This window comes from Apodemus sylvaticus, chromosome 20 (assembly GCF_947179515.1).
Source record: "Apodemus sylvaticus chromosome 20, mApoSyl1.1, whole genome shotgun sequence".
In the NCBI taxonomy this organism is placed as follows: Eukaryota; Metazoa; Chordata; class Mammalia; order Rodentia; family Muridae; genus Apodemus; species Apodemus sylvaticus.
The window spans coordinates 7,611,146-7,899,503 of NC_067491.1; the positions used below are offsets into that span (position 1 = coordinate 7,611,146).

At 40.0% G+C, this 288,358-nt stretch overlaps 2 protein-coding genes across 2 annotated transcripts; one reads left to right on the forward strand and one right to left on the reverse strand.

Annotated features, from left to right (window-relative positions):
• Window positions 1-58,223: 58,223 nt before the first annotated feature.
• On the reverse strand, window positions 58,224-58,562 carry LOC127671301 (60S ribosomal protein L36-like). The gene has a single exon (XM_052166022.1). The coding sequence runs from the start codon at window positions 58,560-58,562 to the stop codon at window positions 58,224-58,226; it is 339 nt and encodes a 112-aa protein (XP_052021982.1).
• A 6,204-nt stretch (window positions 58,563-64,766) lies between these two features.
• Window positions 64,767-225,971, forward strand: Slc16a7 (solute carrier family 16 member 7). The gene is made up of 8 exons (XM_052165800.1): window positions 64,767-64,950; window positions 110,842-110,911; window positions 113,593-113,687; window positions 155,661-155,786; window positions 162,565-162,816; window positions 216,877-217,020; window positions 220,515-221,327; window positions 224,121-225,971. Exons 5-8 carry the CDS (start codon window positions 162,594-162,596, stop codon window positions 224,396-224,398), a joined length of 1,458 nt encoding a protein of 485 aa, XP_052021760.1. The 5' UTR covers window positions 64,767-64,950; window positions 110,842-110,911; window positions 113,593-113,687; window positions 155,661-155,786; window positions 162,565-162,593; the 3' UTR covers window positions 224,399-225,971.
• The last annotated feature ends 62,387 nt before the right edge of the window (window positions 225,972-288,358 follow it).

Below are 288,358 nucleotides of genomic sequence, written 5' to 3' on the forward strand. Positions count from 1 at the left end.
TTGTAGTATTTGTGTAGGGATTTCTCTTTCTTCAATGATAATATTAGTTGTAGTATGGATTTCTTTGGACTCAAATTGTCCACTGAAAACTCTTAAGCCTTCTTCTTCTTTCTTGTTTCTCTCTTCTCTTTTCTTCTTCCTACTGTTTCTTCTTCTTCCTTTCCTTTTTTCTTCCTTTTCTCCTTCCTTCCTTACTTCTTTCCTTCTTTCTTTCCTTAATTTCCTCCTTCCTTTCCTCCTTCCTTCCTCCCTTCCTTCCTTTCCTCCTTCCTTCCTCCTTTCCTGCTTCCTTCCTTCCTTCTTTCCTTCCTTCTTTTCCTCCTTCCTTCCTTTCCTCCTTCCTTCCTTCTTTCTTTCCTTCCTTTCTTCCTTCCTTCCTTTCTTCCTTCCTTCTTTCCTTCCTTCTTTCCATCCTTCTTTCCTTCCTTCCTTCCTTCTTTCCTTCCTTCCTTTCTTCCTTCTTTCCTTCCTTCTTTCCTTCCTTCCTTTCTTCCTTCCTTCTTTCTTTCCTTCCTTCTTTCCTTCCTTCCTTCCTTTCTTCCTTTCCTCCTTCCTTCCTTTCCTCCTTTTCTTCCTTCCTTTCTTTTTTCCTCCTTCTTTCCTTCCTTCCCTTCCTTCCTCCCTCCCTCCCTCCCTCCCTCCCTTCCTTCCTTCCTTCCTTCCTTCCTTCCTTCCTTCCTTCCTTCCTTCCTTCCTTCCTCTCTACCTTCCTCCATAACCAGGTGCCTACAGTTCATCTTGCTTCTTCCTAGCCCCACACCAACCTCCCATAATTTGTCATTCCTATGGAACACCCATTCCTTTCAGTCACCTGGGAAGAAGAAACCCTCACTGAGAAATTGCCTCTACCAGACTGGTCTGCAGGCAAGTCTGTGGGTCATTTTCTTAATTGATGATGGATATGGAAGAGCCCAGCTCACTGTGGGTGGTGCCACCCTGGTCAGGTAATCCTGGATTGTGTGGGAAGGTGAGCTGAGCCAACCATGGAAAGCATGCTGGTAACCTGCCTACTGTTGTGGCCTCCGCTTAAGTGACTGCCTCCGTGCCCCCACACTGATGTTCTTTCCTGATGGACTATGGGCAGTAAGATGAAGTAATCCCCTTCCTTCCCATCACTTTTGGTCATGGTGTTTATCACAGCATTAGGAAGAAAACAAGGACACCTCATTGAAAAAAGAAAGGCTGCAAAATTGGTTGTGGGTATCTTAGGATGCTTCTCCAACTTCATAAAATGTTCTATTCATATATTATTGATGAGGTTCTCTCTCTCTCTCTCTCTCTCTCTCTCTCTCTCTCTCTCTCCATTGATGAGTGTGAATGTCACTCAGCTGACGCACAGTTGGACTTCTCTGTTTCAGATTCCTTTCAGCTTTTCCTTCTTCTAACTTAGGTATCTTGGAACACTTCCGCAATCAGCATGCATGAGAATCAAAATTAGAAAACAAACCATGTTCTTTTCACATTTTCTGTGTCTCGCCCACATTTTGTAATTGACTACTTTCCTTTTCTTCTGGTTCCTCAGGAGTTTCCCTTCCAGTATAAGCAAAACTATTTACCCCCTTCTCTCTGGCACCAAACTAGTATATTATAAATGGTTATTTGTGGTTTTTGTTTATGCCTAACAATATTTTCAGAGAATGACATCATATTCATTCATGAAATACTCCTCCATGTCTGCTCTCTGCCGCTCTCCACCATTTCCTCTTACCTCATCTACATGTGTATGTTTTCTAGTGTTTTGTGGCTACAGATGATGTGAACATCAACAGCTGTTCGCATAATGACATTTGCATTGTTGGAATCATACCTGAGGGTGAATTCCTATGGGTGGAGTTGCGAGATATATGTGGAGTTTGGGCAGATACTGCCCAGACATTGAGTAGTAGGGAGTGGCAAGGGTTGGGTGACTCTGGTTATGGATAGTAGCTATAGTTGCAGAATAGTAAGGTAATATGAAAAGAGATTTGGTAAATGTCAGATTTTTTTTTTAAGTCACAGCCATGTCACCTTTCTGTGGATGGAGATGTAAAGGCCGTTTCCTTATAAACAAGTTATTACTATCTCCATGGTAGTAAGTGGCTGCTGCCCTGTGCCATCCTGCTCAGGCTGCCTCTCGGTGCCAAGCTTACGCCTCCTCCTCCTCCTCCTCCTCCTCCTCCTCCTCCTCCTCCTCCTCCTCCTCCTCCTCCTCCTCCTCCTTTCTCTAGTCTGATGCTCTGTGTTGTTGGCCCTTTGTATCCATCAACCTTATCTTCCTGAGAATAGCCCCATGTATTTGCCAAATCTTTAAACCAGCTTTATCGTCCATTCATCTATTTTTAAAAAACACTTTAAATATTGTACTGGTTTGTTTTGCATGTCAACTTGACACAGGCTGGAGTGATCACAGAGAAAGGAGCTTCAGTTGGGGAAGTACCTCCATGAGATCCAGCTGTGGGGCATTTTCTCAATTAGTGATCAGGTGGGGAGGGCCCCTTGTGGGTGGTGCCATCCCTGGGCTGGTGTTCTTGGGTTCTATAAGAGAGCAGTCTGAGCAAGCCAGTGGAAGCAAGCCAGTAAGAAACATCCCTCCATGGCCTCTGCATCAGCTCCTGCTTCCTGACCTGCTTGAGTTCCAGTCTTGACTTCCTTTAGTGATGAACTGCAATGTGGAAGTGTAAGCTCAATAAACCCCTTCCTCCCCAACCTGCTTCTTGGTCATGATGTTTGTGCAGGAACAGAAACCCTAACGAAGACAAATGTTTATCTGAAATTTATAGGAGTTTCTTTACTAGTTTCCCAATGCATGGTTTTACTTACCATATCGATGCAATCTCCACACTTTCACACCAACAAGTCTTCTTTTTTTATTACATTTTTTTGAAATTTATCACATGTATTCTTGTATCTTGCTCACACTCCCAGACCAGTCTTTTTGTTTATTCTTCGAGAGTTCCGCACATGTGTACAATGTATCTTGATCATATTCATCCCTTAAAGCCCTCCTCTGTCTCTCCTGTGGGCTTCAGTACATCTCCCTCACAACTTCATGGCCCTTTGAAAACTATCCACTGACTCCAGTTAGTGTTCTCCATACGTATATGACAGAGGGATCGTCAGCGATCAACTCACCGGGGATCAACTCACCAGGGATCAACTCACCAGGGATCATATTCCCAAAGAAGAATGACTCTCCTCCTCTTAGTAGCTGTGAAATGTCAATGACTCAAGCTGTCAATAAATTTTAGTTTAATCAATCAGTCCAGTAAGGTGTCCACAGTAAGGTGCCAACTTACTGTGGATTTTATATGTGTTATGGGGTAAAAAGTAACTGTCATTTCCTATGGCATCTCTCATTATAGGACATATTGTTTTAAGGGGAAAAAATCAACTAATGTATATTTTGGGTTTCAAGATGTTCCAAAAGACTGGTTCTCCAAATGCTTAAATGACATGTTTGCAAATGGAAATAATACACCACAAGTTTGTATAAAACAGATCCCTTGGAAACTATACCGCTTACACAGTGCTGTCTAAGTGGAAGTAAGTGTTATTTTGTCTAGATGGGATGATCAAGAGTTGTCAAGGAAGAGAGGATGCTTGACAAGAATTTTGAAAAATGAAGAGGGTTTCAACAGACATGTGAAAATGACTCACAGTAAATAGAGTAGTATTATTCTCTCGATGCCAGGATGTGGAAAATCTGACCTGATACATTTTGATTGTAATTTTTTAAAGGGGATACCTCAGCTATGCATAATGCCTTTTTAAGGTTGCAAAGACCTTCTTGCTGTATTACACAGAAAATAATACTTACTGCTTGGTATAGCTGGACTATACTATAGTCTTAGCATTCCCAGTAATTTACAGGATGAGACAAGAGGTGTGGAACTCTGAGCTTAGTAGGTTGAAAATTCTGACCCTGTCTCAGAAAAAGAAATATAAAATGTTAAGACAGGCCTCATAAATAATTATGATTTAAAAGAAAATACTGTCCCAACCGAAGGAACATAAACATTAGAGTGATTATCACTGAAAATTTTGTTTTCTCATGCATTTCCGTGTGTTGCTTGTATATATGTGTGTACAGATTAATATACATGCGCATGTTTATGTGTGTGGAATACAGAAGCTCAGTTACACATACTGCAGCTGAACTCCTCAGTTTGGCTAATCTGACTAGCTGGCTTGTTCTAGGTGCTTCCTTGCTGCCACGTCCTGAGGGAATTTGAAGTCTGGTTCATGTACTGGCCAGACAAATATTTCATTCACTGAGCCATTATCTCCATATCTGAAATACTGAGGAGAAGTTTAAGTTTTTTGGTAACCTATATCTCTTCCTTAAAAAATTCTACTGGAACACAAATTGCCTTGAAAGAATTGTTACTTTGAGACATTTGAGTATGTATGAAGCATCTTTTTGTTTTTCCTCTGGTCTTTCAGCCATCTAATTGAAACTGGGGGCTAGGAAGTAGGGTCGCACTGGTTTCTTGTGTAAGTCTCTAAAATTGGTTCCTATGTGTATTTTCTGCATGTAAAGTGGAAACTGAACTTGTAAACTGATCGACTAGTATCTGAGTTGAACTAGCATGGCAGTCACAGACCATAGCACAATTAATAGCGAGAATATTAATGGAACCACAAGGGATTTAAAAAGGCTCTTGTTATTTGTGCATTTCCTTGTCTTTCTCCTTTTTTCCTTTCCTTTCCTTTTCTTTTCTTTTCTTCTGTTGGTTCTGAGATCAATATGAGGGTCTTATGAACTTGAACATGTGGGGCAAACATTCATCATTATGAGAAACATTCACCATTATGAGAAACAATCTTAGGCAACAAGCCCATTTCTCACATATAGCTAGAAAACAAATAAAAACTTCTCAGTTTTGGGATGGCCCATTTGTTTTGTGTGTGTGTGTTTTCTTTTTTGATTTTATTGTTTTTGTTTTTTTATATATATATATATATAGACAGACAGTACAGGTTTCTCCTGTGCCACTGAGTTCAAGGCCATTCCCCACTTTCTCTTCTATCAGGTTCAGTGTATCTGACTTTATGTTGAGGTCTTTGACCTATTTTGACTTGAGTTTTGTGTAGGATGATAAGTATGGCTATATTTGCACTCTTTGTATGGGCATTTAGTTTGACCAGCACCATTTGTTGAAGACACCATCCTTTTTCTAGTGTTTAATTTTGGCTTCTCGATCAGAGATCAGGTGTTCATAGACTTGTTGAGTTACGTATGGGTCTTCAATCCAATGCCATTGATCAACATGGAAAAAAATAGAAACTGAAAATTTGAAAAAGGACTTTCAGACAGTCTCTTTATCTGACATTAAATGTAAACAGTCACAGGAAGCACCTCACAGTTTGGCTCTACAATGGGAAAGCTACACGGGATGATGAGAATGGTGCTTTAGTGTTTCTCAGAGAGACAAGGGATAATGTATGACAGAGCACTGTCACTGTCACAATTGCTGTCGATGTGTTGACATTTTCTCTTGGAACTTGCACATTGTTGTGTTGCAGGATTTTCCATGTCCAATCATATTAGGCCAGTGAAGGCCTGTGATTGGATAGGAAAGGGGAGGCAGAGCTAGGAGTTGGGGAGTCACAGAGGTGGCAGGAGGAGAGAGGAGAGATGGCTTCAGACATAGACCTGTGTGACATCTACTAGCCAAAATAGCTAAGCTTTTATAAGGTTGTAAATATTGGAATAAAGCCTTCATCATTATCAATTGGCTCTTAAATTATTATGTTGGCATCTTGTAAATTGTGATGGTACTGAAACATAAATTTGATTGATTAATTAAGCCTTAAGAGTTTCACTTTACTTGGTTACTGGAGTGTGGGTCCCCCGATGGTGGAGAGGGAACATAGCGGAGATGCTGTGGGAGCTAGCTAGGAGAGAATAGCTCAGTGGTGGCAAGGACAGCACCAAGGTGGACCCCATTGGGACATGGTGCTGAGGCCTGGAGTGTTGGCGGGCTCTTGTTTTTTAATGTTTCCACAACATTGTCCTTCTTGGGAATGATAGCACAGGCAAGTAGCATTAGCACTGACAAGCAACACACACACACACATACACACACATAAACACATATATACATGACACACAGACACACACATACACATATACACACACAGACACAGAGACACACACACACACATGCATGCACACACACATACACATATTCACATGAGTGTGGCTATCCTGTCAGCCGGCCTTAAACAGCATTGTTTTTTGAGAAACACCACAAATTATTTTTGTCAATTAACGTGCTTTCAGTCTTGCATAAAAAAGAAACCCAGACTAACTATTCCTTAAAGCAACAATTTTTTTTTTGTCCTATTGCTCATTTGGCAAATATTGCACACCTATCATGTGTCAGTCCATGCATGCATCCCATGTTTGGAGATACAACTGGGTCTTGGTTTCAGAAAGCTTGAACTTTAGTGAAGAGAGAGCAAGACGATACACAAATAACACAAATGAATACAATATTGTATTCATTGTATTGGGAAGTCTCTCTCATGGTAGTGCCCTAGTGGAGGCTAGCGGAGGAGTCCAGAGAGGCTGAGATTTCCCTAATCTGCTCGACTGCTGGTCACCAGTGCTCACTCCATGTTGGAGGAGAAACGTCATCGAAGTCCCTGACACTGTTCAGATATCGGCATCCTCTTCAGGCATTGATTTGGGACCTCGGATTCCTCAGCTTCTCTTTCTAAAGGTGCTCACAACCACAGCATCTGTGTCACATTTGAACAAAGTCATTGTCATGATTTGCTCAAGAAATGATGGAGGACAGGTTGGATAGCCCGAGTCCACAGCAACCGCCACTGCCTTACAGTGGTGTGATGTGAAATGCATCCTTGTAGTCAGTGTTCTCAGGCTGTGTTGTGCTGGGCACTTGGAAGTATCCTGCAGTGTTGTGTGAGTGGTATGCAGGTGTGACATGCTGATTTTAGTTGTATTTCAATAGATGTCTATTCAAAAATATGATCTCTATGTTGGGAGTCCTTAGAGTGGAAAAAAATAAGATTCAAATGTTTTATCAGCTTTTGTTTGTGATAAACAGGAGCAAATAGCTCTTTTGAGGAGCTTGTTTGTGTCTTACTTTATTACTATCCTCCTGAATAATTTTTTCCTTCCAATCGCAATTAATTTGAAAGCAATCTAGGCATAAATTTACTAGTAGGGGAAGTCATAGATTCGACTAATTTTGTAATACATTTCAAATATTAGAGTTGTGCGGGAAATTCATTCTGAGAAGGGAAGACATTTAATTTCTCACATGTAGTTGAAAAGGCAAACTAATTAAATCCAGTTTGATAAGCTTGAAATATAGCTGTTTTACAGCAGGGGTGCGTTTTCTGTATTTGTATCTGAAAGCACACCGTTATTTTAGTGTTGTTTATGGACCACTGTTGAAATAGTTGAAACCATCCCTTACCTTGCTTGAGTTCTGTATTCATAACTGTCACAGTTACATCCTAGGAAAGGAACTTGTCACATGGTAACCAATGCTCTTAAGTGTCACTGCATTGGGATCATGGAAATATTGCTGTAATGCTGTTCATCTGAGGGCCAGGAATGAAGAAACCCAGAAGGTTGTCGAAGAGGCAAATAAATTCTCACTCTTCAACAAAGGAGCCTGTGGCGAGGATGCTATTTCTGAGACAGCTATTTCTGGGCTTTGCCTTTCAGAGGTTGTTGGGTGCCTTCATTCTGACTGATATATGTATCTAAGACTTGAGAAGACAAAGCAGTAGGATGTCTCGGAATGTCACCTGACAATCCCATGCCTTTTGAGGGCTGTGTTGGGGTAGAGACAAACGGAAACTGTTAGAATCCTAAGGGCCCACACCACAAAGGTATTTCCTTCCAAAATCAATGGGTAGGGTTAGAGAGATGGCAGCAGTAAGGTGTCCGGCACTCACTCAAGCATGAAAACCTGAGCTTGGATTCCCAGAATTCAGACAGGAAGTGGGGTGTTGTAAAGCACCTTTAGCCACAGGGGGACAAACAGTAATGGGGACAGACAGCAATGGGGGAACAAAACATGGATCCCTGGAACTTGGTGGGCAGCTAGTATTGACAAATTGGTGATCTCCAAGTTCGGAAGAGGGTCTGTTTCAAAAAAAAAAACAAAAAGGAGGCGGGGCTAGGGCAGGGAGTAATAGAGAAAAACACTTAAAGTCAACGCATGAGATCTACATGCACCCCCCAACATGAAAACATACATATGTATGTTACACACACATGAACATATACACACATACATGCACACATATACATGCACACACATACACATATACACACATACGTATACATACACATACATACACATACACACAAATACACAATACACATGCACGAACATACACATATACATACGCATACACACATACACACATACACACATATACACATATATACACATATACATACACATACACACACATACATACACACATACACACACACACATACACACACACACACACACAGAGACACACACACAAACACACAGCCAAATTCTCAACCAAGACAAACATTGCTTGAGATAAAAGCATTTAAAACTAGTACATGAAACTTTTCTTTTTCCCATGCTTTTCCTCACACGTGGCTGAGAAAGCAAGAACATTAGTCCAACCAGAAGTTGTATATCCAAGTACTGAGGGCTACCAAAGAGACACAAACATGAAAACCGACAGTGCCCTCTGCTTATTATTGTCTGGAGAGCCCCCTCAGAAACCTCATGCGCATTAGCTATGCACAGGATGAAGGAGCCTCATTCCTCTACTGTTATAGCCTCCGTTGCCCTCGAAAGTGTTTTGAGCGTGATTAACACATTATCCTTATATGTGGGTCCTGGCAGCAGGCAGTCATTGGGAAGATACACTGAGGAGGTTAAGGGTCCACAAAATTAAGTTTGCTGATTTGACGAATTATTCTTAAGAAATGACTTATTTCTATACAATCATATTGGAAGTGGTAGGAAAAAGACTTGCTCTCAAGTAGTTGAGCTTTGTGTCATGATTTTATTTTGAATCAGTGCCTCAAATACTTGCATCATCTAGAAAATTAAATATATGTAACTGCTCTTAAAAGCATAAATTACGTCTATGAAGAGGATTGTGTATGGTATTTGAATCAAACACTGAAGTGCTCTGATGGAAAGGAGAATCTGTTTTCCTCTTGCTTGATGCCCTACTAAACATTCCGATGACCTCTCTAGACACTAGAATTTATTCAGTTATTTTCATACTTACTTGTATTTGTGACATGATATTTAAATAAAAATAGCACTATAACAATGTACTTTTTACTTTGGTTTTAAAAAGACAGTGTGCCAATATGAAGAGTTAAGCTTACTACCAATTCTCACTTCCTGCCTCATGGGCGGTCCTGTCACCTCCTCTCTGTCACATCCCAGGGTAAGTAGCTCCCTTTGGTCCCTCTTACATCACCCCACTTTCCTCTTGATTTTTCCCATGGCCTTATTCCCAATAGTTCACCTTTCCCTTAGATTCAGTATGTATCCTCTCTCTGTATTGGGGTATAACGTCCACATGGCCATGGGTTTTCCTCCTTTTCCCCCACATCTCAGGAGTGAAAGACACACGCTAGGAATAACCAAGCGCTTATTGGCTATTCAACTAATTTGATCGTAGCCTTTAGTTCCGAGCAGAACTTGCAGGCACACTAACTGGGAGCACTTTGTTTCTTGAACACTTAATAGTTTCAGGCTCTGATTTGGTGCTTGTCTTCCATTCTCTTGGAAAGACCCATTGTTCAGTCTACTATTTGTGCACACAGGTTTTCCTGGGCTTAAGTTGTAGAGTCCTGGGTTGTTTTTTCCCCTCCCACTATAATACTAAGCTCTGCTTGCATTCTGACAGCTTCTAACAAAGTCAAAGACAACCAAAATTATCTGACATCTTTAATTCTTTAGTGTTTTAAATAATTGAAATATTTCCTTAAAAATCTGACCGATGTACACAATGCGTTTCAGCCATATCCATCCATACCCACCCCACCACCTCCTCCTGGAACATTCCCAATGTCCCTTGCTCAAATTTAAGCCCTTGACTTTTTACTTATCACACCGAGTCAAAAAGTAGTGCTGCATAAGTGTGAAAAGGTGTGAAGCCATCCTCTGAAGGTTACAATCTTTATAGCACTTTAAATAATAGCCATTTTATAGAAACAAGCAAGTATCAACACCAGTACTGTGCTTTATCACAATGAATATAGATATGTGAATAAATTCTAGTATCCAATAAATATGACCTCTCCAAGTTTTACATATTGATTCTTGACTCTACTTTGTGATTACAATACAGGCACGAAAAAAAACCATTTGCATTTAGTATATGGTAGCTGATTTTGCATAAAACTTAAAAAATTAATGCATATCCAAGATTGGAATAAAATAAATTTAATTCTTTCTATGGCTGTACAATTCATAATCCTTGATCTTACCATGAAAGGTATGTAGAAAAATTACCTATTTGGGACCATTCCCATGTGGATTCATTTAGTGCAACTTTGCTAGCAAGAACCTGTAAAAATGCTAATCAATCACATTCCTCACCAGTTTAGGCCTAACTCTTTGTTTGTTTCTTGCTTTGAGGAGGCAATGTAGTGTCACCATGGGTAATGAAAGATGCATGTTTGAAATAGTGACCTTAAAGCAGCACATTTCTCTTAAAGGGATCAATTTATGCACGGCTGCTACTGCTCCCATTCTCCCAGCAATGATGGGTCATGTCCTTCCTATATAAATGATAGAAAAATCTATTTGAATCAACATTAAATTCCATGATACTGTAACATCCATAGTCCCCATTAACAATGGATATTGCATCAAGAAAATAAAGATTAATGGGAAATTTTTTTTAAAATGTATGGAAAATGAAGTTTTGTTTTGAAAGCTGAAGGTTTTGGAAAAATACAGGAAGTGTCAGCAGGGGTATACTGGGAGCATGACGTGACGCAAAATAATGGCAGGTTCGCTCATTGAAAGTACCGTCAGCGCTGTTACAGTTGTGAATCAGGAGACTCTCTAGTACTTCTGCAATCGTGAGCTATTATTCCAGGACAGGTAATTAGCTATGTAACATATTTCAGTTTCCTCCACCTAAATGCTTCCTTATGATTTTAATCTTATGGAATCACAATTTTGATACACTCTTATTATTTTTTTTTTTTGCTTACCCAGTGTAATTTATTTGATTCCTAGCAGTAACATAACAGCACCGGGTAAAATGTAGACAGATGTACATTTACTCCACTGATTTGCTATTCTTCGCGAATACTCTCATGTTCTTTGACAGAAGAAAATGACACCTGAAACCCAGTCTCCTTGAATGAACCCAGCCGTTGACTTCATGTTGCCTTATTCAGAAGATGTGCGAGAGGGATCCAATCATACAGCCAGGCGCTGGGCTCTTCATATGGTTTTCCTCACAAACACAACTACATACTTAGTTGTACATGAGAGTCTCGTCCTGTTTCTCCAGGTTTGCTCTTCGGTTTTCCCTAACTGGTGTTTTATACATTCTTAAATCTTTCCTTTGTCCTTCTCACCACCATGTCTACACCCTTCAGTTCATGACCTTGCGTACCCTAGGAAGAAGTGATCAGACAGGAAATAACCAACAGGAAGCAAACCTCTTCTGTTCCACATTGAGTCCTCAGCTTGAGGTCAATCCCGTTTCAACTTGGCTGATTGTGAGACCTAAGAGAGAGCTTATTGCTCTTGTGCATGTCTGTACAGAGCTGGTCACTATGTTGACCTTAAAAAGTTAGTTATGTTACATCGATTCAATAAATATGATGGAGCAAAGTTAGTTATTCACATGTATTAGAAAAAGATGTAGCAAAGGCAGAGGGTAGCTCTCCTCATTATTTTCACTCACCCCTGGTAGAAAGAGTGCCTCTTCTTTGGCCCACAGCCCTGCACCTGCTGCCACCCTCTGCAAATGCTGTCTTGTTCCTTAGGTGTCTTCCCAGCTCTTCACTCTCGCATGTGTGTCTCTCCATCTCTCTATTATTATGTGAAGAGGAGCTCACACATTCTCTCTCTAAACTGTAACACCCTGAGTTTCTATCAAGAATTTGAAATATAGAGTAAGAGAGAAAAGAGCCCATTGCTTTTGACCATGTGGAGAACACTCTTTTTCTTGGTTTTTTGAGACAGTTTCTCTTTGTAGCCCTGGCTGTCCTGGAACTCACTCTGTAGACCAGGCTGGCCTCAAACTCAGAGATCTGCCTGCCTCTGCCTCCCAAGTGCTGGGATTAAAGGTGTGCTACTACTGCCTGGCAACACTCTTCATTCTTATCAGCTCTCTCTGAAAGAGTCTTCACCATAAACTACCACCCTGTGCTTTAAGCCTTCTTTCCCTTGGCTTCCCTGACATCATCAATCCACTGCTTCCGCCATGACATCATCAATCTGCTGTTTAACTCCTGTGACATCATCAACCCACTGCTTCCCCCATGACATCATCAATCTGTTGCTTAACTCCCATGACATCATCAATCCACTGCTTCCCCCATGACATCATCAATCTGCTGCTTAACTCCCATGACATCATCAATCCACTGCTTCCCCCATGACATCATCAATCTGCTGCTTAACTCCCATGACATCATCAATCCACTGCTTCCCCCATGACATCATCAATCTGCTTTTCTCTCCTATGCTTTTGTTTTCTTAGGTCACTTGCTTCTATCTTCCTTCATCTTTGGAGTTTTCTTTGTTTCTTATTTTGTGCTGTGTCCTTATGGGAGCTCTTCCAGGGCCACGGATTAAAATCTAATTTCTTCCTTCTTCTCCCCCTATTTCACTTTAATGTTCCTTTGTTCTTCACCATACAACATGCGGTTCTGTTCATATACTTGTTAAAAATAGAGAGTTAGAAATCATGTTCTCATGGTATTTTCTTATGCCTCAAAGCTCATAATATATAATGCTCTCTTCTGATGTCTATGGGAACTACAAGCATGTGGTATACAGACACACATGCAGATAAAACACTCTTAAATAGATACATAGATAATTTATCTTTGTGTGTTTATGTATATATATATATTCACATCTTTATATTTATTCCTATTTATTTTAATATAGAATGGTGATTTTTTAATATCAAAGACTTGGCTACTGACTGTAAATGCCACATGACGTCATTTTGTGCCCTGTCCTCCATGCCAGCCCCACTGGTCTTCACATTCCCAAAGGAGCCATGGCTTTTCAGCATATCTTCTATGGAACACTTCCATTACCACTATTTACTCTGATAATCAGTGGTTTGCAGATCAATTTTCTATACTGGCTTTTATTAAGTTAAAACTACATTATGTTTCTCTTAGTATTTTTCTCATGTTATATGGGTTGTGACATACATCAACATCTCTGCTTGTCTCATCTGTGAGTCCCATGAGGGGAGATACTGAGCATGCTCTGTTCAGTTCTATGTGTGACCCTCTAGGGCCATCTAACGAACAAGGAAATGAACAACAAACATTCATTTTTGAATAAGTATGTATTATAAATTATACAACTTCAGTTATATTTGAACTTAAACTGCCAGGTCATTTCATTAAATGTTATAGTAACATATACCATCTAACATGGATTTGTGGCAAACTATTACTATTTTTTCACCTTACTCTTTGCTATATTCAAGCCAGTAATATATCATGATAATAGATTGAAGTAACTTAACTTAGTTTTTAATTTCCTGGTTAAGATCTGCCTAACTCTGGTCACATTATTTAACATCTCTGACCATATCTTTAAAATAAATGATGTTATCTTGGCCTGCCAGACCATAGTCAGCTTTACATTGAATAACATATCTAAAAGTCTGAGGAATACAGACATTGCATGGATGTGAGCTCACAATTCTAATTACTCAAGAGACTATGTGTAGCACAATTTTCTACCATCTTCATCCAAAAATCAATGGATCCATACTTTTGAGCTAGAGTGTTACTTGCAGTGAAAATTAATCAGAGGATGTGTCTGTTGTCTTATCTTTACTCAGAGAGCTCAATCAAAACATACAATCCAAGACTTCCGCAATTGGGCTCTGATTAAGCTTCTGCAGTGATCACGCACATTTGCATTTTGATCAAACCTACTGACCTAAGCAGGTGTTCCATTAACTCCACTTTGACGACCGCCATCTCAACACAACATTGTTTGGGATGCTGTATTTTCAGTTCCAAACTCCAAAGTTTTTAGAAGCCAACAGTGATAAATGAGACTGTGTTTCCTCAAAGGGCATGTTTATTTTCTTCTGAATTGTAGGATTATTCAAGATGCTTTATGAAATAAACTTAATGCTGAAATTAGAAGATATAAGAGCAGCCCCTCTCCCCGAGGCACTGTGCATCAGACTGTACCATAAGCTGCACATAAATCTCAGCTCTTACACCTGTGCGTGTTCTTGTATTTGGCAAGGAACTCTATATACCAATGAGACGTGATATTATAAATGTAGATGCACTTCAGAAATAATGTGTTTTCAGGAAGAAAATCCACTATTATTCATTGTCTAGACATGTTGGCTTATATTTTATTAGGGACATTCTTTAAAGGAGGCTTTTCTATATGAAGCAGCAGCTGTAAGGTGTGAAGTTATCAGGAATAAAATGATCAAAAAGTATTGTAAACGGAAGATTTTATGTAACATTTTTAAGAATTCAAGAAAGTTCTAAACATCTCTTGATAAATCTTTCCCCATATACAGCCTTACTTTTAAGGTGATTGATATTAAGCACTTCAAATCTAATGGCTTCTTATGTAAGACTAATTTAGTCGTCTCTTTCAGAAACACAAATGTGGGAAATAAAACTGACTATCCAGTTACAAAGATGCTTAGGGCATAAACCCCATAAAATCTGTATGAAATATCTTGTAGATACCTTACACAGGCTAAAAGCATGCATTAAATGCTCCCAGATTTTAAAAAAATTAATTTTTGCTCAAGCTGCGAAATACTTTAATAAATGTATAATGTTTACTTTGACAAATTTAAATTCAGTTGCTAAAACACTAAGGATGAAATTTATATCCTGCCAACCTATCACGTAGACATGTTTTCCTCCAGATCTGTGTAAATCATCTTCCCAGTTTCACATTTATAAGAGAGATAGTACAGAGACTCACTGTCTTTGACTCTTGAAATGTCAGGAAGAAAAGAGTTGAGCTGTGAGAGTCTGAGATAGATTCTGATGTCTTAGTGCTGAAAATAAGACACATTTTCTGTTGGGTAAATTAGAAGACTTGACAAGTTAACCTGGAAAGAAAGCCACTGCCTTCTGCCTATCTGTCTCACACTCGCCCTGGAGGGACTCAGAAGCCACTGTGGAAATGCTCACCTTGGCAAGACTGGGAAACCACTGCAAAGAGGCACCAAAACAATGTCAAGAACCAAAGACCAGAGAAGATTGGCCTGACCAAGTGTTCTGCACATGACTGGACTCCTTCATCCACAAACTTACAAATTCTGGGGTCACCTACATAAAACTTCACCAGATCAAGCTAGTCAAAATTCCAGCATGGAGGAGGAAATAGTTTCCTGAGCCCCAACTGTTCAGTAAGGAGTTATTGACACGATAGGTTCTGGGCAATGGGAGATCACTTTTCTTTAAGGGCATGTTCCCCTAATAGTTCCACCATGTTTTTGTAGACAGCCCTTCATGTGTAGGTATGTGGTTTGTACAAATTAGACTAGGAAGGCTATTAAATCCAAATGAGGATATGAAGTTATGAGGGTGAGGTTTGAGTCTGCAATGGATTGGGGGTGAGGGAAGAGTAGATAGCAAAAATGATCAAAATACAATGTAAGAAAGTATGAAGGTCTCAAAACATTCATTAAAATGTTATATGTCCCCCTCGTCTTCAATTTCCAACAAACCAAAGTCCCCTTCTTCAAGATCACCTTAATCAATAGTATTTAAGGTGCTTTGGTCAGTTTTTGGACACTATTAATGAAACCAGATCATCCTTAAAAATATTAAATTACTCTGACAATCTAATGAACAATATTAAATTGATCTTCAAACAAAGAACTCATGAAGAGCTCACCAGCTTTTTCACAATTTTTTACTCACAATTCTCTGTCTGATATGATCTTTGAGCCAGCTTCCCAAGGGTCTGAGGAATAACATCAGACTCACATTATAGTAGGCTTTCTGTTGCTCACATTGTGTGGTGTCCTTCATGCTCCTTGTTTTCAAATGATATTGAAATGTGAAAGCTGTCAGAACGCATGATCTTTTTTTATTGAAATTCTGCCTCATCCAGCTAGTAATATGATCTTGTCCTTTATTTCTCTGCCAGAGAAAAGTCAAATTCTACATTGTGAAACTGAATTATGGCTCTGGATTAACAAAGAATTCACAATATTTCCGCTTGCTGGGAAACATCTAAAAGCAAATCTCCCATGGATACATTATAGAAAATGACAAGATTGAGACAGTGCTGGTGAATTTTTGAATCATTGAGAAATCATAAATGTTCACTAACAATTAAGTATCAGAACAAAAACAGAAAGAATTTTATGTGTAAAATTTAAAAAGATGTAATATAGCTATATCAATTAATTGAAGTTATCAAAGAGGCTCTGGACAGGGAGTGAGGTGTCTATTCCTTTGCTTGGGTAGCATGCATGCTCCAGATCAGAGCTTATTCAGAATGCCTCATTGCTTTTATGAGGCTCCAGATTAGAGCTTATTCAGAATCCCTCATTATTTTTAGGAGGTTTTCCATAAAAACCAATGCAAAAGAATCTTGTGCTCTTATCCCCACATAAGTGACATCACAATAGAGAAAATAGAAAATGTGAAAATAGAATGGTTCTGCGTTCAGTTACACATGTTACACAGTTTACAACACCTATAGAGTCTATAGGAAAATAATTCCACATACACACAGCTAGAATGAGAGGAGACAAAAGGAAGTCAAAAGCAAGTTTCAAGTAGAAATGCTTCTGATTTTTGGTATCCATTCATTTTACAAGCTAAAGACTTGATTGTTGGTTAATGATCTTGGGAGAGATGATGAGTGGATACTAGCTTCATCATTGATTAGTTCAAATTGAGAGAGCAGGTAACTGTTGATCTGATTTTAAAACACAATGTCTTTGATTGCTTTTCACTTCTTTGCTTCCTGACTGTGTGAAGGGCAACAGTATCATCTCCTCTCTCATCCATGCCCAGTAACCATGGAAACAACAACTATGGACTGCCACCTCTGGAACCTGATGTTCATCTGACAACTATGGACCACCACCTCTGGAAACTGTTATCTGACACATTCTGTCACATTCACAGGAAACCAAGACCCTGGATGGGCAAAGGCTTGCTTGTATCAGGGGAACTTGTCAACTGCAGCACAATGTGATGCAGGGTTACTTGTGCTGTATGTAGAGACAATTTCTGCCAAGGACACAAAACACTGAGGCATTGTCCCTATGGATTTGAATGAGAATAGGAAGCATAGGAGCCACACATTTAGACTAATTCCTCCCTCACACCATCTACTCATGGCTTCTATGGGTCTTTACTAAGTGCTGGGTGACAGTTGTGTTGGCAATGGTGTTGGATACCAAAGGTTGAGTTTGAGCTCCTTACTTTACTAATGCTTAGGCCAGAAAGTTTTTCTACAGTGCACCTCTCATTAGCTCAAAGAATTTTTAAATTGGAGATAATAGAAATGAAATTCAAGCCAGTAGAATTACAGATCAAAGTGAACTTATCAACTACCACATAAGATATCAAACACAACAAAAAATTAATTAAAGAAAAATACTATGTATTTTTTATCCTAACTATTATTTCAGTTACCACATCTGTCATAAAATTACAAGTCACACACATGCAAAAAGAGACCTAATGCACTTGTTAAGTCAGTCAATAGAAGATAACTGACAAATAACTCAGATGTTCAGAGTTATCATATCTCTAAAATAAATACTATAAATATGTTATAGTGGTTATAGAAAGTATAGACAAAATAGATGGAAAGGAAAACTTAAATATGTAGAATCTAAACCCTAATACATTAATTACAGAGCCCAGACAATTTTCCTAAACTAGCTAACTATTTAGAGAATGGTAGAATTCATTAGAGCAAGAGAAAAAACCTTGACCAAGCCCCTAACCAGTACAGCTGGATATTCATGATAACACAGTGGCAAACAGTGAAAGAATGAACATTCCTTTAAAGGCTGAGAAACAGATGTCTGAGCAGCATTTAATCCAAAACATCAGGAAAGATGGAATTAAGAAAATGGCTACACAAAAGCCAGTATCATCCTAATTATATTAAATATAAATGGCATAAATAAACCAATGAATAAAGATATGATGTTTATCTAAGTTTTTGCTAAGTATAAATATGGAGATGGCACCACACCACAAATAACCTGACAGAGTTATTTGTGAGATACACAATGTGAGAGATGGGTCTCTGGGCATCTTGTGGGGATAATCTTTGTTGTTTTAACTGAGGTGCGAGGACTTGTACAGAGCCATAATGGGGTATTATGCCACATGGTAGGAACTTGACATTGGCCAAGGACAAGGGCTTCAGGCAGGAATCTGACATTAGGGCATAATAGGGAAGTAGCTTACAGCAGGAATTTTTTATCTTAGGGTGGAGTGCTCAGAGTGAACTTGACATTGGTCAAGGTGAACTTCTCCCAGCCTTTGTTGAGCAGAGAATCCCATGCTAGTCAGGATCCTGCTCCATCTAGGGTGAAGTGCTCAGAGTGAAGGTGAAGTTCTTTGTTCCTCCAGGTCTATGAATTCCTGAATTAAGCAGGTGACTCACCCAGCTGCCTGAGCAGTGGAGCCAAGAACCACCAGAAGACTTTCTTGGAACTCAACCTGGAGTCTGGGAGAGGGGCTTGGCCTGTCTTTTTATCTTGGGAGAGATGCATTAAAGGTTGAGACTTGAAACAGAAGCCACGTCTGTCTCCACGTGTTTTCTCTTGCCACCTTGTTCCTATTCCCATCTCTCCTTCCAGAGAGCCCACCGTTAGAAGGTAGCTACAGAACCCTACCTACAAGGACTTGTGCATTGTAGAAGGCACCATTCCTTGGCTGAGCTTCTGGACTCTCTCAATGAAGAAGAGAGCTAAGCAGCAGCATCAATTTAACATCATCCGCACCCCTACTGTAGAAGCACTGGGATCAGATTCCACCACTGTGATTCCCAGCTTCAGTGGGCTGGACCTGGAACTGTAATCCAAAGTTAGCATGTTTTCCTTTCACTACTTTTGTCAGGGTATTCCATCACAGGAACAGGAAGAGTAAATTAAGACAGAAAGATAATCTAAAACACTTGCCATAGTACTTTGAATTAACAACCTAGAACATTTAGAGCAATTTGAAACAAATTACATTTCAATATATTATGTAAAACCTCAAATCCTATTTCAGAGGATATCACTAATCCAAACATGTAAATAGGCTATAATATATTTGAGGAAAAAAATCTGACAGAACTTTTGAGAGAAATGACACATTCATCATTAGAAAAGAAAACACCAGTCTATTCTCTTAATTATTATTGTACTAAGTATTCAAAAAGATTAATGAGACTAGAGAAAACTTGAATATCATTGACAATTAAATATACCTACTTTGTATTTATACAATGACCTGACCAGGAGAAAGTAAAAGTACATTTAAAAATGTTTCCCAAGGGTCAGGTGGTGGTGGCGCACACCTTTAATCCTAGCACTTGGGAGGCAGAGGCTGGCAGATTTCTGAGTTCAAGGCTGGCCTGGTCTACAGAGTGAGTTCCAAGACAGTCAGAGCTACACAGAGAAACCCTGTCTTGAAAAAAAAAAAAAACCCAAAAATAAATAAATAAAAATAAAATGTTTCCAAATGACCAAGAGGAAATTTTATGTCATAAAACAAGACACAATAAATATGATAGCTATCATAAAATGTTTAAACACATATCTACCATATGGTACCACCACTTGTACAGTTTCATGCATATATACACATACACACACAAGAAATGAAAGAACTGTGGACAAGTGTCCAGAAATGCTTATATTTTAATAGCACCCATCTGGAATTATTCCATGCATTGCAAACAGGTGGACATAAATTTCACAGTACCCACAACACAGAATAATTTTTTATCAAAAATAAATAAAATCTTGATATTTACAAAATGGATTAAAAGTTAAAACTACAATTTAGAGGAATTGTAGATAGACCAGAATACATAATATATGATTGTAGTTATAAAGAATTCCAGAAAATTCTAGGTAACTTACAGTGAAATGGTACAGTGGTTGGTTGGGCTGAGAAGGGATGGCAGAGGACTGAGGTGATGATAAGGACCAGAGGAACTTCAGAGAGGCCATGAGTTAGTCAGACTGCCTGGGAGGCAGACAGACAGACAGACAGACAGGGAAGGAGGGAGGGAGGGAGAAGGGACATGGCTAACTAATAAAGATGGCTGACTTCTTCACCTTTCTGTCTTGAAACTGCATCTCTTCCAAGTTGAATTATGGGGTGTTTTTTTTTTTTTGGTGTGTGTGATAATAACTTTACAGCTGTACGCATGTGTTTAATATGTACACTTTCAGAATTCATACCTTATTGCTCATCAATTATACCTTCAATAACATTGTTATAATAGAATTGTCATCTTCCTGGTTTCCAGAACATGTCCGAAACCCCAACCACTAAAATAAGTCAGCCAAAAGAATGAGGTACTTCTTGTCAAAATGTTTTTCCATTGCTTATCTGGAGAAAAGCGATGTAGGATTTGGTCATGGTACCCACAGCATTTCTCTCACAGCTTCCAGTACCATCAAGTGTAGAGAAGTTCTCAAGATTCCCCAGAGACCAAAGGAATGCGCTATTTATTACAGAAAATGTTTATTTTTTAAAAAGGCCTTTCTTTTTTATTTTTATATTTTCCCTAAAATCATGGAACCAAATTTATATGAACTGCACACTGATAGGAAGCCTGCCTTGTTCAAAATTCCTGTAACCTTTCATTTGGAATTATATTTAAAATGGCATTTCCTATATTTTAACATATTTTCTTGTTTCCTTAGGTTAGTAACTTAATAATTTTATTAACTTTTCTTCTTTAGTGCATATGGCAGCAAATGTTAAATTTTCTTATGGGAAGATAATTAAGAAAGAATATATCTTTAAAATAATTAAAACACTTAGCAATCGATAGATATTTCTTTAGTCCTTCCTATTTTGGTTTGACTCCTCAAGGAAGACCTTGAAATGGGGAAGTGGCTCGGTGATTAAATGCTTGCTTACATAACATGAGAACCTGAATTTGGATTCCAAGTACCCACAAAAAAAGCCAGGCCCCCTTACCATCCAGAAGGGACATGAAAGAAGGAGATACGGAGAAGCTTAAAATGTTTCTACACGTGTTCTCTGTCAGGAGGAGGAAACGGGAGGATGAATGTTATTTTATTCTTGCTTCTATTTATTCTGTTAAAAGCCATAGCAATTGGATGCCCATGTAGCCAGATTTACATGAATTGCACGCAGTTTAGGGAGCGTGTAAGTCTTGTTGTGCATCCTTTAACCCTGGCACTGGGGAAGTTGAGACAAGAGTATTCATGGAGTTTGCTAGCCAGTCATTCTACTGAAAACAAAAATGAGTGTATATAATATAAAAAAAAAAAAGTATAAGGAGAAGAGGTGGTTGATAGGAGAGAGAGGGAGACTGCAGAAGGTGGAAAAACCCTGAAAGCAACAAACATATGTACGAAAATGTCCAAGAGCACACTTGACAGGAAAGAAAGAAACAAACACATATATGACAGATGGCAATAGATGAAGACACCCAACCTGGAGCTCTGACCTACACACGTACATGCACATACATATGTTCACACATGCATGTGTGTTGCACATGTGACACACATGCATGTGACACAAAGATAATTTTTAAAAACTCACAGACCTAACAGCCTAGAAAAATGTTATTTTTGAATTTTACCATATCATAGAACTTGAAGAGTTTTCCATTTTTTTCCTCATCCTCACGGAATCCCAGTGTACATCTAAAGGAAGAAAATATGAGAGCGATGTCAGGGAGGGAAGGAGATAGTCTAAATTCACTTTTCTGTTTCACAGGTGACAAAGCTCTTTATAGGATAAAATCCAGTAAAATTAGACACTTGTCAGTCATTTTCCTAGCACTCAACTGTCTGAAACACTCATGTATGCCTTGTATTACTTGCATTGGATTTTCTGTATAATCAGTTTTTAAGAGTAAAGTGTTAATGTGTCAAGGTGATAGTTAAGATATTGGACTGAGATAAAGTAACGTGTACATGCATGAAAAGTACCTATGAAGGATGGACCAAAGGATGACAGATGGGTGGATGACTGGGTGGATACATAAATAGATGATAGATAGATAGATAGATAGATAGATAGATAGATAGACAGATAGATAGATGATAAATAGATAGATAGATGATAGATAGAAACATACAAAACTGATACAATTGTATCATTAACTAAACATTCTTTTTATAGAGTACCCTAGATAATAATCAATTTATTCCTACATTATGCTTTAATAACTTAAACCAGCTATTTCATTTCCAAATAACCAGACTGATTTGAGCATTAGCCATATATCATTAAACAAGCAATCTAACACAAATGCATAGAATAAAGATGTTTTTATAATTAAAGATTAAATCTCAAAGGACTACCAGTGGTTAATGATATGATAACATTGATCTTAACTCATAAAAATTACCATAAATATCTAAAATATAAAAAATACTTTGAGAAAGTGATCTTAAGAATTATGTTCAAATTTTATTTGTCACAGAAGAGAAAAGTGAATAATACGCTTTTAGTCCATATAATAGAGATTGTGTTCCATGCTATTAAAGCCACTACTCGGATAACTGTATGTTATGATCATTAGTTTATTGTGACAAAATAACATTTATTTTCTAAGGTCTTAAAATATCAAATGGTATGTTAATGATTTCTATATTTCACAGATTTAGGCCTGCACTGTAATATTTCTGGAGATTTGATAGTTTAACTTGGTACTTTACAAACATTATTTGAGAACTTGAGAAGATGCATTAATTTGATACAGCAAAGGTCTTGATACATCACGTCTCCCTATGCGCCTCGCTGACCTTTAGAAGATATGTCGTTTTCTTTCTGGTGTCTTATCTGATCTCAAAAATAAACGAACAAAAGCAAAAAGCCTTTCCCCTCTGATTCTCAAGGTGACATTTAAGACTGACATCCAGCTAGCAGAAGAAGATCTCAAAATTTATTCTTGTCCTGTGGGGATAAGCAAATCATTAATATAAGAAGGTATCAGGCCATTAAGTGCTTTAAACATCCACAATAAAACTTTAAGATCAATGGGAACCCTGACAGGAAGCCGATATGAAAACTGGAGGACAGAAGTGATGTACTTTGAACAGGTAAGTAGCCTCACTCCACAAAAGAGACGAGTCTGGAGATTGATTTATCAAGAAATCGAAGCACCGAGTTGTTGAACCAGTCTGGTCCCAGTGATTATCACACTGTGGGAGTCACAGGACTATTCACATACCTCTACTCAAAAAGGGTGCACTGCAGGAGGTAACCAGCTGTTAGCACGGTGTCCCTTGTAACTGGACTCAAATTAATAATCATGCTAACAGTTTTGTAGAATAACATGTCGCATTCTGCAGGATCCAGGAACAATGAGATGCACATCTGTAAAGAGTTTATCTGCCTGGCAGTGATGATGCACACCTTTAATCCCAGCACTTGGGAGGCAGAGGCAGGTGGATTTCTGAGTTCGAGGCCAGCCTGGTCTAGAGAGAGTGAGTTCCAGGACAGTCAGAGCTACACAGAGAAACCGTGTCTCGAAAAACCAATATATATATATATATATATATGGTTCCACATGCATGCTTAAAGCTAACCATCTGAACTATAAACCATGGAAGAATGCAAATATCAAAATGAGAAATGCATCAGTTGGTGCTCCTTGTCCCCTGGACTACGTGCTCCAGGCCCTACTCCCACTTGGGGATTGGAGGTGAGATGGCACCGGAGTCAATGACACAGACTCCAAGAGCAGGTAAGAAACGCTGCAGCAAGCGCCTTTAATACCCTCCACCTGCGCCCCATTGGTCCCAAGAAAGCATCTCTTCTAAACAGCAGTTCCTGATCCACTAGCATTAGCTGCTTCATCTTTCAGGCAGTCTTCTATTAGGTCCTCTTAAAGGAGATGCCTTTGCAGCTGGGCACTGACACCCAAAGAACCGCAGAGTTTTTGTAGAGGTGGCCTCCGCCTTCCTCCTACAAGTTGGTTTTAAGCTACACTTTTATTCTGCAGATTTTCCAATTTAATAAGGAGAGCTTTAACTCCTTTTCGATATATTTTTGTGGATATGATGCCTTTGATGAAGGGGAGAGTATAAGCTAATTCCGAGTGGTTATCACAAGCCATGTGAGGGCTGATTTAACCTACTACTGGATATTCACATTTTACAGATAAGGAGACCGAGGGACATCAGATAAATCATGCGAGCTCACCATGATCCCATGACTTGTGAATGTCAGAACTAGCTTCCTGACTTTAGAAACTGACCTGCATGCAGTATTTTAATGTATATGTTGTCATTCACACCTCAGTGTATGTGTGTATATATATATATGTGTGTGTGTGTGTGTGTGTGTGTGTGTGTATCTGTGTGTGTGTGTGCGTGTATGATGTATGTGTATGTGTATAATTTGAAAAAATATCAAACTGCTGTCATTTTTGTTTGTGCATAAAACCTTTTCATTAGCAGTGTTCATACTCAAGAGACTTTCACATTATAGATGAAAATTTGCTCTGTGGATTTATTTCTCTTTCTCCTAAGGTTTAAGTGAGGATGACTGAGGGGTGATAGGGGAGAGAAAGGGAAAGATTCTACCAAAACTAATGATAAAAGGAGAAAAAAAACCATAAGGAAACCTACTATTTTACTGTAAAGGAAATTAAGACATTGAATGACGACCTCCTGCCTGAATGGAGAAAGCTGCTCCTAGAAGACATAGGTTACCAAGTGACCATATTTTAGAGGTGGGCGCCTTCATTGGTTGTTCTTAGTTAGGATCCACAGAGGCTCACAAACAATATAAGCCACAGCTTTCGGTTGCTCTACGGTGTCTCGTTGGAGACGCCACACACACTTTGGTTCCAAGTCAGAGGAGAAGGAAGCTTGTGGGTTGGTGTTCATAACGCTGGAGGCCAATGAGGGAGAGAAGTCATTAAGAAAGGTACCCAGGGGTAGATCCAAGCCTGGCCTGCTCTGGGGCATGGTGGTAGCATGACTGTTACTGAGGTAACTAAGCCTTTTCTGATTAGATAGAAAGCCTGATCCCCAGGAGAGGATTAATGTCTGGTAGTGTGAACCTGGTTGGAATTTCATGGCGAGCATGGTCATGTGTGTTGCTGAGGAAGCTGGTTTTTATTTGTTTGTTGTTTGTTTTCTGAATGGGCACACCATCTTTATGAAGTAGCTTCCCAAACACGTTTGTGGTTTCATAGATTATAGCCACTCTCAGCCTTGATAAGAGGTGCTTCTTTTTGCAGTGGGTCATACAACTGCAGAGACTTGTAACTGGTCAAAAGGCTGACAATAAGTAATTGTCGAGTGTTCAGACATAAATGTGGCATCTATATCAACTCCTCCAGGAATCATGTAATGTCAGAAATGGGAGGAAAAAATCTAATGGAAGAGCCCAAGGAAGACAATAAATGTTTTATACTGAGGTTTTCTTCACATGGCACGGTTACTATACTCATGGACCCAGAGCAGCTAGGATCGCCTGCACGAGGTATTCTATTGAGGTAGGAAAAGGGGCCCAGAAAGTCTCCCCTGAGGATTTATAGGCAGATAGATATGTTCTAGTAGGGTAGGGATTTATAAGGTCCTGCTCTTTTCTGAGAAGCTACTGGTAACTAACACTTGCTGGAAAAGGGACAGATGGTCTCTGCAGTGCTGTAGCCAATGGTCACTTGCCTTTGCTGCTGAAAATATCTCTTCACCTATGGCCATGAAAGTAACAGCAGATAAATTAATTGGGTCCAAATAAAAAGATTTGAAAATAGGAGGAAGACTGGCTAGGAAAGGAAGCAGATATGTGAGAGGCAGAAGGCAGGGGATTGGGGCAAATATAATAATACACACAAACACACACACACACACACACACACACACACACGGAAATGTCAAATTTGAGTATGCCCTTGTAGTGAATCCATAAGATCAATAATTGGATATGTTCATATTAGCAACTATAAAATTTAAGGATCAAGTACAGGAAGAGGTGTAGAGTCACCAATGGTTTTATCTCCAAGATTGTATCATAGTGTTGGTATTTTGCTTTCATATCATAAAGATGAAAATATGCATATAGTACCTTCATTTCAATGGAATCCTAGCAAAAGTTTAAGGCATGGATTTTTTTTTATTCTATCACTTATGTAAAGTCAGGTTGTGTGACAGGGAACAATATATAAAACACTAATCATTTCTAAGCAATACTGTACATCTTGGTACCAGGTGCCCTCAGGGAAACGCAGACTCCTAACATCATACTATAAATTGGCGATTAATATGTCTGATCCTCATCTTGTCTAAGAAATACCTCAGAGTTATCTTTGTTCATTCATCAAGATGATCTCACTCAACACAATGTTCATTCTTGAGGGAAGTAACTTATTTGAGCAGGTTCCCAGTAGTTCCTAAAGGACTCAGCCATCTTTTGCTAATTCTTCATCTCCTGGCCAAAATCTCACTAGAATGCACCATCTTCTAGATACTGTCACTAGACTTCTTGACATATCTTCTAATAAACTACATAAAGCAAACATGCTAATTGTATGATTCATATTGACCAAGGAAGGTTAAACAAAGTGTCAGCACTTTGCCTTTTTTTGTTGTAAGGCTTTACTTCTTTATTCATATAATAAATAAGTGCAAAACATCAGGATACCAAGTCACATTTGCCTTCCCATAGACAGACAGGTAAGCAGGTGGGTGCTGCTTCTGGGAACATGAAGAAGCAGGCTTCTGAAATCGTCATTGTAATCAGTGAGTCAGAACCTTTGCACATCAATGTGTGGAGAGACCTTCTTCCTAAGAAACTCTCTCTGTTTTCATAGAAGTACTTTTCTCTATGTCAGAAACTGCCATATGTCTATGTCAAAAGAAACTGACTCTCATCTCTTGTTCCAGCTGTTGAAGTTCACACATATCAATTGAGATGCAAATTATACCCAAAATACTTAACATGTTTCCAAACCTGATTTGGATAACATAACTGAGCACACAGAGTCTACCAGACCACATGTTTTTTACTGAGTTTAGCAGGTTTTAAAACAAGTGTGTTTAAAAATCTTTTTTCCACTTCAATTTTATTTTTTAATTTAATTTAATTTATTTTATTTTTATTCGATATATTTTTTATTTACATTTCAAATAATTTCCCCTTTTCTGGCCCCCCAGTCCCCGAAAATCACATAAGCCCCTTTCCCTCCCCTTGTTCTCCCATCCACCACTTCCCACTTCCCTGTTCTGGTTTTGCCCTATACTGCTACACTGAGTCTTTCCAGAACAAGGGGCCACTCCTCTGTTCTTCTTGTACCTCATTTGATGTGTGGATTATGTTTTGGGCATTCCAATTTTCTAGGCTAATAACCACTTATTAGCGAGTGCATATCATGATTAATCTTTTGAGACTGGGTTACCTCACTTAGTATGATGTTCTCCAGCTCCATCCATTTGTCTAAGAATTTCATGAATTCATTGTTTCTAATGGCTGAATAGTACTCCATTGTGTATATCTTAATGGTCCATTCATATATCTTTGACTTCTGATGGGACAATAACAGTCCACTTCTCATCAGGAAAAGCTAACCTTTCCTTAAACCTACCAGGATTAGTATGATAGGTGTCCCTGTTCACTCAGGAAACCCAGGATTCTTTGTAACATTCAAGATAATCACAGCATAAAGTTGTCAAGATGGCTGAAGTTTATATCACTTGACTTGAAGTCAACACCCTCTTTTCCCAATTCAAGGTTAGCAGTATCTCTCATAAATGGTACTGAAGGCAAGAAGAAGAATTGTTTCCATTCTGATAAGAATGAGACTTCTTGCTTAATTGGAATAAAAGATTTTAAAGAAACCAACTTATGCCCTCATACGGAGCAGAAGCAGGCAAAGTTGTACAGTCACATCTGCTTATAGCAGGCTTTGCACTGTACTTCTTTCTGGAAGTACTGGGTACTTAGTGGTGTCTGGGATTGTCTCCTGGATGATCTAAGGTTTCTGTGATGTGAGTTGGGTGCTCAGCCAAGTTCTAGAGGCTTTCTCGGGTTTGGTAGTGCTACCCAGCCTTGCCATAGAGGACTGGTCCTTCCCCATCACTCCAAAGATGCTGTACACACTTCTGCTTTCTCAACTTCATTCTCATGGGCTCATCTCTTGACTATAGTTCCAAGACTGAGTGAAGAAGCCCTTTGCATTTGGTCTCCCTGCTTATCACTCAGTATTCTGGTCATCACAGAGCTCACATATGTCACTCTCTTCTGAACTGGTAACACTCCAGAGGCTTTCCCCATACAGTTTTGAGCCAATATAATCTTCAGCCTTACCAGTCTTAATCATTAAAGTCACAGTGGGCTCTGCTTTATTTTCATCCTGTGAAATGTACAATCTATCTTGCCCTCCTTCATATAGTAAACCATTTTTAGGGGGAGTTCATCATTCTTGATGAGAAAGAAAATTCAGACCTTAGGAAGGATAGCTTTTGTTTACATCACATCAGATGTGATAAAGGAGCATACCTGACCCTGCCCTTAAATACTCAGACAATAGATGAATAGAATACTCTGTAGAATTGCATATAGGTTAGAAATGTATTATAAAGAGTATAATAGAAGTTAAAGGCACTAAAGTTGGCAAGGTTTACAAAGTGAAAATCAGTATAGTCAGAGCAAAGTATAGTCAGTATAACTCAGAGTTAGGAGACAAGTGGATAAAAATGCATGAACGATTTGTAGACCTGAGTCATCTCCAAGAAGGGGTTTAAATTTCAGCCCAAAGTTCCCAGCAAAGGCCTGATCTACTGCCATGTTAATTTTAAGGAGAACACTCAAGATGGTTGTTGCAAAATATTTCATAGTTAAACATTTTGAATGGGAGCCATGGAGATGGCTCAGTTCACAAAGTGCTTACCATTTAACCAAGAGAACCTGATGGATATCACAGAGCTCACATAAAAACAAACAAACAAACAAAAAACTGGATGCATTAACTCCCACTTGTAAAGCAGTTTTGAAATACAGTTAAGCTTTAACAGAAAGAAAGGTAGGCTTGAATTTGGAGAGGGAGAACCTTATTGGCTTGTATATTCATAGAACAGATGAGCATGGGGTGGAAGGTGCAGCTAGGTTGTCCTGGAGATACAGGCAAAGGGGAAAGTCACATGACATCAGTTATGAGAGGGGGAACAGCCATTGGGTTACTAGAGCTACAGAATATTCTGAGACACTAGTGTCACAAATGTGAAATATAAAGCCGTGGTCATCCGAGCCTTGGAAGCTCATGGAATGGGGTGAGAGGGAGGTTGGCTCATAGGAGGAGCTCAGTGGATAGGAACAATCTACTGTGGTTGACATGAACCAGTTTGATATTTAAAGTACCCAGTAGAGAGGGTTGCAAATGTGTCCAGCAGAAAGACATTCTAGATGTTGAGTCTATAGGATTGTCGTATAACCTATGTCATACTATATTTTATAAATTTGGATAATTACCATGTTTTATCTGGAAAGTTTTAAAGAAGTTGACTATGATTTTAGGCAACAATAAGAGAAGTCCCATTTGCCCTGTATGTATTTTAAATTATACTGAACAGAGATGAAAATTCTTACTCATACTTCTTCCAACATCTGACAAATAATTCCTATTTTATCATGGAAAAATTATGGAGTGATGGTTTCTATTATTCAGACAGTCTTCCCTGGTAAATGGAATTTTAAAATATAGGTGTCTTTAATATCTGTTGCTTAGTCTGGTGGTGGTGGCCACGCCTTTAATCCCAGCACTTGGGAGGCAGAGGCAGGGTTCAAGGCCAGCCTGGTCCATAGAGTGAGTTCCAGGAGAACCAGGGCTATACAGAAAAACCCTGTCTCGAAAAACAAAACAAAGCAAAACAAATCTGTTGCTTAGATAATTTCTGAACAGTAGAGTGATACTGAGAAAATGCATCTGTCATAATTTTGCATGAAAACAAGCCTTTTATATTATCTATGATAATATAAAAAAACTTGGGACACACCGGTGTCTGAGATCCAAAAAATTTTCTTTTGTCTTGTTCTGTTTCTCTGGCACAATATTGACTTGGTAGGGATGGTTTACAGCTATTTCAGAATCTTTTTCCAAGCTCATTAATAAAGGTTCTCTACAGGATCAGAATCAATAGTGTTTGCTAGGTAGGCTTGCACAGGCAGATGGAAAGTTGTCCCTTCCCCCACAGCATTGAGCTGGCTGGCAGCCCCCACCTTTCCGCTGGTGTTACCCAGCCTATTCAAGCTGCGACATTCCTGGCTGCCAGCCCTAGTCTTCTGCTGGTGTTATCTCCGGCCCTTGTTCCTTGGGAACAATACAGTGCTTTCACCTTGATGACCAAGGCTGCCTCAGGGCAGTCTCACCTGGAGACCAGCAGAGACCCGCTAGACTTGAAGCAGGCGACCCGCTGAGAAGTGGAGCCAAGGAGTTCTAGGCCAGCTCCTTGATGTGTGTGTGTGTGTGTGTGTGTGTGTGTGTGTGTGTGTGTGTGTGTGTGTGTTGGGGCAGGGGGGGGGCAGGGTTGTTTTCTAAAGACTATATATTTTGGCTAAATAATAGTAAAGTCAGTCTCTATCGGCAACTGTCATCTTGACTCATTTCTCTTTCGTCCCCTTCCTGTTTATCCCCAGAATTCTCTTCCAGGTATCCGGTTCACATGTGGCCGCAGGCGGCTACAGAAAGTCTGCCCCAGAGTGACAGACAACTCATAAAAGCCTCTCTGATGGAGATTTCTGCAGCTCTTGTAGGCATACCAGGAGGTTGGACTCCCCTTCCCAGAGATGTTTTATTAACTGGATAACCTTGGCAAAAGCCTATGTGCACCCGGAACACCTCAGCTTTCCTACCTAGACACTTAAGTCGGCTTGCTTTAGGAGTTTTATGGTCTTCTCTCCTTTTAGGAGGAAATGGTTCAGTTTGGAGGTAATTGCCACAAAACTACCCCCTATGTATGTATGATGTATGCATGTATGATGTATGTACATACGCATGCATGTTCATATATGTATGCACATGCATATATATGTATGTGTTGTATGCATGTATGTGTTGTGTACATGTATGTGCACATGGGTATTGCTGCCTTCTCCTCCTCCTCTTCCTATTCCTCCTCCTCATCTTCCTATTCCTCCTCCTCATCTTCCTCCTCCTTCTCCTTCTTCTTCTTGATACAAGGTCTCTTGCTGAAATTAGAGCTTGCTGCTTCGTCTAGACTAGCCGATCAGAGAGTCCCCCAGGTTCCCTCTGAGCTCACTTCCTGCCGGGCACCCCAGAGCTGTCTTCACAAGCACTCATTGCACTGCATGGCTTCAGTGCGTGTATCTGTGGGAAATCAGATTCACAGCAAGTCTTTTACACACTAAACTCTCTTCCTGTCTTCTTCTTATTGTCCCACTCAGGCTCCAGGATTTGTAGTGAGGACACCTACATCTAAAACAGGCCTTTTCCACCCAAGTGGGTCCCGCTTAATGACTCTGGAAACATTTTCACAGACTGCTCCACAGGAATGTACTTTACTAATTTCTTAGGCCTCTGTCATGTTGGTAACCCCAGATTGCTGTTACCCTAGTTTCAATGTGCTTTTAAGTAACTAATTTTTTTTAATATAAATTTGTCCTGTCTGAAATTACAAAGTCAAAATTAGAAACGATTGACTTTGGTCATATTTCACTTTTTTATTGGCAAAGGGGAGATAAGGTCTCAAGATCATCTAAGATAATGACATTGAAAAAAATAATTAAATAAAAATGTTTAAGGCCCATCTGGCACTTTGTCAAATATGGTATCCTGTTTTATGTTGAGACACATAAATGATACTTTAGCCTGGCACTTAAAATGCAGCTCCTGTGACTGAGAAATTGAATTTCAATTTTCTGTAATTTTAGTCTAAGTGGCTGAGTATCAGATAACATAGCTTGAGAGAAAGTAAAATATAATGTCTAAATGAAGAGGAAACACATAGCCTCCTCCTGAAGGCTATGTCTAAGAATTAAAGTTCTGGTGGATGTAAGCCTTGCGTCACATGATGAAACTGGCACCTGGCACCATTGTCTGCCCAAGGCCCTTCAGCTGGATTGGGCATAGGTTCTAAGAAAGAACTGCTATTATTATGGTAAACAGGTACATTCTTAAAATGACTCCTAATGATTAATTATTTCACCCATAGAATAAGGCATCTGTCAGTTCTCATGAACAAAGCATTTATTAGCAATGCACAGTAACTAATACATAGGTCTACAGCCAGCCAAGGAGCAGAGAATAAAAGACAGTTGAGTGGTAAAACCAAAATGGGGTATCTGTGTCATACCCCATCCTCTAGAAATACAGGGATCATTGTGGAAGAGATGACAGAAAAGGGTTAGAGCCAGAGCTAATGACTTAAGCACACAGTAGGGCAGATGCACATAGGAATGCCCAGGATTGTGATAGCATGCACAGGTTTTGTGTAAGCTCAAGCCACACCAACATGGAAAGAGGGGCAGCTGTGAAGTAGCTCCCCAAGGAGCTACTAGAAACTGATAAATGCTGGGATAGAGGAAGTCAGTTCTTTTCTAAGATTGTCTCCCTTGGTAGACTTACTGCACTCCTACTAAAGGCTAAACATCCAAGGATGGCTGGGCAATGAATATTGTTCTTAACAGGTTAAAACAAAAATTGACAGGACACAGAGACAGGACACAGAGTTGTGTGTGTGAGTGTGTGTGCCTGTGTGTGTGAGTGCGTATGTGTCTGTGTATGTATATTTGTGTCTGTGTGTGTCTGTGTCTGTGTGTGTTAGTATGTTTGTGTGTGTCTGTGTGTCTGTGTCTGTATGTCAGTGTGTATGTGTCTATGTGTATGTGTCTGTGTGCATGTCAGTGTGTATGTGTGTATATGTATCTGTGTGTGTTTGTGTGTATGTGTGTGTGAGTGTGAGTTTGTCTCTGTGTGTCTGTGTGTGTTTTTGTGTCTGTGTGCAAGTGTGTGACTGTGTGTGAGTGTATGTGTGTGTGTGTGTGTGTGTTTGTGTGTATGTGTATGCCTGTGTGTAGGGAAGGGGGACCAGATCTGGGAAGAGTTGGGGGAGGTATATTATTCAAGTTCTCAATGAATTAATACACATATGCATTAAAATGGATTTAATGGGAAAATTTAAGAATCAGCTTGTACCTTGCACAAAGCTCTGACAGTGAAATGAGTAGAAAAGTTAAGTCAAGTGTACATGTATCAAGGTGAACATGTTCTAACACACTAAGGAGCCTGGGAATATTCTAGAGGAATTACCAGGTTAAAAGCACAAGGGGAATATGAAAACTTAGAAATTTGTAACATTAATATCAACGCAATTATGTTTTCAGACTTCCATATCTGCTGTTCCCACATCCATGGATTCAACCAGCCCCAAAGTGAAAACAATCAAAAATGCTTGTTTGTACTAAGTTTCAGCAGATGTCTTTCTTTGTCATTCCTAGGCAATACATTCTACATCCTTGTCTACTCTAATTAATTTTATGAGACATGAAAGATCATCTGAGGGTGACATAAATTACATAGGAGAACAATTGTAAACTATATGTGAGAGGCCGTGACATTTCATGTAAGGATGCGAGCCTCTGTGTGTTAGCTCTTCTTCGCAAGAATGGGATTAGTGGGCTCAGAAAAGGAGGTCAAAGGGGGGGTCATTTGTCCAGTTTAGGGTGTGAGCATGTGCTGCAAAGGCATCATCTATAAGAAGAGGGCCCTGACCTTATCCGAGTCCAGCCAGACTGGCACCCCAGTCCCGGGATTTGATTATACATTATCTAAACTGTGGCACATAGTTAGATCCAGAACCAGGAGAACAAACAAATACACTGAGAGCAAATACAAATATACAGCTCAATATCTTATTTTGATATTCAGCATGAGTAATTTAAGTTATGACCACTTGAAGTTTCTTTTTTATTTTTAAAATAGAACTTTCAGATTTTTCCTAACTCCTGTTTTCACTTCTTTTGCAGCTTCAGTGTTTCACAAAATAAAAACATCAGTTCCTATCTCTAATTACGTACAAAAAAAAATTAGCTCAAGACTGACGACCTGAATTGATCCTTCGAAACTAGGGGGACAGGGCAGATGTGGCAGTGACTATCTGTAAGCCCTGAGAGAATCAAACCCAGGTCCTCTGGAACAACAGTGTGTGTGTGTGTGTGTGTGTGTGTGTGTGTGTGTGTGTGTGAGAGAGAGAGAGAGAGAGAGAGAGAGAGAGAGAGAGAGAGAGATGCTTGAGGTCAGGGATACTGATTCCCCCAGAATTTCTTCTGTTGTTGAGAATAGTTTTAGCTATCCTGGGTTATTTGTTATTCCAGATGAATTTAAGAATTGCTCTTTCTAACTCTATGAAGAATTGAGTTGGGATTTTGATGGGTATTCCGTTGAATCTGTATATTGCTTTTGGCAAAATGGCCATTTTAACTATAACAATCCTGTCGATCCATGAGCATGGGAGGTTTTTCCATTTTTTGAGGTCTTCTTCCATTTCCTTCTTCATAGTCTTGAAGTTCTTGTCATACAGATCCTTCACATGTTTGGTAAGAGTCACCCCAAGGTACTTTATACTGTTTGTGGCTATTGTGAAGGGTGTTATTTCCCTAATTTCTTTCTCAGCCTGCTTATTCTTTGAGTATAGGAAGGCTACTGATTTGCTTGAGTTGATTTTATAACCTGCCACTTTGCTGAAGTTGTTTATCAGCTGTAGGAGTTCTCTAGTGAAGTTTTTTGGGTCACTTAGGTAGACTATCATGTCGTCTGCAAATAATGATAGTTTGACTTCTTCCTTTCCAATTTGTATCCCTTTGACCTCCTTATGTTGTCTAATTGCCCGAACTAGTACCTCAAGTACAGTATTTAAAAGATAAGGGGGTAGGCCTGTCTAGTCCCTGATTTTAGTGGGATTGCTTCAAGTTTCTCTCCATTTAGTTTGATGCTGTCTACTGGTTTGCTGTATATTGCTTTTACTATGTTTAGGTATGGGCCTTGAATTCCTGTTCTTTCCAAGACTTTAAGCATGAAAGGATGCTGAATTTTGTCAAATGCTTTTTCAGCACCCAATGAAATGACCAGGTGGTTTTTTTTCTTTGAATTTGTTTATGTAGTGGATTGCATTGATGGATTTCCGTATCTTGAACCAACCCTGCATCCCTAGGATAAAGCCTACTTGATCATGGTGGATGATCGTTTTGATATGTTCTGGATTCTGTTGGCAAAAATTTTATTGAGTATTTTTGCATCGATGTTCATAAGGGAAATTGATCTGAAGTTCTCTTTCTTTGCTGGATCTTTGTGTGGTTTTAGTATCAGCGTAATTGTGGCTTTGTAGAAGGAATTGGGTAGTGTTCCTTCTGTTTCTATTTTGTGGAATAGTTTGAAGAGTATTGGTGTTAGGTCTTCTTTGAAGGTCTGATAGAATTCTGCACTGAAACCATCTGGTCCTGTGCTACTTTTGGTTGGAAGACTTTCTATGACCCCTTCTATTTCTTTAGCGGTTATGGGACTGTTTAGATGATCTATTTGGTCCTGATTTAATTTTGGTTACTCTCTTGCTTTTTCCAGGGTGTAGTTTCCCTCCTTGTATTGGAGTTTTCCTCCTATTATTCTTTGCAGAGCTGGGTTTGTGGAAAGATATTGTGTAAATTTGGTTTTGTCATGGAATATCTTGGTTTCTCCATCTATGGCGATTGAGAGTTTTGCTGGGTATAGTAGTCTTGGTTGACATTTGTGTTCTCTTGGAATCTGCATGAGATCTGCCCAGGATCTTCTAGCTTTCATGGTCTCTGGTGAGAAGTCTGGTGTGATTCTGATAGTTCTTCCTTTATATGTTATTTGGCCTTTCTCTCGTACTGCCTTTAATATTCTTTCTTTGTTTAGTGCATTTGGGGTTTTGATTATTATGTGACAGGAGGTATTTTTGCTCAGGTCCAGTCTGTTTGGAGTTCTGTAGGCTTCTTGTATATTCATGGGCATCTCTCTCTTTAAGTTGGGAAAGTTTTCTTCCATAATTTTGTAGAAGATATTTGCTGGCCCTTTCAGTTGTAAATCTTCACTCTCATCTATACCTATAATCCCTAGGTTTGGTCTTCTGATTGTGTCCTGGATTTCCTGGATGCTCTGGGATACAAGCTTTTCACATTTTGTATTTTCTTTGACTGTTGAGTCAATGGTTTCTATGGTATCTTCGGCATCGGAGATTTTTTCTTCCATCTCTTTTATTCTGTTGTTTATATTTGCATCTATGACCCCTGATTTCTTCTCAAGATTTTCTATCTCCAAAGTTGTCTCCCTTTGTGATTTCTTAGTTGTTTCTACTTCTGTTTTTAGATCCAGGATGGTTTTGTTCAGTTCCTTCATTTGTTTTTTTTTGTGTTTTCCTGTAATTCTTTAAGAGATTTTTGTGTTTCCTCTTTCATGACTTCTGCCTGTTGACTCAAGTTCTCCTGCATTTCTTTAAGGTTTTTTTGTGTTTCTCATAACTGATTGGTGGGAGGCAGAGTTCTGATGTGGCTTCTGTGGGGTGAAAGGCACTGTAAATCTGCCACCGCTTGCAGCCCAGCTGGCCAGCGATGGTCAGTGGTAGCGGGCACAGGGCCTGCCTGGACACTGTCACCTTGGTTCCATTGCTGATGGCCCTTTCTCTGGACCAGTCACTGCTTCTGCTGCCACTGCTGCCACTGTCTGCCCAACATAATCATTTCTATTCCATAACAATGGGAAGGTAAAATAATTTTCTTTTTCTTTTTTTCTTTTTTTTAATTTTCTATATTCTTTGTTTACATTCCAAATGCTTTCCTCTTTCCCGGTTCCCCCCTCCCCATATGTCCCATAAACTCTCTTCTCTCCACCCATTCCCCAATCACCCCCTCCCATTTCTCTGTCCTGGTACTCCCCCTACAATGCTGGATCAAGCCTTTCCAGGACCAGGGACCTCTCCTTCCTTTCTCATGGGAATCATTCGATATGCTAATTGTGTCTTGAGTATTCAGAGCTTCTGGGCTAATTAATATCCAGTTATCAGTGATTGGATTCCATGTGTATTTTTTTGTGATTGGGTTACCTCACTTAGGATGATATAATAAATTTTCTAAAAATATTTGAAATAATGTGCAGTGAGACACATTGATATGATAGAGGGTTCACTTAAAACTGGGCAGCATACATAAATTAATTGAAAACCAAAAACTTGTTTGCAAACTGAAAGACACCATAATTATTAATATCAAGCCACCTTTCTAAATTTGTCAAAATGATTTAAAATAAATATCAGGATATAAGATTTTTTAATTCAGGTTTATCAATTTATATATTTTTTGAGGCAATGTCTCATGTAGTCCAAGTAGGGCTTAAGCTCTTGATCTTCCTGCCTCAGCCTCACAAGTGCTAGGGTTTCAAGCACCACCCAGTCTATGCTTAGTCACTGAAAGCCTTACATAGCAAGAGTAACAGAGAAGAAACAGGAGAGAGGGAAGAGAAGGATGAGGAGACACTTTGTGAAGTAATTCTCCACATGTTAGGTTTCCCTCGCATCTCAGCATCCAAATTCCCTCCATCTGGTAAACCCTCAAGATTGTAAAAGGTAAAACAGGACTGGGACTGTTTCACAGTCAGGTTGGAATTAACCCAGGAATAGAAGCGTGTCTGAGACTTTCTGAGGTCCTTTTGTGATGGAGTATCTCGGGGTTCTTCCAGGTAAGCCACAAGCTTCCTTTTGGGACAAAGTGGAGGTTGGTTATGCGTTAGCCCATGTAGAGACAGGAGAGATGAAGAGTAAATGTTAACCTATTAATAGCACCAGAACTCAGGAGTCAAGAGCACACTGTTCATGTATTCTTCAATTCTGTCTGTGATCCTTGTGAGAGCTAAATTGTAGGAACCAATTTGAGTCTGATTATATGGCTGTGAAATAGATAGACTTTTATATCTGTTACCTTTTTAAATGACTAAATGAAAAAAACCACTATACTAAATTTTCCACATAATTGTGTTTTTTTTTTTTTTCACAAAGTAAAGTAAGGTGTATATGTACTCCACAGAGAGGAGGTGTGAGGTGGGGTACTGGGGGCAGAACCAAATGAATGGAAAAATTAAATGAGCTTTTTTAGTTTTGCTTGTTTATTTATTTATTTTTAATGTGATTTTATATTTTTATTGTATTCTGATTATATATTTTAATATTTATTTGTTAGTTTATTTTTAATGTTTCATACATTTCTATTTAAGATGCCCTTTAGGATTCTATTTTAGAGGGTCTTAGTTTTACTTTTAATTACTCCCAAATAACATAACCCTAAGACTCCCCATTGAAGCTTTTCTGAGAACCACCCATTCCTTTATTACAAGGAATTCCTTTATTATCTATCAGAGGCTGAGTTTGCTTTCTGTGTAACCCGAGAAACCTCACAATAACTACAATTTCTCTTCTGGGTGCCGGTGCATCTATCTTGGCCACCGTGGCAGTAACTTGATAATGCTCAGGCTCCTGCTGGCCATCTCTCCATCTCCTGTGAGTCTCTCTACACTTTACACACCAGTCAGCATGACCTGTTTATTTGTCCCAAAGAGAGTTGCCTGCATACTGTAAATTGTGACAGCCTTTCCTCAAACCTTGACATATAAAAAGAGTATGAAGTAGTTAAAAAGATTCCAAAACAGAAAAACAAAACATTTAACCAGCTCTAGCAAAAAATGGTTGATTTACCAAAACAACAGTAGTTTCTGTCCCACCGTGTTCAGGGCCTTTTGATTGGGTTAAAAACACTGTCTTTTGGAGAGGGGACCATTGATAGACTATACCAGTGGATGAGCCCACACACATGTGTATACCAACTACACTGATTGGGCTCAAGGAATTATTAATAACGAAAATCACAGGAGCAATCAGAAAACATAAATTTGGAAGGTGTCTTAGGCAGGGCTACCATTGCTGGGATGAAACATCACATCTAAGAGCCTTGTGTGGAGGAAAGATCAGCACAGAACTATCCAGATCAGAACAGCTATAGGGTCGGCCACTAGGGGAACCGAATAGAGCTAAAGATACATGGTATGACTAATGTACATTGTATAAGTGTATCGGGAAATGTTAAAAAGAACGGCAAGTTCCTGCACTACACCACCGGGCACTGGCAGGCCATATGTCTCCACTGGGGTGCTCTCATCTCAACAGACTCTCCAGCCGGAGCTCCCAAGTTCCCTTGGTAGGTCACTGCCAGGCCAGCCCCATTCAAAGACCGCCCACCTTAAGGTTAGAAATCACAATTCCCAGTAACCCCAGAAAAAAAAAAAAAAAACAAAAGTCTAGAAGCTTATAATTAACCAGTCAGATTTATATATCAATAAATTTTCAGTTCACAGTAATTTCAGAGTCAATAGACAATGATATGAGCTGTCCACCTAGAATAGACAAGTTATCCCAATTATTCTATCCTTTATGATATTTATAGCTACCTGTGTCTATTTAAAGTCACTCGGAATCTGAATCATCCTCCTCTTGCTCCATCTTTCTTTCTCCCCCTTCTAGTCTCCTCCCCCTCTGTCTCTGCCAATCTTTGCTCTGACTCCCTTTTCCCTGTCCAATCACAGGCTTCTTGTATTAATAATTAAATGAAAATCCTGCTACACATAAGTATATGAAATTTACTGTGAATAAACAAAAAAAAATTCACCCTTCCAACACACTACTTTACAGACACATAAATTAAGGTATCTGGTTAATTCCTTTCCTGTAGTGATAGGCTGAAGGGGGTGTTACCGCTTGACTACAAGAAAGAAACACTTTAATCATCTGGTTAAGAAATCATCTGGTTTCCTCCAGGCCACAATCAGCTTAATGAGCCCCTGGGGTTATTTTTATCATTGATAATGAAGATAAGACTCAAATTTCCAAAGGTTTATGGTTTTTTTTCTTTTTTTCTTTCTTTCTTTCTTTCTTTCTTTCTTTCTTTCTTTCTTTCTTTCTTTCTTTCTTTCTTTTCTTTTCTTTTCTTTTCTTTTCTTTCTTTTTTTTTTTTTGTGGATGGCTCTGCATAATGAAACCCACTTCATAAATCCCTAACTCGTTTAGTCTGTTTATTCATCTACCTTCCGCCGTGCAGGTATGCATGTCACTCAGAGGCTCATGTCATAGCACTGGCAAGTAAATGTATACATCATTTGCACTCCAGTAGTGCTGAGGCTGAGGAGGCCGTCCCACATCCAGCCATTGTTCTCACAAGGTGAGTCTTTCAGTTCCATGCAGACTACCCCACGTTGTCAGGAGCTATTCTGAGACACCCTTGTACAGAGGAGTCCTTCGAGGCCAGTCTGTAGGTGATTGATCCATGCCGTTCAATGAGAAAGGCGATGTTTCTGTAAGGTGATGAACAGGCAGGAACAACAGGGTCGCAGTCGAAGCAAAGGACTTCTGAGGAGCTGGGCGGGTCACAAGACAGGAAGCTAAGAGCAAGAAGCAAGATAAAGCCAGGAGGGTGGTACTTAGAGCCAAGTGATGACGGCCACCTGTGCTCTCGAAATTAATACATACTACGGTGAATTTGTAAGTAAACAGAAAACAGAAGACTCCAAATGGTAGCCTTGAAATTTCTAGAAGCTGAGGTCGTCTTTCACCTAGACATGTGAAAAACCCAAACAAAGGAAGTCTTGAAGTTTAGAGTTTGATATCTGTGTGTCTTCATGACAGAGCTGGTGAGATAAATATTCAGAAGTGATGTCCCAGGAACGAGCCCGATTTTCTCTGCACTTGCTCCTTTGATGGTTATTTCTAGTTTAAGGAATAAAGACCTCACCACGGTCTGTCCTATCAGGAATGGCTTGCTGTGGCCGTACCTTCAGACTGTCCCTGGATATGTAGAATGTATCTGAAGGTTGGAACTTCCATAGATCGTTCCTATACGGTCCCAGGCCGGCTCTCACTCCAAAGCTGTTTTCATACCAGTGAAAGCCTTAGGACTCACCGGTTTCCTCAAGGTAGACATCTTCCCTCACTGTCTTCAGAGACTGCTTGCTCTCTAGTCATTTCCGTTAGGTTTTCTTGCATTTTCGTTATTGTTGTTTTGTTTCTAGTTGAATATTTATAGACAGAAACCACAGACTGACTCACAGAACAAACAACGGCACATTTATTTCCCTAGCGGGAGCAGCCTCTGGCTCTGGCTCAGTGCTGTTCTAGAATTTCTAGATGAGTCTTCCCCAAAGCAATCATTTTACATAGCAGAGTGCTTAAGGAAGAGATTTTAAGAGTACCAGTGTCGTAAACACCTATGTTTACTCAAATTGTATATTGATTTAGTGATGCAAGAGATTGAAATTGAGATTGAGATAATAACCAATTTCTCTACTGGTATCCTCGCTGGAATGCTTTCCGTTTTCCGTTGAAATTCATTAAATGACCTCCAGACCACAGCAAGATTTAGGCTTGTGTCTTAAAACCACTTTCTCAGCACCCTGATACGTTCTCCAGCTGTAGTCACGCCACAGAATACATCTTATTAACAATGCCTCTGCATTCATTTCAGCCTGTTTATCACCACAGGCGTGCAGTCTTCTGGAACCCTCTCTGAATTATTCCAGTGGCCCCATTGGCTTCCCTCTCACTCTTTTCCTTTTTTCTTTTGTTTTCTTTTCTTTGCTTTTGTTTGTTCGTCTAGATTTTGTTTGGTTTTTTGTTTTTTTTATTGTTTTGTTTGTTTTGGTTCTTGTTACTGTTGTTGTTTTTGTTGTTTGAGACAGGGTTTCTCTGTGTGGCCTTGGCTGTCCCGGAACTCTGTAGACCAGGCTGGCCTCAAACTCACAGAGATCTAGCTCACCTGTGCCTCCCTCGTGCTGGGATTAAAGGCTGTGCCAATACGTCCCAGTTTCCCTTTCAGTTTTTAAATCGTGCCCCCTCTGTTTTGTCCACAAAATATATTACCTATCTATATTAATTTGTGTTCTCTAGAGTCACAGAACATATGGGCAGTTTCTATATAGTTAGGGAATTTGTCGATGACTTACAGTCTATAGTCCAACTCCCCAACAATGGTCAGCAGCAGCTGTGGATGGAAGTCCAAGGATCTAGCAATTGCTCAGTCCCACAAGGCAAGCAGGCAAGGAAGAGTGAGAGAGTCTTCTTTCTTCCAATGTTCTTATATAGATCTCCAGCAGAGGGTGTAGTCCAGATTAAAGGCTGTAGGTCTCCAGCAGAGAGTGTGGCCCAGGTTAAAGGTGTATGCCTCCATGCCTTTAATCCCAGACGATCTTAAACTCGAGATCTCCTTGTCTTAATCTTCTGGAATTCATAGCCACTATGCTTCAAGATCTCCATGCCAAGATCCAGGTCAGAAACTTATATCTCTGAGCCTCCAGATTAGGATCATAGGTGAGCCTTCCAATTCTAGATTGTAGTTCATTCCAGATATAGTCAAGTTGACAACCAGAAATAGCCACTACACTATCTCTTAGATAATATTCTGTTTAACAAACTTGAACTATGTTTTCTTCAACATCTGTGGACATCTATGTCTTTTTTTTCTTCTTTGGGGTGTATATGGGGGGGGAGAGAGAGAGAGAGAGAGAGAGAGAGAGAGAGAGAGAGAGAGAGAGATCATGGCTTGCATATGTAGGTCACAGTACAACCTGCTTTACCACTTAGGACATTTAAATTTCACATCAAATGATTTTGACTAGAACATTGCATTCTACTAGAATATAAGTTCAGAGATCATATGTGTGTGTGTATGTGTGTGTGTGTGTGTGTGTGTTCAACCTGAGGCTCCCAAATTAAATTTGGGATTGAATGCCATAGCAAGTATTCAATAAAAATGTAAGAAGAAATAAGAACAAAGGTAGAAGAGAAGAAAGTTCAGTTAAATCAAATTTTAAATATCAACATGGGCTATTACAATGTCAATTTCACTACTTCATAAAAAAGAAACCAATTGAGAAGACTATGACTCTATCCATGCGATATTCTTCAAAAGGCAAAGCTATTATTAATATGTTTAAGAGCAGCCTTTTGAAGTTGTTAATGGAGGGTGGAGGTATAGGGTTGTGTGATGTCTAAGTTTGATTGTCAACTTGACACACCTGGGAGGAGAGAACCTCAGTTGGGAAACTGCCTCCGTCAAATTGCCAGTGCGTACGTGGGGCATTTTCCTAATTTGTTTTTTACCATGGAAAATTCTTTATCCGAGCAGGTGTTGTGATGCACACCTTTGATCCCAACACTCCACATGCAGAAGAGATGGATCTCTGAGCTTGAGGCCAGCCTGGTTATAAGTCTGGTGGTATGAGGATACCACAATCATGAGGTAATTATGCATTTTGTGGAAAGAGTATGGGAGGGAATTCTGCAATTTCTCCTTAAAAACTTAAGTACCCTTAAAGATAAAATGTTTAGGAAAGTGGCAGTACTGTGTTCTCTTCTATGATCAATGGACTCCCCAACCTATATGATGACTAGATTCACAGTTCTAGGCACTATTTGATGGTTGTTGAGATGTCCAATTGGATGAAAGTTGTTTGGCATGAGTGCCACTACAGTACTGTTAGGGATATCTTCTTATGGTTGAGGTTCAAGGGCATTATGGATAGATAGGACTATTTAATGACCACTTTTGCCCCTCAGAAGCTTTGAGTATCACTTTCTAGTATGTTGAAAGTTGGACCTCAGATTCAAACCAACAGCTCCAAATCCTATGTGTAAGTGCACGGCATCTTCAGCAATAGGGACATGCATCCTATTGCATGAGTCAGCTTCTGTAAGTCAGACTAGGCAGTAGCCATGGATCATATTATCCGTGGGAATCTCCCTTTTTCCCCTGACCAATGACTCAAAAACAAGGTTTCCAGTGCCTCATGATGGGTTTTCACCAGACAAGTCTATGACTCTTGAAATAAACATTAACATCCCAAGTGGCCTCTGTGTGTGTGTGTGTGTTTTGATCTGATGCTCTTAGGCCAATATAAAATAATATCACTCACTATGGATATTTCAGATATCTTTGGTGTTAGGTACTGACCTCCTCTCTACATCTGTATTGTACCTGCTTCCCCTCTCTAATTAAACCCCCTCTGTTTTCCCATTTCCTTCTTTATATCACCAGATCCCTGTTATTCCCATTGCTAAATGCTCTCTAAATACTCATCCTTGTGTTCACAGATAAGTGCAACTCTTGTCCCTCATCTCTGATCTTTCTATGGTGGAGGAAGGCCCTTGAAGACAGACCCTCCTGGTCAAAATGCAGATAAGAGATGTCTGAGGTGGTAAGCCCAGCTCATAGATCCACAGCCCAGCCCTGCCACCTCAGCTTAGGGAGAATGGCAGAAGAGGGCTGGAAAGACTCTAAGAGGATCCGGAAGTCTACCGCTGTGCGGCTTCTAGATAGACAGGATAAAACGACATCCATGGAATCTGAACGGTATGTCCCCTTAAGACCTCAACAAGGACAACACCCATGCACATGGCAATATAGATGGAGGAACTAAATAGGGTCCCTAGATAAAGAGCTACAGACAATGAATGACTTCTAAGAGAGGGAGTTTTAATCTTCCCCATGGATGAGCCCCTAAATAGTTTTCTAATACCAAGTGGTCAGGCATAAAATATATATGACAAGTAACTATAAACAGACTTAGTAGGTCATATTCATATAAGGATAACAATGAAAGGAAAAGAGGCCATGGAGTTGGGATAGGAGAGCATGGGAGAGAGTAGAGGGAGGAAAGGGAGAGGGAAAATGATATAATTACATTTTAATTAAATAAATAGAAATATATAAATGTTATGTGTGATAAAATATAGTTCTATGACATAAAATACATTTAAAAAACCCTTTAAAATACTATATTAATCATTTTGAAGTATGGGAAATACAACCGTTTGAAAATTATGTATAATTCCTATAAGTTTTTTTTTGTTGTTGTTGTTGTTTGCTTGATTTGGGCAATATGGTATTCACTCCTTGAATATTATTTCAATCAATCTTTTCACATTTACACTTACTGCTTAATAGTAAGTTATTTTATGCAAATTATTTCAGTCTAATGTTTGTAAATTGGACTAATTTCTTACTGACACATGACATAAATTAAAAGTCTTAATATATCATTTATCTTCCCTCAGAAACAATTTTGAAACAGTAAAATTTATCTTTATCCCATAGTAGGAAACTAATTACATAAAAATATTTGGTGTAAATTATATTGCCTTTAGCTCTACTTTACTTAAATAGTTTAGTAAAATACACAATGTTTTTCTATGTGAGCTACAGGATTATGTTTCATAAATATTTTCACAAAGTTATTTTGATGGATAAGGTTTCCTCAAACTAAGAACAATAAAACCAGTCATTGCATCTTGGAAATGAGCATATTGATGTGATTTCAGAAATTATTCATTGTTTCATGATGTACCAATTTAAAATTTCTCAGAGCTTAGATGTAGAAATATTATTTCTACAGGACCCAGATCAATAGATATATACTATAGAGCTTTATTATAATCTTCATATGAGTTTTTGTTGAAAAATTTTCATTGAGAAATACGTATATATTAACTGTACCTGTGCTATATAAATCCACTTAGAGAGCCATGAATATCATGTTAGATATTATTAGACATTTATAAAGTGCCTCAGGTTGACACTCAGGAGTTCAAACTTATTTATTTTATATAATAAAAGAATAACTCCATGAAAATTTGATGCAATATAAGGAATTACCCTGAAAAAAATTGGTTTCCCTAATTCAAAAACTTCCAATTGAATCATACTTTCCAGTAGAAATATTCATAAAGCTGTCAGCTGGTGTCAGTCAGTTGCATGACAAAGATGATGTAAATTTTCAGAGAGTAAGTTTAACAGAACACTCCTGCTAACTTTTCCTGAAGCTACATTCTTAATGTTCCACTCCTTGTATTCCTAAAATCCCATCCCAGTGAGCCGTGGATTTATAAGAACTCTAGCTACATATTCTTAATAATGATTAAGTTGATTTTAACAAAAAGAAAAATAGCAACCAGAGTCACCTTACAAAATTCAAACTCATCAAGGTTGTCCATTTTGCTTTTGCATTAGACAATAAAAATCGTGGCAGGCTGACCATGATTTAAACATCAGAATTTTCATATACTAGGAAGTCATAGGATGCACATTCACAAAAATAACTCACAAAATATTTATATCGTTTATTCTTTATTTTAATTGTATTCCATGAAATGATACAATAAAGTATAGAAAGTCTGAGATCTAGCTTCAGAATCACATTTTGACAGAATATTATAAATGAATGGATTAAATGTGATGGATAACATTGGTTGTCAATTTGATGGTATGTAGAATCAGTGATGGGGAAACCTCTAGGCATGCATTCTGCATTTTGAAATGGCAGTGACCGTGTGGGTACAAAGCATAGAAGATCATGGCTCAAAAGTGACATATTTGACAAAGAGTAAGAACTGTGATGTTCGTGTTGACTGGCAACCTGTCAGGATCTAGAATCAACTAAGGGCACGCCTTTGAAGATTATCTTGAATAAGGTAAATGAAGTGTGTAGATCTAGACTAACTTCTGGAGTGACTAAAAGTAATAAAAGTGAAACAAATCCCAACATTCATCACTCTGCCTTTTTATTGAGGATACAGGATGGCCAGCTGCCTCAAGCTCCCGCCACCCTGACTCCACCTCCTAGTAGACCAGAAGTAAGCCTTTTCTTCTTTGTTTTGGTTTTTGTTTGTTTGTTTTACCACACAAACAGCAGGAGTAAGTAATTCCCTTAGTGTTCTAAACCATTTTCCTATTATATATAAGATGGTAACAGTCATGTGTATCCTTTGCAACTCAGAGACACATAATATAGTGTAAATATAAAAATATAATAGTAAAAAATAATATAAGAATTAAACAGCCACTCAATACTTATTAGAGGGTGAGTAGAATCTGTTTTATTTAATTTTAATGGCATTTAGTAGATATAAGATGCCGTGAGCCATGGAATACAACAGACAATTCAATTACAATCCCTGCAGTATAGCATTTGACATGTGACAAAGTTGACTTTGCACAAGTCCCTTGCAGTGTATCAATAAATGGACCTAAGTGCATATATATGATGCAGTGTGGTGGTTTGCAAATGTAGCACCTACATGAAAGTCGAGCAATAGAAAACAACAGCCAACCGTCCTGTTTCAGGAAATAAGCTATTCCTGGGACAAATAATAACAGATCCTACTCCACACTGCTAAAGAACAAATTGTGATAAAATCAAAGATTTACATGGAAAACATTTCTGATAAAATAGAGGAAATATATAGAAAAACACGTTAAAGATTATCATGAAAAATAATGCAGATAAAATGGTAAACATAAAAATATTACTAAATCAATTGAAAGAGGAATTACAAACATTTTCTGATAAAATTGAAGCTTTACATGAAAAATATTTCTGTTAGTCTATGTCTTTCTATTGGAGAACTGAGTCCATTGATTAAGAGATATTAAGGAACAGTGATTGCTGCTTCCTGTTATTTTTGTTGTTATTTTTATGTTTGTGTAGTTATCTTCTTTTGGGCTTGTTGGAAGATTATTTTCTTGCTTGTTTGGATTTTCTTTTAACCTTTTCATTATAGTTTATTTAGAATTGCATAGTCTATAATAAACAATAGCCATAAAAATAAAATAAATTAATAGTAAATGAAAAAAAAAAAGAATAAATCGTGAGAAGGGAAAGAGCATAGAAAGGATATTTAAAAGACACTGAAGCAGAATACATCCATGGCTTAGTTCAGGGAAATAGTTTGTAAACAGGACATGATAATAAAAATATATGTAAAACCTGATTAACTCAGGCCTCACCCCCACTTGTCAAGGGCTTCATTGTAAGCATGAAGTTGGCAGGCAGAAGGAAGGAGAAAACTTGGACCATGTGTACGCGACCCAGGGCTTGTATTCAGGTTACGTGAGACATCTTTAGGCTCCATGCCCACCAGCAGACAGGCAGCACAAAATAAACTCAATAATGTTTTATTGATTTTTTTTTGTCTGACATTGCTTTGGTTTGGCATTTTTATACCTTTCTTGTTTTTTTATGTGCATATTTTGCTTTCCAATTTTTATATTTGTGGTGTGTGAGTATGTGTATCTTGTGATCCTTTTGAGTATGGTTTTTATTTTTATTTTTACCCTGTTTTATTTTCTAAAAAGGAAGAAGGCATGGAGTTGAATGGGTGAGAAGGCGATTAGGATCTGGGAGGAGATGTGGGAGAAGAAACCAGGGTCAGAAAATATTGTTTGGATTTTCAATGACTTAATCCCTAGAAATCAATAATTTAAAAAAAAAATCACAAAATAAAAAAAATGAAATGGAGAACTGAAACTTTCCAAATGCATTTGGAAATGCAGCTGGCCAATGTACACCTAAAAAGCATAGAACGTTGAACTGAGTCAATTCTTTGGGGTTCTATGTGAAATCTTACTACGTAAAGCATTTAGTTCTTGAAATGTCTGATGGCATGTAGTGTTTGGATAGAAGTTAACAGGACTTCTTCAACGCCTGTAGGAAAATGAACTGGTAAAGAAAGCCGCTATAGAACAGAGCCTGGCATGACCAAATGAAGTGGAAAACATTCAGAACCACACAGGTGTGAGTCTATTCCTGATCTCTAGATGAGCTATGGAAATTATTCATATAGCATATGTATAATAGGCAATAGGATCACAAATGTTAATAATGACACAGCAGGAGAAAAATAAAGTTCCATCAATAATAAAGAAGGCTCCTCTCTTGCCTTATTTATATGGTGGAATAAAATATGTTGAAAACATGAACAGTCCTGATATATCACTGGATAAATAATAAATGTTAAATAAGAGAAACTAACTCTGAAAATAATAACTTTAAACAGAAATAATTGGTTTCCATAACAATTTTTAAAAATGCCATATTACTGCTGGCTGTACATAAATAAAGGAATCTTGAGGAACAGAAAGGGGCAAATGAGGATGCTCATGAACTCACCATAGTTTCCTGATCTATATATTTCATTCTTCATCTTCGGAAATTGTGAAGCTATACATTGTTGATATGTCTCTCCTTCTCCATATATAAACTCAATCACATTAGGACAAGTAGACATGGAAAGTAAGATTTATAGACAAATACCATGTAAAATGTTATAAAGACTTTTTAATGGGACCTGAATAGGCAACTTAGAGAAGACTGACACGCTCTCAAGGACACAGTAATACCATATGCAAGTAGAGACTTAGAGTGTATTTTGAATACCATATAAACTGTCAACAGTGTGGCGGGTCAGATTTCTGATGTTTGGTCAAATCTCAGTCTGCCAACTTTTGTAACAAAAATCACATGCAAAAACTATATCTGAGTGTGCAAAGCAAGCTAAGTTGTCTTCTATTATCATAAATGATTATCAAGATATAGAGATATGGATAAATGAGCAGCCACTACCTCCAATGGGTTTCTAATGCTAATAATAATAAAAACATTATGACATAATATAATAGTAATAAAAGATTACTTTTAGTTCTCAATGTAAATGGGAAGTTATAAGGAATTGTGCTTTTACGATTGAATCGCCTTTGGTAGGAAAATGTTAGGTTAGGTCATAAATGTACAAAAGCCAGCGGTGCCAACCTAATCATAGAAGGTAAAACGTGGCAGCAAAAGAAATCTGTGAGAGAGCAGGGACACCTGCATCGTGGCTTTGTTTGTTTGCTTGTTTTTGTTTGTTTCCTTCCCACACAAATTAGGTAATAGTATTTTATGTTCCTACGCCACATATTTAAGAGAGAGAAATGTAGGCTGCTATGTGAAATGCCTGCCAATTTCTTGTTTGTGAACGGGTGTTTGTGAATATCCGCAGTATGACCTTCCACGATTGTGTGTGTAAACAGAGAATAAGTGTGGAAGGTGTGACGTGATGACGGCATGAACAGTAAAAAGGCCGGAGGGGAAATCGCTCCTGGCACCCGGTTGTGTCTTCCTCCTACCATCCCGCTCCTTTTTGTTTGACATTGAATATTTTATTTGTTTACATTTCAAGTGTTCTCCCCTGTCCTGGTTTCCCCTCTGCAACCCTCCTATCCCCTCCCCCTCCCCCTGTTTCTATGAGGGTGTTTCCCAACCTGCCTACCCACTCCAGACTCACCACCCTAACATTCCTCTATGCTGGGGCATTGAGCCTTCCCAGGACCAAGGGCCTCCCCTCCCATTGAAGGCCCCTTCAGCCCCTTCAGTCCTTCCCCTAAGCCCTCCTGTGGGGTCCCTGTGCTCAGTCGTAGCGTTGGCTGTGAGCATCTGCATCTGTATTTTGGTCAGGTTCTGGTAGAGCCTCTCAGAGGACAGCTATATCAGGCTCGGGTCAGCAAGCACTTTTGGCATCAATAGTGTCTGGGTTTGGCGTCTGTATATGGGATGGCTCCCCGGGTGAGGCAGTCTCTGCATGGCCCTTCCTTCAGTCTCTGCTCCACACTTTGCTCCCCTTTGTTTCCTTTAGACAGGAGCAATTCTGGGTTAAAGTTTTGGAGATGGGTTTGTGGCCTCATCCCTCAACTGCCTCCCACGCTCCTACAGGGAGGCGTGCATCTCTGCCGCCCTGATGCTTCTTAAATACCAGTGGTTTCCATAGCTCCATGCTGCGTCTCCGCTCTTTCCTATTTGCTTTCACGAGGTAACCTCATCCTCTCCAGCGACTAAAATTAAATATAGATCACTAACTCCCCCTACACAGTCCACATTTACTTCCGTAACTTCAGTCGTCTTCCGGGCGTTTTCGTTTGACTTGCCATCTACAGGTCGTAATTATAACTTCTCAACGAAGTCAGAACTTATGTACTTGAGTTCGAAAGACTGCTTTACCATCCATGCGTTAGCCTAGCAGAATTTTGGCAACTTTGGCTAGTGTCTTACTTTCTATCAACGGCATGTGACATCCTCTAAACACCCATCGTCGTCGTCATCCACTTGTCTCCAGATGATTTTCTTCCCCGTGATGCTGCCAGTGTTCCCTGCTGAAAACCCGAGTCTGAGTACACAAGACAGTCGCCGACTTAACTCGCTCTCCTTCTCCATAATTCTTGTCCCTGTCACTAGAGCAATGTTTAATACTTAACGACATATAAAACCCCCCTTTTAAGATCTGGTTTTGTGTTTTATTTGCATGTATATCTTCGCTAGAATACAAATTTCTCACGTACCAATAGGAAGATTCAATCCTTGGCGCATTATCATGTATAATAAATATTTATAGAATGAATGTATTTGCTTGGCTGCTTGCTGTCAGCCAATTATGCTTTAAAATGGGGATTATTAACCTGCGCGCCATAAAGATAGCTCAAGGATCGGTTTTCTAGGTTAACTGTAACTAAAGTTACCATTGTTTTAAAACCAGAAAATTGTAGTCTAACCTGTAATCTTGACAGTAATAAAATCATATTTTTTAATAAATTTAAACTATTAAAGTTATTTGGATTTTTTAAGCCCATAAAATAGCATCTATTGGTTCCTCCTAGTAGAACTGGTTTCTACAGCTAGCCTGTTCTTTCCTCATTCATAAAATCATGTAACTAAACAATAATTTAAAATATCTTAGCAAAAATATCCAGCACAGCGTTTTTCTTTGGAAGTCATTTGTACTTGACTTTATTCCTTGAAGCCGCAAAGAAAAAACAAAATGCTAAATCGTCCACTTTACCATTGGCTTTGAAAACAAAGTGACCCAAATACCCCACCCATGGGGAGATTAATTATGATCCTGCAGCCTGGGAAACAATGCTGGTTACTCTGCAAAAGATAATGAAGAGGGATCAGAAGCTGTGTGTGTGTGTGTGTGTGTGTGTGTGTGTATGCATTTTTGTGTGTGTATGTGTGTATGAGAAAGTATGTGTATATGTATTATGAGTGTGTGTGTGTATATGTGTGTGTGAGAATATTGTGTATTTGTGAACGTGTGTGAGAATATGTGTGTGAGAGTATGTGTGTATTTGTGTGTGTGTATATGAGAGTGTGTATATGTATTTGTGTGTGAGTGTATGTGTGTGAGAGTATGTGTGTATTTGTGTTTGTGAGTGTGTGTATGTATGTATGTGTGTGTGAGAATATGTGTGTATGTGTGTGAGTGTGTATGTGTGTGAGAGTATTGTGTATTTGTGTATGTGTGTGAGTGTGTGTGTATGTGTGTGTGTGTAGGGGTGTGTGTAGGGGTGTAATGTAACTAAAGGCAGAGAGAAAAGGAAGTCAGAGGGTGTATTTAAATGGAAAACATAACAGTATAAATAGTAAGGAATTTAACTGAGTGGTCATTAAGAGATAAAGCAAGGAATGAGTTAAAAGGAAAGAAACATAGAATTAAATTTAGAAGATAAGGCCTTATGCGCTAAGAGCTGAAGAAACAGGAGTCCACTGGGCTATAGGACAGGGACCTGCTCCTGTAAACTACTTCTGCCCAGAGCCTTGTCAAGGCTAATGACACGCTCAGTCAGGAAAGCTAACAAGGAAAATCTGAGGCACGGAGGAAGAGTATGAGCAAAAATGTTGAAACAATTTTTTAAAATACTAGTGCATATCTACCTAACATGTCATCGAGTGAAGTATTACCAACCCCACATAGATGGCGACTGCTTGCCAAAACCCACGGCTCATCACACAGAATCTATCTATGTGGAGCCATGGAAGATCCATTGAGAGAGTGTGTGTGTATGTGTGTGTGTCAGGGTAGGTGTGTGTGAGTATGTGTGTATGTGTGGGTGAGAGAGTGTATATTGTGAGAGAGTGTGCATGTATGTGTATTTGTGTATGTGAGTGTATGTGAGAGTGTGTATGTGTGTGTGAGAGTATGTGTGTATGTGTATTTGTGTATGTGAGTGTGTATGAGTGTGTGTATGAGTGTGTATATGTATTTGTGAGTGTGAGTGTATATGTGTGTGAGTGTATGTATATGTATGTATTTGTGTGTGAGTGTGTATGTGTCTGAGTGTGTGAGGATCCTAGGTTTCTGTCCACGTGGCTTTCATTAGCCAGTTCATGAGTCTGACACAGACCTTCTCAAAGTAGAAGACACTCTTGTCACACATCATGAGAGAGCTACTTTTAGTGGAGCTTGATCACACAGAGGAAGAGGTTAGACAGAAAGGCGGGTGAGCTTCTGCCAGGTTACCTTCCCTGGCAGGGACGAGCAGAGGGGACTTCCTCTCACGTTCCTAGAATGGCTAGGATCTTTCTTATTGGTCACAGTGAACCTCCTGTGTCTAGTGAAATGTGGGTTCCTTGGGGGATTTTCTAGCTTTCTTGACATTTTAGCTTTGTTACTTTGGGCTGTGCCCAAATGTAATCCAATTTTGCTTGGTGTCTTTGGATTTTGTAGAGGAATTCAGTTCGAAACTAAGACCTCCTATAATTTTATTTAAAAAAAAAAGAAAGAAATCTGTTTCTAGATTTGTGAGTGTAACTTACTGCTTAGTAGAGTCAACTTTGGTTTTATGTGGCATGTAGAATTACTTTCAAACTTCCTGCTTTCAACTTTATCACTCATACAGTAAACATTTAGGGCAATTTTAATACGTATTTTGTGTATACTTGTTTACCAGTGACCAGCAACAGGTACCCTTTAATCTTTACACCATTCCTTCTTGCCATGGAGAAAACAGATCTCCACTATAAAACCATAGGTTCTTCCCAAAGTCAGGGTACAAAACAAGAGGGTGAATGGTAACTTATTACAGAAGATATTATGCACAAATCTTTAAATATTTTTCATTTAACACAACCGGATGCACAGATTACTCTGTGTTAGTTATTGATAATAAAATGAACTGACAAGCGATTCCGGTGGAGTGTAGGGAGAAGGAAGGTTTTAATGAAATCAACGCAGACATTATAATTCGATGTGATATGGACCCTTGGTATGTAACAGGAAGAACTAATCCGACATGCATCCTTCATATTAGCGGAGTGACATTTTAGCAGAGTATGGCTTCTCTGGGGATAGGCACAAACAGTAGACAGGCCTTGTAAAGTGAAATGTGAAAGGGCCTGACGCCATCTGAGACGTGGGTCGCGGCAAGGCACTAGCGGCAGTCGGTGAGCTGTGGTAAGCACTGGGGAGCAAAGCTGGAAGAGAATGCAGAGTTTAAGTTAGTGAGCAAATGAATAGCTCAGTGCCATTGCAGAGATTCAGTTTAATACAGGGAAGGTGCATCATCATCATCATCATCATCATCACATTATCCCCATCATCCCCACCGCCACTACCATCATCATCCTCCTCCTCATCATCATCATGTCTGCTGCCTAGTAGAAGTGGCCTCCGTGCATTATATTATTATTTGAATTCTAAAAGCAGGTAAGCTAAAATCATTATCTTAGTAATGAATAATTAAGCATCAATTAGGAGCTAACATCACATTCCAGAAATAATTAACCTTCTAAGTAAAAGGTAGAGATCTGGCCTGTTGTAGTGGCACCTCCTGTAACTCCAGCAGTAACATGGTGAGAAGATTGGGAGTCCGGGCTCCTCGCTGGATATAAAATGTGACCTATATCAAAAGTAGCTCCGTGCGCCTCTAAAGAGAATCCCTCAGCTACATTCTCAGGGGTTTCTAACCTTCTGAGTGTTTCTTGTTTTCTCAACCCATGTTCTTAAGCCTATTAAAATATTTATTGAACCAGAGCATGCTCGCTCTCTCTCTCTCTCTCTCTCTCTCTCTCTCTCTCTCTCTCTCTCCCCTTTCTCTGTGTGTGCATGTGAGCAAATGATATATAATTTCCTATACTTAAAAACAAAGATAAAGAAAAAAAAATAATATGGCATGTACCTCTGTCCGAATCTCATAGAACCCAGGATACAATTTATCTCTGTATCTCCGATTTTGTACATTAGAGGTGAAAAGATGATCTCTTCTCTTTACCCATTATATGCATCGTGCCTATGCTCCTGCCACAATAGACAGGTTAAGAAGAGGGAAAAAGTCAGTTTTTCATGGCAAAGGACAAGAACTTGGAACTCAAGGAGAGCTGATTTTCATGCAAGGTCTGAAGAGGGATGTGGGTATTGGTGTGGTGTAGACACAACGAACCTAGAGAAGTTATCAGACATGACAAGCACAGGAACCCAGCAATGCCTGCTTCCTCATTTTCTACTTGGCCTCTGGTCACTGAAGCTCCTTCCTTTTTAGTTTAAACCAATTTGTAGCAGGTCTTTCAGGGGCTTATCTTGGTTTTGTTGTTTGTTTTTTCAGAATGTGAACACTGACAGAAAGGCCCTTTGGGCCATCTTTCTTTCTTTCTTTCTTTCTTTCTTTCTTTCTTTTTTTCTTTCTTTCTTTCTTTCTTTCTTTCTTTCTTTCTTTCTTTCTTTCTTTCTTTCTTTCTTTCTTTCTTTCTTTCTTTCTTTTTCTTCCTTCCTTCCTTTCTTCCTTTCTAAGAATCACTTATTTTATTTATGCTGTTGCTGTCTTCTCAAAGTGAGTTTGTGAATCTCGAGTTTTATAAATTATAGTCCCACCCCTTTTATCATACTGAGTTTCTCTGAACCATGAAATCTCTAAACTTACATCATAGCCACATTTCTGTAGCAACTTGGAGGATCTAATATATACATACACACACGCTCACAAAATATTATTCCTCACCACTTAATATCTCATCTTCTCCACATAAATGCAGTTTATGCATTTGCCTTTTAAGGTCCATTTTTTCCTTTAAATTACAAGTAGATCAACAATCCATAGCATACGTTGGGCATGCCTGATTCATAGATGCTAGCTTTCAATTTTCACAATTAATACGGTAAGACCCCCAAAACTGAGGGTGCCCCAGCACCCCACACCCCGGAAGGCGACACCCAAATCACTCGCGAGAAATGGTCTCGATGTAATAGCATGAGGATTTCTTTATTTCCAGAATTCTGGGTTCCATAGCCGTGCACCATGCAGGGTTAGAGGACTATGGACCCCGAGTGCCGAATTGCGACAGCTTTTATAAGTTTACGACAGAGCCCGCGAATCACAAACCAATCATTTCTTAGCATGGAGAGCCTGCGAAATGCGAGCCAATTGATTTGTACCACTCCATAGTTTTTAGGCCAATCAGTTTAAATTATCGGAGCCCCGCGCTCAGTGGACCAATTAGTTTCCTATAATGTCTACAGCTGCGTGAACTCCTGCTTAGGGGTAATGGCATAAGCTTAGCCCATTTTCAGTTACCCTATGGGGCCAGGATCACCTATTCAAGGCCTTTCTGCTAGGTCTAAACAAAGGACGGGCTCTGGAATGTGACCTTTTACCTAGTTTCTAACAAAGGGAGATAGCATTTTAAACTCCTGATTTCTTGGGGTCATTAGAGTTAGGCTGTATTTTCTATTCTTTCAATACTATGATATACAATTCTTGACAGATTAAGGCTCAGGTTGAGATTCAGTGTTCTAGTTCCTAAGTTGCAGAACCAGGGTTCAAATCCAGCTGGGCAGTGACCTTCTGTACTGGCCTCTGGTACTTTTCTGCTCTACAAGAAGTGGTCCTTGCTTTCTCCTTCCTTGGCAGGAAATTGCTACGTGTTGTCTCATTTGAATTGCTAACTGCCTGGTCTGGATGCCCTTGTGGGCTATCTCCCTCCTTTGATTTGTAGTCATCTATGTAAATGTTGTCACTTGAACATCGCCTGCTTTACAGAGTCTTCTAAAGGGAAGGCAGCTTCTCCTTCTCTGTATGACACAACCTAAGAAAGTGGAGTCCTAAAGCAGATAAGCTACTCCACAAATCCTGAAATCAAAGCTGAGTGGACTCCATGCTACTGACTTGCTGTGTGAGGAAACTTAAAATGGCACAGCTCAGTGTCCTCTAAAGAAGAAGGGAAGGACATCTCTTTGTCATGAAAATTGATTTTAACATAAATCATTGGGTGTCTGTTGTTTTCCTTACTGGTTGAGCATAACAAACTTTTCATGAATATTTGTAGGTAATCTCAGTCTCTGTCATTGAGATTACATATGAATGCGTGCACTGGAAATTGTGAAGTAGCCACGTCTAGTTAAAGTCACGGAAGATATGTTTAAGATGTAACAATAATTAAACATTTTTACCTTAGTGTATAGTGTGCAGTTAATCACCGACTTCTGGTATGAATGTATGAAAACTGAGATTTATTTTTATCTGATGCATCATTCTTATGTATACAAAACCATGCTCATAATTCTCACGTGACAGCAGAGAGAGAAGGCGTCCTCTCAGCTTTATTTGAAAGTTTGCCTGTAATATTACAGTATTTCCATCTGTACAACGAAAAATAATTCAAAACCCCTCATTAAAGCTAATTATATTTATAAGATAGGAAATTAAAATGAGAAATATTGAGAATAAATATCTAATAAGATCAGTAGGGATGGAGAATTAATTATTTTATGAGTGTTTTATTGTTCTCCATAGAAACCGTTTTCTTGGCTAAGAAATCACAGAAGATAATTTCACCCAACTTTTTGCTTTATTCCCTTCGTAGTCTCATAAGGAAACTTTCCTTAAAGAATGTTCTGACTGCGGGCAAAAGATAACGCACCATTGCCTCTCAGACTACGGAGAGGTACGATGTCACGTGACTCACTGCGAGTATAACGCAGGGCAGGCTGGGAAATGTTTCTTGAGCAACATAGTGGCTGGCCATCATTGCGAGCATTATCTGTGCATCATTCTTTCTTAAATCTGTTGTTTAGACTAAGAGTCATTGTATTTCACTAGGTGAGAGGAGGCTTTGTTGTAAATAAAAATAAGTGCCTTTTACAACCCATAGCGACATTTATGTATTTAAATTTTTTGTAGGAACTATCTTTTATTGGGGGAGGGTTCATCCATCCTTCTCAGCCGCCACCTTCCACATGGCTGCCAGCCCATTGCTCAGCTCCTCCTGCTTTCTCTTGGCCCGGATGTGCGTGCCTACCCTCTTCCTGATGAACTCGAGTGCTCGCCTGTCCTTGGGCACTTGGAGCACGCGCTGCTCGTAGGGTGTGAAGCTGCACACCTCCCGGATCATGTCTCCTGCGAACTTGGTGTGCTTGGTGAGGGCCCCGAGGCACCTGCTGTGTCTTGGCTTGCAGATGTTCTTCGTCACCCCGTGGCCCTTGTTGAGGCCCAAGACCATTGGGTAGCGCGCAGGGCCTTGCCTGCTGCTCTCTGAGGAAGCCATAGTAACTTTTGACACGCCACCTCTGTTTACCCTTCACTTTTGTTCATGACTAAAACAGTATGCATGCTGTAAAACAGGATATCTTGAAGCGTATACATAGTGAGGGGTGATTAAATTTAACTAAGCAACACGCATCGTTCCATATAAATACCATTGCTGTAGTAAGGACCCCTAATGTCTAGACTCTTGGCATTCCTCAAGAATACATTGTCATTAGCTTCAGTCACCTGTCTACACAACAGATCCACCGATCCCTCAAATTTCCTCCTCTTAAGTCCCCTTCCTTCCTTCCTTCCTTCCTTCCTTCCTTCCTTCCTTCCTTCCTTCCTTCCTTCCTCCTTCCTTTCTTCTTCCTTCCTTCCTTCCCCCTCTTTTCTTTCTCTCTTTTTCTTTCTTTCTTTCTTTCTTTCTTTCTTTCTTTCTTTCTTTCTTTCTTTCTTTCTTTCTTTCTTTCTTTCTTTCTTTCTTTTTCTTCTTTCTTTCTTCTTTCATTTTTTTCTTTTCCCTCCCCTCTCCTTCCCTCCCGTGCCCTCCCCTCCCGTCCCTTCACTTCCCTTCCCCCACTTCTTCATAAAACCCCCAATCACTCAGGATTATGATTCTCCATCCCATCAGACCAGCATTTATGTTCTGTTTGAATGCGGACAGGGATACTAGCATCTCGTTGGTTGACTCAGAAAAACGTCTGCGTTTTTCTTTCCTGTTGTTGTAAACAGCCAGGTCTTACCAAGTCGCATTCTACCACAGGGGCAGGGGCAGGGGCTGGGGCAGGGGCAGGGGCAGGGGCTGGGGCAGGGGCTGGGGCAGGACGACGTGGTTTAGAGGCACAGTGGACTGTCCCTTCGTCTTTACTTTCAGGCCATTCACTTTTGTCAAGAAGACCTTTCCCGAAGAACTGTCATACCCTGCCCTTACAAAGGATGAAATGCCGGGGCAGGGTAAGGCCACATGGAAGTGGCTCATTCAGAAGAACATTTTAGTCTTTCCAGGGAATCCCGATTACGGCTTGAGTTATGATTCATTCACATTGTCTAAAAATAAGCTTTTCTTTGGTTGGTGATCCCCCAAACAAAGAATATACAAGGGAACTACCCATGCCACATATGGATGGCCCTGTTGGATATCAGTGGGAGGAGAGGCCCTTGGGTCTGAGGGTGTTCGATGCCTCCCAGCCCCCCCCCCCCTGCCCCGTGTAGGGGAATGCCAGGGCGGGAGGACAGGAATGGGTGGGTGGGGGAGCACCCTCATAGAGATAGGGGGAGGGGGAGGAGATAGGGGGTTTCCAAAGGAGAGACCGGGGAAACATTTGGAATGTAATAAAGAAAATATCCAATAAATTCAAAAAATAAAAATAAAAGAAACTTTTCTGCCCTTAATAATACTTGACTGCAAGTTCTACCAGTAAAAGCATTTTCTGCTAAATGGACTTAGAATTGAATGAAGCGGTAAAGCCACTGGGATCTACCGGTTATGGGGAGACAGCGGAGGATATGCTCAGAGTTACTAGAGTTGAAATACACATTCATTTGTGCTCACCACGAGTCCTGGAGCCTCATTGTGCTCACTCAGTGCCTGAGGGGAAGATCTGAGAACCTTGGAGCAGTGACCTCTGAGGAGGAGGGAGCTAGCTTGACTGATGGGAAATGGGAGAAGGGATAGCCCTGAGCAAAATAGCATGACCTGGATGAGCACATTATGTCCCACTGCTGTGGAAACCTCTCAGGTGAGTGTAAGCTCCCCTCCACTCCCCCCAGCTGTCCAGAGAGTTTCCAAGGGCTGCTGGGATAGCACTGAATTGGAAGCCTGCCTGTGCAATGGAATAATAACTTGTCAAGAGATAGAAATAAAATTTGCAAGAGCTCCCCCCTCCTTTAATATTAGAGAAGTACAAAATGAAATGAAAACCTAAATCAGTAGTTGTCAAATGCTGGAGAGATGGAGCTAAAGAACCGATTTCTGGTCATGGAACTATTTACAGGTATGTGCTCATTTACCGAAACTTAAACCTATAACACCTACAATGTGTGGATTTTCCTTGCAGGAAAGCATACTTCAAAACCCCAAGAAAATATTTTTTTTAAAAAATGAGCATGCTTCAGTTAGAAAAGTGAGAGATTATTTTAAGTAAAAAATCACACACACATTGGTGACTCGATCTATAGAAAGGCACAGTCTACTTCACATAGTATTAAATGAATTTAGAAAGTGAGGGGACCTGTGAACTCTACACTTATCTTGTCAAGTGTATGTAGATATGCTGAAAGAATCGAAAGTACAGCCTAACTCCAGCCTTCTAAGGAGCCCCAAACACTTCACATTCCAGAGCCCACTCTTTGTGCTCTTTGTTAGAAACTAGGTAAAAGGTCACATTCCAGAGCCCGCCCTTTCAGATCTAGGCAGAAAGGCCTTGAATAGGTGTTCCTGGTCCTGTACAGTAACTGGAAAAGAGCTAAGCTTATCTTGCTTCTGTAAACCTCTTAAGGCATCACCCTATCCAGGAGTTCAGGCAGCTATAGACATCCAAGAAAATAGGAAACTAAATCAGTAGTTGAGCGTGGACTTCCAATAATTTAAACTGATTGGTCTAAAAAACTATGGAGTGGTACAAATCGATTGGCTCGCACTTCACGGGCTCTCCATGCTAAGAAATGATTGGTTTGTGATTTGCGGGCTTTGTTGTAAACTTATAAAAGCTGTCGCAATTCGGCACTTGGGGTCCACAGTCCTCTACCCCTGTGCGGTGTTCGGCTGTGGAACCCAGAATTCTGGAATAAAGAAATCCTCATGTTATTGCATCGAGACCGTTTCTTGCGAGTGATTTGGGTGTCGACTTCTGAGGCATGGGGTGCTGGGGCACCCTCCGTTTTGGGGGTCTTACAATACATGTATTTTTATAGATGGATAATAGATTTATAGACAGATCCATATACACGTAGACAATAGGTAAATACATAAATAATAGACTAATGGATATAGACAGATGTATAGATGACAGAGATATGTCATCTGCACATGTATTTCATTAATACTGAAATCACCAAACCAACTAGAATTCTGAATTGTGGTTCCCCAAAAAGCAAAGGTACTGCCTACAGTCTCTGTGAGACACCTACCAACAGCAAATGCCTCAGGCTATGGCTATAGTGGTAGCTGTAACCATGCTGTGGGCTATGCCGCCTGTAAACTCCAGGCAAACTGGTGGTGTCCTTACTTTTACATGGTTAAGATATTAAGAAGTGCACATTTTCCTTTATGCTGGAAGGAGGCGGCCATGGGGACCCCAGGGCCACTGCATTACTAAACGTGTTCCAGAGGAATAATGTTTCCTCAAGTTCAGGATGCTCACTTCCCATCCAGCAGAATGAGGACCCCAGTGTGCTCGCCACCTGGTGCTTCAGGAGCCTGTCAGGGTACTGTGATCAATGTCTTCGATTAGTGTGGGGATTTGGGAAATGCTCAGATGGGCCAATTTCCTTAGAGAAGATTGAAACGTTTTCATGGTCTTGAAGCAAGACGCTGAACACATTATTTTTGCCCTTTTAGATATGTACGGTGACTCTTGCCTTCTATTTTGAATGATACAGAAAAGAATTGATTCTACCAAGCACTGACTCTAGGATTCATAATCATGGCTGAGCTGACCCTACAGCAAAGATGGATGGACACTATTCCGCATGGAGCAGAACCCAGGTCTATTGCTTAGCTGAACTTGTAGACATTCATAATTGTTCCTCGGAAATGGTCCATTTCTGTAAGAGCCATATCCATGAACTGACATTTATTATCCTGAGATCGAAGCCCCCTTTAGACTTTCAAGAGTCATTATAGATTCCTTAGCCCTCCATAGCAGGCTCCTGACCTGACCTTTGGGGAAACAGCTAAGAGATGGCAGATCAGAATTCAGTCTGCCTGGCCTGCTGGTTCACCACTGTGTCTCTGGCAGAAACAAGCATACATTGCTTAACCTACACAATCTATTGTTTTCTAACACAGTGGCTGGAGCAACCCCGAGAGGGCAGCATATTGTGTTACTCTTATAGAAGAGTGGCCACTGAACGAGTGATCATAGACAAAGCCAACTTTCTGAGCTGGACCTTGGTTGTACTGCACTTACTGTTTAGAATCCAGTTACTCGGAGTCTATGCAAGGGCATGAAGGCTTATAGCCTTGAAGTCTTCCTGCCCCAGCTGCACTCCTGGGTTCAGAGATTTAGATTCCGGGAAAGCAGCACTTGCAATGAAAACTTGCTGTGGTTCTATAGGGTTGAGAGTTGAAGGCTGCAAGTTTAGCAAATGGGTTGAATAATAGTTCCAGAGCCTGGAGAGTAAAAGACAAAGACAAATCAAACAACAGTACAGGAGAAGGAGAGGCGTGGGTGAATTAATTTTTAAGACCTGCGTGTTTTCTTGTGCTTCCTGTTATTTGAAAGGAATATAAACTTATAAAAAGTGGTAAGCAAAAAAAAAAATATCTTAGTAGCAAACATCCAACATCATGACCTTCCTGTGTCTCTACATTGCTTCTTTTAAATGTTATTTTATTAGATATTTTCTTTATTTACATTTCAAATGTTATTCCCTTTTCTGGTTTCCCCTCTGGAAACTCCCTATCACATTCCCCCTCCCCACCCCCCTGCTCACTAACCCACCCACTCCTGCTTCTTTGTCCTGGCAATCCACTATCTGGAGCATAGAGCTGTCTCAGGACATTTATCATTCTTTATTGCCAATAAAATAAAGATGTTTATAGTCTTTGTTAGATACTCAATTCTTATCTTCCACAATAATCCATTTATTCTGTTTTGCTTCCCCATGTAAAAATGTTTTTTTTTTCTAGAATGTTCTGCCTCAAGTTTTACTTTTGGAATTAACTTTCTTCAAAACATTTAACATTCATTATCATTAGTGCGTGTGCATGCATGCATGCCTCGTGTGTGTGTGTGTGTGTGTGTGTGTACGACTGGTCTTGTTTGCCAGGTATGTAAAATTCTCAGAACAGCTTACAAGCATGGGTCTTCCCTGCCATGTAGATTCTGGGGGTTGGACTCGGGTTTCCAGGCTGGGTGGCAAGCATGTTCAGCTACTAAACTTTTTGCCTGGTCCTTGTTGAAGTTAACAGTCTCTCAAAATATCTACTTATCTCTACACATGCCTAAGTCACGCTTAAGTCATGCTTAAGTCTTATGGAAACAGTGTTCCTATTGCAGAAGTTAAAATTCTGCCCACACCTACAGACTGACTAGCGGAGACACACTAAGACGTCCTGAATGTGTATCCAGGAAGTCTCACCTTACTGCCTTTGTCTCCTATGTGTGCAATATGAATAACCTTGACTGCGTCTAACAGGGTATCACATTATGAAATCAGGACACGAAAGGCCAGTTAAATGGGCCGAAAGTTGTGACCAAGTCCTCAAATTCAAGAACTTACAATGCCACAAGGTTTTTCTCTAAGTAGAGAGGCCAGTCTTCCAGTTGTCTAACCCTTCGGTTCCAGCCCTTCCTTCCTCTTTTCAACTTCCCCAAGAAGGGCATGTTAGGGGGGAAAAACAACAAACCAACATCTGTGGGCTTTACCATAGTCCCTAGCGTTATTCTTGCTCAGATTACTAAATCCTGTCTGGAAAACTTAAATAATGTGAGTAACATAAAAGAATTATTTACAATCGATAACCAACCACTCCCTGTAACTTCCACACTTCCAGTGTCTTGTGCTGCTTTCCTTTCCTGTAAGTTTTATGTTTTCCTTGGAAGGATTTGGCTCTGACGCACACCTTTCTCCATCCTCAATCAAGCCAGCACTCATTCCTAACGGAAGTCCTTAACTGAATGAATAACGAACAACTGGATGGATGGATGGGTCACGCAGCCTTTTCAGTCCTACGTCTTTTCTCTGTATTCTGCAGGCTCTTCTCTGCATCCTTATCTAGAGATTGCATAACAGCCCAGGTTTCTCAGGCCACCTCACACCTGCCTCCTCAGGTTGGGCGCCAAAGCGCTAGGCTGGAGCAGGTCTAGACTGCCCAGCCTCAGCTGATCGCTCTGGGTCAGAACTAAAATCCGAAGTGGAGTGCCGGGAGCCACAGAACCCGCGCACACCAGCGCCAACCGCTGCGCCCTCAGGAGCATGCTCAGTGCGCCTCCCTTCCCCGAGCCCCCAGCCCACGCCCCGCACCCGCGTCCACCCCCTGCACCGCACCCAGGCGCGCTCTCGGGCACCCCAGGCCGCCTCCGCTCCCGCACCCCTCCCCCGGACCTGGGTAGGCGAGGACACGTCAGGGGACATAAATAAATAAATAAATCCATTCAGCGGATGACAGCGAGGCCAGGCGGCTGCAGCTGGGCGGGGGGAGCCGGAGAGCGGCGGTGCGCACCGGGTGTCAGAGCCAGGTAAAGGCGGTGCTCCCAGGGAGGACGGGAGGAGGAAGGGGAGGCGGGAGGAGGGCGAGTGAGGCTACCCAGGGACCGCAGGCGGGTGCGGAGAAACGGCAGCCCGGTGCCAGCCGGAGCTCCAAGCGCCGCGAGCCCTTATATAGACAAAAATATCCTGAAGCCGAGCGGGCGCGGGGTGCGGCGGGAGCTTCAGGGTCCCCGAGGTTCGGGGATTCAGAAGTCTTAGGGTCGAGGCCACCAGCTGCTGGCGCTGCTCTCCTATGCTGTGGCGCCTCCTCTGGGCACGGCGAAACATCAGGCGGGCACTGCCAGGCAAATGCCCCTGCGCTGCTTGCCAGCATCTCCCGAAACCCACAGCGTCTGGGGTGGTGTCCTTGAAGCGGGTGTGGATGGGTGGGGAAGTGCATGGAGGGAAGGGCTGCCCTTTCAGCAGAAGATCCGCACCTGCAGAGATCGGAGAATGGAAGGTGTTCCCTTTCGGTTGGCAGGAAACCTGGGTGGAGGCCACTGGACGGATGCAGGAGAGGTTTGTGGCCTGCCCTAAAGGTTTCCTTGTCTTCCAGGGACCTGAGAAGGCCTGCGGCCACCCTGTGGTCCTCTGGGATTCCTGGGCTACTTCCTCACGCTGGGGACACCAGTCTTAGCCAGATAGCACACAGGTGGCTATGAGCCTCAGAGGATGCTGCTTCCCAGGTGGCTTCTGCATCCTTTTCTATCTCCACTAGCTAAGAGGACTGCAGATCTCTTTGGGAGGGGCAGTAGCTAGCGCTCTAGGTCTCTCTCACTTCCTGGTTAGACTACTCTGGGGAAATTAAACACACACACACACACACCAATTTCACTGCAAGTGTTTCTTTACCTCCCTTTTCCTGGAGAATTAAGACAGGGCCACATTGAACTGTGTGGTGGTGATACAAAAGCTAATCGTCCATGTCTTCCTCCCTCCTCAAACGAAAAGGAGATGCAGTGAAGGGATAAAAATAGCAGGAATGATGCGCAGGGCTCTAAAAAGCCCCATGCAAGAGGAAACCGTGGGCACAAATGCTTTTTTTTGGGCACTCCAGGATTCAAGGCCCAACCCAGTCAGCTAGGGCAAGAAGACTTTCAAGGCCTTCCCAGGCTCACTTGTCCCAAACCACAAAGGTGTGCCTTTAGGGAAAGCATGAGGAAAATCAGAATTGTGAGTGGGCTGCAGCATGCAGGTGAGAGTTCAACAGATTAAGCCACATGAAGACAGTAAGGCAATCCTAACTCTGGATGTTCTGCTTTGAAGTCCATCTACATGGAAAGATAGCTGAATAATTTTAGAAATGAAGTGGGGAGGGGGCATGGCAGAGGGCAGCTAGCTCATATCCTGCAACAACTCATAAAGAAAGAAACTCAGGAAGCAAACTGTAGGGGAGCCACTGAGGATTAACCAGGGAGACTCCGTACTGGTCCCCCTCCCTGGGAACAGGGGTTACAGGCAAGTGCCACCCTTTTCTGAAGCAGTCTGCCCAGTTACCAACAGATTCTTACATACAGATCACTGAACATTGCTGCAAATGCCCACTTTGTCTCTAGACACACCCTTTTCATTTATAACACCAGCCAGGCACTTTGGACCTCCATCTACAGTCAGAGACGGCAGAACCACCTCAAAAAATGTTCCTTACTCAGAATTACATTCTGGGTTTCTGAGGTGAAATCAGGGTGTCTCTAGATGATTCTTTTGACTCGATACTCATTCATCAAACACTCTGGAGATGCGCATGGGACAAAAGGAAGCAAAATACAGAGTCAGTGAGACCCAGAGACCACAGTGGTTTCTGTAGTTTTGTAAGGTACAGTGTAATTTGGTCTTCAATTTTTTTTCCTCATCTACAAAATAAGATTTGTTGTACCCATTCTGAACTACTACTGTGGAAAATAAACTATGGAAAACCGTTAGAATAGCCGTTAGCTAATTTCACCTCCTTGGCTTCATTCCAGTCACTCCTGGGGTTGCTATGATGTAGTCTCAAGAAATTCATATTTGGAGAAACACACACACACATACACACACACACACACACACACACACACACACACACACGAGAAGCAGGGGATTCTAGTTGTCTGGTGAATCCTTCTCAACACCACTTGTTTTTCAAGTGAATCCTTCTCAGCACCACTTCCCCTTTTCTCTAGGAATGAGATCTGTATCCCAGTTAATCCAAACAGACTTTAGCAGCTCTAAAAAGCAATTGTCAGATCTGCCAAAAGGCACCTTTTGGAAGCAGAATACCTCAGGGACCTTGGCTCTGCACTCTTGTTCATTGTGAGTGATCCTGTGTCAGTCGGTAATAGAAAAGACTCCTCCTTCAGGAGTCCCTCCCTGGGACTGTATTTGGCAATGAATGGACTGCTCTCCACCCCTCCCCTTGAGAAAAGATATCATGTTGCAGTTTCTTCTATATTTTTAGACAAGAGTAATTTACTCATTCATGGACGTTGAAAAGTATAGTAACCTTAGTGTATTTAGAATGCAGACCTTCTTCAGGTGTGCTAGGACTCTTTTCTGCAAACATATTACTTGGGTACACTTATATTTACAGACATGTTTAGGCTCAGGGCTTACTCTGTCAGCATAGCTAGTGTTTTAGTCAGCGGGGGTGTTGTTTCTAACACATCTGATGCTGGATAACATAGAAAACAAAAGAGGTTGATTTGCCTCGTGGTACAGATGGCTGGAAAAACCAAACATCATGGTACTGGCACATTCTTAGTGTCCCCTGGTAACATGACCACATGAGAACACAGTAGGGTAAACAGATACATACAAAAGTAGCCAAACATGTGGGGTGGTCTTAATTTTTAACAAACTGCTATCCTAGTAACTAATCCAGCCCTACCTGACTTCACTAATCAGAAGCATTATTCCTATATGAGTGGTACTCCCCAAATCCCAACTCCGCCTTCAAGTCCTCTGTAGCACTTAGCACAACCCCATTTTGTAAGATGTTCAGGGCTCTACAAGAATTAGAGCCTGATCCTAGGTTCTGTGTAATACAGCTCTTGTCTGGCATGGAGTTAACCAAGTGCAAGCACTTCTTTCTGTTGTGCTATTCAGTACCTGGCACACAGTAGTCCCCAAAGACAAATTATAGAAAGTATGAAGTCAAGAGCAGCAGAAGCAGACATGACAGGAGTCGAGGAGGAAGTGACCTGCAAAGAGCATCATGCTGACCCCCCTCCCCTGTCTCCAGCTCTGACCGAAGCAGGAAGCACCACGGGACTCTGCTGTCTAAGACAGGAAAGCCAAAACTCTCTAGAGGGGCTCCTAGCCTCATGCTCCCTCCAGCCATCTAGTCTGTAAGGTGTATTTGTGTGGATTAGAAAGCATTTTCTCTAGGATGGTGAATTATCAAATGGGGCACATACATCCTAAGTACCAGTGTGAAACCCACCCAGAGCAGGCAGGAAAACCACTCAAAACATGCACACCAGACTCCTTCATGGACTCTGGATTTAAGTTGCTCTTAAGAGAGGTTAGATTTGTCTCATGTCAGGTGAGAGTTGAACTTCTATGATATTTTTTGAGCATGGAAGAAAATGCTGATGTGAGGTCTCTTAAGTGAGACCTGACAATTAGCATGGATACAACATCCACAGAAAACATCCTCACTGCGTCCCTCCCTTCCCACCCTGGCCTCTGACATCAGTGGTTAAGGCTCCTCCTGGTATCCATGCCTTGACATTTGTCTTCATCAGAACTTTCTTGAGATTGACTCAGGAGTTGGGCGTCTCTTCAGCCAGATATTCCATTTTGTCATAAATTATACTTATTAGAGAAAGCATTCTATGTGTTCTTGGTCTTGGGAATAGAGACCAAATATCCGACTCTTCTGGGACAAGCAGAGATCTAAGCAAGTGCTCAGAAGATGGGTGCGCCTGTCTTCCGGTTTTAGGCTCTGCTTTTAGCCAGTTTGGACTCATTGTTAAATCTCTTCCACTCTTGGTTCCTTCTTTGTAAAAGTAAGGGAAGAACAAATTTCATATAGATTGGAAAAGATTAAGTGCTATAGTGTTTGGAGCTAATACATGCATAGAAATAATTTAAGGCATTGTAGCTAGCCAATATTAATATTGGCCTTAGGGCTTTAAAGGTTATTTCCAACTTCACTGGCTTATTCATCTTAACAGATTAGAAAAGCCCGCTAGATGACATATTTGTGGTGCATAATTAAACATTGAATAGTCTCATTTATTTGGTGCCCCGTTTTGTGCCAGGCTTTCTCAGAACTTTTCGGATCAGCCAGGTACTCAGGTCTGTCACTGTACTTCTTGGGAGGAAGAATCAAAACAGTCAGGAGTGCAGGGCCCGTTTCCATCGCGTAACAGTTTGGAGGGCCATCCTGGCCTACATAAAACACTTCTATCATGAAAACAAAACAAATCAAAATCAAAACACCCACCCAAACAAAAATCAGCCAACTAACCAACTAACTAAACAATCAAAGAGAGGGAAAAAAAATACCAGTTGGATCAATGTGTCAGGAAAGGCATCAGGAAAGGACTATATAGTTATATAGTGATATTTAGTGAGCAACAGAACATTTAAAAGTATTTCAGAGAAGGCTGTACTTTGACACTTTGTCACTTAAAGGTTGGACTCTGAAGGCTAGGCTATTGTTTGGGAGATCCATTGCTTTACACTCAGAATGTAAGGAAGTAGCCCATTACGGACCATTTGTAGAAGATAAATAGTAATAGCCCCACCCACACTGGAATCCCTCAAATACTGGGGACTGCCCTGTGAATATATGTGCATATATATATATATATATATATATATACATATACATACATATATGTATATATGTGTATATGTGTATATATATACCCAATATATATTTCAATTATACATACACACACACACACACACATATATATATATATATATATATATGTATAATTGGAAAAATATTGGAAAACGAGCTGAGGAAAGTGTTTTAGAATGGAAACAGCCCAGGGTTCCACCCCTAGCATTATATAAAAAAATAGAAATAGTTAATTACATATTAAACACTGAGCTTAACAACAATAAACCCAGTCCAGGTAGGGCTGGACTAATTTACACTTGGGTTCACCAGAGACATCCCCCAATATATTCCTAAATATATGTTGATAAATGATGCGCATATTTTGTAAATAATTTTCCTGACCTAATAACAAAACTCTTGGAAGCACTTTCATTAATATTCATCGAAATCCCTAAGGAGTTTCTGGAAGCCCCACAAAGCTTTTGAGTGACAGATACACTGTGCTAAGGGAAAGATTTTTTTTCCTTCAGTTTTCTTTTCTGCTAAAGGTATTTATGGGGTATGTCCATGACAATGTTCATGTAGTTTTAATGGCAGAAATCAGTTCCTAATATTTGGCAATACGTTATAACAGCTTTTGTATGTTATTTAAGCAGATACAAGTGGAATGTTTGTTTAGATAACGATTGATATGAAACAATGGCATTCTAAAGAAAATGTTTTAAATACTTATTTTCTCAGTGTTATTAACTGCAGAACTACCAACGCCTCATTAGATTATGTTTAAAGCAGCTTTCCTGGCGCCATGGTATATTGGTTGGCCTTATACCACTGCATTGAACTCTCTGAGGCTGGTAATGTAGAAATAAAATGTTACTTTAACTCCCCGTCCTGAAGGATCATGTATCAGTAGGATGGTAGGGGTTTGTTTCTATTTGGTGAGGTTGTCGATAGAGTGGCACATTATGGTGGGAATGTCGAAAGACAAGCGGGTCTCATCCCAGAGGGGGATTGGGATTCTGAAATAGTTTGCTGCCATCCTCAATAATGTAAGGACACGGCCTTATCTTACAGCTCCAAGCAATTGGGCTGGGCTAGGGTTGTAGCTTCTTGATAGAGTGCTTGCTTGTCTAGTAGTGGGTACAAGCCCCTGGGCTTAGCAGAAGGGACCACACTTGTGCTGGACAGCTCCCTAAGCTGTCATAAGGACACATCCAATATTTTGTAACCTCTGGTTTGTTTGTTTGTTTGTTTTTTTAACTTATTTACTTTACATCCTGTTCACTGCCCCTTCCAGGTCAACCCCCCCCAAAACTTACCCAGCCCCACTCCCCTTCTCTGATAAGGTGGGGATCCCCCTTAAGTATTCCCCCACCCTAGCTTTTCAATTCTTTGCAAGGCTAGGTAGGCACTGCCTCTCTCACTGAGGCCAGGCAAGTCAGCCCCACTAGAGAAACATTTCCCACAGCGAGGCAACAGCTTTGGGGATAGTCTCCTCTCCAAGGAGGCTGCTTCCGTGGCCAGGCAGGAATCCTGGTGCAGTCACAGGTATACCAACCCACCCACAAAACTTTAGTCTCTTCTTCGCTGATTCCCCTCTTTGTTTCCTTCCTTCCTTCCTTCTTCCTTTCTTTTCCTTCTTCCTTCCTTCCTTTCTCACTTCCATCCTCCTTCCTTCCTTTCTTCCTTCCTTCCTTTCTTCTTTTCTTCTCCTTCCTCCTTCCTTCCTCTCTTCTCTTCTCTCTCTCTTTCTCTATCTCTCTCCCCTTCCTCCATTCCTCCCTCCCTTCCTTCCTTCCTCCTTCCCTCCTTCCCTTTCTTCCTTCCTTCCTTTCTTTCTTCTTTCTCACTTCCTTTCTTCCTTCCTCCTTCCTTCCTTCCTTCCTTCCTTTCTTCCTTCCTTTCCTTCTTCCTTCCTCTCTTCTCTTTCTCTATCTCCCTCCCCTTCCTCCTTCCCTCCCTTCTTCCCTTTCTTCCTTCCTTTCTTCCTTCCTCCTTCCTTCCTCCCTTCCTTTCCTCCTTCCTTCCTCTCTTCCTGTTTCCACAATGCATTCACTGCTTCCACCTTAATCAAGACTTTTTGAAAGACTTCCTTGTCTGTCATTGTTCTCACTGTCCTTTTTCTTTTTTTAAGTTTTCCAGTGACGCACATCTAAAACACACACACTGTTAGATAACTTCCTGCAGCAGACCGCCTCGCTGCAAATAAGTAATAACAATATTGGTAATTCCCACTACCTACCTCCCCAAAGGATATAATTTCAAGCAGCGTTCGTGGCTCAGATCTCACGGTCATCAAACACACCCTGAACTGAAATGTTTCTGTGCCTTCCTTGGACTTGTTCTGTCCCCTGCGTCACGTCTTGGGTCGTGCCGTCCTTTGGTCCTGAAATGCCATTGTGGTCTAGCATTTCCATCCCTAATATTAATTTTACCCCCAGAGATGAGCTCAGAGTCTACATTCAAATTTTCTCTAACTCAGGATAGGTCAGAGCTTTCTAATTCTTAGTGACACTGCTTTTCTAATGTCTCTTATTTGCTTTAAGTCCGCAGTGACAGTAGCCTTTGTACAAGACCTTTGTTTCTCGGCACACTGTGGATTTCTGATGTCAGGGATAATGATGTGTATGTTTAAGTCTTCGGTGGCCGTTTGGGGGATTGTGGGATCTCAGGAAATCCAGAGAGCACTCTAGTGTTTCCTGTCACCTGCGTGGCCTGCTTCAGCATCTTCAGTGAACCACACTCATTTGTTTCAAGGATACTTACAAAGGGAGCCTATTATTTTAAGGGTGGTTCCAATTATGACTAAATCCCCTCTGTTGTTCTGAGGTGTTTACTCAGTTTTCCCGGGGACCAATAAACAAATCTCTTTCTTGGTTGAGCGAGCAACTATGTATCTATGGTGACAGTTTACAAGCCTTGTGCTTCCTCTGTCTAGCTAACATTCTCAGTTTTCCTGTCTGCTTCTCCTGTGAGTTGGCTGGGCGCCGTTTCATAAGCACTGCATTCTTGAGGCACGGAAGTTTAAGAAGGTCCAGAAACACACAGATGACTTCGGTGATCATGGTACTTATTTGAACAATTTGAACTGCGCTTCATGACATATTTGGCCATCAGAATAATCTAGTGAGGTGAATTAGGAAGGCCATGAAGCAGAAAAATCAAAGTATACTTAGGGTCTTCTTCGGAAAGCTCTGCGTTACGATCACAGAACTGAGCGTTTTCTTGTCTGTGGCCTCAGGGGAATGCATGGACAGGTAAAGAATCCACTGGGAGGGATGAAGGAAAATTTACTTTAAATTGTGATTTCAGTCTGAAGCTGAGTAACTGTTCTAGCTGGCTTTGTGTCAGCTTGACACAAGATGGAGTGATCAGAGGGGAAGGAGCCTCAGTTCAGGAAATGCCTCCATGAAATGCAGCTATAGGGCATTTTCGAAATTAGTGATTTTGGGGGGAGGCCCAGCCCATCGTGGGTGGTGCCAGGCTGGGGCTGGTGTTTCTAGGTTCTATAAGAAAGCAGGCTGAGCAAGTCAGGGGAAGCAAGTCAGTAAGCAGCACCCTTCATGGCCTCTGCCTCAGCTCCTGCCTCTTGGGTCCTACACTGTTAGAGTTCCTGTCCTGGATTCCTTCAGTCAGAAACACCCATGTAAGTCAAATAAGCCCTTTCCTTCCCAACTTCGCCTATGGGTCATGGTGTTTGGTTTTAGCAATAGAAACTCTAACTAAGACAGTAACCAGTACAAATGTTGTCTTTTGTGTATTAATGAGATTGGGGATATAAATGTGTGTGTGTGTGTGTGTGTGCGTGTGTGTGTTCATGCATGTGTGTAATAACTGGGCTTAGAAATATGAGACCAATAGAGTTGTTAGGGAAAATGTGATAGATAACTTTTGAATAAAGATAGGTTTTTTTTTTTAACCCTTCTGTATGTCAGATGGATTATTGTGCTTTATTCATGATTGCTAAACCTTTAGAAGCACCATTTTTACCCTTGTGTTATCCAAGAGGTAAGCCATGCTTGGGGTGAAATGTTTTGCCGAGGTTACACATCTTCTTGGAGGAGCTCTCTAGATTTTGACTGTTAGTCTCAAAACATGTCTATTGGTATCTACACATATTCAGTGCTTCAATGGTTTTAAAGATGCTTTTGAAGCAAATAGCCCTTAAGAACTGTGTAAAAGAAGAGCCTAGCAAAAGATGTCTACCAAGCTGGCCTCTGTCGGATGGTTTTCAAGGACGGTAAGTTTCCCTTGTCATTTGGAGGAAATATCTTGATCCGGAGAGGTGGTCAGGGCTTAAGAGTGCTTACTGCTTTTTCAGAGGACCTGGGTTGACTTCCGGGCACCCCTTAGCATCTCACAATTGTCTGTAACTCCAGATTCCAAGGCTCTGACGTGCTCTTCTGACCTCTGTAGGCACTGCACACATGTACATGCACTCAGACACATACCCACATACACATAAATTGAAATGAATAATTATCTAAAAAAAATAAAGGGAGCATTTGAAGGAAAGGTAGGAAATTTACAGATGTCCTAACATACTAGAGTTTACTAAAGCAAGCCATTCAAGGACCATTATGGCCTGATAGTAAAACCAAAATCTCACTTCCCTCATAAGGGACAGCAGGAGCCAGGAAGGCCCTAGACCCTTTTGAGGTGGGTAACAGAGGATGTCTGAAGTAGAGAGACTGTGAGAAAGTTTTTGACACATTTAAAGCCAGAGGATGTGAGTTTTCCCCTCATACTACATTCTTCTGAATATTATTTTAGCTTTTCAGTAATGACTGTCAATAAAATAGGTAATACTTTCTTAGTACATTCTCATATGAGTTAAAATACCCAAAAGAGAAACAATTATGTCTCTGAGGCAACCTGCTGGTAAATCTAGAACTCAGCTCTCTGGTCTGTCAGGCAAGCCGTTGGTAAATCTAGAACTTGACTCTCTGTGGTCTGTCATGTTCTGTGATGTACTCTTTCATGGTTACACCATTTACTCTATGTCTGTTAATATGACTCTTTGATTGGAGACTGGAGGTGAACACACAGATCTCCACTGGATTTTTGACTTAGCAATGACTAAGCTGTTTGACTGAACTCTATCAACTCTCAGAGCCCAGCCAGCTCCTTTTCAGAAGTTAGGGAAGCCCATTTCTCAGTTTGCTGGGTGAGAGTGAATAATATCTTTAACCAATAAATGATAGATTCGATCATTTAATCTCAATTTTATTATTTTTGAGGGTGTGTCTTCAGGAAGAACTTTCTTAATCATGAAGCATTCTATTCTTTACGTAACCATTTATGAGTTTTAACACAACAGTTCATAGCCTAAGCCAAAGAAAAAGTTCATGATAGAAACAACATACTGAATTCCCAATAATATGCATCTTTTTGACATGTAAAAATTTCTGGTTTGATGAACATACAAGAGGATACTCAACTACTAATATCAGTGCTGAAAAAAATCAGAGTGAAGTTTTCATTTGGCTTCAGAGTTAGTGGTCACATTTGGATATCTCAAGGGACAATTAGAGGGGAATTCCTTTTTCTCCAGATAGATGTCATTATGCAGAGAAGCAGATTTAGAAGCTACCACAAAGAGGAAGATGATTGTATTCCCATGACTTATAGCTGTTCACGGCAGAGTGTAAAATATATAACAACAGGATCATCAATGTCAGATAGGTGCCTCCAATGTGTCTGCTGCCTTCTCATCCCCATTACCATGTAAGGCAGATTATACACAGGTACACATGTATATACAGGCAGGGGGAATAAATACTCAGCAAGACAAGATACCCATCAGAGTGCCCGAGAGTCACTACCTCAGCAGATGTTCCAGGGCAGGGAAGATGCTGATGGCACTCTGGCCCTCCTCACACATCTGAAACCAGTGCAGACCAGTAAATAATCAAGGGTTCTAAGTGAAGTAATCTGCTGAGATGCCTGGGGGAAATGAGCCCCTTTCTAGTTCCATCTCTTCCATGATACTATAATTTCAGAAACATTATGTTCACAAACTATGAATAAAACCTAAATTAGGATTAGGTGTTAAAATGACCTTCAGAGAAGACTTCTGTCCTGAACAGTGGATGACAAATTATTCATCCTCTGGGGATGCATGCGGTGTGTGGTCTGTTGTCTTTAAGGCAGCTACATCAGTGTGTTTTCATGCGTTCTAGACTGCTTCATCAACCGGGGAACACTTGCATACCTGTAAATCAACTTCTAAAATCTTAGAAAAAGGGTCTTTGTCCTAGAACTTTAGAACATTCATATATATGTCTGTCTCTCTGTCTAGGCATACAGGCCTCAGGTGGTAGAGAAACTAAGAAACAGACTGTCCTTGGTTAAGTGCAGAGAGGAGGCAGACCCTTCACGTGCCGTTGGAAACAGGTGGACAGGTACAGAAGTCTGCTAAACACAAGGACTGCGTTACTGCATCTGTTGTCACCACTGTCTGTGCTTTTAAATGTTCTTCTAGGACACTGCCCCTTAAACTCAGCATGTGAAATATTTGATCTAATTGGTAAAGTATATAAAGTAAATGCTTTATTTTATTCAATAGTCCATGATGCCAAAATGTAGTCTTCTGGACTATCATTTCCCTAATGAATTCATTCACGTGATAAGTTGATTGTTTCCTGTGGATGACCAGGACGCTGGTGTTCGCTCTCTCTCCACTAACTATAGGATGATTGATGGGCGCAACGCTCTTAGTTGTCTTATTAACATCTAAGATTAATGCCAGGTGTTAAGTGCATAACTGGATACCGGCCATGCCTCAAGAACTTCCCATATCTTATTTCAGTAAAATGTACCATAGCTCAGTGACGTGGAGGTCCTTGTTACTATAATTAGAATATTCACTTCTTAAAAATTTTTTTTCTGAACGAGTGTTCCAAACTGTATCATCACCACAAAACACACTCATCTATTTCCTGGCCATGTTGAATAAGAAGACCTCCCTACTAGACTGTAGATCTGTGCCAATACTTTCCATTGGTCGCACAGTGCTTTGTTCTATAAAATCGTAACAAGGACTTCCACCTCACTGAGCTATGGTATGTTTTAATGAAATAAGATATGGGAAGCTTTTGAGGCATGGCTGGTATCCAGTTATGTACTTAACACCTAGCTTTTTAATTCTGATGCTTCTGCAAACTTTTATTGAAAATACTGGCTTTTAAGGAATGAAGTCTTCCATGCTCTCTGTTTTTCATTTTTATTTTGTTGTTGTTGTTGGTTTGTTTTGTTTTTCTGCCTCAGTTATTCTGTACAGCTCCCTATCCCAGGACTTTGTCAGCTGAGATTTGAGTATTTGTAATTTCTTCTTCTTCTGTGTGGTGTAGTATCCCTTCCTAAGAGTCACGGAGGTCCCACTTAACTATTGTGTGTCACTAAAGTGCCTGACAGATTTTCCTAAAGCCAGAGCTGCTTTCAGAGGAAAACGAAAGAATCGATAGACTTGCTGCCAGTGTTCCCTGCATAGCCACGGGGGACGCATTTCCAGCCCCCAGTAGATGCTTTAAACCAACAGTAGTATTGATCAGCATTTCCTCTACCTACATTTCTCATATAATTTTTCGCCTTGTCACCTCTAACAAGCTCTTTGTGGCTCCTCTTAGGTGTGTTTTAAACCAGCAGCGCCACTTCTCTTGCATGCCTGAGTATTGTTAAGCACCGTTGATGTTAGCTGAATGCTGCCTGTGCCCTGGACTGCCCTTGGGGGTTGGAGGTGAGGTGGCTCAGAGTCTACACTACAGACTCCAGGAGCAGGTGAGAAAGGCTGCAGTAAGCTCATCTGAGCACTGCTGTGAGCTCCTTTAATGCCCTCCACCTGCGAGAGCCCCATTGGTCCCGAGAAGGCATCTCTTCTAAACAGCAGTTTCCGATTGGCTGGCATTGTCTGCACCAGCAATCCTTGGTCTCTCAGACAGTCTTCAATTTGCAGGAGATTTTTTTTTTTTGTGGCTTCCTGGCTCCCAGCATTTACATAGAAGTGGCCCCTCCACCACATTCCTGCTAACATTCCTGCTACAGTTGAACATACTCTAATAGCAACAAGTAGCAGATACCTGCATGGTTGCTCTGGACAGAGATACTTTGTGTCCCGGGCCATCTGTGTCACGCTACTTGGAACACTATCCAATTTCAAGCACCAGAACTGCTTATTTTTCTGGAATTTTGCCTTTGTGGCTTTTGGGTTGTTGTTGCTCAATCGAAACTGAAACTTTGAAATGTAAAACTGGGTGAAAGTCTACTGTAACAGATCCCCCTTTCTCCCCGAACTTAAAGAGGCAGATATCGTAAAACCGTTAGCATCTCTCTATTAGATATGACACAATAATATGGAGATAGAGACAGAATGAATATGGAGGAAGAGGCAAGGAGCCTAAGAAAACATGAATGTGTTGTCCCCTGTGGGACACATTAGAATCTCTGTGGAGAGTAGTCTGGTCACTGTGCTGTGGGGAGAACATTAATTACACACAGTAATGACCTGCCACGGGAGGACATGCAGGTATCAGATCCGAGGTTTCTATCCTGATTACTTCCTACATCATCAGTTTTCAACACTAACATGAGAAAATTAATCCATTGAGGAAATGTATGTGTACTGACTGTTTTTATTGCATATTGGTTAATAACATAGATTTATTAGCCCATCCTTGTAAGAACCTGGATCTGTTGTTTGTTTTTGTCTGCTAGGGTTCCCCACAAGGGGAAGGCATGCTTCTAAAAATATTTAATCTGTTTAGAAATATAATCATAACTGTTTGCTCAGATATACCAATATTTATGATGACATTTGATATATGTCCTCGCAAATTAAGTTTTTTTGTTTTTGTATTTTTTTTTTTTTGGAGTGAATGTTCTGTTCATCATTTTTTTAGTTTCAAACTATTTTACTTTGTTTCTCATTTTACTAATCCCCTTTTCTTTTAGGTCTTGTCTCTACGTAATAGCCTCTGTGATATATACTCAGAAAATAGTGAGCTATAGTCTGCAACAGTTAATGATTTTTGTATGTAAGTGTGTGAGTGTATGTATGTATGGAGTGTGCACATATAGGGCTACAGGTGTAGAGGCCAGAGGATGATGTCACTTGTCCTATTTTAGCTTTCTCTGTCTTGTTCCACCGAGACGAGGGATGCCCAGGGCCATGGTGGAGCCACACAGACTGTCCGAAAGCCTCAGTGATTCTCACCCTCTCCCCCAGGCAGCACTGAGGCCCGAGGTGCTCCCGAATCACAGGTGGTCAACTTTCAGTACTCTCTTGGTGTCTGAAAAGTCTTCAGAAGCCTCCGCCCTTAGATTTTTGGAGTCAGAATGTGAGAAGGAGAAGCTGCTTAACAAATTTGAGGCTGTGTGTAAGCCAGCGTTTGGGAAACGGGGCTCTTATCTGTAACCTCACATAACTCTGCTGGCCCCCTGGCATCCTCAACAGCTCTGTTCAATGTAGGATGATGACCAGTATTCTCAATCTGTTATGTTGCTAAATAAGATAGACATGTAAATAGTAGGCTCACTGGAGCCAAGGGTAGCCAAAGGTGGCTCCAGACTGTATCTCACAATGGAAAATTGTTGTAAATAGACAGTTCAGGCTCCAGGGCAAAACTATCTTTGTAAGAAAATCCCCAATGTCTGAAAAAGCAATGATTAGTAAGTGCCTTTCACGTTATTAAAAGGGACTGGCAAATCATGAGATGACCCAAGTGCCATGCGGTAACGTCATCATAGAACCAAACCTTCCTCCGTTCAACGGCATTGTGTGCCATTTTGTCTGCTGTGCTTTTGTCCATACGAGGGGACATAGTAGCCAACAAGGCAGCGGCGCACTGGGGCCTTCATCGGGAGGTGGGATCACCAGTGCACAGCCGTGGGATCGAGGCTTCATGAAGCATTTGGGCCACTCGCATTCTGGCTTCTGCCAAGTGGGAACACAGTGCCAGTGCTCGCCTTCCCTGGAGGGTACAAGCGAGGCGCTGTTCTGGAGGGAGACATGCAGCCTCTGTCTGGACTCTGAATCTGCCAGACAATTTTTCTTGGCCTTCTGGGCTCTGGGAGTTAAACAGTTGGTTTTTAGCAGATATCTCCTTTGTACATCTGCAGACTGTGTCTTAAATCCCTGAAACTTAATAAACACACACACACACACACACACACACACACATCCACATAATTTTCTTTATAATTCTCTCTCTAATCTTGTTTTAAACATGGAAATTATCACAAACAAACAAAAATTGCTTTTCTTTTCCTACTGATGTTTATATTTTGTTGTTTTAGAATCTCATGTTAGAAGGACTCTCAGTCAGGGTGAGAAGTAGGTTTCTAATATGTGTAAAGAAGTTTGTATACATGATATTTTCATAAGCTCTTATATACTCAAAAAAAAAATAAAAATAAAGATTATTCATTCCCCCCAAAATCTCTGTTAATGCCAGAGATTCACAGATGGGGCTGCTCTTGTCCCCCTGTGTCGCCTGACCAGGTTCCTACACTCACTTGACTCAGTTAGTTCTTGGCATTAACTAGCCAACGGTTGACGGCTGTCCTCTGAAATGCCCTTCAGTTTCGCTGAAAGGGGAAACTAGGCATGTAGTCACTGGAAGCTAATAGTTCCCAGAAGCCAGACCTACAAAGAAAAGCATAAAGGACACACATCAGCATGGTGCCTGCAGTAGCTGGCTTGTCACTTTGCCACCTCAGGTCTCTAACCTTTAGGTATAAAATAGAGCAGACATTTTCATTGTGCCGCATTTCACCAGGCATATAGAAGAAAAATTAGGGGCGCTTGTAATTTACAGGGCCCAGAAGCACCTCGATGAAACCTTCATAGTATCACTCACGGGAAGTTTTCCTGTTTTCACTTCTAAAACGAGCCCTTTGTCATTATTTTGAGCACAATCAAATAGAATTATATAACTATAAAGTAATCATTTCAACACAGACATTCGGCAACTAAAATCGTCTGAACATGCATTTCTTTTCCATATGCTCCTTTCCCTCAACTTATTCCAAAACTGATGGGCGCTTTGCTTCATCTTGATGAAAAAAGAGATGCCTCAGATATTCCTTACGAATATAATGAGAATACATACTAGTTGAATTTTGTTTCATTTGACGGTCATTTTGGAACATAGCCCAGTGTCAATGGAAACTCTGCTAGTCCTGACTGCTTAGCTACCTGGCTGCTTCTGTTAGGCTGACTGTGTGAAGTCATGAAGGGATGTTTAGTAATGGAGGAGAACCGGCTTACCTTCCTTCTGGAGAAAAACGGAGCTCACGGCAATTAATGTCCCCCTTTCTGGGGGTGAGGTAGCACTCAAACGACCTGCTTTCTTCCCGTTTCTGTGCCGTCCATTATTTAGAAGATATATAGAACTCACTTCTCAGGATTAATAGAAGGTTTCAGCACATCAGCCAATTTTTTATTTAAGACCTTGTAAGTTTTAATTGTTACATGTCATGGTCATGGTATAAAGACATTATTCAACTCTGTGGCTGATTAAGTTGACAACTGATCAACATTTTTGAATGAATAGTACTCCGAGTTAATATTGTGGTATGAGGGCAAAACGACTTCAACGTTTTAGCATTATTCCTAGGCTTATTTCTCTATTAAATGGAGAATAAATTCATAACGTCTATGTATTATAAATTTACTTGGAATCTAGTCATATTAATACAAACCAAATGATTAAAAATAATTTCTTGCTCAGGACATCTATATAGGCATCAACAGTATTTTACGAGGTGCCCCCCCTCAACATTAATATTTTCATCAACTGCCACTTGGTAAGAGTAGCACTTACTTCACTGACATTTTAAAAACTTCCAAACTTTATATATATACTGTTTTGGTTAAAAAAAAAATTACATTAGTGAAGTTTTATAGCATACCATTCAGATCAGAGCTTCTTTAACCTTTTGCCCTTGTGACTTTTCATCCTGGAATATTTTTATGCAGCCCTAGATACATAGGTATATAAATCAGTTATGGAAACAGGTATTTACTAATAAAGTCATTTATTAATATGAAAACAAAATCACACTAATAAAACTCATGTGCTTGCTTATTGCATACTGAAATAGTGACTGAGTATAAACAAGATGTGAAACAATGTCAGCACTTTTCAGGATTGGTGGATATTTCCACATTTTAATTGTCAGTTCTGAGAATGCTGCTTCAAGCTAATGCATAGTATAAAATGTCAAAGGTGAATTTAAGACCATTTCAAAAATTGTTGCCAATCCTGTCCTAGATCCAAACTCAGATTCACTCAACACGCGCGCGCGCGCACACACACACACACACACACACACACACACACACATTATAAAATTCAGTATGCAACTAAAACAGTAGTCTTAAAAATCAAACGTGTAACACCACAGTGTGACACCAAGATAAGCTGACTTGCTTCCTCCTTGCTGAGAGGTGTATGTTGATTTTTCAGTTCCTGAGACAAAACATCATGACCAAGCAAGTTGCAAAACGCCATGACTAGGGAACTTGTGAAAGAAAGAGTCGATTTGGATTTTGTTTCCAGAGGGACCAGAGTCCATCAGAGTGGGGAAGCTTGCCAGGAAAGCCAAAGCAGGAAGCAGAGAGCTGACAGGAAGTCGCCCTCAAAGACAGCCCCCATGTGACATACTTCCTCTACCAGTGCCTGGCCTCTTAAACCCCCACAGAATGCCAAACTCAACTATCAGACCCTTTGGGGGACATTTCTCATCTGAACAATTTCAGAAGGAAACCATCAAAGTTTTTGTTCTGGAGCTAGACTGATGACCCAGCAGTTGTGAGCACTTGTCCTTTTGTGGAAAACCCACGTTTGATTCCCAGCACTGGGTGGTGGTTCACATCCGTGCACTTCCAGTTCCAGGAGATCCATCATCTTCTTCTGACTTCGTTGGGCACCAGACATGGTCCGGCACATACGTGCACATGCAAAATTAAATAGGTCTTAAAAGCATTAAAGTCTTAGTTTCTTACAATGAGACCATCACGTTTCAATAAAAGCAGAAAACTTGGAATGTGCCAAAGAGCACTGCAGAGAGTGGCAGATGTCAGACACAAATCTGAGCTGGGGTGTTTCAGGCGGGGCTCCTTGATGCTACAGGGCATGGAGCACGTGCAGGCTCAAACTGTACTCGTTCTGCACTGGCCGTGTGTTCAGAATAAAAGGCGAGGTTGGAATTTCACGATGCAGCACCTCAAAATCAAATGCATTTGATCTTGGATCGATTTCCATTATTCACACATTCATTAGCATTTGTTGCCAAAGTTTTCCCATTTCCTACATTTACTTATCCCACTATACCCCACCATGACCCACAGCTATGAGCTAGAAGGTGTTGAGTTGAAGGACCCTTGTCTCATAGGTAAACTGGGCAAATCTGATGATTTTTTATTATTCCTTATTGTATAGTTTATAAACTACTTTTCTTAATTTAATTTTTTGCTTTTTTTATTATTTTCTATATTCTTTGTTTACATTCCAAATGATTTTCCCTTTCCCGGTTATCCCTCTCCCTGAGTCCCATAAGTCCTCTTCCCTCTGCCAGTTCCCCAGTCAACCCCCTCCCACTCCTCTGTCCTGGTACTCCCCTACAATGCAGCATCAAGCCTTTCCAGGACCAGGCCCTCTCCTTCCTTCTTCTTGGGAATGATTTGATAGGTGAGTTGTGTCTTGGGTATTCAGAGCTTCTGGGCTAATATCCACTTATCAGTGACTGCATTCCAAGTGTGTTCTTCTGTGAATGAGTTACCTCACTTAAAGTTTCTGTGAGGCAAAGAACACCGTCAAAAGGACAAAACAGCAACCAACAAATTGGGAAAAGATCTTCACCAACCCTACATCTGACAGAGGGCTAATGATGATTTTTCTAAATAACAGACTTCATTTTCACAACTCGAAGCCTGCAGCCTATCAAGGGCTTTACAGTGCATTTCAAATTAGGCACCCATTATCCCTGTCTTCATAATAAAATGATAGGATCTCTGATCATATGATTTATTCATGTTTACTTTGGTACAGCAAATAGCAACATTAAGTAGGCTCGTTGAGGCGAGAATAATTTTTGAGAACTAGTCTCATCATAACGAACTCAAAGTAGCTATTAACTTCAACCTTGAATGAAAGGGATGCTAATGCTGCAAAGCCACAATGGCCCTTTCCATCTTGATGGAATCACTGTCTTCCCAAACCTTGGGAGTTAACTTGTTGGAAATAGCATTTATTCTAGTTGACATCTTGGTTCTTGCATCTCTTGATTCCAACATGGTATGTATAGCTATCCTAAAATGCTGAACTTTTCCGTTAGTAGAGACTCTACATCACTGGGCTATAGCTTCAGTTTACTATTGCTAACTAATATAGATTTTGTGTGATCCTGGGAGGACCTTTGCACTTATTTAGTATTAGAAGAAGGCACTTATTTAGTGTTAAATACAGAATATTGTAAAGAACTTATTGAAAGCATTTGTCGATGTTTGTGGCCCAAACTACCTCTCCTAATAACGCCATAGTGCTGGAGCTTGTAGGGTGTACTGGTTAATGAACTATAGCACTGGATGCCTAATTGCTATGCAATCCAGCCTAAGATAATGTTTATCACGAAATATTGAACTTGTATTTTCCATAGCCTATGTGAAAGTACTTATCAAGTCACATGCCTAATGTAAGTTATTATATTATTTTATATATATATATATATATATATATATATACACACATACATACATACACACACACACACACACACACACACACACACACACTTCTGATCCCTTTAAGCCCATTACATTTCTAGGTAATCACTAGACATTCTGTTCTGGCATGTCTGAAAGCTATGGAATAAAAAAAATATATCCAGAAATGGGAGAAAAGAAAGATGAGTAAAACTGACTTACAGTCAGGACACATGAGGGCAGGTTTCAGACTTTTGAATAACTTCTACCAATTGGCCAAAACAACACACGGGAAGTTGCCAGGTTCCAACACTTTGCAGATGTTCCATAAGTTCCCAACACAGAGGAAGACGATGGAAACACAGACTGTGCACAGCCATTCTGTTAAGGTGGATGGTCCTCTTCCAGCTAAAAGTAAGCAACACTAGTATGCATCACCCCATCCACACATTTGATATGGCTGTTCTCCTAGCATTACCCAGTATTAACTGAAGTACGAAACTGTCGAATCTTAAAAGTGATTTACCTTAGTATTTGCTCAGTATTGTTCATTAGTTGATGTCCTTGTACCGTAAGAGAAAGGACCTGTGGCTTGTATTCTTTGTTACCATATTTTTTATTACTCTTTGTACTAGACCTTTGACTTCTTAGTGACCATTTATGAGACTCTTTGCCTGGCTACGAATCCATGAGATAGCCACGTGTATCAGACTTGGCCCAGGAGACTTAAGACAGCACTCTACATCACGGGTGGCTATGTGTCACATGCTTGGTGACGGCTGCTGGGTAAGGGGAGGACAAGGGGAGCATGTGTACATCCTAAGTCCGTTCTGATAATTCTGATCATTCTCAGGCACCATTCTGAATACTTAATGTGTTATTTCATTGAACACATACACATAGGATTGTGCATTATTTCTTCCTGTTGTTTTCCCAGAAAAAGAGCCAACACATTAAGGCAAACATGATTCATTAATATTAACGTCATTTATAAATAATAGAGATAATGTTTGGAACTACATGGCATGGTCTGACCCCACTCTCAACATGTCAACACCTATGCCATATTCCCAGCATTTGAAACCTCCCAGACCCTCGGTGCAGCTACTTAACTCTTAGCTAACCAATAGAGTTCTAGGTTAATACATCAGTGGCAGAAAGGGTGATTTCATAGCAGTGCCTGATAAACAACAGAAATTTAGAAATATAAATGCATATTTAATCATAATTTTATACACACCATAGGCCTTAATTTTAGAGATGCTAAGTTTTAGGCTGATGTGACTCTTTTTACGTTTAAGTACAGAGAGCTCTGTAGAAATGACTGGCTTGAATGGACATGAACTAATAGTAATGAACAAGGGAATCTCAGCTAGACAGGTCTGTTCACGTAGTTGGCCTCTCTGTGTAGGATTCCTTCCTCCCACCTATGGTATAGAATTCTTTCTGGGGTGGGAGTATTTTATTAAGACCTGAAGTCATGCAAGTGACTGCAGGTGTGTGTGTGCTGAGGTGTGTGTGTGTGTGTGTGTGTGTGTGTGTATCTAAGAGAGCTAGAGAGGCTAAGAGACAGAGAGAAAGTATATACTTAGATATGCACATGTATATGTGTGTGAAGGTCAGAGGTCACTGACAGTGTCTTCTCATATCATCCTCCACCTTCATTTTGAGAGAGGGTCTCTTAGTGACGCTGACAATCACCTGTTGGTTAGATTAGCTGGCAGCGAGCTCTGGGGATCTTCCCCTGTGCTGCCCAATACTGGGGTTACAGATACAACTGTTGTGCCTGACTTTCCTCAGGGGTTTGGAGATCTGAACTCAAGTCTTCTGCTTATGCATCTGGCACGGTATTGACTGGCCATCAGTCCCTTGGAAAATTTATTTATGGCCAGTGTTTATAGCAACATGTTTGGAAAGGCCAGAGCAATGTTTGTTTGTTTGTTTGTTTATTGTTTGTTTGTCTGTCAACTTTTTTGTCAGCTGCCCTTGGGGATAATGGATTCTGCTTTCTAGTCCCTTCATTGGGGTGTGTGTGTGTTATAAACAGTATTTTCTATGGCTTCCTTGAGCAGAAATGACCAGGTTGGAAATGAAGGTCAGAAGACAATGGGGCAGGAGAAGGTCAGACAAAATATACTTAGTTTCTGGCACTTTCCCTTGGGAAAAATCATTTTTTGACCCTCAGCAGTATTTATTTTTATTTTTCTTCTCTTTTCCTTAAACTGCACTGAATAGAGTTTGATTTCTTAGGGCCCCAAAATCCCAGTCTGTGAAACAGGTTTGATTATGTATGTTATTCTGAGTTTCGCCAATAAAAAAAAAAAAGCATTCTCTGAGCATCAGAGATTCATTTTTCAAATTGTAGATGCAAAATAAAGCAGGTCAACTTGGAAAATGATCGCCTTCCTCATGTAACCGCTCTTTCCTTGGAGAAGTTTGCGTGATTATTGACTTTACAATGAGGTATATTTACGAAAGACGAAGACAGCACAGTATTGTCAGCCTGCATCAGAGTTAGCCTGAAATAGGCAGACATGACCTTGCCCAGGGGATGAAGATGAATTTCCTGCCTGCAAATCTCAGAAGTGATTGCATCTGTTTTTCCAGTACCATCGGTTTGAGGAGCTGATGACTAAGGCCTTTCTGTTCTCAGTGTCTGTACTTTTACCTGGATGACACCATGGCAGGATAAGGGTGAATGTCTGTATGGAGGGGAAAAGAAACAGAAAACTAGTTAGAGAAAATTAGCAAGATCCTCATAGAAGAGGGGAAACTGCTGAGCATTTGGGAAGAAGAAGAATTTAATGAGCAGGAACACTCCACAGAAGGGAAGCACCCAGGATTATTAATGAGAAACGGAAAATGTGCACGTGATCTACAGTGGAAAGAACACATGCAGTTATGTTTTATCCCCAGTATTTCCTTTTAACAGCTTACCATTTAAGGCAATTAATCTCTGTGTGAACAATTAACCATCCACGCCAGTGTCTCGGGCAGACCTTTTCATTTATTTGTTTAATTTGTAAATGTGTCCTGTTATTAAGCCCCAGTACAGTTTGGCATGAGACAAAATGTATAATTTTCTCGGCTAGGAGATATAAAGCTCTCTGGAGTTGTGCTGCTTAGTGACACCTGGAGGAACTTTTACCCCACTAATGCTGGGACTCGAACCCAGGGACATTGTAGGAGCTGGGCAAGTGCTTTATCATGGAACCATGCTCCCAACCGAATGCCCTAGTAATGAGGTTTGAACCCAGGAGTCCCATTGGCTTTCTCTGAAGTTTAGAGATCCACTCTTCTACTAAGATGATCTTGGCCTGTGTTTATGACTGTGAGTTTCACAATGTTGCATCCTTCTGCTTTGAGGGTCAGGTTATGGACGCTCCTTATACAGCCTACTGACGATTATTGAGTTTTTGGCATTTCCAGCCCACAATGAGGACTGGATTCTGTCACGCCCCATCGGGCCACCTTCCTTTGGTAATAGAGTCCTTGCTCTCTTGCCCAGGTGCTGAGATCCGGGTATCTTAGGGTGGATTATGTCTGTGACTGTCTATACTGTCTGGACTGAAGGCTATTACCCATCATGCCCTCTTCATCTTCTGGGCCAACTATAGTGTATCAACCCTTATGTATCAATACTAGCGACGGTCATTTCTCCTCTAACATTTAGTCTTGTATGCCCAGTTCTCTAATCAATTAGATTAATCTAATTGATTAGTTCCCTAATCAATTAGAGAACACCCTCTAATCAATTTCAGTTATCGTCTGATTTTCCAAGCTGGGGTTTCCCGTTTATCCTGAGATTTGAGAGACTGTGACAGGGAGACAGAGCATGTGGTCCCAGCCTGGGTTGGTTCCAAATGAGATGATAGGCAAGGATAATTTTTTAAATTTTTATCATGATATCTATTTTTTTCATAAAAATGCTGTGCAGGTGCATGTTCTCAAATGTTGCCATTTAGTGTTTGACGGGGATGGAGGCAGAGGTTATGCAAAGTATTCCTGCATGAGTGTATAACCTGCCTACATTTCTACAACCCTCCACAGATGCTTCCCTCTCATCCTCTGATCAATCAGGTCGAAATAAGCGGGAAATGAATGCCCAGTTGAGCCCTGCTCTAGAGGTGAGAAGATTGCGAGCGAGCTTTGTGTTTCTCATGTATGTCCCTCTGTGTGCAGAGCCAGGGAAACGCAGATTGCTAAGTGAGCTAGAAAACTGTCTTTTAACGAAGCATAATCTACCGCTAGGAGCACCCATTTAATTACACGTTCAAACATCACCATCAACCCTACTTAAATGTTGCTGCGATGCCACGCAGCAGACCGTGACCATCTTTCTCCTGGCTTGAAAAGTCTACGTTGTTGTCTGCCTCTTCCTTAGCTTAGGTTATTTAAAATAAAACACAGAAGTTTGTCAGATGCTTGAATCACGAGCTATGTTGATTTCATATGAAAAATAAACCAGTCTATAAAGACAATAACTGTCTTTTCCCGTCATCAAGCATATAATAAGTCTTTTGTTCACTTTTGTGGCTTTTATTGTTCTGACTTGGCACATGATTTTATATATCTTATATATTCATCTTAAAAGACATTATGTTAGATTAAAATTATTTCTATGTAGTATTGTTTCACGAGTGGCTTTGGATTTTAATAGATGAGCTTACTGTATTGCTATTGTGTTGTTTCTGTTTGTGATTTTTCTTTTCCACCATAAAAGTGGTGTCCTACTTGTCTTTCAGTACTGTGCACCAAACATTTAAATAATGAATCATTTTCAGCAGTCCCTCTGGTGTTCATCTTTTCTCTTGATGTGGAGAGATAGTCTAGTGTCTCACAGGCCTGTAGACATTTGGCCTAAAGCAATAGCTTATGTGCATTGTATGTGTGCTCATGTGTATGTGTGTATGTGCGTGTGTGTGTGTGTGTGTGTGTGTGTGTGTGTGTGTATGTGTGTATATGTGTGTGTGTGTGTGTGTTTTTCTTTGTCATCGTCTGTCCTTCAGTCAGCTTGTCCAAGCTAACACCAGCATCTCATGACCACCACAGCACAGCTTTATGATGAGGCTGGCTTCATCTTTGGTAATGTACATGACCTCTGCCTCCGCCTTTGCTCTGCTGTAGAAATCACTTTGCCTCCCCGGACTGATATTTGGATCTCATGGAAGCTTTTGACTCCAGCCGTAAAACAGAAAATAGCAATGAGATTTTCCCAGTGTCACTATTCCTGTAAAATCTGTGTTTCCCAAAGCCAGGATTCAAGATATTCTTATTCCTGGTTGGTCAGTTTTTTTTTCTGCCATTTGTAATACTTTGTCTTTGTACTCCAAACTCATTTGTTGAAACTAACTAAACATTTTTAAAATATGAAAAACAGTAAGAAAGTATAAAAAGATATAGAGAATGAAGGTAGCAGACAAGGAAAACTGGGTGGTTAAATAGACCACTCATGCTCCCTTGCTTGGATATTTCACACACAAAGCTTATTGGTCTTGGAGATTCAAAGCGCAAATGATAAGTGTATCAAACCAGACAGTGTGCCAAGCAGATAGAGTATACATGGCGATATGCCTTGTCCTGACTTTAACTGTGTAGCCCTGTGTCATATAGGCTTGCAACAGTACACAATAGATTCCTTCATGATACACACACACACACACACACACACACAAATGGGGGCGGGGAGGGGGGGACCTGCAAATCCAGATAAACCGGTCTACATGTAATGTAAACTTGGCAGTAGTGTAATGGAAAAACATGACCTGAGGATCTGTAATCAAGACTCATTCTGAAATGGCTCCTGAGCCCATCGTGGTTCAGAAGAACCACAGTTTACAGTGCTCGGTAATGCCCCAGGCCCTGGCAAATGAAACATAAACTCTTAATGAACAACTCAACTTAGCTCACCTTTTAAAATTCCCACATGATAAGGATCCAAACCGTGCTCATTTGTAAGACCTTCTGAAGCATGAACCAGGGGGAAGCTGAAGATAAAATCAAATCATAAGGGTTGTAATCATAAAGTTACCACACTGTTGGGACGTGAAATTATCTCACACATCCAGTGTCTATCCCTGCACACTGATTCAGTCTCCTCATAGATGATGTCAAGCTCTTGACACACAAGCTGAAACAGGCTTAGATGCACTTACAGATGGTAATAATATCTCTTTAAGAACTTTATATAGGATGGTCAGAAGTCTGCAGCTACATCAGCTGGTTGAATCTCAGCTCCAGATCTTACTAGTTCTACATTATTAGAGGATTTCCCTCATTACTTTCCAACCTGATTTTTAAATCTGTAAATGGAGATAACGACTATCTGAGAGAAATCCTTCCTATATAGCACCCATTCAGTAGGATCAGCTGTTTTTCCCTATGAACTTGGTAGGGTACCCTAGATATGGGCTAGAGCTAGAGTCATGTGACATGAGTACATCTTAGTAGGTATTGTCAGTGTCTTCTAGAAGCAAGTCGAATGATGGGTAGCAGTGAACAGCATCCCTAATAGAGGTGTGAAGTAGGAACCAAATGATACACTGCTCTAGGTAAAACTGTACTGTGTAAGTTTGTTTATGTTTGAAAAAAAACTGAATGATGGAACTGTTAGCCAAAGAGGCAAATAACAGCCAAAATATATGTAAAGTTTCAACATATGAAAGTTTTTCTCTTTCAATGTATCAAATATTTATAATTATCTACAAAGTGGTTTGTATGTGAGTACAGCATAGGTGATATATGTATATATGTATATGTGTATGCATGTATATGTGTATATGTGTTATATGTAAATATGTATATATGCATATATGCATATAAATATGTATATATATGCATGTATATATGTATATACACACATACATGCATATACATATACACATATACACATATACATGCATACACATATACATACAAACACAGAGATAGAGATATATGTATACTAACATATATGTTACTAGCACACACGCATATGTGTGTGTATATATAATAACACATTAATGTGTTACTAACACACGTTAGCAAGGATACTCACAGTGTCTTTGTGTAAAAAAATAATTATGACTATTTAAAGAAATGAGCTTTTGTGGTACAAAAATGACTATTACAAAGAATGCTTGCTTACCGTTTAAACATCTGAGTGCTTTGTGTCTGTCTTGATTTTTGAGGGTAGAACTTGTGACTGAGAAGTGAAGGGTCAGACCAAGACTCCATTCCCACCAGTGAGTACAGTCAGTTATGCTCCCTCCCTGGGCTGAGGCAACTTAACAATGAATAACTAAGCAGTCGGTGCTCTCAATTGGCTTCCCCCTTTCCAGGAACACAGTACATCCCCATATCCATATCATTAACCTCACATGGCCACACTGTGGTTATCAGCTTTACTACTGAGGTTCAAGGACTTTGGTGACTAGTCCACAGCTGAACAACATATGCATGGGTAGCCCAGACATGGACACGTGATTCCTGCCCTGGGTTAAGGTTCTCACTGTAGAGGGAGAATCTACTTCACATCAGAAATGAGCAGCCACTGCCTGTCTATGAGAACACCCCCCCCCCCCCCCCCCCCCCCGAAGTCAGGGTGACTCCACCACACAAATTTGCTCACTTTTTCTTTGATTTTGTTTTGGCTCTGGACAAAGGTCACAGCTGGTGGGAGATTTGTCAGATGAAAGTTAAAGGCTCATCAGATGCAGACAAAGGGGGCCTTAGATTGCATTATATCCATTGCTGTTGAGTAAAAGGGATTCAAACTTTAATCTGAATTTACAGAATGTAAGATCCAACACCCACCAAGAAACTATTCTCTAACATCCATAAGTATTTGTAGATATTACTTAATGTCATTTTTCTACTTGCTAGAACATGGATGGAGTTGTTAGAAGTACTTGACCTGTAAATGTATAGTGTTTAAATTAATTCATGTTATTACTTCAGTTTCACAGTTGAGTGGTCTTGTAAATAAAACTTTTCCCTCATTAGAAGTGATGCCAATCTTGCAGCTCCCCACAGGTCTCCTCCTTTTACACCATGCTATGCCTCCCACATTGACCTGGAGCCCAGGGGAACCTGTGCACAATCGGTGAACTAAACCAGAAATAATTTCCTGTAGCATTGTGTCAGAACCTCAAGGATGAGAAAAAAGTCCATTCATTTCTTTTGCACTTAATTAGGGAAAAAAAATTAAATGAAGTCTTCCAGAAGTATTTAAAGTTTAGCAGAGCAATATTTAGGTTTCTCAGCTGGTACAAATCTCATCTCTACCTCTCTGTTGAATGGTGTTATGAAATTCCTTCTTTTTCTCCCTCCCCTTCTTTCTCCTCCCTTCTCCCTTCTTTCCCTTTTTACCTTGATTGTATATGTGATGTTTGTGATTACTTTTGCTAATGAAAATCTTCAGCCCCAATACTTTACTTTTAACATTTGAGTGGTGACATGTTTTGTGGCCACAGGTGCTCCAAAGCAAGTATATTAAATGCAACACCTCTCCATGGGGGACCTCCAGTCTACCCAGTCCCTCTCCATGGGGGACCTCCAGTCTACCCAGTCCCTCTCCATGGGGGACCTCCAGTCTACCCAGTCTCCATTCCTTTTTATGCACATAAAACCTCTTCTCTTTCCCCTACTTCCTTCATAGAGATCTCTCCCCCTTCCTGTGTTATTCAGACTTGACTTTATCCTTTTACACATTTTTTTTCATAGTAAGACATCTTCACTATTATGTTACTCTTGCTAAGCTGATGGGTTGCTGGGCTTTGGTTCTTACTGTACTTAAAACCATTTCTCCATCTTAGTGGGCAATTTACTCATTTTCTTTGATTTGGGATTGTAGCTCTGGCAAAGACACGAGGCCTTCTAATGCTATTTAGGACTTATGGAGAAAAGTAGACTCTATTTTAGATTTATTTGAAGGAAAATGTCGAGCAAGGTACCTGATAAAGGTATGTCTCAAGCAACAGATTCTCAAAAGTGAAATAGATGGAGATACTTGGTGGGAGAAGAAAGCTTATACTGACATCAACACAGCCTAATTATACAATATTGTGCTTAGTTCCTACTTGGAAGATGAGTAAATTCCTAGAATTCATTATAAATATCTAGATAATTTCTTTGGTGGTTATGCTTAATACCATCTCCAATCTGTATTCAGTATGGAGCCTAGGATTAAGTTAGGCTGGAGGGCAGTTAGGGCAGAGCACTTGACCACCATGCACACATGGATCCTGTGCCTTCTGGGTGCCCCCTGCACCCTCAAGCTTTGAGCCTAGATACCTAGTCCAGCACTATGTCTCTTTGCTAGAATCCATTAACATCTTCCCAGCTGTGAAGAGCATGCACGTTTCTGAGATTTCTAAAGAGCTGCTGTGGATAAGCTTGTTCCTGATTAAGATGCAGGAATAATCTATCTACCTGGGAAAACATTGTGTTTCTCTTTTCTCTGGAAGTGACCAGGAGGGACACTCAGCAGCAGCGATCTGCATTTCCTATAAAGAATAAGCGCTTAACTACAGGATTCTAAATGGTTGAGACAAGTGAAAAAGACTTGGACAGAGAGCTGTTGGGAAGACTGCTGTGAGCCCAGGGAAGGTAGACGGAGATTGGCATTTGGGAGAGACGGGGCTTACCTGTCTTACCTTACAGGGAGGAATAGATGCTACTGATGACAGTACACCTGACTTACAGGTGTTCACTGAACTAAAGTAGACTAATAAGTGTGAGGTACAGTATGGGGTGGATATGGCACAATTTTAAAATACATCTCCCCAGTTCAGATAAAAACATTACAATCCCCAATATATTTGTAACTTTATCATACAAAAATGAGCCTGTTCACATCAACTTTCTACAGCTCTGATCTAGATTGTGTTCCTTGGATTGGAGGAAGCTGACCACTTGCAGGGCTGTTGTTTTTATGTTGCAGCTACAACACTCATGGGCTTTCACACGTCAGTTAGTGCATGATCCCAAAGCAGTATCATATTGTGTGTCGCCCGCAGTGGAAAGAAGAGTGGCTCTTTCATAGGCCACTTCCACCCCTGAAATCCCACGTGCTTCTTGTTGAGTGATGTGCCTCTGCTGTCACATTTTTGTGTCACTTACTGCAAAACTGGTCCAATCTGATTACAACAAATTAAACCCCTCAATTCTACGGCGCATGCATTCCTGCCAGGAGGTGTACTTTATTTGTCCTTCATATTCAGTAACCTTCCATGACAGATAATAACATTAACTCTAGTTTATAAACATAGAAGCCACACTTAGCCTGGTCCCTTAATTTGTCCAGAGTCACACCTTCAGGGTCATAGGACTCCATACTTGCCACTCCCGGGTCTGCGCCTTTATATACTGCTTCAGAGCTGCATGTGGATATCCTTGAAGGGTGGGCGGAGCACCTCCACCCTGCGACACTGTACAGACACAGACAATCTGTGACTTGACTTGTACCCATGCAATGAATGCCGCGGGGATCCCAACATGCATATTCCGTATCTTCATAAAGACAAAGTATTCAATGATATTCGTAGTAGCAGGATAAGGGAGATTTTACGCAATGCAGGTGCATTAGGGAAAGGGATCATTGAGGTGGGTCTACCAGGGTAGGGCACTGACTGTCTTCCAAGACAGTATAGCAGGTGAGAATTTGTTAGGGACAAAGGAGACAGAAAAACATGATAGGTTTCTTAATGAAGAATGGCCAGGGTAATAAGACAGTTTGATGGCATTTAGGAGGTATGGAGAGAGTGATCACCAGACTCTCTTCCTTCCTACCTTCCTTTCATCCCCCCACCTTTGTTTTGGTATCCTCCTCCCTCCATTGTTGCTTTCCTCTTCCCCCTCCTTCAGAAATGTGCCTATATAAATTAGATTGAGGGAAGGCACTGGGTCCATTGAATGGGTATTTCTTGCCTCCTGTGATTTCTTTATCCCACGTATCTGACACCCTTAGAACAAAACAGCCCTTTCAGAACTCCTCCTGCCAGCATTACAGAAAACTGCAGAATGCCGCCAGAGTACTTTTCCTGAGGCCTAAGGCTAGAATATTCCCTGCCCATTATTTATTACTATCATGGAGTCATTAGCGTTTGCCATTAGAACTATGCACGCGCTAGAGGTGTTACAGCCAGATGTATGTGCTCCAGATTCTCATTACAGGCTGCTGACCTCTCCCTATAAATCTGAGCTTGAAGTTACCCGATTTCTACTTGTTGGCCCTAATTGGAAAGTTCTCGGCTATATACAGGTACAAAATGTACGATCAAAGCTTGAATTTCTGCCCCTTATTAACATTGCTTTTGTGACATATTCCCTCAATTCTCTTTCTGTTGGAAATCTAGCTGAAACACAGTCCTCAGCCTTGGATACCAGTGAGCTTAGGTAGAACCCATTACATACAGAGGAACCTACTAATCAGGAATAGTGATATGTTGGCAGCTAGAGAATGATAAAGTGGCCTTTAATAAATAATTATTCACATGCCACGTTTTTGTTTTGTTTTGTTTTACTGAATAACCTAGAAAAAAATAATGAAACTTTCTGCAGTTGGAATTTTCTTTTTAGTGTTTGAAAAAAAAATCCAAGTACCAAGCATATGATATGAAATTGTGTGAAGGATCGGTAGGAAGTATGTAATAATTTCATAGAACTTGTCCTTCAGTCCTTCAGGTGGGCTCTATTGGGCAAAGATGAATGTGTGTCTATAGGAGGAAGAGTGGATATTTCTGGCTTTCTTCATCCATCAGAAGAAAGTATTTCCTGGATATAATCTTTTGGATTTTTCCCTAAAGCCGTATGTTCATGCTAGGATATTTTGCAGGATGCTATTGCAATAGCCCTTGTAAGAAGTAGGACTAACTGGGCCCTGTACTCAGAAACTCTTTTAACAAGATGTCCCTGTTCCAGGTCTTCACATATGACTTAGTTAGAATGAGTATAATTCAGTGACACTCACCTTAAGTGTACACTTAGACATGTTTGTATATGCACACATTTAAACACGTACATCGCTTGGTTCATTTAAATAGCATCTTAGTAGACTTGTTTGGGATATTCTAAATGATTTTTATTCTTCTAAGAGTCTTTATCTTCTTGTAGTAAGCAATATTGAAGCAATTTCAAAGAAGAGAATCTTGACCTGCTTGGTCTAATGAGAAGGAGTAATCACAACTTTGAAATGAAGATATGTGCGGAATTACTTTAGAAGTTAAAATGGCCACTCAGATACTACTCAGTGGCACGTATATGCTCAACTTCCTACAAATACTACACTGGAGTTTTAAGTAACCTGTGAAGTGTTCACATTTGAGAAAGAGGAAACTGACTTTTAGTAGTTAACTTGGTCACACTCACACAGCTATCTCATTGGCGGTCAGTCTCGAAATGCAGGTCAGACTCTTAAAACATGCTATATGTAACTGTCTCCAACCTGGCGAGCATAAAGTCTTTGTGTTTACATGTTGGACAATTTTAAGGATCTATAAAAGACCAATAGAACCCATATTAGTTGTGTTGACCAATAGTTAACACATAGAAAATGTTACTGGGTATGCTAGACACCACCTATTACTTATGTAAATATCAAATTATAAGACCATTATGGTATTGTTCAGTGATCTTCATGGGTTTCTGTTCCTTTATGTTATCATCTGGAATGTTCCCTAGCTTGGTCGCTGGACCCAATGGGAGTTAACACTAATTAATTTAGTTTTAGCATCAAATACTAATGCACTCAATTGCCCTTCTAGCCAGTTTCTCCACTCAGGAGGATACATGTGGCAAATTTTGTAACTTTCTTTTATTTTATTAATTGACTTTGACCTGAGTCATTTCAACATCTGGCTAAGGGGTTGAGGGCTCATTTTTCACACTGCTCTTGCCTTTAGTACTCTCTGAATTATCCAGGGTTCTCTAGAAACGTGCACCCCACAGGTGACCTTTTATTAAAGAGAGCATGTTAGATTGGTTTGTAGAATACTGTATGGGTGGTCCAGCATGGTCTGCTGCCACCCTGCAGAGGCTGTGCACTAACCAAGGTTGGGTACTTTAGCAGTCCCAGTCTGGTGCTGAAGGACGGCAGGACTCCTGGAGCAGCCCTGGCTCTTCAATACACATAGGAAGATTGAAGTTGATTCTGCATCAGCACAGAGAGGCACAGGCACAGTCATGGGGTAGATGAACTCCAAACCAGCATGAAGCCACTCTCCAGCAAGATACAAAACAGCAAGCAGTCAAAGGAGCAGACACTCTCCTCTCCTTCTTTTGCATATCTCGGCCACCACTTACCAGTTCCACTCTGGGTAGATGATATCACTTGCAAACAAGACAGTCCCTCAAGGGCACCCAGAGGGTCATCTCTCAGTTGATCTAGTCACGTTGACAACTAAGATCATTCATCATGCTGTCTTTATTCTTTTCCGGGAACATTATTTTTCAGTGTGTCCCACTGAGTTTCTGTTCGCTACAAAACAGTGTGATGTCCTAGTCTGACCTAAGCTTCCCTGTCTTAAGTTCTTGTATTAAAATGATACAGCAGAGGTGATGACACTTGCCTGTAATCCTAGCACTTGGGAGGCAGAGGCAGGCACATTTCTGAGTTCGAGTTCGAGGCCAGCCTGGTCTACAGAGTGAGTTCCAGGACAGCCAGGGCTATACAGAGAAACCCTGTCTTGAAAAAAACAAACAAACAAAAAACCAAACAACAAAAAGATAAAAAAAAAATGCACAGCATAATCATCTGTGACAGTCTTCAGGACCGGGAGCATAGAATCAAAGGAACTAAAGCAAAACAAAACAGCTGTTCCCAAGTCCCTGTCCCAATGTGGAAACTTCCTCCTAGAATGGGCTCCACCATTCTCAGCCTACATCAGGTAGACATTGCACAGCCTGACTCATTTCTGTCTCATGGTTTACAATCTCAGTCCAGGAGAGGACCACACCTGCACACACACATCACAACTGTGATTCTCCAGACTTGCTACTAATTCTGTCAAACTTCTTTGAAAAACCAAGCATTCTCAGGACCCCTCCCCCCTCGCTTTCAGGAGTCCCCTAGATAAGCTCCTAAAACTTGAACTGCCATTTTACCATTGCCAAGGGACAAAGATCAAAATGGCTGCTTGAAGAGGGAGATCCTGCGAGGTGGGTGGGAGGCCAGAGAGACTCAGCCTCTGCCTGCTGTTCCCAACCTTCCCAGGGGCTGCTGTGTCCTCTGCTCTTTACAGCTTACTTTGTTCCTGATTTAAACAGTTGAAGGAGAGTCGGAGGTGTCACTAGGGAAAAGTAGAGGCATCACTTTAGTAAGCCAATTAGAAAGAATCTCTGATTTCTTTTTCTCTTTTCAGTGTTTGAGTTGGAGGAGGAGCACAGTTCATGATTACAACTTACATGTTTTACTTAAAAATTTGCAAGCATCCCCATTCTATTTTTCACAAAGTAAACTTATCTTGTACTGCTTACACACTGAGAAAAAAGGTTTAGATTTTATTTTCCTGAACAGTGTGATAATTTTTGCTTTAGTCAAGAAACTAAATGGCTGGGGTTCTGAAAAAAGTGTTTTTTTTTTTTTTTTCCCCAGAAAATACTCTTAGATTCTGTCTTACCAAATATCAAGAGGACCCATGCCACTGCTGACTGCTAAAACCATTTATCATGCCAAGTGTTTGAGATTGTTTAGGATTTCTTTCAATAACCGCCCCTCCCCCTTTACCACTGATTGACAGATATAATGAAAGTGGCTGGCCCCTCCCCCTTTACCACTGATTGACAGGTATAATGAAAGTGGCTGGCAGCCCCTATCAAAACCAAGCACCGCCACATATTAACAAGCAAAACCAGCTACCTTTCGTCTAAGCAACCTCAAAAAGAGTCTGATGTTCTAAGTTTCTTTTCCAAGACATTACACAAAAATATAACATAAATATGTTTTGGTCTTAGGCCAAAATTTCCTCAGCAAGCTAATAACTCATACATACTCTTTGAGATCAGCACGTACAACATTCTAAGCTTTAATTTCCCTAGACATTTGAGGCACAGCGGCTATTGGGACGTGTACAGTGGAGGTGGCCGTCTTCCATCTCTGCCCCAGAGGCCTCTCATGCCAGCCAAAGAAAGTATCTCTTCTTATTATTCCTATGTTCCTTTCTAATAAATTTTAAATTCAGGAATCCATTTAATTCATCTACTGTGTTGGCAGAGCAGGTGTGTGTTTGGCAGCTGCCAAGTTTTCTTGGTAATTATTAATCATAATTAGCACTCTTTTATTTATGCATTTGAAAACCTTTCTGAGAAGCATTTTCTCCAACAGAGATAGTGTACTGAACAATATACAGCTCCTGACTTGTAGGACATAGTAAACTTGCATCCGAGAGTGAATAGTTGTAGTTATTCTAAACTTATAATCATGCAGTAATTTTGAGATACATTCTTACATTTTGCCAGCATAAAAACAAATTAGTCTGGTGTGTTTTTTTTTTTTATTACAAAATACTGCCTTTGTAACACTCCTACTTTTATATTCAAGACAATCATTTTGTGTAGCTTTTTTTTCTTTTCTGATTTGTGGAGACTGTCTCAGTAATAGTGGATATCCAGATGCTTTTGTGCAGCTCATACCTTAGTGAAAAGTGGCTGGTTATGCCTTCCAGTGTGCAGTGTGGGTAAGACTTACTATAGACAGTGTTTGTGGATTTTTTTTTCTGGATGTCATTAATACGGAAATCTTCCTTTAGTGGGAAAATGTGTAATGACCACATGACTCCCCGACTGTGAGATCTGACTGTGTCCGTGGACCCAGTAATAATGTTGTGCAGCCCCAAAATGCATATATTATGTAATGTTGCTTATGTAATATAATAATATTGCTTAAAATGATAGATACACATATATTTGCTTAAAAGAATATATATATTTACATATCCATATAAACATATTTATAATATAAATATATTATGTAAGTCATTAAATATAATTTTAATATATAAAATATTATATATAATATGTATATTTTATATTGCAATTATATTAGAGTCACATATTTATTATATGTTATATATGGCATATATTATAATCATATATATATGCACATGTATTATATATAATATATTATAACACATATAATATAACATGTATAATATATTATATATAATAATATAATTCACATGTAATAACAACATAATATATAACATATATAATATAATATATAACATATAACATGCATGTTATATATGTTATGTTATATTATACAATGTATAATATATTATAATTATAAAAATATGAATGCATAAATAAATATGAGTATATATAAATATCTAATATATTTAAATATAAAAATACTTAAAAGTTAAACATTTATAAATAAAAATAAAATATATAATAAATATAAACAATTATATGTATATATATTTCCTTTTATGATATGCATAATTTAAGACTTTTCTATACATATTCTACCACATACAAACTTTGTGAAAGCTAACAAGAGTTTCAAAAGAGTTTTTTTAACCTGTCTCCTCCTATATTTTCTTTAATTTATTTTGTATTCACTGTACGTTCCATTTGCAGCCCCTCACCTCTCCTCCCAGTCTCACACTCACAAATCCCTCCCTCCATTACCTCACTGCAAGCCCCTCTTGAGGTAGTGCCCTGACCTTGGACATCAAGTTGAAGCAGGACTAAGTGCATCCTCTCTCACTGAGGCCAGACAAGGCAGGCCAGCTAGGAGAAGAGATCCAAAGGCAGGCAACAGTGTCCTAGACAGCCCCTGCTCCAGTTGTTAGGGTATCCACATTAAGACCAAGCTGCACATCTGATACAACTGCGTAGGGGGCTAGGCCCTGCCCCTGCATGCTCTTTGCTTGATGGTTCAGTCTCTGTGAGTCCCCAGGGACCCAGGTTAGTTGACTGTGCAGGTCTTCTTGTGGTGCCCTTGACCTCTCCGTCTAACTCAGTTTTATCTGCCTGATGTTCGGCTGTGGGACTCTGCATCGGCTAACAATCAATGCTGGGTGAAGCCTCTCAGGAGACAGTTACGCTAGGTTTCTGCCTGTAAATATAGCAGAGTATCATTGACAGTGTCAAACGTTGGCTCTCTCCAGTGGGATGTGTCTCAAGGTGGGCCATTCATTGCTTGGCCATTCTTTCAGTCTCTTCTCCATCTTTATCCCTGCACATCTAGTAATCAGGGCAAACTTTGGGTTGAAGGTTTCCTGGGTGGGTTGATATCCCCCTCCATCCCCTGGGAGTCAGTCCCACCTGGCTACAGGAGGTGTCCACTTCAGTCTCTATATCTGCAGTTGCCAGGAGTCTCAAGTAGGCTCACTCCCATAAATAGACTGTTGGGTGCCTTCCCCATCTCAGGTCTTTGGCTGGTCCCAGAGATGCTCCCCACCTATCACTTTCTCTCTTCCACCCACTTTCTCTTCATACCTGATCCCCAACCCCCATTTCCCTCCATATTCCCTTTCCCACCCAATCCCCCCTCCATCCACCTAATTTTCTGTGTAGATTTATATCACATACTTTGGTGTTTAGTATTAATCCTCAGGCCAGGTATGAACTCTCAGTCTTTTGGCCTCATTGGCTCGTTCTCTTTCATCTTATTAAAAAAGAAATTACAATTTTAATTTTATTTTTCCAGATCTACTTTCCTTCTTTTTTTTTTTGTCTCAATAGTCATTTTCAACAAAATAAAATATAACATAGAACAAGAACCATCATGTCAGAGTTGTACAAGGAAAGCCATCAGAAGGAAAAGAGAGCCAAGAGAAAGAACAAGAATCAGAGACCCACTCGTTCAGATATCTCGGTGTTCCATAAGGGGACTACACTGGAAACTGTTCTGCATATGCTGAGGACCTGGTGGATGCCCATGCAGTCCCTGCATGCTTGCTGCTTCAGTCTCAATGAGTTCATATGAGCTTTGCTCAGTTGTTTTAAAGGGATGTTTTCCCATGGTGTCCTCCGCCCCCAATGGCTCTCACAGCCTTTCTTCTTCCTCTTCGTCAGGGTTACTTGAACCCTGAGAGGAAGAATTTGATGGAGACATCTCCTTTAGAGCTGTGTGTTCCAAGGTCTCCCTCTTTGTACAGTGTCTGGCTTTGGGTTTCTGCATTTGTTCCCGTGTGCTGCAGAAGAGGCCTCTTCGATGATAGCTGAATAAGGCACTGATCTATAAATACAGAAGAGTCTCATTAGGGGTGATTTTATTGTTTCTTTTATTGCTTTAGATCAGTAGTATTAGGTTTTAACTAGGTCTCTGTGCTATCTAGTCTCTGATTCTGGGAGACACAAGGAGTGTCAGGTATGGGTTCCATCCCTTGGAGTAGACATTAAGGCAAATGAGAACTTTGGGTGGTTGCTACCGTAGACTTTGTACCACCATTGCACAGCATATCTTGTAGACAGGACGGAGAGTTGATCAAAAGGCTTGCTTGTATCTGGGTCAATGTTTACATTTCTCTTTTGGTAGCATGCTGAGTGCATTCCCATATCAAAAACACTAGAACACATGGGTGAAGGCTCTATATAGGCACCAGTTCTACCTCTGGTGTTTAATGAATTGTATGGGTGTTGTTTTTGGAAATGAGGTCCTAACATCAGTTTGTGGAGAGCAACCTATTGTCTTGGCAATAGCCTGATTGTTTGGGGAGTTTCATGGGACCTTTTTGTCCAACAACTCAATTGGGTGTGACTGTCCTGGTACTGGAAATTTCATTTGGTGACAAGAAATGGCTCACTGGGACTGTCTCCTTCATTATTTGTAGACTTCATTGAGATTGCCTTCATATATTTTAGGAAGTTTCCACTGCACTAGGTTTTCCTACTGCCCCTCAAATACCCCTCAATTAAATCCTGACTTTCTCCTTATTTCCTCTCAATCCAATCTCCCTCACCCTCTCCACCTGATCCTCCATTCCTGTCTCCATCTAACCCCAGTCCACCCATAAAACCTATTTTCCCTTTCCAGGGAGATCTATATGCCCCCCACCCCCAGTCCCTTCCTCTATGCCTAGCCTCTGGGTCTACAGATCATAGCTTGGTTAACATTGGTTTAATGGCTAATATACACATATAAATGAACACATGTCATATTTATCTTTCTGTACCTGGTTTACTTCACTCAGGATGATATTTTTTTTTAGTTCCATCCATTCTCCTGAAAATTTCATGATATCATTTCTTGTTAACATCCAAGCAAATACTCCATTGTGTAAATGTATTACATTCTCTTTATTCATGCTTCTATTAATTAACATTTAGGTTGCTTCCAATTTCTGGCTGTAATGAACAGAGCAGTAATGCACGTGGTTGAATAAGGAAGTTTCTCTCTGGTGGGGTGTTGGCATCCTTGGGTATATGTGCCCAAGAGCAGTGCAGCTGGATCTTGAGGCAGATGCATGTCCACCTTTCTGAAGAACTGTTGTACAGATTTCCATAGTGATTGTACACGTTTGTATTCCCACCAGCAATGGTGTATGATGGAACAGCAAAATAGTTTCTCTGTGAATTACCCTCATTAAGAATTGTTTGGACCCTTCCTTTTCTCAGTATCTTTCCCTGTCCTCCATTTGTCCCAGGCTGACTAGATAGTCTTTTACAGTCTTTGTATAAGGTCTATCATGCTTCTGTTCAGTTACCACACTTCTGGTAATTATTTGCTTCTGTGTCTGCACCTCCAAAATTGTGAGCTTTTTGATATGTCAGGGCCTTACTGCATTCATGTTTGTGACTCTGTCCCCCTGAAACGGTACCTGGTATATAGTTGAGCCACAGCAAATATCTATTGGGTGACTGTTTGAAAAAATATTGTGGATTAAAATCAGGTCTGATTCTTTGTTCAGAGGGAAAAAAAAACCTCAAGGTGGGAGTAGTCTAGGAGAGAAATCACAGTTAAAGAGTGACTCCTTGATCAACTTCAAAGTTGCTGATTCCAGGAGTATCTGAAAGGGATCTGTGGAAACCATGGAGTGTGTGTTAGAGAACTGGCACATCAGTGAATCAGGGCTGTTGTTATGTGAATCAAATGAGACAAGCTCCCAGCATTCTTTGAATAACGTGGACACAATGGACACAGCAAACAGGCTAGAATTTCATCGAAAGAAATTTGTCGTGAGAGCTGGTAATAATTGGAAAAACAGACATGAAGAAGTTGAGAGATTTATTTGGCTACTGTGAATTATTGATAAATTATCAGTGCCCATATATGTTCAAAATAGATTTGTATTGTCAAGATTTCAATGGATAATATAGATTAATATAATTCACTCAAATGTGACATAAATGTTAATGACTGATCTTATCTCTCTTCTGTAGACTCTGCTCCCTGCCAGTGAACATGCTGCATGCTCTTGTGTGCAGTACCCTTTACTTATGGTATTGTAATTATTCCCATTGTACAGATGAGTAAACAGAGGACTAGAAAGTTCAGTCTACTTGTTTGTTTTTTCTCAAAGAACTTTAAATATCTGAGTCTCTATGAGTGCATGCTAGTTTTCTGAATGAGGTTAAAATTACTTAAATATGTGTCAACTTAGTTCTATTTACATTTTTCATCCCATTTCTTCATCATTATTTAAATTCTGCACACCATGAGAGGTATTATGTCTATAACATATCCACGTGCCTGTGTATGTGTGTGTGTCCATGTGTGAGTATATTTATGTGTGTATATGTGTTTGTGTGTGTACATGTGTATGTGTGTATATGTATGTATGTGTATGCATGTGTATGCGTACATGTATATGGGCATGTGTGCATAATGAAAAACATGGAATTAGAGATATAGATAACCATGTAATAACAATGTTTTGTGAGTGCTTTGAAGAAAACAGTAGCATCTTTCCTTAAGTAGATTGCAGAGAAACATTCTCAGGTGCCTTCGCCACTGTGGCTAAGAGTAATTAGATTTACAATGTAGCTTACTGTAACCTAAGAGCATGCTTAAAATAGCTTTAGAGAAGTGGTACCACACAAGTGTAATCAAGCCCAGAAATTTGAACACATCAGCCTCTCAGCAGCCTTTTCACTGTGCAGACAGGTTTGTGATGAAATTTAGAATTGTTGGAGAAAAGTGTGACATCTAAACAGTCTTTGAAAACTGAATAAATGTCACAGCTACTTCCAGCGTGGGAGGAGACTATGCAGTTATCAAGATGACCTACATCAGCTGTCAAGGAAGCATGAATATCCATGGTGATGATGCCTTTACTACCTTTTAGAAAGTAACATGCCTCCCAATTCAACTCATAAAGGGATATTATACTGGAAATATGGGTAGAGTATTGCCCAAGTAGGAATACTGACCTTCAGATATTGATATTTGACATAAAATAAAAGTTTTACTAAGATAGGAAAATTTATTTCTTTTAAGACAAACAAAAACTACATACACACACATCAAACACACTTTTGTTTTACACAGCAAAGTGTGAATTTTCATCAGGTGTTAACACCTAGAAATTGGCTTCTTCAGATATGATAAATTAGAATAACTTACTTTGGGCTTGTTTTATAATATAAATACCCAGTTTTTTAGAAATATTTGAACTATAGAAGATTCAATGATCTATTTTGGTGATGCTTACCTTCACCAAGATAACTGTGAGGTATAGTTTGACTTTTTGACTCCTTTCTCATCTAAAATATATTCATAGGCAACAGAACCCAGCAATTTCCCAACAGGTAGTCAATGGTGAATCCCAAAAGCATGAGACTGAATTTCTGGGCCATCATGTATCAGCTAATATGCTTTAATAAGGTGTAAATATTTGTGAAAGGAAAAAAATGCAAGAATTACAGCCATTGCATCTATGTATTCTGTCAGGCATGTTCAACCCTTTACCCTGGAAAACAGCAGTGCCATTTGAGAAGTCCACATTTGAGCCAGTTCAGGATGATGTGTTTGATCACATTCATAACTGGAGTATGTGTACCTTTAGTGAGGCTTTCCTCATATTGCCTTCCCTGAAAAGTTCTTATCCTCTGAGTTTGTCTCCTGATTCTCTCTTTGGCATTCTGGAGTGCCAAGCTCATAGGAGAGAAACTTCAGAATTGGTTTTAAGGGATAGATAGGAGCTTGCTTAACTGAAAAACCAGACAATTCTTTAATAGGACCTTGTACATTAAGATGGAGAAGAAGACTCAAAGGTGTGAGACAACATGAAAAGAGGTGTGGGGTGAGATTAGAACATTTAGTACAAGCAAAGGTAGGCTGTCTCAGGTGGTCTTTTATTTCCTACTTTGCGTGTTTATGATTAGTAGAGTGGGATGAGTTGGTAACAAAGATAAAAAGATGCAAGTGGCTTTAGAACAGTAGCCAGGGTGAAGGGAGAATTAACTTTGGTGGTACTAGTGACAGGAAGGCATCTGAAGACCTTGAGAGAATGACCAGGGCAAAATGACCTGCAGCAGAAACAATAGAAAGCCAGAGAACTATGCCCAGCTACCGGCTTCTGGTTATAGAAGGAGTTCCAGGTTGCTGCCAGGACTTTAAAGAACAAGGCTCTCAGACATCTTAAGTCCAAGGGCCAGAACTGTGCCCCCCGGGAGCTTAACGTTTACATTGTAGAGTTGAGTGGTCTGAGCATACAGGGTCTACTGAAGAGTTGTGAAACGAGCAGCCACTGCTGGCTCTTGGTTGCTGGTACCTGCTGCAGCTCCTCACTTCTTCTAGAAACCTGGAAGTACAATGCCTGCCACATGCTAGCACTGCCCATGGTTCAAGCACAGTCTGAGAGCTCCCAGTGTAAGTACCGTGAACCATTAGTCTATGGCTTTTAAAATCCAGAGCAATGGGGTTCCTAACTCATAGATGAGAACTCTGAGCCTGTGAATCTACCAGTCCTGTGCTTAGAAACCTTGGGCATTGTCAGCCTGGGGTTGCCAGCAGTTTTTACCTACCCACTATTCCTACTGAGACAGAGCAAAAAGACCTTGTGTCCAATTGGTTCCTACCAAAGTGAGAATTATGCTGAGCTTTCTGTTGAAGTCCTAAATGGGTGGAGAAGAGAAGGAAAGAGACTGGAAGTTGAATATTAATTCTGAAGATGTATTAATTTTCTAGCCAATATCAAGGAAAATCCAGAATAAGGTTAATAGAAAAGATATTAAAGACTGTACAAACGACAGGAATCTATAGATTAGAAATGGAGTTTCACTGTTGGAGACTCCAGTAACAGAGGTAGTCACAGTGGCCCTGAAGTTCAAGTTGGAAATGAATTACTTTAGAAAGAAGAGACAAGCAGAGGTCACGATTTTTTTTTTTCTGATGAAGTTACTCATTGCAGCCCATGAGTATTGATTGCCATCATTAATTACAAGAGTATTTTTGGTATAGTGAAAAATGGGTTTTGAAGAAAATGATCTAAAATAAGATAGATGAGTCTTAGTGTTTAGGGTGATGCGGCTTTAAAATGAATCTTGATGAAGATGGATTTCTTCTCATAAAGGGGAAGAGATAAAAATAACAGTGGCCACAGAAGGATTACATGGAGCCTTTGTGTGTGCTACACCAGACCTCAATGGATGGAGAAAAGAAATCTAACTCAGTCTTTGGAAGGGAAAATAGTTTGATGATGTTACAGAGACCTGGTTGGAAAGGTTTGTTTGTTTGTTTGTTTAGAAGTGGACGTCTATGGGGTGGAAAAGGCTGACAAAGGCACCCAAAGGCACCCAGGTGTGACAGCGTAGAGAGAGGCACCCAAATGGGAAATGCACAGAAGGATGAATAATAGGCAGAGAAATGAAATCATTAGAGGAAGGTGTGAGAGCAGTAACCAGACAGGCATCATGGGGCCTGGGGCCATCCTTTCTTTAGATGTGCGGCTGAGTGCATTTTCCTATTTCTGTTGCAAATACTACTGTTGCCTGGTTTAACACACACTTTTCTTTGAGGGATATTGGAGTGACAGTTCTTGGGGTACTGGGCTTTTGTTACTTGCTAATCTATTCAGTAGTTTACTTGGAAGAAATTAACTGGATCTATGCATCTGGCTTTATGGGTTTGGTTAATATTTGATGAATAGATTCTAATATGGATATAAGTTCATATTTGTAATATTTTTCAATGTTTTATTTTTGAAAGAGTTATGCCATAACAATTTAGCATTTAGAATTTACATATCCCATTCCTTTTTACTTATGTGTAAGTCTCTTTGCTCTCAGTGAATTAATTGCTATTGTTACATATCAAAACAATGTCATCTTAGCACTTTGGTAACTGTAAAATGCTCAAGACACTTGAGTTCGCTGTATAGAATCACTTGTTCAGCTATTCATAAAACGGAAGGTTTGCTTTTAAAGAGGATGCATGACTGTCTTACCAATCCATTCAGAATACTCAAAAAAGTTTAGCATGAATATTTAATCTGTCATGGAGCCCATTCATGCATTTGTTTTGAATACATTTGGTGTTTGTTTAGGAATAGTATCCTATTACTGTTTGGCTCTGTGGTCAGGATGAGAAATCTCAAGATTGGATCAGAAACTCTGATTCTTAAAGCTAAACAACACCGAAGACTTAGATTTCACATACCTGTGCTCCCCTGTCTCTAAAATGGGCGCATTAGCCTTGGCAGAATGCTCAGAAGGATTGGAGCGGCCAATTTCACTTCTCAGCAGTTCTTTCAGGTTATATTGAACAAAAATCCACCTCTGCAGTTCTAACCCAATTGCTTCAATTCCAGGTCCCGGAATTACATCGAAAAGTCGAAAGTTTCTTAAAACTGAATTCCCCCACGAGTTCAATTTCCGTGATTTTTGCAGGCACCTTGGTTTTGAAAAGCAATCATGGAATTTTTTTCTTCTTCAAAAGTTCCTTTTCCCAAGAACAACAACTGAATAGAAAAGCTAGAAGGGCCAGGCAAACCCCTTGACCAAAATCAGTGGTGGGCTCAGAAGCAGCTGGGGGCTGGGAGCAGCCCACGGAGGGTGTAGGCTCCTACTGAATCCAACAGGGGACTTCAGAACAGTCCCACACTCCCTAGATGGAGTTCTTGGAGGTCTGTTCTTTAGAGTGATGCATCGCACTCCTGTAAAAACAATTTATGGGAAGGCTAGAGTATGCAATTGAAATCAGAGAACAGAAAGTGGATATAGAGTCTGCTTCTCCCTTCATTTCTGGATGACTTTTCCTTATGGATTCCCTCACCCCAACTGTACAGTGCCGTCTACACCCCTTGCTTAGTAATATCACAACACTGCATGGTGAAATTTTTACTAGACAAGTTGACATAGAATGTAATGACATGGTGTTTGTAATGTATTTTGGCTTTTTGGCACTTAATGGTTATTATTATTGTTGTTATTATGTTATTATTATCATTTTAGTGAAACAGCAAACTGATTCTATTTACTTTCAGTGCCTATAGACTTTTTTCATCTCAGACATAAATGGGAAGGAAGACATTTACATGCCTCCTTTAAAGATAGGTAAATAAGATTCATTCATTCAACACTTTCTGTTAAAGCTTTGAGATCAATAAAAAAAATACAATTTGGAATAATGTTTTCTCTTTTTATTTTTATTCTAAGATAGTGGGTGCTGTTCTTTACCTTCTACTCGGCTAATGATATTTTAGTTGTCTTATAGGTCTTTAGAGGTATTGTGTTAATATACTTACCAAAGACTACAATAGAATTCCTTGGCGTTGGCCCTGGACCTGGGTCTATTTGCAGCCACAGAAATGGCTCTGTAGTTGCAGGCAAAGGCTTTTCTAATCTGCCTCCCAACTTTCAACGGTCACCTCTGGTGACCGGATAACCTTACCACGGTGGGTTTGTTTCTCGGTATTAAGATAGGATCTGTTGTCTCACAGCAGCCACTTAACTGCGGAAGGAATGTTATTCTTTGACCTTGAACAGCGAGTGCCCTTGCATTCTTCCTCCTCAAGTTAGTCAGCTGCACATCAGCTGACGTGACTTATGTTTTTGCCCTTGTCAGTAGTCAGCCACTGGCTTTAAATTCTCCTTCTGGACTGTTCACCAGTTGCTTCCAAAACAAACATGTTTTGGGGGCTCACGTGGAAAGAAAGAGGAGATTTAGAAGAAGGTGGCAGCTAGCTTTGCCCTTGTTTCATCTCCATTATTAACACTAACTATCCAGATATTAATATTCTCTCCAAGGAAACTTTTGATAAGCCCTAATGACCACTGAGAATTCATAAGCATGATCATCATTAGAAAACATGCTCTGGACCCGAAGGGAGAAACTCTCTCCTAAGAGAACAGATTATCTTTCCTTTCTCCCAGAATTCTGAATGTAAATCTCTTGTTTGTGTTAAAGATCCACATTCACTCAGGTTTCTGATACACTCCTTTATTTTGAGCTGATTTGTTTGTTAAGCACATCAATGTGATTACACTTAAAAGCTAAATCTCCTTCTGTGTTTTTTCTTTATCATCTTCCAGATAACAGTACACCATGTGTAATCATGAATGCTGTACCCATCTAACTGCACTGTACTTCATATGCTACTAGGTATGTAAGGGTGCATGCCCAATTGCACTGCTCTTTAAATAAACACCTCTACCAAGTACCTGTCGTGCGGGGCTCTGTTAAGACATGTTTTCCTTATTAGTTAGAAAAGATGGAGTGCCCTAGACTGGTACACTTTGTCTATAACTGAAATTCCTAAATCAAGCCATGAGAAAGGTTAGATATGGGTACAATGCAAAATGTCAGAGACTATTAAAATAGCAGAATGAAAACACCAGCCCTCTAAAATATATGGCTATTCAGTCTGCCTGATCAATGCTCTACAAAATTACGGAATGAAAAATATCCTTGAGCCTGGTCGTACATGTCTATAATTCCAGTGCTCGGGAGGCTAAGGGAGGAATACCACTAGTTGGAGACAAACTCAGGCTACATAAGTTTTATGCCACTCACAACTAGTTGTGTGGTAAGAGATTATGCATTCACATAGCTCTCCACAGGTTCTAACATTCATCCTTGACCTTTTTCCTCCTAATGTTTTTCTTTCCCTTTTTATTTGTGTTGATTTTTGAGTAACTGTAGATCCAGTGAATTCTCTTATTTTATGGGCTCTTGAAAAGAAGAGCCTATATTTTAAGTATTGGTTTTACATTAATGGAATTCTAAGAACAAATTGCTTTTAAACACAAGAAAGTCTTATTAAACTCTGCATTTTAGACATGGAATTTCAGAAGGTCGGGCACACTAATGTTGTTTAAGGTAAAGTTACCTGTAAGGCCATGCCAGACCAAAAAGGATTTATTTTTTAACTACCTTTTAAAAAGTGTATTTGTTAGACACGATATTATAATTGTCAAACAAGTCTCAATATTTTGATGCATCGACTCACAAACACATGAACTTCAGGTCTATTTCGCTTTTCTTTAAAAAATTAAAATCAATGGTAAGTGTTAATACACATAAAAAAACTTTTATTGGCTTGATTTCATATGACAAAATAGTGTAAATTAAATGACTTAGAATCTGAAGGTTATGGATAAAAATTAGGAATTCCTTATTTTTAAGTTTTAAAATATGTTGAGAGTTGAGGTTATAGGAGAAAGAAAAAGACAACTTCCTTAACTCACTCCCAATATTATTATTTTCCCTAAATATTAATAATATTTTATCTCACACGAGGATGGAAATGTGGGAGAAAATACCTTTTAAACTCATGGAGCAAGAAACATAAATATGTCGATGTATTGGTGGGTTATAACAGACAATGGGAGTGACCCATTGTATCTATAAATGAAGTGAACTCAAAAATCAAATAAACCATTGTATCTATAAATGAAATTAGTTCAAAGTACATGTCAATAGCTGTCACTGAAAACAGAAAGTAAGATTACAGTCTTAAATGTGGTTTAGTCAAACATGCAGTTTTTACTCAAGCTAAGATGATAATACGAGTAACATAAGCTGCATTATAAAATTGATTTTTAAAATTCAAATGAGTTTAAATTATTGACACAGTATTTTGCATCTAGAACTGACATGTTTTTGTGTGACTCTTTTACTACATTAAGGTAATTGTGCATGAATAATCTGGCTGTTATAATCATGAACCTTACGTAGTCAGCAGATTGCCTGTCTGAATCCCCTGTCAAAATCCATAAGGTCAAATAGAACCCTATGGCCAGACCAGAACTTAAGAAGTTCATGTTACTTCTGTCAGCTCTGTCATCTTTGCTCATAGGAAATGATCCAGAAACCTTTCACCATGCTGTCCTGTTCTAGATGTTTGGTTCTTCTCAATCACATCTTAAAGTTATGTGTATTGATTTAATAACCAGCAAAACATCACATTTTACTTATAAAAGACTCATTTTTTTTAAATAGAGAATCAGCAGGCATCTTGTATTTATTCATTTATATTAAAGACTATTTTTCTCTTCTTAAGCAACATCTGTTGACTGTTAAGTATTGTTTTACTATTATTTCATTGCTAATTAGTATATTAGATACATTCAAAATGTTAGTTAATTGATAGTAATGATTTGGTGGTAGGTACTATTGCATCTCTTCTTTTCCCCTTTCTTAGTTACTGGAATTAGCTAAAGAAGTCAAAATTTTGTTACGAAGTTCATAGAATCAAGGGATATAGATGGTCAGATTTTAATTATATTTCTGGAACATTTTCTACTTAAATTGTCTTACTGATGTGTTGTTTTTAGCTTTTAAATTAATATCAGTGGAGTTAAATGTATTTTCTAGAAATTTCAAGTGTTTACCTTTCAAGCACACATGCACATTCCTGTATACATTATTGTACTAAAGGCTCATGGAAAGATCACTTTTTTGTGTCCTTATTTCAAACATCCTTGTTTTCAAATTTCAAAAATGCTAGCTTGCAAAGAATTTATGATTTTTTATTTTTGCAAAAACTGTAATTTTTGTAAATTTGTGTTGGACAGAAAACATAAGTGTATACATTGCAGTTAGAATACAGTGTCACTACTAATGATGTGTACTCGTTGAGTTACATGATCCTTCCATGCCTAATGAAGACTTAACATCAACTGCAGAATTTTGGAGAAAGCCAGTAGCAAGTTCACCCAAGGCAAGAGAAAGCTAAATGCTGTAGCTCACTTACACATGGAATTAGATATCGTACTGTCAACACAATTGCATTAATTACTATAATATTTACATGGTTACTTTCTCTTCTTTGGTACCTCTAGGAGTGAAGCTTGGCGTGTGGTGCTTTCCTGCAGATACTTACACAAGGGTATCCGGGCACCGTGAACTCACAACAGTACATCAATAGAGCTACCTTGTGAGTTCCCATGATGTGCGATGGTATTTCTGTCTGTCTGCTTTCCCCAACTCATGGCATTTGTTAAATTGGGACAATTTAACATGAATGAATCTGGACTTTAATCTTTAGCTTTGTCCTGTAAGCAAATTATGATTATTGGGGAACTTTATATTATGTGACATTATGTGACTCCCACTGGATACACTTCCCTGGCACCTTCTGTCATTACCATTGGTAATTGAAGCTCAGACCATGGCTTCTGTTGTGTGGCTTCAATTCTTAGAGCTGATGCTTCCTGACTAAAATCTGTTCAAACACAGTATTTTTATCTATAAAGTGAGAACATTGCAAAGTTTCTTTATATTGACAATTACAAAAATTATTTTAGTCTATTTAAAGTACAAAATTTGGAGTAAATTTGACAAATCTTAGAAGCCAACTAAACTTAACTATTGTTGTGATTGTTGTATATATTCCATAAGCTTGTCTTCTTGTCTTAAAAGATTAGATATAGTAGTGTCTAAAATTTAGGACTGGCTGCTTTGAGTGACATCAGCACAGTATGATGTCACCTAATTTTTTAAATACCATTCTTTTAAGTCATTCTCTTCCTTGTTAGCATTATCACAGATATTAATTATTAATGAAGCACAATTAACAGACTTGGCGATGTTTCATTCCTTGGGAATCACTTACCTTTCTATCTTAGATTCATTATCGTTAGAGTCTTTATGTTTGTGTTGATATCACTGTTCAAGAACGCAGAGACCTTGGCACCAGGAAAAGCCTGCACCGTCCTTTAAGAAGAGGCCTAGATAAGAGATGTTTCAAGAGTGGGGGAAACCTTGAAATGTTGTTTCCAGTGATGTTCTGTAAGAAGGCATTTGTTGGATGGGTGGAGAAGTTCTTCATCTGGGACTGGTGTTGGCTCTTTGGGTAAAAAACAAATGTTTAATCGACACTACAAGGTACACACTTTAACTTCCCCAGCTAACAGGAGCTGAATGCATTTTAATTTTCATGGAGAAATGTCTCTCCAAGGCTTTCCAGGTATAGGGCTAAACCTCTGTGAACCTTGAAGTGCCAGAGTTAGGCAGTGAGGTAAGATCTCCTTACTGCATCCAGCTACCCACACAGAGCCCAGAGGCTCCCCACTGTGTTTGCCAAAGAGTTTTTAATTGTACATTACTCTGACAGAACAGCCTGTCTGTGCCTGTCTTTTAACACCCCCTGGCTTTGTGTAGGGAAAATCCAAACAAATCCAAACAAAACACATTCTTTACACAGACATCTGAAACTCGAGAGGAACCACCGATTTAAATTGGATACTTAAACATTACCCTCACAAGCCTGTCAGGAATGTGATTAAAAAACAGACAATGACACTGTGCTGGTGGCTAAATGAGATTTCTGCGACATTCTCAAATTGAGCCGCTACTTTTGTGGTACTGTTTAGGCAAGTCTGTCGTCTGTCTCCACTTTACAATTCCACCTTTCCCACATTTGCTAATTCCCATCTCATTCACTCGAGCAAAGCTATTTTAGTCAGGGTTTCTGTTCCTGCACAAAACATTGGCACCAAGAAGCAAGTTGGAGAGGTAAGGGTTTATTCAGCTTACACTTCCACATTGCTGTTCATCACCAAAGGAAGTCAGGACTGGAACTCAAGCAGGCCAGGAAGCAGGAGCTGATACAGAGGCCATGGAGGGATGTTTCTTACTGGCTTGCTCAGCCTGCTCTCTTATAGAACCCAATGGCACCACCCACAAGGGGCCCTCCCCCCTTGATTACTATTTGAGAAAATGCCCCACAGTTGGATCTCATGGAGGCACTTCCCCAACTGAAGCTCCTTTCTCTGTACTAACTCCAGCCTGTGTCAAGTTGACACACAGAACCCAGCCAGTACAATAGCTAAGAGTCAGAGTGCCGAGGGGCTCTCCCCAAAGGACTGATGATGTATACAGGTCTTCGGTGGCCTCGAAGATGAATTTCAGCATTCTGTACAAGCCCTTGCCTTTCCTTGCCCCAGCTTTAGCTTAAATATGGCTTAAAAACAAACAATCAAACAAAATAACAGAAACACATGCAATGAGTTAGCAGGAAGTAGTATCAGGTGTGTTCGGTTCTTCAATATGGCTTCTTTCTCTCTCTTTTTCTGGAATGCCTTTCAAGGGTTGGGGGAAGGTGCCAGCCATCGCATCTCCTGTAGACACAAAGCACTCTTCCACAACGTGCCATCTCTGTGTCCTCAGTCCCAAGACTCACAAGGTGTGTCCCGTGGGTCGACATCAGGGGTAGCGATTAAATAAGGCCTTTACGCTCAGGCTCAATTGGCTAAATAAATGTTTGGGATACTAGCTCCTTATTAAAGGTATATTTTTTTATTGTAATTCTTTTCATACAATATATTTTGATCATTTTCTTTCTCCTCTAGTTTCTCCCAAATTCTTCCCAACTACCTATGTTCTTTGTTTTCTCTCTCTCCAAAACAACAAAAACAAGAAACACACACACACACACACACACACACACAGAGAGAGAGAGAGAGAGAGAGACAGAGACAGAGACAGAGACAGAGAGACAGAGAGACAGAGAGAGGGAGAGAGAGAGAGAACAGACAAACAGACAAAGACAGATCGAGTCAAAGAGACAGACTCAAAACCAGCAAGCAAAAACGTAGTAAAGCAACAACAAAAGTTCAACCAAAGCAAAATGAGACAAAATGTTAGAAGTACCATTAAGTTGGTTTTGTTTTATCCCACTACTCTTTGACATGGGGCATGGCTCATACACCCAATGAGACCGCATTGGACAAACTTTTCTCCTTTGCCACCAAGCATCAGTTGCACCCAGCTTTTTGCTTAGACGTGGGAGTCCATGTCCATTTCTGCTTTTCAGGGCTGGGAGACTGTATAGACTGACTGAGCTTGTGCATGCTTGGATCTGTTGCAGTGGCCTTCTGAGTTCGCATGTGCATCAGTTCTGGTATGTCTGGAGGACACTGTTTCCTTGGAGTCATCCATCGCCTCTGGCTCTTAAGATGATTCCAATTTCTCTTCCACAGAGATGAAGACAACCCATTTAGGACTCAATGTCCCAAAGTCCCTCACTCTCTGCGCATTGTCTAGCTGTAGGTCTCAGTAGATATTCTTATCTACTGCACAGGAAATGTCTTTTTTGTTTTCATTTTTTATTCAAGTCACTGATTTCTAAGTGTAACAGAATGTCATCACTATATGTGTATATGAACAGTCGTAGTTGGTTTTTATCCTAGGTCCATAGCCTCTCTAGTGTCAGGTTCTTGGTCACCCAAGCAGTTTCAGGTATAGGTTCCATCTCATGGTGTGGGCTTCAAGTCAAATGGCATTGGATAGTTGATCCTACAGGTTTGTACCACCATTGCCCTGGCATATTCTGCAGGCAGGACAGATTTAGATCAAAGGGTTTGTCTCTGGGCTTGAGTTTGAATTTTTTCTTTTGCCTACAGAGTACGGTTCCCATACCAAAGACACTAGAAAATATGGCTAAAGATTCTATGTATCCATAGCAATGGGACCTAGGTCTTAGTTTGCAGAGAGTAATCTATCATCTTGGCAAAAGCCCGAGTTGTTTGGAGGTTCCATTGGCAGTATTCTCAACCTAGAAAGGAAAAACAAAAACAAAAACAAAGACACAATGTTTATTCTCCTCCACTTCTCATATGGTTCTTGTCACAACTTTGTCATTATATTCGCCAATGTTACCCTAAGAGTCTAGTCAGAGAGGATGATGGTGGTTTTAGTTATAAAGAACTGATTCTTCTATACTCTTCAGAGAATCAGAACCTAGTATTGTATAACAGCTTTCTAATATAGAGGATGCCTGTATTTTATGGTTTTATGGGTTTTCTATCTCAGGTATAAACCAAGAGAATTCATGTGGCACTGACTTAAATCCAACAAGGCTCCACAGGACACTGACTATTCTTAATAAGACTGTGGCTCTATTGTAGCTTCAGTAATTCTGACTGGGTAGCACTGTGTGTATCTGTATTCCATCAAGGGGTGAGTGCATGGGGAGAGAAAGATCCCTGCCTTACTTATCCTGGCATTCATCCTGGTCCTAACCACAGTGGCTTTGTGTGCTCGCCACCCACTAAATGTTGGTTAAGCTAATTAATTAAGCACAAGGGAAAACGCAGAGTCAGCTGGCTTCTTTGATGCATGTACTCAATTCTTAAACCTGGTTTCCAACTGGAGAATGTGGCTTGAATATATAATCAAATGGACACTTTAATTCAAATTTATTTCCAAGATCAGATTTCCCGTCTCAGAGGAAGAAGCTACCCTAGAAAAGGTCCTATAGAGAGTTCGCCAACAAAATGCACCTCCCTTGGAGTAAGACACCTGAGAAGGAGCATAGGACAGGACCATCAGTCTTGCTTAGTGGAGTTTTTTTTGGGGGTGGGGTGGGGTATTGATTTTGTTTGTGCTCACTCTCTCTTCTTGAACATTCACCAACTAACTGTGGAAGGGACTCTAGTGTTATTTTGTCAGATGTCTTGGCATAAGGAACTTATGGCACAAGGCAAGCTGGAGTTCTGATTGGGTAGTTTGTTCAAGGTCAGGAGTGGGCCATAAGTCCCCACTGAAGATAAAATCCAGTACCTATAACAAATGCCGAAACCAAGAACTCCAGTCCCGGAGTACAGTGGTAGGTAGACAGCAAGCAAGAAATGATGCTAGACTGTGCAAGGAAACAGGTGTGGTCCCCCAGGGCAAAGGGACCCAGTGAGGACTCCAGGGCTGGTGACACAGTCTGTCAAAAGCAAAGGAGGCCTGTGTCCTCTGCAGCTAAGGGATCATCAAGGATGTGATCTACCCAGAGAAAAGGCAGACTGGAAGATAAACACTGAAGCCTCCCCAAGCCTCAGATTTGGTACAATCCCCCACTGACTGGCTTCCTGTATGGATTTAACACAGGGTCCTTCATTTTAAGAAGTTTACTTTTAGTTATATTGTTATTGTTGTTGTTGTTGTTGTTGTTGTTGCATGTATATATGCTGCCAAGCTCCGGCATGATTAAAACTCCATTCACTGTTTCTTGTACAACTTCATATTACTTTCCATCCCTGTATTAGATTTCCCTTCTTAACATATTTTCATCTGAGAATATCATGCAGCATAGTTTGAGTTTATACTTTCTCTTCCCTCACCTCTTTACCTCCTAAATTCATATTATTTCTCCCTTTTAAACAAGTAAATACCATTTCCATGGGGTCCAATCCGTGTTGGATGACTACTCCTAAACCTGGGTGCATATACCCAGTGCCACTCTATTGAAGAAGACTGATTTTCCCAACTCCAGCAACAATTGGTTGCAAACAGCTTCTTGCCTAGAGTTGGTTTTGTGTATACTTCCCACCCCTGTGCTGTGATTTTTGGCTAGCTTGATCTTGTGCCAGTCCTGTACATCTCAGGTGGGCTTTCTGAGTTCCTATTAGACCTGCTTTTTTTTCAGTGTTAAACATTAAATTTTATTTTATTTTATAATTATTTGTATTTTTGTTTTATTTACTTTTTAAAATTAGATATATTCTTTTTTTACATTTCAAATGTTGTCCCCTTTCCTGGTCCCCTCCCACTGAAACTCTCATAACCCATCTCTCCTGTTCCCCAATCGACCTTTTCCCACTTCCCTGTCCCAGCATTCCCCCACACTGCAGTATCAAGTCTTCCCAGGACCAAGGGCCTCTCCTCCCTTTGATGTCCAACAAAGCCATCCTCTACTGCCTATGCCTCTGGAGCCATGAGTAACTTCATGTGTCTCTTTGGTTGATGGTTTTGTCCTTGGGAGCTCTGGGAGTACTGAGAGGGTCATATTGTTGTTCCATCTAAGACACTGCAAACCCCTTCAGCTCCTTGGATCCTTTCTCTAGATCCCCATTTGGGACCATGTGCTCAGTTCAATGGTTGGCTATGAGTGTCCCCCTCTGTATTTGTCAGGCACTGGCAAAGCCTCCTAGGTGACAGCTATATCCGGCTCCTTGTTGGCATCCACAATAGTGTCTGAGTTTGGAAACTGTATATGGGATGTGGGTATTTTGTTCTCCCTTCTAAGAAGAACCAGAATATCCATATTTTGGTCTTCCTTCTTCTTGAGCTTCATTTGATCTGTGAATTATATCTTGGGTATTCCAAGCTTTTGGGCTAATATCCACTTATCAGTGAGCACATACCATTTGCACCCCTTAGTCATCAGGGAAATGCAAATCAAAACAACCCTGAGATTTCTCCTCATACCAGTCAGATTGGCTAAGATCAAAAACTCAGGAGACAGCAGGCTCTGGCAAGGACGTGGAGAAAGAGGAACACTCCTCCATTGCTGGTGGGATTGCAAGCTGGTACAACCACTCTGGAAATCATTTTGGTGGTTCCTCTGAAAACTGGGCATAATACTATGAGAGGACACTGTTATACCACTCCTGGGCTTATACCCAGAGGATTTCCCAGCATGCAATAAGGACACACGCTCCACTATGTTCATAGCAGCCTTATTTATAATAGCCAGAAGCTGGAAAGAATCCAGAGGTCCCCCAACGGAGGAATAGATACAGAAAATGTGGTATATTTACACAATGGAATACTACTCAGCTATTAAAAACAGTGAATTCATGAAATTCTTAGGCAAATGGATAGAATTAGAAAATATCATCCTGAGTGAGGTAACGCAATCATAAAGGAATGCAAATGGTATACACTCACAGACCTGCTTTAACTAGACAATGCTGCTTCCCTGGAGTCATCCCTTTGGCTCTCACAGTCTTCCTGTTCCATCTTCTGGGATCCCCTCCAGATCCCAGAGTCTGGAGGGGAGAGTCTGACTATAGCTGCCTTATTTAGGGCTTATCAATTCCAAAGTCTTTTATTCTCTGCACACATCTCTCCAGTTATGTGCTTGTGTGTGCGTGTGTGTGTGTGTGTGTGTGTGTGTGTGTGTGTGTGTGTTAGCACCTACTGACAGAAGAAACTTCTCTGATTAAGGTTCAGTCACACACCCATCATCCATCATATATATATACACTCTCCCACTTTTCTTCTACTGAGAAAAGTTAATTTTTAGTTACTATTGTTTTTTATTAGAATGTGTTTTGCATGTGCATGCGTGCACATGCGTGTATGCATGATGTTTGTCAGTGAGTATACTTACATGTGTGGCATAGTACGAGTACAGAAGTCAGATAACTTTCTGGAGTTGGTTCTCTCCTTCCATCTTTACATGGTCTGGGTTCTGAAGACCAAACTCCGGTCATCTGGCTTTTATGGAAAGCAATTTTCTTGATGAGTCATCCCACCAGCACTACAACACTTTCCCTGGTGTTATTTCCTGACAGTCAGTGTGTGAGGGTCTCTTAGGCATTCCTTTAAAGTAGCAACATCATCCTTTTAGAATAACTTTGGGATAAGAAATTCAATTTCATTTCATTAAACTTGTTTTTATTCATGGAAGCATCCAGTGAGATGGTGTGTCTGAGACAGTCTATCCAAAGTTTTCTCTAAACATTGCTTGTGGATACCTTGATAAAATTTAATGCCTTTATAGTTTTTAAAAACAGTATACATAAGGGCTCCTTGTTTTACAAAAAAAAAAAAAGACATTAAAAAAAGCCAAAGAACATTAAACTGTGTATTCTTGTATCACTGCCTATAGCAGTGGATGGAATATATACTCTTTATTTTATTTTTTATTAGATATTTTTTCATTTACATTTCAAATGTTAGCTCCTTTCTGGTTTCCCCTCCAAGAACACCCTATTCTATTCTCCTCCCCTTCCCCCTGCTCACCAATTCACCCATTCCTGCTTCCATGGCATTCCCTTACACTGGGGCATTGATCTTTCTTAGGGACAAGGGCCTCTCCTCCTTTTGATGTCTAACAAGGCCATCCTCTGCTACATATGCATCTGGAGCCATGAGTACCTCCATGTGTACTCTTTGGTAGTTTAGTCCCTGGGAGCTCTGGAGGTACCGGGTGGTTCATATTGTTGTTCCTCCTATAGGGCTGACAGCTCCTTCAGCTGGGTCCTTTCTCTAGCTCCTCCATGGGGGACCTTTTGCTCAATCCAGTGGTTGGCTGGGAGCACTCTCCTCTGTATTTGTCTTGTACTGGCAGAACCTCTCAGGATACAGTTATTTCAGGCTCTTGTAAGCAAGTGCTTGTTGGCATCCACATTAGTGTCTGGGTTAGGTGACTGTGTATAGGGTGGATCCCTTGGTAGTATAGTCTCTTTCTATAGTATAGTATAGTATAGTATAGTATAGTATAGTATAGTATAGTATATAGGTAGTATAGTAAATAGTTCCACACTTTGTCTATGTATCTCCTCCCATGGCTGTTTTGTTCCCCCTTCAAAGAAGGATCAAATTATCCATATTTTGGTCTTCCTTCTTGAGCTTAGTTTGGTCTGTGAATTGTGTCTTGGGTATTCCAAGCTTCTGGGCTAATATTCGCTTTTTAGTGAGTGCATACCATGAGTGTTCTTTTGAGACTGGGTTACCCCACTTAGGATGATATTCTCTAGTTCCATCCATTTGTCTAAGACTTTCATAAATTCATTGTTTTTAATGGCTGAATAATACTCCATTGTGTATATATACCACATTCTCTGTATTCATTCCTCTGTTGAGAGACATCTGGGTTCTTTACAACTTCTGGCTGTTATAAAATAAGGCTGCTATGAACATAGTGGAGCATGTGTCCTTATTACATGTTGGAGTAGCTTCTTGGTATATGCCCAGGAGTGGTATAGCTGGGTCCTCCAGTAGTATTATATCCAATTTTCTGAGGCCAAACTGATTTCCAGAGTGGTTTTACCAACTTGCAATCTTACTAGCAGTGGAAGAGTGTTCCTCTTTCTCCGCATCCTTGCCAGCACCTGCTATCTCCTGGGTTTTTGATCTTTGCCATTCTGACTGGTGTGAATCTCAGGGTTATTTGTTTCATTTCCCTGATGATTAAGGATATTGAACATTTCTTTAGGTGTTTCTCAGCCATCCGGGATTCCTCAGTTGAGAATTCTTTATTTAGCTCTGTACTCCATTTTTTAATGGGGTTATTTGATTCTCTGGAGTCTAACTTCTTAAGTTTTTTTGTATGTATTGGATATTAGCCCTCTATTAGATGTAGGGTTTGTAAAGATCTTTTCCCAATTTATTGGTTGCTGTTTTGTCATATTGATAGTATTCTTTGCCTTAAAGAAACTTTGTAATTTTATGAGGTCCCATTTGTCAATTCTTGATCTTAGAGCTTAAGCTATTGGTGTTCTGTTCAGGAACTTTTCCCCTGTGCCCACAGGCATGAGGCTCCTCCCTACTTTCTCCTCTATAAGCTTCAGTGTGTCTGGGTTTAGGTGGAGGTCTTCAAAAAAAAAAAAGAAATCTGGAATTTCCATAGGGGTTGGTCAGGTAGGCAGGCAAGTGTGGTCTGTAATTGCTTATAGGTATAGATAAAATTGGAAGCTACTAAAAATATTGAAGTTACAAAGTATCCAAGAAATGAAGGAAAGATAGATGAGTCTGTGTGGCTGGAAACTTTGATTCTACAAGGAAAGAGAAGTACTTGCTAGTACAGACATTTTACTGAGTCACTTTTAGTGTTGGTGCATGTGGTAGGAGCTTGTGAAGCTGATCTGGGCTGAGGGCGATTCTAGGGAGCTATATGAAATCACACTTTCTGAAATGGAAAGATACCTTAAAGGCATCGTTCCTGAATACCCTCATCTGTTAACTGAATATACTACCGTTCTAATGACCAGACAGTAGCCAAAGATGGAAGAGTTCTACACATCTCTTATACCCAAATCACCCTTTTATGGTGTTGCTCCATTGACTGTGCTCTTGGAGAAATTCTCTGAGATAACAGAATACTTACATTTTGTGTATGTATTATGAAAGGGATTATTCCACAATGCAAATTTGAATGACAGCCCTCTTCTTGTCCTTGATTTCAAATTTAAGACCAAGATGCCTTTTATGTTGTGACTCTGAGAGATAATTAACTCAGGAAATGAACCAGGGTTGTTTCCCTCAGCTGTTTGCTAATTTCGAGTTCTATTGTGTTCTAGAATTCAGACTAGGAAGTTGTAGTCAACTCTGTCCCATGAATATGAAAGCTGTATTACTTGAGAAAAGCAAATAGATAGTCATATCACATTAGGAGGCATTCAGTTTTATATTCTGTTTGTTTGCTTTTCAACTATTTTCTTTCTCTGTCCCTTCTTAAATACATAACTGGGATCTCTGCTCTTTGTACTTCCTTGGGTGTTTTAATCAGGTGAAGAGCATGGGTTTTGCTCCTTGATCCAGTTTTTAAGTTTTCATCTTAATGTGAACAACATCAAAATCTCACAAGGGAAATGTGCAAGGCTACGCGAAACTTGGGAATATGATTATAAACAAATCTGTCGCCAAGAATTTCTTGTCATGACTCAAGCATGGAATAAATGACATGTTCCAAGGCCATACATGCTGTTCATCAGGATTTTCTGCTAAGACTGTTTTTCCTCTTTTTCTTGTCCCCAAGAGATAGAAGGATGTTAAAAACTCGGGGTCTGGAGGAGCAAACCGTTTTACAACCATAGCTCCAGAATTACTCTTGAGAACAGGTAACCTTGGCAAAGGTTAGTCACCTTCTTCCCTGGTCTCCCTGGGGCTCTGTGAGCTGAAGCAGGGCTCCCCTGCGCTTGTCTTCTTTCTTAGAGGTTCACATAGCAAATGCAACTGTCTGTGTCTCATGCACTACAGAATAGGTCCTACAATGACAAGTATGTGATTTCTCCGTGTTTCCCATACTGTGTGACTTTTGTTAGTTAAAAATAATTAAAAGAAAGCATTTGTAGCATGTGCAAGGCCCTGGGCTCATTATCCAAGTTGTGTGGTGAGTTAAGCAAGCTACATTTGCTATTTTTTTTTTTTTTTACTACAGCAAATGTTAACCCTTAATTTGATTTCAAAATTAATTTGATTTTTGGTAGATTTTTTTTCCAAGTGGATATTTAAAATGCTTAAACAGTTTAATGGATATCATGTGAAGAAAATAAATGATATACTTATAAAACAAATTTTTACTATATAATTTGAGCTCTGTAACCTTTCCTAACATGCTCAGTAATTTTAACAAAATGACTTTAATCACCACATAGAACTTTTAAGGATTTAACATTGGAATAAAAGAAAGGAAAAGGTATTAAAAGTACGATACATTATCCATATTCATGACACTCATGTAGATTTTTTGCAAAGCTGTTTATTGATTATAGACTTGTTCTTTGTTTTTGAGACTGTAATGACTACCATTTCTTCCTTTCCTTTAATACCTCCAAATTCTGACATATCAAACATGATCATATCTGTTTAGCTTTCTTGGAATATCTTGCAATACTAAAACACAGTACTCTACATGTAGAAGCTTAGTAAAGATGAACAGTCGTGGTAAAATTAAAGGTGCGTATTCAGTAGCATTAGTAGCCTCTCCTTATATGACTGTGTCACTGCCATCCTATCAACAGATGGTCTCAGTGACATAAATCCTCTAATATTTTTATTTTTAAAAGCAGCAGATTATCTGGAGAGGTTAAGGCAGAGCTGCTTTTAATCACACAGTCACTATCCCAAATAAATGTTCTGAACTCTGACTAGTGTCAAACTTAGACAAGAGGCATTGTTTTATGGTCCAAGCTTCTTCCCCCTGGTCTCCATTAGACCAGGGGGAAGTCAACATGGAGTCCCCCATGATGCTAAGCCCTGTTGCAGGATCTTCTGAGGTTGGCCAGTATTTCCAGGTCACCAAGTGTGAAAGCAAGCTCCTTATCTGCCAAGGGAAACCCTGATTGCAGAGATAATCAACACATTTCCCAAGCAGGCAAGTTTCAGTCTGTGAGATAATGATTTTCCCTCTCACCTTAATCCTCCCACAAAAGAAGCCAACAGTTACTTTACAAGGGAAATAACTTTGAAATGGTTAGTCCCTCTTCTGGGGGGATGGAGGTGGTCTGCTTGCCCTCTTTCTTTGTTTAAAACCCACCTGTTACTCTCAGCCCATTAGAACACTCACTCTGCTTGAAGGGAGGAAGCCTTGCTTGATTTCAGAATGGAAATAAAGCTGTTAAGCTCATTAAGCTAAGTAGTGGTAAGCAGTCCTTTGACACTAATTGTTAAGTGCTAAGCTTTGTTGTGACAAAGATCCATTTGATGAGGTTCCCATGAAAATGTCACCTCCTCTCGAATTGTGAGGTGTTTATTATGTAGTGGAAAAATTCATACTACAATTTGTATCAAAACCTCACTTGTCTATATTTGTAGAAGGAAAGAACCTCCCTTTGCTTCTGTTTCATTTAAGATTTTTGACTCAAGCTCTTAGAAGAAGCAGATACACATTGTATACTTTAGAAAAAAGGAATTGCTATATTTGGTCAAAAAATCAGAGAGAATGTCTAGAGAAGAATTGTCTTTGTTGCTTGGTCATTATAGTCATTATGCATGTAATTAAAATCTTTGAGAAACATGTTTTGTAACAGGCTGGTATCTGGTGCTTCTAGAGAACTGATTTTTTTCCCCCTTTGGAAACCATTTATCTCATCTTAGTTTCTTTGCCTGTTACTGTGATAAAATCCTCTGACCAAGGAAACTTACTGGAGGAAGGCTTTATTCTAGATTATAATCCAGGTTATTATCCCTTGTGAGAGGGGAGTTACAAAACTAGGAGCTTGAGGTCACATAATCTTATCTGTCCCCAGTACAAGGCAGAGGGTGAGCAATGCAGGTATCTTAGCCCTCCACTCACTTTCCCCACAACCAGAATGATTCCAGCCTGTGCTAAGATTGATCCTCCTACATCAATAGGTGTAATCAGGATATTGCCCACACGCTTGCCCAGGTGCCCATCTCCCAGGTGATTCTAGGATTCGTCAGGTTGACAATTAGCACTTAAGCCCCTCACCCATAGACTGGAGAAACATTTGTCTGCTGTTTAGAGAAGAATATGGTCCTTAGACCCTTTAGAAACTAGAGATGGAAGCCAAAATCGAGGATTCCCAAGCTTTAGGACCATACATACCTAACTAGAACTCTACACCTCAATATGCCCATACTTAAAAATATTTACACAGTGCCTATCCTATATCATTTAGAGAACGAGGTAATGGATGCAAATTGTTTGGCAAAATATCTCCCAAGGGCTGCAGAGATGTCTGCCAGTGAAGTGCCTGCTCTTACGTGTCCACAGCACCCTGTAAAAATCCAAGAGAGACCGCTCACTCCTGTCACCATAGCACCGAGGAGGTGGAGCCAGGAAGGAGGAGAGGCTTGTCAGCTGCCTAAGTCTAGTGGAACCAATGAGCTTCAGATCAGTGAGTCGATTTATGACGAAGATGAAGAGTGAGTGATTCAGGATAGCAACCCCAAGTCCTCTTCAGGCAACCAAATGAAACTCTGTGCCCTTGACCTCTTTGATACTGTTCATAATGCTGTCTTCCCCATTCTCAGATTCTGTGAAGATTCATAGCCACAGCAATGCATATTGTACAGGGATTTTTTTTTTTTTTACTGTATCTTCCAGACACGGTATCAAATTACAACGCTGGGGGAAAATACCCTTGAAATCGTGCCCACTAAAACTACACAGAAGGAAAATCGGAAGGTTAAACGTAGCAATTCAAAGTGCCAGACACCTCACCTTTTTGACCCTGGCTATAATTTAAGCCTAGTTTACATTATGCCGTGAGAAGTATGAACTAATTGTGCATGTCAAAGCAAGTTCTTCAAGAAGAGAGAGCAAACCACCTTTCCCCTATTTGAGAGGAGAGAAGGAAGGGAAAGCAGAGCCCCGGCCTCTGGAGAGCTGTGTGCAAGTTTGCTTCTGGCTAAAAGTTAATGATCAATCGCTGTGCCCTCGGCTCCGAGTCCCCAACAAGTGGCTAGTGCGGCTTTTCTCTCTCTCCCACTCCAGGTAACTTTAAATCTCTAAAAACTGTGCTCACTTTGGCTGTGGTAGATTATAGGCATGGCTTGCTTGCTTCATTCTTGTTATTCAATTTCACGTTTTAGGTTTATTGAAAGTAGAGTTAAAACTCATAAATGTTGCTTGTGGGAAAGTACTTAATTTCTGAAGTGAACCGAGTTAAGCCTGGCTGATGAGACATTGTGTGGTTGTAGTCGCAAAGAGAATTTTTTTAAAATGTTCTATCAAATTTGCTATTGTGTTTCTTAGCCCTCCTGGCTGAAAGATGAATTAATCCTAATTATTGAAAAGAATACCTCACATTATGTAGCCTGCCAATTTTTGGTTTGGAAGGAAGGCTTGGACTCACTGGTACCAATTATTTTTGGAAAATAAGAGTAGTTTTTTTACTCATTAAATTTCTATTTGTACCTTATGTCATCTAACAATAAAGTGTCCTTATTCCTTCGATGAGTTGTTATATCTTATAAATATGTGTGCTTAGCTGGAAAGTACTGAAATAAACTGTATTATTTTTTGGTATGCAAGTTAGGTAAGTTGGTATGGTATAAGATAAGTGATTATTCTGCAGTTGCATCTGTGTAGTACCACTGTGAAGTGTTAGTGTAACTAAAGACCTTAGTCATAAAAGTTTCATGCAGAAAGTCAACTCCAGAAGATTCCAGTATATACATTGTGTATCTTTAGAACTGGTTATTCTGCATAAGTGTTTTTCAGCAAGGGCACATTGCTCAGTCACCGGAGCCCACATTAGACAAACTTAGAGAGTCTTTATTCCTTTCAGAAGTATTTGCCCACTAGTGTCTTTAGTCAACAAAATCCCAAGGTCAAGGAACATGTGCTGGTTGGATTTAGACTAAACACCATCTGAGCTTCAAATAGCATCAGCAGCCAGATACTTCTGCTTTGCTACATATGTAACTCCATTTATAGTTTCTTTCTCCTCAGCTGAAATTAAATGTCAGGCAATGATTGATGATTTTGCAATTGAAATCTAGAGCTGGTGGGAACACAGACAAACATCCATTTTATACACAAGGAGCAGTGTCCAGAGAGGGGACTTAGCACATGATGGGTACTGCTGGAAGTAGAACAAGACCTCTATTCATGGGTGACAGGCAGGGTTGATGGCTTGCTACTCTGCACTCTGTGCTAGTTTATTCTGAAACAGTTTCCACTTTGGAGCTGAGCTGGCAAAGCATTCACAGCAAGAGTGCAGGGGACCAGTGATGGTTTCCTGTTCACCTCTGGATAAGAATATCCATACTTATTTTGTGCCCACCAAGTCAATGTTGAGAAGTTTGTAATTTCTAAGTTCTGAGGTGGCTGAAGTTTTAAAAGAGATATTTTTTAAAAGGAAACTTTGAAGGAAATTTAAGATTATTAAAATCAAATTGTTGGAAATCAAAGTATACAGTAATGTAAGAATATTCATATAAAGTTTGAAATGATTCACATACAATGAGAAAACAGAGCAATCATTTTCCCTGACAATAAAAAGCAGTTTAGATTCCAGCAGCTAAGACTGTCTGTGTATGTGTGTATATGTGTGTGTGTGTGTTCAAGTCTCTGTGTCTGTGTCTGCCCACAAATTTGTGTGTGGTGTGGATTGTTTGCAGCACACATGTATGTGTGCATGTAAACATTCATATTGATGTCTGTAGAGAAGATGGCAGAGTCTGAGGGCGTCTTCTCCCATGATCCCACCTGCCTTTACATCCATAGACAGAACATAGTCTCTCACTGGGCCATAAGTCTGACATCTCGACTTGGGTGGCTGACCAGCAACCTGGGGGACCCTCCTCCTGGCTCCACCATGTTAACAATAAGGTTGCAGGCACATGGCCATATCTGGTTTTAAATTAAATGCCAGGGATTTGAACTCAGGTCTTTATGATGGCAGAGCAAGCACTTTCACCCACTGAACCATCTTCGAAGCCTGAGGTCAGTTTTGTTGTTGTTGTTGTTGTTTTATGTTGGGTATGTACAGATTTCTTTTCATAATTCTAGTATACTCTTCAATTGGCACATAGCAACAGCTAGTTTATTCTCCGACACTCCAGGATGTTTTACATTTGCTGCCCAGCTTGCCATCCCAAGTTTACAGATCGAGTTACCATCAAAAAGCTTATCTCTGTGTCTTTATTCTAGTAGTAGACACAGATAACCTGAATTATACACTGTGGAAGTTTGACAGTCTCTGATAAATTTAAGTAACTCAGAGATACATAGGACTTCAGATTCTCTTTTAAATAAATAAATAAATAAATAAATAAATAAATAAATAAATAAATAAATAAAAGGGGGAAAGGGGGACAAGGGCCATGAAGGATCCTTAAGGTCCACTGGCTTTGCAGCTGCGTGTGAGCCAAATGACCTGTGAGAGTCCTCATTATGTGAGTTCTAAGAGGGAGCTCTAGCAGTTGCCAGGCTTGGCCTACTTGATGCAATGTTCCAAGTATGCCCGGCATGGGATGCATCCTTCTAAGCATTCCTAGCTCTGCCCTAACAAAGCCCCACCACGTGCGTGGCCTAGACCACCTCAAAATTGTTCTCATTCCATCTTAGAAACTGGAAGTGTGAGATAATGCGTAGGCTGGGCCGTGCCTTCTCGTCTCTTGTGGTCTTGCCTGACCCAGGCTTTGTGTCCCTCATGGCAATAATGCAATTCCAGTATGTATACATCAGTCTTCACACACCATCCCCCCATATTCCACGGGTGCATTCCTAGAACGACACCCTTCATGCCGGTTTGGGAGCCAGCCTACTCCGTAGAAGAATGTGGATCTAGAGGATCCTTCAGAGTTGCGTGTGGTAGGTCCATTGCTCTGATGCAGCTCTTTGAGAGGCAGGGGAAGCTTTAGGAGGTGTGAGTCAGTGGGAGGAGTTTGGTTATAGAAGACACGCCCCTTATGCAGATGGTGAGGTCTAAGCCTCCTCTTTGCTCCTGGCTTTACCTCCCCAGCCAGGAAGTAAGCGCACTTGTTCTACCACAAGCCCAACAACAGGGCAGACTGATCATGGTGGAAAAGAGCTAAAACCTTTAGGCAAATACTTGTCCCATCGTATTAAATTGATTATTGATTGGGCTGTCTTTGAAACAAAAAATTTACTAACATACTTTGTTTCCCAATAATGCTACACTGTAGAGAAGTACAAGCCCAGGCATTTTTTCAGGGATGTTAAATAATCAGGTAATAGCCTGACCTTGATCCTACCAACCCCATAGACACTCACCAGATGCCAGTCTTTCAAATACCAGCCCTTCCACCATGAACCAACCCTTAGCCTACCTATATCCCATTGAAAGAGAGATGTGGGATAGAGCCCAAGTTTCAGAATAAAATTCCTCTCTTATGGACCTTTGAGGTCATAAAAACCAGTGTCATTAATTCCAAGCTAAGACAGGGAGAGAGAAAGGAAAAACTTCATAAAGCAAACAAACAAACACACAAAACAAAACAAGGAAGTGGAAAGAAATAAAGGTTTCCCCAGGGTAATGCAAGCACACAGCCCAGTAGAGCAAATTTCACCAGGTTGTGCTCAGGCTTGACGCAGTCCTATGAGCCTCCACGGGGCGCGTGGGCCTCAGCCCAGATCCGCAGCCCTCGGGCTCTGGATCTCAGCCCCCTCTTTTCTGTCCTTGGACTCGGCTCTTCCTCTTCACTCCTGCCCGTGATTCTCTCTCTCTGGACGAGCAGCCACAGTTCCGCCTGGGACTTCTGTATTAGCTTTCTGTTTGTTTACCACTTTGGTTTTGTTGCTTTTCGAGGCAGGCCTTTTCTGATGCTGGGAGGATTTCAATCATCTGTCACCCATTTGTGCAATTCTAGGGATGCCGAGTCCTCAGACAAGAGGGTCTTCTATGCGTTTCTCTTATATACTTTTCTGTCTGGTCTGGAATTTTAAATTAATACATTTCATTGAATGTTTCTTTTTCTAATTTATTTTATTCTTTGAGAATTTTAAATAATATGTTTGTTGACTTTTAAATTGTTTGAGGTTGCAATATAATACAATTCCATCATTTTCTTTTTCTTCCCTTTCAACCTTTTTTTAAAAATTTTCTATTCTATATTCTTTATTTACATTCCAAATGATTTCCCTTTCCTGGTTCCCCCCTCCCCATAAGTCCCATAAGCCCCCTTCCCTTTGCCCATTCCTCAGTCAACCCCCTCCCACTTCTCTCTCCTGGTGCTCCCCTACTTTGCTGCATCAAGCCTTTTCAGGACCAGGGATCTCCTTCCTTCTTCTTGGGAATGATTTGATATGTGAATTGTGTCTTGGGTATTCAGAGCTTCTGGGTTAATATCCACTTATCAGTGACTGCATTCCATGTGTGTTCTTTTGTGATTGGGTTACCTCACTTAGGATGGTATTTTCCAATTCCAACTGTTTGCCTAAGAATTTCATGAATTCATTGTTTTTAATTGCTGAGTAGTATTGCATTGTGTAAATATACCACATTTTCTGTATCCATTCCTCCACTGAGGGACGTCTAGGTTCTTTCCAGCTTCTAGCTATTATAAATGCCTCCTTGCTCTCTTTTAAATTCATGGTTAACTTTATTAAGTGATGTTGTATCATATTATATATAATATATTATTATACATAATATATTTACATAAATAAAATAGAATAAGATAGTATATAATTGCACATAATAGTATATTATATTAACATTATATATAATGTAATATTATAAATAAATATAATATGTTATATATTATACTTAATATTATAAATGGATTATATAATATATACTTTGATATTAATGCAGCAGCAAAATGCTATTTATGTGATAATAGTAGTAGTATATTAATAATGAAATATATGTATATATATTCCTTAATACATAAATATAACTTGCTCAGTCTGAGTAGTGTTACTCGGATGTCAAGTTTTCTGAGCTGACCGTATGGTATGAGATAACCAATTGGTGTGCTCTTCCCTGGAGAAGACTCTTTGTCACACTCTCGGCATTCCTTAGCTGCCTTTAGTTCTTCATCTTAGGTTGAGACCCCATGAGCTTTCCATCTGTACATATCAGCATCTCTATTGAGAGACCAAATTTTTGGAGTTCAGACTCCATCTTAGAGAACCTGATCTAAGGTTGAACTCAAGTGAACCAACAGGTCAGTACCTAGTTTCCAGGTTACCCCCAATAAAACCTGAATCTCTAGGTTACCCTCCTTCCCCCCAACAAATCAATCATCTAGCACCAGTCTCCAGGTTATTCCCCAACATATCTTCACCCCTCCATGGTACAAGCCCACCCCTGGCACCTCACTTCCGAACAACCACCAATCAGGAGGAAAGCAGAAGTTAAGTTTACATTTGTCTCTCGCACCAGCCAGTTATGTTAAAGGCCACAGTAGCCCCCCAATTAGAAGCTTGCAGGCTAAAAACACTTACCCCTCACTTGCCATTTCGAACCAACCCTCGTCCCGATGAGAGTTTAGGGGCTTCTCCGCAGAAACCGTCCTGTGGGTTGGTGGCGAGTTAAGTCCAAACTTGAGCTGGTGAGTAAAGACCCTAGTGTGATTCCATCGGCTCGCCTCCTGATTGGTCGTTTGAGGTTTTCGGATCCTCCCTGGTACCACATTTCAGTGCCCTTGTTCAGCTCATGCTTAAGAAGTTATGCTGGTGAGATGGACGTAGCTTCTGACAATGCTAGGAGACACAATCTCACAGTAGACTCCTTCTGAGTCCCGTTCCCCAGCCATCCCTGAGCCTCAGTGCAGGGGCTGTGTTGTTGATGTATCCGTTGGAAGTGGTCTCCACAACTGTCATTTTAATGGGTTATCATGTTCTGCAGTGGTCTTCTGTTCCGTGATGAGTAATGAGGACTACTCTGTAGGCAAGGACAAATACTGCTAGTCTAGCTAGGGATTATGAGATTAGTAACATGGCCATTTCTAATACCCATGACTTCACTAGCCCCAGGCACTTGGCTAGGTTTCCAAGGACAAGGTATGAATTTCCTCTTATTGATGAGGTCTAATTAGAGAGCTACTGCTTACCACAAAGGCATGGGTGCCAGTACTATACCCATACTGAGGGTTATTACGTTGTGAGAGTAGTTATACCTGGGTGTCAGAGCTGGATGGGACTGTTCATTGTTTCACCTTCTTCGGAAAGCTTGCATGCTAACTTCTGGTCCTACAAAAGCTAGTCCCAAGGAAGAGAACCCTCTGGTCAGTACCTGTTCAGAAGCCTCTGGGCTCTGCATCCAAACTGCATGGTGTCTTCAGCATTAAGGATTTTTCTTACACCTTTAGGGGACATCCAGAGACAATAGCAAGCACTTAATGTTTTCAGAATCTCTTGGATTCCCTGAGTAGCAACTCAGAAGGGGCTGTCCCATGTTTTGTGTTTTGACTACAAGAACACACAACCACTCCAAGTGGATTTGGAGACATAAACTTAGGTCTTCTAACTTACAAAGGCTAATGCTTTACTGCTGAGCTGTCCTCCCCACTCTAATCCTTTTTGATTTTTATTAACACATTAGTTATACACACTAGTGAATCTCAGTGTTTTTCCCCCATCCGATATTCTAGTCTGTCCACCTCTATACCTTATCTAATCCTACATAATCACTATTCTGCTCTCAGGCTCACATTTGTTTAGTTGCAAAAGAATCAAGAATGCAAGACATATGCTCTTTTCCTGGATATTTCCGTTAGCTTAATGTAAATGTCAGGATTTCATTGTTCTCTGTGGCCTAATGCAACAATACTGTAAATAATGCTGCAGGAAAATCTGGTATGCAGGTGTGTCCTTAACGCGCTGATTTTATTTCTGTTAACTGCATACTCTCAAGGGATTACTTTCCTGAGGCCCTTCAGAGCTCTTCTCCAGGGTGGAGTGGTTGTTTGGTTTAGCACTGCCAGTTGCTTCGCCTGCACTTTTTGTTACACACTGATTTTAGTTGTTACATAATAGACACTCTAAGTCGGTGAGAGGGTCACTCAGTATGCTTTGGCTACACTCTGCTACTGACTGCTGATACTGCGTCTTATCCACTGAATTCCCAGTATACTTCACCCTATGAGCAGTCTTTGGATCTTCTGGGTTCCTTTGTCAAAACACATATGAAGTGTCTCTATTTTTTCATATTTCATGAAATACAATTCTTTAGAACAAGCAGGCACATTGGGAGGGAAATGAGTGGTTGTATACTATTCACAGTTTTGAGTCCTAGGATTTTTCATTTTGGTTTGGTTTGGTTTGGGTTTCAAGCTTAGGAGAGGTCACATGTTCTGGGTCACGTACTCGTTTGTAATTGTAGAAGTTCATGCTTCAGTTTGTTTTATATGCAGAGCCCTGTGCATATACGTTTTCTTGGCTGTGGAGTTTGTTATAGGTTTTGTTCTAATTGTCCTGTGTGTTTGTGAGCGCAGACCCATTTTCTTCCTTCAGGAGGGCCTGACAGTATGGACAGCAAGGGCAATGGTGCACCAGCCCTGTGTCACTGGGAGCCTTCCTGCTCTTCCACTTTGCACAGAGCATTTAGCTCCTTTTCTGCTGCTTCGATGTGTGTGTGCTGCACTGACAGCCTCTAGGCTCCAGCAGCTGCTGTCCTCCCAACACTGTTTACATCCTGTGTCTGTCTGGGCAGCAGGGACGTCCACTATGTCCACTACTACTTCCTTTGGTTTTCTCTGCTCGGCTTTTATTCTGCTCACAGCAGAGGAGGAGTTACCTCCAAATGCAAATGTCTAGGCCTCTCTGACTTTGACTAAATCTAGATAGACCAAATCTGCAGCGCTTGGCACTACAGTTGTTTTTGTCTCTATTGGATATAACTGATTTGAATCCTAATAGCGTGCAAAATGACAGTCTTACATAAACGTCAGAGAACCATATTTGTAGTTTTACCTGTAGGTTGTATATCTCTGCAAAGATAATTCTGCTTGCAAACATTTTGACAGCCTAAGAAATTTAGTTGAGCTGCTTCTATGTATATATTAAGTTATATGAAGCAAAGCTTTGATGAAGCTGTGGAGCCCTGTATCGTAAAACATAAAAGACTTGATTCTGACTTGAGATGCTTTGGAAAAACTTCCTACCTCTCTCATCTTTATCAGCAGACATACAAGGCTCTCTGAAAATCCAGAATGTGGAGGCGGTGAAGAGACCAGGCAGAGTGACTTTGCTGGTTTCCATCCCCACATACAATGAAGCCAATGTGTTGCACAGAATTTTTGGCCTTTTGCTTCTGAGTACAGAAGGAGATTTGCCAGAACTGATGGGGTGGTACTGCCAAACCGGTATTGGAAAAATTAATGTTGAGCTGTTCTTTCTGATAATAATTGGCACAAAAATTTAATCAATTTTTGAGCCTAGTTCAAAGGCACACTAGAACACTGGTCATCAGTACATGCAAAATAATTACTGGATCTGAGAATTCCACGATGCTGAGCACAGGTCAGCATTAGCTTGGTAAGGTGGTGCAGTGTGTCACTTATATACCGCATATGCTGTAGGTTACGTCACTGACATAAACTACTCAAGGCAGGAAAGACTCCTTTTGGTGTGTGGCTTTACCAGTTTCCGTTCATGGTTCCTTTGTACCATTACTCTTGGATGCAGTTGAAGTGGAAAATTATTGCAAGGAGCATTGTGGAGGCAATTCCACTTTTTCCAGAAAGCAGAAAGTGGGGGATGGGTAGAGGAAGGAACAGAGGGAGAGAGAGAGAGAGGAAATGGCTGGCTTCCAGGATCCTCTTTTAAGATGTCAGTAACTTAATGTTCTTCTATTAGGCCCCAGATCCTACAGTTCCACCATTTTTTCCTCTACAGTCTCTACCTAGAAACTAAACTTTCCATACATGAAGTATTGGGAGATCTCAAGGTCTGAACCATAACATGACAAAATAGAATTTCCTTCACTTTAATACCTATTATATTTAACATCTATTAGCAAATAATTTGCATCAATATTTCTTTCATACCTTTCTTATAATAAATGCTACAAGAAAACAAGCAAAGATAATGACAGATAGGTAAATAGAATGTTAAATAACTTTATTTTTCAAAAAAGAAACTATCTGAACTTGTGTGTTAGTCTCTCCAAGTGACTTTAACCTCTACTGACTTTGTGGTAGTGTTTACCGGATATTACTATCAAATAACTTCGAGAGGGATCCCAATGCATGCTTGAATAATATCACATCTCTCACAAGCACCTTAGGAGATACTCCTTTAGTTTCTTTTCTTTAATCTCTTCATCTTAGTAAATGGTGTTCAGCATTTAAGATTCATCCAAAATGCAATGGTGACCCACTGGGCTTAGGCAGTCACACTTCTCTACAGATGTTGTTACGGAAGACCAGCTTGCCTCAACCAGAGATTGATAAGAAAATTATGCTCCTGTAGCATTTGTTTTAGTGCTTGAATACTCATCCTATGTACTGAGGTAACTTTTCTCCTATGCACTGAAGTTCAAAATACTTATAGAACTAAGAAAGAAGCCACTACGGCATCTTTCTTAGTGAACCTGTGGGTCATGACCCCTTTGTGGGGAGGGGTCAACTGAGTCTTTCACATGGGGTTGCATGTCTTATACCTTCCATATCAGATATCTGTCCAAGGATTCATAATAGTAACAAAACTACAGTTATGAAGTATGATTTTATGATTGGGGGGTCACCATACCATGAGGAACTATATTAAAGGGTCATAGCATTAGGAAGGTTGAGAACCGCTATCTCTGATGATTCGATCATCTCCAGCTGAGACACACTCCTATAGAGACTTATAATATGTTTTCACTGCGTTGTTCTTTCCCAAACAACTGTATACATAATAAGCAGATGAATTCCATGGCCACATGCTTAGTACTATCAACACACCCCCTTCTAGGAAGGGCTCATTTACTCAGTCTTGTAAACGAAATCATAGAATGGAGGGTTCTTTTGTGTGGCAGAACTTTACTAGTAGAACTATCCAAGGTGACCGGGAACTGCCATCGCTGTGTACAAAGAGCTCGGATTATATACAAAGTGGTGTTGACCTGTGAGCCATGCAGTCCGGTGGTGAGGTGAACAGCTCTTCAGAGCTCTGTTGATACTCAGTGTCAGGGCACCGAGATCATCTCTGCTGCCTGTAGGTTTGCTTAGGTGAAGGAAAAGCCACAGGCCCTGTCATCAGTCACTGCAGTGAGAGATATTGTGTGTGAAGGCTAGAAAAGGGGAGAGTGGCAAACATAAAGCTAGGGGGCTATGTTCCTGTTACCAAAACGTCAGAACAATAATCCAATCAGTTAGGATCTGGACGGGAATTCAGCAGCCAACAGATGGGTCATATCTGAACAGCGATTGATTGGCGCGATGGCTTAGAGCTATCCTAAACCAAACTTGCGTGTAACCAGACAGAAAAGAACTCTAGGACACCAGACGGCTGGAAAGGCCTAGAAACAGTGAGTTTTCATTTTCCCAGAAAGTGGTAATGCTTGCTCATACCTTAACATGAATTACTTTCTCATATCTTAATAAGCCTGGGTCAGCAAGGAAGATGGCAGGACCAGCCTCAGGCCCTTCATCATCTAGTAGGTGAGCTGAGAGTCCTTGGCAGGTGGTAGTGACAAGGATCAGAAAAGACTGTTGAGCCATGGTAAGTGAAAGCAGGCTCAACTTCCCAAATGCTTCCCAAATTTCTACTCAATTCCTATCAATTATTGAGGCGTTCATTGGTGACAGTACTATGGACTGAATGCTCAGGTTCTCTAAACTTGTGTTGACATCTCTAGTGCCCTAAATGATGGTACAGGAGATGGAGCTTTTTCAAGGAGATTAAATTATGAAGACTGGTCTGGTGACCATAATGGTCTCACTATGGACTCTAGAAGTCGTGACCCCCTCACCCCATTAGTCCTTTCAAGGGGCCCACAGGGAGACATCTCTGACCAGAACACTTCAGCACTGACAACCTGACCTGGGTTCCCAGGTTCTGCCTTTGGGAGAGAATCAGTTTACATCGTTAAAGCTACACAGTCTGTGGAACTATGTTACCACAGTTCCAGTAAAGCTAATAAAAGAAATCACATGGCCAGGCCACTGAGTAAATAGGAAACTATTTAAAGAGGTGGATGCAGGAAAGGAAAACGGGGTAGCCTGTTTTCTAATCCACCATGATTGCATCACCATCTGAATAAACAGGATACTCCATGCAGTGGCTTTGGAATAGGAGTCGTAAGTGAAGAAATTGTACTTGGCTTGACACAAACTAACAAGTGAAAGTTTTCACTATACAAAGTACATGTTCTAAGGTTTTCATCATATACAAAGTATATAGCCTCGGTCACAAGCTCTAAGGTTTCCATTATATCCAAAGGATATATCCAGGGTCAGAAGTTCTAAGGTTTTCATTGACTTTTTTTCTAATTCTCCCACTTATTAAGTGAGTATCAAGGCTACTATATATTTTACTAATTTTGCATCCTGAATTATATTTCCTACTATATATGTACATAAAATCAAATTACAACTCAGGGTAAATATTCATTAAATCCTTCTCCCCATGTGCTGTTCAGAACCTAAGATTTCTTCACTGCTGACTGACCTTTGGGCAAATTGTCAGGAAATCTATGAAGGCACTGGCATGGGTACACCCAAGTGTCTCTTGGGTAAGTGATGACTCAGTGCTTTCCTGCTCCTGAAATCAGGAAGCCTCAAACACCCAGCTGACAGCAGAGGAGCCGTGCAGATGAATGGTCTCAGGGACTAATGGCTGGCAGTTTGCTTCTGATTTATTACACTTCTGGGTAAAAACAATTTGCTCCATTTTAAAAAAGCATTTTGCTATGCTCTTTTGCTAATTGAATGAAAAACTTAAATTTCTTTTCTATGGAGGACATGTGCCATTCAAATAAACTAATGTCTCTAAATTAGATTTCCTTTTAGGAAAAAAAAGCACAGTTTCAGGTTTTTGTAGTATATTGACATAATTTTCCTTTTTTTTCCTTTTTAAAACAATGTTGAGTAACTCCTAACTTTTTTATTATATTAACAGTGAAATATTACTCAAATAAAGGCTGTTTAGTAGTTATCAGAGATTTGCTATTATTTATCCAAGTCCAGTAATGTACTTTAAGACAATTGCAGACAATTCAATACTACCTTACTAACTGTAATTTCTGTAAAGTAAAAACACAAGAAATCACTCTTTTTTTAAAAAGATTTATTTTCTTTATTATATGTAAGTACACTGTATCTGCCTTCAGACACACCAGAAGAGAGCGTCAGATCCCATTACAGATGGTTGTGAGCCACCATGTGGTTGCTGGGATTTGAACTCAGGACCTCTGGAAGAGCAGTCAGTACTCTTAACAGCTGAGCCATCTCTCCAGCCCCAATCTTTCCTTTTTCCTTGGAACATATGAAAATTTATTACTGTGAACTTCCCCTCCTATCTCCTCCCCCATTCCTCTTCCTTTTCAGGCCCTTTCTCCCCTCCTCTGCCCTCCCCTTCTTTTCCCTTCTCTTCCTCTTTGTTCTGTTCACCTTTCTCTGTGGGAGCAGGCCATGTGTAGCCAACACTGACCTTTCACTCACCATACACTCAAGGATGGTCCTGAACTTCTGACTTTCATGCCTCTGCTCCCAAGTTCTGGGGTTCCTGGGATGCACTATCATATCCAGTCTGCATGGTGTATAAGGACATCAAACCAAGGATTTGTAATGCTAGATAAATACTGTATAGACTCATATTTATTAATATGACTAGTATTTTCCTCAAAGCAGAAGGATTTAATAAAGAATTGTGATTTTTATCTTTTGAATTTGCAAATGAAATCTTAGAGGAGTTTAAGAAATTCCAGTTTCCCCCCCCCCCCATGGGCTACAGTGTGCTTTCTAATAAAAGCATACACTTAGAAAGTATGTAGAAGTAGATAGGTCCACATATTACTAACCTACAGGCCAGGGCTCTGTTGGAAATAATAAGACCAAATGCTTGAAATATTTGGGGGACACATAACATAGATTTGGGGGGGATGATCTTTATGTCTCCCCTTAAAAGTTCATTGTGAGAGTATTTTTAAAAGTTGCAACTGACTGGATCTCCTTCTAAGTTAAACATGTCATCTTCTACTGACCTTCTGTTAATGAAAGATTTCACCAAGTCCCTAACTTAGCTCCTCTGTTCCTTACTGAACTTGTGTCATAAGCTTCCAATTCCTTAGTGGCTCTCAGATCTTCCCTCTGTCTGCCTTTCCCCAAGGCAACTGATGTACTTGTCTTTCCTAGAACACCACAGTCGAGGATGGCAAATTCTCTACCAGCAAGCAACCTTTCAACCTTTACAGACGAGTCTAAGCAGCTTGCTGTCGTAGCCTCTGTCTCCAGCATTTTCCCCTTATCCTGGGGGGTTATTTTCTAAGATATATGCTATGCCATTTCCCCCCCCTCACTGATAAAATTAACAACACAATAGAATTTCCCAGACTCCTTTAATTTCCCTCCGACCCCATAACTCCATATTCATTGATGTAATGCTTTCTCTGTCTTTCAGGACACAGGCTACTGGATATTATGCTGTTCCCCATTACTCCCTCCATTCCCACCCTAGTGCAACACATGCTGGTAGTTAACAGTGTTTACCTAACTCTGCTCCCAAGTCAGTAAAACTGTTGGTCTCTACTTTTTATGCTACCGCAGCATACCTGAGTCTGGTTGACTTACAAAGAATGGTGAATCCTTTTTTTTTTTTTTTTTAAGGTAGATGTTGGTAAGGCCTAGGTCAAGGTATTAGAATCTGATGACATCTATCCTCTGTGTCGTAAGATTAGAGTATCACATAGTGACAAAAAGGGCCTGGGGGTGGCCATCTCTCTGCCTTTCTCACATCAGAAAGTCCTGATTCAATCTCCAACGACCACTGAACTCTAAATTCCAGGGTTTAGAGCTCTGAATTCAGGGGCATGTGGATGTGAAACTTTCTTAGAGAGAGGGGTCTATGCATGGAATCCTGAGCATGCCATAAAAATGTGGTTTTATTAACCCTTTGCAGTAATGCTTGTAATTACTATTTCCTGCCAATGTGGCATCATAAAGCTTGTACGTGTTCCGCAACCTCTCCAGTATTTCAGCAACTGTTAAAATGCCGTTTTACGTGAGTTCTTAAATTCAACCGAACACGATTGAGATGATTGTCATTTGTTAACTGTACAGTACATACTTCCGACAGTGTGTAAATCATTTGGATCTAGATAACCTATGAGATGGCCCAGTTAGTGAACAGAAAGGACGGTAGAGCTTTCAGACAGTGACTATGTAGGCTTAGCAGGCCCACTTTGTTTTCATTTTATCCTCAGGAATATCTTCATGTGATTGATTTGCGGCACTGAGCCAAACTGCCTCAGTTTTATGGGAGCGTTTTCTTCTAAATAGCCCGAAAATATATTTCTCCATTTTGATCTTGATTAATGAAAACTACTCCCTCATATATCAGACCCTTTGAGGAGCCTGTAAGATAGCTTTTTATGGAGAATAAGTTGTGATTTGGGAATGGAACAAAATTCTAAGTCCTCTTTTTCAAGAAGGAAGAGGTAGCCTCGGGAGCCGGTGGCCTTAACTGCCGAAGGTGGGCCGTGTGCATGATTAACTGGATTCTTCTCAATCATTCCTTAAAACACGTTTCTCACTGAAATCACTTGCTTTGTATCTTGGGGAAATTGTTCAAATATTATACATATTATACTATTTTGTTGGAATAGCAGCAGCATTGCTCAGATGGGGAAGAGATTTATATTTCACACTAAGGGAGCCTGTGTGCAGAAGAAGACTGTGTCCCTGTGATAGACTGAACCGAGGGGAACTCGGAGGAACCCCGGCAGGACTTCTTCTCAGCCTCTCATTTTATGGATGAGGAAATCAAGATCCAACGTGACTGTCGCCCCCTAAAATGGTGACACATTATTAACGTCTACCCTTATGTGGGCATTGAGATTTCATAGTGTGTTTCAATTTTGCAAATCTCCTTCCAAGCTACTACCAGTCTTTTGGCTGTTTCTGTTTCTGATACTTACTGCTGCTTTCCAGCAAGGCGGGTACCACATCTGTAAGCATATACCCTCTTCAGAGCATTTTAAGTCCCATGCTTCTAGATGGTGCCAACCACTAGTCTGTATGGCTTACTTTGGGCATTTGATTAAAGTCTCAGAAGTGCAGCTTAAGGAAGGGAGGGTGTATTTTGGCTCCTGGCTGAGAGTACAACCTGTCCCTTCTGGGAAGGTCTGGTGGCAGGAATGTGTCAGGTGTCTGGTCACACCGTGTCTATCATCAGGGCACAAGGGACAAACGGTGGCATTCTGCTCCATTTCTCCCTTTATTTCCTTATAATCATTCCTAGACCCAGGCCTTGTGATGGTGATGACTGTACACAATCTTCAGCCCTCAGTTCTGTCTTCTGGAGACACCTTCACTGCCACACCCAGAAGTGTGTCTCCACAGTGACTCTGAGTCCAGTCAGGGGGACAATGAAGACTGTTAGTGCACATAGTTCTATCTAATACACACTGTCCTAAGAATGCCAGTTCTTTCTGAAGAGCGCCACTCTGCAAACATCTAGGTTGATAACACTTCAGTTTCTCACATCCACAAGGGGTGACACAGAAGGGGTCTCCACTCCCTCCTCATTCCAACAGTAGTTTTAAACAAACAAACAAATGGTTAGGTGTTCTCACAACACAATACTCTTTGTATTTAGAGTAGTAAATAGTAGATGGGCCAAAGACATCGGTTCAACCAAAATTTCACATTGCCCACTAAAAGTAAAAAACTTTATTTTATTAATATAATAAGTGGAATAAGAAAATGTCCATAAGCTAATGGAAAGTTTAAAGGATGCCAAAACCAGGCTTACATTTTGATGTTTCCCCTGGCTTGTTTTTTTTTTTATTAGATATATTTTTTATTTACATTTCAAATGCGGTCCCCTTTCCTGGTTCTCCCCCCCCACCCCCCAAGTCTCATAACCCACCTCCCCTCCCCCTGCTCCCCAATCAACCCTCTTCTGCTTCCCTCTCCTGGTCTTCCCCTACACTGAGGCATAGAGCCTTCCTCAGACCAGGGGCCTCTCTGCCCTTTGATGTCCTACAAGGCCATCCTCTGCTGCCTATATGTCTGGAGCCATGGGTAACTCCATGTGTACTCTTTGGTTGATGGTTTTGTCCCTGGGAGCTCTGGGGGTGCTGGGTGGCTCATATTGTTGTTCCTCCTATGGCACTGCAAACCCCTTCTGCTCCTTGTCCTTTCTCTAGTTTCTCCATTGGGGACCTGGTTCTCAGTTCAATGGTTGGCTGAGAGTGGTCCCCTCTGTATTTATCACGATCTTGCTTTTGATTTAACTTAGCCTTGATGCAAGGTTAAAGAAGAACAGATATGAAATGACCATAGTTTCTTGTATCTGTAATTTCACTTTCTGTAGTTCCAATTACCTGTAGCTATGCTCCAAACATTCTTGTTTTGAAAAATGGAGAAAATTCTTGCATGCTATTTTGAGTAAGATGATGAGCTTTCAGATCTTTTAGTTCCATACCAAGTGGGTTTTTAACCATTCCTTTGCGTAGCACGGGGCAGTCTTCATCATGTAAGCTATCATCCTGTTGGTCACTCAAGGAGCCATGTTGACCATCATCTCTGTTTTCTCAGAGCTTCAGTTTTGTGGTCAATAATTCTTACTGTAGATGTATGAGTAGCCTCAAACTATAAAAGCTATAAGACTGGCCACTCTGATATTTCAAAGAAAAGCTATAAATAGATTTGTGCAAGTGAAACATGGTAGTTTCTAGCGTAAGCGTGCACACCAAAACACAAAGCGGAACCATAAGCCAAGGCTGGAGATAGAATTTGCTTGGTTTCTTGCCTCCAAGGATGCAGGAAATCCTAGGTTTGGCCTAGCCACCAAAATGTAAACAAACACACAAACATACAAACACAAAGGGCGTGGTGGTGGTGCAGAGCTGCAGTTCTAACACTCAGGAGGTAGAATCAGGAAAATCAGAAATGCAGGATCATCCTCAGCCACAGAGAGAATTGGGAGCTCGCAGCTGGAGAGACAAAACAACCTCCTTCAAACAAAAGCAAATGAAAGCGTCCATGTGATTGATGGCAACAACGTCCCTTTGTAGACAGTAGTCACCCCAGAATGTTCCTCTGTATTCCTATGAGATCTCCTAGTAAAGAATACATCGGATTTACAAACTGTATTAGAGAATTGAGTCTTTCCTGAAGTGCGTTTACAGAGGGACTTGGGAGATTCTGCCCAGCGGTAAAGTTGGAGGTACCATGATTCTGTTGGCTAGCTCTTGTCTGCTTCCCTTTTACATCTGCTGTCAGGCCAGCTGAATAGCAGGTGCTTCAGCTTCTCAAAGTAACCAATTGATCCAGTTACTCACAGTGGAGCTGCCGGCCTCTCATCTCCTGACCTCTCTCCTGGAGACTCAAATACCTTTGCAGGGCGTCACAAGAGAAAGGGATTACCAGATATTTTTGACTTTCTAAAATAAGTTTCCATTCCCCTAACCTCTAAGAGCACCTCCTTCCTTGCTGCACATACCCTGAGCTGATCCCACAAATCAGCTTTTGTGTTCTGAACCCAGTCTCAGATTGTGTTGTAAAGCAACCCCAATGCCTTTGCACTCCAACAACAACAACCATTTGCTTCTTTTTCTTTGCCTCCTGGAGGTTGTCTGTCAGCATTGCCTCTGATTGTGGCTGGGCTCGGCTGGCTTTCAGGAATGATTATCTTTTCAGGAATCCAGGCTAACGAAGTCTGATGTCATTTGGAAGGCTCAGTGAGGTCAAATATGCCAACACATTTTTAATCTGACTTTTGGTTGGGGATTCTACCGCACTGACTTACATTCCACGGACGAAGGAGGAAAACACATGGCCACATTGAAGAAGTGTGTGGGTGCGAACTGTACTCTGCTGACAGGGAATATGGCAGGGACAAGTGCAGGAGTGTGAATCTTTACTGGAACTTACAATCAAGATCGAATTGATTTGGGAATGTCTACATGATGCTTATGTTGTGAGGTTTGACTTGTCTTTTGACTTTGATAACGTAAAACTAGAAGACATTCTGTGGAGAGTGGATTTTGAACACTAAGCTGTTTCTAGACCCGTAGTGTGAGTGCCAAGTGGTGCTGCTGAGCCTCCCAGCTCCTGGTTACCAACCCTGAGAATGAGCAGTCTGCTCTAGCAGATGTGTGCTGTTAAGCGATGGCACTCCACCAGTGGCGCCCAACGGTTTGCAAGGTGGTATTTTTCAACTTACAGTAGGACTATGAGATGAAGTCTCACTGTGCACAGAAGAACATCTGTAGTGGAGAAAGGGCAGCAGATCGTTAGGTTCCCACCAACCCCTCAGTCATCTCCTTCAAAGTCCTAACTAAATGTTACAGATCCCTACATACTCAGAAAACGACTCCGGGTTTCATTTCTTCTGCCTGTTTTGGAAATTATAAAATGTTTCATTTCTTTACCTCAGTGGAGGAGCATATCACTGGACTGATGGAAGGCAGACATCCCAGGCAAGTATGTCTGGTCCCAAGTCACACCATGGACCAGACAAATTACAGCCAGAGGGAGACAGTGGAGCCAAGATGCAGACAGCAGAGGTCTCAGGGCTTCTAATTCTCTAGCAGTCTCACTCTAAAGGGAGATATATCCTGCACGAACATGTTGAGGCTTTGAACAAAATACTCAAGTCCTTAACTTTACTGCGATGTCTATAAAATGGGGTCTGTAGCTACCAAATAATAGTGAAAAAACTTACTGATATGTGACAGGTAGCATTAAATATTATTTGTACAGTCAGATGCCTATCATCTAATGCTATCTGCCTCTCCTTGTTTATGTGCTTCTTTTCGATAGGTATAATCTTAAAATCCTTATAATTATCCAAGAGTATTAATTCACTTAGGCATAACCAAACTGAAAAGTAATAAAGACCAACACAGAGATATTTCTCATTTAGATACAAGTTTATCTTCTGATTTTTTATTGTACTTTATGATCATATTTGGCTAGTTAAATCCATTTTCAAGAAGATTTTTGAAAGTCAAAGAGAATAATTAAGTCTCTATAAGATTATGCATATCCTCTCCCACTGAGGGCAGACAAGGTAACCCTTTGCTGCGTATGTGTTGGGTGACTTTGACTAGCCGATGTATGCTCTTTAGTTGATGGTTCACTTTCTGGGAGCTCCCAGGGCTCAGATTACTTGACATTGTTGGTCTTCCCGTGGGGTTGCCATCCCCTTCTGCTCCTTCAATCCTTTCCCTAACTCTTCCATGGGGAGTCCCCAACCTCAGTCCAGAGCTTGGCTGTAAGTATCTGCCTCTGTCTCAGTCAGCTGCTGGTAGAGCCTCTCAGAGGACAGCCATGCTAGGCTCCTGTCTGCAAGCACAGCATAGCATCAGTAAGAGTGTCAGGGTTTGGGGCCCACCCATGGGATGGACCCCAAGTTGGGCCATCACAGGGCAGCCTTTCCTTCAGTCTCTGCTCCATTTTTGTCCTGCATTTCTTTTAGACAGAAACAGTTCTGGGTCAAAAGTTTTGAAGGTGGGTTAGAGACCCTGTCCCTCCATTGGGGGACTTGTCTGACTATTGGAGTTGGTATCTGTGGATCTCCCCACTGTCACCCTGATTGAGTCCTGGGAGCCTTCTCCATCCTAGGGCTCTGGGAGTTTCTAGATGTTTCTCCCACCCCCATGCCAGACTGATGTATATTTCCTTTCATTCTCCTGGCCCCCTGGGACTCCTGTCTTTCCCCATACCTGATTGTGCCCACTTTTCTCTCCCCCTACATCCTGCTCTACACCCTGCAGTACCAAATATTCAGCCAAGACTTAGTTCTTAATGCAAAAATAGTCACATCGATCTCAGTATGCAAATTGTCTCTCCTCTTTAATAAATGGTGGTTATACATATAACAAAGAATTGTTTTAGAATAAACAAAAAATAATAATTAAGTAATTTTGTAGTATATTATATATAATAGTTTTACTACACTCAGTTACTTTGAAGAAGTATAGTTTTCTTACACCCTTCACTTAGCATTATAGGACCACTATGGTATTTTTCCATTAATTAATCAATTGGTTATTGATCAATTTTACATCCCATCATAGTTACATCTAAGTCACCCCTTCAAATGTCCCCTCTATTCCACCCTTCTGCTTTACCTCTGAGAAGGGGGAGGTCGCCCCTGAGTACCAACCCACCCTGGCACCTCAAGTCACTGTAGCACTAGATATATTCTCTCCCACTAGGATTGGACAAGGCAGACAAGTCAGGGGAACAGGATACATGGACAGGCAACAGAGTCAGGGTAAGCCCCTGCTCCAGGGGTTGGGAAACCTGCATGAAGTCCAAGCTGCACATCTGTTACATATATGTGGGGGTGGGGTGGCTTGCCCAGCCCTTGTATGCTCTTTGGTTGGTGCTTTAGCCTCCAGGATCCCCCACTGTATTATTTATTTTTAAATATTTATTTGGCCACAGATTAGTGTTTTCATTTTCACTAAACATTTTATAAGTACCATCTTATTCTATACTTTTTATGGGTGTTGTCTAAGGAATGTTCAAGAGCCTATCAAGATGAGAGTGTTATTTCCAGCCAGTGCTCAGAGGTAGCATTTAGACAGTCTGCCTCCCCCCCCCTCCATGGTACTAACATTATGACACAGAGGAGGTTGTAGAGACTGTGAAATTCTGTGACTGCAGCTGGCAAAGCACTGCAGTGTGTCATAAATGGAAAAAGGTGCCCAGGATTCTGAACGGAACAATGGGTCACAGGAGAGTCCGCTGTCGGGCGGCTAGAGGAGTCAGTAGACCCAAGAGGCTCATCCTGGTGACAAGGAAGACCCTGTGCCCCATGTCTCTGGCCGGGCTGACTCACTCTGTTGTGATACTTTAATCCTCCTCGAATGGTACTGTTTCCTCCCAGACACTTTCACTCGTCTCTAGTTTATTTCTGATTCCTTTTACTGCGATTAGAAAATAATATGATACTCTTTCTTATTTGACCTTTGAAAAATGAGCATAGTAATAGAAGAACAACAACAAAATTATCCAGGGATTTTTCAGAAATTCCTTTCTTAAGACCAGTAAGAATTTAATACCTTTGAAATGGGAAAAGAAAGGCTAGAGTACTGTTTTTGTTTGTTTGTTTTGTTTTTTTGTTTGTTTTTTGTTGTTATTTGTTCCTCTTGTCTGATTTGGTTTTGAATTTTTTTTCCCTGTGGTTTTCTTTGGTCATGTTGACACCAGCCAGATCATTTAGAAAGAGGGAGCTTCAAACTGTGTTTATAAGACTGGCCTGTAAGCAAGTCTTTGGGCATGTATTCTTTATTAATGGTTGATGTGGGAAGACCCTCACAACTATGGGCAGCGCCGTCCCCGTGAAGACAGTTTGGGGACAGATAAAAGAAAATGCATCGTGAGCAAGTCAGGGAGAGCACATGGTGTTCTCCAAGGCCTCTGTACCAGTCCCGCCTTAAGTCCCGCCCTGATTTCCCTCATGATGAACTGTAAGCTCTGTGATGGAATAAATCCTTCCCTCCACACACTGCTTTTAGTTATGGTGGTTACCACAGCAGGAAGAAGCAAAAGAGGACTGCTGGGACGTCTTTGAAGACCCACTGCAAAATGGGAAATACCAGATTGGCCAAGTACCGGTCAAGCTTTCTTAAATGCAGAGTTGAGAATGTCAGCATAGAGGTTTAGGAGAAAGGGGGTAAATGACTTCATAGACTTGCTTCAGGAGGTCCTAAGTCTTTTACCTAGGGACTATTTTATCAAAAATTCAGTATTGCTAGGAGGAGACTCAGCTCTCCTTGGCTTCAACACTTGAACTAGAGTGTCTGGTTTGGGTGGTAGAATTCTGGGCAAGATTTTTATTTCTATTGAGTCCTAAAATTGAGGTCTGTTATCCATCCCATCAGCATGGTGGAAATAGTATTAGAAAAATAACAAAGGAGTTAGGAGACCAACAGTACAGTCTTGCCTTTCCCTTTGAATTTGAGACAAGGCATCTCATTAAGTGGACTATGCTGGACTTGAACTCTCTCTTGAGACTGGGCAGGCCTTGAGCCTGTGACATTTCTGCCTTGGACTCCTGAGCCTCCTGAATCACAGTCCTGCGCCACTCAGCTCAGCTCTTTTAATCAAAATAGAATTACCTACAAAGTACAACTACAGACTACAAACATCTTATAAAGAAACAGATTTATATGTGCATGATAGAGCTTTCTATTTTAGCACTTTTATGTCATAAAGCTTATAATAGAAAAATAACATACATTCATTATATCATCTTGAGAAACATTTTTAAAGCCTCACAAATTATATAGATTGACTTCCCCAAAGTATGGGCAGTTAATAGCTCTTTATCTGTTGTTCTGGATGATCTGTGTGTGTCTATAAGCACATATACATTGTATGGTTAAAGGGAAATCCTCACTTGCCCCCTCCTTGAGGTTTCTCAAATCAACTGTCAATAAATAAATAGCAAAAGGTATATTTTTGTTTGCTTTTGAAATAAGGTTTTGCACATCCTGCAGTCTGGTCCTCAAATTTGAGATTCAACTTTGTCAGCCTCCTGAGTGGAAGATTCCAGACATACTGTGTCAGGTAGTCCATGTAAACCTCCCTGCACAGGTGGTGACTACCAGGAGAATGATTACCTACCTGCCAGCGGAGATTGCATGCTTAGTTCCATTCCGGTGGTGAGGGAAATGTGGACTATTCCTTCTGAGAGGTAGTGAGTAGGGTGTTTTTGGAAGGCGGAAACTGGATTTAAAACAATCATTATTCGCAAAGTTGTCTCTGGAATTTTAATGTACGTGTGGGTCAGACTTCTTCAAATAGCATGCTATGAAAAGTTATCCACAAGATCTTAAGGAGATGCTGGAAGGTAAATGTGCTCAGTCACATCCAACATTAAGCTGACCAAGGTCCATTCTGTGAACCTTGGTTGATAAAGAAGACTGAGAGACAAGGCATGGAGGCGGGATGGGTGGCTGACTTGCTTCTCAGACCATGTCTGTAGATGCACACTTTGTGGTACTGTTACCTCAGCCAGAACACTACAGCAAGCCACCTGTGCAGTACAAACTTTAAAAGACATAGAAGCTGGCTGGAGAGATGGCTCTTGCTGCTTCTGTAGATGAACTGGGTTTGGTTCACACACACACACACACACACACACACACACACACACACACACACACACACACACGGTGGCTCCCTAATGTCTGTCACTCTAGTCCAGGGGCCTCCCATACCTTCTCTAGCCTCCAGGGACACTGCATGCATGTGGTGAAAACACACACACACACACACACACACACACACAGAGAGAGAGAGAGAGAGAGAGAGAGAGAGAGAGAGAGAGAGAGAGAGAGAGAGAGAGAGAGAGAGAGGCAGGAGTGTGATACATAGAAAACAGAAATAAGTGTAATAAAATAGAGCCACATTTTCCCATTTATGCCTCTCTCGTTTTGCTCAACTGTTTGGACAGATCGGCTACATCACTTTTCTCAGGTTATTGGATACCAATCCGATATTTCCTAACAAATGAAACAATTTGCCCCTTTGTAATGACAGTCCTCTAGAACTCTATTCAAATATCATTGCATAATTATGTAATTTTCTGTGGAAGAGGCAACCTTACCATCCAGTTGCTGTGCTTTTGACTTTTAGAAACAATTTACCACGAGAGTTGCAGGGATTTCCTAGGATGTTTTGAAAATATTTCTATAAGCCTTGTGCCGTAAATACCACAGACCCACTCTTAGTACTAACGGAGGCCGACATGCAAGGCAGTCCTGCCGAAACAGCTGTAGAGGACTCAGCTCTGCGCTTCCTCGGGCTTCAGGTGGCCATTGTCAATACCTGGTGTTCTGTTGTTCTGTGTTCCCTCCCATTTCTGTTCTGCAACCCTCTTAGTGTCCCCGTGTTTCTCCCTCCAGACTCCATCTCTCTAGTCTTCTAAGGATAGTGTGATTGCAAGCAGGTCTCGATAACCCACAGAAAAAGAATTGTCAGAAGCTTATATTTTTGTTCCATGAGGTACTGTTACAGTTTCTGAGAACTGGGGCATAAACTTAGCCACCATTCAGCTTACTGTAATTGTTCTCTTTGTGAGGCAGAAGGCATAATTCCATAAGCCAGGATAATTGATTGGTGTTAGCCATTGATTTATAGTTCTTCACAATTCACTATGCATTACTATACTATTTTTTAATTTACCAGTTGTGATTGTGAAATCTTTAGTTCATTTAATCCTTAACTTCAATTAGAATTCTCAGAGTCATTTTGACTGCAGTAAGAGTTTGCGTCTAAAAGTAGCTTTTGTGCGGTTGACATTAGGAGGGCTATGCAGTCTTGATATCTTTCTTGTCTACATGTCAAAGTTAATCAGTCAACAGGACTTAAAGGATGGACTACTCAGAACAGTAAAAGCACCTCCCGGGATCACCTTCCAATATTAATTCAATTACAGGTTGGAAAAGACAACGTTTGATTCCATTTTAATCACAGTTGTTAAATGAGTTGGCAGCTCCGCTCAAACCCCTGTACATTAGTTTGGCATTGCTATCTTGTTTTGTGTAGGGGAGAAGACACAGAGAGCAAAAAGATCACACGACTGTTCTTTATGGAGGACACACTTGGGTGACTCAGGCCAGTGCTGGGTACGTGTGTGTGTGTGTGTGTGTGTGTGTGTGTGTGTGTGACTCCTTGGTTTAATCTAGAAAATCTGGACGATTTCCAGTAAAGCCAACAGTTTCCCAACCGCTGTTGAGTTTAATCTGGGCCTCAGTTTACTAAGTCTAGTATTTCAGGCCCTCATCCTTAAAGATTAAATGCAACCCTGTCAGGTTAAGGTTTGGGAAGTTAAACAAAGGGCCTTAACAGCTCATTAAGGAACATGCTGATAATTCTGTACCTTGGAATGCAAGAGCCTTGCCTTGACTGAAAGCCTACTCATCAATCATCACTAACACTTCTATTCCTATCATCTCTAACATGGATTAATCAACTTAATTGACAAAATGATATTCATTCTAGAACCCAAGAAAACTTTCTGTTGAAACCACTCGAAACCGTGTTTTCAATAGACCCCAATTTGGTTTTCATTAATAGCAATAATTAAACATGTCGTAACCACTCGAAAAAAGCTGTAGAAAATGTAGACATAAGTAAGCTGAAACAACGGAGAACTTGAAAGCATCGGTGTGTTGTCGTACTTCTTAAATTCAATAGTTGGTATATGAATTCTGGTGACTGTCAGAAGGGCATGTACAAGAACTGATAATTAGAAATTCACCATAGTAATAAAACTGAGGGTGGGTCCTGGGTATGATGTGGACTGTAATCTCCACACTTAGGAGGCTCTGAGGCAGGACAACCCTGAGTCTAAGACTAGTACCGTTCATGTAGCAAGCTTCAGAGCAGCCTGTGCTACGAAAGCAAGCAAGACTCCCCTTTCAAAACCAAATAGACTAGCAAAAACAGAATGGGTCAAGTGAAGTGAATGAACTAGATCCAGACAGAGCGGTTACTAAGTTTCTAAGTTCCTAAGTTCCTAAGTCGGGTTGCAGGATACTGGGGATAACAATGCTAACAAAAGAGACTCCCAGCAATAGCAACAATTTGGATACTTTCTGACCATCACTCTGAAAAACTCATTTTGCACTTTCATTCCTCTATACCTCCATGTGTATTTTGATTCAAAAATACTGGTTTCTCTGAGTGTAGCGTATATAAGCAATTGAATTGAGTATCTAGAAGTAACAGACTCATTGAAGCATCATTGATTCATATACACTGTAAAGCCTGTATGCATGTGGCATGCCTAGGTACAGCTAAGAAATAGTATTAGCAAATAGGGTGTCCTGTGATAGGGCTAGCAGCAAGCACTGCTTTATAGTAGGCAGCAGGGAGGTAACCCACAGACGTTTTACCTGAGGAAATGAAAATAAATTTATCTTTTCTTAAGAATGGTTGGTTCAATTCTTAAAACATGATCATGAATTGTTAAAATTGACAATAAACAGTACATATAACATTGTGTGTGTATGTACGTGTGTGTGTGTTAGACCACAATAGATCAAGATCAGTAGAGAAAGGATATCACATAGATTAATTGAAACAATCAAATTGAGCCTTTCTGGATTATTAAGACATTTGTTGAAAGGCACCCGTATTGTAGATCGATTTTTCTAAAATATAGGTTGGTTAGAACATACGCTGTAAATTTTCGCAGAAGCTTTGGCGAGCAGGTTGGATTCGCGGCATCCTGAGGTGTTTCTCAGAGCTCCTTTTATTCTTGCTTCTTAAGTGGTGTGTGTAAGACATTGGGTATAATTAACCTGGGGGTTATAAAAATACCTGGGGGTAAAAGCCTGGTTTTCTGGGACTCCTTGGGCCTTCCTCTGAGACTTCCCTGCGCTCAGTGAAGTTTGTTGCACCAGAGGATAAACAAAGAGAAATTAATCATCTGAAAATATAAAGACTTTCTACAACGACGTGGATTGGCTACCTGGGGTGGGCTGGAGCTCTTGTATCTCCCCTGGGTTTGGAAAGCCGCAGCTAAGCATTGTGGGTAGGATCAGAGTCTACATAAGCTGCTGCTCTTCCCCAGGCCCAGCACGTCCACTGAGTATAAGCAGTTCACTGCTGGGAAACATAGAGCCTTTAACTCAATTCCTTGTCAATTGCTTAGATCCAATCAGTGGCTCTCAGACTCCTTTGCTCCCTTTATTGGTCTCCACACATCCTTCATCCTTTTACACAAGCACCTCTGACCCGATCGATGGTCGCAGTGTCTCTTCTCAGCACTGTATAACAGGCTGCCCTAGAGCCAAAGCAGATGACTGCTTATTTAATTGAAAGAATCTAGTTTCCCATTTTTTTCTTATGCTTAATCTGGTAAAAGTATCTTTATACCAAATTTTATATAGTTTGTGCCATACTGAGGTTAATATCTTTAATAAATTTATTCTATTATATTTAGACTTGGTTATCAAGTTTGAATTCTGCAACAGATCCTTAAAATATTACATTTTGCTACCCCTCACAGCGTCCTATGGTTAAAACCTGTATATTATTGATAATATTTAGGATTATTTTGTTAAATCTAATACACAAACACACACACAATTTAATGCCAACTTAAGTAGATATAAGGAATTGAGTGTTAGCAATGAATGTCAATAAATTTCCTTTGTTATAATGTGAGTTGTATACTCTCTTATTTGCTCGATGTCTGCATATGTCCAGGTGTGCCTTCATTTGCATGTAATATACGTGGGAGACAGAAGCCAGTCCCCAATGTCACTTTTCAGGAGCCATCTGTATTTTTTAAAAGATTTACTTGTTATTATATGTGAGTACACTGTAGATGTCTTCAGACACACCAGAAGAGGGCGTGTCAGATCTCATTACAGATGGTTGTGAGCCACCATGTGGGTGCTGGGATTTGAACTCAGGACCTTCAGAAGAGCAGTCAGTGCTCTTAACCGCTGAGCCATCTGTTTTTGATGTAGGATCTGAAACTCATCCATTCACCTATACTGGCTGCCTTGCAAGCCCCAGAAATCCCCCTGCCTCCATGCCCTAGTGCTGGAATTATAAGAAAGTGCACAGATTCTGGGAGTCAAGTTCAGTTCCTCATGCTGGCACAAAAATCACTTTAGCCACTGAGCTATCTCTCCTGGCCCTATAATTAGTTGTTATATATTTAAGAAGCCGATTCTTCTTTACCTTGCATTTTATTTTAGCTCTCTATATATGATTTCCTCAGTCACACCTTAGTAACTAAATTGAATTGACAGTTATAGCTACATGCACACCTGCACATTTATTATTGTAGTTATGAAAGATGTGTAGAATTGCCGGGGTGAATTAACGCGAGTGACTAATGGGGCAGTGGGCCACAGCTAAACATTTACTACTTGCTTTTATTTTTCTGTAGATAATCTGGAGTCTGCTCTACCTCTCCCTTCATATTGCCTTCAAATACTGCACGTCAACATACAGTGACTAGGCTTAAATATTCTACGTACCACCCAAAGCTGTTAAAGTGGTCATCTGACGACAGGTAAAGGTGTATTTTTGCTTGTAGTTCCTTATTCATACTTACAAATAAAACAGACAAAACACAACTGCTTCCAAGTACACAGACTATCACAGAACTGTCCACAGGGGAAGGCATAACACAGGAGATTGTGTGTTCAAACTGAATTGTGACTGCTCATTCATTTCAGCTGCTGAGAAGAGAGAGGTGGTTTGCAGGGTGTGCTCCTTACCCAAGGGTAAGGAATCAGGACCTTAATACTATGAACTGTTAGCAGAGTGCCAGCAATAAGCACCACACCTCAGGGCCTATGGTCTCTCATCTCATAGGTCCTCAGCGTCAATAACTGGCAGATGCCTGTGGTATACTGTGGAGTGCACCATAAATCCAACCAGAAAGTACTTATTTGTTTGCATGCCTTACATGTCACTGTCACGCCTGAGGGCACACTTACCTTCCCAGTCAGGTAGTTACTGTAGCACTTAGAGTTCATAGCTGGATAAGATTGATAGTAACTTGTCTCCTCTGGTAGGTAGCATGCATAACCCCTTCACATGCTATGGAAGATAGTAAGGATGAAACTCCTCGGTCCATACCAACTTGGTTTCTTCCTATCAAGTATGTGATGTGTTCGATCTCAATGTCTCACTCTCAAGTTCTAAGGGATAGCTAAGAGCAATCAAAGTAGACTTTAATAGGTCTGTGAGACCTCATTGGCCAACAACTCCACTTATAAATGTAAAGCACTCTTAGCATTGGTATTGTGCTTGCATTTTTGCTTTGGTTTGGTTGACTATAGTTTATATAGGTGGTAGATTTTTTTGTTGTTGTTGCATTAGGGTAATACTGTTTTATACATGTAAATGCTTAAATTTCAGGAACATTCTGCAGGAGTTTTTCATATGACAATTTGTGAAAGCCTTTGGTATTACCCTCCTCTATCCTGGCTTTCCACCCCCCACCTCTTCACTCTACCTCTTGTATCCCACCCTCCTCATCCCCACTAATACCACAGGGTTCTGTTTTCCATACCTTGAAAATCCCCCCTTGCCATGACACATGACTAATTTCTTCACCTCTGTTGGTATTCCACATGAGACTTACCTATCTACAGACTCCACGCTACTGTCTTCAGAGGAGAGAAAAGCCAGAGGTGTTTGCCACTCTGGATCCCAAGTTGCCTGGCTCAGAATGCTTGTTTACAGTTTCGTCACTTTCCCTGTAAACGGCAGAATTTGTTCTTTGATATAGGTGAACAGCACTTCACTCTGTAAGCGTACCACACGCTATCCATTCGTCCAGGACGACTGAGGCAGTTTCAAATTCCTGTCGATCATGAGTAGAGCATCACTGAACACAATATGAGCGAGAATCTCTGTTGTATGACAGAGTCCTTTGGGTACATGCCAAGAATGGTATAACTGGATTATTAATGATAGACTGATTAGATTCCATCCTGCACACTAGAAAATGACAAGGCCAGGTCCCGACTCCTTGTAACTGTCTCTACACTACAGGAAAGAGCTGCCCACTCCATAATCGGCTTTTGGCATTTTCTCGGTGACTTTTCTGAGTTTTCTTTTTGTAAATTTTCAAGCCAAAAGGCAACTTGGTCACTTTGAAATTTAATTTTGAAATGCGGTAATAAGCTCAGATTCCTAAGATGAGTCCCACGGCCACTTGCCGACGTCTACCGATGTTTATAAGCCGTCTTTCTCTCTGCTTTCTCTAAGCATCATGCACTTCTGACAACACATTTTTTGGTACTTGGATGTTGCAAAATGATCTTCAAGCAGAAACAGTAGCATTTTAAAACCTAGTAAATGAAGAGCTAGGAAAGATACTTATTTCTGCTTCCAACAAGAAACAATGAAAAAGATTATAGTGCACTGTAAAGACATGCCACTTAAAAGTAATTCTTGACAAATGTGTGGGGTTTTTTTTCTACTAATTTATAATCTCAGTAGAATATTAACCTAATACAAGTGTTTTTTCACTAAAACCTAGTAACCACTTTACAAGCATTTGTCCATAACTGAGCCTATTTTGTTGCTGGGTTTTTGTTTGTTTGTTTGTTTTGACATTTTAGTGGTCTTTTGTTATGTGAGAGATTTTTTTTCTCCCTGAGATTACACGTGCATGCGCGTGCGCGCTCATGCTCACACACACACACAGGTACATGGGCAAGCACACACGCATACATACACTCACACATATACACACGGACAGACAGATTAGCACACATGGATGTACTTATATACACACATGCACACACATAGGTGTAGCACACACACACACACACACACACACACACACACACACCTACTCACTCTTATAAGGAGACCACCCCTCTTACAGACCAAAGTAACAAGTTCACCAAAGTCCACTCATTTGAACCAGTGGGATTCTTTTCAAAATCTGTTTTTAATGATGTTTCTTAAAATGTTGTAATCTTTTTAACTCACCACCCACCAGAAGTAGTGGAAAAGAAAGGATATGGGGAAAGTGGACCTGTTTAGAAAGGTTCTTTGGAGCAAATCTCATCTATATTGTCAGATGGAAATCAGCAGATCAGTTCACAAGTCAGCAGGCAGTAGCAGCTCAATCCACTCATAAACACTTCACAGATACACACCAGCAGTCCTTTTCGGTAGTCAGGACAGCAAACAAGACTCAGCAGTGGTGGTACTACCTTGCGAGGCAACCAGGCCTGGCCTTGGCTCCAGTCAGCAGCAGGGACCAGGGAAGAATGCCAGGTGAAGTTCTTGGCTGTGCCTCTCTCCGGGAAACTCGGTGGAGATGCCAGACCCACAGCGTTGCACAGCTGGCTCTACAAGCAAGCCAAGCTCAGCCCTCATCACTGTCCATCGACTCCTATTTATACCCTGCAAAAATCATGTGTCCCCCACGGGTCTTACCTCAGCACGAGGATTGATGTCCCAGAGAAGGGGGATGCTGGAGGGTTAAGGTAGGAGTGTGGTGGGAGGGTAGGCAAGCACTCTCTTACAGGAAAGGGGGAGGGGTAGAGGTAGGGGTGGGGTTCATGGAGAAGAGACCAGGAGTGGGAACAATATTGGGAATGTAAATAAATAAAATAATTAATTTAAAAAAAAGGACTAAGGCAGACTGGCGAAGGAACCAGTGGGATTTCGGGGGTGAGTTACAGGTGTCCAAATGGCTCAGGAGCTCTTGTATCCTCAGAAAGCACAGTGTAGGAGATCCCTGAAGCTCCACAGACCTCAGAATCTCCTCTCCTTCTGAGCAGCACTGCTCAGGGCTCCTGCCACAGCAGTTTACCCACTTCTGTGTCCCAGCCTTCCCTGATTCGGGAAGTTTTCTGGCCTCCGGAGTCCCCTGTACCTCCAGTCTCAGGCCAGGAGGGAAATGTGTCAGAGCACACTGCTAGAGAGTGTTTCCAGAGAGTGCACCAGAGCATCCCTGTGCCAGTCAGGTTTTACCACTGAGACAAATTACCTCAGGAAATTACCTTTGATGGAGGGAAGATTTTTTTTTCCTGATACCTCAGAGGTTCTAATCACTGGCACCCCATTCTTTTGCTGGGGAGCACTGTGAGAACAGGCAAACCAGCATTGCACCAAGATACTCACAAGGGGAGCCAAGAAGAAAGGCAGAGAAGGCCACAGTCCCAGAGCTCTCTACAAAAGCACTCACCAGGGAGCTGACTTCCTTCCCTTAGTTCACAAGTTAAAGGTCCAACCTATTCCCAGCAACACCAAAGGCAGACCACCAGGCCTTCGTCACTACAGTACTGGGGAATGTTTAGCATCAAACTATACAATTTCTATGGGGAAAGTTTCCAGGCTGTGAATGTTTTGGAACTTGAGTATTCTTGACTGTTTCAATCCTTCAGGATATTTAGACACAGAGAATATAATAAAAATGTCAAATGGGTTTTCTTTGGCCTATTTAACTCCCTGAGTACATGCTCAAGCAGTCTTATGTCTGATCCCGTGTATTTTATGTTAGCAGCAGCAGCTGGATCTAGTGGCTCATGGGTAACTCAAGGCCAAGTTTCTTAATATCACTGAAATTGTCTCATTTTAAAAATAGAGTATCAAAGGATTTCTATGAAGTTAAATTGATTAATAAATGCATACTGCTATAGATAATACTTAACAATAACAAGGATTCAGAATTTACTGAGGTGTAGTCCTTTATCCATAGTATTTTTATGTACCCACAGCTACATCATAGGTTAATTTGAATATTATGCACTTAGGTAGGTAGCATAAGGGATGAGATATTTGAAATGTTTTTAACTTTTTTAAATTAAGTAATTGATTTTATTTTAAAATTGAAGAGTTTTTGCGCACTAACTACATTTTGATTATGACTCCCCTTCCCCCAAATACCTCCATATCTCCCTACCTCTCGACTCACTTAAATCCATATCCTGTCTTTCTCTCTTTAATTAGGAAACAGATATCTCAAAAAAGAGAGTCATAGAATAAAACAACACAAAACCAGGTAAACTTGAATAGGACAAACCAGATGAACAGAAAAAAATGAGCCAAAGATGAAACACAAGAAACATATAGATGCAAAGACACAGGCTAGGCTCAAAAAAATATAACATTGTGTGTGTGTATGTGTGTGTATGTGTGTGTGTGTGTGTGTGCATGTGGGTATATGCATGTGTGTGCATGTGTGCATGTGGTGTGTGTGTGTGCACGTGCGGGTGCATGCACACGCATGCATGCATGTGTATGTGTGCACATGTGTATGTGCGTGCATGTGTGTGCATGTGTGCATGTGGTGTGTGTGTGCACGTGTGCGTGTGTGTGCACGTGTGTATGTGTGTGTATGCATGTGTGTGCATGTGGTGTGTGTATGTGTGTGCATGTGTGTGTATATGTGTGTATGTGTGTGCATGTGTGCTTGAGTATGGGCATGTGTGTGTATATGTGTATATATGTATGTGTGCATATTGTGTATGTGTGCGTGTGTGTGCATGTTGTGTATGTGTGTGTGTGCATGTGTGTGCATGTGATATGTGTGTATGTGTGTGGACCTGTGTGTGTGTGTGTGTGGACATGTGTGTATGTGTGTATATGTGAGTATGCACCTGTTTATGTGTGTATGCTTATGTGTATGTGTGTGTGTGTGTGTGTGTGTGTGTGGACATGTGTGTATGTGTGTATATATGTAAGTATGCACCTGTTTATGTGTGTGTGTGCGTGTGTGTGTGTGTGTGTGTGTGCAACTGTGTGGTGGGTGTCTGTGTGTATGTGTGCAGTACATGTGGAGGGCAGAGGACAACTTTTGGAAATCAGTTCTCTGTTTCTACCATGCTGTTTCCTGGGATTGAACTCAGGCTATCAGGACTGGTTACAAATACTTTTATCTGCTGCGGTGTCCTGCTGACTCCAATTTCAACTTCATGTCATTATTGTGTGTGGCTCTATCCCTCACATCATCCTTCTCCAGTTTAGAATAACTTTGCATTTCACTATATATTCTTGGAAATAAGGGGTTTACCACTTAATTCTCAGTCACACTAATTTCTTACCACTGACTCTCCCAAATTTGTCACTTCTAAATAAGTAATTTCCAATGACTTTAAAAATTATCAACATATGACTAAGCACTATATATATATAATATCTAAAAAGAAAACAATGTAATATAAAATATAATTAATTTTTACTAATCATGGGATCAGCCAAAAGTTGAATTTTTATGATTATATATATATATATTATATATATAATACAGATACATAACACCCATTTTATATATATATATATATATATATATATATATATATATATATATATGAACCTTTTCTCCAGTCCTTCAAGAAGTAAGAACATTATCCATGTAGCTAGTAGAAATCCTTTGAAATGAAAGATGGCTGAGGGGGAGGGTCGAAGGAGGAGAAGGAGGAGAGATTCACAAAATGGCTGGTCACCCCAATATTGATTGGAAAGGCAATGTTTTAAATTAAGATATTCTTAAGGCTTCGTGATTGCTCAGTTGTTAAGAGTTTGCCACAAGATTTTGAGGACCTGAGTTCAGTCCTTCAGATTCCATGTAAAAATATCATGTATGGGCTGGGCAGTGGTGGCACACACCTTTAATCCCAGCACTTGGGAGGCAGAGGCAGGCGGATTTCTGAGTTCGAGGCCAGCCTGGTGTATGGAGTGAGTTCCAGGACAGCCGGGGCTACACAGAGAAACCCTGTCTCAAGAAAAAACAATTGTATCTTGTATGTCATCCCAGTGCTGGGAAAACAGAATGAGAAGGGACTCCTTGGAGCATTTGCCCCTAAAGGCAGCCAAATCACCAAGCTCCCAGTGCTCCCTCTAAAAGACCATTCCCTGAAACCTGAGGTGGAGGACTATTGAGGAGAACAGTGTATATCAACCCCTGACATGCATACACAGGAGCGAGTATACGTGTACATGCACACACACACACACACACACACATACACACACACACACACACACACACACACACTGCATCTTGCACACACACAGAAGAAGGCATTTGCTGTGTAATAGTCATGTTTCTCCCCAGCCCTTCAGTTTAGGTCTGGATTCTTCATGTCCAAATCTTTTCTTCCCGTAATTAAGTGCTTTCAGATTTTACCCCTTAATAACCAAGTCAGTTTATAATTTTTTGCTTTGGTTTTCTAATAATTATCGAAGTATGAGAATACTGAGCATATTAATAAAAATCGCCCGGCAGTTACATTGAGAATGCTCTCTTAGCAACTATCAAGGGCGACATAGAAAATCAAGAGCATAACCGGGAACTGTCACTTCTTTTCCGCTAGGTCACTTTAGTGTCCAGTAGAAGAGCAGAATGCCATCAGACGCTTCCTCTGTACCGCTGCCATACCCACCTCCTCCCGACGGGGGGTGGGGCTGGATGGTGGTCTGCGCATCCTTTATCTCCATTGGATTTTCATACGCCTTCCCCAAAGCTGTCACAGTCTTCTTCAAGGATATCCAGGAAATATTCCACACCACCTCCAGTCAGATCGCCTGGATATCGTCCATCATGCTGGCTGTCATGTACGCGGGAGGTAAGGTCCTCAGCACGAAGGGATTTCTGGAGTAAAGAGTATAGTTCCCTGTCTCCACCTACTTCACATTGACTATGGACACATACTAAAACTCTTCCATGTTAATCAGTTGAAATCAATCAGAAAAGCGCGATTAGAACTGCATTCTTAGTGGTTTGTGGTGGTTTAGCATGATTTATGTGTTTACTTCATTTTGAGTCTTAATGGAATATTTGTTAGGATGGAAAATTATTTGTACAAATGAGGTTTGTGGGACTATCAAGATTCCCAGTGATTCTGCTCTTTGGTTTGGAATTAACATCATGCTATGATGGGAGGTTATCATGCTATAACCTCAACATCATTATAGGTGACCAACATACTTTCTTTGGAGTGAAAAGGAAATCTATGTTCCTGTCAGTTTATAAAACCAGCACATACTTGGTTTCATGGTGCCTAGAGCGTTGCCACCTGCCCACCGTGTATTTTCTGCCGATGTTCAAGTTGTTGTTGGTGGGATAATTTCTTATTGTTTTAGGACTCCCAATGCTATGCTGTCATTTTATTGAGGTGGCTGCTTGCAGTTATATTGTTAGAGTCTCTGTTAAAATGAGTGTGTAAATCATGAGAGAGAATTAATCCATCAAACCACCTCATATTGGAGCATGAAACAATGAAAATCTCTCATTATGTTGTGACCTGTTGTCTTTAAAACATTCTCAACAGCAGACCAGACTTTTATAGATATTTCTGCATATAAATCATTACTTAAAATATATGGGTTTTGGAATTTTCATTTGTCTACTGGTAATTTAAGTTTAAGGAACAGTTATGGAATCAGAATACAAGAATATAAAGCTATCTTTTAAGTTATCTAATGTCAGCTAATGTCAGTTTTTACTATATAAGTAAAGGCAATGTGATTCCTAAGAGTGGCATAGAATATTAGCAATAATAACCAATATTTATTGGAATTTGTTCTTGGCCAAGGCCCCATCCCACACTTGATTAATGTGATATTTCCCAGTCCTCTTAAGAACCTGAGAGATGAGGTTTCTGTTTCTTCTTTTCTTCTTTTGTTCTGGGACTAAGGACATATACAAACTAATTTTCCAAAGTCACAGGGCTCATTTCTGGATATGCAACCTGAGCCTTCAAACATTTAACCAGTGTGCTCTCATATCTTTCTCTGTGTCTACAGAGTGGCAGAGCCAGGCCAATCCAGTTCTGAAAACCCAATGCAGTCTCTTGCTTTGTATCACTGACACACATTTCTCCTGCCGTGGAGGCATACCAATTATTCTGTAAGATGGTGTATTTCTAGTATACTACCAAAGCCAATATTGATACACAAATGACTCTACTATGTGTGATAAGTACCTTGCTATCAGTGTGAATTTTCCACTACTTGTATCTTAATGATTCTAGATTAATCAAGATTAAATAATATTGATATGGTTAAACTGTGGAGTTTTATTTTAGTATTAAGAGTAGCATTTAAATTTTATTTGCACTCGTATTTGAACAGAATTATAATTTTTAAAAAAAAACCCTTTCCTAGAATAACTTTTGGGTGCCTGTTTTAAAAATTGTATTTGCTATTTCTCATATCTATATAGAAATGTGCAATGCATCATGTTCTTCTACAGCTCTAGTGTTTTGTGATGATGCTCTGATGGACTAACATTTTTTCCTTGACCTGTTGGGTTAAGCTAAATATTAAGATCCATCCAATGTTTCCCTGCCTCTTACATATAACTGAAGCAGAAGCCTCCAGAGACTTGATATAGGTTTATTGAGTTTGGACATCAGGTTCCATTTTATTTTTCACAGTTTTCTGTTGAAAATATTGTTGACTAAAAGTCAAGAATCAGAATTCAATGTAGTTAAGGTCCTCTCCTGAGTCTCCTCCTCTCAGCCTTTTATACACAATCCCCAAGTCTCTGTGGTTTCAGGACATGCATGCTAATTAGAAGCTCCCTCAGTGCTTCCCGTGGCATCTGTTGTAACACACTGACTCTTGCTGTCCTCTAAACCTACCCCCTGCATCGGACAAAGAGAAAGATCATCTGCAGTATTCAGTGTCCAGCGCTGGAATTTATGAACTTCATTTCTGACTATATTCTACTGGCCAGAACAAATTATTGCCATGTACTGAGGCAGAGGTCACAATAACTGTGGGCTTCCTGGAAGAAAAGTAAGAACTAGATAAGATCCAGTAAGTCTTAGAATTTCCAGTTCAACAGTCATAACAGTCATTGTCCCTGGAGGGAATAGTGTGAGTGTGTGTGGGGGGAGGCTGTGTGGCTGGGGTGGTAGGGGGGATGGGGAGACGGGTGGGGGTGGAAGGTTGCCCGGCTAGGAAGGGAATGGAGTCCTTTGGAGAGAGCAGGGCCACCTGTGTGAGAGAGCAGGGATGGTGAGCTCCCGTGTACCCGCAGAAGGAGGCTACCTGGCTAGGGAAAATCCCACTTGATCTTGTGGAGCAGAGGCCCGAATACCTGCAGAGGAAGCTGGGCTGGGTGGGGAAGTCCCGGGTCCTTTCTGGCATCTGGAGAGACTGAGGCCTGTTGCATTTCTCCGACACAGCGGGTTTAGAGAAGAGGCAGCCTATGCTTTTAAAACTTTATTATAGAAAAGTAGGAAAAAAGCAAAGAGATAGAGAAGTAAAGAGAGAAAGAAAAGATAGAGGGGTAAGAGCTGGCCATGGCCACATGGAAAGAGGGGAGAAGAATGGGGAGAGGGGGGACAGGGGGAAAAGAGAGAAAAGCAAGAGAGCTAGGAGGGGCCAAGAAGTCCCCTTAAGAGTGGGCTGGGTTACCTGGCTGTTGCCTGGAAACTGTGGGGCGGGGCAAACCTGGCTGTAGCCTGTTGACTGTGGGGGTGGAGTCCAGCCAGAACACTAGGGACCTGGCCCTACATGACTGATGGCCACGGGGTTATGTCCAACAGTCCCCTAGCAAAGGAGATCTGGTTTATTATAGAGGTGGCATAGTCACAGCATAGACTTGGAGGTAGCTAGATGAAAAGGAGGATATAAAATGATAGAATGGCATCATTTAATTTAATATTTTACTTTTCTAAAATTAGTGTGACGTCTTAATGGACATTTTTCCCCACTGGGCTTGTCATGTAGATAAATTATTTTATGAATACATTTATTTTCTTTTTAAGGTGTGTGGTACAAATTTGAAGAAACACAAAGGAAAATTGTTTTGAAATGTGTCTCATATATTCCACGTTTGCCTTGATCCCATCTCATAGTTGAGGATGTAAGGAGACCTTGAATTTCTGATTCTCCTGTTCCTACCTTCAAAGTATGGGATAGCAGCATGCCCCTGGCGAGCCCAGGTTGTATAGTTTAGGGTTGAACACAGGTATGACATAAAGGCTAGATAAGTTCTCTACCAAATGGAATACGTCTCCATTCCTCAAATGAAAACTCTAGAAATTAATCAATACAGTGGTGATTTACAACTTTTGGGAAATCATTAAGGTATTTAGAGTAATATAAAAATAAATTTTGTCTAAAGTAAGGTGGATAGGTGTTTTCTGTGTGGTGGCTTTGAGAAAATAATTTAAGGCACATAATAACTTAAGGCACATAAAAATACTGAGTGTGTAGGTGAGATCTAGAAAAGATCCAAATAAACCCTTGGAATATTGCCCAAATCCCCAATTTCCAAGGCTGTGACTGTTTGCATGTCATTGCTGGCTATGTATAAAATAGAACAACACATTCCCAGGCTTTTGTGTAATGGGAGGAGAATCCAAAACCCATTAAACTGCAGTTTATGCTCGATGTAGTTTATACGTTCACATGTTTCCTCATACTGTCCACGTTCTATGTCTCATCCCTATAGCCAAGCTTTTATCTTTGAATAAAAACAGACTTTGTGACAGGCATGCTGGTGCACACACAGAGTCCCAGGACTCTGTAGGCAAAGACAAGAGGAGTTCCACATGTGTGAGGTTAGCCTGGTCTATGTAGCTTCTACGTCAGCCCAGACTACACATTAGAACCTTGTTTCAAACAAATAAAGGGACCAGATGTAGTGGCACATGCCTAATTTAGATCCAGTATGCAGAGGTAGGGGCAGGGGCAGAGGCAGAGGCAGAGGCAGAGGCAGAGGCAGAGGCAGAGGCAGAGGCAGAGGCAGAGGCAGAGAGGCAGGCAGAGAGGCAGAGAGGCAGAGGCAAAGATCTCTGTGAATTCAAGCTGAGTTAGTCTGCAGAGTAAGTTCCAGAACAGCCAGGATTCTATGGGGAGACCACATCTCAATACCACACCAACCAAACCAAACAAAACCAAATCGAAGAACAAGCAAATGTCTACAAAAATCTCCTTGAGTTTTTATTGTGCTAACAGTCCACTGCTGGCCACTTGGCCTGCCCTCGAGGTTTGTATACTTAGATCCCATTACAAAACACTTCTTCTTTAAGTAGTTGACAACTGAGGATGGATATTCAGGGATGGAAAGCTCCCTTCCCCCTTTCCCCTCTCAGTAATGGGACCTTTCCTGATTTGGACCTGTGCAGGGCCTGTGCATGCTGCCATGGTCTCCATGAGTTTGTATGTGTGACAATGCTCTTCTATCTGGAAGACAGATCTTCCTGTTCCCATTCCCCACAGTTCCCTGATCCTCATAGGGGAGAGGATTGATTGCATCACATTTAGGGACTTAGTGTTCAAATCTTGCACTCCCCGCCAATTGTAGCGTTCCAAATCTCCATGTTAGTTCACCATCTCCTGTAAGAGGAGTCATCTCTGATGATGGCAAAGGGAGACACACACCCAGCAGTACAGCAGAATGTTGGTAGGAATTATTTTTTTAGTCAATACATTCCTTTAACTAAACAATATGGCTTTCACATAGGCCCAGGGCCTATCTCCTCTCAAATTCCTGGTTGCCTGAGCAGTAATAAAAATAAACATTCTTCCAGAGACAATAATTTAGAATAGATGCCTGATGGATTTGATCAATTAAGGCACAGGCATTAGTATTTTTACCTATCAGTAGATTATTTTTCAAGTGTGATTGACAAGTGTTCTGCAATGACTATTAAGTCTTCTGTCAAAAGTGCACTGTCCTGGGCCACACCCTCCACTCTCTTTTATCATGACTTGGGTTGGTAAAAAAATTTAAGACATATCTCTGAAACCGCTTCAGTTTATGTTTAATATCACAGTCTCTTCTTATAGAAGACAATGCCAATATCTGATTAAAAATATGTATTTTCCTATGTGGGGAAGACCTCTGCTTATAAAGGGCTACCTTGGCTGATGACTATAAATAATTTCACAAGCCATGAGGTGAAAAGGGACATCCTTTAGTGCGAAGTGTAATGAGTCTCTCCCATGTTACTGAGGTTATGTTCAACACAATGCTAACTGCATTTGCCCAGAGAGCATCTAAGAACTGACATACTCATTAGGGCTTTGCTGTCCACCTATTAATCACCGCGCGGGGGTCACCCAGAAATATGGAGTGTTGTTCTGAGGTCTGGCCTTGCAGTGTCGGGACTGGAGCCTCTTGTATTAATTAGTTGGCATCTGGGCCCTGGTTCCAAGGCATTATCTTCCCTTCTGATGTCTAAATTAAAAATGAAACTAATAACAGGTATGCAGAAAGGGTGGAAAAATGCAAATCATGTTGATACTTTACTTCATCCTTAGGAAAATAGCACTAAATTACAGCAACCCATCTGGCTGCCCATATGGTCTCCTGGAGTTCTAGCAAATTCTGGCAAATAGGTCAAGCTGAGTGGTCATCCCATTAATACAGCACTAAGTGGAGGTAGAAAGTGTATTCTGATCTTAACTTCTGCTTTATTTAGATGACTGTGGGACTGAATGCATGATCAGTAATAGAATAGGATAGTGTTTTTGTGCCTCCCTAGTCTGTTGCCCTGTTGAGAGATAACCCAATGGTGAGTGCTTGCAGGACTCCAAAACACAAACTATGAGAAGCCGATTTATATGATTATTAATTATTTCTTATGCTTCTCCCTCCTCTAATTCAATCTGAAGGGGGAAATATCAGTCATTCCAGTGAACAGAATAGACATCGTCACCCTGGAAACTTGCTCACTTTGATGAGAGAATTGAAAACCAGATGTGATGAAGAATAGGCATTGTTTTATTATGCACCACTGTGAACAAAGAAACAAGCATTAAACCATTGAACTTATTGTCCTGAAGGCTAAGAAACAAAAAGGTTTTAGTACAGCAGATTTGTGGGCATAATATACAATGTATAGCTGTTCTTTTTTATGATTTAAAGAAAGCCCTTTATAGTCCTTTGCTTTGTGCTTTATTGTGCCTTATAATATTTGCATATTTGGGGAGAGTATTAATATAACTCATACAATAAGCTCTCTCTGTAGCAATAAAAGCAAAGGTAGCTCTCTGTTCTTGAGTTTGAGATAGCTAGGGCTTTCTGCTTAACTTTCTAAATCCCAGAAGGTCTACCAGGTGCATTTGGATAATCATGTACATCTTATACATATATGATTAATCTAGATGGCCATCCCGGAACAAGAATTTGCTCAGCTGGCCATATTTGCATATACCAAGCACATTGCGCATATGTTTGGCCCTAAGGCAATAGCACCTACTGCACAGCAATTGCATAAGTATCTGTTAGATGTCATCAGAGACAATGATATCTAGATAATTCAGTGTTACGAATTGTAATAAGGTCTTAAATGATGAACTTGTTCATTTACTTATTTTATGAATATACATTTTATATCTGTTGTATGCAAACAGCATAGCCCAGTTGAAGCTTTAATGAGCCACCAGATGCTCTGCTTTCAAGATGTCCTCCTTATTTAATTATGGCTGTGCTGCGAATCAGTGAAGAAACAGAGTCAGCATCACAGAATTTTGTGATGAAAGCAGATCTCATAGCTGCATGACCAAACAGTATCTCTGAGCTAAAGGATGAACTTTAAGCACTCAACAGGACAAAGGGACATGTTTGAGACAGAGCAACCTATGTGCAGAAAGGAGTCCCAACAGAGAGGAGAAGGTTCCAGTAGCCCAAGGGAGATGAGTATGGTTGCTATACAATGGCAACTTGGAGGAGGAAGAGAAGAATGACCTTACACCCAGTAGGCCTCATGCTTTGTGCCCTCATAGATGTGGAAAACCGAAATCTGAGTATAGGGATCGAGGCATCATATTGTTCTTCCAGGACAGTCTGAGGAGACCATGACAGAGCAAGCAGCTTAAGGCGGGCGGACTTCTTCCTTCCTGGCTCTCCAGGCAGGAAGTCTAAATTCAAGGTTTCAGTCCAGTTGGTTCTCGGTGAGGTCTCTCCTCACCTTGTAGCTAATCACCTTCGCGATGCCTCTCTCAGTGGCCTTTTCTCTGTTTGCACCCCATCTCCATGCTGTCCTAGTTCCAGGCTGACACTTGTCACAGGAGAACAGGGATCCGTGTCAGTGTCAATACACTTAGGTCTTTAGTTGACTTCTTTACAAGTCCTATTCTTGCAGGCTGCTGTAATATTAGTGAAGGCTTCTAGGCAGACTTTGTGGGGAGACAGCTAAGCTTAGAACGCATACAAAGATCACAGCAGCCATTGTTCTCTCTTTTGAGTGAATTTTCAATATGTCACGGTCCAAAAGGAGTAGCATCACCATCTAGAATGTGGTGAACACAGGTGGTTATCAATGTGTTCTTGATTCCAACAAACACAAAATTCACAGATGATAAACTCTACTCTGAGGACCAGTGAGCATCTCTTTATGATGTCTCTCTCAGCAGAGCAACACATGCCAGGCCTTTGGATTTTTATTCTAAAACCTCTTATTTAATTACGCTCTTGAACCGTTGTCATAAATCTTACTACAGACAGCATGGTAAATTATCCCTGGGTGAGGCTTCTCAAACATGTGTTATATATCGGCTGATCGAACGTCTTAATTTTAGGCAGTAATCAGCACACTACCACCAAGCCTGGCACTACATAAGCATCAAAGTCAGGAGGCACAAAAACACAGGGAATTTTGTATTTCTAAGAGCACGAACAGAAACTCAGTTCACCATCTCCAAGCTCCAATAAGAAAGCTCATCAGTGCCCTCTTAGAACTCCTGTTGACAACATAGATGTTGGCCCGTTTAGATTTTCAACATACGGCGCATGCCCCCCAAGGACTTTGAAACCTCTGTGAGCAGCGATATGTGTGCATCACAAATATAGTTGAGAGAGCAAGAACATTTACAGATAGTCTGAAGTAAGGACGGTGGCCCATGGCCACGTAGCTTCTCTAAATTATATCAGACTGATTCCTGGGCCGTGGGTATCACTAATTACTCATCTGTATTATAGCAATTCTGCCTATCGTTTTGTGATGCTGAGAAAAGTCCACATAACACAGGGATAATTTATATAAAATTTATAGAATTTATGCAATCAGGCATCAGTGGTCACCTAGATTTTTTTGAAAGTTCTTAAATGAACACAACTTTTACACACTATTAAAACCCTAATGGTTGCAGCTAGGTCTTTTTTCCCTCTAGTCTCAGCAACAGCATTAAATGTGAATGCTATGAAAAGTGTGTATGGAATATTGACAAAGCTCTGAAAACATTAACTGGTGAGCAAATAAAGGATGGTTCAGAGCCTTGGATTTTCCTGGCTAGAACGGACACTGTGCACTCTAGAAGGTTGTGGTCTACAGTGATCTACAAGTTCCGGCTACTCCTGTGGCCTCCCTTCTCACACAGATCAATGGCTTCCACCGCAAAGAGGCAGCCTGTGTATTTTCTCAGCACACCAGGAGAAATGACTGTGCATTCCTGGAAGGCTGAAAGCAAAGAAGATTATTCAACACACACACACACACACACACACACACACACACACACACACATACACACACACTGCAACTTTATCTCTTCTGTTCAAAGGATGTGTAAAAGGCACCTGCAAAGGAGACAGGGTTCAGAATGTCCACAGAGCAAAGTGGAGTGACTGCAGAGATGTGGTTGTGAACAGGTGATTTGGCTTTCTTTCTTTCTTTCTTTCTTTCTTTCTTTCTTTCTTTCTTTCTTTCTTTCTTTCTTTCTTTCTTTCTTTCTTTCTTTCTTTCTTTCTTTCTTTTTTTCTTTCTTTCTTTCCAGTTTGACCAGGCAAGTCAGTGCTGATATCAGAAACTTATACTTCTATGGAAACTGAAGAACCATCTACAGGGTTCAGGAAGATGCCAATGTATGTAAACACCTATGCCACTCAGGAGGGCCAAACTTTGTGTACCTTGCACCCACACAAATGGCGGGCAGGTGTGGAAGCCCACCTGTACTCAATCCATTCTTGCACGAGGGACCCCTTGCACGAGGTGCTGAGAGGGGACCCCTTTCAGGAGCTGGCTAGATAGAGGAGACAGTTCGAGTGAAATGCCCTGTCTCAGTCAGCAAGGTGAAGCATAATCAAAAGAGGACAACCTGACCTTGGCCACTGCCCTCCACATGCACACACACAAGTGTGCTCATTTGACTACTTACACACATTTGAGCACACGAACATATACATGAGAGTAAAGATGGATTTTTAAAAAAAGCCCTGATGTATCTACAGAACAAAATAGTATTTTGAGATCCATTTGATCTCCTTATTAGGAAAACAAAGTTAGAAGATTCCAAGCCTTTGAAATTAAACTCAACAAGTGAGCACCCTTGTGATATTTTTGAAAATATGAACTGGTATGTGTTTTGCCAATGACTCATAAAATCTCTGTGTGAGGAACAACCGCACAAATATCTCTTGGATGTCAAACTTATTCCACAGTGACTTTCAAATGTATATGAAATATTTATGAAGAGTTAATTAGGCTCTTTCTGTTAAAGTAATTTAACGAGGTGGCTCAGATAAAAGGAACTATAAACAAGGAAAGTGCCCATAGGAGAACTACTCTTGAGCTGTGGTAGAAAGAATTGCTTGGTGATTTCTGTTAAATCACTCATGTTAGACTTTGGAGTGTGGAGGACACTTTCCTAGGAAGCACAACATCTCCACAAAGCCAGCAGCAGCCCCAAGGCTGGATCAAGAACAGCTAAGTAGAAGCTTGAGGCAAGTTGTCACCATTTGTGAAGTTGCTTTCCGAAGGGAAGGCATCTCTCGGCTTCCATTTGAAGCCCACGGACACAACCACCTTTTGTGGTTTCTTTGGTTTTATTCTATCAGAGTCACTGAAAGAGCGGACAAATGCTAAATGTTATTAGATATAGGTTTTTTTCCAGGCTACTAATAAGGAAATAAAAAATTGAATAGAATTTAAATTGAAGTTCTTTTCCCCATTTCTGCCCTTCATAGGGAAGGTTGTGGGGAAGAGTGATCATGAGAATGTGTCTCATAAAGCATCTTTATTTCTTCTTGGCTTCAAGTGGCACCATCTCGTTACTTTATGAAGCTTACAAATGTTTACCACACACAATGAGTTTAATAAGTGGCAAATTAAATTAGCCATATACACGAATACCACTTTTATCCTCCATGAATCTTATGTAGTATTCATAAAGGCCGTGGTGTAATAGTTTGGTGTTTTACTCTAGAAACATTCCATTGCCACCAGCGTCTTTTCACTTCTCCTCTGGCATCCTTTATTCTAAGACTTTATGGTACCTTCTTGTTCCATCATATACTCAAACCTTCCTGAGCATGTAACTTATATTTTGAATAATTCCTAAGAAAAATCATCTCCCTCTTCCTTTCCTTTGGTTTTACCACTTTTAATTTCTGAGACATGGCGCCATTGTGGGATACAGGATACTGGTTTAGAGACAGGACACTTTGCTATGCTGAGATCCCAGGGCTGGCACCACGGGCGGCACGCTTGTGGTGGGTACTTACGAGGAGACGCTCCTTAATTCTCCAGGCCTACCCCTTATGCACATGGCTTAGACTTATTTACATGAAAATCATTTCTGAATGGTCTTCACTGTGCTCCCCCTGATCACATTCAGCAAGAGCACATGGCTCTCTGGTGGGAGACACTTTACTATATAATCTGGTTATATTCGCATGATGCTTTAGTGTGGAACTTAACTTTGCAGTAAGAATTCAAACTTTACTAATGACGGAGTTACTCCTGTCACTTAGAGACTTGAGCAGATGAACCGATGGAAAAAAAGTATCGCATGCCTTCAGTTTCCTCTAAAAGACCCATGTTCAGGAGTGAAAGTGGTCCATGTCCCCATCACCTTCGTTACTTACATCTCTCCATCCAAGTACCTCTAAATTAAATAGTTCAGCCTTTAATCTAGGTGTTATGTTATGCTTAGAACACACACACAACACACACACACACACACACACACACACACACACACACACATATATATATATATATATATATATATATATATATATATAATGTTCTAAGAAAATGTGCCTTGTATAAAAATTCACAAATCACCAAATCTATGCTTGATTGGAGAAATGTCCTTGTATCTGGGACCTTGGCAGGGACGGCTGTGTTGTGGCTGAACAGATTATAAAACAATGTGTGCTGCTATCAAATCTCCCCCATCACAGAGTACTGCCAGAGAAAGTTCAACCCAGAACCTCTGAGATGACGATAAACACACTTGTGGGTTGATGTTTGCCTTTGATGTAGTTCATGGTGCTTCAAGAAAGACAGACACATCGTTTTCTGCCTTCACTGAGTAGAAATTTCAAGTGTAAAAAGAGTTGTAATAAAATAATATGAAATTCTGAGAGGTATGGTTTATGTGAAAAGATGTATTAACTAAATTTTGTGATATTGGAATCTCAGCAAAAAGAAAATGGAGAAGTCAGGGCCCAGAAAAGCCTGAAGTGACCAATTTTATAGCATGTAGTGTCACTGTCATGTAGAACATATAGTGCCAATAAAGAATGAATTAATGTAAACTTTGTAAACAATTTAACATGATTTTCAAATATCATCAGTGATAAATTAAGGCAAATGGAAACAATGACATTTGATATTCTCCATACCAAGGCATTAATTTATCCTTTCCTGATGATTATTATATGATTAGTTTGCTACAAATAAAATAATGTTGAAAACAGGTTCAGCCTCTAACCCGTTTGACTACAATGTTTATCCTTCTGTTAAATTTTCTGTCTGGTGGCCATATAATCTCTCAGCCATGTACTCTTCCTTTTTCTTTTATTAACTTTCTGTGTATTGTTCCTGTGATAAAGCTGGATATATTCCACTGATGTTTCCTGCCATGCAGCATGACTGACCATGGATCAGAGTCTAGAGAGGATTAATTACCTTGAGTCCATTTGATATTCTCTTAAGTTATTGTTGCCTATATTTATAATAAACTAAATTCTTTACTAGGTTTTTTTCAATCTCCTATTTTAGCAACATTCATGAGTTTGGCCTTAGTCTTTGGAAAGCACAATTAGTTCCCAAGCCAATAGAAATAGCCATTTGTTTTGAAAAGGATTTGTCATGGTACTATGAGTTCCTTTCATTCCAGAGATAAAAATAAAGAAGAGAAGTATAAACTGTTGCACTAATATAGACTTAGTAAAGATCTCTTTGCAGTAACTCTTTAAGCATGTGGCCTATATTCTCAGATATTTAATATTTTTACCACCTGTGAAAAGTTGAATGAGAATTCCCCACCCCCACCCTGATTCCCACCTCAGTAGCCTCCTGCATTTGCATCCTTGGTCCTTGGGAAGTGGAACTGTTTGAAAGATTTAGGATTGGGTGGTGTGGCCTTGTTAGAGGAAGCATCTCAATAGGAGAATGCCTCGATATTTCAGCAGCCTGCACCAGGCCCAGTCTTCCTCTCTCAGCCTGTGGATCAGGATGTAGTTCTGTTACTCAACCAGCTCCATTCACCCCATGCATTACAACAATGGACCAGGCCACCAAAACTGAAAGAAAGCCCCCAGTTATATGTTTGCCTTGATGAGAGTTGTTTTGGTCATGGTGTCTCATCTCTTCCCAGCAATTGAACCGTGACTACCATATAAAAATATGGTGTACTCCAATCCCAGGTCCTATAGTCGTCTTTAAGACATTATATAAGAAATAGCTTCTACCATCAGCATCATCAGCATTGTCAACATCATCAGCATCACACTTTCAGTCCTCCCTCCACCTTCTCAGTTTTGAAAGTCACCATTTCTAGGAATATTCTTATTCCCAAGATCATATCCTCCCTTGTAATTATGAACAATTTTGAAAATCATACCGATTTTATAGTATCTTATTTTTTACCCACTGGGGCCTCTCGTCTAGAACCCGACAGTCTTGAACACTGTCGTACAATTAACCTTCTGATATGACCACACCCATCGCTGCCCTCCACAGCTTCATGAAGCTGATTTAGATAAGTGATCATCGCTTCTTTGCATGCCTAATGGTAATTTTCTTGGATCTCAGATGAGGACAATACTTTAGTTAAATATAATTCTGTACTTACTTAACCCTTGCATCTTTGAAATTAAAAGCAATAAAACCAGACTGTTGGCTTCCCTGGTCTCTCTTAGTTCATAATCAGTAATCTCAAAGGGGCCTGAAATGCTATATTCTATTGTCTTAGCCTGTTTTTCCCCCCATAATCTATGAGATGAGATAGATATTTCTTTTTTTTCAGTGAAAGACTGTATTTATGTAGTTTTATTGTTTATTTTTTGTTTGCTTGCTTGCTTGCTTGTGTTTACTGCTAGATACCTCAGGATTTATTTCTAGTTCTTCCTAATCTGGTTATCTTATCATTCAGAATGTAGGCTTTTGGATATCTTTTTTCTATATACTTATAGGTAATATCATGCTTTCTCTATTTGCTCTGTAAAAAAATGTAGTTTAGTTTAATTTATTTTTTTAAAACAATTATTTATTTTATGTATATGAGTATACTGGAGCTGTCTTCAGACACAGCAGAAGAGAGCGTCAGATGCCATTACTGATGGCAACCACTGTGTGGTTGCTGGGAATTGAACTCAGGACCTCTGGAAAAGTATTCAGTGCTCTTAACCACTGAGCCATCTCTTTAGCCCACTTTCTTTTGGATTTATAGTTTGGGACAATTATCTTTTTTCCTATTTTTTTTGGAATTGTTTCTTCATACTTCTTTCCATTTTACAAAATTTCTTTCAAACAACGATTTTGAGTTATTTTTCAAGAAATTTACTATTTCTACTCCCTGGAAAAATTTTACTGTCTTATTTGTTGGTTATTTTTTTACTTGGTTTATGTATTTCATTTTGCTCTACAATGACATCTGAATATTAGAAGTAAAGACTTAGTTCAGTGTTAGAAGATGAGCTTTCTCTGGGAAACCCTCTTATTAGGCCTCCAGTACAGAGATTGTAGGCAGGAAGTCTTGCATGGCCTCCTTCGGCAAGGTATCTAATGGCTGAGTTACCAGGCAGACATCCTGGCACCTATATCTACAGACTTGTTGATGGAGTCTGTATCTACTACTATGGACCTTATACCTGTGTCTTTAGAGATTGGCTGGGATCCATGGACCTTGAAAGAGTACCTGTTGCCTGTAACCAAGTAAGACCATTGCAGAGACTGGGCTTACAAGAACTGACGCAGTGCGAGGTATCCCTGGGCTGCAGTCTGTGAATATGATTCTGGGTCCTGGATCTACTGTACTCTGTATCTACTGGGGTGAGCGAGCCTTGGAATTATTACCATCTTGGTATGCAGGTCATGGAGCCTGTCTCATGCTGACACTAGTCCAGGGCTTAGGGCCAGTAACCTGGACTTTCTCATGAGTTTATATAACCGGCAGATTGATGCGCACGTCTGCCCTCATCTCTTCTGAGTCCAGAGCTAAACCTGTAAGGCTTCCTTCTAACACCTTGAAATGCCTAACAAGCCCTTCAAGTCACATGTTTTCAATTCTCTTCTCAGTGTTATTCTTCCTGTCAGGTGAACAAGCTGCAAACTCCACGTGAGCATGTTCCTTAATCCCCAGTCATCCGATAGGTTGCTTCCCCCTCCTAACTGTGTGCAGCAGCTGATGACTGTCCAGACCCCTATTGCCATTACCTCATCCATAACATTGACAGTCGAAATCCAGATTCTTATTGAAGTCTGATTTCATGACCTCTGCTCCCCAGCAACTGTCCTTTAAATACCAGAACCAGGTTCAGATGCGTCTGAACCCACATAAGGCTTTCATTGCGAAGACCTACCTACCCTGTTTCCTCCCTGCCCTTGACTCCCATCGCCTTTCTTGGGCACTTTGATTGCAGTGTCTACTTGCTCTTCCCAGAACGTGTCAACAAACCTTCACCTCTCATTTTCACCGTGCTCTTCGTCTGTAATGATTCTCTCTAAGACCAAGAAATGGCTTCATCCTTTGCTCTGTTTCTTTCGGATACCTATACAAAATACATCTTGCAGCTGTGTAGGAATTATTACCATCTTCTTTAGAATCTTCACGTCCCCTTCACCCCCCCCCCACCCCCCCACCCCCCGCCCCAGATCTAATAACATATTGAGATTCTCCTGGGTTCCAATAATCATTGTTAAATGTTCGCGTACAAAAACTTAAAAGTCATGGTCCTTAGAAGAGAGGTTTCCTCCAGGCATGAGAGGTAGAGGTTAAAGGTGGAGGCTGTACAGCAATCTTAAGTAGACCAAAGACCTCAATGTAAAACAGATATACTAAATGGAATAGAACAGAAAGTAGGGAAGAGCCTTGAACTCGGTACAAAATACAACGTCCTGAACAGAATACCATCTTAGGCACTAGGATGAACAATTAATAGATGGAACTTCATGAACTTTCAAAGCTTCAAATTGGGGAAAGATCTTTACCAACCCTACATCTGAAAGAGGGCTAGCTAATATCCAAAATATATAAAGGACTCAAGAAGTTAGATAACAATCACCCAAATCACCTAATTAAATATAGGATATATAGCTAAACAGAGAATTCTTAACAGAAGAATCTCAAATGGCTGAGAAACACAAAGAAAAAGTTCTAGAAAAAGGAAAAAGCCCGCATGCTGGGAAGATGTTGAATGGAAAGAAAAGAGCAGAACTTTTTGGAGGAAAAAGAAGACTTGAGATGTTTGCATGTTTCAGTGTCGATGCAAGGTCGAAATATGTGAAGTTAATTCCTTCCCAGAAAACGAAGGGAGGAAATGTCATCGGCATAATCAAGCACAAGGCATCCTGTACGGCAACCCTGTGCCAGTGTAAAGTCAGAGAGTAAATACACAGAGAACACTCATGGATCGACATAACCTTCCAGCTTCCTGCTAGACTCTTCCCAAACAATAATTACTTATTTCCAACCTCCATTCTCTTCTGGGTCAGCGTCTTATTTCCTCTGTGTCCTCCCCTGCCGTGTGAGAAGGGTTTGCCCCCGCGCTAGCTAATCAGCACTCTGCGGCCCTTCCTCTTTCCTTGCCATCTGGACACACAAAGTTACAAATACAGCTGTAGAGAAAAGGAGAAGCAAATATAGCAACTTAACATCTACTTCACAGCTGTTTACCATGCTATCAGTAGAGGCTGTGGTCTTAAATAGCTTAAGCAAAACCCAACTATAATACTCCCTCACATCCTGATATGGCTTTGCCGGTATAGAGACTTCATTAGCTCCATAAACAACCAGGTACTTTCCAAGAAAACTTTAGAGGTGAGAATCCAGAAGGCTAGAGCAGACACCGTGACTCTCAAATGCATCTTTCTTCTGCCTAGGGTCAGGCGACAGTGGAATTAGAGGAGCAGTCATATGAGCAAGCAGGCAGGCTTCTGCCCTCTGCTTTTGCCAAAGGACATATTGGGTGTCTCTCCAATAGCTATGTGTGCTCTCGTAGTTACATACTAATTTCCAGGTATGTGTCGTTCCCCAACTCCCCAGGAACATTTGCATGCATGGAAAGGAGAAAATAGAATCTTCTGTTGATTGTAAATAAAAGAAGTAAAACCAAACCCTTTAACCCAATGTATCATCCCCCGAGCACATGATATGATGGATCACAACTTGCTGGAAGTGCCTGGATGCTTTGGTCTCAGGGGGTTGGCAAGCTGCCTCGAGGGACAGGGCTGGAGCTTAGGACACAATGGTGACTAGGTATATGGCTTAATTAAATAGCCTTACCAATTAGTAATTCACTCAGGACTTCTTAATTAAAAGTGTGTCTAAAGGAAGTTTTCCTTTCGTTTTTTAATCTCAAGAATGATGCGCGTACATTTAAGTCTGTCCTATATAAGTTCTATAAATATGAAAAGAAAATTCTTTTGCTTAGGACATTAGGTAATATAAATTATGCAGCATTTACTATACTGCCTGGTAAAGAATTGCTAAAACATCACCACATATTGTTTCAGTGTGAAGGAATAATAAATACTGTATCTCCAGATACACTGTTGAATGAATGCGTTCTGTGAAGAACATTGGGGCACAGAGGTCCAGGGAACACCTCTTTGTCTCTATTCATAACTAAGTTGAAAGCTGTTGGTGAGTCTGGAATATAATTTTATGAATAGAGTTTGCTAGAAACCTTTTTGAACTTCACATCCGTGAATAGTATTTAAAGAAATACTGTAATTATGGTGATTCCTGGGTTTGTACAAGGTACAGGGAGCTTTCTTTTCTTGCTTCACAAAAGAGGAATGACTGAAGAGCCACAGCCACAGTCTGTGGACACAGTTCACAGGCACAGTCCACAGACACAGTCCACAGACACAGTCCACAGACACAGTCTAAAGACACAGTCCATGGGCACAGTCCACAGACACAGTCCACGGGAACAGTCCAATGCCACAGTCCATGGGAACAGTCCACAGACACAGTCCACAGGCACAGTCCACAGACACAGTCTAAAGACACAGTCCATGGGCACAGTCCACAGACACAGTCCACGGGAACAGTCCAATGCCACAGTCCATGGGCACAGTCCACAGACACAGTCCACGGGAACAGTCCAATGCCACAGTCCATGGGAACAGTCCACAGACACAGTCCACAGGAACAGTCCACAGACACAGTCTATGGGAACAGTCCACAGCCACAGTCCCTGGGCACAGTCCATGGGCACAGTCCACAGGCACAGTCCATGGGCACAGTCCACAGGCACAGTCCATGGGCACAGTCCACAGACAAAGTCTATGGGAACAGTCTAAAGCCACAGTCCATGGGAACAGTCCACAGACACAGTCCACAGGCATAGTTCACAGGCACAGTTCATGGGCACAGTCCACAGGAACAGTTCATGGACACAGTCCACGGGCACAGTCCACAGGCTTTTGCACTGCTCTGACTTCTGCATGTGTAGCACTGTGCACCACTGCTTTCAGATTCACTTGGTGGGCCAGGATCCATTTCTCTTAATAGAAGTAGTAGTTAGGGTGGGGAATATAGCAGTAATTTAGAGGAAGAACTTTTGCTTGCACACATAATAATTTCCCAACAGAGCAAAGAAAAAGGAAAAAAAGTGGATGAATAAAGACCAAATTTCCTGATAGACATAATTTTCTGAAGCCAAACTTATTTCTCCACAAATATATATTTTTTAGTCTCACAGGATTTCTAAGCTGCCTAATTATCCTGAGATATGTGGGATCACTTATTTTTTGAAAATTTTACTAAAGAAATGCAAACTAATAGTAACGACTGTCATTATCCTCCTTGGCAAATGCTATATTCTTTTACTTCTCAATGTACTTAGATTCTAAAAATACGAACAGACATCACATCAACCTCCTCAGTATTCTTCCGACAAGCTTCTCATTTTTTGTTCCTTGCCAACCATCATAAATCAGCCCCATAACCTGTTACCCACCACACTTGTTTCTCCCTGAACTGCCTTCTACAGGCTATTGTTGTAATTTATTTTTTGAGTGTTGACAGTTTACACAGCGCTGTTCGAAACATAACATCTTTCTCAAATCTGTGCTGTATTGAGCATACGTTCCCTAGACTAGAGAATGAACTCCCACTGTGCGAGTCCACTTCAGCCCAGTTCCAGATCTTAGCAAGGGCTGAAAATGAACGGTGAGTGTTTAGAGTTCAGAGGGGATTCTGAATTCTGGTTTCATTCCCCCGCCCCACCAGGTTTATACTTTTTTTCTGCTAAAATGGGTATGAGTCCATGCAGCACATTTTAAGATTTTAGATTCATTACAAAGCTACCATAAAACATTTGGAGAATTTTATAATATAAATGCCAGTGTACTATTCAGGTAGCCAAAGAATGTGCATTCGATCAATTGGCATTTTAAGTATTTTGAAAACACAGAATATTTGAAGTTAGCAGCTGTAAATTAATAAATGCCTTAAATGTGCTGTAAATTTCTTTTAGGTCAATGTTCTATATAAGAATAGGAAAACTAAGGGCCACCAGGATGGCTCTGTGGGTAAAGGCTCTCCTTGTGAAGCCTGCATACTTTAATTTGATTCTTAGTATCCACATGGTAGAAGGAAGAAATTGATTCCTGGAAGTTACCCATGCATGTTGTGGTACTTTGTATGGTGCACACACACACACACACACACATACATACACACACACACACACACCATAAATGAAATTACAAATTTTAATATAAAAAGAATAGAAAATGAAGATCAGGGGAATAAAGGAAATAAAGGATACTGATTGAACACATTATATAGGTACACTGTTGGCTAGCTTGTTTCATTCCTCTTTAACACCATCCTTACTGCCTTTGGATTCTGACTTTATGGTGTAGATTTTGATCTCACACTCACCTTGATCAATCTCACACTCACCGTGAGTGTGTAATTGAACACCTTTGAACATTAAAATGGTATTTAAGGCAGTTTGGAGGGAGGAAAGGGAAGAGGGTAATAACATAACTATTATCTCAAAGGAATAAGACAAGTAATACACAAAAAGGTTACAGAGGAGCAGGAATTCTAATTTCTGGTTTTGGATTCCCTGTCAGTGCTGTAGCTCCTGGACTGTGCTCTCCACAGTCCTAGGCTGAGACCGGTAGTCTCTCTCAGTGTCTTATATAGCACAGTATTCAGTAAGCAGTACTTACATGGGCATAGAGATTATGTATGGTACGACACTCAGGAATAAGATGATGTCAGGATTTATGCTTTCGTGTTCTACATAAAAGATTGGATTAGGAGTACACAAGACCACCTAAAGCGCAGAGAGCCTTATTCAGTACTGCAGCAGGAGTCACGCTAAGCTAATGTACTTACCAAAAGAAAAGGAGGAGGGGGTGGGGGTGGATGATGGTATGCAGAAATTTGTCAGCAACTCTCCAGACATGGTCTGGTGGCTAAGGATCAGAAGAGGCACTGGCCAGTGCTAGTAGGATCAGAGTTCCCTATCAGAGCTCTGTTTCCCAGAGCAAAACAAAAGTGGATCTGGATATCACACTGGACAGGGATAAGCTGCCCATTCAAGTCCAGCTGGGCATCTGGTCTGGAAATGGGACATGATCCTCGATGGTTACTCTTTTGTTTCAAACTGGGTCTGCGCAGGCGGGTGCTGAAAGGGATAGCATAGCTCTATCAAATACAGAAGAAGTAATATGTAAAATCTGAGAGAGTGGGGAAAGTCAGTGACTTAGAAAACATATAGCAATGACAGTATACTCTTGAATCTCCATGGATGCCTGAGAAAACACTTTACTAAGCACATCCTTTCGTGGTTTCTCAATGGTTATATAAGAGGAAATGAATCATCTCCACGCAAACAGATAATCTTTGTTAATACGCATCCCAAATCAAAATAATTTGTCACTTAAATGTGGACTTTTAAAAGTAGGCAGCTGAATGCAGATTGACAGTTCCAGAAAAGTTACACCCAGCACTCAAATAGCCCAGTGAGGCTCGCTGACAGGTTACTGGGCTTGCCACCTGCACGAAGCCATCCAGTTGTCTGAGGTAAAAGGAGCTGTAGGAGGGCGATCCTCCTTTCACGGTATGGAAAAGTACTTCTGTTCGGATGTCCCTGAGCTGCTATGTCTGCAGATGGATTGTTCAGCCCTGCATGGAGTCCCACTGTGACCATGCTTACTTACTGGGAATCTTGAGTTGCAATTTCTTATCTTTCTTTCTTTCTTTTTTTTCTATATTCTTTGTTTACATTCCAAATGAATCCAGTCAGTACTTCAGGAAGTACTGAAGGGCTTCCCCTATACTTCCTGCTGCCACACTTTCTCACTATTGTCAAACTTTGTGATTTTCCAATATTAAAGGCACTGGCACTCACACTCTCTCTGTCTTTGTTTTTTGTTTTTTTGCTTTTTGCTTTTTTATTATTATTTTATTTATTTACATCCAATATGTTACCTCCTCCACATCCCCCTTTGCAGAGTTCTTCCCCAATGCTCCTTCTCTTTGCCTCTGGGGTGCCCCCCCTACATGCCCCCTCCCTAGGGTATCAAGGCTCAACAGGATTAAGTGCATTCTCTCCAACTGAGGCCAGACAAGGCCGCCCTCTGCTACATATATGTGTGTGTTGGGGTTAGGGGTAGGCCTGGACCACCCTGTGTATGCTCCTTAGTTGGTGGCTTAGTCTCTGAGAACTTCCAGGGGTCCAGGTTAGTTGACACTGTTGGTCTTCCTATGGAGTGAGCATACCCCCATCCCCTTCAGTTCCTTCAATCCAGTTCCCCTCACTCTTCCATAGGGATCCCTGTCCCCGACCTCAGTCCAATGCTTGACTGTATCTACATCTGTCTCAGTCAGCTGCCAGCCCATTTTGTTAAAGATGACCTCTGTTCCTTCAAGTGATTGTAGCAATGAGTTCTCATGTTCAATTCTCGTATTTCATCCAGTTGGTCTACACGTATGTTTCTGTGTGAGGACAATAGTGGTTTTATTGCTATAGCAACCTCTAGTACCTTGTCTAAGTGTGTTGCCGTCAGCCTTCCTGTGCTGGGCACTTACTTCTCTACTGTCCATTCACAGGAAGTCCCACGTCCGATGTTAAATTAAAGGCAGCCAAGAAGCACGGGGCCTAAAATGGTGAACCGCTGGAGTTTCAAAGTTTCCTCTCAATAATACACTGTATCAACATATTGTAAATATCAGGAGAGATGTTGTGGTATGGGCATACATTAAACATAGCTGCATCTGAACACTTATAAAACAAAGTAATATACTAATAAAAGCATCACATTAATGATTAAGGGCAATTAGGTAGGCAGTTTTTTTTTTCTAGCTAATTTTGAGAGATATTTAGATACCAACTGACATTAGTAAAGTCAGCATCTCTCTCCAGAAATAACCTTATTTTCCAGGTTGGAGTTGTCTCATGCTATTCTATCCCACTAAATTATGATTTTGTTGATCAATTTAAAGAAATTTCAGTCCTTTGACACTTATTCTACAACAGTGTATATTCATCCAACATTTCCACACATGTGCAATGACCTCATAGACCCCATGTTATTTAACATCAAATTTCTTCAAGAACTAGTCCAATGGACCACATCCCTACTGGTACTCTCCTAACTTCCTTTATTAATAATTTAATTAGTTCTTTATGTTAAGTTGTGATCCATTCTCCTACAGGCCTAAATCTGTACATTGTATTCTTATATAGATTCAACTTATCAATCAAAACACCAACTGCACTAAGATGTTCAACTTTCTGCAAATTATGTAGCAGAAAATGGGGAGAAATTACATTTGTTTTGTTTTTTTTTAATTTTTTTAAAATTTTATTTGATATATTTTTATTTACATTTCAAATGATTTCCCCTTTTCTCGTCCCCCACTCCCCGAAAGTCACATAAGCCCCCTTCCCTCTCTCTGTTCTCCCACCCATCCCTTCCCACTTCCCTGTTCTGGTTTTGTCTTATACTGTTACACTGAGTCTTTCCAGAACCAGGGGCCACTCCTCTGTTCTTGTACCTCATTTGATGTGTTGATTATGTTTTGGGTATTCCAGTTTTCCAGGCTAATATCCACTTATTAATGAGTAGACTGGGTTACCTCACTTAGTATGATGTTCTCCAGCTCCATCCATTTGCCTAAGATTTTCATGAATTCATTGTTTCTAATGGCTGAATAGTACTCCATTGTGTATATATACCACATTTTTTTGCATCCATTCTTCTGTTGAGGGATTCCTGGGTTCTTTCCAGCTTCTGGCTATTATAAATAGGGCTGCTATGAACATAGTGGAGCATATATCCTTATTACATGCTGGGGAATCCTCTGGGTATATGCCCAGGAGTGGTATAGCAGGATCTTTTGGAAGTGACATGCCCAGTTTTCTGAGGAACCGCCAGACTGATTTCCAGAGTGGTTGTACTAATTTGCAACCCCACCAGCAGTGGAGGAGTGTTCCTCTTTCTCCACATCCTCACCAACACCTGCTGTCTCCTGAGTTTTTAATCTTAGCCATTCTGACTGGTGTAAGGTGAAATCTCAGGGTTGTTTTGATTTGCGTTTCCTTGATGACTAGTGAAGTTGAGCATTTTTTAAGATGTTTCTCCACCATCTGAAGTTCTTCAGGTGAGAATTCTTTATTTAACCCTGTACCTCATTTTTAATAGGGTTATTTGGTTTTCTGGGGTCTAACTTCTTGAGTTCTTTGTATATATTGGATATTAGCCCTCTGTCTGATGTAGAGTTGGTGAAGATCTTTTCCCAATTTGTTGGTTGCCGATTTGTCCTTTTGATGGTGTCCTTTGCTTTACAGAAACTTTGTAATTTTATGAGGTCCCATTTGTCAATTCTTGATCTTAGAGCATAAGCTATTGGTGTTCTGTTCAGGAACTTTTCCCTTGTACCGATGTCCTCAAGGGTCTTCCCCAATTTCTTTTCTATTAGCTTCAGAGTGTCTGGCTTTATGTGGAGGTCCTTGATCCATTTGGAGTTGAGCTTAATACAAGGAGACAAGGATGGATCAATTCGCATTCTTCTGCATGCTGACCTCCAGTGAGACATTACATTTGTATATGTGTTAACTGCATCACATTAATCTGAAGGCATCCATCCATTTGCATTTGAAATAGCTGATGACTTTGGTCATTCTTTTCCAAATAGCAAAACTGAAATTCAAAAGGTTAAAAGACTGGCAGAGATCACAGAGCCAGCTGTAGAAAAGCTAGCCTGACAACCTTGCTTGTCATTGCTTCTAAGTATGGGGATAGAAGGGAAGTGTTCCGGATAAATGTCCAATGTTTGCTTTGTCTCATCATGGAGTTCATGGTGTTCCTAAGCACTGTGGATCTAAAATGCACCGACTACACTCTAATCTTTATTCCTATGTGTGGCAACCATATGACTCTTACACAAGCAAGCTCAACCGTCTGAACCTGACTCCTTTGTCTGCACAATGTTTACTCATGTCACTCTTGAATCCTTCATAAAAGGTCATATGACCCAAACCACAAAAGTAAGATACTCTGGAAATGGCTGAATGCTTTTATAAAATATAAGCAAACATCGTTTCATGCTACCATAGCATTTTAGAGTAAGAAATTATCCAGAAGAAAAAGTTAGAGGTGAAACCTAAACTCTACCATTAAAAGGTACATGATTGCAGCCAAGTCAATGAACTCATAGAATCCATTTTTGTTCACTAAAATGGGGAGTTAGGTTGTATTTATATCAGTAAAAATGTTGGGATGTATGTACTATAGGTTGTGGAGGAAATATAAGAAAAGAGGTAAGGAAGTCTTAAAACACTGAAAGAGGGTTTCAAATAGCACAAACAGAGTAAGGGTAGCAGTGGAGAGGCAAGAGGGGAAGAGGAGAGGACAGCGGAGAAGGAGGAAAGAGGAAAAAGAAGAGGAGGAGATGGAGGAGGAAGAAGAAGAAAATAGGAAGAGGATGAGGGAGGAGGAGGGAGAAGAAGAAGAAGAAGAAGAAGAAGAAGAAGAAGAAGAAGAAGAAGAAGAAGAAGAAGAAGAAGAAGAAGAAGAAGAAAGGTCCTCTTTAGCCTGTAATATACTTAACATATTTTTATGTCTGTGTTGTAAAATGTAATTGTTCCTGAATCTCCATAAGTTCTTAAAATAGTGAACCAAAACAAGTGTAAGAAGACACAGCACAGAGGAAGCCCCTGCCTGACCAAGACCTTACTTCTTACTGGGTTGGGGTATCTGTTCTTACCTATTGAACTCTCCCCAGGAGTTTCACCCCTTTCTTCCTGCATTTCTTAATTCTCTCAAACCTTCGGGATGCTCGCTTTTCTTCCCCTGTATCAGGGCCTTTGTAAGAGCTGAAGTGACATTTCATATTGACTTTTATGGTCAACTGATCACCCCACTCACTCTATTAAATCAGTTTTGTGCCTGAGCCAGATACAGTTAGCCTCTAGACTTAGCCACTCCAGGCGCTGTACCCTCCCCTTGCCAATACCAACTTTACAAATGGGAGTGCGTTGTTGTGTAAGAGTGAACAGAAGAGGTGACTTTTACAATATCACAAAAAGAAAAGGTAATTCAATATCACCAGTTTGAGCAAATATTCTGCAGTTGCCAACACAAGAATGACTCAACACGGGTTCTGACAGGTGTTCAGACATACTTAAAGGGTCACTGTGTTCCCTCCATGTATGACCATTTTCGTTTATCTGCATTCAAGCCTTACTTTCTGCATGTAAAGGAAATAGACAGAAATCAGAGGCTCAATTAGATCCAGAAATATTCCTAAACTTTCTTAAAGATACCCGGCATTGTAGATTTGCTAATTTATATCATTCACAAGCCTGCTTTTTATGTAGCTAGACCTTATTCACATATGTTAAGAATCCAATGGTGAGGTCAGAACAGTCCATGTTACATGATGTTTATAATATTAAAACATTTTTCTAATCTTTAAGTACTGCCCCAATTGCATACAATCCTGAATAGTCCTCTAGTTTCTTAAAATGCAGCTTGAAGCTTCCCTTTCTGTGACAGCAACTATAAAGGCCAATACATTTCCCCGTGTAACTAAATCATCTTCGAAAGAATTTAAAACATGATACAGAAGATGAAGGCGAAATTGTTTTTCATAGCTCATGAATATAATCCGAACACCCCCTTTGTGCTTTGCGATTCAGTATGGGAACAGCACAGCGATGCTATAAATAGAACGCCACTACTGGTCTAAGGAGTCAGTTTGATCTGAGGCATATTTAACTTATACCTCAGAGCACAGTTTTTATGTCAGGAGAAAATGTTTTTGCTACTAGGAAACCTCAATCCCATTCTTATCGCGAGTGTGAGATGTTGTATCTCTTCTGAGTTGGTGTATTTCATTGAATCATTTTAATGGGCTCTGGCTGCAGAATATCAATATCGCTCTGGAGATGGAAGGTGGTTCCGGTAATGCCTGATGCCTCCTCAGCGTCATTTGTAACACAAATGATGGGGAGCTTGCGGCCTAATGGCCACTAATTTATTTTGAATGCGTGATGTGGCGCATCACCTCCATCAGCAGTGAACCAGCCATTCACTTCAGCTTGTGAGGAGTAAGAGTTCAGTTTGTGGAGAGTTTTATTCTTTAACATCAGATGGAAAAATATGCCCATTTCAAGAGGCAAAAAAAAAAAAATGGGAAGAAATCTGCAATCGTGCAATCATGCGGGAGTAGCTTACACATTTACGAGTTCTGGGTAACAATTCTCATACTTCATAGGCTGTGCCTTGCCTTATCATGGTTAACCACTGAAGTGCTCCTACAAACAAACAAACAAACCAACAAACCAACAAACAAACAAACAGCCTTTTCTGGTTTTGCCTTTATTTAAACAGGTAGATCCCACTCTTTTGGGAGCAGTTGTTTGTTTGTTGTTTGGGGGTTGAGGTTTTTTGGGTGTTTAGGTATTTTGTTGTATGGTTTTGCCTTTTTGAGACAGGGGTTCTCTGTGTAGTCCTGGCTATTTTCCAACACTGAGATCCTCCTGTCTCTGCTTCCTGGGTGTTAGGATTAAAGGTATGTGCCACTGCTACCTTCCTGGAACAGTTTCTTATTTGATACCTCTCATGATATTTTTCTCCAGAAAGGATGTATGTTGCATTTTATACATTAGAGATTGCCTTATGTCTCAGTACTTAACAGTATTACATCAAATCGCCAATATTTTGCTTATTGCTTAATTACATTGCTGAGGAAGACAAACTTGATGATGTTATTGGAGTTCCCAGAAGTTATCTTTGCTCAGTGATGGGCCTTGAAATACAATCAATGCAGTCTGGAAATCCTCCTTCCTCTGGTAATGTCATTAAATAATTTCAGTTGAAAATGGCCTCCTTGGCATTTGATTAGTAACAGTGGTGATATGGTACTCCCTCCGTTGCTATGGACAGTATTGATGTCTGTTGCTACAGCTGTGACATAAAAAGGGTCTGGGATCTGAGTCAATGTGTGTATGGGACAGACTTTCCCGTTTTTTGTTTCCATGATGACTTGAGATCTAAGACAGCCGTCATCTAGACTGGCTCCCTTTCATTATCCTTGATGCAGAGTTCCTTCCCCGAAGGCCCAGCAGGGTCAGTGGATGCTTCGTAGGATCTTTTGAGGAGCTCCTATTTATATCACAACACCAGTGTGCCCCATTTTCCTTCCAGTGTTTGCATATCCTGCCTTGTCCTCTGTAGGCCAATGCCCTCTATCAGTGTACACAGTACAAAGAGCTATTGGATTACAGAGACTGGTAATGCTTTGCCATTGCCCTGCATGATAATGGCCACCATCCCACAACTTCATCTTATTATTTGTGTGTTTATATAAGAACCGGACAGGGGAATGTTCCAGAGGCTGCAACCACACGCAAAGAACAATAGGCAACTAAGGAAAACTGGAAAGGAGAGAGGTGGCACACTGATTGTGTGTTCAGTGCCAACCAAGGTTAGCCCTGAAGACATACTTACAAGTAGAGAAACACACACACACACACACACACACACACACACACACACACACACAAATACAGTAACAGTGAAGGAAATCAAGAGGCCATGTGTCTGAATGAAGGTTGAGAGAGAGAAAACAGAGTGGAGCAGTATAATTTTATCGTAGTCTCAAAACAATAAACCAGACTAATACTTTTTAAAAGAATAACAACACGTTACATTCTCGGAGAGCCCCTAGGCTGTCTGTTTTCCTTACCCCACAGATACTAGATTTACGCCTTGTGTCCACATCAACACAAGAGCAGCTATCTGGCATAACCTGTTTTTGCACGCCACACTAAGGAAAGCCCAGTTCCCAAGGCACACACAGAAGACTATGCATTGCAACCATCAACATGAGCTATTCAAAGAATTCAGGTGTGAAATCCCGCAGGGTGGGTGCCTCTCAGTGCTACTTTGGTTTGGATTGGTAGGGAGATCTTGAAGTTTTCTCACGCAGGTTGAAATAGTTCTTGATAGTATGTAGAGGATTCACAAAGTAAACAGTCTGGGGAAAGTCATTTACTACAATGAGACAGGCATAAAGAAAGGATAGTGAAATTTTGAAGGTGTTCTTTTTTTTTTTTAAAGGGGAGAAGAGAGTATTTTTGCTTGTGAACACCAGAGGATGCCTGAGCAGCTAGCTAGGAGACAAGGGCACTCACGGAGACAGTAGATCATGAAATTTGATTGCTGACTCTTATTCCAGCCAAGACTTTAAGAGATTAAGTATTAACATCAGAGGGCAAAACTGGTTCCTGATAGCAAACGTAGCCACGTGGCACCGGCAAGAGAACAAGGCAGGCCTTCAAACCAGAGTCTTATCACAGTTGTAAAGGAAGGTGAGCCAACAGGAGGAAGCCCTGCCCCACGAAAGCAAACGGGAACTAAATTATCTCACAAGCATTGCCACCCTCTCAGCAGCTGTAATATATCGAGTGAAGACAGCTGACTCATTTAACTCTGTTTCTCGAAGGCAGACAAAGATGGCACCAGTCAAAATGCCCATCTCATTTCTAATTAACACAGCAGTGAATCCTGTGAATCTTAAAAAAAAAAAAAAAGAATTCCTTCCAGTCATTTCCTCATTAACAGTAGATGACACGCTTATTTCTCCCACGATTCTTATTGGAGCTTATTAATATCTATTTACCAACTCTAAACCCTGGCATAGGCCAAGCCACTGTTCTTGGTCTTAAACTACAGATGGTTCTGGCAGTCAGGCACTCCCTGTGGGATTCCAGCCTTCTCCTTGGCACTTGTTCTGACTTTATCTTATTGTGGACAGCTGGCATTGTCAGTGTCACACACCGCAGCCTTGCCTGGGCGGAAGGAAGGTACCCATGATGACTGGCCACAGGCGAAGGGCCATTGCACACGGAGCTTAAGTTCTAAGAGTCGTGACCTTTAAGGGCAAAAGGATCAGTTGAGCTTGAAAGCTGTTCAGTGGCATCTGTGTGTAGGGCAGCTCCAAAGATCCCCCCCCCCCTGCACAGGGTGGAAGGTGCTGGAACATCTCGAAAAACTTTCCTGTTTGCAAGCATGCTGTGAGGTAGCAAACAATTCTGTGCAAGGCTGAGCCTTCTCCTCCTGAGCACTTGACTCTACGTGAGTCTTAGGAATAAGCCTTACCATGATTTCTTATAAATGTTCATTAAAAATCAGGACAAAGGGCTCGGTGGTTAACAGCAATGATGTTCTTCAGGAGGATCTGCCTCCAACATGCCAGCTCACAAAAGCTCAGTTACAGGGAGCCAGTGCCCTCTTCTGGCTTCCACAGGCAGCAGACACGCATGCACATACATCGACATACAGGTAAATAACTCATACACATGACGTAATGAACTCAATTTATATTTTAATCTGGCAGAAGCAGCTCCGGTGACAGGGTGAAACGCTCCATTTCTGCAGATGGGAGAGGAGGGTATGGTTTCCGTCGGAGCACATGCTAATGCAGCCACGGCTTTAGGTTACCAGCATCCTCACTCAGCCTTAGAACTCTTGCAAGAAGCAAAAAAGGCATTGACTTGAACCCTCGGGGGCTCCCCAGGCTAGTCAGGAGCTGCGAGTGATAGCTCTACGCTATTGATTTGTCAGTTTACAGTTAATTTTGGGATGCAGAGGGAAGAAGAGCCACAGTGTTCAGATTGCTGCCGGCCAAATTGCTGCTTCACGAGCCAAATGCCCACATACAGAGAGGAAGTGAGGAATCACAGTGGAAAGGAAGGGATCCACAGAGATTTGTCACAAAGAAATCAGAATTAAGTCATGGGACATATGCTAAAGACACTTGAGACACTAGGGAGACATTTAAAATAATTAAGCAGCTACAGAATTTATCATGGTTTTAGAAAATGAAAAAGAAGAAGAGGAGAGGGGGAAAGGAAAAAAAAGAGCAAATGTTGCTGTAGAAAGACATCAGTATTGTTTTTCAGCATGAGAGTCTCTGGAGATCTTTTAGGCTGTAGTAGACAGAAGAATGAGTGGTTCTCATGCTGTGCCTTCAGCAGCATCCTTTTCAAAGGTAAGTACGGCTTCCATGTTCCCTGTCTTCCAGTATGTCTTGGCATCTCCGAGTATTGCACAGCATGGATTGCCTTCCTAATCTCCCAGGTTAAGGTTAATTTGGTGAGCAGAGTGACATGGGACATGACTGTTTGAGAAGAGATACCTTCCCATAAGAGAAGCCGTGGGTACCTGTATATTGTGTAAACAAGTGGTTAATTCGGGGCACAGAGATTGTCATTTAAAGGAGCCATAGCTGGCTGAAGAAGGAGGTATACCTGAGCATCCAGAGGAATAAACACTATGATCACTAGTTATTTACGGGGTTCACAATGTTTATTTACTAGGAACTTGCAACATTGACGTAGTAAGAGAAAACTGAATGCTTTTTTATCCTGTGTTATACCTTGCTTTTTATTATGTGTTTTTATTACTTAAAACAACTCTTAAATTTAAGTGTTTTGGTCATACTATTTCCTTCCCCAAGTCGTCCCAGATCCTCTCCCGCGTCCTACCCAGCACACTTTTACTTCTCTATCAGAAAATAAGAAAGAATACAATAGAAACTCCCCCAAAACAAAAACAAAACCATCACCAACAACAAAAAACCAAAGTCACCCACCCACTCACAAAAGTCTGCAACTGAATATATGTGCATACAAAAAAATAGAGTAGGAGGAGGCTGGGAAGCTTCATCCATCCTGTATCTTTAATATCTAAGTGTATGGATAAAGCTTTGGAGCAAGCAAGCATTTCCAAGATCATAAACACACATGGAAGTCAGAGGTGTGTGATAAAACGGCCCATGCCCCATTCAGCATATTTCATCTTTATTTCAAAGGTGGTCTTCAATTAGGCTCTTTACCAAAGAAAGCCAGGGTCCTCATTATGCTCTTTGGAAATTGCTTTAGTGATCAATTCATGTCCGGTTAAAGATGGGCTAGAGAGCAAGGAAGGCAAGGCCAACCAAAGGGAAAGGAGCCACTTGTGCGAGCGGTGTTTAGGACCTGGAGCTGACGTCTCTGCTAATTCATCTGGCGTGAAATGGGGAACAGGAGAACTAACCTAGGATGGTGCCTAGTTTGGGGCTTGGCTGAAAGAATAATAATGTCACTCAATGAAGTGGGAGTATAGGAGAAGGAGCCCACATCATTCCAGGAGCTAGATTGAAATTGAATTTGTATCTCCAATTACTCTGACACCCTCCATGATTTACAAAGGTGCTTTAATATGCTGATGCCTAAAAGAAGCTCAGAAGAAGAGATGAAGACAAGACGCTTCACCTTAAACACCATCTCCATCCTTTGCAGAGCGTCCTTTGCAGTGTCCCAGCTATCTGAGTACAGTGGCTCATGTCTATAACCCCAGCATTCTAGAGGCCAAGAGAGGTGAGGATTGCCTTGAGTTCTAGGCTAGCCTGGGTTAGACAGTGAGTTCCAGGCTAGCCTGAAAAAAGAAAAAAAAGAGAGCCATCAAAAGTAGGAAACTCTGCTCCCTCCACGTTAGCATTCCAAACCAGCTCTCTGTCTGAATCTCAACCTATCAGAAAATTATTGCATTTTTCCCTCAAAGAATATTGACAAGGTACATGCATAGCAAATAATTAGATTTCTTATGAAAGACTAGGTCCTCGAGGTCTCATTCCCCACCCCAGGGCTGGAAAACAGTCTTGAGTATAATTCCTCTTTAAAGTAAGTAATCGTTTGCTACCAGGAAGTACACAGACAAATATATGAATGCATACATATGATGTTGTAACCATATGAAAGAAAGGCTCTAAAACGCTTACTGTTTAAACAGAAAACACACCCATGTTCCACCACACTGTAATAAAACTAACACACATTTGAACAAATCGGTAATTAAAACCCTATAAAAATATGGCAATTAAATTATCATTTAATGCAATAATCAAAGGTATACCAGAATAAGTTTCGAATCTGTGATCTTATCCCATCCTTGTTAGCTAAATGGAGGAGAGAAAAACCTAAAAAGAGCAGAATAGAGAGTTTAGACACCCGAAGAAAGGCGGCGCTTGGCTTATTTACATCACAATGTGACAAACTTGAAATATCTGAGTCATTAATCTTACTGCTCACTCTATGCGTGAACCCCACTATTTGTAGCGGACCATATAAAATCTAATGGACTTCAGTGATGCTCTTAGTATTCAACTTTTAGCAACTACAGAAAAGAATAATTCACCTTAAATCCCCACTAAGATTCAAAGAGCCAATCTTATGTAGCAAACCCTTTCTAAAATAAAAGGAAGTTCTCAATAACGGCCTTAGGAAATTGGAGGGAGGAAAATCTGCAGTTAGATTGTGTTTTTCCAAAGGGTATTGTTTCCTGTGGGTGACATGGGTATATTCTCATGCGATGCCTATTTTACAAAGGAAGGTTGGAACTGACTGCTTCACTTTTGTGACTGTTTAAATGGAACCAACACCAGACTTTTTAGTCAGCAAGAACAGAACCTTCACCCCATATAATGGTGACAGAGTATACGTTCAATCCACTATAATCCATAGCTAATGGCATACAATAATATCGATTAGGGTAATAAACCCAGTAACATGGGAAGACTAGGGACATTTCACCAACTATGAAATTAATGACTATTGGATGATTCTGCTTACAGAATCATCTGTGATGTAGATCTTAAAAGCACCAGCCACTATCTGTTCCTGAGTAGCATTTCTAGATATCACAGAATGGAACACCTTACCTAACTGTGATAATTATACATCCTCTTTGCCAGGCATGCCCGTATCTCTGTGCCTCTCTAGTTTAAGACAGGCCTGCAATTCACACTTACCTGGTTGTTTGACATCTTTTTCTGATAAAATAAATGGAAACATCTTTATTTATCAGACTGCTATAAGATAATGTTTACTCTTTCTTGTTATTTTCTAGCCTTGTTGCCATTTAAAACAACAAAACTGTCAGCTTCTATGTTATATGACAGGGAGTTACTTGAGGGTCACTCCGACTTTACCATAACACTCCTAGACAGTTTTCTTTTGTGTATTTAAAGAGTGAATTTTTGTACATTCTGAAACCAGATATCTAATAATCTACTGTCTGTACATTGTTAACTGAGGATATTTTAATGTGATCCTAACACTAAGTAGAATGATACTTATCTTTTCCCAGAATCATAAAGGTAAGCAAGCTTCTTACAGTATACATTATGAACTGTGATGGCATATCTAGGGCATTATTGGTAAGCAAGCATCTTACATAGATATAATGAACTCTGAAGGAATATTTAGGGTGTTATTAATCAGCCCATCTACATATCTAATTCTATATCTACCTGTCTGTCAATTCTTCACACTAGATTATCAAAGCAAGTCATTAAATCAGTATCTTCATTTCACTGTTCACAGGATGAATTTTCCATCACATTCACCAGGCTGCCTGTAACAGGCTCTTTACAATGCATAGGAATAGAAGTAAGCTGCTGAGATATTTCCCTCAAGCTTCTACTTTGTAGATCACTTCTAGCTATATCTTTATCATTTGCTTTCAGACAATAAAGAATCTATGCCAGTCAGGGTGTTACACCCCTATAACACCCATAGCAGGAAAGTGGGCACAGAAGTGCCCTTAGAGGCTGAACTGCTTGGCAGTGTTCCCAGATCAGTTTGCTTCGGGTTCAGTAAGAGGCCCTGTCTCAAAGTCTAAGTTAGGCACTATTGAGGAGGACATCCAACATTAACTTCTGACCTTCACATGCACAAAGGCACACACACATACACACACACACACACACAAGCATGCACGTGAACACATGTACCTTTAGGCACACCTATACAAATACACACACACACACACACACACACACACACACACTAGATTGACTAGTACCTTCATTGTCATAATCAAAATTTAGACAATGATGTAAGAGGATTAGTTCATTAAATATTAAACTGAGAGATTTTTAAAGAACTAGTCTAATACTTTAGATACTCTAGCCACTTTAAGCTGTTTGTGTGTCTTGAACACGTGATGTCACATTGAACGGTTTTCTGCAGATGGTGCTACTCTTGTGCTTGCAGACTGGATATTTGAAATTGTTCTTCTTTAAGAAAGCCTTCAAGACAATGCAGCAAAACAGAATAGTGCATTTTATTACATTGCGATTAAATTGCTAATTGTGTGGTTCTAACATTCAGGGGGTTAGATTGGAGTTTTCAAAGTTTCAAACCGTTGTCCTTTTAGGGTCTAGCACAGTTTTGTGGTCCTTGGGATATTTTACAACATTGAAATACCCTGCTTGTGCTGTGTATGTTCTTCATGATTTGTGGAGTACGTTGTGAAATCTGACTGATTCTGTCACTCCTTCTAGACTCTACCTTATAACGACCACAGATCACAGTACTTCACCTTAGCCTCCTGGTAGTATCTGAAACATTTGCTGAATTCTTTTGTTACTTTTACCTTTCAGCTAATAAAAAAACATTTTGTCTTTCTCTTTAGTAATTATAACAACAAACCTTCCTATAGTTTAATTTGTACCATACATTTGCTTTCTGAAAAGCATATCTCTCCATCTTCTCTTCCCCAATGATCCCTGAGCCAGAGTTTTGGGAGGTGAATTATATCCAAATGCGTGAAACTACCATTATAGAAGATACAGCTATACATACATACATGTACATATATATATATATATATATATATATACACACATAAGCATATATATATGTATACACACACACATGTATGTTCAGTATTTAAAAAGATGCCGTGAATTTTAAAGAGAGCAAGACAGTTTATCATTGGAGGGTTTGGAGTGAGGAATTATGTTTTAAAATAATAAAACTTAAAAAAATGAATTTAAAAAGCAATTCTAGAACCAGTGCGTATATTGACAGCTGTCTGTCACCTGTCATTCCTCGTGGCTAGTAACTATTCCTATGAATACGTACGTCTTCCTAAGAAACAGAAGCAAATGCCTGGAACCTGCAAGAGTTTTGTGGGAATCATAACACCAAAATTCCCAAAGAGACTCATGAAGGGCTTGACAGTTTTTCCAAATGTTTGCCTGTGACGTTTTCTGGGCATCAAGACTCTGAAAATGAATTCACAGGTGTCTGCGGTTCGTCTTTCAATTTATCCAATGAAAATGGCATGTCTTCATTTTGTAGGAGGAGTAGGTAATATTTGCACATCAGATGTTGTCTAGCTGGTTATATTTCTTATATAAAGGGTTTTGACCACTTTAGGGCTGGCGCCAGGCTGCAAACATGTAGGGTAGGTACACAGTACACTTAAGCCTCAGTGAGGTGCCCTTAAGTGTAATCTGACTCAGGGTAAACAGACAGGATCTTTTCCAGTCTATTGTTCTTTGTGTCTGTCTTTGTATCCTGAGCCAAAGTTTTTCTGATCTTAACCTGTTACTTCCTACACACTTCTTTTACTTCTCTACTGTTTTCTTCAGTCAGGGGTAAAAATCAACACTGGCACTCTTCTGTGCAAGCCTTTGAGGCCCTGGGTCCCTGGCCCCTAAAGAATTTCACAAGTCTCTCTGTCATATTGCACACAGGATGCTATTGATATGGTAGGAGGCCTTCTTATGTCTTATGTGGGCCCTTGGCTGTGAGCCTTCAGGAAGAGCATTCTCATTTAATCACTTGGGTCTTGCTTGATTGTCTGAACAGAATGTATTAAGGTAATTCTTACTCGTAATCCTTTTACCATTCTGCATTGTTATTACACATTGTGAACTGAATGAAATTTATTACAGGGTTTTTGAAATCTGTAATGTTTTGTGAAGCTATATTCCAACTTATATATATCATTTTAACCACACGGTAAAATTAGCCACTGATAACTGCAAAATTATAGGCACCTTTACAGCCAAAAGTTTCCAAGTACTAAAACTTAGCTAACAATTTTACATAAGAAACTTTTTCTTGTTACCAATTTTTACACAAAAATAGAGATAGTAACATTTTCTAAAAGAGAGTTTTAATGTTAAAAATATTGGCTGCTCACTGCTGTTGATTTAAAAATAATGAATAATCATGGGAAAAACAGGTAATCCATTTTCACTTATCATTTTCTCTGTGTTTGTCTTTTCTCCACATTCATTCTTTTAATTAATTTATTTCTTTCTAAAACCATTTCATCTATATCTTATTATTGAAAATAGTGTGGGCTGCTAAACCCCCAAGTCGTCTCTCCCAGTAGAGTTACATAAAAATGTTACAGGAGATTTGAACAAATGAAAGAAAGTAGCACAAAATTATGAATGTCAACCACTAAGGTTGGTGGGTATTTTTTTATAGCTCTAGGCAAGGAGTGATGATTAGTAGGCAAGTAGATATAAGTTTCCTTTTTGTATTGTTCTCATAAAAGTAGTTGCTAAATGTTTATTTCAAGTTTTGAAGGAGACAGAGGATACTGGTCTTCAACAGTAGTATCAGTTAAATCTTTACTTACTAAAACTTAAGTGATGGTGTAGTACAAAAATTATTTGTATTGTTCTTCCAACTCTTTCTCTCAATATTCTTTGTCTTTGTGAAAATACAGACTAGCAATCCCCCCATTTCATTAAAGTTCCATTTCCAATTCCTAAACACCGAAGACATTGACCAAAACTCGCAGATCAGATATCACTGCACATTTATCATTTCAATGCAATCATATTTAATATGGCGTATCCCTAGGAGAGGGGAGGAGGAACTGCAGAGATAACTCTACAGTTAGGAGTTATGCTGTTCTAGCAACAGGCCTGGGTCCCATTCCCGGCACCCATGTCATTCAAAAGTACCTGATGCCATGGGGATATTTGATGTCCTCTTCTGGTCCCTGCAGGTACCACTCATGCATGCACCCGGTGTACTTGCATATATGCAGGGAAACATCCATTTACACAAAATAATAGTCATAGTTTTAATAATAGAGTAATTAACATGCCTACTTTTATTTTTGTATTTAGTATACACTTGTATTATTAAAATACAAACATTTTAATATTTGTAGGAATATTTTTCCTACAAGATTTCTCTTGGTAACCTTAACCCCCCCATGTGGCTATATTAGGAATGAGGTTTCTAAGGAAGCAATCAGGGCTAGAAGAGGCTATGTATTTTAGAGTTCTAAACTTACAGGATGTATATTTTTTATCAGACACAAGTGAGTCTCTGTTTCTTGATGTATATATGTAAACACACTGTGTGATAGCTTTTTTCCTAAAAGGAAAGCAAAGAGAAATCAAGATGAAATACACTGTGTTCACCCTGGGTCTTTGACTTCCTCCTGTCTGTAGAAATAAATTCTTCTTCTATAAGCCACAAATGTCCGGCAATTTGTTAAGGCAGTGAAAGCAAACACATGCTTCTGTCCAGGGATTCTTCATGACTAAAAGTTTTATCTTCTCATAAGTTTCAATCAAGTACGTGTTTGTGAATAACTTAGAAATGTAGCCTTAGCTCATTTGACATGTTTGAAAATGGCTTCCCCCAACTCAAGGGTCAAAATGGGAAGCCACATGCAACTTCTTCAGCTATATCAGCTTTATTTCAGGTAGATAATATCTGAACGGAAGCCAGGCGTGGTGTCACACGCCTTTAGTCCCAGCACTTGGGAGGCAGAGGCAGGTGGATTTCTGAGTTCAAGGTCGGCCTGGTCTACAGAATGAGTTCCAGGACAGCCAGGGCTATACAGAGAAACCCTGTCTCAAAAAACAAAACAAAACCAACCAAACAAAAAGATCTGAATTGAAGTCAAACATTTTAAGTGCATCTGAGAATTTCTTGTAAAGGAGGCACTGAAAAAAACATAATTATCTCTTGAAAACTGACTCAAATTAAAATAATGATTCAACATAAATATATTTGCAAAAAAGATTAAAGCATAGACCCATATACTATTTGATACTTTTATTTGAACTAATGGCTATAAAATGCAGCTAATTATAACTTATCAAATGAGGACACAAAAGAGACAATACTATTTTATTAAGTATGTGAGAATAGTTTAAACAGGCATATTTTTAATAGATTTATTATTAGTCTTATACTCAAATTAACAAAGATGTGTACTAATAAGACATAACCTTAGAATATTATCTTAAGTTTTAAACCTTGTGGATGCTAGAAAATGTTATAAGCCACAAACAAATGATTTATTATCTCATATATATATATATGTTATATCACATGAACACACACATGTGTATATATATATATACATTTATATATATAATTTTAATAACTCTAACAGAACTAGGGCATAAGGAGGATTGTTACTAGTGGTATGTAGGCCAGTGAAGGAAGAGAGGGATGCAGCTCAGAGTATCCTAGTTAGCCTACGTGTGATGAGTGAGTTCTAGAGATCTACTGCACATTGGCAACAAGGGCAAGTAATGCTGTGTTGCATTCTTGAAGTTCCCTAAGAGGTCCCACAGACCAAGAAAAGAAACATACCATCATGTAGAACATTAGCATGACCTACAGGGAAAGAAGTTATGGGATCCAACTAGGCAGGTACGTTCCTAGAAAGCATCATGTCAGTGTCACATAAAACTAGATCTGAAGCATAGATGAGAAGAACATGTCATGTTTTAAGATGGAAAGGAAGCAACATTTCATCTAAAGTCATGGAGTACCCCATTTATAACACATCTAGGAAGGAAAATTCCCATAAGTCATGGAGTACAGCATTTATAACTCTTCTAGGAAGGAAAATTCCCATAAGTGTAGACATATTTCAGCATCCCTTAGAAGTGGACATATTGTTTATTAGATATATGAACCATTGAACTACAAATTATACTTTCTTGATTCGCTAATGAAATATATATGTATATGTGTATATATATACATATGTGTGTGTGTGTGTGTGTGTGCCGCGCGCAGGAGCTGCTAACTAGGTTGATACATTGACATTCTTCTAATCAACATTGTCAGGATCTGCCTTACATTTAAGTTATTTGACAGTATATCCCTGTGATCTCAATGGCATTGCCAGCCATCACCTGCTTGTGAAAAGATCCAGAGTAGTGCATTCTGACTTTCAAAATAGTTTGAGAATCTTCCCAGACAATGTGTCCCTGTATGAGTTGCCCTCGGAATGTTCACATTCAAGGAAATGTCTGATCATGGCATTCAGCTACCCAAACAGTGTAGAGCTGTCATAGCTCCTCTGCACATGTGTAAGAAATAAGGCCGGGGATCAGTTAAGAAAGAGGCAGAGGCACGTCTCTCAGGCTGGCTACCAGTATTTTCTGAAACACAGCCCATTTTTGATCCTCTAAAAATGAATCCAAAAATTGCAAATGTAATATATAAATATGTCAAGTGTAATATTTTATGAACTGTGCATCATGCATATACAAGAAATTCAGTCATTCCCTCTCAGAAAATGACTTTCACAGGAGTGGCAGCAGAGCACCAGAGCTATCTTCCAAGGCCATTACTTTGAATCTCCAATTTCCTTACATTTAACATGGAAATTGGGTAGGATTTCCAAAGCCTGGGAAGACTCTGAGGATTAAATGGGCTTTTATATCTAAAGTAATGGCATATACCCACAGGGTGTTGTTATCATTTAACCAGCATGCTTACCTTCAAAGGGTAAGATGATTTCCTGTTAAAGAATAAGATAGCCTACAGAAGCTGGGAAGTGCTTGATGGCCATGCTCCTGTATTAGGAACATTAGAATGAAGGCTACTGGGGTACAGTCAGTTTTCTGTAGACAATCCTAAGAGGCTTCCCATGATGCGACAGCTCTATACCCTTGCATATACTGGTAGCACTACATAGACTCAGGAGGAATTACTTGGTTTAATAAAGAATATATGAAATAAACTGGGAAGTGAATGTGTGTGTGGGGTGGGCAGTAGGAGGGATTGAGGGCAGGGAGTTGATATGAAGACATTATTTCCATGTATAAAATTCTCTCTATTTTTTTTAAAAAATAGTCTGAATTAATAGTTTTGATAAGATGTTAGCTTGTCCACTTTCTCTTTCTTTCACGCATGATCAATTGTTTTACTAAACAAAAAATAAAAATAGCAGCTGGATGAGCATATCAATAAAACGCTTTGTTGAGATAAGATAAAATGAAGAAACGTAAGAATGCTTTTTCCATTTTAGTAAAGCAAAGTCATACAATTTTTCCCACATTCTTCCCAGGGACAAGGATGAAGAATGATCCTTGTACGTAGAAGAAGACAGAATATCATATAGTTCAGAAAATGAGCAGTAAATGTCTAAGTTCATGTCAAGGTAGTATTTGGTGCCCCATGAAAGCGTGTAAGCTTTGTCTTTGGTAAGTGTTGTTTCTGCAGACAGAAACGGTTGTTTCAATAGAAGAAATACGGTGTTTGTACGTGAGTGTTAATACATGTATTAGAGTACTTTGGGAGGGTTGGGGAGAGACGCAGAGAGAGGGCGTGCACACTGAGAAGAGCGAGCACACATGGCAGCTAGAAAGCTTCTTGCCCTCTATCAGTGCTCTCGCTATTACATATCAGGTACACTTACCGTGCTGATCCCTTTCCTCAGTATCTGCAGTTACCCAAAAATGCATTCATCTGCATCTCATTAAAATGTCCTCCTCTTATCCAAAGATTTCACACACTCCCTGGACATAGGCCAGTGTACCCTAGGTGTCTTCAGGTAACACAGATGAGCATGACTCCTAGAAAATCAAACGGGGAAATTCATCAGTGAGAACTGTGGTGACTCAAGATGATTCCCCACGTGCAATGTTTTAATCCCCATCTGCTGTGAAGTAAAGGCTGCCAGTAGCTGCCTGACAGTATACCTGCATGTTTGCCCTTAAGTGGAGGCCTCTGTGGAGAGATGAAGAAGGGGGATTCCCAGTCCCAAATCCAAGGCAACATAAATGTAAGGCAAGGAACTGGAGAGGAAGATTCTACCCTCTGTCCAAATAAAATAACACCTTTCCTATTCAAAATACGTCTTTATAAATACAGCGAATAAAAATGTCATTGTGAACTTAAAAATATCATATAGTAAACATAGATACCTTTCTATAAATTTAAATAACTTCTTAGAGTCCTGAAAAGCTGATTTTGCTCATTTCACTTGACAATATCCACAAGTTCAAGCCTGAAATATAGCCAATACAAAATAAATTCCAATATTTCATCATTTCCTCTGTTAGTGTTCATGGCGAGTATAAAATTTTAGGTCACTCCAATTGATGTTCAGTTCCAATTCCTGACTTTAGATTCGGTCAAGTACATTTTTTTTGAAACATCTATTATTTTTCAACTCCAAATTTTCTCATAAAATTTATCAAGTATTTATGGAGAGGAGGAAAAAAATACCAGGAGCAAGAACGATGAGTCTGTGTTTACAAAGCATGATAATGTAGGAAATAGTCTTGTTCTTATATATGTAAATCACATCAGAACTCTGCTATAGGAAGGACAGTTGGATTCAGAGTCCCCAAAGACAATTCCCTGCATCTGTGCATCACTCAGAAACGTCACAAGACTCAGCTAACCTGTGTGGCTAATTCTTTATTGTGGCTTTGATATATTATAATGAAGAATTCTCCCCTCTCCTCTTCCTCCCTTCCTCTCTCTCTCTCTCTTATACTCTCTCTCTCTCTCTCTCTCTCTCACACACACACACACACACAATATATATCCTTCCTCCCTCCCTTTCTTTCTCCCTCCCTTCCTCTCCCCCCTCACACAAATACACACAACCAGTAAAGGGATAACATTTAGGGAAAATAGAGAGAATACCAAGTTCAAACTTGCTGGGCTTCCCTTGTGCACTCACACTCAGTGCGTCCTTTATCCCAGAAGGCATTATGATGACAGCCATGGAGTGCTGCCTACTAGGAAGATAACCAGAGGCTCTCTACTCCCCGGTTTTAACTTGCGAGATGGTCACGGAGCCACTGTTGGCTAGTGCGGACTGCTTGGGGAGTAGCAAAACTTCAGACACCATAAAGGAAAGGGGGACATGATATTTGTCAAAGGCAGTCAGCGTGCCATGTCCCCATTGTTTGCACAAACTCCTTTGATCTCATTAGCTCATTGAGAGTTTGGGAATGCTCCTCTATACTCCCTATGCCAGACAAGATCCAAAATGGGAAAAAACAAACAAACAAACAAACAAACAAACAAAAACACATTTCTAGTTGTTTTAGCCTTTCAGAACTAAATTCCAAATATCCTCTGCGAATTTGTTAAAAGCAGTTTTATAATCAAATGACCCTGACTCAATCTACATTTTGCTACCCAATAGTGATAGACCCCCTAAATAAATTAATCAAATTCTTTGCGCCCCAGTTCCATGACTGTTACATGCAATTAGGCCTTCCAGCCACAGAATAACCATTGCAGCCTATGAATTAGCACATTTGCATACCTTAGCTCACTATCTGGAAAGAGTAATAATAATTTCTGATAACTAATAACAGCATATGGCAACTACCTATAAATAACTTATAATAAAATGCATGAGCAAGTCACATGAACTGAGAAGAAAACAATTGCTTGTTTTGTGTGTTAATGTTTGTAAGTGCAGCCCTACCTCTAAGAATGGACAAACACAGATGTGTAGCGATATTGTCATCACCATAATGCCCTCTTATGAAGCAAACTATTACAATTTTATGAGAGTGAGCATTATTCTTGATTCTTTAATTCTGAGGTTGCTTAGAAATGAGTTTGTAGGCTCCAAAAGGGGACAGGAACTCCACAGGAAGACCAACAGAGTCAACTAACCTGGGCCCTTATGGACTCTGAGACTGAACCACCAACCAATGGCACATAGGTATCAAATGTACAGCTTGGTCTTCATGTGGGTCCCTAACAACTAGAGCAGGGGCTATCCCAAAAGCTGTTGCCTGTACATGGGCTCTGTTCTTCTAGCTGGGCTGCCTTGTCTGGACTCAGCAGGAGAGGATGCATATAGCCCTGCAGAGACTTGAAGTTCCAGGATTGGGGGGCACCCACTCGGAGGAGAAGGGGAGGAGATTCAGGAACATCTGTGGGAGGTGGTGGCCAAGAGTGGGGCAGTGAGCCGGATGTAAAGTAAGTAAAAAATAAAACTAAATTAAAAAAAAAAAAGAGTAGCATAAGAACTAGTGGCTAGACCAGTTTTATATGCATACAATCTAGTCTTCTTCTAAATGGGTGTGTGGTGTGTGTGTGTGTGTGTGTGTGTGTGTGTGTGTTGCTGACTCTTAAGCAGAAGTTTTTTGATGTGTGTTGCATGTAAGAATGTTTATTATTGATAGAGCTAATAATTGTTTGTGCACATGTATACCTATACCTATGCCTATGCCTATGCCTATGCCTATACCTATACCTATACCTTTACCTATACCTATACATTATGTAATTATCTTAACTGATCATCATTAACATTATATGATGTTCATTCGGCAAACTAAACATTGTGATTACATGAAGAATACACTGACTTTTAATATTCAGACTTATTGACAAAACTTAAGTGAGCTCAGAATATAATCATCTGTAAGGCTGTTCAAAAGGGACATTTTTGGTTGTGAAAACAATTCATGGTTAGGAAAAAGCATGTATCTTGAAGAATGCATGCATTTCTCACATCTTCCTCTTTCTTGTTCTTATAACAAAACGCCCTGTTGATGTGTCAAACAGTCACCTCCCTTGGGGGTGGGGATTATTTTCAGTGTCAGGTGTCTCCTCAAGCTAATATTAAATATCTAGGGATTCTTTCTATAAAAACGTCACAAATTTCAACACACCTTTAAATTCTATCCACAGATCAGAAATACTTTAGCAAAACACTGATAATGTTAAGAGGTAAAGAGTTTGAACTATTTCTAAAATAAAGATCAATAATAAAGCATATCTCCTTGTGCTAGAAAATGATTACAGATGTAAATATTCCCATGCAGAATATCATTTAAGTAAGGTACAAGGTTTAAAAATAAAATGAGTACATTAAGATTATAATTTTCATTTTACCTTGACTTTGTAGAAATGAGAGACGTCTCTTTCACTATGAAGGAGCACCAGCACCACTAAGTGTTTGTTCTTATGGTTGTTATTAATAGCAGCAATGAGGCAGGAAGCATTGCGTGAGATGAACTCAATTTGTGCATACCTATGGATATAAATGTTTAATTCCACATCACAGAATAAATTGTGATTTCTCATAAAATGTGTAAATTCAAGTGTATATTTTTGCAATTTAGGCAAGGATACTTATGAATATAGTAATGAATTATGCCATTTGTCCATGAGTCATCCAGTCACCACACAGAAAATGGAATTCAAAATCTAAGAACTGAGAATGTATTGATTTGTTAGTCCCGATTACTGATGAACACTTTAGATTTTCTGGGTTTACTGCTTATCAGTGCATCTATCATCATTCATCAAGCGACATTATCTCCTTTCCTAGATTAGAGTACCCCGAGGATTACCGTGTGCTTATTATTTTGTTCTTCATGTAAGTCAGCTGGCTTTACCCCGAGAGCTTAGGTAATGATGCGGTCAACTGATTTTGGTTACACTGAATAAAACTGAGTCAGTTAACTAATTTTGCGAAAAGAAACAAGGAAAAAAACTATAAATTAAAAATATAAACTATAAATCATCTACATCTGAGTCAGTAATTAGTGATGAATTTATTCTGCTTATCTCTTTTTCTCTCAAAATTATTTTAACTAAGCTACATGCCTTCCAAAGACAATGCTCATTTACTAGATAATAGAGTCAGGTGAAGTATCATAATGTGCAATTTTTGTTGTTGTTGTTATTACATCTTCAGGGGACCATTAGCATACCGAGACCACAATTCTGATCTTTATACTCCTCTTAATCATTTTTCTGAACTTAATCATTATTTGAACTTCACATTTTAACTACTTACGTTTGCAGGAAAGAGCGTCATAGAAGTAACTAAATATTGATATGTTTTAACTTTATCTACATAAATATTCGCAAATGCAGCACTATCAGATGCAGCCAATTTTGAAACTGTATTGTAGGTTAAAAACTTACTTTTCTAGACCATGTTACAGGTTCTTCTTTTAAAGCCATGCCCCTCATTTCAGGTGAAATGTAACTTTTAGGTTACGGAAGAGATGTCAAAGGAAATCATCTTTACATCTGTACATCTCTACATCAGCAGACTATAAAACACACGGACATAGAGTCTGAGTGCACCGAAGTCGTATTTAGCATTTTGTATCAAAGGAAGTCCCATCCACTGAAGTAAAGCCCTATGCTCTGATGTTTAGCAATTACATTTATATAACACCTAAGACAATTTCGATGCACTTAATTAAATATGCATTCTTTTAATGAGCTTTATTATTTTTGACTGTTTTATACTTGCATCTACATCCACACAGATGCTTTGGAAACTATATGTTAACTAGATTGCATAAGTTATTCCGGAGGAAGCTGCTTCTCTCTGAGTCTCTGCCCCAGGCCTCAGTGTTCTCACTGCCAGGGAGGTAAGACTGCCTCACCCCACAGATCTCTTCATCCAGGCAGGTTCCCTCAGCCTGAAGCAGCTGCTTTCCAGGCATTGTGAGAACTGGTCACACAAAGACCTGGGTTTTCATATTCTCTAAAATGTGAATGATTATTCACGCAAATCATGGAGTGCATGGAGACAAAACCCAAGCGTTTTAAACATGATAGCTGTACTAGTAATGTCACAGCTGCCACAAACATCAGCAGTTTTTCCATTGATTAATTTATTCATTGATTCCCTTTACATCTCAATATCTGGCCATGTCTCCTCACAGTCCCTGCCTCCCAGAGCTTCTTCCTCTATTCCCCCTTTCTCCTTTTCCTCAGAGAAGGGGAAATCCCCGGCTGCATATCACCCTGCCATGACACATCAAGTCTCAGCAGTATTAGGCACATCCTCTCCCACTGAGGCCAGACAAGACCGCCCAGTAGGGGAACAAACTGGATCCACAGACAGGCAACAGATTTATAGACATTCTCAGCTCCAGTTGTTGAGAGACCCACATGAAGACCATGCTGCACATCTGTTAACGTGGGTTGGGGGAGGGGTTAGGTTAAGGCCATGTTTGCTCTTTGGTTGGTAGTTCACTCTCTGGGAGCCCCCAAGGGTCCAGGTCTGTTGGCCTTCCTACGGAGCCCCCAATCTTCCCACAATTCCTCCACAAGACTCCTCAAGTTCTGTCATTAGAACTTAGTTTAGCTGTGGGTCCCTGCCTCTGCTTTAGTAGCTGCTGGCTGGAGTCCCTCAGAGGACAGTGATGGTAGGCTCCTGTCTGCAAGCTTAACAGAGTATCCTTAGTGGTGTCAGGAATCAGTTCTTGTCTGTGGGATCAGTCTCAGTTTGGACCAGTCACTGGTTGGCCATTCCCTCTATCTTTGCTCTGTCTTTGTCCGTGAACATCTTATAGGCAGGATACATTTTTAGACAAGGGTTTTGTGTGTGGGTTTCTGTCCTTATCTGGAACTGGGAGCCCTGCCTGGCTACAGGAGGTGGACACTTTTTGTCTCCATATCCCCAACTGTTCAGAGTCTCAACTAGGGTCACGCCCATAGACTCCCTGGGACCTCCCCCATCCCAGGTCTCTGGCATGTGCCAGAGATTCCCCCCTCCCTCTCCCACCATTAATTTCTGTTCTCTCTCGACTGCTGTCTCTCCTTCTGATCCTCTCACCATGCTGCCCTCCCAATCCCCTCTTTTCCCCAGTTCCCTCCATCCAACCACTTCCTAAATCTATTTCATTTTTTCTTCTGAGAAAAATTCAAGCATCTTCCCTAGGGTCCTCCTAGTTATTTGGTTTCTTTGGATCTGTAGATTGTAGTATAGTTATCCCGTACTGTCTGGCTAATATCCACCAACACATGACTACATACCATACATGTCCTTTTGTTTCTGGTTTACCTCATTCAGGTTATTTTTTTTTAGTTCTGTCTATTTGCTTGTGAAATTCATCATGTCTTTGTTTTTAATGACTGAGTAGTATTCCATTGTGTAGATACACCATATTTTCTGTATCCATTCTTCAGTTGAGAGACATCTAAGTTGTTTTCAGTTTCTGGCTATTATGAATAAAGTTGATATGAACATAGTCGAGCAAGTGTCCTTGTGGGATGGTGGAACATCTTTTGGGTATATGCTCAGAAGTGGGATACTGTGTCTTGAGACAGAACTATTCCCAGTTTTCTGAGAAACTTCCAAATTAATTTCTAGAGTAGTTGTTCAAATTTGCACTCCCACCAGCAATGGAAGAGTGTTCCTCCTTCTCCATATCGTTGCCAGCATCTGCTGTTGCTGTTGCTTGGGTTTTGATCTTAGCCATTCTGATGATTATAAGGTGGAATCTCAGCGTCAGTTTGATTTGCATTTCCCTTATTATGGACGCTGAACATTTCTTTAAGTGTTTCTCAGCCATTTAAGATTCCTCTGTTAAGAATTTTCTGTTTAGCTATATATCCTATATTTAATTAGGTGATTTGGGTTATTGTTATCTAACTTCTTGAGTTCTTTATGTATTTTGGATATTAGCTAGCCCTCTTTCAGCTGTAGGGTTGGTAAAGATCTTTTCCCAATTTGAAGCTTTTGAAGGTTCATGAAGTTCCATTTATTAATTGTTCATCCTAGTGCCTAAGATGGTATTCTGCTCAGGATGTTGTATTTTGTACCGAGTTCAAGGCTGTTCCCTACTTTCTGTTCTCTTCCATTTAGTATATCTGTTTTACATTGAGGTCTTTGGTCTACTTGGACTTGAATTTTGTGCACAGTGATAAATATGCATCTATTTACATTCTTTTAAAAATCATTTTATTCGTTTACATTTTAAATGATATCTCCCTTCCTGGTTTCCCCTCCACAAAACCTCCTATCCCATTCCTATTCCCCATTGCCTCTATCAGAGTGCTCCTCCATCCACATACTCACCCATGCTTCTCCCTTCTTGCATCCCCCTACACTGGGGCATCAAGCCTCCACAGAACCAAGGGCCTCCCCTCCCATTGACACCAGATAAGACCATTTTCTACTACATGTGTAGCTGGAGCCATGGATCCCACCGTGTATACCCTTTGTTGGTAGGCATTCAGTTAGACAAGCACCATTTATTTAAGATGATCTCCCTGTTCTATTGTTTGGTTTTGGCTTCTTTGTCAAAATCAAGTGTCCATAGGTATATGGGTTTATTTCTGGACCTTTAATTTCATTACATTGACCAACCTGTCTATTTCTATGCCAGTACCATGCCAGTTTCTTTTACTATTACTCTGTAATATAGCTTGAAGCCAGGGATGATGATACCTCCCAGAGTAATTTTTAATTATACAGGATTGTTTTGTTTTTCCATATGAAGTTGAGAATTGTTCATTTAAGGTTCATTGCGTTGAAATTTTGATGGAGATGGCATGGAATCCATAGAGTGCTTTTGGTAAACTGGCCATTTTCCTTATTTTAATCCTACCAATCAATAAGCATAGATCTTTCCATCTTCTGATATATTCAGTTTCTTTCTTCAGGGACTTGAAATTCTTGTCAGAAATGTCTTTCACATGGTTGGTTAGAGTTACTCCAAGATATTTTATATTGTTTGTGGTTATTGTGAAGGGGGTTGTTTCCTTAATTTCTCTCTAAGGCCATTTTTTCATTTTGGAAAAGGCAGGCCATCAATTTCTTTGAGTTAATTTTGTATTCAACCATTTTGCTGAAGGTGTTTATCTGCTATAGAAGTTCTCTGGTAGATTTGGGGGGGGTCACTTATGTATACTATCATATCATCTGCAAGTAGTGATATTTTTTTTTTCATTTCCAGTTTGTATCCCCTTAATCTTTTTTAACTGTCTCCTCTAGCTAGGACTTCAAATACTATTTTGAAGAGATCGGGAGAGGGTAGACAGCCTTGTCTTGTCCATGATTTTAGTGGAATTGCTTTAAATTTCTTTCAATTTAATGTGATGTTGGCTATTGGCTTACTGCATATCGTCTTACTCTGTTTAGGTTTGTGCCTTGTTACCCCATCTCTCTAAGATTTTTATCATGAAAGGGTGTTGGATTTTGTCAAAGACATTTTGATAGCTAGTGAAATGATCACAAGGTTCTTTTTTGCTTCCACTTTGTTTATGTGGTGGATTACACTGATGGACATTTGTATATTGAGCCACCTCTGTATCCTTTGGATGAAGCCCTCATGATGGTGGTAGATGATGTTTTTGATGTGTTCTTGGGTTTGGATTGCAAGTAGTTTATTGAGCATTTGGCCTCAATTTTCATTCGGGAGATTAGTCTGAAACTCTTTCTTTACGAGTTTAGGTACCATGGTGACTGTGGCCTCATAGAATGAGTTTGTCAATGTCACTTCTGTTTCTATTTTCTTGAATAGTTTTGGAGTATTGATATTGCCTCTTCTTTGAAAGTCTGGTAGAATTCTGTATTAAAACTATCTGGCCCTAGACTGTTTTTGCTTGGGAGAATAGTGACTGTTTCTATTTCTTTAGGCATTGTAGAGCTGTTTAAATAGTTTACCTTATCTTAATTTAACTTTGGTAAGTTGTATCTGTCTAGAAAATCATTCATTTCATTTAGATTTTCCAATATTGTGGAGTACAGGCTTTTAAAGTAAGACCTAATGATTCTTTGATTTTCCCCAGTGTCTGTTTTTATGTCTCCCTTTTAATTTCTGTTTTTTTTTTTTTTTTTTTTTTTTTTTTTTTTTTTTTTTTTTTTTTAATTTGGACACAGTCTCTCTGCCTTTTAGTTAATTTGGCTAAGGATTTGGCTATCATGACTTTTTTCCCAAAGAACCAGCTCTTAGTTTTGTTGGTTCTTCTTATTGTTCTCTTTGTTTCTAATTAATTGACTACAGCTCTGAGTTTGACTATTTCCTGCTCTCTACTACTCTTGGGTTCTTGGGTGAGTTTGCTTTTTATTTTCCAGTGCTTCTAGGAGTAATATTGTTAGAGTGAGAACTTTTCCAATTTCTTTATGAAGGCCTTTAGTGCTATGCACTTTCCTCTCTGTGCTGCTTTCATCGTGGCCCATAAGTTTCAGTATGTTGTGCCTTCATTTCCATTGAATTCTAGAAAGTCACTAATTTTTTTTACTTCACTGACCCAGTGATCATTAAGTAGATAGTTGTTCCATTTCCACACATATGTAGCCTTTCTTCTCTTTCTGTTGTTGTTAAAAGTCCAGTTTAATTCATGCTGGTCTGATAGAATACAAGAAGTTGTTTCAATTTTCTTGTATCTGGTGAAGCTTGATTTATAGCCTACTGTAGGGGCCATTTTGGAGAAGGTCCCACGAGCTGCTGAGAAGAAGGTGGAGTAGTCTTTTGTGTTTGCGTGAAACAGTCTATAGGTATCTCCTAGGCCCATTTAGTTAATACCCTGTTTTATTTTTCTCTTTACTTTCAGTCTCAATGATTTGTCCATTTGTGAAAGTGGGGTGTTGACATCTCCTATTATTAATGTAGTGGGTTTCACGTGTGATTTAAGCTTTATTATTGTTTCTTTTGTGAACATAGTTGCCCTGTCATTTTGCTCATAGATGGTCGAGACTTTCTATGGTCTGAATTTTTTCTTTTCTTCATGAGTATAAAGTGTCCTTCTACATCTTTTTTGGTTACATGGTTGAAAGTCTACTTATTAGATAGAGAATGGCTAACTCCAGCTTGTTTTTCTTGGATCCATTTCCTTGGAAAACTTTTTCCATCCCTTTTCTCTGAGTTAATGTCTATCTTTGATGCAGTGTGTTTCTTGTATGCAGCAGAATGATGGATTCTTTTTATGTCTCCACTTGATTCAAGTGTGGATATTGAGATCTATTAATGATCGATGATTGTTACTTTATGTTATTTTGATGTTGGTGGTGTTTGTGTGTGTATAAATGTGTGCATGTGCATGTATTGTGTGTGTGTGTGTATGTGTGTTTCTCTTCTTTTGAGTTTTCTTGTGTAGAATTATCTATTTCTTGTATTTTCATTAGTATGGTTATGCTTCTTGTATTGGAGGTTTCCTTCTGGTATCCTCTGTAGAACTGGATTGGTAGAAAAAATATTGCTTAAATTTGGTTTTTTCATAGAATACCTTGTTTTATCCATCTATGGTGATTGAAAATGTTTCTCAATTTAGTGGTCCTGGATGGCACCACTGACATCTCTTAGAGACTGTGAAACATCTTCCCAGGGTCTCTGGCCTTTAAAGTCTCTTTTGAGAAATCTGATGTAATTCTAATAGGTCTTGCCTTTGCTATTTGGCCTTTATCCCTCATGGCTTTTAATATTCTTTCTTTTTTCTGCGCATTTAGTGTTTTCTTATTATATGGCTTATTGCATTTCTTTGCTGGTCCACTCCATGTGGTGTTCTGTGAGCTTCTAATACATATTTATAAGCATCTAGTATTTTTTTAGATTAGGGAAATTTTCTTCTATAGTTTTGTTGAAGATATTTTCGTGCCCTTTTAAGCTAGAAATCTTCTTTTACTCTTATTATTCTTAGGTTTGGTCTTTAATAGTTGTGTGTTAGCAACTTTTTGCTTTAGCATTTTCTTTGGCATATGTATCATTTTCTTCTATGGTGTCTTCTTTGCCTGAGATTCTCCCTTCCATCTCTTGTTCTGTGGGTGATGCTTGTGTTTGTAGTTCCTGTTCTCTTTCCAAGGTTTTCCATCTCCAGAATTCCCTCACTTTGGGTTTTCTTTGTTTCTATTTTCATTTTCATTTTTGAGCAATTTTGTTTATTTCTGTCACCTCTTCCTATATTTCATTATATTTATTCATTTCCTCTTTAAGGACTTCTACCTGTTTGACTGTGTTTTCCTGTATTTCATGAAGGGACTCTTTCCTTTCTTTTCTCTTTAAAGGCTTTTATCTTTATAAGATTAGATTGAAGGTCATTTTTTGCTATTCGGGTGTGAGGATATTCTGAGCATGCTGTATTAGGATAGCTGGATTCTGGTGGTGGCATATTGCTTTGACTTTTGTTGATTGTGCTCTTGACCATTAACAATCTAGTTCTCCCTAGTGTTGGCAGGTCTGTACCTGATGGGAGCAGGCATGTAGGTTGTCAGTAGAGCTGGTAGCTCCTGGTGGTAGCAGGCTTCCAGGGATGTATGCCTAGCTGGTTGGCCCTGATGACTTCAGGATTCTGTTTGTTCTGGTTGGAGTCAGGCCTCCAAGGATGCAAATAGAGCTGATGGGTGTTCCTTGATTGTTGTAGGCCACTGCTTGTCCTAGACAGCAGCCAGTCTCCAGGAATTCAGGTGTAATTGTGGCCAAGGGAAATAGACTGCAGAGGGGGCTGGATGGAGCTTCCTGTTTCTGCGTCCCTGAGGGACTGGCAGGCAGAGAATTGCAGTACGAGTCTCATCTGGTGGTTGCTGATGGCTTGAGGCATCTGCAACAATCAGCATCTTAAGGAAGGAAGTGTGGGCCTGAGAAATAGTTCCAGCCCTAGGGAACCTAATACCGTTATAGCCTCTGAGTGTGGCATCAATAGCTTGCATATACCCATGAATGTGTTTGTCTACACAAGTGCATGCTTGCACAGACACACATGCATTTATGAGCACAGACACATGCAAAACATGCACACACACAAACATGCATACACATATGCACACACATACAGATGTAGTGCACACGACACATACTGCACACATTTATAAAAATAAAACCTTAAAATTAAGAACAAATAAAATGTGATTGTAAAGAACAGTCATATATGAGTATAACTAACAACTTAAGCTCTAGTTAATAACTTATATGCCTATATACACATTATTTCAGAAATGTAAACTAAAGCTTTATAATTCCTGGATCTTTTATAACATAATTTACTATCATTCTAAAGATGGTTGAGGCCTATTAACTGTGTTTCACTGAAAATTTTGCATTTCATTAGATTGATATTAGTCTTACAAACTCTATATTAAATGTTTCCAATTTATTTACATGTGTTTTATATAATATGATTTAAACACTCAACAGGGACTGAGGCAGTGAACCCAGAGGTTAAGTACTTGTTGCTCTTGCCGAAGACCTGATTTCAGTCCCCAGAACCCACATTTGGCAGCTGTAACACTAGCTATCGGGAATTTTATTGCCTCTTAGTCTTGTTTTCACACGTGCGCGCGCGCATGCGCACAGACACACGCACACACACACACACACACACACACACGCACACACACATACATTATACACACAGAGAGAAACACACACAGAAACTCACAGAAACACACTTTGAGACACACAGCCATACTGCACATACAGACATACACAGACATACAACATATGCAGACCCACATATATACACTGTACACACACAGAGACACAGGCACACATGCACACACACACAGACACACACTACACACACAGACACCCACATAAACACATACACAAACAAAAATTCACATACACATACATACTCAACACAAAGACACACACACATACTCACAAGAATATTAAAATTAATCTTAAAAAGTAAATTAAGTAACTCACCAGCTGGAAGTGGCAATTCTTTTTTTCTAGTTCCCTATAATGAGCCCTTTGAGATAGGACAATCACCCTAGTCCTGGACTCCCATCTCCCATCTCAGAAAAGCAATTCAAACAACAGTTAAAAACAAACCAGTCAATGTAATGTATGTTCGCATATTACGAATGAACTGGTCTTGTGAACTGATCTTTTTCTGATCACTGAACTGCACTGTCTCACCTCTCAGAACCAAGGAGTGTTACGGATAAATCTATGTTCCCCTTCAACTAATATTTTTTTTAATCCTTTGTCTGTCTCAGGTCCCATCAGTAGTGTGTTGGTGAATAACTATGGCAGCCGTCCTGTGGTGATAGTGGGAGGATTGTTATGCTGCATGGGAATGATCTTGGCCTCTTTCAGCAACAGCGTGATAGAGCTTTATCTCACCGTTGGCTTCATTGGAGGTAAGCCATGTTCTGCTTTCTTCTGAACTGTAGGAAAAGCATGAACAAGAAATAGTACCTGATGCCTTGTTTGAGTTTATTTTGATAAGCAAATTCTATTCTGAGGTATTTTTAATCTGACACATGAAAATACTACCTGGAGTAGGAATAAATGATTTTTTTAAAAAGTTACCATACAGTTTTGCCAGGGTCATCCTGCAGGTATAGAAATGGAAGCAGCTTCAGTTGCTTTCGGCTTGGTGATGTTTTACTCTTGAGTGAGATGAGATGGTGGTGTAAATAACTTCCAGTATGAGAACTTCACTTATAAAACATGTTTTTATTTCTACTTAGGATTTCTGACTTATCCCTAATAATGTTAAAAGTGGTGTCAAGTAGATATGTTGGGATAATATTCATCGAACATCCAAATAAAACTCTTCTAAACTATGTTTTAATAAGTGGCAGAGAGAGCTATTTAGCCTTTTTCTTGTTGCAATTACCTGCTGACAGATGCTCACACAGACCTTGGGAATGGCATTTTTGTGCCTTATGAGAGAATCCCTTTCACTGAAAATAACCTAAACTGCATTTGTGGAGATATCAAATTTATTTTCCTTATCAATGAAATTTATTTTAAAAAAATCTACATTTTATATTTTAAGAAAAAAATAGACTCCTGGATAATAAAAGCTAAATTAACATTTCATCTTCAGTTTTGAATTGAGGTCAGTCTAGATTTTAACTTGTAAGTCATTTGCTGAAGAAAAAAAATCAGACTTTAGAAGGTAATGAATAAGCCAGGCGGTGGTGGTGCACGCCTGTAATCCTAGCACTCTGGGAGGCAGAGGCAGGCAGATTTCTGAGTTCAAGGCCAGCCTGGTCTACAGAGTGAACTCCGGGACAGCCAGGGCTATACGAAGAAACCCTGTCTCAAAAAAAACCAAATCCAAAAAACAAAACAAAATAAAATAAAAAACAAAAAAGAAGATAATGAATAGCAGATATTATAATACATGACTGCTCTATTATAATATTATATATTAGCATCCTATATAATATATATTATTGTAAAACCAGCATAGGGGAAACTGAAGCAAGAAATTGTGAGTCTAATGTTGGTCTGGTCTGCACAGTGAGTTCCAGACCCAACTGGATTACACACTAAGAGTAACGAAAGTAAAGAACTACAGTGATAGTGATGATCAGTCTTGGTGTTTGTCACCTCGCCATGTGGCTATGGCTTTTAATATGACATTTTTGATTTTTTTTTTTTTAGGTTTTGATGTTTTATTCTGATCTTAAGGGCCTGTTGTCATGGTTCCCAGAGGTTTTTGCCTGCCCCCATTTTTTTTCTTTTTTTTAATTCGATATATTTTTAATTTACATTTCAAATGATTTCCCCTTTCCTAGCCCCCCACTCCCTGAAAGTCCCATAAGCCCCCTTCCCTCCTCCTGTTCTCCCACCCACCCCTTCCCACTTCTCTGTTCTGGTTTTGCCTTATACTGCTACACTGAGTCTTTCCAGAACAAGGGACAACTCCTCTGTTCTTCTTGGACCTCATTTGATGTGTGGATTATGTTTTGGGTATTCCAGTTTTCTAGGTTAATATCCACTTATTAGTGAGTGCATACCATGATTGATCTTTTGAGTCTGGGTTACCTCACTTAGCATGATGTTCTCCAGCTCCATCCATTTGCCTAAGAATTTCATGAATTCCTTGTTTCTAATGGCTGAATAGTACTCCATTGTGTATACATACCACATTTTTTGCATCCACTCTTCTGTTGAGGGATACCTGGGTTCTTTCCAGCTTCTGGCTATTATAAATAGGGCTGCTATGAACACAGTGGAGCATGTATCCTTATTACATGCTGGGGAATCTTCTGGGTATGTGCCCAGGCAGGAGTGGTATAGCAGGATCTTCCAAAAGTGAGGTGCCCAGTTTTCTGAGGAACCGCCAGACTGATTTCCAGAGTGGTTGTACCAATTTGCAACCCCCATTTTTGATATTTTAAATACAAAGCATGACCATATCAAAGCCAAAGACTGATGTGGGGAGACTGCCATCTTCCATGCACACAGACATCCTGACTCTCTTGTTTCTCACTAGAGAAGACAGGAGGCGAGACAATGACACCCTTGTTTTGACTTTCCAGTACTTGGGTCTTCATTATAGTCACTGCTATTCACACTCAATCTCATATGTCTGGGTCTTGGTGGCCTTGGTCATTCTAGAATGTGGTGTCCTCATAACGAACCACTGCATGGTCTTTTCTAGAATGAACCACAGTGCAGTATTTCAGGCGAAAGTCTTCATCTTTTTCAGCAAGAAGGCGAATAAAGATAAACTACATCTACTACCTGGGTTCTTAGCTCAACTTCCTCTGCTGACAAGGTGCCTGCCCAGAAACCTCTAAGAATCTGCCCAGCTACATCAGTGCTACATATATCAGTGGTGTCCCGGAGGGAAAGTTAGAGAGGATCTGCCCTGTTTTCCTGAAAGTGCATTGTTGGGCTCTCTTCACAGGTTTTAGAAGAAATTTATTTTTAAAAAAATGTCATCAAGGGTTTGATCATTTATATGTACTGATACATATCCCAGAATATATCCAACAATATAGTTTTTAATTATCCAAAGTAGTAGGGTAAAGGATTCACACCTTAATCATCCTTTAGAAATAGAATAGTATAAATAGTAAGGTATAAATAATAGTATAAATAAGGAGGTACTTTACATAAATCATTTTATATGCTTTGAAAAGGACTATTCATCCACACTGCTGAATAGGATCATGTCTGGGTGATCTGCAAGAACCCACACTTTGGGCAATCTTAGTGTGGGAGCTTGGCTCCAAAGAGTCAACTAAAGCTCCCTAAAATAAAGTATATTCCAGACTCAAAAAAAGGAGATCATTTTTAATGAACCCATGTATAGCTCTCTAGATATCAAATTTAGAATGTGTTGGATATATAATGAAATAAACATTTTTCTGTTTCATTATTGCGTGGTATTGAACAAAATCTCTGTGAGGAGGCACAAAAGGGTCAAAATTGTGACCCTTTTAGTCTGAATAATTCATATTACTGAGATAGCAGAGCACCCACATTTTTAAATCTATTAAATCTAGTTTATTTATTTGCATGTAAAAATGTTTGAAAAGGAAGGAATCAATTTATCTGCGGGATTATACAATTCTGATTAAGAATTCATAATTTACTCCTTGCTCTAGCCTATTTTGTGGTGTTTCTTTCATACCCCAGTAGTGCCTTATTTCTCTGCCTTAAAACAAAGGACTCTGAAACAGTTTTACTACATTTAGTTATGAAAGCCAATTTAGTTTGTTTTTGTATAGTGGATTTCTGTTTATAATCCTCAAAGATCACAATGTCCTGGTGCTTCATGTCTGATTGTCTTCTCCTCTATAGTGGACATTTTGAGGAATTACTCTGGTGAGTAATAATGTGATATTGTTTTCTTTCTCTTTGCCTTGTTTTCCCTTTTATGTTTTAGGTTTAGGATTAGCATTCAACCTGCAACCAGCCTTAACAATAATCGGAAAATACTTCTATAGGAGACGACCCCTTGCAAATGGCTGTGCCATGGCTGGAAGTCCTGTTTTCCTAAGCACACTGGCTCCTTTCAATCAGTACCTATTCAACAGCTATGGCTGGAAGGGGAGTTTTTTGATTTTGGGAGGCATATTTTTGCACTCCTGTGTGGCCGGGTGCCTCATGAGACCTGTCCAGGCAAGTCCACGTGCTAAGAAGTCTAAAACTAAGGTTGCCTCAAGACATGATTCAAGTACGAAGAAAGCCAGTAAGGTATCAACAGCGGAAAAGATTAATAAGTTTTTAGATTTCAGCCTTTTTACGCATAGAGGATTTTTGATCTACCTATCTGGAAATGTCATATTGTTTTTAGGGATGTTTGCCCCTATTATATTCTTGGCTCCATATGCTAAACACAAAGGAGTGGATGACTATAACTCAGCTTTATTACTGTCTGTGATGGCTTTTGTCGATATGTTTGCTCGGCCTTCTGTAGGATTGATAGCCAACACTAGCTTGATCCGTCCACGAATCCAGTACCTCTTCAGCTTTGCCATCATTTTTACCGGCATATGCCATCTCTTATGCCCTTTTGCACATGACTACTCAGCCTTGGTCGTCTACGTCATATTTTTTGGCTTGGGATTTGGAAGTATTAGCAGCCTCCTCTTTGAATGTCTTATGGACCTTGTTGGACCTACCAGGTTCTCCAGTGCTGTGGGACTGACAACCATTGTGGAGTGTTGCCCAGTTCTTTTCGGCCCTCCTTTGGCTGGTAAGAATATTTCTCATCAAGGACAGCAGAATAATAAGTGTCTGGGAACAAGTACTTTATCTGTGGTGATTAGTGTGCTTTATTGGACGATCAGTGTGTGATTAACGTTAGTTGCCTTAAAGACTAGAGAGGTTTTACACCTGAAAGTTTCATAATTGGTCGATCCAACCCAAAATTTAAGATCTCGGGCTTGCAGAGTTAAGAGCTTAAGTTAATATCATTGATATAGTATGAGAGTACATTAGAGTTCATATTTTTGAGTGATTTCTGCCCCATATTTGTAAATGACAAGGTTGAGATGTAGACTTTCAGGAACTGCAATGTCCTCAGAAATGGCCATGGAAGCATCTATTCTAAACTTCCTACTGAGAAAATCAGTGGGAAAATACATGTTGAGAAAATGGCCTGATTTTTATTTTTTTTTTAAAAAGAAAGACACAAGGGGTTAGAGAAACAGGACAAAAGAAAGAAGAAGAGATGAAAAACCAGTGGGAGGAAAAAAAATGGTTAAAATAGACATTATAGAACCACTGAGTTTTGTTGGCCTTTCTGTGGATTGTTTCAATGCCTTACCTTTGAAATATATTGAGAATACTTCCAGAAGAAAACTGTGGTAGATAGTTCTACCATTTAAGTTTCCAATATAAAGGTAAATAGAAAATGCTTTCCCTGATGGATTTAAGTTAAAACCTTCTTTAGTGTTTAGATTTTTACAAGTTTTTGGGTGGTGGCCATGGTAGTGATGTTACTGATTACTTGTGGTGGGATCATCTCCAGCAAGGCTCATATGTGTGCCATGAATACCAGGCTCACTTCTTTAGGTTCTTGGTCTGCTCCCTCTTGTTCAGAACCCTGAGAATGTAAAATTTCCACCACGTATGCATGGTGCTTACTCAAGCTCACCTAACCCTAACTGCTGCGTTATAATTACTCCTCATTAAAGCTGAGAAATTCTCTCAAGTCAGAATGTTTCAAAGAGCTCAATTTAGTACTAACTATATTGCCATCAAAACATTTGGCAATCGGACCAAGCAGATGCAACTTGAAAGTCTACATCACAATTACTTGGGATATTAAGTTATAAGTAATAACAATACTGGACATTAAAGTGTGTCCATTCTTGGGAATTATTAAGAATGCAATGCTTGCATACAAAGAAGGAAAAACTAAGGGTACACTGGAAAAAAGCGTTAGAGTCAGCTGACCTTTAGCTTCCATGACTCCAGGCAACTTTTAGTCAAATAGAACAGATTCTTCCAGGCTAGTTTTCCATTCCATAAAACCAAGGTTTTAGCCTCCAAAGTGGTACAATACCTATAGTTCTGTGAAAATGTCTTACCACATGGTTAAGAATATGAGCCATTTGACCTCATTTAAAAGTCCACAATCCAGAGACCGGAGAGATGGCCCGACAGTTGAAGAGGACATGCTGTTGTTGCAAAGGACAAGAATTCAGTTCCTGGTACTGCCATTAGGGAGGTGACAAAGGCTTATAACTCCAGCTCTAAGGGACACCTGCAAAATACATGTGAATAAGCACACACACACACACACACACACACACACACTAAAATAGATCTTTTAAAAATTAGAAAGAAACCAGGCCCTGTTCTTCTAACTATAACAATGAAAATTAATTTTAAAAAACAAGGCAATTCATAGTTCACAGAGTGCTGGCTCTTTAATCACATTCAAAAGCTCAGCCTGTGATGAGTGTTGTGAAGCCATCAATGAGCAATATGAAATCCTAATGGGTCTTTCCAAACTAAGGGCTGGACTGGGAAGAGAGGAGAGTGGGGCTGTGACTGGGATCTAGTACAAATAAAAAAAATCCCATAAATTATGGAAAGAAAGTAGAAAAAAGCAGTAAGCACAGGAAAGGAAAAGAGACCACTGAGCTACCTGCAGGTTGTACATCTCCAGCAATGCAGCAGCAATGCAGCTTTAATTGTGATGCATAGGTACTGTTGTAACTGGTTTGGCAAAAAACCCTGAAGATTGCATTGTTTCAACTGCATCATAGTCATCAAGGCAGTTGAAACAATGGGGCCCGGAGCAATGGGAACTTCCCCAGGAGTTCCATGCTGGGAGGACAGAAAGGAGCCAACCAGAGAGGACCTTCCCCACAGCTCTAACTATCTGTGAGAACTGCCTTACAGGATGAAACTGAAACCCAGACAGGAAGGGCCAGTGGCCGGTGATCATGCTTGGACCTGAGTCTGATGAACAGTCCATAGCCTTGGTACTCCATGTAAATTTTGATTTTTTTTCAGGACCCAGAAATGGAATTGGAGGGTTTTGTGGAATTCTTTGTCCCTCTTCCTAAGGTGGCCACATTGAATAAGCCTTTTTCTGCTTTTTGCTATAACAAAACAATACAAATAAATAAATAACAAACACACAAACATGGAAAGTGATATAAATCTCAAAATGCCTGATGCAAATTAATAGTTAAATACATATGAAACCACATGCCTGTATACTAAAAACTGCCTTATGTCCCTATGTATTAATATGCAAACACATGTATGCCTAAAATATCTTGATTATTATCTATACCTTGATTATATTTTATTGGCAGAAACAGTCTTCAGTAAATGTGAGATGTTGGTACAGGTTAATGCTGTAAATATCTGAATATATATAGGAACATCATCTAGAATATTTTCTGTTTTAAGTGTAACTTGATACTTAATTTAAATGAGAGAAATACAGTTTGTTTGAGGAAGTTTCTTCTGGTTGTTATGTTATCATCTTATCATGCCTCCTTAAAGGATCTTCTTTGTCTTATAGGTAAATTGCTTGATGTAACTGGAGAATATAAATACCTGTACGTAGCCAGTGGGGCAGTCGTGTTATTTTCAGGCACTTACCTAATGATTGGCAATGCTATAAACTATAGACTTCTCGACAAGGAAAGGAAGAGAGAGAAGGCAAGGAAGAAGAAACCAGCTACGCAGCCGTCCAGAGAAATGGAGGCCTTTAGCAGACCTAAACAGGACGAAGTTACTGTCAAAGTTTCCAATGCACACAATCCTCCCTCAGACAGGGACAAAGAAAGTAGTATTTAACAAGTCTCATCTCCGAATCAGTGTTCATGAATTTAATTATGACTTTCTTTGTGTGTGTTTTTTTTTTCAAAGAATTGCAAAGAATTTTAGCTGCAACAATAAGATCACAAACAGTAACAAAACTGGCATCTTCCTCAATGACATACTATAAATTAACACTTTAACATTTGTTGCGATGGTTAACTTTTGAGATTGTGCATGTAGAAAATCCACGCAGTTGCTCATCTGCCCTTCTGAGTTGTGATGAAAACAAAGAATTTTTTAAATCTTCTGCATCCCAGACCTTGGCTTACCTAAGCACAATTCAATATTAATTCCACATAATGACTCTCTGGAAGGTTCATTTTTTCATCTGCTATTAAGTCATGAAGTGAATTGAGGACAATCATTTTTTTCTTTTCAACACACAAAGAATTACACATGTATCCACGCAAACACTGAGTATTGGGAGATCATAAAGAAATAAATGAATTTGAAAAAATTATTATCATAGTCATTTTTAAGTCAAAGGAGAAAAATTCCTCCAGGAAGCGGAAATGTATTATGTTTGCATGCAGTCTTGCAAGTCTGGATTAAAAATAACGGTCTACAGTGGAAAAAATCAAAGTGCTTTAACTCAGAAAAAGGTAAAGGGAAAAAAATTTACATGGATAAGTTTGGCTAAAACCAAACAGAACTAGTTTTCACCATCAATCTGTCACACTTGTGCCAGTTAAATCCACACACCTGTTCACACAGTTTCTTTGAAAGGTCACAATTAGCGACGGGTGATAGACAATAGAACCCCTCCATTAATTTCTAGAACTCATACCTAACACATACATTGATTTAAAATTCAACGATTGCACTGAACAGTCATCTGAATCCATTGACATTAAAAACCTCTTAAGCCGTGATGTACATCTTTTGATAACTTTCTTTAAAACCAGGGCTCAATGCAGATTTAATGGTCTGCTGAACTATCCAAGTCAAACAGATCAGAAGAACTGACATGTTCAAGTAGTCTAGATTCTATTTTTCCCCAGCACAAAGTAGTGACATAAACTTAATCTCATGAGTTCTACTCATAGGAGTAGAACTGACAAGACCAGGGGTCATTTCTGAGCCTGCTAACGAAGACTTATAATTCTTTACTACAGTAGGCAAAATCAGAAAACAAACCAAGGTCTTGAATTCCATTCCAGAAGATACCTCATGGTAGAAAAGAGGGGAAACACTAGAAAATTCTGCCCTCTACTGATTGGACTACATACAGCTGAGAATAGAACCTGGAAGCTGAAGTGTGTCCCCAGGACAATTCTGGCAATATAGGCTGTGAGGATTGACAGGTCTGTAGTTTATAACACAGTAGCAACATGGCAGAGAATGATTGCTCAGGTTATTGTAGCATTTTGCTTTTCCAAACTTAAGGTGTCTAGAATTCAAACTCATTCTTACAACACTCTTTGAGAGGTCTGTAATTTATTATTAGGTACATAGCAACTGAAACTAAATGTTCGTGTATGTCTCATGTCTCATTTTCTGATAAATATAGGAAGACTTTAGTTTTTTATTATTGAATTATTGAAGTCACTCTTAACAATGTCTTCCTCCTCCTCCTTCTTCTCTTCTCTTCTTCTTCTTCTTCTTCTTCTTCTTCTTCTTCTTCTTCTTCTTCTTCTTCTTCTTCTTCTTCTTCTTCTTCTTCTTCCTCTTTCAATAGAGGTGGATGCTATTCTGATTTCTTAGACTCTACGTAAACACCACATTTTCATGATATCATTAAAGTTTTGATTTGCTCATAACAATCATACACTGCTTCATACATGTGGTTTATAGGTTCATATTTGGGTTTTCTTCATTCATCGATTGCTTCCTTTGAAAATGTTTCTAATTTTCAATTACTTAATAAAAACAAGATGTGCCAATATTGTAGAGAAATCAGGGCAATATGTGACACCATATGACTTTAAAGAAAAGTTAATCCCACCCAATCTTGAATCACTTTTGTTATATGATTTCTTCTTTCATATTCACTTCTGTTTTTCTGAAGAAATCCTCCTAGTCTACCATAAATAAGAATTTTTTGCATTCTTTGAAAATATCTTTAAAAACTAATATAACTATCAGACAACAGGAGGAGAAAGGCAGTAAGGAAGTGAGCGTGGAAACCGCAGTCAAAGTCCTTGTGCTCTACCACCTGTGTGAGGCGATGCTGTTGGTGGATTCCAATGCCGGCCTTTCTCCCTGGGAAGTGGTGATGTCAGTTGCTGATGAATCAAACCAAAACCACATTACATTTCTTTCCTTGCTTTTCAGTTGTCATGATCATGTCATTTATCATGGCTATTGTTTTGATTTTTGTTTTTAAGAAAGTGGAAGGATTGCAAAGCACACACCCTGATGTGTAGAGTCATGCTACAAACATGACATAAATGTGGACGTCTATAATGTGGATGGCTCCTCAAAATGAAAGGGACTACTAACAAGTAATGATCATCAGCTAGATCATATATTTTGTCATTTGTTAAACATCTCATAATTTTTTGATTTTTAACTATCATTCATAGATAAGTAGGTATGGACTTGTTCTGGCCTAGCAGTTCCAGCTTTTTTTTTTTTTTTTTTTTTTTTTTAGTATAAATTCACATGACTCACAGACTTCCCCTTTCTGTGCTGTGTTCCAACCACCTTCCCTCACATGGTCACATGCTCCATCCAGACACCAGAAATCAAATAAAAGTTCAATTTGGTATGTTCAAAAGTATGCTGTAAGGACATAACTGTTTCTCCACTGGCATCTTTCCCTATGACCTGACAATTAATATGGTAAATTATAAACGTAATTGTAGATGTTATCAATAGTTGAAATTACATTTATCCAAAGAATGCCTTATAAAGAAAGGAAAAACTCATATAATTTCTCACCTTTCATAAAATATCCCAAAAGTTTGGCTCAATTTATTGGGCGAATGCAAATTAGAACAGGGGGTAAGAGGTCTGTGACACAAATTTTGCCTACATAATGCCTTTTAATGCTTAAACCAAAGCCAAAGACATGCAAGAAGTCATTAACTTGATACGATAGAATGTCACACACACACACACACACACACACAGAGAGAGAGAGAGAGAGAGGAAAGAGAAGAGAGTGAGAGAGATACACATGCGCCAGCTCAGGAAATTCATGTTAAAAATGTATTGTCAAACCAAATTTTAATCTTTGGTTTATGGCAAAGCAGAAAGAGTCCATAGGGTATTCACTCAACTTCCAAATACAGATGACTGTATCATAAGCAGGTAGGAAGGCAGATATAACAGTATAAACTTCATTTTGGAACTTAGACCTAACTTCCAATCTAATGATTTGTTGTATGCCCATTAGCAACTGTAAACACAGCAAACTGCCCACTTCTCATTAGTTCACATGATCTCAAATTATCAGAGCTTCCAGTGCGTTCATAAAACCTTGTATCATATAAATTATGGCATGTTTATAGGACCCCTATGACATAAATTTTCCCTGAAGTTGGAACAGAAGAAATCATTTATTATTACACACAAACTATCCCTATATCTGTTGCCACCCATTGGTGTAAACTATAAACTGTAAAACTCCAAAACATGGGTTTGATTTTAGTGACTATCCCATTTATCGGATGGCTTCAGAAATCAAGAAATGTTTATGAAATAATTCAGTGCATTGGGACAGTGTATGTTTACATTCTTTATTTGAAAAAAGGAAAAAAAAACATACCCTTTATTGTTACCTTTTGGCGTCCTCTTAGCATGTTCCTTGTTCAATAGAGAACAAAGCTGTTAACTGCTTTTGTGGTCCTCTCTTGCTAGACTTTTTGGAGAGCTAATGCATCCCTTCCTCCGTGCTTGAGGAGATCAATCTCAGCCCGCCATTTTCCACATGATGTCCTCTGTGGTACAGGTGCCCTTACTCCTTTGTTATTGCAAGAGTAGCTTCCCTGAGGCGATATGCACTTCAGGTCAGAACTACACATCTTCACATACAGAAAAGACCCTTCTGATTCGAGGCCTGAGAGTTCTGAGAATGGAAAGTAGTTGGTGTTCTTTCAAATGTGAATTTTTCCCAGATGCAGGATAAATACATAATTGAATCCGATTTGACAATCTAGCAAAGTAAATCTGTCCTTGACACTTGCCTTCTGGAATCTTCCCCGGTTTTCTGAAAGTGTCTCGGGCCTTCAAGAACTAGAGTTAACAGTGGTACGCCATGGTGGTGTCAATACAATGAGGCGATAGATGCAGATCTATACAAGTCACTCAGATTGTTTTAAAGTCTTCACAATCCCATCACTTTTACAGATTTGACCTCTGTGTGTCCATATGCTCCTGCACATTTGAGGGCACAGGTAAAAAGTCAAGAGACATACATGTCAGAAACTCTGATGTAATAAAAACACAAGTTGTTTCTGTTAGCACACTTAAATGAACAACACACTGAGGCCATCATTTTTATCATGCAAACTTTAGTCTTTGAGTGTTCATGTGCAATAGAATTTGCATCTTCACACAGTATTATAAGATTAGAAGTTCTCATCTTGCTTTCTCCGATACATCGATGGAAAGAGCCTGGAACAAGTTGCGATGGTGCTATGAATGACATTTTCAACTGTTTCTGCATTGAGAAAAATTAGCATTGGCATTGAACAGAGTCACACCTATTCCAGCACCTGCTGCTTCACCATCCTTCCCGCCCTTCTCAGCCATTTTATTTGAATTCATTTTCCTGTAATGTTTAGATATGCATTGAGTCTTTAAGATTTTGTCCCCTTTTTCTGGATATTCTGCACATAGCATCCATCGCAGTGGTACTTCAATAACATTTTCATTGTCTTCTCTTTTGTAGTCTGGTCTTCATATATGCTTGTTAATAAGGTGAACAACATTCAGCAGTAACACAGAAGGCCAGTATATTATCAGATTATTAACACCAGATTATTATTATTTTGCATGATAAAACAGGCTTTACATTTGTAATGCATCTAATGATAATTTTATTAGACCTACTTTGTATAGAGGACACTCACTGTAGTAACCACAGGTTTCTATGGCCCACGCTTCTACAGCCTACATCGTATTGACTGAAGTCTGAGTAATTCTGGACTTCATGAGAAAGGACCAGCCAATTGAAATGCTGGTTTGGGAAAGTTGGATATAATACAAATATAATGTATCTTGGTTTGTAGCATATTTTTTCAACCTAAACAAATGGTAGAAGTTATATTTAATTAACCCATCGCATCATCTTGCCTCTCTAAGTTATCTTTTGTTAGATACCCACATTTTGAGGTAGTGCATCAGAGCAGAGTACAACCTTTGTTTACGTGTAGCCGAGTGCTCCGACTGAGCACAAGGCTGAAGACAGAACCTATCTTCTCACTAACACTTCTTATAGTTCTATACATGTATAAGCCCTGCTGTCAATAATGATGAATGAAAAAGATATTTCCTAAAATACACTCCGTAATTCTTCCTATACAATACAAGTGTATTTCTTAATCCTCCTTTGCAGTGTAAAGTTTGTAAGCTCAATTTGAAAAATATCTTCTACTTGCTGTAGTACAGAATTCTAGGTAAGGCACAAACAGTAATATGCTATCGAATTTTGCACAATACATGATATGGTAATATCAAAGAGTAACATAATACTGGTCTCTCTACCAGTATTATGTTAATAGAAATTTTATCAGTGTTGCTTTAATTACCCTTTTGCCTATATGTAGACTTTATTTTTAAGGTATTTCCTAAATAAATGCCATCATCTAATTAAAGGACATCACTCATAGATCTATCAGGCAAAACTAGATACTTAGCATGTATCTGACAACAATGTAACCAAAGCTTTAATGTGGGAGAATACCTTTTACATCTACTGTGCCTGCATAAATATTGTTTCTACAATTAGAAACCAAAAAAAAAAGCACCAAAAAATCATTAATAGTGAAATAAATCTCTGGAAGAAGAGTTGTAACTGGTTCTGAGTTTATTTTGGTAAAGTACAAGAAACAGTATTCTGCCTAGACAAGTATTTGAGTAGTCACTAGGGACATTTACTATAGGATCCATTGTAATGAGGATGTTCATAAACTGACACGGCTCAAGAGATTCTCGTGTGCATACGGGAGACCCTCTTCTCCAGGCAGGTGCATGCTGGTTATATTCAACCAGACTGATGCCATATAACCAACTGACATTATCATTGTGACAGTGGACAGCTTTAGTACCTGTGACATTACTTTTCTTCATAATGATAAAATTTGATACCATTCTTTAATCATACAATAACTTCTATGATGAAGGTGAAATGGAAGGATCTTCCCAAATAGTCATTAAGATTAGCAATTTATTTGAAACATTTTAAACGTGTTAATGAATATTTTCTAGACTGAAAATTTCTCCTTTTTTGAAGGAAATTTCGAAAAAAATATGAGGACTTACATGCTTTCAATAGTATTTTCTTATTATAGTTTTAAACTGGAACTAAGATTATGGGGGAAAGTTATATCTTGTTACTAATAAGACACATTTAAGGTATGCTTTACTATAATCACACCTATTTTTTGAAAGTGTTCCTGAGAAGAATGGGTTTCAGAGTTAGACTGTAAATTTATTTTAATTGTAAATCATGCCTTAAGCTCTGCTTCCAAGATTTCAAAGTGAAACTTAATGTGTTTTGCCCTCTATGTATTTTGATGACCACTGGCCAAACCACCACATGGTCACATAAATATGGGTATTCCCTGAAATAAGATTAAGATAGCCTTGCTTATCGCCTAAGATGATTCAGTTGGCTGTTCTTCTATGATATAAGCCATGGCTGTACCTGCCTCTTTTTGTGAAAGTAAAGTATAAAATATTCAGTGTGAATGCCTGCAGATGTTTAGAAACATGATAGACTGCTCTTCCTTTGCCTTCCCACAAGCAACTGTAAGTTCATCTTGATGTACGTTTCTGGAAAGTTTTGCATATGTAGCAATTCCTAATTTAGAAAATAAGGCATATATTAAAGTGATGCCTCCCCCTCCCCAAAATAAAAGAACGGGTGTTTTCATAGAGATGCATATATTATTTTCATTAAATGTTATGTAGATATATTGGAATCAACAGTAAATTGTTTTGGTAATGAGCTCCTTTTAAGGGAAATGTTCTGAGTGCCTGAAGCATTCAGGCCCTGGCCCTATCCTGTGGTGCTGTCACATGGGCATAATGCTTCAGAGAAGGACCTACAAGAATTGCTATATTTTCCTCCTTAACAAAATTGAAAGCAAATGTCCAATTCCTCTGTGAGAATATGTGTTTTGCCTGCTGTTTCAAATATATTTTCCAAGCTTTGTTCTTTCCTTGTATACTGTGTGGACAAGGATAGTTCTAGATTAATGATCTTTATGTCCTCTAGGGCCAGGCATAGGCTCATGGAATTCATTCCCTCATGGAAAAGAATGAATGGAGCAAGATAGTTGAGAGTCCCATAGTTTCCTCTGACGTGGTCTGAGGCATAGGAGGGGAATTCTCTGACTAGTTCCAAAGGGTAAGATGGAAATGTCTTGGAGTCTTTCCCCTACTGTAAATTGATAGTCTGTCTTAAAGGAGCCATTTTAATTAATTTCCTCAGTCAAACATTCTATGCAAATGTTGAGACATGCAGTGTGTTAACTTTATGGTACTTACCAGTTTTATTTTCTTTATAATGTCAGAAATGCTCTATTTAGACTTCCTGGAAATACAGACAATCATTTTAATTACTAAAGGTGCTACTTATTTTCCAACATTGACCTTGATCACGAATGCTCCTGTCTGCTGAGATCTATGTGTTCTTTTTTTTAGGGGCGGGGAGCAGTGCAATAAAATTAGATTATCTTTTTTTGTCTGAATTATGCAACTTGAGAAAAATCTGTGACTATTTGTACTCTATTGTTAATGTACTTTAATGATTACTGCTCATGAATTTAATTGCAGGTCTGTGCTGTTTGTTAAAAAGTATGTGTATGTGTATATTTCTAGAGTATGTAAGAAAAACCTGTATTGCTTCTATTAAAGTAAAATTTTTGTTGATGTTGAGTTTTTGTAATGAGAGCTGTAACTTTTCCTTAACCATAAAATGCTATGCTATTCTATGCTTATCAAAACATGATGTCCAACTCCAGCCCACGTATAAGGACTCTTCTTTGCCTGGATGTATATAACTGATTAATATCATTATGAAAAAATATATACAACAGCTCCTAATGGCTGAAAAGAATGTGTACAGTTTTTGTTCATTGACTTGCTCAAACAGGTTCACACTGACTGGACATAATTTTTTTTTAAAGGGATATTATTGTCTGAGCCACAGAAGTTCTTACCCTCAAACTTGATTTTTAAATGATCTTTATTTTTTTGAACACTTTAGAATAGTAGCAAAAAGAAATCTTCTGTATACTATAGATCTATACATTGTCCAAGACTCCCTTAGTACCCAAACCCCACCAAAAGGTTAGGAAACATACACTAACACCTTTACCTAATAGTTTATGGGCAAGAGTAAACCCTCAGTGTTGCCCATTATAGAATTTTTCACAAAATATCATGTAAACGTATCATAGTGTTGCATGGCTTTTTGTGGGAGACATGAACAAGCATGTCTTCTCCTCAGATAAGAGACTACCAACAAGAAATGTTTCTGTGGAAGTCTAGCTGGGTGTGCCCATGAGCACCTGGGAACGTGACAGGGGCATTAGTAAAGGGTTTCTTACATGAGTGCGGATGGAGGCTTGTCAGTTCACAGGTCTGTGACAATAGCAGGAGATGCATCTATTTCTTCTTGCCATTCACAATTCTGGGCTCTTATAGACGGTGCCGTTATTCAGCTCACAAATTAAATGGTCTTTCCTATCGGAAAACTGCCTCTTTTTATGTAACTCCCCTCTTCTGGGCCTGATTGCTTTTCCTAATGTGAAATCCATTCTGCTTGAGATTACATTTCTCCCTCTTTCATACGGTTAGCACCTACACAGTGCTTCTTTCTTTGCCCAATTATTTTTAATCTATACGAACTATAGGGCTTTCTATAGCCTGTATATATTTTGGTGGCAAAGTCCTTTATCCATTTAGATTTGAGCTTCTAGCACATTTTCTTTCATTCTCAGAAGTTAGACAATTATACACAAGATGTGCCTTTTGGATATATGTCCCATATGTCAGTACTTCATGTTTTCTCAGCCTTGCCCAGTGTCTGATGAGCAAATTCTCAGTGATTATTACTTAAAACATTTTTTTTTCTGATGCCTAAATCTTCTACTGGTAACTTTGTTATGCATGTATTATACCTTTGTAATTCTCACACAGTTATTGCTTTGGCATGGCTTATTTCAAGCTGGTCATGTTTTTCTATCTTTGCTGTTCAGAATTTGACGTTTCCATGATGATATCCTCAAGCCTGTTTTGTCAGTGCACTAATGCCCAGCAGACCCAGAAGCACATCAACGGAAGGCATTCTTCACTTCTGCTACAGGAGTTTTGATCTCTCACATTTGTTTTTTACTCATAGAATTTCACCTTTCTGTTTACATTGCCTGTCTGCTCACAAGTGATGTTTATTCACAAGGCCCGTGGTGGCATGTTAATCATTGTAGTTAGCCTTGTGGAGTTTTAGTTTCTTTTGAAAACACAGAAATAGTATAAGAATATGTTTTTGTCTTAATCCCGGGTGTGGGATATGAAGCAGCTTCAGATTGACCACAGCAGCTGACTATGATTTGCCTCGTGCTCTAGCAGGGGTGTGATTTTTCCAACTGCAGCTAGATTCTGCAATTGTACGATATTAGAAATTCTGAGGATTTTTCAGAGAAAATATAAATGCTAGGGCCCCAAGAGTTGAGGGGCTGTTGGTGTGGTGTTGGTTGGTTGTTGTTGGTTTTGGCTTGCTATTGATGGCAGTGTGTAAAGTAGTAGTACACAGAGAAGAAACAAGAAGAAATTAGATACACTGATAGTAAAGTTCAAACTTGGCCCAAGGAACTCAGTGGCCCTAATCAGCAGGAAGTAGTCTAATGATAGCACTTATGCCTTTCTGTCCCCTGACTTTATTCAGAGACCTTGTTCCTTTCCTACCCTTTTTTTTCACTCTTATGGAGAGTTAGGTGGTTGAAAGGGGCAAAAAGGGTGGAAGAAAGATCCCAGGAAGTAGCAAATGACAGCTACAATTCATTGTTGAAAATTTCCCAGCACTGTAATTCTAATATCCTGGTATATGTCACCAGTCCCGTTTAAATGCTTGTTCTAGCTCTTCAAAGTCCATAGTGGCTTGTTTGGAGAAGTTTGGTGTTTTGATTCTTTTGTTTGTTTGTTTGTTTTGCTATTATTTTATTTCTTTGTAAGGGTTCTGGGTTTTTATGATTTTATTTGTTTTGTTTTGTTTTGGTTTGGTTTTGAAGGCAGAGCTATTTTGGGTTTTGTTTTGAACATTACTGTCAGACATTTTATTTTTGGTAGCTAAGCATGATGCATAAGTAAAAGGAATTATTTTAAATGCCACTGTACTCACGGTATGGAAACCATTTTATAGTCATCTTATTACATTTTTTTAGTCCTGGTATTTTAAGGAGCCTGCACGTTGAGGTTGTAAACTTTGTACTTTGTGTCTCATAGCTCATTCCTCCTTAAGGTGAAACATGATGCCAGCATAGTCTAGATGGGTTATCTCCATTTCCCTGGATCCATTAGACTTATCTAAATCCAGTAGTCTACAATTTCACCAACAGGGTTCTGGGGCACAAATGTTAAGATCAGAGTACTTCACATATTTCAAAAGGACTTTTCTCCTTCCAATGCTGCAATCTTGAGAGAACTTTCCCCCGACATCTTGCTATGACCGAGCTCATAGAGGGAAACCTCACTGTGCAGTGCCTCTGATAACAGGGACCCACGGGAGTATTAATCTCTTAGGAAATACTAAATAAGCTTATAACGGTTGATCAATTGCAATTCAGACCTTCCCTCCAGTCCCTGACTAATACAGTGAGTTTGGGACGGGGGTGGTGGTGCTGGCAGGGTCTCCTTCTTGATGCCCTGGTTCTCTACACCTTCTCTTCCTCTCTGTTGGGTAGGTGGCAGTTTGTTCTTGACCTCTCTTCTCTGGATCCAAGAAGGGCCTGTGCCTTTTCAGTGTGACTGGCAGTTTACTTATTGTGCAACTTCTAAGCTGCTGTCTGCTTGGACATCCATCCCCACTTTAGCATCTGTATGATCTTTAAATTGGGTCCCATTTGGTAATCATATTTAATTTAGGGATCATATTCAAGGTGTTCAGTGTTGTGAACTTTTAGCATAGTGATCTTTTTAAGATGGTAATTTAAACTATATCTTGTGACAATAAGATGTGGCTCTGTGAGTTATCAGCACGAACTTTATTGATTACGACAATCTGGACCTTTATAATTATATGCAACGTTCATCTTAATGGGCATTGATCTTCGGTGTATGCCAGTCTTCCTTATTAACCAAACTATCTTGATGTATTCTTATCCCGAGTGATGTTAATTAGTAATAGCAATTATTAGGCATGAATATTAGGCATGAATTATGATTATGGAACTTAGAGAATATTCTGCAAGAATTTATTTGAATAAAAAAAGAGGTTGAGAAATAGTACATAGCAAAAGTTAGTATTTCTTTTCAGACAAAAGGAACTCTGAGTGTGGAAAGCATATTTAGTACAAAGCACTTAGAATGCTACCTAATTTAAAATAAGGGATATATATATATATATATATATATATATATATATATATATATATGTATATATATATATAATATACATAAATGCACACATATGTAAAATTTATATATGAACCATATATATTAAGTGAACACACATATGTATGTGTATATGTATGCGTATGCATATGCATAAGCATATGCATATATATTTATATATATATGTATGAACTGTTATTTTTCTAAGATACCAACTTTTGAATATTTTACCTCAAGAAGACATTAAGCCACTTTGAGAAATTACAACTTTATAGGTCATTCCTCAATATTATATTAGTGCTTTAATATAACACATTGCTATTCAATAAAGGATTTAGGTAGGAATGTATTGATGTGAATAAATAAGGTATATGAGATATAATCATGACTATATCAACATATTTTATTCTCCAACTCTATCACATCAATTGTAGTCATGTGGTATGGCTGTCACACCTGGGATTCACATCAGCAGAGACTGCCTTCACAAGACTGGGACATTCACGTATTATCATGGGGAGGGGAGGGTTTCATCAGGCCCATCCTTGTTTGAGGAGCTATAGACAGTTAATGACAACGCCAAGGACTAGCCTCAGCTTGGACAGGGGTATGAGGGCGGGGTGTCTTAGAGCAGTGAAACAACTTGAAATCAAATCAGGGTCAAAGCTGACTGCCTGTGCTCTGCTCAAGACATCTCTCCAGATTGCACTGTCTATGTGCTCTGCTTGAGGCAAGTTTCTTTTGCTATTTTACACCCTCTCTGGATAACTGTTCTCTTGCAGTCTTCTATTTACACATCAATTCAGTCTTTACCCCAGGTTTTCTTTGATTACCCCATGACCAGCATTCCGTGCACCCAGTCTCTTGATTCTTAGATAGGGACAGCAAGCACATGTACAGACAATAAGACAGCTGGGTTGGACTCCACCTTCAAATTACCATTTCCACCATGACTGCGCCTGGCCCTAAACTCCCTCTGTCTCAGACTAAGCTTGAACTCAGGAATCTGCCTGCCTTTGTAAGCATAAACAACAACAACAACAAACTTAGCTGGGTGGGATCTTGTCCTGGGATTACCACTCTTTAATTCTCTTCATCTTTTTCCTTAGTGTCTTCCTGATGTACTGGCTCACAGTGCAACTGTTTCTGTTTCTTTAGATCTCTGAAGCTCCTTTTACAATTCATATTGCATCCTTATATTTTACATAGTTGAGAAATTATATATTTTGAACTCAGGTTTTCAGCCTTAAGGGCTCTCCTGAAGGTCACAGTGTTCTACCATTTTGCTGAGACATCAGAAACACCCTAGCCTCCTGGACTCATGCTGTGTCTGTGGAGTCATAGACTTTGGCAGAGAGGACATTCCTCAAGGGAGGCACTTGAAAATATGTACATTATTGTACAAATAAGCCTCATGCCCAGTGCAACCATCAACACTGGTAGTGGCCCACACCCTGCTGGCTCTGTCATTGGGTCCCTTGCATGGTCAAGTAGAACTCAGCAGTAACTGGTACATTGTGATGTAAAAAGCTCTTCACTCATGCTCATAAACGCAACCACAATTTAACACAGTGGGCTATCTACAAGGAAATGAAAGTTGCATGGTGACTGGAAGATGTGATTCAATGTTGGATGGAGAGAGGGAATAATAAAAATTTGGAGGGCAGACTTTGATTAAAGAATGTACTGCATCTCCTTTATTGTGTGTAAACAACCATTTATATAGTGGAAAACTATCCACTGCAATTGGTTGGCACAATTGCTTCAGATTGGACAGTGAGCACTCATTACCAGGGTCTTTATACAGAATAAGCCCATAAAACAAGAAATGGAGAGTTCAGCTTGTCAGCTGGCCAGAATTCAGAATTCTGTATTCTGACTTTTGGGAATACGCAGGAGCATCTTGTGCCATGCTTTTTATTTAGAAGCACAGCATACCAGGTAAGCTGACCACTTGGTCATGCCTGCATATTTCCTTCAAGAATAGTGTGTGTGTGTGTGTGTGTGCGTGTGTGTGTGTGTGTGTGTGTGTGTGCGCGCGCGCGCGCGCGCGCGCGCGTGTGTATGTGTGTGGTATGTGTGTGTGTCTGTGTGTGTGCATGTGTGTGGTGTGTGTGTGTATGTGTGTGTGTGGTGTGTGTGTATGTGTGCATGTGTGTGTGTGGTGTGTGTATGTGTGTGGTGTGTGTGTATATGTGTGTATGTATGTGTGTGTGTGTCTGTGTGTGTGTATGTTTGTGTTTTTGAGGTGGCGGAGAGGGGGGAGCAAAAAGAATAAATGAAAGCCATGATAATTCACCAAGACCTGTTTCCAAGAAGCTTCAGGGTGTGTGTTTTGCCATTGTTGGTGCTCTGCCCATTACTCAACTTCTGGCTTTCTCTGTGGCAGTTTCTTTGTCACATGAAGATTGGGGAAAGGAAGGAAGAAAAAGACAATAGTGAAGTGTAGAGGGAGAAAGAGAGCAAGAAGCCAAGACATCTGGACTTGAACTTTTACCAGCAAACTCAGTCTTTCTTCAAACCTCATTTTGGTAGCTTCTTGCTGCCATCTTGTCATCAAGAACTCCATGGGGTCATTCGCAAGCCAATCACCAGGGAAGGAAAGTTTACAGTACTTTGGATAACTCTCCCCCTGTATCTCAAGGGCCTTTCCTGTGTTTTTAATTTTTAGCTCAAGAAAGGGTCAAATAAATATCAGTTACCTGTCACCATTCATTCCACCTTTGAGAAAAGTACAAAGGAGGCCATCAGGTGCCACAGAAAATGGTATTTTTCTGCATCAGAATCAACAACCATTTTCTCCAACATATTGTCTCGATTTTCTCTACGCTGTTTGGCTGTATTCCGGTGGTGTGCCTTAATTGTAAAACTTTCCCTAGGTCACATAAAGAATGTGGCTTATATGCTAAGAGATGTAGCATTTTTCTGTAATTGTTTTCTTAATAATAAAAAAGAAAAATATCATCATAGAGAAATCAATGACCAAAACATGATATTCTACCATTTACACTGACACAGAATACTGCAACCAAAACACAGTATTCTACCATGTCTCTTCTGCCATGGTCCCTGATCTAGTTCACTTAATTATTTAGAGTCTGCCATTTGCTCTTAATCTGTAGCCTCTTCCTTTCCCTTCCCATGACAGTTTTATATCAAATCTCCCTCTCCATTTCCTACCACGACTACGTAATCTCCATGTTCTAGTGAGATTGATAGTAAACTACTCCTACTCACACAGTTATCCAATGAATTCCCTATTTCGTGAAGAAAATATCAAAACCCTGATGTGTATTAAAAATTCTATATTATCTATGACTTCACAATTTCTCAGACTTTCCTAAAATCCTTTTATAATTTCAAATACCTCCCCAGATGTTGCCATCCTCACTTTCAGAAATCTCCTAATTCTTTTGCCTCATGCTATTCCATAAGCCTGTAATCCTTTTACCCATTTCCTGACCTGATGAATTACTACTAAGGCCCACTGGATGTTTCATAGCTACTGACTTTTTCAATGAGACAATTCCTAATTAAACCTCCATTATGAATTGAGGCTGAAATGGAATGCAAGCATGTAATTTCACTCAAACTAATTTCTGAATAAAATGATCAGTCTGAGGAATATATATATATATATATACATTTTGATATTTTCTCGCCTTCAAGGGACCTACCTGGCCCTGACAATCTCTTATTCAGTCATTATCACAGATGTCAAGTGCAAACTTTCCCTTGTCAAATTATTGCCCTCTCCTAGACTACCATGTCTTTGGAATTTGGCCCTTTGAATAGTTGAAGGATTTAATCACAATTCTTAATAATAAGATGCAGAGGTAATGATCAGACATGAAGTTTCTAAAATATGGATTTATTTTATTAAAAACATATATATACTGCAAAATATCTAACAGCAAGGTTAACAGTTAGCTTGTATTGCATTTGTCAGTGGTGAGTGCAAACCAGGTGCCTGTGGATCTGTATAGTTCTGAGGAGTCACAAGAACTCTTCATGCACATGAACCTTGCATATTGACAATGCAGTGATACAATGCCTCTCCTTAACTACTGGCATGATTTTTATAGTCTATAAGGTAATAACTCAATTGTTGATATAGTCTATAAGTACAGTGTACTGGATGGTTTTGTGTGTCAACTTGACACAAGCTGGAGTTATCACAGAGAAAGGAGCCTCCCTTGAAGAAATGCCTCCATGAGATCCAGCTGTAAGGTTGGTAGTCTTCAGTTCTATAAGAAAGCAAGCTGAGCAAGGCAGGAGAAACAAGCCAGTAAGGAACATCCCTCCATGGCCTCTACATCAGCTCCTGCTTCCTGACCTGCTTGAGTTACAGTCCTGACTACCTTTGGTGACAAAGAGCAACATGGAAATGTAAGCTGAATAAACCCTTTCCTCCCCAACTTGCTTCTTGGTCATGATGTCTGTGCAGGAATAGAAACCCTGACTAAGACATAGTTTCTTTATTATTACTTGATAGAAAAAATACAGATTCAACATCATTAATCATTAGGGAAATGCAAATCAAAACAACCCTGAGATTTCACTTCACACCAGTCAGAATGGCTAAGGTCAAAAACTCAGGAGACAGCAGGTGCTGGCGAAGATGTGGAGAAAGAGGAACACTCCTCCACTGCTGGTGGAATTGTAAGATGGTGCAACCATTTTGGAAATCAGTCTGGCGGTTCCTCAGAAAACTGGGCAGGGCACTTCCAGAAGACCCTGATATACCACTCCTAGGCATATACCTAGAGGATTCCCCAGCATGTAATAAGGACACATGCTCCACTATATTCATAGCAGCCCTATTTGTAGTAGCCAGAAGCTGGAAACAACCCAGGTATCCCTCAACAGAGGAATGGATACAAAATGTGGTATATTTACACAATGGAGTACTATTCAGCCATTAGAAACAATGAATTCATGAAATTCGTAGACAAATGGATGGAACTGGAGAACATCATACTAAGTGAGGTAACCCAGTCTTGAAAGATCAGTGATGGTATGTACTCACTGATAAGTGGATAATAACCTAGAAACTTGGAATGCCCAAGAAATAATCTACATATTAAATGATGTCCAAAAAGAACAGAGGAGTGGCCCCTGGTTCTGGAAAGACTCAATGCAACAGTATAGGAGAATTCCAGAACAGGGAAGTGGGAAAGAGTTGATGGAGGAACAGGGGGAGGGAAGAGGGCTTATGGAACTTGCGGGGAGTGGGAACCCAGAAAATGGAAAATCATTTGAAATGTAAATAAAGAATACATCGAATAATAATAATAAAAAATCTTGAGCTTGTAAAAAAAAAAGGAAAAAAAAGAAAAATACAGATGCAGGATTCAAAATTAGTTCTGGGGACAGTATTTTTCCATTATTTGTATCAGATTTCTCTATGCTGACTAAACTCTTAAGCTCTAGACTTGTTTAGGGGTAAATACTTAAATACCCAAGTCTATCCTTACAAGTTATAGTATCAGCTCTAATAGGATAGACTTGGAACAATGGCTCAGATCAAGCAATCTGTATATATGAGAAATCAGGCCTTTAGCCAGGCCAGTGCTGGAGTGTGGCCTAAGAAAGGCTCTGTGAACAGAGTAACCTGACTTTGGATGGACAATGTTTCCCCAAAGAAGCCTGAGAAGAGCAGCTAGACGCTAGGTAGGTAGAAAGGAAAAATCATGACTGTGTATATTTTTAAAATAGATAACATTAAATTACTGTTTCTATTGACTGTATTTTCTCATTTCTAATATTTTTAATTGTGCTAACTGGGTCCTCATGAGATTAAAATTTAAACATAATCAGCATAGCAAGTTTCTGACTTCCATGTAAATAAAACCACACTAAAACAGAGTTTGTCCATTACCCTAAATTGAAAACAATTTAGGCACTTCTTATTCTAAAGAATAATTAAATATAAATAGTAAAAGTATTTTCTGTAATGAAGTCAAGATTTCATACTTTTTCTTCAAGCTTAATTACAAGAAAATCTATTTAAAGTGGTTGTTCACATTTTCCTCTGTATTTTTTTTAATCTTGCAAATGCAACAGTTATTTTAAAATTAAGTCGGCCAACAATTTGGAGTTGTTAATTTTTTTTACAATATTCAAGCTTTAAATTCTACATAATGAAAATTAAATTGAAAGTACATATTTATGATGCTAACCACACAAATAATATTTTCAGAAAAACACATATCATAATTTATATTCGTGTCAGTAAAATATTAGAATCACATTTCTCTAAATGATCATCATTTTCTGGTTTTTCTTTCATTTAACATATTAGATGGAGAATACTTTTTAAAATTTGCAAAGCTCTAGTTAGGAGAGCAAATCATAATAGAAAGGTATAACTATCTTTATGCATGCTTTGTATAATACTTTATGCATTTCAAATTTCTTGGTAAACATACATGCATGCATAATTTTTTGGAAAATAATTAAGAAATTAATTTTAAACAGCTTGGGGAAAAGCCAGCTATGATAAGAACAGTAGACAAGTTGGCTAGAAAGGACAGGCAACTCAAGCAGAAATTTCAGGAAGAAATTTACCTAAGAAAATACCTCTCTGAGAGGCTGCAGGTATTATCCTCCGACTGAAACAGAGGAAACACTGGGGCATTTCTTGGTTGGGCCAAAGTGTCCTCACACTTTCCTCCAATTCATGAAATTGACTTCTCAAAAGTCTACAACCTCTCACAGAGTCCCTTTCCCCCTCTTGTCTCCCCTTCTCTGAAAGTCTGGGGTCACTCCAGGTATACCCCAACCCTCGCACATCAAGTCTTTACAGAAATAGGCGCATCCTCTCCCACTGAAGTCAGACAAGGGAGAACTGTTGGGGAACAGATTCCACAGTCAGGCTACAGCTTTAGCCTCTGCTCCAGTTGCTGGAAGTTCTACATGAAGACTGAGCTTCCCAGTCTGCTATGCATGTGCCATGGGCCCTGGTCTAGCCCATGTATGCTCTTTTGTTAGTGCCTCAATCTCTGAGAGCTCCCAGAGGTCCAAGTTCATTGACTCTGTTGATTTTCATGTGGAGTCCCTATCCCCTTCATAACCCTTAATTCTTCTCCTAATTCTTCCACAAGAGTTCCTGACCTCTGTCCAATGTTTGACTGTGAGTATCTCCATTTGTTTCAGTCAGCCTGTAGGGGAGAGCCTCTCAAACACAGGAATGCTAAGCTCCTGTCTGAAAGCATAACCAAGGAGTACCATTAATAGTATCAGGGATTTATGTTTGCCCGTGGGATGGGCCTTAAGTTGGGCTCATAATTGGATGGCCATTCCTTCAGTTTCTGCTTCATCTTTGTCCCTGCATTTCTTTTAGACCGGATAAATCTTGGGTCAAAAGTTTTATGGATGGGTTGTTGTTCTTATCCCTCCACCGGGAGTCCTGCCTGGCTTCGGGAGGTGGCTACTTCAGGTTCCATGTATCCACTGTTAGGAATCTTGGCTAAGGTCACTTGCATTGCCTCCTGAGAGCCTCCCCTTCCCAGGTCTCTGGGCCTTCGTAGAGATTCACCCTAGCTCCCACTTTATAGGCAATCTATGTTCCTTGCCCTTTCTCTTTGATTCCCTCCTTTGCTCCTTCATAAAATCCCATGTGTGAATCTGTACTAAACTTCTAAAATTCACACTCCATGGCCTGAGAAATGCAGTCTTTGAATTCTTGAGACAAGATCCCATAAGTTACTGGTTTGGGACAGCTTTGGTGGCCACCACAAAGTTTTCTAAGAACCCAAGTTCTTCAAGTCAATCCCATCAAGAACTGATACAAAAAGCTCTGCACTCTCAAAGAGACCCTTAACACAGGCCCACGAGTACACACACACACACACACAAACACACACACACTAAATAAATTAAATAAATAAATACATGCATACATAGATACATATATAAATAGATGTGGGATTTTGTGTGTGTATATGCTTTGTATTGATTATTGATTGAAAATAGCCTTTTTAAAAATATGGTCTCCCCTATCTCTACTCATTCCAGTCTTCCCCATATCCCATTCCATCCAGATCCACCCCCTTTCTGTCTCTCCTTAGAAAATAAACAGTAAAATAAAACAATATAATAAAAATAAAATAGTATATAATAGGATAAAACAAAAACTAACACATGGAAACATAGCAAAACTAAGATAAGAAAAGGAGCCAAAGAAAAGTCACTGGAAACAGACAAAGGTTTGAAGATCCTTCCACTTGGCTGCACACTCACAAACCCAATAAAAACACTAAATAACAACTGGAAGTCATAATACATGAAGGACATGTAGGCTAAAAATTAAAATAAAGGCTAAGATTTGGGAAAAAATGGGGAGAGGGTAGAGAAACCATGAGAAAGTGACATTATAGGAGAAGCAGTTACCAAAGATACCATTGACTTATTACCTGTTTGTGTCTTCTGCTGGACATGCACCCTATCCTTAAGGGTAGTTTCCCCAGTAAGACATCACTGGAATAAAGGTAAATTTTCATTTACAAGTGGTTCCCAATTAGAGATAGCTTGTGGGTCAGCTATTGATTGGAGCATGTGTCCACTTTCCCTCTCAGCTCTAGATCACGTCTGGTATAGACTTGGGCAGGCCCTGTGCATGCTGCCTCAGTCATTGTGAGTTCATATGTGCATTGGTCTTGTTTGATTTTGAGGGCCTTGTTTTCTTGGTGTCCTGCATCCCCTCTGGATCTTACACTTTTTACATATCCTCTTCTGCAGGGTTCCCTGAGGCCCAGGGGTGAGGGACTTGATAGAGACCTACCATTTATGGATGAGTGTTTCCAGGTCTTTCATCCTCTCCATATTGCCTGGCTTGGGTCTCTATATTTGTTTCCATCTGCTGAAGAAGGAGGATTCTCTATTGATGGCTGAGCAAGGCACTGATCTCTGAGTAGCAGAATGTTATTTTATTGTACTTGGTTGTATTTGAGGTCCTTGGTTCATGTCCTGTTATACAGTCTAAGGACTGTATTCTTGTTCATTTAAGCAGTGTTGGGTATGGGTTCATCTCATGGAATGAGCCTTAAGTCAAATCTGATAATGCCTGGCCACTCCCACAAGCTTTGGGGTACCATTGCACTAACAAGTCTTGCAGACAGGACATGGTTGTAGATCAAATGGATTACTGATGGGTTGCTGCTTATATTTCCCTTTTGGTGGTGTGCAGGATATCTTCCTGTAACAAAGATGCTAAAAGATAATGATGAAGGCTCTATCTAAGCATCACCTTTACATCTCCATATTCACTGAGTTGAGTGGGTGTTGCCTTTAGCAACAGGCAGTTTGCTGTCCGTTTGTGGAGAGCAACTATACTTTTCACCACCACCCTGGGTTGTTTGGGCATTCCTGTGGTACCCTCTTGGACAACAACTAAATTATATGTAACCCAACCTGACACTATTACTGGAAGCTTTATTTGGTGAGAAGAGATGTCCAGATGGCTCTGTCTCTAAATGATTTGGTGACTACATTTAGATTGCCTTTACATTATGTATATGTATAATATGTATATGCATATGTATATAATATTTTATACTTTTATACACACACACACACACATGTATATAATATTTTATACATACATACATACACACACACACACACACACACACACACACACATATATATATATATATATATATATATATATACACACACACATATATATTATACAAAGTTTCTGTTGTGTTTGGTTTTGATACTATTCCTCAAATGACCTTTAATTTTATCTGTCTCTTCATGTGTACTTTCCTCACCCCTTCTTGACACCCCCTCCACACTTGATCTTCCAGTTCAAGTCAGTGCCTGCCCCGCCATCTATCCTTAACCGTCTCTTTGATTTACCTTTCCGAGGGAGGTCTATCTGCAGCCCGAAGCCCCTTGCTGTATACCTATGCCCTGAGATTCCATGGATTATAACTTGGTTATCTTTGACTTAACAGCTAATATACACATAAAACTGAATACATATCACATTTGTCTTTCTAGGTTTGGATTACCTGACTCAGGAAGCCTTTTTCTAGCTCCATCCTTTTACCTAAAACTGCTGTGATTTCATTTTTAAGACTTTATTGCTTTCTAGTTTTCTCCCTTGACAGCTGCATAATGAGCCTAGTTAAAAGAAGACTGCCTTCTAGATGGCTGGAGAACCCTGCTGTTAAGGTTGCAGTCTCCCATGACCCAAGGGCTTTCTGAGCTCTGCAGAAAATGGAGGGCTCCCTTTCTCAGAGGGGCTTCCCTGCCTCTGCATGGCTTTGCCTGGAGAGTGTCCCTGAACACAGGTGGGTGGCCTTGTCTGAAATGTGACCTCAAGCAGAGTTCTCTGCAAGGATGACTCAGCACATGCATCCCACTCTGGCTTCCTGCCCACATGACAATTAGCTGCAGTATTCTAATCAATCAGCCCTTCCCACCTGCTTGACACTGTGACCAATTGAACCTTTCTGCCTCTACCCCTAAAATGCCCTTATAGACCATGTCCCTGGGACAATAAAGTAGAGTTGTCTTGCTGCGGCTCTTTCTGGAAGTCCTTACATCATACTTATAGCTATCCAAATCCTGCTTCTGGCCTCTGCTCACCTCATCCTCATTGCCTGGTGGCCAACAGCCTCCAAGGAGAAGGGAGAGCCACACTAGACATGCAAAGAGAGCTGAATCTGGAATCCCACTACACCCAAGGCATCACCAGATAATCAGAACCCAGTGACATCACTCAAGATAATCAGACACAGTCCTAGGACCCCATAATATCCATTGGACAGTATATAAACAGAGACGAAGAACAGTGCTCTGCTCCACATATCTGGGAGATGCCACCTTGATCTATCCTGCAGCTGGAGCATCTTCCCCAATTCAGAGACTTTTGTTAGAGGCTGGACTTGACCTTCAGCTAAGATAGTCACACAGGTGAGCAGCCTAGTGGAGATAGACTTAGGACTGTAGTTAGAGATTTAGAGTCTGTCTTAGTTAGGATTTTACTGCTGTGAGCAGACGCTATGACCAAGACCACTCTTTTTTTTTTTTTTTATTTCATTCGATATATTTTTTTATTTACATTTCAAACGATTTCCCCTTTTCTGGTCCCCCACTCCCCGAAAATCACATAAGCCCCCTTCCCTCCCCCTATTCTCCCACCCACCCCTTCCCACTTCCCTGTTCTGTTTTTGCCTTATACTGCTACACTGAGTCTTTCCAGAACCAGGGGCCACTCCTCCATTCTTCTTGTACCTCATTTGATGTGTGGATTATGTCTTGGGTATTACAGTTTTCCAGGCTAATATCCACTTATTAGTGAGTGCATACCATGATTGATCTTTTAAGACTGGGTTACCTCACTTAGTATGATATTCTCCAGCTCCATCCATTTACCTAAGAATTTCATGAATTCATTGTTTCTAATGGCTGAATAGTACTCCATTGTGTATATATACCACATTTTTTGCATTCATTCTTCTGTTGAGGGATACCTGGGTTCTTTCCAGCTTCTGGCTATTATAAATAGGGCTGCTTTGAACATAGTGGAGCATATATTCTTATTACATGCTGGGGAATCCTCTGGGTATATGCCCAGGAGTGGTATAGCAGGATATTTCAGAAGTGACGTGCCCGGTTTTCTGAGGAACTGTCAGACTGTTTTCCAGAGTGGTTGTACTAATTTGCAACCCTACCAGCAGTGGAGGAGTGTTCCTCTTTCTCCATATCCTCGCCAACACCTGCTGTCTCCTGAGTTTTTTATCTTAGCCATTCTGACTGGTGTAAGGTGAAATCTCAGGGTTGTTTTGATTTGCATTTCCCTGATGACTAATGAAGTTGAGCATTTTTTAAGATGTTTCTCTGCCATCCAAAGATCACTCTTATAAGGACAATATTTAATTGGGGCTGGCTTACAGGTCCAGAGGTTCAGTCCATTATCATCAAGGCAGGAGCATGGCATCATCCAAGCAGACATGGTACAGGAGGACCTGAGAGTTCTACATCTTCATCTGAAGGCTCTTAGTGTAAAACTGACTTCCAGGCAGCTAGGACTAGGGTGTTAAAGCCTACACACCCTGTCACACCCACAGTGTCACACCTATTCTAACAAGGCTAATAGTGCCATTTCCTAATAGTGCCATTTCCTAGGCCAAACATATACAAAATCATCACAGAGTATTAACTTTGTGTGACAACCTTCAGCGTAATAAAACTTTTGTTATACTATCTATGAATATCTACCTTCTTGCAAGCAATAAGCTGTCACCAATTTCTCCCAAAAATATACTTAAAAATGAGTTTTGTCCAGTCACATTTCTTGGTCTTTGGACTGGTATACACTCTGGGCTAAAAGATGCAGATCTTACTTCCAATTCTTCTCATGCATTATAGAAGATTTTGCTGCTTTAAATTAGGATAAAATATTTCCAGACATTTACAAGGTTTCATTGATAATGAGGTAGACTGACATTTTTCTTAAGACACACTTTGGTCCTCTGTTGTAATGGTGTAAGGCACCGGATGAATGCCAGACCAACTTCAAGTTCTGCAGTGCTATTACTTTATTTCTGTCTCAGGACAGACTTAAAAGATTGTCCTGTTTCACTTTAGCTGCTTCCTAGCAATGACTCTAACCATTTAATTAATCTCTTAACTTTTAACATGGTGAAGTCTGATGATTCCGAGTTGTCTGTGTCACCTAAGGGCAGCAGTGGATTGAAAGGAAGCGGCTACTCTGTGGTATACTTCCTCTCCTTTTTATATTTCTTACCTTTCTCTTTGTGCCAGATGAATAGATTCAATCATTTTCTCTTCTCAACGGGAGGGGGAAAATACTATCTAAAGTGCCACTTGTTAATTTCAGCATGAAAAATTAATAAAAAGAAAGTGCTAAATACCATAATTCCTCCTTTCCTGCTCTATTTGGAATTACTGATAAATCCAATTATTCTGTGTTAAAAGAGGAACATCTCAATGGTCTTTGCACATTAGAGTTGAATTGATCCTAATATTTCTAACTTCTCATCATAATAAATGAAACAGCATCATTTCTAACATAATCCAGTGTATGTATATAAATAAAGAAGATGTGATTTATCAGATGCTCATGGGAACTGTTTCCTTGATCATGTTAAATATGGTGTGTGTGACAAAGATGGTAATGTGAGGGGCAAGGAGGCCATCTCAGTGGTAGAACTGGTGCTAAGCATGCAGAAGGCCCTGAATTTAGGCCCCAGAAGACATATAAGTACGTGTGTATGTGTGTGCACACATGTACACATACATGCACACACATATGCACACACATACACATATACACACATACACATATGTGCACACACATACACATAAGTGCACACACACACACACACACACACACAGTCTTTCCACTTCTATGGTGATACCAGAGCTGAGTTATAGATGCATCAGTTGGGGTTGCACACCCTACAGTAACTTATTCTCTATATTTTGTGCAGCTGTGGCTATGTAAGTATTTGTAATAGTCACCAACTACTCTTTGAGTGTAAGGGTATTTATATTGATTTAGGAAAATGATAGTAGTAGGTTTTTATTTAAGGTCCCTGGCCTGTCCAGCCACAGTAGTTAGATAGGTTTATAGTACCAGGCATGGTTTCTCTCCTATTGGACAGGACTTAAGTCAAACTGGAATTATCCAGTTCATTGCCACAATGACCACAGTATAGGTGCCACTATTGCATGACAAAGGCGATTTCATTGTGTCTGTCACAGTTTTGTTCATAGGCTTTACAATTAAGAGGGACTGTTGGTTTTCTCCCTCAAAATCATATCCTCTGAAACTTTGAAAAGTAGTTCTCAGAGAGAAAGCTCGCAGGTAAGTTCCAGCTTGATTCTATAAGTATAAAGATTGTGGTGCCACTTAAACCCTTCTTGATTTCATGATTCTTTAGATATCCCCAATGACAGCTGAAAACCCACTATCTTATTACATAATTCTGAATGAGGATTTGCTTACTGATGTCCTTTTCTTAATTAATACCTTCAATAGAACAAAAGCTTTATTAATAGGTTTTCATCCAGGGTTTATGACACTCCCAACTAGCCTCTGGTTATTGACCATGCCTATTGTATCTCACACAGACACCCTGTTTCAGTGTTTCAGGCTATAGGTATAATGTGATTGTGTGCTGTATAAATATTATCCTTGTATTATTCAAATACTGATTTTTTGGTCTCCATATCTGGTTGCAATCCAGACATGGCACTGTAATGTATATTCCAAGAATCTCTAGTCTCAATGTTACAATAACAGTGCTCCTTATGATTTGTCAATCACTCACTCACTCAATCAATTAATCAGTCAATCAATTAATCAATATTCTCTGATTTATCAATAAAATGATCAACCAATGACTGAGTAAGAGAACAGGTAAGAATGGGCTTCTGGAAGTCTCTGGGTGGCCTTTACTTCAGTCTCTGCTCCATACATTGTCTCCCTTATTGCTCCTGTGAGTATTTTGTTCCCTTTCTTAGAGGAACCAAAGCACCCTCACTTAAGTTCTCCTCTTTCTTGGGCTTCCTGTGCTGGATGAATTGTAACTTGTTTATTTTGAGCTTTTGGGCTAACATCCACTTATTAGTGAGTGCACACCATGTGTATTCTTTTGTGATTGGGTTGCCTCACTCAGGGTGACACTTTCTAGCTCCATCCATTTGCCCAAGAATTCCATGAATTCATTGTTTTTAATAGCTGAATAGTACTACATTGTGTATGTATACCATAGTTCCTGTATCCATTCCTCTGTTGAGGAATATCTGGTTTCTTTCCATCTTTTGGCTATTATAAATAAAGGCAGCTATGAACATAGTGGAGCATGTGTCCTTATTACATGTAGGAGCATCTTCTGGGTATATGCCCAGGAGTGGGCTATACCTTAATACTATGTCTAATTTTCTGAGGAATCGCCAAACTGATTTCCAGAGTGGTTTTACCAGCTTGCAATCCCACCAACAATGGAGAAATGTTTCTTTTCCCCACATCCTCTTCAGCATCTGCTGTCCCCTGAGTTTTTCATCTTAGCCATTCTGACTGGTATAAGGGGGAATCTCAGTGTTGTTTTGATTTGCATTTCCCCGATAACTAAGGATTTCGGCCACCCAGATGTCCTAAGACTCCCAGGGACTGAACCATCAACCAAGGGCACACATGGTTCCAGCCAAAAATGTGGCAGAGGAAGGCCTTGTTGGGCATCAGTGGGAGGAATAGTCCTTGGTCAGGTAAAGGCTCAACAGAGGCCCCAACAAAGGGAAACTGAGGCGGAGGAGGAGGGATGTGTTGGGTGGAGGGGCATATACTTGGAGGCAGGGGGAAGGAGGAGGGGGAGGGATTGGGGATCTTAGGGGAGGGAGGATATCAGGAAAGGTTTTACCATTGGCAATGTAAATGAAGACAATATCAATTAAAAAAAAAAAAGGAATGGGCTTCTCATCTCAGCCAGCAGAGGGAGAGAAAAAGAGAGAGAGGAAGAGATTTCCCACTTGGAGAGGATTCAAGAGCCACCAAGAAAACACACCTGGAAGAGAGAGCAAAATCACTTCTGGATGCAAGCATCTCAGGGATTTTGGCTGGGAAATAGCCAGATGAGCTCCGAGGATTAGAATAGACTAATAAGTGCTAAAATATTGTGTCAGAAAGCTTGATTAAATAAATCTTATACTCTTTGTCTCACTTACTTGGGAGCTAGCCAGAAGGAAGGGAACAAAGGCTTTTAAAATTGCACTAGCATCATCTTCTATCCAGAGTAGAGCCCCAGTTTGAGACACACTGCTCTGGTAACAGGAAGAGCAGATGGAGACAAAGGGCATCAGGTGAGGTTTCTCTTCAAAACTGCAGTAATTACTTTACAATGTCCAAAGCCAGGAGGAGATGCAATGTGAGGTCTATAGAGTGGGAAAGAAAAAAAAACCTTTTAAGAACACGGTTTTGAACAGTTACAAAATATTACCTGAACACACAACCACTCTTTATAAGGCAAAAGCCCTTTGCTCTAACTTCTGCAGACAGGAAAGTGCATCCTTCCTTCTGTAAGTAAGACTAGAGTCCTCTTGCATCTGTTTTCATGGCTGCCTCACTCATCTAGGATGCTTTCATTGCTTTCGAGAACCACAGCAAAGTTTATCACCGAGTTCCCTCTCTTCATGCTTTGCCTCTTTCTACAATTTATTCAGACAAATAACAAAATCAAAAGAGATGTCCTTTCGTAGATATGAATTGAATCATGATGGTGTCCCACACCGTACAACCATTTTCCTTTTGTCCTTAACAAAGCTAAGCCTTTTCCCATGGTGAGCTGAGTCTCTGTTTTTATCTCCACTGTCTTCCCAGGCTTTCTTTTTCCTTCAAGAAATATAAAATAAATATATTTTTTCCTTTAACTCTTCAAAGGTCTCTATATCCTGTCATAACAAAAATAGAACTATATTCCACTACTAACCGCAGATGTTAGTCTCTGTTTTATCCCAGTAACTTTTTTGCAGAAAAAAATATGATAGTTTATAACTATTCTATGGCTTTGATTTTCATCTTTGTTTTCCTTAAGTTTCACAGTGGAGAAGACAATGTGTATCTCATACATAGATGTATCAATTGTTATATTCATTATTTGTTCCTTTGCCTAGCTTAGATTATGATAGTTATGATAATAACATGACCATTTAATTAAAAACATAACATTTGTACAAATAGCATTGATGTCATAATATAAAGAAACTGTCTATGCTAATGCTATGGATTATGAGAGATGCTAATACACAGTAAAATACAGCAAGTACCTGAGACTGTATCTAGCTGCAGCCAACCTTTCACGATTACACTTGATATCGACACCTTCTGCTGCTTTAAAAAACACTCTGAATGCCAAGTAAAACTCCAATTAAAATACAATAGCTGATTGTTCTTTAGCATTACATTCTACCCCATGGCATGTGACCTAACAACTCTGATATGCGATGAATCAATTTGAGAGTTAGCAGATCATGACTAACTCAACAATGCAACCAAACCAACCTGGAATAAATAAATGCAGAAGTATCCCAGGTTTGTAGCAATTACCTTAAAGTGTGCAAAAGATCTAATTGCTAGCTTATGTTACAATTTATAAATGACTTCTCTAGGCCCCGTCTATTGGTCTTCATATGGATGACATAGGCAAACAGAAAATATTACAGAGATATGCACTTGTATACTGCATAGCCTTTGCCTCATGGCCATCTGGGTGCGCACATGGGCTCTTTATTAATGTTTACTACCATGACTCTTATATTAACTTTTAAAAGCTTTTTTCTAGTATGTGTCATTGCTCTCAATTCTTTGATATACAAATTGCATAGGAAAAAGAATGTTCTGCCTGACTTCAGGTACCTGTTTTTTCTTATTGTTCCCATATTGGGAACATATTTCATATTGTTCCCATCAATTAAGGGTATGGCAGAGGCATGAAACAAAATCTCCTTCAATCCTACAGTGGTTAAGAACAGAGTCACAAAGACAGAATTTTAAATGGAATACAGACACAACAAGAAGAAGTAAAGTGTTGTAGAAAAGATACAGATGAAAGATTATATGCTTTTCAGAGGAGAAAACATATATCACGACCCTGAGCTGCAGAGAGATTGGTGGGATAATAAAGAAAAGCATTCTGGAAAAGAAGAAATAGCAAAGTCTTTGGAACAAAAGTGCTTCACATGGCCTTTCAAAGATGTCTTTTGCCATAGGGAATTGAAGTCAAAGGCTCTCCAAGTAGACAAAATTATATGAGACTCAAGAATCTTTGAATAATGAAATCTATCTTCATAAATGAGATGAGTTATGGTTTTCTTAGAAAGAATAAATTAATAGATAACTCAGAGTGGAGAATTCAGCTTAGGGAAATAAATGAGAAGACACCACAAATGTAGCACCCAGGGGATACTGAGTGTCATAATGATGTAAGCGTGAATGTTCCCTGCTTCAACTTCCATCTAAAGAATTATTTGGAATGCAGCTCTTGGTAATATAATGAGCAGAATCTCAAATTTGTGGCTAAAACTCAGTGGATAGCATGGGATCTTACTATGCACTCCCTGGTAGTAGCCAAATACAGTAATGATATTAATTTCAGTAATTAGTTTTCCCACTCCCTTAGCCTGATCAAGTACAGCTTAAGTAAAGAAAGTTTATTTTTCATTCATTTTATTTTTTCTTTTATTAATCATTTTATTTGTTTACATTTCAAACAATATGCCCCTTCCTGGTATCTCCCCACATCTCCCAATCCCATCCCCCCTTTAGCCTTTGTGAGGGTGTTCCTCCACCCATTCATCTACCCTGCCTCACCACTTTAGCATCCCTCTACACTGAGGCATCAAGCCTCCACAGGACAAAGGACCTGCCCTCCCACTGATACCAAATAAGGCCATACCCTGATACATATGTAGCTGGAGCCATGGGTCCCACCATGGAAACTCTGGTTGGTGGTTTAGTCCCTGGGAGCTCTGGGTGGTCCGGTTAGTTGATAATGTTCTTCCTATTGGGTTGCAATCACCTTTAGCTCCCTCAGTCTTTCCCCTAGCTCTTCCCTGGACTCAGTCTGATGGTTATCTGTGTATCTGTATAGTCAGGTGCTGGCAGAATTCCTCAGGAGACATCCATACCAGGCTCCTGTCAGCAAGTGCTTCTTGGCATCAGAAATAGTGTCAGAGTTTGTAGTGTGCAGATAGGATGAATCCCTAGGTGAGGATGTTTCTGGATGGCCTCCAGTCACTGCTCCATTTTTTGTCACTGCCTTTCCTTTAGATAGGCACAATTCTGGGGTAAAATTTTGAGATGTGTGAGTGGCTCCATCCCTCAATGAGGGACTGTACCTATCTACTGAAGGTGGTCTCTACAGATTCTATCTCCCGTGATGATATTTCAGCTAACGTTAGCCCCCTCCCCCCACCATCTGGGAGCCTCTTGCTTCCCTGGCACTTGAGACTTTCTAGTAGTGGCTACCCCCCAGTTCCACCTCCCTCAATGCAGCATATTTTTATTCAACTTAATTGTTTGTAGTAGCCTTATTTATAATAGCCAGAAGCTGGAAACAACCCAGATGTCCCTCACCAGAAGAACAGATACAGGAACTGTGATACATTTACACAATGGATTACTACTCACCTATTAAAATCAGTGATATCATGAAATTTGCAGGTAAATGGATGGAACTAGAAAATATCATGCTGAGTGAGGAAACCCAGACAGGAAAGAACATCCATAGTATATACTTAGTGGTAAGTTAATATTAGCTCCTAAGCCCAAAATATCCACAATACAATCCACAAACCATATGAAGCTTAAGAAGAAGGAAGATCAAAGTGTGGATGTATCAATCCTACATAGAAGGGGGAACAAAATAATCACAGGAGGTAGAGAGAGGTAAGGACCAGCGAGGGAAAGGGAATGTGGAAGGAATAAGAGAGCAGGATCAGGTATGGGAAGGAATAAGAGAGAAATGCAGAGGATGAAGAAACATTTATTTGGGCTTATGAGTAGAAAACACTGCAGCTTGTCAAATTACTTCCACTGCTAGCAAATGCAAAAGGATGAATATTATCATTTGGCATACTTCCACCTATCTATTCAGTCTGGGACCATATCCTAGGAGCCCACATCCAAGATAAGTCTTCCGATCTCAGTTAAGCATCTTTGGAGATGCCACCCGCACTTATTCACACAGACACAGATACACACACACAGATACATAAGCAAACAAAAAGCAAAGGATTCTCCTAGATGATTATGAATCTTTTATAATTGACAATCGAAATTATGCACCACAGCTCTAATTTTTGACAACTTGGCATGCAAACACTTTCCTTTAAATAAAACATTACATTACATCTAGACTCCTAAAGTTTTATAATGCAAAATTTATTTAGCATATTTTGTAAAAGTAACTTTTATTCATCAGATGTCTCAGAGACTTACTGCTGAATAATCTCACTCTTTCTAGCTCTTTCTTTATTCTGGCAGACTGGCTCAATTCAGCTGTTCTAGGTCAAACTCCTCTCCAAGCTGACTGATTCAAACTGACTTCTCTTAGCTTCTGACTGAATTGCTCTGCTTTGCCTCAAAATACCTCTAGCAAACTGTTCTAATCCTCTGGCTTCTCATCATTCTCTGGCTTGTTATCTCTTCTGACCTGCACCAAACTGTATGAAACTCACTAAAAGAGTTCAAATCCACCGCATTACCTCCTACACTGATTTGTTGAACAGGACCAAACTTATTAACTGACTGGCCAAACAGTGAACTGGCTTCACTTTCAAACATGGCTACTTCCTTCTACAAACTAATTTACCTACATTGTTTGGGATTAACTGTGTATACTAAGGGCATGTCTGTATTCCAGCCAGAGGGTTTACAGGTATGTGTAGTGTCTGCACCTGAGCCATATCACACAGACATAGATCTTTGGATGTGATCAGAGCAGCCATGTTGCTAGATTAAAATTCCTGTACATTATCTTGAAAGGTTCCTATCATAATTAATAGTTCTAATATTGGTCCAAAGTCCAAAGTCTTAGACACAAGGTCATCTTTTCATTGGGAATACCCATAATTATTTTAAAGTTTCTTACTTCCAATATGCAGTGATACCAAATATATATTCTTATCTCAAAAGGAAAAAAATATGAGAATGACAAAGAGACACACAAATTCCAGCAAAGCCAACATTGAACCACATTTTTTCGCTATATCTGGCATGTGGGACTCATGAACTCCAGCAGAGTTCTACTTTTTTTTTTTTTTAGAGTTCTACTTCTTAAGCTTTACTACCTAAAATACATGCAGACACTTCTGTTGGGACAACTTGGCTTCAAACACCGTTTCTTGAATGTATACTCCATGTTTCCAATGTCTGGCACCTCTGACATCCCATAGTCTCCCTTTCAACTTAAGATTTGCTTTCCTGGCTTCAAACAACAGCTTCTCAAAGTCTTTATTCAGGAGATGAAAACCCTGAATTGCCTAGCACTAGTAGATTTTTGGAAGCTTGGAGGAAGGCTTAGTGAACCCCTCACTCTTGGGCAAAATCACTGTCGCTCAGGTGAAACTTACAAATTCTGCTACTAGCTCAAATGCCACCTGGTTTCCTTTAACCACAACTTGAGCAGAGTTTAAATACCTTGAAATATCATCTGGAAGACACTTTTCCTGGGTTGACATTTTGAGGCAGACATGCCTTCAGAGTCATTCTTAGTTTAGACTATCAATATATGAGGTCTTGTCTTTGGGGGACTCTTGTCCCAATGCAGAGGTCACTAGTATATTGGAGTAATGTCAAAGTGAGGTGGAGCAAATGTGATGGCCTGAAACACATCCCTTTCTCTATCCCTAAGTTAAGTTGGTCGTAGATATTTCTGTACACACTGAAGCAAGCCTACTTGAAACATGACACACACTTAGCTTATTATGGTCTAGCACCTTTCCTTGTAAATGTAGAAAGCAATTCTTCTTACACAGTAGATACTTGTACTTGTAGAAGGGTTTGGATTTGATGGGAAATACCCTACATGTCTTCTGTTAGTTTGCAGTTTTGAATCACTCTACATGCTCATATCAGGGATGGGTAGAGTCCATTTTTTCAGAAGCCTTGACATCACTCTTGATTATCTATTTTATTGGATTATGAGGCACATAAGAACTCATCTTTGAGGATGCTGCAGAGAGGAGGGGTGAGTAAAGTTGGGAGACTTGCCCTATAGGTGAGCATGGTGGTACCACTTGATAGGACAAGGCCCTGGAGGGAATAAATCAGAGGAATACAGAAGATAGCTATCAAAGGCACATTTATTTAACTCCATTATGTTATTCTGCCAGGATGTTTTCTCTTTCAACAGGCAAAAGACCAAGGAGACAGCCAGCAACGTATAAAGTCTCTGAAACCTTGAAACCTAGAGCCAGAACAAGTCATACACACACACACACACACACACACACACCACTTTGACACATACACACCCACACACCCCACATACATACATACATACATATACACATATAACACATAATATCACACAAACACACACACCATATACACACAGATATAGACCACACAAACAGACACGTATACACACAGACACACAGGCATATACCACATGCACACAGGTGTGCACACACAGGCATATACCACATACACATAGACATATACCACACAAACACACACACACATACACACACACACACACACACACACACACAGACAGACATACACAGATTCCCAACAATAAACAATAAACATTTGATTTAAATGCCACTTTGGAAAATAAGGTTATGTATGTCTTTCAAGGCAAAGAAGACAGAATAACTAAGTTCTGTAACTCAGCAACAGTTACATGTTTTACATCTTATAAGTTGGACAGTCAGGAAAAACTTTAATGCTGAATAAAAGTCCATCTGTCATTCGTGCTGTGGTGTTTATTTTGACCTCCCCCATTGCTGTGCTTTGTGAACCAAATTAAAATGAATTGAACAAAACAACTATGTGAGTCATTCATCTCCTCAGTGTTTTGTAACAGAAAGCACTCACTGCTTGCTTCTTAGTTATGAAGTAATGGATATTCATCATGGAAAGTGCAGGTATTACAAGAGGACATAGACACATTACTGTAAATCTATTATTACCCCCAGGTAATATAGTTTCTGTTTAAAGGTACAATATATATATTTTATTTTATGTTGTTATTATAAATATGACTATATTTATGCCATAAATATATGAAGAATAACACCTAGCTCTACAGACTCTATATAAAACTCAGATAAGCTTGTCTCCTGCTTCATCATTCACTATGTGATGGCTTCCAGAGACCCCTCAGCTTTCATAAACATGGCTACATAATAGCCTGTAAATGTGCCATAGATTTACTGACCTGATAGTAGACAAGCAGGATTTTAAAAGCTGTATTCGTTAATTATAGTGACAGGGAAAATATATAATACAACTAATGAGAGATGTTTTAAAAGAGATGTTTGCTATTCAGAGTCATGCTGAATCTCCTTCTAAGAAGTGAAACGAGCCACTCTCTACCAGGTAGGACTCAACAAACACACATGCTCTCACCAGTACTAGCTTTGTTTTATTTATTTATTTATTTATTTATTTATTTATTTATTTATTTTTTGGATTTGGTTTTTTTGAGACAGGGTTTCTCTGTGTAGCCCTGGCTGTCCTGGAACTCACTCTGTAGACCAGGCTGACCTCGAACTCAGAAATCCGCCTGCCTCTGCCTCCCAGAGTGCTGGGATTACAGGTGTGCGCCACCACCGCCCGGCGCTGTTTTATTTTTTTTTACCTAGTATTATTTTACTTTTAGTAAAATTGATAGTTCTAGATTGCCAAAAGCTTCCTATCAAGAAGATACTGTGTGCATTTCTGTCCCTTAACAAGCAAATAATTGCAGCAGGTCCTGATGAGAATGTCAGCAGGACCTAGCTAGCCCTGAGTTAAAGATTAGGTTCTGCCTTTAATTAACAGTTACTTGTCCATTTCGGATTGGCAGGATTAATATAGTTAAAATGGCCATCTTGCCAAAAGCAATCTACAGATTCAATGCAATTCCCATCAAAATCCCAACTCAGTTCTTCACAGAGTTAAAAAAAGAAATTCTCAAATTCATCTGGAATAACAAGAAACCCAGGATAGCTAAAACTATTCTCAACAACAAAAGAAATTCTGGGGGAATCAGTATCCCTGACTTCAAGCAATACAACAGAGCAATAGTGTTAAAAACTGCATGGTATTGGCACAGTGACAGACAAGTGAACCAATGGAATAGAATTTAAGATCCAGAAATGAATCCACACACCTATAGTCACTTGATCTTCGACAAAGGAGCCAAAAACATCCAGTGGAAAAAAGATAGCCTTTTCAACAAATGGTGCTGGATCAATTGGAGGTCAGCATGCAGAAGAATGTGAATTGATCCATTCTCATCTCCTTGTACTAAACTTCACTCCAAGTGGATCAAGGACCTCCATGTAAAACCAGACACACTGAAACTAATAGAAAAGAAACTGGGGAAGACCCTTGAGGATATGGGCACAGGGGAAAAGTTCCTGAACAGATCACCAATAGCTTATGCTTTAAGATCAAGAATTGACAAATGGGACCTCATAAAATTACAAAGTTTCTGTAAGGCAAAGGACACTGTTAAAAGGACAAAATGGCAACCATCAAATTGGGAAAGGATATTCACCAACCCCACATCTGATAGAGGGCTAATATCCAATATATACAAAGAACTCAAGAAGTTAGACCCCAGGGAACCAAATAATTCTATTTAAAAATGGGGCACAGATCTAAACAAAGAATTTTCACCTGAAGAAATTTGGATGGCCGAGAGGCACCTTAAGAAGTGCTCAACATCATTAGTCATTAGGGAAATGCAGATCAAAACAACCCTGAGATTTCACCTTACACCAGTCAAAATGGCTAAAGTCAAAAACTCAGGAGACAGCAGGTGCTGGCGAGGATGTGGAGAAAGAGGAACACTCCTCCACTGCTGGTGGGGCTGTAAGATGGTACAACCACTGTGGAAATCAGTCTGGAGGTTCCTCAGAAAACTGGACATGAGACTTCCAGAGGACCCTGCTATACCTCTCCTGGGCATATACCCAAAGGACTCCCCGGCATGCAATAAAGACACATGCTCCATTATGTTCATAGCAGCCTTATTTATAATAGCCAGAAGCTGGAAAGAACCCAGATGCCCCTCAAAGGAGGAATGGATACAGAAAATGTGGTATATTTACACAATGGAATACTACTCAGCAATTAGAAACAATGAATTCACAAAATATTTAGGCAAATGGTTTGATCTTGAAAATATCATCCTGGGCCATCAGGGCGCCAACCCAGCCAGGAGGTTTTTTGCCCGGGCCTGCGCGCGCGCGCCGCCATTTTGCCTGCAGGACTACAGAGAGCTCTGGCGGGCAGAGCTGTAACAGGCATAGCCTGAGGCTAACAAACGGGTGTCTAGGCCCCAAAAGGCAGAGGACTGACCCCAAGAACTGGGCGGCTTGGTGGGCCATCTGTGTGTCAACCCGCCCAGGAGGTTGTTAGCACAGCAGACTCCCGACGCTTTCGGGGAGCGCGGGTGGGCACGCCTGCCATCCTGATCACCTGGCGGACCCAATTAACAGTCATATCCCTAGGGGAACTTTGCTCGGACCTTGGCCTCCCAGGCTTTTGCCTGGACTCAGGGCCTGGGCGGCCAGGCTAACCTTGTGTGTGCCAGCCCGGTTGGGGGATCGGCTGCCCAGCGGAGTGAGAGGAACACAGGGGACTTCCCGGCAGCATACACCATCTGCGCTCCCTGGGGGTGCACACGGGCTCCATCTGGTCCACAGACACAATCTGGGGCAAGGCCTCAGGTGGGAGCCCTCAGCTCAACTCTCTCCGCTTCCTGATCCAGATCAGCCTGGGCAGCCGCACCACTTATCCAGGTCCTGCAAGAGGCTAGCGGGGCTTCCGGGCGGCCAGCTGGGAGAAGTCAGTGTGCTCCAGTGAATCCAGCAGGCCCCAGCAGGATCCTTCGCGTGCCTGCTTCGGGATCTGAACAGCCTGGCCAGCAGCACCCTGTCTACAGGCAGTGCAGGGTGTAAGCTGTGCACCAGAGGCCAACGGAAAAGGGGCAGCTTGCACTGGTGAGTCGACCACTGACAAGACCAAGTAACACCAGTGAGAACTAGATGGCAAAAAGCAAACGCAGGAACATCACTAACAGAAATCAAGGCAATATGGCAACATCTGAACCCAATTCTCCTCTACCAGCATGTCCTGGATACCCCATCACACCAGTAAAACAAGATTTGGATTTAAAATCACTGGTCATGATGCTGGTACAGGAACACATGAAGGACATACTTAAAAAAACTCAGGAGAAAATGGATCAAAAGTTAGAAGCCCTTGCAAAGGAAACACAAAAATCATTGAAAGAAATCCAGGAGAATACAAAAGCCAACAATGAGGAAACGCAAAAAACACTTAAAGAAATACAGGAGAACTTTGGTCAACAGGCTGAGGTCATGAAAGAGGAAACACAAAAATCTCTTAAAGAATTACAGGAAAGCACAAACAAGCACGTGAAGGAGCTAAGCAAAACCATCCAGGATCTAAAATCAGAAGTAGAAACAACTAAGAAAACTCAAAGGGAGACAACTTTGGAGATAGAAAGCCTTGGGAAGAAATCAGGGGACAGAGATGCAAATATCAACAACAGAATACAAGAGATAGAAGAAAGAATCTCAGATGCTGAAGATTCCATAGAAACCATGGACTCAACAGTTAAAGAAAATGCAAAATGCAAAGAGCTTGTAACCCAAAATATCCAGGAAATCCAGGACACAATGAGAAGACCAAACCTAAGGATTATAGGCATAGATGAGAGTGAAGATTTACAACTTAAAGGGCCCCTGGTTCTGGAAAGACTCAATGAAACAGTATTCGGCAAAACCAGAACAGGGAAGTGGGAAGGGGTGGGTGGGAGGACAGGGGAAGAGAAGGGGGCTTAGGGACTTTCGGGGAGTGGGGGGCTAGAAAAGGGGAAATCATTTGAAATGTAAATAAATTATATCGAATAAAAAATTAAAAAAATAAATGCAATGTGTGTGTGTGAAAAAAAAAAAAGAAAATATCATCCTAAGTGAGGTAACCCAATCACAAAAGAATACACATGGAATGCAATCTCTGATAAGTGGATATTAATTAGCCCATAAGCCCTGAATACCCAAGGCACAAATTGCATAACAAATGACTCCCATGAAGAAGTATGGAGAGGGGGTCCTGATCCTGGAAATGATTGATCTAGCATGGGAAGGGAATATAAGGACAGAGAAAAAGGAGGGAGGTGATTGGAAAAGGGATGGAGAGAAGAAGGTTTATGGGACATATGGGGAGGGGGGATCCGGGAAAGGGGAAATCATTTGGAATGTAAACAAAGAATATAGAAAATAAAAATATTAAAAAAGAATATTCTTTTGGGATTAGAATACAGAAACCTATTTTTTTTAATGTGACCCTTAGAGTTGTAATAATTTAATATACACTGAAACTTAAAAAAAAAGAAAACAGTAAAAAAATAACCCTGATCACAATACTGTTTAGTCCCTTGAGTCCATCTCAATCCTTCCCTCATGAGTAATGCTGTCCTCATTATTGTTTTTTTTTCTATCCTACCAGATGGGTTGCTAATTTAAAATCCCTGAAGTGATAGGTGTTTTATTATAGACAACCCTCTCAGCTGGAAAGAGTAAGACCATAGCTTTTCACACCTTCATGATGAAGTTAATGAGTTCATATGAAATTTATGAAACTTCTCTCACTTACTCAGATTTACAAAATTGCACTCAAGGAGGACACAAGATCCAGGGATATTTGAAAAATGTCTCTTCACCACAAAGTTGTATCTGAGATTGAAGTTGTCACATTCTCTCAATTAGTGTGACTCCATCATAAAAGCTAATGCAAGAGTTACAGGTCCATTTCCAGAGATTCTTGTGTTGTCATTGTGTTGGGGTTGTTGATGTTGTTGTTGTTGTTGTGTTCTTGTTTGAGCCCTTCACTTCTCCAAATCATAGTTCAGCTGGTGATGAGGGCAAAAGTCTCTCCAGATCCCTCTAATATCACTTACTAATGACATGGTTTAAGTGATAACACCCTTGGCCTTACACATACGCTCCTTTCAGTCATACACGTCATGCCTTGCTGGCGTTCTACCAAAAACAAACAAACAAACAAACAAAAAACAAAAAAAACCCAAAAAAACCTTATATTTAGGCAAATATGCCTCAATTCACAGCCAATTTATATTGAGATTTGGCCTGCTGCTGTGGATTTTAATGCTAAGTTCTGTACCAGAAGGCCTAGTTGCTTCAAGACTGAATCCTTAGGCTTACCAAGTTTCCTTGTGCAAACCTTGCTCCTTAATTTAAAACTATTGTTTGAAGTAAGATGCCTGCAGTCTCTAGCTGGGCAGAAAAGAGGTAGGTGGAGTTCTGATTGTCAGGCTTGGGGGTTGAGTCAGGAACCACAAGGAAAAGAGAGAGAAGGATAGAGAAGATGCCCTGGGGTGGTGCATCTTGAGAGCATGGTCATGAGGGACAGTCGGGTGTAATAGGAGCACCCCAGGCAGAACAAGGCAAGTCATATCTCAGGGATATTGGCAGGGAAGTAGAAAAGACAACACAGAGGAGTGGTATCTTCCAAGCCTTAGTACTTAAAGGATTACTATAGATATAAAGGGTTTGTGTCATTTATTTGGGAATTATGTGACCTAAGGTGGGGTAGAAGCCCCTGAGTAAGATTTACTACCACAGATATATTTTAGGTCAGATGTTTGTTGTATTTTAATTCAAGGTTTTATGGGATTCGGGCTGTGGATGCTGAGAGTCACTCTTATCAGGGCAGTAGAGATGTCTGGTTAATGAGAGTTCATGGTAGACAAGAGGCCAAGAGTCAGAAGAAGTCATGGCCAGGACCATTTCATGGGTCCACAGCAAGTGACATAGTTCTTCTCAAAAGGTTGCCCAGATAGAAAGTGGCAACAGATGTAGACCTAGTCCACATCACACAATTATTTGGGGGGATACTTTCATATCCAAGCCATGATATTCTGTATACTGTGTGTTACTATCTAAACCCTTCGCCAAAGTTACATCTCACATTCTGCATCATTCAACTCTAAGTTATCTGTGCCTCTTTTGACTCTTCACAAGATTTATTTTCTATGATCGTCATCATTAGCAACAAGGACACACACACACACATACACACACACACACACACACACACAGAGAGAGAGAGAAAGAGAGAGAGAGAGAGAGAGAGAGTTTAATGAAACTATTAAAATTGTATTGTACTATGAAAAATATTGTTTATGAAACAGAATAATTGACTGGTAGCCTCATATTGGATAGCTATGGATGCTCTCTCCCACTTAATGATATGAGGCATCATCAGAAATCCATGAGTGGAGTCCAATAAGAACAGATCCGAGGACTGGGCAAGTGCAGAAATGTTTTAAATGAAGAATTTTGATGGCTATGCAGCAGTAGATTGTTGAGAACACTGGAAGTTACTTGCAACTTTGAAGCAAGACGTGACACTGGATTGAGGGGCATAGAGGTCAGAACTTTGGAAGGGGAAATCATACCAGTAGTGCTTTAGAAACAAAATCCACAAGACTGGCTGATGTGGTAACTACATAAAGGCCAGAAATTAACCAGCATTCTTTGGTGATGATCTTGGGAAAATGAATGCTGCCTTTTCCCAGCTAACAGAAAACACTGAATTAGAGGCACAAGGTTGAAAGGGTGTGTATGCATGCACAATTCTTAAGTTCTGTATTCTTTGAGCTGTGTTAGGAAATTAGACACTTGTGTCAACAGATCAAATAATGAGTTCCCATTGATCCGAGGGTCCTGAGAAGAAGCCTTAGCTGGGAGCCCAGCTCAAAACCGACTTTCTAAACAAAATGGACAATTTGTCTTTAACTATAAGTTGGAAGTTTGCTTAGAAATGATACTACCCTGATTCTGACTCCCCTAACTGTGTAGTTTGTAGAAAAATTGGAAAAGAGGCATTTTGGCCTGATGATAATGAGCAGCTACCTTCTACATTGAAGCCTCATGGTGGGAATGGAGGACCTGGCTTCACAATTAGTAATTATCCTCAGAGCCCACATCACTTCAGATGAGAAGTTGTTTATACAAGTTCAAATAGTATGTCCTAAAGTCTTTAATGGTTAGATGCTTCTTTTTATTTAAACGATTGTTAACTTTTTCTAGCTAGAATAAATAGGGTTTTAAGAGGAAAAGTAATCAGTATTTTCAAGCCCAGTGCACCACTGAAATGCCGTCCCTGGGCAAAGCCTCTCTAACCCCTGCCTTCCTCACTCTACTGCTAAAGAGGCTTACAAGCTTTTCCCTTCTCCTTCCTTCCTCCTTCCTTTCTCTTTTCCTCATCTCTTTGTCTCTCTGTTTTATCTCAGTCTCTCTTTGTGTCTCTGTCTCTCTCTGCTTTTCTGTCTCTGTCTCATTTATCATTCTCCATTCCTCCTTCCTCCATTCAATCCTTCCTTCCCAATTTTTCTGTATAAAAGAATTAAATTCTGAACCTATCTAGAGGATGTTCCTGTTATGGTTTGTGGTCACTACTGAGTCAATAAATTTATGAACACTGCTGCCTTCAGTTTTCCTAAGTAATTACATTACTGTTTTATTCTGCAAATGACTCATTTATTTATTTGCAACCATCTGTAAATGCAGGCAGGCTGGTCTGAGAATATGTCCATGTATGCCAGAGTCTTTTATTTCGTTTTTGTTTGTCTTGTTGCTGCCATTTCTTAAAGAATTAATGACTGCATTCTCTGTCGGTATCATAAAGAAAAACATGAACTGTGGGAAATGTTCAGAAATATGGTCCCATAAATTGTATTAGTTGATATCACTTGCTTGAAGAGTAAAAGTGCATGTTTTAGACACACCATAATTTATAAAAATTTTCAGTTAAGGCCGAGAGAAGTCTGTATATTGTAAATCTCAGGGTGGGGTGAAGATATAAAATATATTAGAAAAGAGTATATTTGATATATTTTAAGTCCTGCTGATACTGTCAGCAGAGGCACACACATACTCATCAATTAATGGCTATCAAAATAACCTGAGGGCAAAAGAGTAAACAGTGGTACTCACCTTGACTTTGGAGATCATAGGGCAGAGGAGGTTCCTCTTAGAACTTGCAGTAAACAGTTGGCTGTAGTGCGACTGAAACAATCACTCCCCATGTCTCTTCTGAAATGTATATTATTTGAAGCAAAGCATTGCACATCTCCCAACCCTGAGTCTATTGTGCTGGTCTTTAAGGAACCGGGACAATCTGATTCTGAGTGTGATGTTTTTTCTCCCACTGAGTAACCTTACATCTCACATTTTTGTGCTTCCCCTATGTTCTGAGGTTACCAACTTGACTCTTGCCAGCAGCATAGGTAGAGATGGGCAGCCACATCCCATTTTAGATTCCTCACCTCATCTACCTAAGCCTTCCAGTCCTATCACTAACTTCCATACATGAAACATTGGTGAATCTTAGTATGAGGATTGTGGAGATGTTTATTCCTCCTCGTTTAAAACTAAAGCGAGGGTTACTTCTTGCTTTCCTGAAAGGATAAGCTTGCTGTATAGCTCACCTGAGGAAACAACCCTTTTCATGTTCATAAGACAAACACTGGGAGTTTCTATGAAATAACTGCCTTGTACTATAGAATAGACTACTTATCAAGGTATATTCTAATTAGATCTAGTCTTTAAAAGATTTTAGTTTGTATAATCTACTTCATGAGAGCTTATTGACTATGTATGAGTAAACCCATTTAATTCCTTTTCCAAGATAATATAGATAAAACCAAAATAGTAAAACAATACTCAAAAATTGTTTTCCCTACACAGTGATATGATTTAGTCCAAATGTAAACAGCAACATCCCTGCACTAAAGAGTAAAATCAAGTGAGATGGTGATATATGCTTGAAAGATCCAGAACTCTTAGTGAACAGGCAGAAGAGTGGCAAATTCAAGGATAGTCTGGGGTACATGGGAAGTTTGAGGCCAGCATTTCTATAGGTAAATAATAAGGCCAGCACGTACTATAGGCAAATAAATAAGGTATACCTATAGGTAAACCTTATTTCAATAATGAAGCTTTAGGAATTCAGTATTAATATGCATGAATTTCCTCCCCAGAAACACACCCACACCCACATCCACACTACCTTCTCCACACACACACATTCGTGCACACACACACACACAACACACACACACACACACACACACACAATAAGAATATGTTCCATAAACAAATATAAGTAAATTATATTTGGAACAAAAATAATGAAATTTCTAGGAAATGTATGCTTGGTTTTGCTTCATAAAATTAACTCGAGTTAAGAGAACATAGATTTTATTTTCAACAAAAACTGGGACAATATCTTTATTTCTCTTTGGATATCCATCCATCTATTCATCCATCCTTCCATCCATCCATCCATTCATCCTTCCATCCATCCATGCTTCTACCATCTATGCATCCATCCACCCATCCACCCATCCACCCATCCATCCATCCATCCATCCATCCATCCATCCATCCATCCATCCAACCATCCATCCATCCACCCATCCACCCATCCATCCAACCATCCATCCATCCATCCATCCATCCATCTATCCATCTATCCATCCATCCAAATAAGTATCTATTGAGGGATATTCTGGCATATAAGTGAGAAGATCAAGATACAACTTGCTGGAGTTGATTCTCTGCAACTACCACATGAGTCTTGGGGACTGAACTCATGTCAGGGTTGGCATCAAGCAACTGCACCTACTGTCACCCTGTACCCCCCCCTCTCTCTCTCACACACACACACACACACACACACAATCTAGGTTTTATTTCTGAAAGGTGACTATGTTTACCATCATGTCTGCAGCTGTTTTGATGAATACATTTTTTGATATATAGATTTGGAAACTTCAGGAAACTGTTAAGTGCTTTTCAATGAGCGACAAATAACTCTCCTTTCACAACAATAAAGAAGTTGCATTTGAAAAAATAAGATTCAGGTATCTTACATTGAGCATTTAACTTGATAATTCTCATTGGTCTTCCTTCTTTGTCCAAGCCTGGGTCTTAGAATGAGGACATTGTCAGGAAGAGTCATCTTCTCGCAGCTTTCAGTAAGACCTGAGGTGTGATAGTTTCTTCCCTTCCTGGACCAAAAGGCAGTGGAAACATTGAAAGATTTGCTGTTTCCATACCTGGTCATAAATTCTACTTGCATCATAACCCAAGACCCTCTCCTTTGAAGCCCAAACATTTTCTTGCAGGCTTTACTGAAGTGTGTGTGTCTGATGGCCATGGCTGCTATGTGCAGTAAGCAGTGTTTCAACAGCAGTGATTCAGCTCAGCAATTCACCATTCTGTCTGCACAAACCACTAGCACTTGGTCCTCTGTTGATCCAAAAGATTGCTGAATGCATTGAGGGATCCCTATGGCCCTCTCAGGTTTTCAGAAAGTTTTAACTGAATGTTTCGGAGCCATCAGCCACTGTGGCGTTTGTCAGTCAATCCACTTTGAAACATCTAGAATTATTTTTGGTTCCAAATCACTTTTCGTGAAATTTTAGGCTACCAGCATATTTTCTGGTTAAAGACATCATTGTGTCAGGGCATGGATTTATAAGGGAGGATGAGCCTCTCACCTAGGCAGTTGTTGAAGGGACACCAATGAGAGCAAAGCCAAACCTGCTTCACCAAGACAAATTTTGTATTTACAAAACTTTGCATAATGTGTGGGTTGGTGAGCAGGGGGAGTGGGGGATGGGCTAGGGGATTGGGGGGGGGACTAGAAAAGGGGACAACATTTGAAATGTAAATAAAGAATATATCTAATGAAAAAAATAAGACTGAGCCCTGCTATACACGTGTCTGCCACAGAAAGTGTTTTCCTAAATTTCAACACAATTTACGAACCTCTCATACTCAGAGTGGTGACATTTATTGGTGAAATCTGTCTACTCACTGGCCTAGAGAAAGACTCTTTGCCTGTTAATTTTGTTGTTTATTATTTACAGCCCTTTCAGTGTGAAAAGAGGAGCCATCAGTATGTCATCTCATTTACTGGGCAAAGGCAGGACTTTTCATTCCTTCCCCTGTGTCTTATTAGAGAACCTTGCTCCAATTTACATGCTGACATTATTAGTTTTATTTTTTTTTTTATGAGAAGGAAGTTTATCTGCTAAATAAATGACTCCTCAGGCCTCTCAAAACTAGAATTTATTCCCATTTATTTGGGGGACAGCAGAGACTGTTGAAAATACTAACACCTTTATTAACAGTCTGAGAACTTGTTGCATTTGCACACTGTTTGTCATAGGTTGGAACACTATGTCTAGGTGTGCAGACACAGTGAAAAATAGGTGCTGTTCTAACAGAGAGTGTCTGTGCTCAGCTGTATTCTAATGAATTGATGCAAAGATTTTAATTCTTTAAAAAACATTTTAATATATTTCAATATATTTTGTTTTAATATATTATATGTTCAATATATTTTAATATATTTTGTTTTAAAGTACTACATTTATGGGGCATGGTGAGACAATTTGATATAATGTTCATTTAGATAATTGGATCTAGTTTACTGGCATCTATTATCTCAGACACAAATAATTTCCTTGTGTTAGGGAATATCTGAAGGGTTTAGAAATATTTAACTCTTGTCATCTTGGTATCCTGTCATAGGTCATCCAAAGTCATTCGTCGTATGAACCTCACCCTCTGTCCTCTGTCCCTCCCTGCACACTCTCTCCTGCTAGGATTGCTGCTATCTGGTTTCCTGTTTCTTAAAGAACGGCTCTCTCTGTCTTCTGCACATGAAAGCATGTAGCCAGCTGTCCTCCAAGGAAGGCCTGAGATTTCATGTAGCACAATGGCATCCAGTTCCATCCCAGACACTGCAGATGACAGAATTATGTTCTCTTCGTTCACTGATGTTGGTCTTACAAATGTACACTATGCATGCTGACTATTCTTTTCCAACTCCATCTTCTCCTATCTCCTCCTCCTGCTCCTGCACCATTTCCTTCAGGTCCCTGTCCTGTATATATATTGCTCTCCAAAAGTCATTTATATATATATATATAAATGCCCAGCTGCTTAGCCTTAGAAACTTCTTCTATCCTGACTTCAAACATTGCCCCGCTGAGCCTCATATTCGTGTTCTTATAATAGAAATAATGATGAAATGTAAATTAAATAATTAAGTTTACTGTTGTAAACAAAAGGGAACTGGAATAAGCAAACAGCCCTTTTGGACAAGCACAGAAATGCTCCTTGAGAATGTGGATGTCACTATGGGATCCCAGTTATCTCTGTTTTTAAGTTCTTCCATCTGTAGATCTAGAGGGTAACGCGATAAAAGAACACCGGGTTCTGAGATTTTATAATTGGTCTCAAGAGGACGCCTGAGTGTATTAAAGAGGTAAACTCTCCCCTTGTCAGAAACTTTTGAGTTGGAGAAAAATCATACCTGATGCTTCCTTGACTTTGCTCCTTGAGAGTAAGGAGGTGTTCCCTTCTATTTCAGGATACCAGGGATTCACAGGACAGGGTTGAGCTGAAATCCTGGGGATATTTACAGGAATCACTACATAGATGAAATACTTTGTATTACTTCTTCCCTATATTCCCATGCTTCAGATTCAAGCTTTTGTATATATACATCTTAGAAAATATATATGAGAAAATTTTGATGTTCTTTTCTCGTGGTGTTCAGCATACTTATTTAGGAAAGTACAGTCATGGCCCCATTCTCCCACAACACCTCAGACCCCAGGACCACACAGACAGCATCTGTTTCACTCCCTCACACTTGGTTGTTGATGGGAATCCAAACAAGCATTGCCTTCTCTCTTCGCACAACAGAAGGTAAGCTATTGCTGCTCAGATGCTTCATGACACCGTGGTAAACGGTGCTGAGTACAAACAGGAGTTAAAAATAATTGCATCCCACTTGAAGGTTATTTTTTTGTAAGTTGCAATACAGCATAAACAAATAACTACTGATCACTTTTAAGTCCCTCCTGGGTGGAGTATTTACTCTGGCTCTTTGGCATTTAACCTCATGCTATAAACTTACTTCTTGGGCACTGATATCTCATATCCACCCTTTTAAACACACTAGATTATTTATGAACATGGACATGAATACAATTGAAATGTCATCCCATATATTTCTCTCTCGCTCTTAGATAGTATCTCACTTCCACAATTAAGATTTTAATAGTTCAACTTGGATGATATCCTGGCAACTTCCTTAGCAGTGGCTATATGGAGATAAAGCAATAAAAATTGACATACTGTATATGCTGTGATACTAATTTACCTAATCAGTCATGGTACTTCCTTTCAAAGTGATAATGAAATTAGCATCAATAATTTTTATAATGTAAGCTAAGGCTAGTAAAAGACATTTGTACTTTATAGACTAGGAAGAAAGTACTTTCTTGCCAAGTGGGCAAGGATTTGGTTTGGTTACAGCTCTACCCCCTGCCTCCTGGACAAAAGAAAATTCTCTTGTCCTCAGAGTCACCTACAAAGCAACAATTCCATAGCTCCCTCATTGGGGAATTTATATATTCAACCAGTCCCCACACTGTCCTGTACCTAGAGTGTATAATCTCTTTTATCTACTGCTCCAAGTGGCTCAGTTCCACAGAGAGAAAGGTCGGTGTGTCATTGGTTCTTGATGTCTCAGTGCACTCTATTGTGTCTTCTCTACTGTAGTTTATCTTAATTTGTCTGTCACATTTCCGTCCTGATCCCTCAGACATACTATATTCTAAAATCTTAGAAATTCCCACCATTTCGGTCTTACTTTGAGCTAAGCTGAGTTTCAGTTTCTAAGGTTTTAGAGAAGCGCAATAACATGATAGTATAGGGGCTGATTTTGGTTCTTTATCATGAAACAACATTGAAAAGTAGCTCAGCAGTGGGTCTCTAGCAACTCGTGGGCACAGATGCTGAAATCTTTTCTGTGTTCATTAACAAAACCCCTGTGCTTACAAAGAGTGCCTTGACCACCAGCTCACAAAGAAGCTGGGATCCGTGTGTTTACAGTTTCTTTTCCTTGACCCAGCCCTGGAGCAAGGATAGCTTTCAACTGACTTTTAACACATTCTCATTTGACTGGCTGCAAACAGTGTGTGTCTGGTTGCTCTTCTAATGAAGTCTGTCTTCCAACTGCCTAATTTGTTGTATTGTCCTATTACGGAAGTAGAATATTTCTAATATAGAGTAAGTTACCTGAGTACAGATCTGAAAGGATACCTACATGCAGAATTGCTTTGAAGAAACACAATTTCACTGCCTTTATTGGTATTGATAATAGCAGTATTGATTTTTATTCCCCTTATACTTCATAATATTTTCCCCATTAAGTTATGTACAAAAAACGGGAAATAAAAAATATTACCCACACAAACTCCTCAGGACAATTCAGAAATCTTAATTCCATGAGTATTTTATAAATGTTGATTGATTATATACTTTTTTCATTTAACAAACAGCAAACAGGGCTGGAGAGAGGTGATGATGTATTTAAGACTACCTCCTGATTTCACAATAGGACTAGATTTGATTCCCAGCAGCCATGTTCTGGCTAGTAAGTATGCATTACTTCAGGTTCATGGAATCTAATGCCTTCTTTTGGCCTCCATGGACTCTACATGGTACATTCATATATGTAGGTAAATATGCAGGCATGTAAGATAAACAAAAACTATTTTAAATGGATTAGAAATGAGATATTTATCTATCCATCCACCCACCTACCCACCCATTCATCATCTATCTATCTGTCTGTCTGACTGACTGTTGGTCTTTCTGTCTGTCTGCCTGTCTCCCTGTCTATGCCTATCAGTTCACGTATGTCTCCTTATCTATCTGTATACATTTTTTCTATGCCTAATCTAGATTTTTAACCATTGTAATTCTGGACTCTCTGAAAAAGTATTCCATATTATAAACGAATGATGCAGAAGTTTGTTTTTTTGTAAATGAGGATTCTCCTATAGGATTCTTATTGAAACACAGTAGCACAGACAGACAACTACTTTGAGAGAGAGAGAGAGAGAGAGAGAGAGAGAGAGAGAGAGAGAGAGAGAGAGAGAGGTGGAGAGATAGATATGTAGATATAGACATTTTCTTTACTGCCTTTTAAGCTTCAAATAATAGCATAGATAATGAGCCTATTTTTATTTGTTTTGTTTTGTTTTCTTGATTTTAGGTAGAAAGTGTTTCTGTCAGTAGTTCTCAACCTTCCTAATGTTGTGACCTACAGTTCCTCATGTTGTGGTGACCTTCAACCATAAATTTTATTACTTCTTTATAACTGTAATTTTGGTACTCCCATGAAATGTAATTTAAGTTTCTGAGGTTCAGGATATCAGATTTGTGATCCCCAGAGGTGTCACAATGCACAGGTTGGGAACCACTGGTCTCTAAGAATAATTTTCCGTCTCAGGAAGTGTATATGCCTAGACATGAGCTCAAGCTAGATTATAGAGTGACTTCTGTCAGTTAGATAAAAGCCAATATTTCTCAGAAACCTGTGAAGTAGGTTCCTGTCTCAGAAACACAGTAATTTACCTTACTTCTGGCCAAAAGAACTTATGGTTGCCTCTCCATTGGCACATACCTGTGGTTGGAACTCAAGGTCCATTTTGGCCTCCAGGCTCCTACAATTCCTATTCACAAGTACCCATCATACATTTCAAAGCCTTCTCACTGGCATCTCAGCCCTTTTTACCCTCCAGGCTACCCTTCATCCCTACTCTAAATTTCCATGCTTATTGCAGCTGGTGAGCTTCCCTGACCCTAGATACTCCTCCCCATTCTCTGTATAACCCAGCTACTCTAGTATTCTCTCTTACAAAATCTACTATTCTCTCTCTCTTAATGTTCACTGAAATTCTCTCTTCCCTGTTTCCCTATCCCTGGCCATGCCCATTCTAATTTTTCTCTTTGCTCTAGACTATTCTATATACTTCTGGATGTTCTCTTTTTCACAAATAAATCTTCCCCTAAGGGAGCAGCTATTTTGTCTCTGCAGTGTCTTTACTGTGGACCTCGCATACAAAGAGAAGTGGATATTAGCCCAGAAGCTTGGAATACCCAAGACACAATTCACTTATCAAATGATGCCCAAGAAGAAGGTAGGAGTGGTCCCTGGTCCTGGAAAGGCTCAGTGCAGCAGTGTAGGGGAATACCAGGACAGGGAAGTGGGAAGGGGTGGATTGGAGAACAGGGGGAGGGAAGAGGGCTTATGGGACTTTCAGGGACTTTCCTTTCCAGGAAAGGGAAAAATCGTTTGAAATGTAAATAAAAAATATATCGGAAAAAGAAAAACAAAGAGAAGGCTCATAGTGAAATCTTATACTACTGTTACCATAAGTTTGAAATTAAAAGTACATTAACGTTGAAGATTTTGTACCAAATCCTCCTCTGTCTGTCTAGTAGTAAAAATGCTTTCATTCCCTGTTAGGAATTCCTTTCCTTAAGGTAGACAAGAACACTTATCCCCTTTGTTAAGCTGGGTTGTTGTTCTTAGACTTTTTTATTGGGGCAGGAATCTGAGTGTCTCCTTCTGGGAAAGGAGGAGCTGGAAACAGGGCCTGCAGTCTACATACCAGTGGGGTGCTGTAGTGCTGGCTATCTTAGGTCAGAATAACTGCCAACTCCCAGGGTTCTCCAGAATACCTGATGCCTAGAAGGCGTTGTTAAAAGGCTTGCACTCTTCCCCTCTGTGGCTGGAGCTTAGCAGCAGGCCCTGGCATTGGAGAAGCAGAGCTGGTTACTAGAATTTAATTGTGCTGAGCTCTGTGTGGCCTGAGATCTCACAGCCACACAATTCTGCAGAGACCCATGTCTCTCAGTATGAACACACACAGCCCACACTCTCTCATCTCCACTTCTTATATCACCTTGGTGAGTTTGTTAGAATCCACGAGGTAGCTTAGATATGTTTTTATTAATGAAATCTATTTGAGTGCCCTTAGTCTGTACCTAACGTTCTTGCCTGTACCTGCTATCCTGTAAAAGATGCCTTTTTGCTTCTGTTCATTGCATCTCTTCCAGCTTCTTGTGGGATGCTAAAACCATGCCAGGAGGCTTGTTAAGGTGGAGCAGCAGGTCTCAGACCTGGAGTCTTGGTGGGTACACCCCTGGGACTTAAGTGCCTCCCTCTCCCTGTTAGATTCCTGGCATGAAACATGTGACACACTTCCCACATAAGAAAAAACTGTGGTCACATAGGCTCAGAACAGAGTTTTCCATGCTAATGAGGAACCTAGAGGGCCTGAGGGTTTAGCCAATAAGTTTCCCTTCTTAGGCATTCTTCCCTGCAAAAGGTATTTAATCTTAAATCTGCCCTGAGATACTGGTACAGTATGATATGCACCCATTTGCAATAATGAGCCTTCAATAAACAGTTTAGAGACATAAACTGTCTCTTTCATCAACAATCACAGTGGGGAGCATAGAGGGGGTCTTCAACTGCTCAGCCACAACCTAAGCGGCCTTTCTGTGCTCCCAGCTACAAAGACAGGCAAACTAAGGACAATCACTACTGAGCTAAGCCAGAGCTCCCCTTTTCCCTTCCCCAGGTTAACCTGTGGGCCCCCGACTCTGCTCCCAATTCCTTGTGACTCAACAATTCCTAGATGTCCAGGAGTTTGGGAGCAGCTGGTCCCAGCCCCACCTTGGGGCCTGTGGACCACTGACACTTCATCCTGTCATCTCCGAGCAGTTCTCCAGATGCACATGGCGTCTCCTGGAAGCCAGGGAATACTAGCTTCTGCTTTCTCACACCTCTGTACTGCTCCACTGCAGGATACGTGCAGTCGAACTGCCAAGCAGCTGTGCCCTGAGGCAAACAGAACCTGGACCAACAGCTTCTCTTTGCTGCAATCACACATTTTCCTTGGTTTTCATAAAACCCTTAACAGTTTTGAAGTATTTTATAGCATGCAATTCTATAAGATCTGGCCTGATATGTTCCTTGAGACTAAACCAAAACAATGTATCTTAGGGCAAAAGGACACAGATATAGAGCCACATTCATCATATCCTACCAAAGTTGTTTACTTTCAATGTCATTTTTCCCTGATATTGATTACCTGGTTGAGATGGTATTGGCTACATTTCTCCATTATTAACTTGGTACACCTTGTATGAAGTTATTAGACACATAAGAATTCTTATGCTATCAATGATATGAAGCAGTAAATCATAGGTATTCAGTTTTTTAAAAAACTCTTATTTCTAGGCATTTGTATTAGTAATGAGTCAGTGATACTTGATTTAAACTTTGGGATAAAAACCAAATAAAAAGCAAAGGATGTTTTGGCTCAAATCCTTCAACTTTTCCCACCTACACCATGTCCAATTGACCCCACATCCCAGAGTGTTTCCATGATTTTGCCTAAAATGGTCCATGTTCCATCTATATTTTGATTACCTGTGTCTGAGGATCAGCCATTTCTCCAAGTAGTCTTTGTCTGTTCACTGGAGAACTTAGTTAAAAAACAAGATATAAGTTTACATTGATAATTAGGCACCAATATTTCTAGGCCTCACAACTGCCAACAGAATTCTCCAGAAAGACAGAACCAGTATGCTGTGTCTGTGGTAACATGTGGGGCATTGGCTGTCATGATTACAGAAGTTAGGCTACATCATTCATTGTCTACTGTCTAGAGAGGGGACTAGGTGAGGAGAGAAAGCTATTACTTAGGTATCAGAAGATGAAATTAGCCCCGTTAGAATTTCCAATTGTAACACCTCCAGGCAAAGCATTGTCTATGGAAGGGCTGTAACCTGAACTTACAGAGCTGTGAACCTGTAAGTTCAGACCAGACTTTGACCACAACTAATGCCATTATTAGAATGATCATATTTGAGTGTTCCAAGTAGAGTTTGCATAGGACAATTACATACACTGTGGCTCCTGCTCCCACCTCAAATTGCACCTTGACCAACCTGGACTGTCCTCATTCACATGGTATGACAAACCAACCAGGAAACTATGCACTAAGACAATAACCACAATTGAGCAAGTATTACTCCAAAATGGAGACCTCCCTACAGATTATGGCTCTATGCTTACAGGAGGTAGTCTGTTATTGGCCACCCGACTGCCCTCTGGATGTGTGCTTATTAAATTTTTTTTGTGTGTTCTTATTCTGGACTAAAGGACCAGTCCAGTCACTGACTGCCAATTTTTTTCCACTTAGGTATTTGCCAATCAATTACAGTTGGTGTTCTAATGGTATCTGAGTCCAAAGGTCTGAGAATAAGGGACCAAGTGTGTGAGTACTAGTATGAGTTTAAAAAACAAAACAAACAAACAAACAAAAAACCCAAAAAAACAAAACACAGAAAGACCCAGGAACTCTGACATATGAGGTCATACTGTGGTTGCCTCAGTCTGTGACTATACAGGCCATCTTTTGTTGGGCTAGAATAAATTTGTTCAGTGTGTATAAAAAAGGAATTCGTTTTTTTGCCTTCACTCTAAACTTAATTCTTACCTCTGCTTATAAGTATTTTTAAGCATTGTCCATTTACATATGCAGAGCAGCACTGCATATTTTCTTATGGGTTGGTTACCACCTGTTACCTCTCCAGCTGAGTGTGATGGAGGCTTGTACTCTAGCCACTCATAAGGGAGAAGCAGGACATGTCAGTCTGGGCAACATATTAAGTCTTTGTTTCAAATAAATCTGATCATCACACAGAGAGCACCCTCAGAGGACAATCTCTCTTGATCTCTACCACATTCACTTCCATTCCCTCATGTCTTCATCTACAAGCTAGTCCCCTCTCCCCTGAATCCATTCTTTCTGACATCACAACAATCTCCCTGCTTCCATATTGGAAAAGGTATTATATTGTCCATCTGATAATGTAGTCTACTCTTTTCTTCTATAGTTTTCATTCATTGACTTCCTTGACAACACATTTTTCACATTTACCCTTAACTGTCCTCTCTCAGAAAAGTGATCCTATATGCATTTAGTATTAGCAACCCTGTGAATCCCTGTAGCATGAAGGATGTAGACATCTGGGATATTTAGACACCAAGAGCTTTTGTAGAAACTTGGCCGGGGTCCTGGAGAGATGGCTCAGCATTTAAGAACACTGACTGCTCTTCCACAGGTCCTGAGTCCCGGAGGTCCCATTCCCTGAAACTTGACCTGGGAGAACTAGTTTCCTGCCTATCATTTGGTCACCCTGAGTCCTGACTTTGGCATACCTCCAACAGAAAGTTGAAGTCTCCTCCTAAGTCTTGTCTGTCTTGTTATCATTACAGTGGAAGCTTTGATTGTTTGTTTACCCATTTGTTTGTTTGTTGCAATGAGTTCTACTTTCATCCTTACATGGTTCTGTGTTTGCTACAAGTCTTTTGCTCTAGGTTACATCCTGAGTTTATTTCACTTCTGCTATTTGAAGATACAGCTTTGTATTAAAGCACAAGCCACATAATGTACAGTTGTCTGTAAAGATGGGCATGCATTTTAACAATTGTGCTGAGTGCCTTATTATTCCATCAGTGATCAATCACTTCAGTTCAATGCCCTTGCTGTGAAAGTATGGGGACCAGAGTTTGGATCCCCATAAGCTTCATAAAAGCTTGGCAAACAAGGCAAAGCTCTTATAGTCTGAGAACATAGGAGGTTGGGACAAGACCTCTCTTAGTAACTAGATCACTAAACTGAACAAAATGACATGCTCTGGGTCCAGTGAGAGACCTGCCTCAGTACATAAAATGAAGAGGAAGACACCTGATGTCAACCTCTGGCCTCCATATACATAAACATGTAAGTACATTCACATGGACAGACGTGATACAAGAATACACTAAACATATACACAGGTAAAAGATTAAAGATCCTATTCAGGATGATTCTAATGCTGATAGCATTATATTACTTCCTCCTACTGACAAGTAATTTACAACAAAACAAATAATATGGTGCCCTGTGCTCATTCTTTTACATTTCTTATTCTGCTGAACCTAAATAGAGAGAAGATGAGTGACAGCTCTATTGACTGACAATCGTTTTGGCATCTTACCACAAGTGGAACTCTGCACAGTCCCACTGATACTGGTGTGTACGTGGAGTTCTTATCCCTATATATCACCAAGGAGGAGTGTGAAATGGAAAGGGTGAAGCTATCTGGCCAGGATAAAACCTATGAGGAGGTACTCACCAAGCTTTCTCCTCACAGATATCCATCTACAGAAGGCACTCCACAAACCCATTCCTCACAGATACCCAGCTACAAAAGGTACTACCCAAGCTAATTCCTCACAGATACCCATCTACAGAAGCCACTACCCAAGCTAACTCACTGATGCCATTCACCACATGTCTGTGACGTTTCTCCAGACAGTGGCCTGCACTTTTGGGTATGAACTTTTCTAGGTTTTGCCCTTGTCTTTCTCTGTTGCAGAGACCCATGTATCTTCTCAGTATCTGCCCTTGAATCTCAGTTTTTTGACTCTAGTTCTGACTTATTGCTGCTGCAAATCCCTTTCTGCACCCTGGAAATAATATCTACCAGGCTCACTGAAAAGTGTGCTTAGTTTTGAGAAGTATCTCATAGACGTGTGAGCTCCCATGAATTGTCAAATATCAGTTCTTACTAAGAAATTCTAAAATCAGGTTAGTCTCTACTGTGGCTACCAGACTCAGGACCAGTGTTAACCTTCTACTGGCAATTGCTTAATGCTGATTTGTAATTGCCAATGCACAGAAATGACTAATTTGGAAACTATACCTATTTTTCCTATTTCAAACCTTCATCTTAATATTTTTCTTGTTCAGACTTTGACAAACAAAAAACAAAAAACCCAGTGTTAAGCAATTGTGAGGCAGAGGAGCACCACACACACAATATTTTTTAAATCTCAGTATAGCATCTTCACATGATACTTTTAGCATTTTAATATTTTATGTTTAAATGAAGTCATTGTCTCAATATGCTCCATTCCTCTTTGGGTGAAAAAGAGAAAACTAACACTCTTCCAACTTAAATTTATTCTTGTCAACCGGTTGTCTCTCAAGTATCCTAGGTCATGAGTCGCGGATGCTTTATCCAGTCTTCTAATTCTATTCCCTCTCCATTCTAACATGGAGAAATCTCCACCAGCTCAATTCGATTGCCTCCTATAACAAATCGCTCTCCTAGCTCAGTGAATTCTCTCTCTAAGCATTTCCCACTAAGCTCTAGATTTTTATATTAAAGAGCCTAATTTCGTTTTCCAGTTCACTGTCTTACTGACTAAATATATTTATGGAGCAGGCTGCTTTTAACACAGCCTCTTGCTTAGGTCTAAAGCTTTCTCCTTCCTTTATAGAGACCCAATTTGCTGCCTTCATTCTCTACAATTTGTTTCCATAAACAGGCTACCGTACAGAGGTCAACAGTGAGAGTCTAACGTCCTGAAATTGAGCACATGGTTATCACTTAATGCGCCTCTCTCTCTCTCTCTCTCTCTCTCTCTCTCTCTCTCTCTCTCTCTCTCTCTCTCTCTCTCTCATTCGGGGATAAAATAAACCTCACTTGGAGGTAGGAAGCGAGAAAATTTTATTTTTTGCATGGAACAAATGCATCTGCCGAGAGCTTAGGACCTAAATGCTTTTGCTCTTAGAATGAATTATATATGGGTGAAGCATCTCCACTGTATCATATACCCTCAGACAAAAGCAATAGAAGTTTCCTGTAAAAAACAGTACTTAAAACAGCAGGGCTGAGGGAAGCTTAAGATGCCAAATGGACTACCTTTAGACTGTTTTTAGACTCATGATAGGCCTCTGAAGTCAGCATGCCAGCTGCCCTGTGCTATTGTGCCATTATGCCTAAGTCCCTGACCACAGGGTCCATTATGGAGAATTAAAGGGCCTTCTATTTTCAACGGTGCTGATTACTTTGCTGCTCTGCTGAGGACTCCCAATTACAATGTCAGCTAGCATGCACACACCAATTCACTGGTCCCTGCCTCATGGCCTGTCTAGTTGCCTCAGCAAGCCACTAAATAGATATGTTAATATGGGTGTGGGTTATTCTGGTTCACAATAGAGTTAAGCCAAACAGATAAAATGAGAACTGTCTGAAGGCCAGATGAGTGTCAGTTGTCAAGAGAAATGTGTATTACAGAATTAATAAAAAATGTATAACTGGGAATATGGCTCCATGGCTTCATGGAAGAGGTCTGCTAGACTAGCATACATATGTGTATGTGTGTGTGCATGTGTGTGTATACATATATATATATGTACATATATTTTATATACATTCTACATATGTATGTGAAAGTATTTATTAGAGTATTTATACCCCATACATTAAAATTTATATATTCTAATGGTCAATGGAAATATAAGGGTTAACATAATGAATCTATAATTATGTCAGTGAAAATATCACACTTTCAGATTTACTTTGCATACTTCGGTTTAATTTTCCCTCAGGATATCAACAGATTGTAATAAAATTAAAATGATTAAGTGCTAAAATGAATTCTTCTCATGTAAATTTTATTATTTACTGTTTCTCCGAATAATCATTGCTGGTTGGCATCCTTACTTTCTTTTTCCAAACTCTTTGTCCCAGCTGGATTATTTACTACTTTCACACTCGTTTCTGCTTTTCTCCATGACCATTTCCATAAGTGCTACTCCTTCCCACTTCTGCATCCTTTGTGGTGTATTATCTGGAATTCAGGGCCTAAGGGAGAGATGCCTTGACCTTTCAACCAGGGTATGGTATCAAATGTAATCAATTTAAAACTGAACTGAAAGCACTTCCCAAAATAAATAAAGACGAATATTCAAATAAATTTTCATTACAATAGATTCCAAATGATGCTCCCATAATGAATATGTACCCTGCTGCAATCATTTCTTCATATTAATTTGAATCAATCTTTATATTAATTCATAGGAGGTACTATGGTCCCTCTGTACAGGCGAAGCCCATGAAACACACAGAGACTGTTCCAAACCCACACAAGCAGAAGGTGACAGAGGTCAACTCTGATGCTAGTCAAGCATCCTCGTTTGTTCTTAGAATCGTTGACTGAAAAGTGATGGTGCCTCCCGTGGAAGAGCTGCCATCAACACCAGTGCCTTCCATGAGCATTTCTGTATTAGTCAGGGTTCTCCAGAGTCACAGAACGTCTGGGCAGTCTCTGTATAGTTAGGAAATTTGTTGATGAGTTACAGTCTGTAGTACAACTCCCTCAAAATGGTCAGCAGCCACTGTGGATGGACGTCCAAGGATCTAGCAGCTGCTCAGTCCCACTTGGCAAGCAGGCAAAGAAGAGTGAGTCTTCCTTCTTCTAATGTTCTTATGTAGGTCTCCAGCAGAGGGTGTGGCCCAGATTAAAGGCGTGTGCCACCGCTCCTTTCATCTTAGATGCCCTCTAACTCAGAGATCTCCTTGTCTTAATCTTTTGGAATTCATAGCCACTATGCTTCAAGATCTCCATGCTGAGATCCAGGTCAGAAACTTCTATCTCTGAGCCTCCAGATTAGGATCATAGGTAAGCCTACCAATTCTGAATTGTAATTCATTCCAGATATAGTCAAGTTGACAACCAGGAATAGCCACTACAGTTTCTCTTTTTAAACCTTCTTGAACAATCATTTCATTCAACTAGTCCATCGGATAAATATTTCCTCATCACCTAACCATGCTGGGCTGATAGGTGCTGAAGACAAATGTTTGAGTGTGAGCTATAAGATATCTAGCCCCATAAAAGCAGCCATTGAGTGACCTCTTCCTTCTCACAGTTTGCTCACAGATTAGACACCGAATTTTGGACAGCAGAGCAATCCAAAATTAAGACTCAGTTTCCACATAAAAATTATGGGGTTACAACACAGTATCTGCCTGTTAAGAGTTGTGTGAGACCATTAATGATTTCATGCACAGAACTGGATTAGAACTACTCTTTATTCTATGGAGCGATCCATTGCTTGGCTGTTGTTCATTTTCCCCGCCTACCCACCTCCATCCCAAGGCTATTCATGTTCTGGATCTCTCAGTAATTATTTGTTGAATAGACGATGCAAGAAAGAAGTGATGTACCTAAAACTTCTAAAGATGATGTTATTCTTTGAAAGCTCTCTCTGCTTGACTAATTTGCTTTGATTTTTATTTCTGCTAGCACATAATGCTGAACACAGTCCCTACATTTGCCAGAGTCTTCTTTGGCCCCTAAAATGTGTGCTTTCATCATTAGTCAGCTAATGAATAAGAGTTCAGTCGCTGCTGGAGAGACTTGAACTCAGAGAGAAAGAGGTTATTCTTTTCACCGTAATGAATCTATTTATATGAGAATAGACCATTATGTCTTTGGTGTGAAGTCTGTGAATTTTGAATGGTTTCTTGAATTCTCTTCTTTCCCTTTTCTTTAAACAGGACCTTATTATTCTTTTACTTGTTACTTATTCAGTTTGAAAAGGGATCTTTTATTTTTTCCTCCCTAAAGTCCAAGTTAGCACAGTTTCTGACTTCTCTTTTGTTGTAAGCAAAATTACGTTGTCTTCGCCAAAGAATTTGGTAGAGACATACTTAAACTAGTTTTAGTTTATGAATTCTTCAGAGTTGAAAGGACTCACTAAAATTTTCCACTGAAATAATAAACAGGGATGTTTGTTATAGGACAGACTCTCAGAATCCCATTTATACAAACCAAGGGATGGAGGTATGCTGTCTGCTGCATCCTGGAATGGCATCACAAATGGCAATATAAGAAAGACCTAACAGGTGAAATGAAAGGCAGTAAGGTATTTATCTTCAAACACAAATTCTGTGGCAGATTAAACTGAGTGTGCCCATTCAGTCAGACATCTACTAGATGTCTCCTTAGTGTCAGGCTTCACTCTACTAAGTGGTAGACTAAAGATGACTTTCATACTATGTCTTCTACCCTAGATGCTCTTTGAATAGATGTAGATATAAAAATTGATTCTTTTTTTTCATTGAGGAAAGAATAGATACTTAGAAGCACAGGAAATGCTGGTGAACCATCAAATCTATGGTTGTACTTCCTAGACGAGGTAGAGACAAGGGTAAAGTTCATGGGTTGTGAAAGGTTGGATGAGTATGGACAATACAATAACAATTCTATTTGTTGATATAATATGAGCAATAGGTTGCAGGGAAATCAGCATAGTGTGTCTATAGATGTGTGCGTATGTCTGTGTCGCTTAAGTATGAAATGTTTGGTGAAATAGCATTAGATAAAGTCGAGCAGGTGAACAGGGGTAGTTATGCTTAGGAAAGGAAGCAAGTGTGTGCATATATGAGTGTGACTATGTATGCTTTTAAGGGGATTTGTCTTCAGTCTCTAAGCTACAAGGAGATTGTTAGGGGTTTAAACCTGACTCAGTTAGATTCACATTTGAATAGATCAGTCCATGAGCTGCACTGAGACTTGATTTGAGAAATTCAAGACTGGATATAAGGAAATAATCATAGTTAGGAACGATTGGGTAAGACCAGTGAGTCGACTGGATTAAGAAGCTGCAAAGGGAGAGATTTGACAAGAGAATCTGGAGTATCTGCAATCTGCAGGATCAGTACATGAGGATTCCAAGGATGATAGCAAAGGTGAATCTTAAGTAGCTAAATGGATACTAAAGAGGTCATGCATTTTAAGCAAATCCCTTTTAGGTAATGCACACTTGCTTTATGTCCAAAGGTGCAGTACTAACACAAAACAAAACTATTCCATGTGTCATTATGAGTAGGGCAAAATTCCAAAGCAGTCCTTTTATGTTCTTTTGGCTCAAAAAATAAGCAAAAACAGGCAAATAGAAGACTTTCTGAATAAACCAAAATGGCAGAAAAAAATCATCCATTTGTAGAAATATAGAGAGATCGCTCATATCATTGTAGCTAAGGCATGAAATGGGTGGGTGTCTCATGCTAGGTTCTTTAATGACACTTGGAAATAAAACTGGAACATCTAGTAATGGTTCTGTAATTGCACTGAATTAAAAGACCATAGAATATTAAGCAATGCATAGGCTGCTGATCCAATATGACCTGGCAGAGAGCTAGCCAGGATGATGGTCGTTGTTATTGTTGTTGTTGTTGCTATTGTTGTTGGTGGTGATGGTGGTGTTCAATTCCTGCCAGTGCTCCAAGTCTCACGGAACTCTGTTTCATTTGGGTTGGGAATTCTGTCTAATACAGAATTTCCTAGTAATGGCAAGAAAATTAAGACACTATATTTTAATGTAAACACAGTTGACAGTTATTCCAGTTGCATTCCTTATAAGTCCAGTAGTACCAAAGTTAACAGATAAGTAAAGGAAGGCAAAACAGAGATAGAATGTATAGTGGGGAAGGGTCGTAAACTTCCTTACTCTGCCTCTGAATTGACTGCTCTAATTCTTGAACCACAAGAGTGGAAAGGATAAACAATGATCATATGCCCAATCCTTTGTTGTTTTATCTTAATTTATTTTTCTAAGTGGTTTTCCTACTATTTCAAATAAATGTGTGCTTTCGAATTCTGGAGAAAGCAGACATGAAATCTACCAAACTCTCACTATAAGTCACACTCATGATTTATGGGTCATAGATCGGAGCTGAGTCATAGGCTCTCCTCTCCTAGCTGCAGACTCCAAAACACTTAAACTTCTGAGCTGCAACATTTCTTCCCTGAGATTAAGTTTTATGGATTAAATAAATTGTCTCTCAAATATTGCATAAGGTATGCAGCAACAAACATTATTTTCTTATTCATTTTGGGGAGCTATTTCACATAAAATGTCTCTGAGTGAATGAAGGGAGGCTTTGCAAACAGTCTAATTAAGCCAAGCAGTAGTGGTACATGCCTTTAATCCTAGCACTCGGAAGGCATTGCAGACAGATAGCTGAGTTTGAGGCCTGCCTGGTCTACACAGCAGGTGGTGAGTTCCAAGACAGCTAAAGCTATACAGAGAAACTCTGTCTTGGAAAACAAAATGCAAAACCAAAACAAACAATACGGTTTAATTAAACAATAAGATGCCAAGGCTGGGAGTGTAAATATTGTCGACTATATTACATTGTTAAAATACAGCATAATCAAAATTTACATTTCAAATTAATTTCTCAACATTCATTATTTAGAAGACAAATACTATCCCGGTTGAACTCAGTATGCACAAAACAAAACAAAAAAGACTTGGGTGGAAGAACAGGATTTATAGGGAAGATGGAAAGCCAATAGGACTGCAGATAGAAATAAGAGAGTGCGAAATGAAAGCAATAATGTAAATATAAATATATATATGTGTGTATGTATATATATGCACATGTTTATATATGAAATTTTTAAAGAACAAATTTAATTTTAATTAATAAAATATTTTAAAATTAAATTATCTCTACTATGTTATAAACTAGAGTATCATAAAAGGTCATATTTATGAAATGTTTAATGAAGTAAATGATGATAAATAATTTTGCTTAATATTTTAATACATTTGTGATTAAATTCTAAAAACATTTTGAGGTAAATAGAAATGTGTCCCTACTTTTAAGAGACAACTGACACATCTTCAATAAATGATGTTGGTAAAACTGGATGGCTCAATTCATAAAAATACAGTCTCGGGCTTAGTCTTCTGAGGTAGACTCTGTCCCTTCTGTCCAACGGAATAAAGAATTTAAGACTGAGGAATAGTATCTTTCTGCGGAAACAAAATAGGTTTATCTACTCAATGTATAAACAGCAACAATCAGGCAACCCGACTCTTGTTTTTAATTTAAACTTACCAGAACTCTCATGCTATGTTTGCCACTGCATTGAGGGTTTTGTTCTGTTTTGAGTTGAGTTAATAATAAATGTACAAAGCTATTCTGTAACATGCATTTTTAATTCACCTCATATATATTATGCTTTGTCGACGTTTTATATAACCTGGGAATTTAGGAAAACTTTGTGACTCAGTAACAGCTACACAAATCTTCATGAGTAATATCCATAAGGCAATTATGTCATATAATTAGTCAGGCAAGTGACTCATGAATTTCTACAGGGTTCTAAAAAATCATTAAAAATTGTTCACCCATGTTCTGGTGAGATGATAACCAGATCTCATGAGGAGTCAGGGAAGAACTAATTGCAGAGAAATTTGGCTCTCTCTGATTTGCCTGCTTGTGCATCTGCACTGAAGCAGCTGGTCATATTGCATCGTTACTCGGAAGCAGAAGTGATGGATGCTGGCCACCAGCACCTATTCTCTGCTTTGCATGGTTCAGGACAGCCTGCCCATGACATTGTACCACCTACATTTAGAGCAGTTCTTCTCATGTCAGTCTACAATGTCCTTCACAGGCATGCTTAGAGAAAACATGTAGTTTTTGCTTCTATCACATATTATGGTTTATTCCATCTCATAGGGTTTTCTTAACATAAAGACAGAAGTAGGACCAAAAGACAAGAGAGTCATAAACACCAGTCTACTACATTCTGCTAATTGCATGTGTGTGTGTTTTAAATAGCCTGCTAATCACAGGTGTGTGTGT

Bases quoted from the DNA above. Each gene is read 5' to 3' on its own strand.
- Slc16a7 (XM_052165800.1), top strand. From the start codon at position 162,594: ATGCCATCAGACGCTTCCTCTGTACCGCTGCCATACCCACCTCCTCCC. The intron at 162,817-216,876 runs GTAAGGTCCTCA...TGTCTGTCTCAG, and splicing joins GGCTGTCATGTACGCGGGAG to GTCCCATCAGTAGTGTGTTG. The intron at 217,021-220,514 runs GTAAGCCATGTT...TTTATGTTTTAG, and splicing joins CACCGTTGGCTTCATTGGAG to GTTTAGGATTAGCATTCAAC.
- LOC127671301 (XM_052166022.1), bottom strand. From the start codon at position 58,562: ATGGCTTCCTCAGAGAGCAGCAGGCAAGGCCCTGCGCGCTACCCAATG.